The 288,358-nt window shown below is 36.6% G+C and overlaps 4 protein-coding genes across 4 annotated transcripts; all 4 read left to right on the top strand.

Moving 5' to 3' along the window:
- Positions 1-127,776: 127,776 nt before the first annotated feature.
- Positions 127,777-194,110, top strand: LOC131069251 (disease resistance protein Roq1-like). The gene is made up of 8 exons (XM_058004616.2): positions 127,777-128,198; positions 128,337-128,434; positions 181,899-182,043; positions 182,129-182,690; positions 182,799-183,053; positions 183,178-183,822; positions 183,917-185,612; positions 193,998-194,110. Exons 2-8 carry the CDS (start codon positions 128,419-128,421, stop codon positions 194,108-194,110), a joined length of 3,432 nt encoding a protein of 1,143 aa, XP_057860599.2. The 5' UTR covers positions 127,777-128,198; positions 128,337-128,418.
- A 101-nt stretch (positions 194,111-194,211) lies between these two features.
- Positions 194,212-212,121, top strand: LOC131857998 (uncharacterized). The gene is made up of 13 exons (XM_059210843.1): positions 194,212-194,446; positions 194,580-195,197; positions 195,305-195,419; positions 199,454-199,707; positions 199,839-200,139; positions 205,894-205,988; positions 206,106-206,360; positions 206,481-207,113; positions 207,214-207,328; positions 209,116-209,219; positions 209,326-209,580; positions 209,687-210,331; positions 210,427-212,121. The coding sequence occupies exons 1-13, from the start codon at positions 194,261-194,263 to the stop codon at positions 212,017-212,019; spliced, it is 5,169 nt and encodes a 1,722-aa protein (XP_059066826.1). The 5' UTR covers positions 194,212-194,260; the 3' UTR covers positions 212,020-212,121.
- A 24,304-nt stretch (positions 212,122-236,425) lies between these two features.
- LOC131857895 (disease resistance protein Roq1-like) lies at positions 236,426-248,635 on the top strand. The gene is made up of 6 exons (XM_059210674.1): positions 236,426-236,568; positions 236,654-237,215; positions 237,324-237,578; positions 237,703-238,347; positions 238,442-240,137; positions 248,523-248,635. The coding sequence occupies exons 1-6, from the start codon at positions 236,426-236,428 to the stop codon at positions 248,633-248,635; spliced, it is 3,414 nt and encodes a 1,137-aa protein (XP_059066657.1).
- Positions 248,636-248,736: 101 nt separating this feature from the next.
- On the top strand, positions 248,737-266,646 carry LOC131069298 (uncharacterized). Its single transcript, XM_059210844.1, has 13 exons — positions 248,737-248,971; positions 249,105-249,722; positions 249,830-249,944; positions 253,979-254,232; positions 254,364-254,664; positions 260,419-260,513; positions 260,631-260,885; positions 261,006-261,638; positions 261,739-261,853; positions 263,641-263,744; positions 263,851-264,105; positions 264,212-264,856; positions 264,952-266,646. The coding sequence occupies exons 1-13, from the start codon at positions 248,786-248,788 to the stop codon at positions 266,542-266,544; spliced, it is 5,169 nt and encodes a 1,722-aa protein (XP_059066827.1). The 5' UTR covers positions 248,737-248,785; the 3' UTR covers positions 266,545-266,646.
- Positions 266,647-288,358: the final 21,712 nt, after the last annotated feature.

Here is a 288,358-nt window from a genome sequence, read left to right as displayed (position 1 = left end):
CTTTCTTCATTTGAAAGGATCCGATTTTCGTTTTCAGGAACCTCATATGCAGCGAAAGAGCAGATCTTTGAAGACTTCAACAACATTCAACATCCATCCATCAAGCATTCATCAATTTCATTCATGCATTTAGGGCTTTGAAGACATTGAAGAGCAATAGGAAATTACCGACTGAAGATTGGCTTGTACTCCTCCCTTGAGGGTTGGGTATGATTTCATGTTGTTTTCATGTCTTTGTATAAGCTTCAATATATCCTTTATTCATGCTTTAGATCACTTTGCATCTTGATTTAGAGCATTTACATTATCATTTACAAGCAATTAGGGTTTACTTTCTAGGTTGCTCTAGTTTGCTTTCTTGCATTTAAGGACCTTGCACACACACTAGGTCTACACACACACAATACATTTTACAATACAACTTGGCTATTCGTGGAGGTGGAAATCACCGAAGCGGGGGTTTGACTAAGGCAAAACCCTATATAGCCGCCCAAACATCTTTTCAGATATAAGTGCAGGTTTCGGGACTCGGACGACGCCGCAAGTTGCAGATCCGGGAAAAGCAGACTGAGACAGCACCACACACCAAATCTCAGAGCAAAAGACCAGGACAGGGGCGTGGGGTGCCCTGGTCCTACCAGGACAGGGGCGTTGGGCGCCCTGGTCCCTGGGACAGGGGCGCTGGGTGCCCTGGTCCTCCTGACAAACATCATTTTTGATAGCTTTTCCAAAGTGCAAAAACAACAGTTTTCGGAGCAGTTTCAGGGGCAGAATCAGGACAGTGGCGCCCGTGCCCCTGTCCCGAACATTTTCAGTCAGATTTTAACATCGGGTACGCATTTACATTCTTGTCTTGTCCTTGTGTTTACAGCTTTCCATCATTTAAGTTCAATTCTATAATCTTGTTATTAGTTCATACTTGCAATTTGGGGTTAGGGATTGAACTTGCATCATTTTATCTTTCAATTACAACAAGGGAATAGAAATCCTAATAGGTATCCCATGGCTCTCTCTTCCACAAAAAGAAGTAGCCAATTGTGTGATACCTCTAGGCTCTTTCGTATTCCACAAGTGTGTGGTTGAAAGTGAGATTTGGGCATGTTTGCTTAGTGTCACTTTTTCTCCTACACATTCGACGTGAACTCCAATCTTCTCTAATTCTGATTTATGTTTTCAAATTTGAGTGTTTATGCTATTTACAAGTTTTAATTTCTTGCAAGATTCAAAAATTTAGAGGAAATTTTTGCTAAAACCCTAATTTTTCATTTCAAGGTTGAACTTGTGGAAGGCTTAATTGGATCAATAATTTCAAATCTGATTTAGGAACTCATTTGAATCATAAATTTCATTTTCTAAATCTACATTCTAAGTGCTTTCATTGGTTAAAATTAAACATTTCCTTCTATTTTGCATGTGTTATCATTTGAAAGAGGAAAATTGTTGTCATGATGCATTCATTTCATAGATGTGATAATGGGTTAGCTTCCCTTGTTTCAATTTTTCCTTCTCCTAAAGAACCTCCCCCCATCTATAACAACATTTTAGTGCCTAAAAGAGTTGCTTATGATCCCTTTGAGACTCTCCCATGCTCTACAGATGAAGACTTTAAGAGTGATCTTGACAATTCTCCTAAAATGTGCCCTTCCTATTTAGCTATCCTAGAGGAAGAGAATGATATCATAAACACCTTTCTTAATGTTACTTCACCTTCCCTACATGATGCCTCTCTAAGTGAAAAGGTATTGATGGACATTGAATTATTTTCTCCTAAAGTTGGTCCTTCCAATGGGGGCATGTTAGTGCAACAAGAGGTTATGAACACTTCTTTCAAAGATCTCCTTCCTAAGCATGAATCTTTGGAGAAATATGTTCATGTTCCTCCTAAAAAACACTCCCTTCATGAGGATCCTTTTGTGCAAGAGGATGACATTATCCCTACATTTCCTATTGATGGCATTTCCTTTTCTAACAAAATTCCCACTAGAGATGATGAATTAATGATAAATGCTTACCCTTCTCCTAAAGTTTGTCTTACCCATAAGCATCCCTTAGAGAAAGAAGATGAAATAATAAGCACTTTCCTTAATTCTCTCTCTCCTAAAGATCATATTGAACATATTTTGAGGAAAGAGGATGAGTTTAACACATCTATTGATGCTCTCCCTCCTAAGGATGAGGAATTAATAAACAATGTTATCTCCTCTCCCGAAATTGACAATACTTCAAACATTCCTTTCAACAACTTCGCTATTTGGGATGAACCATTAGAAGAAGGTGTAGGTTATTCTCTTCCCCATGAGAGAACCCTAGCCAAAGGGGATGAAAACTCCCTTGATAGTTTCTCACCTTCCTTGAATCTCAATTATTTGCCCTCTCCTCAACTTGGTTCTACTCATAAGGAAAACCTAGTTCAAAGCAAGATGGTTAACATTTCTTTCAAAGATCTCCCTCTCCAAAGTGAGACTTTAGAGAGTAATGTTGATCCTTCTCCTAGAGAGTTTATTCCCCATGTAGATCCTTTGATGATAGAGGATGATATGACCTTTCCTCTTCCTACTAGAACATCAATGCCTACCCCTTGTCTCTCTCCTAAAATTGGTTTAATCTGTGATAAGATTTTAGTGCAAGAGAAGACTATCAATAATTCTTCCAACACTTTTGTTCATTCTTCTAAACCATCCCCAATCAATTTGATACATGTGAATGAAACACCTAACAAACCTCTCTTCACTGTCCAAGGTGCTTGTCCTTCTCAAAATTCTCAACCTTTAAATAAGCCTATCTTAGTGGTTCAAGGTGGTTATGTTAATGATTCTTTTTGCACTCCTAAGAAACCTATTATTACTGTGCAAGGAGGTTATTCTTCTAAGATCCCTTATGAGTATGCTAAGCAACTGACTAGAGAGAGTTATCATGTGGTTGCTCATACCTATAACACAAGAAATAATAGGCAACCTAATCCTCCTCCAGTTATCCCAACTTCACTTCCTCCTTCCCAACCTATTCTTCCTCAAGCTCCACGTATTTCACAAGTTCTTGGTAAGGAATATGATCTCATAGAACAACTTAAAGCTACCCCTGCTAAGATATCCCTTTAGGATTTGATCCAAACTTCTTCCGCTCATCATGGAATGTTACAAGATGCCTTGAAAGATTTGAATGTTCCTCCACCTAATACATCTAGTAATATAATGTCTTTGGTGAACTCTATAATGAATCCTAAAACTCAAATTGTGTTTACTCAAGATGAGTTGCCTACTAGTGAAATTCAACATCAATATGATCCCTTGATGATTGTGGTTATCATAAATGACACTGCTATAAGACGAACACTGATAGATAATGGCTCTGGCCTTAATGTGTGTAGCATTAATCTATTGCATAAGATGAATGTGGATACATCCCTTATTGAGCCTGACTCTCATCCCATTCGAGGCTTTGATAATGTGGCTAAGTCTTCATTAGGTATTATCACCTTACCCATCACAGTGGGACCAGTTACTTTGCCTACTCCTATCCATGTTATGTCGGGAAATCTAACATACAACTTGTTATTAGGGAGGCCTTGGATTCACAGTATGCAAGCTGTCCCCTCTACCTTGCATAGACAAGTTAAATTTATTTATAACAATAAGACATATACCTTGATAGGTGATACTAATTTTCAAGCTTGTTTGCAAACATCTACTTCCAAAGGGAGTTCTTCTAAGCCTTCCTCTTCTAGTGATGACTCGTTAAACAAGATACCTATGGATGAATCCTCACCCTCTGATAATCAAAATTCTTTGGATGAGTCTGAAGTTCCTAAAGAAGATTCTTCTCAACTTGAATCTACACATGAAAAGGCTTTTGATCCTGAGAAGGTTCTCGCAGAAGATGATTGGGGATCTCTTGATTTCAATCCCACCTTCGTAGGTGAGTATAGGGTTCCTCCTAGAGAGCTTAAAGTTAAAAAGAAGGAAGGAACTAGAGATCAATCAGTCTTACCTGAACCTATGAGTAATAATTTTGTGGCCGCTTCTCAAACTTCTTCTCCTCACACCTCTAATTATGAAGAGTTTGATTCTTTGTCTTATGAAAAACCACCTTCTCTTCCTGAAATGGCTGATCGTTATGGTCGTAGTTTTTGCATTTTTGCTAAGCATGGGTATCATGGAAATGGTTGTGGCGCTCATGAACAAGGGATGAAGGTTCCTCTAGAGACTAATTTTCACAATTATGCCTTTGGACTCGGCTATAATCCCTGCAAACGTACCAAAGCATCTAAAAGACCATCTCTCAATGTGAATGCTATATTTAATAGTGATGATGATCTCACTTCAACTAAATCATCTTCTACTTCTATCAACTCTCATTCCCCTCATAAGGAAATCTTGGCGATGAACAAATCTCTTTATGAATCCCCTCAAATTTCTAAATCCACTTATGAATCTTTATCTCCTATTCATCATAAAGTCCTTTCCTCCAGGGATAAGGCTCTAATAAATTACACTCATCCCTCTTCTAAGATTTCTTGTGATTTTTCTTCTTCAATTTTTATCATTTTATACATGTTTTTGATCTCACTTATAGTTGAGCATTTAGCATGTCATATTCAAATACCTCATTCAATCTATCATGTCTTTAAATAACATTAATGGCTATTATGTTGCTCATCATTATGTGACATTGGTAGCCCATTTACTGGGGGCTCATTGTCATTCATGATGGTACAATTTCAAGTGCAATCATATTTTTTGAAGCAACATAATAGCCTAATTTTATTGTTCCTATGGGGACAAGAATGATTTCATACATCTCTTCTTTTGCTTATGTCCAAATCTCTCCCTAGAAGATTGTGTAAGTCCTTCTCATTGTCCTTATCCTTGGGAGGCAATGATCTTTTCTTATTTTTATCTAAGGATCCACCTTTTCCTATTTTGTGGATGGTGTGGACTTTATTACTTGATGTTATACCTTGTACGCATTTGTTGTTGTTTGTTCAAGGGGTGTAAGTCCTTGACTACAACCTCTTTTGCACTTGGTAAAATACATCCATAATGAATTCACTCTCCCAATTGGGTTAAAAAGAGTGTCATCCTTCATTAAGAATCACTTTCACCTCGCAAAAGAAGGAAGTATTGCATTCTTATTCTCTTCTTTGTCTTATTCTAGAAGATGTTATATTTGTCTAAGACAATTTCTCTCAGGGATAGGTGTCTTTTGTACAAATATCTCTTCTCCTCTAAGGATCTCTTTTACACATACTACAGGAAATCCCTTTTCAACTATCTTATCCTTGCTTAAGGAGTGCAGAACTCTCTTGCTTGGATCTATGACATTGTTGCATTTTTGGGGTATCTTCTTGTGTGATGAAGGTAGGTATCCTTGTTCTACTTTTCTTATGACACAAAACTTACACTTTTTGAGCAATGGGTCATTCTCGGAACTAGAGTACAGACTCTTAGAGAGAGATGTCACGCTTTTGTACTATACATATACAGGTTGTAGCATACTCGGGCATAGACTCCTATGAGGTGCTTCTAACCTCCCTTACACACACATGCATGAGGTTGAGTGGAACTAGCGGCATAAGGCTAGACTTTCTCACTCTCCTCCCTTACATGGATCGCCTAGACAGACTCTAGTGGCTAGTTTTCCATGTCCTTTTTCACATGGATCACCTAGACAAGATCTAGGGGCGAGAAGTCCGTGTTTTTCTCTCTCACTATTCTTCTCATGGATCACCAATGTGTGTATTCATGATTTTTTCCTTTCTTTTCTTCTCTTTGCATTTTGTTTCCATTTACATCCTTCATCTTGTGTTAGAGAACTCTCAAATCCTCACACTCTTTGTTGTGTTGGAATTGAGATTTGGTCCTCTTTCTTACCAAATGATTCTCCATTAGTTTTTGATCTCATATCAAATCTTCTTGTGAGCATTTGTCATCAATATTCTTTAACAATTCGAAGTGGTAAACATGATACCCTATTTCAACTCACTAAAATTAGCAAGCCGAAACAGGGGGGGGCATATAGCTACCCTCAAATTTTCATCACCTTCCTTAGTAAGCATTAGGTGATTTTGTGATCTAACGTGTGTTTTGTAGGGTGCGGTTCCTAACTGTGTACTGCAGATACCGCTGGGGGCTTCGTTCGACAGACTTATGGATATATCCTTTTTCAAATAATGTTTACTTTTCTGTACTTTAGCTTGCATATGCACGTAGTGTTCATATGACAACTAAAGTGGGGGCTAAATGTAGCGTCGTAAATTGTACGCACTTGCTAGGTTGGTACAATTTCACACCTAGTTTAGCACCCGCCTTAGCGCATTTTACATTTTGCATTGCATTTCCCCTTGAGCACTTAATTAATCAAATTAATTAGGTCTAAGGTTCTATTTTATCATCTCCCACATCATAAAGTTGGGCCCTTTTCATTAAAGTGTGCCCCTTTCATTTTATTCTTCCAATACATCATTTAATCAAAAACCCTAATTAGGTCCTATTTTGAACTTGGGGGCTTGATTTCACGGGTCAAAACATCTCGAAATCACCTGTAACTTCGGGATTCTCTCTAAAATCATCATATCCGACAGTCCTGAAAATTTGGTGAAAAGTTGTCGGGACCATGGCGCCCGGAGTGCAACATGGTCCCGGACATTTTTCCCGAAATTTTAGGAGCGCGATCCAATCATAAAATAAAGCTTAACCCCAAGAAATTGGTGGGAGATTCAATCTCTAGGTCGGCCAAAAGACGAAATTACGACCTAGGGTTTCATACATAAGAGCTCTCTTTCTTCATTTGAAAGGATCCGATTTTTGTTTTCAGGACCCTCATATGCAGCGAAAGAGCAGATCTTTGAAGACTTCAACAACATTCAACATCCATCCATCAAGCATTCATCAATTTCATTCATGCATTTAGGGCTTTGAAGACATTGAAGAGCAATAGGAAATTACCGACTGAAGATTGGCTTGTACTCCTCCCTTGAGGGTTGGGTATGATTTCATGTTGTTTTCACGTCTTTGCATAAGCTTCAATATATCCTTTATTCATGCTTTAGATCACTTTTCATCTTGATTTAGAGCATTTACATTATCATTTACAAGCAATTAGGGTTTACTTTCTAGGTTGCTCTAGTTTGCTTTCTTGCATTTATGGACCTTGCACACACACTAGGTCTACACACACACAATACATTTTACAATACAACTTGGCTATTCGTGGAGGTGGAAATCACCGAAGCGGGGGTTTGACTAAGGCAAAACCCTATATAGCCGCCCAAACATCTTTTCAGATATAAGTGCAGGTTTCGAGAATCGGACGATGCCGCAAGTTGCAGATCTAGGAAAAGCAGACTGAGACAGCACCACACACCAAATCTCAGAGCAAAAGACCAAGATAGGGGCGTGGGGTGCCCTGGTCCTACCAGGACAGGGGCGCTGGGCGCCCTGGTCCTCCTGACAGACAGCATTTTTGACAACTTTTCCAAAGTGCAAAAATAGCAGTTTTCGGAGCAGTTTCAGGGGCAGAATCAGGACAGTGGCGCCCGTGCCCCTGTCCCGAACATTTTCAGTCAGATTTTAACACCGGGTACGCATTTACATTCTTGTCTTGTCCTTGTGTTTACAGCTTTCCATCATTTAAGTTCAATTCTGTAATCTTGTTATTAGTTCATACTTGCACTTTGGGGTTAGGGATTGAACTTGCATCATTTTATCTTTCAATTACAACAAGGGAATAGAAATCCTAATAGGTATCCCGTGGCTCTCTCTTCCACAAAAAGAAGTAGCCAATTGTGTGATACCTCTAGGATCTTTCGTATTCCACAAGTGTGTGGTTGAAAGTGAGATTTGGGCATGTTTGCTTAGTGTCACTTTTTCTCCTACACAGAAATAAAAACAACACAATTCAATGGAACACACGGATGACTTCATGAGGGAGAGATATAATCAGTATTAGTCTGAAAGCAACCCACATTCATCTTGGAATAAGCATAATGATACAAGTCCTTCATGTCCAAGAAATGAGGATTTGGCTGCTGCAAATAAAGCACGAAAGGGTAAATACCAAATCCCTCCTAGTTTTGAGAATCACCAATCACATTCAAGGACAAACACATCAACTTCTTCAGGTTCCAATATGATGGATCTTGCAGACCATTTTGCAGACTTGATAAAGCAAATGATGGATGCAGCTACTGAAATGAGAGATGCTGGCAGAAGGTGAGAGTGTTTGGAGTTGTGTGCTCAGTTGGGCATTATAATCGATAAGAATGATATTGATAATGACTTGAATAAGTCTAGAGAAAAGCATGCACAAGTAGGTCAGGAAACAAATCAAGGAAGGGGTCACAAAATTGAGAATAGTACAAGAGGTGATGGTTTTAAGACATGAAAATCCTCTGTATAATGATAGAAATAATAATTACATGTACAATAATATATCCCCTAAACAACAACGTGGCCAATACAACAATTCTACACATCACAATCAATTTCAATTTCAAAACCAGTGCCCACTCCCTAACCAATTTCAATTTCAGTATCAAAACTAGTTTCAAAATCCATTCCACTATCAAAACTGGATACCACAATACAATAATATGAATTAGAGTTATGGGAATTTCCAAGGAGGACAAGGATTGATGAACACAGAATGCACCAAACAGTTTGATTATGCAAGAATGGCAATATATCCTTATCCTATTCCAAGCGAGGTCAGGACTGCGATACCCAAATTCACCGGGAGCAATGCCATCATAGGAGAGGCCCATTGCAAAGCCTTTGACACAGTGATGGAAGATTTCTACCTCCAATATGAAGATGTCAAGATGAAACTATTCATGCAATCATTAACTGAAGATGCACGAGATTGGTTCAGAACTTTACCTGAGGCTTCAATAGATTGCCTTGCGGAATTTAAGAGACTTTTTCATGAACAATTTGGAGATCAAAATAGTCCTGAATTCGCTCTGCATGAGATAATCAGTATCAAGAAGGAACCTAACGAAGCAGTTGTCAATTTTAACAAGAGATTCCATAGAGTCATAAACAAAATCCTGAATAGGATGAAGCCAGTTCCAGAGGTAAGCATCCTATACTACATGAATGCTTTCGATAGAAAAACAAACTATGAACTCAAAATGAAAAATCCTACAACTCTTCAGGGAGTTATGAAGGCTGCCATAACTATAGAAAATAATAGAAAAGCAGCCAGAACAATGGGGAGAAGGGAAGATGCATGGTTGTTCAACCCAAAGGCACCTAAACAAACGAAAGATGAGGACAAGTTGGATAAGGTGTTGAATGCTCTCAAGGATTTGTCTATCAGGGTAAACAAAACAGAGAAACAACAATTCTACCGCCATGATAGGCCTAGACTACATGATATGCCTTATAATACCACATGGAAAGATAGAAAATCGATTGATAAGAATCAGAAGGAAAGTAACCAAATACCAGACCCTTTGAGGAAAGCGGTGAACCAAATAGCTGATGAAGATATGTGGTGTTTGGCATGTGACATGCCTCACTCTCCTTACCAATGTGCAGTAGCAATGAAGTTGCCGGGGGAAGGAGAGGAATGTGAAGGATATGAGGGTGACCATACAATAAATCTACTATCATTCGAAGAGTACGATTCATCTGAGGAAGACGAAGAGAATGATGTAAACTTCAGATGAATCAATCAACAGTGTTGTATGCAGCAGGTACTCTCAGATTAAGAAAATAAGGTCAAGCTAAGGGTCCCTACTAGAAAGGAATGGGAATGAATTACTGTGGTTGTTGTCGAACAAGCTAAAAGAACCTACATGCTAAGGAACAGAACCATAGATCCTGAACAGGGTAAACCATCTAGCATGTTCATCAAGGAGAGTGGAAAAGCATCAAAACCAATAATTAAGCCAAGTAAGACCTCAGAGTGTAGTATAAAGATATCAAAAGAAAAGGAGTGGCAGACCTCTAGAATACAAAAAAATGAAAAGGATGAAACAATGAATATTTCAACACCACTTGCTACAACATCATTTGATATTGCGAATACCTTAACTTAAATGAAGGTTTCTGTACCGTTACTTGAGATGATGAAATTTCCAGAGTACAGGGAGAAAACTTTGAAGGGAATTAATAGTGTTTCTAAGGAGAAGACTAAGGAACATAAACGAAATGATCAGGATAACAATACTGAGAGTAGCCCTATACCAACCATATACCTAGGGTCAACAATAACAAAGAGTCCTTCTCAGGTGGACCCATTCTATCTGACCTTGATGATCAACAACAAGAGGATAAAGAACTACATGATTGATTCAGGAGTTGCTATAAATGTTATGCCTGCTGGAGTCATGAAGGAACTTGGAATGAAAGTGGACACAACTTTTGGTAAATGTTATGCCATGGATAACCGTTCTGTCCCAGTAGTTGGTGTCATGAAGAATGTTGAATTCAAGTTGGCAGCACATCCAAAAGCATCATATAAGACAGATATCACCGTGGTTTATGTTCCTCCTAATTATGGCATGTTGTTATCTAGACAGTGGTCCAACCTGATAGGAGGCCATGTTCAGCTAGATTTATCATACGCCACCATACCAGTGAATGGATAGGAGGTGGGGATTGAGAGGGAACCCCGCTCTGAGTACATCATCGAGGAGGCAGAACATGTTGAATCAGTGTGTTTCATTCAGTCGGATTTAGATCATTTTAAAGTGGAATTAACGAAACCAAAAACAGAAAGCTTGACTCCATTTGAGTCATGTGTCAAGGAAAGTAAGGATGAAGTATGGAGGATGTACTTTGATGGATCTTGCAGCAAAGAGGGAAGTGGGGCTGGAGTTATTTTTATTTCGCCAGATGGAGAGACATTCAAGTACTCTTTCAAGTTAGTATTTGAATGTACAAATAATATCGCAGAATATGAAGCTTTACTCACTGGACTTAACATGGCTGCCAAGCATGGGATTAAATTACTCAGTGTCTATGGGGATTCAGAGCTAATAATATCTTAGATCAAACAGAAGTACACCTCTAAACATCTTAGATTGAAGCAGTATAGGAATGTTGTATGGGATACCATCGAACTATTTGATGCTTTCCAGATAAATTGGGTTGACAGATCAAAGAACATCATGGTTGACTTCTTGGCTAATGTGGCCTTCAAAGGAGATTATGTAACACTGAACGGAGTATCAGAGATAGAAATAAAATTCAGGCCCTCTGTTCCTGATAACCTATACAATTGGCAAGTTTTCCATGATGATATCGACTTATTGAACTTTCTACAGTGCATGGACCATTACCAAGCACGGGCTATCAACTTCAATGATTTTGTGGAAGAGACGGATGGGAAGAAGACTCTGTTTGGATAGGAAATCATACAGCTAAGATCAAATAAGATACCTAGAGGATTGGTTGCACTAGAGAGGACCTTCAATGCACAAGACAAAATTGAGACTAAAGGGACTGCAATCAAGGAAACTGACATTGAGCAAATCAATTTAGGAAGCAAAGAATCACCAAGACATGTTTTTCTTGGTAAAAGGTTGACTCCTAAGATGAAGGAACAATTAGTGATGTTGCTTAGAAAATATAAGCATGTTTTCGCATGGTCTTATGATGACCTCAAGGCCTACAAAGAGGATCTTTTTCAACATGAAATACCCCTCAAGCCAGATGCTAAGCCATTCAAATAGAAGCAGAGGCCTATAAACCCAACTTTACTGCCAAAGATGAGAGAGGAAATAATAAAAATGAAGGATGCAGGGATAATTAAACCCTGTAGGTATTCTACATAGGTTTCAAACTTAGTGCATGTCAGAAAGAAAAATGGGGACATAAGACTGTGTGTGGATTTCAAGAATTTGAACGTGTCATCACTAAAAGATAACTGCCCTTTGCCTAACATGGATAACATGTTGCAGAAAGTAACTGGATGCGAATTATTATCAATGATGGATGGGTTTTCGGGTTACAATTAGGTGAAGGTTAAAGAAACTGAATAGTATAAAACAACCTTCACAACACCATGGGGCACATATGTGTATGCCTGAATGTCATTTGGATTGACAAATGCAGGGGCGACATTCCAAAGAGCAATGGATGTGGCATTCGCTGAGTTAATAGATGTAATAATGGTGGTATATCAAGATGACCTGATAGTGTATTCAAAAAGGGCTGAAGACCACTACAACCACCTTGAAAATATTTTCAAGAAGGCTTTAGAGTATGGAATTTCCTTAAATCCAAAGAAATGTCACTTCGGAGTTGAAGAAGAAAAGCTCCTTGGACATATAGTATCCAAAGAAGGGGTAAAAATTGACCCTGAAAGAATAGCCGCGATCAATGAAATCCCAATCCCTAAAACTATCAAAACTGTCCAATCGTTTCTGGGACAGATCAATTTCGTCAGGAGATTTATCCTAAATTTTGCAGATATCATAAAACCCATAGTAATGATGTTGAAGAAGGGAGCAAAAATAGATTGGGGTGTGGACGCACTAGATGCCTTCGTAGCCTAAAAAGGGCGATATCTGAAGCGCCAGTATTAATATCTCCAGATTTTAGCAAGCCTTTTCTGATTTTTTCATTCACTTCATGCCATACAATGGCAGCAGTGTTATTACAAAAAAATTGAGATGGTTGTGAATAGCCCATTGCATATTTTAGTAAGTCGTTGAATCTTTCTAAGATCAGGTATGATCTGAATGAAAAAAAAGCTCATGCTTTAGTGAAAGCGGTGAAGCAATTCAGGTCATATTTGGTAGGTGCGGAAGTTATAGCGTATGTTCCCAATGTGGCAGTGAAGGAAATATTCAGGCAAACAGAGGTCATAGGAAGAAGATGCAAATGGATTAATCAAATCCAAGAATTCAACATCGAACTCAAAATCTCACAAGTCATCAAGGGTCAAGGATTAGCTAAACTCATGGCAGGAGTAGAGGTCGAAGAGCTTCAAGTAAATGGAATAGAATTGGAAGAAGCCAGTTTCAGCATTGAGAATACTGTGTGGTATACAGACATCATGTACTATCTCAAGCACATGAAATGTCTAGACAGTATGACCAATAATCAAAAAAGGACATTGAAACTGAAGTCTGTGAAATATGTGATCGTCGATGGAGACTTGTACTGGAAAAATAGAGACGGGATACTGTTATTATGCCTAGATGAACACCAAGCAAAGAAGGTTTTACAAGAAATGCACGATGGAGTTTGAGGTGCTCATTTTTCGGCTAAAACTATTGCGCACAAAATATTGAGATACAGATACTTTTGTCCATGTGTGTTCAATGACTCCTACGCTTATGTCAAAAAGTTTGAAGCTTGTCAGGGATTTTCAGGCAAAATGAAATATCAAGGATCACTCCCATTGAGACCAATGTAGGTTGAAGAGCCATTTCAGCAATGGGGAATAGATTTTATAGGAGAAATATCAGACAAATCTAGTGGGGGACATAGATGGATTCTGGTTACTACAGACTACTTTACCAAATGGGTAGAGGCAATACCTACTAGATAGGCCACTAGTAAAGTGGTGGTAAAATTAATAATGGAAAATATCATCACTAGATTCGGTGTCCCTGTAAAAATCATCTCCGATAATGGCATGTCCTTCAGGTCTGAAAAATTTAATACCTTTTGTGAAGAATATGGCATCCAAATATCTCATTCATCTCCCTACCACCCTCAAGGTAATGGGCAGGCTGAGTCGAATAATAAAAACATACTAAAAATCATTAAGAAAGTATTAGGACAGAACAAAAGGGCATGGGACGTGAAGTTGAATCTAGCATTATGGGCAGATAGAATAACAGTAAAAAAATCTACAGGGAAGTCTCCATTTGAATTGGTCTATGGTAAAAGGGCCAGACTTCCTTTGGATAACCTCTTACCTATGCACAGATTCATGACACAAGAAGGGATAGATGTTGATGATCCTTTGCAAGAGAGTTTAATACAATTAATAGAGCTTGATGAAGACAGAGCAGAAGCTCAAAAACAGAATATCAAAATTCAGGATCAGATGAAAAGGCTATATGATAGAAGGACAATAGATATAAAACTTGAGGTTGGTAATTGGGTTTTGATGTGGAATGCCAGGAACCAGGACAAAGAAAAACATGGCAAATTTGAAGCCTTATGGCTTGGACCATATGTGGTTATGGGTAAAGCAGGAGAGGATTCTTATTTTCTCTAGAGTGCCATAGGAGAAGTTCAAGAATTGCCAGTACATGGACAATTCTTAAAAAATTTCTTTTCTTAAACAATTTTTCCATGTACAATAGTTTAGGTTTCGCCCCCATTGTAAAATACCACATTTCCTTTAATTCTTGTCTTACCAAACCAGAGAGTCTAGATTCTTGAAGGTATCCATAGCATACCCCCATCCCCAGTCAGAGCCACTATTGGAGCCCCACAATTTCAAGCTTTAAATTTGAAACCCAATGAGCTTAATTAGCAAAAAATACCTTGAAAGTACTTTGATTCGGTTATCCAAAATCAGTTGACTTCATTAGCCAAATTATCAAATCTACCAAGTGTCAATAAAATTTTCCATTAAGGCATACTCCCTATCCTATTTAGAGCATTTATGTTCATTCTCAGTCTCCTTGGATCCATTCTACTCACTAATTTTAATCTCCACTTCAGCCCCTGTAAAAGTTGTAAAGTTTGGTCTATCAGCATAAGTCTTGCCGATCAGACCTAGCGCACCAGTTCAGTCCGCTCCATTGGTATAGGTTGTCCTGACGGATCGGAACAAATAGAAAAGGAAGTCTGCATTGGCACCATGTGTTTTCCTTCTTAGGCGGGTCCCCTTCATGTGATCTTAAACTTCAGAAAAGTGCGCATGCACAATTTGTCCACTTAAGTTATATCTGTCAAGGTTATTCCGATCCAGTGACATCCGGAAGAAGTGCGAAGGAGTTTTAATTGTGCTATCGGGATAGCTTGAAATGAGTTATCTCGATCGTCGATGAGGAGGGCGGCTTATTCATCAGTGTTATCAAGCCATCGGAGAAGGAAGAAAAATGTTATTCTGATGACCCGACCTACTCGACCTGCATAAGAGGTTTTCATCGGGCTAACTCCACCTCATTGGAAATCATTGGAAAATGTTATCTCGATGACTGATGAGAGAAGGCGGGACCATCGGGATCGCCGATGGTACAGAGGAGATGTAAAGCGGACACATCGGCACTACTTATGTCGATAAGGAACATGGAGTAATATAGGTCGGGTCCATTGGAGAAGAAACACAAATCGGGATAGCGCTGAGATAGTTAAACCAATACCTGATGGTGCAAAGGAAGTCACAAAGCGGATACATCGGCACTACTTATGCCGATATGGAGCATATTGAAGCGATGAAGTGTTATATCATTGGGACAACGGGAGAAGTCTAAAAACGTTATCCCGAGGCCCGATGGATATTGGGGATACTCAAGAAGACATCGGTATAACTTATACCGATGGAGGCGACTTGTAGGCTCAAGAGCTGGAAGTCAGCAGAATGTCATCGGGATATCGAAGAATGCCTAGAGATGTTATACCGAAGCCCAATGGAAAGGAAGATAAGGTATCGGGACTTCAGGAAAACTTGTAATCAGCTATGCCGACCCCCGATAAGGATTGAAGTATCCAAATGATATCGGTGTAGCTTATGCCGACAGAACCAACTTGAAGACGTTGAAGTCTGAGGGTCATCGAAACATCGGGAGAAGGTAAAATATGTTACCTCGAGACTTGATGGAGATAAGGAGCAATGACGGAATCCTTCGGGATAAGTTAACCCGATAAGAGTTACAAAGCGAAGGAGGTCGGGTTTCCATCGGAGTCATATCTGAGCATCGAAGGAACAATTTCTAGCTATCCCAAAGCTCAATAAGAAAGTGTCACCTAATGACGAAGCGAGGAGGTTTCATCAGATGTAGTTATGCCAATGGGGAAAAAACTTCAGCAGCTAATGCCAACCAAATAGACGATGCCAAGGAGTAGATTTATCAGAGAAGTCTTGTCGATTGACCATCAGAGAACTCAACATGAAGAGCATACAAAAATGGCTACCATAAGTGCATCCAGCGGTAATTGCAAAAGCTATCAGGCATCCTTTGAGCTGAAGTTTGAGTGTGTGGATCAAAAATGACAAATGTTGAAATTCGTTTATCCTCCAGTTTGTTAACAAAACACTAATTAGTAATTACATGATTGAATAGTCGCACCTCTTGGTAAAGTTGTATACTCTCATATAAATGAGGGAGTTTTTGTAACCAAAGGAAGAGATGGCAGGGGGTTGGAGAAAAAAAGAATCAATAAGAGAGAAGCAGAATCAAAACAGAATTCAAATACATTGTAGACTCAGGCTCACCATTGTACCATTTTGAAGGATATATAATATAATCAGTTGTTCTCTTTTGCGAATGTGTTGTGGATTACTACACTTTTCTGTAGGTTGTTGCTTGTGATATTATCAACGGGAGATAAGGTTGCTTGTGTTCTTTCAGCAAAGTTTTGTGTTCCATATTATAGACTTGGATCAAAAGGGTTTACCTGCAACTATAATTGTTCCCTGTAACTCTTCCTTGGATGGTCCCTTTAAGTTAGGGTTAAATTCATTCAAGCAGTTTACCATATAAGCATCAAGATAGAACTCATAAGAAGTAAGTAACTGATAGAATCCCTAGAAGGGGGTTTAAAAACTGTCTCATAAGTTTACACTGTAAGTCCTATAGAAAATATAAAGACTATGTAGCCCAAATAGCAAAGAAGGCACTGGTCATCTATAAACATAATTCATCACCATATCAATTCATATCTTGTACCAGAACAATTAAGATCAATTAAGTAGGATAGGTAGAATTAATCTAGAGTAGTGTACATACCTGTTAGTTTTAAGCATCGAATAGCTTCCACAACAACAATCTTAAATTAGTCTAGAAGTCACCTACCTTAAGAACCTTTGCCATTTTGAAGTAGGAGTAAGTTAGATTAAGACAGTCAATCTGCTATAAAAAGCACTAGTCACCGGAAGCCACTAGTGAATAGGTACACCCGCCTAGGTCCTGCAGAGCCTAAAGTGAGAGAGTTAGAAACTAAATAGGTTCACTCTAAAGTTGGCCAAGTCAAATAGGAGGGTTTGATCATAGGAATTGGCATTCCCTTAGAACCTATCCAATCTGCTGATTTGAGACCCAACATGACCCATGCTTTCTTGCTTTAATTTTTTCTTTTTTCTTTTTTCATGACATTTTGTGATTTTTAGGATTTTTTTCATGACATTTTGTGAATGTTTTTGATTGATTTTTTCATGACATTTTGTGAATATTTTTGATTGATTTTTTAAGGACTTTATCTAAATATTTTTGATTGATTTTTTCAGGACTTTATCTGAATGTTTTTGTTTGATTTTTTCAGGACTTTATCGGATTTTAGGATTTTTTCAGTTATTCCCCCAAGTATGCAGACCTATGCTGATAACATGATGATGCATAATGTAGTGGAGACAATGAATTTTTTATATGAGTTATACTAATGCAGGATGCATGACAAAAATGCAGTTCCTATTCGAACAAGGATGAGTGTGTGTGTCTGTCATTCTGAAATGCCCTAATTGGATTAAAGGTGTGAAACGTTTCAGAGATAGGAGTTCAATCCATTCTCAAAAGACTTAGACCATCCAACCTAATACACTATGTAACCAATATTTATGAATGGAGACATGGAAAACTTCTCCATCAATTCTTGAAACTTTGATCTTTTTTTGCCTATGTGTGTGTAATTTAGTTTATTCCCACTTTTATAACCATTAAAGACCCTTAGAATCCTATGTGGCTAGCTACGTGAGTTATTCTGACTTCAAGAGCAACCTGGATAGAGCCTCGCTACCAGAAATCTTTTAGGGCTCTGACGAGGTTATGCACTATAATCTCTCAAGCATTGCTCCATTGCCAATAGGCATCCATAGCCCTGATGGAGTTATTTGCATGTTCCCATAGTCAAGCTCTTATCACACATTATATTTTGGTTTATATATCATTGTGTATGTTTCCTTGAGATAGATATTAGCAGTTCTTTATTTTATTTTCTTTCCTTGACTTGTAAGTAATGAAACCTACTTGGGTATGACAATTACAGTGGCATTGAAGCAGAATATTGGATTTTTCACTAGCCACATGACCAACTAGGTATCTGTAATGACTTAAAGCTTTTGATTGATATATTTTGGGTAACAAGACTTGATAGTGAAACTTCTACCTAACCAAGGATAAAGCTTAATCAGAAGATGATGTTGAAGATGAATTACTAAAGGCCTCCTAAAGACTTCATGAACAAGTATCTAGGAAATGAGAGAACCTTCGTTCCTTTCATTGCAGACAGGTGAATGACTCAGATAATTATCATGTTTTTATTGATGCAACTATATGAGAAAACAATAATGATATGCAGCTATATGTTGTGCAATGGTGATATGCAAGCAACTATGATGCATTCTGAAATAGATATATGCAATGCAATGCAGTGAAGAAATATGCAAATGCAGTACTGAAAATTGAAATGATCCCACCCTTAGATGTAATATCTTCTTAGGTGCATTTTGTTATTGAGTTGGTATGAACTTTGTGTAGATAATTCATTGGTCTTTGTTTGAAGAGTTGGATGAACCTGTCTTTTTCAATAGGATATTCAGCTAGGAGTCTTTCATGTACAGTTTCTGCTATAGCCCCCTTATTTTCAAACAAAACTAGTTGTGGTAGACCTTCTTGCCCCCAGTCTTTCAAGTGTGGGTGTATGAGGCAAATAGATTTTGGTTTCGAAGTTGTGATATGAGCGGGTGTTATGCCTATTTTTATTGATGCACTTGAAGAATATGATGAAACAATTTGGGTGTTGATTTCATTAGCTGGTGTTAAGCTTGTGCTTGAAGAAGATGATGTAACAATATGGGTGTTGATTTTAATAGTTGGTGCTATGCTTGTTTTTGTCACCACATTGGCATTTGATGATGGTGCACATACAATTGTTGACAAACTGTCCTATGTAGTATGATCTAGATTGGTGATTTCAATGATAAGGGGTTCATGAACAACTTGTGTATTCGAATCATGAGGGAGACTACGAGAAATGATAATGAGATCTTGTTTAGGAGGTGGATGTTGGATGGTACTTGAAAGAACATCTTGCTCTTGCAAAACAAGGGTGTTATTATGGGTGGAATAGAAAAGAATGAGGGGATCATCATAAGACTCTTGGTCAATGGGATCTTGATCAAAAATTGGGTATGATGAAAAGGCTTGTTCTTGATCTTGATTTATTTCATGACTGATTTCTTCTGATTTTGGATTGTCCTCCTGACATGGGGGAGTTTGCATGGGAGATTTTTGGAAGGTTTCAACCTTTTGACTTGATGAGGAAGGATTTTGAATGAAATCCTTTGAATCATGACTTGAATTAGATTGGATTTGTGCTATGGATACCCCTTGGGAGATTGTGTTATTGGGTAGAGATGGTGTGGATTTGTCTCATGTGACTTCAAGGCATGATGAAATGGTGGATAGATATGGTTGATTTGGATTTGGTTGAAAGGGATTTGATTTTGGTTGAAAGGAGTATGATTTTGGGTGAAAGAGGTTTGATTTTGGTTGAATGAATTTTGATTTGGACTTTGATTGAAAGGGGTTTGATTTTGGTTGAAAGATGTACTTTGAATGTTGGGTTGATATAATTGGTATGATTGATATGTTGGATTGAAAGAAGGTTGACATGACTCTAATGTTAGTTGAACTGAGGTAGGAATTATTTTGTTGAAGAATGAAGGTTGGCATGTTTGAATGGTCTCACAAGAAGAAGAAGGTTGGCCTGATAATGATTCCCTCGTGGTTACCACATCCCTCGTCATATTTTCTAACCAAACCCTATGGTTGATAGGACTAGTCATGTCTCTCATTTGTTGTTGCAAAGTATTGATTTGTTGAGCTAATGTTTCTATGGATGGTGATGGAATAGGATTGGAAGAGATGAATTCTTCACCTTCCCTACGAAATGCATAACGCCAATCCATGATGTTTGCTTGATTGGTTTGAACCTAAGATCACAACATGTAAGATGTTTTCTTCATTTCTAGAATGTTGCATAAGTTTGATTTGATGTTGATGATGACAAGCTTGTTTGCTGCAAGGTTTTGATCTTGTTGATATTGAAACTTGACTTTGTTGAGGGATTTGATCTTTTTGATGTTTTTGACAAAACTTTGGTTGAGATTCCACTTTGTTTTTGCTATTTTCTAGGATATTTGAACTTGGTGAAATGTAGCAAAGGACACAACAGACACATCAAAAAGAATAAAACCATGAAAAAAATACTTGTTTAAGGAACTTTTTTCAAATTCCCATGAATGTTGGAGTCTTTTTTAAGACCCCTTTTTTCTGTTGTTGTAATTGGGAAATTCGATATCACATCAAGCAAACTCTCCTGAGGTCAAAAGGTCACAAGTATTATCACAACCCACATCTTGATACTCCGTCAGCTCAAGCAACCTTGTCACACCCTAAGGTGCGCCCAATTTTTTTGCCTTTTTCCAGAAATTAGACCAAAGAAGATTGCTCCTCAATTGGCCCATTATCTTGGGGGATATATGATGAGTGTCTTGGGGGCGGATTCTTCCCCACCCTTGCACTGTGATAAAACAAGTGTCTGGTTACTGACTCAGCTGGACCTCTAATTTCTATTGTGTTTAGACAAGGTTTCGTTCAAGTGGTCACAATCAGCAGTGTTTTACACTTCATTGAGGGAGGTCTCCCAGTCTGTAGAGGTTACGCTCTACAGATTTTAACATACCGTATAGGCACTAAGGGAGGCATAACCTCATTGTGACAACATGTAACACTCATCGCATATGATTTTCATCACATATGCATTTATTTATAGTGGTTTGGATTACTTGTCTTTAGTTGTTGCCACTTAGGTCATTCCCCTCTCATCGGCCTTAATGACGCCCTAAGGGCAACTCAGGAGGCAGACCTTCTAAAAGATTTAATTGCAAGAAATAAATAAAAGCATGAAAGAAGAGAGTCTGGTTTTGTGATCACCCATTGAAGGGGAGAGCATAATACCTATCCCTTTGAAAACACGAAAGACAAGGGGTCTTTTAAACTTTTCATTGCAATGATTTTCTATTCTAAGTGGAGATGTTTCTCCACACGGACATGGTGTTCATTTTTAACCTTCATAGCAATTTGTGAAAGAACAGGAAAGAATTTGATTTTGTTCTTTTTAAAAGCACCAAAAGAAGTTCTCTACTCTAACCCTGCAGAGAAAATAACATTAGTAGACACATGGTGGGCTATCCAGCCTAATTTCCTTCCTTTGATTACAAAAAATCTACTTCTGTGTTTATCAATGATCTGTTATAAAACATAACACTAAAAGACTAGAATTTAAGAAAAATGAAAGAATAGAGAGGGGTATTTTTTTTATTTTTTTATTTTTTAAATACATGAGGAACTTGCTAAAAATGGAAACTACCAAGAATAGAAACTTTTCATATATTGATACCTACCAAAAATGAAAACTCTCCAAAAATGAAAACCTGCCAAAAATGGAAACTTTCCAGAAATAGAAACCTGCCAAAAATGGAAACTTTCCAGAAATGAAAACCTACCAAAAATGAAAAACTTTCCAAAAATGGAAACGTGCCAAAATGGAAACTTTCTAGAAATTAAAACCTGCCAAAAATGGAAACCTGTAAAAAATGGAAACTTTCCAAAAGTGGAAACCTACCAAAAATGAAAAATTTCCAGAAATGGAAACCTACAAAAAATGGAAACTTTTAGAAAACAAAAAATTTTCAAAAATGGAAACTTTCTACAAATGAAAACCTACCAAAAATAGAAGCCTACCAAAAATGGAAACTTTCCAAAAATGAAAACCTACCAAAAACAAAAACCAGCCAAAAATAGAAACCTGCCAAAAACGGAAAGTTTCTAGAAATGAAAACATGCCAAAAATGAAAATTTTTCAGAAATGGAAACCTGCCAAAAATGGAAACCTACAAGCATACACAAAATTTCAAATTGTTGTTAGTTCACGTCGGGTTCACCAAATGTTTCATGCTTGAATGTCATGTGTTATTAAGCTAATCAACAAATAAGAACGAATCACCAATTCTCAACTAATTAACAAACACCAAACATAATTAATGAAAATCAATAAAAGAAAAGAGAAATGAATTCAAATAAAAAATCCCTCATTCTGCATCTTTGCTTCCATTGTTCTTCTCCAATTTGTGTGGTTGATGGCTCTCAAGTATTGCACCAATTTCTTGCATACAAATGTTTTGAAGACTGTGATTCTAAAAAGCTAGATTGAATTGATGAAAATGATGTTGAATTTATAGATTTTCAACACAAAGGGGATGAGAAATAGAACTCAAGTCCTGATTGGGAGACAACTAAAATTGATTGATCAGCGAACAAAGTTGATTGATTTGTTAACTCATTTGATTGAGTAGTCAACTAGATTGATTGGAGAGTAAACCGAATAGATGAATTAGTAAACGCATTTGATTGATTAGTGAACTGGATAGACTAGGGAGATAACTGAATTGATGGATTGGTCATAAAAAACTGCTTTTGAGTTAAAAAGGATGATTGATGAGTTAACCGATTAGACAAACGATTTGATCAATCGGTTCTGATTTTAGCATGTGTTGTAGGACTTTGAAATTGAATTTGATTTTCATTTTTAATTTGGATTTGAATTTGGTCATTCGAATGCTGAAATGCACATGAAATTAATTGAAATTCAGATTTGGTGAAATGTGAATTTAGAAATGTGAAATTAGATGAAATGATATGAAATTCAAATTTGGGAGAAATGTGAAATGAAATTAGATGGAATTATATGAAATTATAATTTGGGGAATTAGAGGAATAAGTTAATTATTTTAAATAACTTACATTAAATTATTTAAACATTAGAAATGAGCTTAATTAAATAATAAAGATTATTTAATTAAGGAATAAATCATAATTAATTAAATAATTAATATTTAATTAATATTTGAAATAGGGTTAAGAAAATGAGAGCAATTCTGTCAAGCTTGGTAAGGTTTTTAACTTGTTTATTCCTGCGGTGGATTTTGAATTTCGTAGGCTTTTGGGATGTCGGTGGTTGCAAGTTTGCCCTCAAGTTTCTTATGTTGAGCTTCTCTCTCGCTTTGTTACTATTTGCTTTGATGTTTTATTTGATATGGACTTGGTCCACCTCTTGGTGTCCACGTTTTCTTTTCTATCAGTATGCAATTGGGCATTGGTTTCTCTTGCATTGGTTGGTTATCGGTTTGATATGGGGTCTTTTTACTATAGTGGCTTTCTCTCTCGTCACGAGCTTATGGCTAATGGCTAGTCTGGCCATTTACTGCATGAATTACGAATGGATTTGATATGTGATTCCATGGAAGACACTCGGGCCTCTATGGATTTTTTGTTGTATTTGGCTCCTGATCAGTATGTGGATAAAGCTTGGGTTGTCTTTCAGGCATTACATTCGTTAATCACTTCGGGTTTTTTGTTCTCTACTCCTGCTTGTGTGGCATTTCCTCTAAGGGTTATCCCGCCTCTGGCCTCATCTCATGAACCTCTGGAAGAGAGCTCTAGTTCCTGGTTTTTGGATAACTAACTATGTTCTTTTTGTAGCTGGTGGAATGGTTTTTTTGCAGGCTTGAAGGTTCTACGGCTTCTATTTTGCTCGGTTGTTATTATGGTTCTGGCAGGGAACTTTATCTCATTTATCTACTGGGCGGTCCTACATGTTTGATCTATCCTTCTTTTGGTGATACTCTGGTTTTTTGGAATTATCCTATGGGACTCTTGTAAAAATTGTAGAGATAGGAGGTTGGGGGGTATGACTGGACAGTACATATGATGTAAGGTAGTGCCTATTTTTATTTTGAAGGCTACAATCGAAGGTTTTCTTGTAGGTTCTTTCCTGCCGGTATGCTTTGTTTGAACCCAATGTAAACTCTTTATTATTAATATATAAGTCTAGTGGATATTCCACTTTTATTGAAAAAAAAATATATTTGAAATAGGGTTAACTAATTAAAATGATTAGAGAATAGAAATAGAATAATTAGAAGTATTGAAGGGCGATGATTAGAAGAAATAGTTAGTTTAATCAAATAATTAAAGAATTACTTAATTAAATAGATGAATAATTAGTGTAGAATTAATGAAACATTTTTAGGTGTATACAGGGAAAGAAAGAGTTCATGAATGCTAAATTAGCAAGCCTCTCTTATCTTATCAACAAGAAGACTATAAATTTCAACAATTTTAAACAAAGAGAGCTTCTATTTTTTAACCTGGTTTCATGTCTTTGCTTGGGTTCCTCTCCCAATCTTTCAAAAGTCTCGAATGCAAATGGCATGAGCAAGGTTGACAGACACATAAAAACCTAGAATAATTAATTCTTGTGTTTTGACTGTTGTTGTACTACTTCTAGATTTGAAACAAAGCCTTTTATTAATTGTCTTATTTATTGCCCATTACAAAAAAAGCACTTGGATGACATCACAATGAAGATCACCGACTTTGGAACTACTACTATCGAAGCATCAGGCAGTCATGTCTTTCAAGAAGTGTGGAACAAAGAAAGTGTGTGCAAAAAAAATCCTAATGTGTGATCGATCGATATGTTATTTGTGAGGGACCCACTGACATAAGACTATAGTGGATTGGGATATCAGGTGGAACAAGACTTGCTGACAATGAAGGCTTATGGATTAACTTTTGTTACGTAGCGATATCCCGATAATATGGGGTGGGGCCCCTTTTTGGCAATACACAAGACTTAGCACCTAAAGGCTTATCGATCAATTGGGGGTTTTAAGAACTACAATAAATAAAGGATTTCTATGATGAGGCAAAAATTCGCAATAGAAAGACCAAAATATAAATTAATGTGCAAGGTGGGTAACAGAGCTACAGAAGACAAATGTGATCAATGACACTTAGAGGCACACGATTACTTTCATATCTTTATTATTCTTTGTATATTCTTATACATTGTATAATGTTATTGTATTGAGTTATCTCCTGGTCATGAGGGCCTATGATGTAAATATTATTTATCTCTTGCACATGTGCTAAAACCTGGATTAAGAACTACTTCGTTGAGATGTAATGACACATTGTGTACATTATGATATTATCTTTCATTTTCCTATAATATTATAATTATGAGTAATTATTTAATCATGATATTTATTTTAAGGATTTTGTTCCTTACATCGATGATCGTCGACAAAATTTGATTTTTTTTTACCGATGGTTGGCTTTGCAACACTTAGCATCATTGGATAGTCAAAACATTTTAAAACCATCATCAATGAGTTTTGATTCTACCAAAAACCAATTAGGAAATGCCACTTTGTCTTTTTGTCTCAGTTGGACATTGAACTTTCCCATATGTGTCATCATCAATGGATGATGGGAGTCATAAATATCTCCCACTGATCTCCCTCTCGACATCATTATGTTGATTGCACTATTTGATGATATGGACACCATATATCTGTCATGGTTTAGCAACCTCCTTCATCGTTGATTTGTTGGGATGTGTAAGAAGCTTTTGTTGATGGTCATTTTTGTTGATGTGTACATCCATACATATACATCGACAAGTCAGCAAGATGAAATTTAAATTTCCCTGGGACATAGAATCTCACCGACAAGATTTCTCTTTTTGAGTGTCCATCCACATGTGCATCAATGAGTCAACAAGATAGAATCAAAACCTCCCATAAGCGCAAGATCTCATTGATAAGCGGTTTACCTTTGATAAGCGGTTTACCTTTGAACATTGTCCATGTTGGTATCGTCAAGTTGTTGGGATCAAAGAAATATCCCAACAAACCTTCTACATCATTCCTTCGCTGACTCCTTGTTGACAAGTGGACATTGCCAGCTTGTTGAGACTTCGAGAAGGATATCACCGATGCCACCAAAATCTGATGTGGAAATCCACATCGGCTCAGTGGATCGATAGAACATGATCTAGACTTCAACAACCCAATGACCTCCTGGTGGGACCATGATTTAGGAGTGAACTTAAAGTACGTGCTTTGAATATTAAGTTACTAGGACATAATAGGGGACTGATATGTGCTAAAACATGACTTAGGAAAAATAAAAACATGCATGCGAAGACTTAAGGAAAATATATCGACTGGCAAAATAACACAAGCCTAGGCACGAGGCCGGTTAATGCAACGACTTACAATCCTGAAAGACAACTTAAGAGGAAAATGTTACCAACCAAACCGGTCAACTTAAACATAGACAAAGTGGAGATTAAAGGTGATTTAACTTTGGTTTTTGAGGTATACACCATCAAAATTTGGCAATCCTTTTATTCATTCTCCTCAAAATTTGTTTTCTCTTATTTAGTATTTGGTTGAACTCCTTACATGCTTACCTTCCCCTCACACATGTTGATGGAAAAATGATGTACAATGCGACTAAGAATGATTATTTTTGTATATAAAGGATATGTTTTTAGATTTCCAGGACCTCTATTCATATCATATTTATTCCACATTTCTGATCTCTTTCTCGATTATTTCGAGTGAAGCTAGTTAGTTTTCTATATATTTATTTGTAGCTTATCTTTTTGCACTCCATTTAAATTTCTTAATTTCCCAACCATTTACCTTGCTGATTTTTTAAGCTTTGCATCTATGGATTCTCCTATCCAATTGATTTCTACCAAACAACAAAAATCTTTTCTTGGAGAAATTTCAGATAGGCACCTCTTATGGGTTTTGAATTATTATAGCCCCCTCATCATTCATGTAGTCAAAAAAATACTACAAGAGGATTTAATCATGACTTCTCATAGATACAAAGTGAATACAGACATCCCTATTGTATTCCTAGCTTCAATTATTAAGGTGGGAGAAGCAAAGGTGACGACCATGCACTTGTGTTAGAAGCTCTTCGATGACGCTTTTTTGAGATACATTAAAATAGTTGTTGCTAATATTGGCAACCAATTCACCATTTCATTACCACAAGACAATTTTGCAACTCGTCGTGGGGGTCAACAAGTTCGTAGGTGTAAAGTGGAAAATTGAACCCTAGTGATTCCCTACCTAGGAGAGAGAAAGGAAATCACTAGGATGATTTTCACTTGAGAGATACTTTACATTCAAAAGAGGGGTTGAATTCACTTGATCCAAACCCTAGAGTGAATAAGGATCTGAATACTAAGTGAATTGCAAGGGTGCAATTCAACTTACCCTTTTTTAAGTAGAAGAGTTGACTTGTTGACTATGCAGAAAAGAGAGATAAAATGGGTGACATGAGGAGGTACCCATTCGGGATCACGTTGTAACTTTGGATCTGAGATATTTAGACTAATACAGATCTGCCCTGCAAATTTGGAGAAAAGTCATCGGGACCATGTTGAAAGTGCACACAGTCCTTCGAAAAATCTGTGTGAATGAAAAGGGTTTTTCCGTCTCTGCAAATGAATCCCAAACCTGCAACTATAGTTGGGCACCTACAACCTACACACAGAAAAGAAGGGAAGAAGGGTTGTGGATAGGGGTTTGCCTTAGTCAAACCTCAGTTGATGAATCAACCTTGAAATAAAGTAATTGCAAATTCTTAAATGTAAATGATGGAAATGTATACCTTGTAGATCTGCAACTTGTTGATGATGATTGCTTTGCTTCTTGGATGTAACCACAAGTGTTGCATGAAATGGCATGTAACATGACAAAACCCCTAACACACACACATGCTTGCAAATGAATATTGTAATGTTGCTCCAATGGATGAATGAAGAAGACACATGAAGAAGAAGAAGACTTGATGAATGCTTGAAGACTTGAATGCTTGATGACGATAATAGAGACCTTATGCTTGATTTTCGCTTATTCTCCTTATCCTTGTATATTTAAGCTTGTGCAAATGAGAGGACTAAATCCCTTTTTATAATGGCCTCGAAGGATTAATTATCATATCACTGAAGGTCGACATAGGAGAATTTAAGTCATCGAGAAGCAAATTAGGTCCAAGGGTCAAATGGACTCATCTTAGGGCCACCCTAAGAGGGAGGACAAGGGCACTACGCCCCTCTCCTACCCTATTTTGGGGCCTAGACAAGGTCTCAAAGTGATGCAAAGGCCAAAATAGGAGAATATTTAGAATGATGTTGTAAAGAGGGGTCCCAATTGAGTGGGGGAATGTAGTCGCAAAGGTGAGGGCCTAAAATGCTGTGAAAATTGCAAGGGTTGCAATTTTATGACACTACATTTAGTCCCCAGATTAGTGGGAGTATGGCTTACGCCAATACTGTCGATAAAGTAGAAGAAAGAGAGAGATAAAGATGAGAGATACGAAGCAAGATCACAAGGAGTATAAGACATCACTAATCTTGAGGAACAAAGCGCCCAATATTAGGATCTTGACTCACTTGATCGTATGCAAGAGCACAGAAAACAAAAAGAACAAGACCAAGAACAAAAGACACACGACAAAAACAAAACACAAGACCACACATCAACTAGTTGTAGAGACCTTGATACAAATGTCTCGAACAACTAATTGAAACACAAAGACAAATGCCATCACATAAACACCAATAATCACATAGAAGAGCAAAGATAGCATCATCCATGAACCATCAATAGTAAAACTATGGGTTTATGAGAGCAATCAGAGAGAGGACATGCATACACAATTTGGTGATCCATGAGAATAAAGGTGAAAAAGAGGAAACCATGGACATCTTGCCCCTAGAATTAGGTGATCCATGGAGAAAAAGGACATGGAAAACTAGCCCCTAGATTTTGTCTAGGTGATCCATGTACGGGAAGAAGGTGAGAACACTGTTAGTTCCACTCAACCTTGCGCCCGTGTGTGAAAGTGAGGCTTGAAGCACCTCATAGGAGTCTATGCCTGAGTATGCTACAACTTGTATAAGATGTATAGTAAAAATGTCAAGAAAGTGGTGACATCTCTCTCTAAGAGGTTGTCCCCTGATTCTGAGAATGACCCACTGTATAAGAGAAAAGTGGCGATATATCACTCTAAGAGGTTGTGCTCTGGTTCTAAGAATGACCCACTGTATAAGAGAAAAGTAGCGACATCTCTCTCTAAGAGGTTGTGCTCTAGTTCTAAGAATGACCTACTATATAAGAGAAAAGTGGCGACATCTCACTCTAAGAGGTTGTGCTCCAGTTTCGAGAATGACCCACTGTATATGAGAAAAGTGGAGACATCTCACTCTAAGAGGCTATGCTTTGGTTCCGAGAATGACCCACTATATAAGAGAAAAGTGGTGACATCTCTCTCTAAGAGGCTATGCTCTGGTTCTGAGAATGACCCATTGTATAAGGGATACAATGCTCGAGGGAAATATAATACAAAAGGAGCAGTGTGGGTGTCCCCCCCCGCTCCCCCTTAAGATGTCAACATAGTTTAATGTTGATATTTTAAGGAAAGTAGAACAAGGATACCTACCTTCATCACAAAGAAGATATCTATCATGCAACAATGTCATAAATCCAAGCAAGAGAGGGAATACCCTTCAAGCAAGGATAAGATAGTTGAAAAAGAGATATCTTGTTGTAAGTATAAAGGAGATACTTGGAGGAGGAGAGATATTTTCTCAAAAGACATCTACCTCCAAGAGGATTTGTCTTAGACAAATATAACATCTTCTAGAATGAAGTGCAGAAGAGAACAAAAATTCAATCCTTCCTCCTATCTCTAGGTGAAAGGGATTCTTGATGAAGGATGACTCACTTTTAACCCAATGGGGATGGGTGAATTTATTATAGATGTACATTACCGAGTGTGAAAGAGATTGTAGTCAAGTACTTACACCTCTTGTATAAGAGATGACCCTTGAGTGAACAACAACAATTCCACACAAGGAATGATATCAAGTAATAAAACTCACACCATCCACAACATAGGAAAGAGTGGATCCTTAGAGAAAGAGAGAGAGAGAGAGAGATATATATATATATAATTTCCCCCCAAGTGTAGGACAATGAGAATAATTACATAACTTATAGAGAGAGACTACTCATAAGAGATGTACCCTTTCAAGCAAGGGATACATCCTAACTAAGGAACAAACATGCGCTCACATGAAGGATAACTCCATTCAATAAAGGACATAAAGTTATGAATAACACAATAGAAGAAGTAGTTTTCAAAGAGAGAGAAAGAAGAAGGTTCACAAAATTTCTTCAAGGAGAGATTGTTCATAATAGACGTACTGTTTCAAGCAAGGAAAATATCCCACTCACGGAATGGACATGCGCTCACATGAAGGAGAACTCCATGCAAGAAAGGACATCAAGTTTATGAATTATGTACTCCATAAAGAAAATAATGAAACCTTAGAAAGAGGAAAAGGAATATTCTTTCCCCCCAATCCTACAGGAAAGAATAAGTATACTATTACGTTGCTCACTAAATATGATCACACCTAAAATTGTACCACCATGAATGGCAAGGAGCCCCCAATGGGTAGGATAACTATGTCACATAGTGAGGAGCAACATAATAGGAACTTGAATGTTATTTTAAATGATCATGATGAATATGCCATTCATTGTCAGATGTCATTTTTAACATGCCTGAATCAATGTAATGTTGTATTTGTGTTTTCAAATCTTGACACTCATTAGTAGAATAGCCATGGGTTTGATGTTATTTACAAAAAGAAGAATTTTGAGAATTTTGTTTATGTTTTCTTCTTCATTTAGGACAAAGAGGAGATATTAAGTTGGAATTTAGAAGATTGGTCAACACATTTTCTTGTTGTAACTCAAAATTAGAATGAGAAGGTGTGGACTTACAAGACAAAGGAAACTGTGATTTCTTGTGACTTTGTCGCTCACATTCAAGCATTTGTCCATTGCATCTATGTGTATGTTCAAAATAGGGTTCACTCTTAGGGGGAATTGGATTGAAGTTTAAAGAACCCCAATCAATTTTAAGATTTGTGTTAAGAGAAAAATTTGGAATATTAAATTCATGCATCTTAGACTTTCTAGAAAAGGTAGGAGTGAAATCTAAGGACCTCCAATCATCCTCTAAGAGTTCTTCCTTAGGAACTTATTTGGTAGGAGATGGTGTATTTGAGTGAATTGAAGAGATGATTGTAGGAACTAAGAAATCATATGATGCTTCTCTTCTCATCAACTATCTCATTAGTATATGTGTAAGGCACAACATGATAATCAGGAAGAATTTTTGGTTTCCTAGGAACCTGAATGGAATTGATTTGATTTTTTTTAGGCTCTTGATTTTTGGGAGAGAGAGCATTATGATGAGAAATAATATCATCCTCTTGTTCTAAGGTATCTTTATGTTCAAGACACTCATTAGGAAAAGGACTATCATATGTAATTAATGCTTCATCTTTAGAGGGAAGATCATGAAAAGAAGGTATGCTATCACTAGGATAAGTAGCCATAATATCGTCCTCTTGCACCAAATAATCCTTATGAGGGAGGTACTTTTTAGGAGAAGAAGGAATACAATTCTCCAAAAATTCATCTTTAGGAGGGAGATCTTTGAAATAAGTGTTTGTTGTTCACCAAAAGTGATAACCCAAGACACTTGTAAATCTATCTATGAGATAGCCAATCTCAATCAATGAAACACCTCAGGGCTTGGACAACATAACATAGGATCCTAATGATCCTCGTGCACTTCAGGTTCTGCTAGACCTAGGGGGGGACACCCTTTTGATGCATTGAATACAACAATCACAAACATAAGACTGCATCAACAATGAGCAGACAAACCATTCCACAAGCTCACCAAATTAGGAACACACTACAGATTGGCTAGATCTGTATAAATCATAAATGAAAACAGAGCTTGGAATGAGAAGGACACACCCCAAAACATAAAGGGAAATAGATTTATCTTTTAAATTGTTTGATCTGAAAGACATCCCCAAACTTGTAAGATCAATGCCTTATCCAAGGGCAACAGAGTCACACATCAAACTATAAATGAAACCTTATACTGAAAATCCATCTTCATTATTAAATATTCATGCATTTAATGCCTTGCATAAATGCATTACTCAGCTCACTCATAGAAAATATCAAATCCAAACACTATATTCCATTATTCATGATTTATTACAGAATTTAAATTCTTCCTTGAAGAATCCCTGCAAACAATCACAATTACCTCCTTGAGATAACAAATCTCATCCTCCTAGAGGATCTGATCTAAATATAATGAAAATACAAATCCAGAGACAACTTCTGTGTGAATATGTGCATGCCTTACATACACAAGAACCTGCAGCTAAGAACACCTATAGCAAAGAATCAAACTCCATTACTGAAGGATAACCCTTCTCTATACAATCTGGAAGAATATTCAGAATTGGAAGCCATGAAAAAATGGAGCCATTCTCCAAATTTCTGGAACCCTTACAACTGAGAAGAATTGGGAATAAAAAGGGAGAGGGAACCAAATCAAATCTACAACTGCATTGCCAAGTGTCTCCTCTCTAACTGAATTTTGTTCCCATGGAAACTGCCTCCAAAATATCCCACATTTGTCAAAATTAACCTCATAATCAGATTCCTCACTCCGAGAGCTTTCCGGCGATATATAATACTTTATATTTTGGCCAAAATTTAGACCCTGGACGAATTAATTCCCATTTGTGCTCAGTCATTTAAATATTTCGAATTTTAATATAGTCAGAACTATATCATTTATTCATTTTAATTTTGATTTTTGCCTCCATTTGTGCTCTGATGCCTTGCCACGTGGCGGCCTCTGATTGGTTGATAGGGTTGACCGGACGCCACCTAGGATGACACCTCATCACTGCCACGTCATCTGCTTCATCACTGCCACTTGGCTGCCACGTCATCGCCACTGGACTGCCACCTATGCGCCAACTGTGTGCCACCTCACCGAGACCCACCTGCTGGACTGCCACCTATCACGACACGTGGACGGCTCTCGTTCACTTTCGCTATTTCGTAGGGTGTAACTCGCGTGCATCTTCCCTTCGCGAAATAGCGCACACCGTCGATCCATCTCGAACTTGCTCACTCGTTAACCCGACCTTTCTCTGCAAAATTTCGCCTGTCTGCCTCGGGAAGCATGCCTGTGTGGGGTCCACCTAGTCACCATCCAGTCAACTCCTCTGTCACCTCGGGAAGCGTGCTCGCGCGTGGGCCCGCCTTGGGCGCCATCAAGCACCATCCGTCAAAAGCCTTTATGGCTTAGACATTATAGTATGGTGGAGTCTTATATTTAAATACCAAAAAGTTACACTTCCCAGCCAATGTGGGATAAAGTGATTTGCCTATAGCTGCACTTCTGGAGCTCTTTTCTGAGACTTTCATGGCGATTTCTTTGCATTTGCTTGGAATTCGATGGCCTTTGCTTCATACCAAACACAAAGAGACTGCTACCAGGGTTGAATTTGTATTTTCCATATACATTAATTTGCATTAAACTTCTTTCCCCATCCACCACGTCATGGAGAAGGCTGCCCTGTGCATTTGTTTAAAAGTTTTAGTTTGCTGTCGTAGCTGCTACCAAAAGGAGACTACACGAGGAGCTGCATTCATTTTAGAGTTATCTAAAGCTTCCTTCAATAACCACATTGCTTGTTGTTCCTTATCCACCATGCAGGGGAATACTTGGGAAGAACATGGATTTGATTTACACCTACCAATGTGTATTTTCTGTTTCAAATTCTACTTTGCTGCTTCAAACTTTCCAACGCACCATGTGAGCACTGGAGATGTGCCTTCAACCTGCCAATGTGCATTGATTGGAGTTTGTTGTTGCTGTTGTAGATGCTACCTCCCAACCAGCACTCTTCTACACTCCACGCTGCCTGTTTCATTTCATTTTTTGCTCAAATGGTAACCCACGGGGAGGGCTGCCATTATGTTTGCTTTTAAAGGCACAAAATTGCATAGTTTAAACTCTTATTCTCTTTCAATCATCACTCCATCTGCCACTAGGAGGATTGGTGCAATACACATATCAATTGGCATTTGCTTGAGGGTTTCTAAATGCATTATTAACAACTTTACATTGTGCACTTTGCTGAAAGTTTTCTTTAAACCATCGCCCTCCATTTCATGGCTAGGAACTGGCAAAGGTTGTGGAATTAAATTTACACCAATGAGATTTTTTGTTAGAGTTCCATTTGACATATATTCGTATACCAATATTTGTTCTCGCTGCTCGGTACAAAAAACCACTGAGCCTTGCTGAGCTCTTTTGGTAGCTACCATTTCATCTTCTGGTAAGATTGCGGTTTTTTTTTAACAATGTCACTGAACACTTATCCCAAACTCCACAAATCGTTGCTTTTCAATGATATAAATGTCATTCCTTCATAGTTAAATCATATAAACATATGATTGCAAAAAATAACAATTAAACTTTGCCTGAAAAAATGCACGAAGTGGCAAGCCAGGTTGGGCCCCAAAGTGGGTCCGACTAAAAAAAATTTCGTTTTCACACAACTGACCCCTGGAATGCTTCACGGACCTCAAACATACCTCTGGAAATGATCGGCATCGTTTTCGGATCATAAAATTGCATTTTACATCCTTCAGGCAATTACGCCACAATTTTCGCATTTAATCGCGAAGACGTAATTTTCAAACCTGTCAAAACACCTTTCTGGAGCTTACCATCTGACAAGCGTGTACTTTGATATACAAGGATGACATCTACCAAACGATTTCTCAAGACGAGTCCCGAGCGAAGAGATATTAATTTCCGAAAATGCCCAACTGGCTTTGTTGACACTGCAGACCTGATGAAGTCAATGTTCTGGCAACACATGATGCCTTTCTTAAAAATACCAAATGACCTCCGTATACCCTCAAATTTGAAACACAAGTACCTTGAAGTACATATTAAATCTTTGAATTCTCAGTTCGATCACCAGACTGACGGGATGGAAACGACACCCTCACCAAAACGGCTACATTAATTGATATAACACTGGAGTGCGGATAACTGAAAATGATGGCAAAATGAGCTCTTTTGAAAACCGATCAAACAGATTGATAAAGGCTTGAAATTTGAAATGTAGCTCACCACTTATACCAACATTAGCCCGGAATAAACATTCTGACATGATGCTCACCAGGACATTTTTACACTTGTGCAAACATCACAAACTACAAACGAATTGAGCTTTGAAAACTGAGCAAACGGATTCATAAGGACTTGAAATTTTGCAGACTGATTCATATTTATGCATAAAATTCAATCCATTTTTAAATTCTTCATGACTATCAACAGGGCAAAAGATGTAATCGCTCAAAGTGGGCTACTCAATAAAATCTGCATTTGTGCCTAAAATGCACTTCCAGCTCACCCCTCGAAATGGGTACCTGGTAAACTTATCCAAACTAAATTCTGAAAGTTGTACATCACTGCATAGGCCAAATGAAAGGTGTGGGACATGAATCCCGAGCCTTACCCTCTGAAAATCAACCGGCTCCATTTTACCCCCTTGCTAACTAGGCCATTCAAACTGACTTATTTTAATCATTTGGAAATGCAAGGCAAAATTTTGAAATGGGCCTATAAACTTGACTCAGTTTTAAATACTCCCAACAGTGTCCATATTCCCTTTTTGCACCAATGTGACCTCATTAATGAGATCAATTTTCGAAGAGGGTAAATCATATGTATGAATGAAAGGGAGAACTAAATTATCATCATATGCATGAAATGGAACATCATGAACATCTTTAATGTAACTTGAAATTGAATTAGCAAAATAAGATAAGAACTCCATATGCACCTATGATCAAACAAGAAACTCATATGTAATTTAACCATAATAATGTTCACCCCATACATGCATAGAAAGTTAAATAAAGGAGGGAAAATGGAATTTGAATTGCAAATTTGAAACCTAAATTTGAAATTGTGAAATTTGAATTTGAAATTTGAAACTTGCAAAATAACTGAATAATTCAAAATTCTAGGAAAAATGATTATTCAATAAATTGATTGAAAGGATAATTGAAAATTAAAATTAGGATTATGTAAAAAATAACCTCTTAATTTTAAATTAGCCAAAAGAGATTAAAATTAGGGCCTATTGAAAAACCTCTTAATTTAAAAAATTGAAAGTTGTTGAATTGAAATTTTGAAATTTAAAATTAGGGATGTTCTTAATTAACCACTTAAAATTAGGGATGTTCTTAATTAACCACTTAATTTTAAACTATATCTTGAAAATTGAAATGTTGAAAGTGGAGATTGTTTTTTATTTTAGAGGGATCAAAATTTGACAAAATCAAACAATTTTCTAGATTAAGCAATTAAATACAGTAATAACAATCTCCCGAGATTTTGAGAAAAAAGCTAGGGACCGTATTGAAAGTGCACATGGTCCCCCCAACTTTTTCAAAAAAATTTAGGGCTCAAAATTCAACAAAATCAACCAATTTTTTGGATTTGAGCAAATGAATACAGTCATAACAGTCTCTCAAAATTTCGGGAGAAAAGTTAGGGACCCTGTTGAAAGTGCACACGCTCCTCCCAACTTTTTTGGAAATTTTCTGGGATGAAAGCTATGATGATTTGAGAACTAACCCCAAAAAATTGATCAATTTTACAATCTCTAGATAAATGAAATTAAGGTTTAAATGTTGAAAAATAGGACCCTATCAGGGTTTTGAAAAAGATAAGTAATTGAATTGTAATTTTAAAAAAGGTCGAACCTAATGAATAATGCCACCTTAAATAATATTTAGAAGATTAAAATTTGTTGAGATTGATTTAAATTTGCACAAAATCTAATTAAATTTGAAAATTAGAGTTTTAGGACCTAACCATTGAATTTTGGGAAAAGGAGGGAAATTGAAAATTTAAATTTTAGGCAAAAGACAAGTCTGACAACAATGATAAATTTGAAAATTGAAGTGTTGGCAATTGACACTCTATTGGTTGGTTTCACTATGTTATCATTGATGGCAACATGATTTTGGGTTCCGACTTCATATGGTGTACCAGCAGGCATTTCACAAACTCTACATTGGCATCGACAAGATAGAAGATTTCTTTGGTCACCAGTACTACAGGCCGACATGGTATAGAAAAGGTCATCGGTATTGGAGGCCGACATATCTTGGATCTGGCATCGGCAAATTATTTTAATGCTTATACATTTATATTATCTGGCTGACATGTAATAGGATATTGTATATCTTTGTAAGTCGACATAAGGCATGAAAGTTGTATAGAGTATATAGGTCAGTTTGATAGATCATTTTGTAATAGATTAATATGGACATGGGAATGACTTAGGATGGATATTAAAATTTAATATGATGTGAAATCATTATGAGAGATTATTATGTGAGTAATTTATTGTAAGGGTTATTTCGGTACAGGGGTTTAGGGTTTTAACCGGAACAAATAGAGCTTAAACCAAAATTGTATTATGGCATAGAAGATGTATCTTAGCAGTTCACACTTCTCTAGATTGTTGTCTGGAATTTTTTGTAGTCAGTGAGGCTCCTTTTGTGATTGAGTAGTGTTCTCTAGGCTGAAGCCTTCCTGCAAGTGCATGCCCCTCATATATTGTAATATCTCTTCATATGGCCAGTGAATTGATATTGTGGGTCACAAATCCCACCATGGTTTTTCCTCTTTGAGGTTTTTCACATATAACTTTGTGTGTTATGATTCTCATTTATGTGTTTGGCTTTATTAGTTGCATTACTTCTTTTAATTCTATTTATACCTATATACCGATTAGTGTATGAATGTTTTGTTAAGATTAAAATCTATTGTTTTGGTATAAAATTGATTCACCCTCCCTCCTCTTAGTGTTATTGGTTTCCAACAATTGGTATCAGAGCCTTGTGCCTCGAAGGAAGTTTAACAGCTTGAGGAAGATCATTAAACCGAAATCATTGAATATGGCTTTGGAGAAGCACCTTGACATGGAACTTGAAGATTATGATGTTGAAAGGTTGAAGAACTTAGAGCTACAAGATGAGTTGAATTCTACTAAGGAATTCATTCTTGTCCTACAAGAGATATTATCATTTGTTCAAGCTAGAAGGAAGGAACTTTTACAAAATCAGGATGATGAAGAGAAAAATGCACTTAAGGAATGATGTTAGAAATTGAGTCAGGAGAACATGGTTATGAAAAATGAAATGCAAACTATGACTATGAGGATGTCTAAGGAGATTGAGGACAGAAAGAAAAAGGAATAAAAAAAATTTGTATCCCTGAAGAACAAATTTGAAGAATGTGGTAGGTCGATTCATGAAAATGATATGTTGAGAACTAATTTGGTACAATCCTAGAGCAATAAGAAAGATCTTGAGAGACAAATGATGATACTAAGAGAAGATCTGCTTCTAGTGAGTACAAAGAAAAATTGAAAATCAGCCAGCACAACTTGATGACTTATTGAAGAGCAGAGGCAAATTGGAGATTCCAGTGGACTTGGATTTGAGCAAGGATAGAGTTCTGGTACTGCTAATGATGATCAAAACCATAAAGTACCGGTAAGACAATTCAATACTTATAAATTCAGTGGTAGATGTTTTTTTTGCAATAGATTTGGTCACATGGCTAGGCAATGTAGAAACAGAGAAAATCAGAACCCTGATTCTGGTCCCGGTAAATGTTCTAAATGCAATAAGTTTGGTCATAAGATAGAAGACTGCAGAATGAATGTAAATGCTATGCTTGTGGAAAATTTGGACATATGGCTAATCAATGCAGGTCAAGCAATTTCACTAGTTTTAGCAAAGCAATTCAAAAGAACAATGTTGCATGCTATGCATGCAATGAAATTCGACATATTGCTAAGTTCTGCAGAGTAGAAATCCACATGTTAGTAATGGAGGATCAAATGAAAAAGGAAAAGAGAAGGTTAGTGAAATTCGGCACGATCACACTCAAAGATGGGTTAAGAAGACTGAAGAGCATTCATCAGATGGGAATGTCCCGGTTACCTATCTGGCAGAAGAGGTTGCTCCTGCACCGACAGTGAGCTCATCTGGTAACTAAGGCAGATGCCTTAGGGGTAGGAAAAATTCATGAAGATGATGCATATGCTTTAGGAAGAGATTCTAAAAAATGTTCCAGATATTGGAAAGGATTATCTAGCATTGATATGTTCAGAGGGAGATTGGGTATCTTTCATCGACAGTCATTTATGTCAATGGAAGATTAGGGTTTTTCTCAATGGATAAAAGGTTGAATACACTTCATTGTTAATCACCCTACATTCAGAGTGATTTCAAAGTGATTCAAAGTGAATTAGTGCAATTAGAAGCTATTCAAAGGCAATCAGATTTCTTCTTGAGCGAACACACCAACGTCAGGAAGGATTTATTGAAGGTTTTCACTGACAACGATCAAAGGTATTTTTCTTGAATCATGGAAGCGGGATCATCTTTTGTTCCTATTTTTGTTGCAAATCCAACTGTAGTGGAGGTTAAGGACCACCCTGGGCTGATTTTCAAATGGTATCCACATGTGGTGACCAAGGAAGATTTGATTGGAGCATTTTCTTGTGTTCCGAAGTGATTAGTGTATGTAGAAGATGTTAGGGCATAAATTCATTGTCAAATAGAGGACTTAGGAACTTTAGAGATCAAAGGAATGTATATGAATGAACTCATGGGAGAATCTGGTAAGATTAAACTAGCATATCAACACATTGAAGATCTAGGGTTTACAAATATTCTGGATATTCTGGAGTCTGAGGATGAAATAATCAAAGACGTATTGAGAAAAGTACATGGGGAATTCATATGGCTGGATAGACCTTATAAAATTACTAAGGAAGTCATACAGGCAATTACTGGCTTGTTATTGGTAGGGCAACATTCGGACAAGAAAGTGTCAAACAACTTCGTGAGGAAGATCACCGGTGCCACATCAAACAAGAGATCGATGAAGGTGAGAACTATCACTGACACCGACATCAAATTTGGAAGCATGGTTATAGGATACAAGGTAACTCAGTCAAACCAACTGAATTCAGTTTCAAGTTCATGTATTTTGGCTGCATATAGGATGATGAGGGATAATATAAAGTTAGACCTTTGTGGTTGGATGCTTGAAGAGTTGTTAATAAATTTAGGAAAGATTAAAGGTGAGAAGAAGGGCACCTTTCGGTATGGAAACTTGCTAGTCTTCTTGATGTTATACTTTCTGAATGACACTCCCAGCTCTAGTAGGAAGCAATGGGCTTTTAACATTCCAGTAGGAAGGAAACTAAAACAATCAATTTTTGCATTAGGAAGCCTAAGAGATGATAAGGTATGGGGTTACTTAAAGGATTTTCAAAAATATATGAGGTCTAGGATAAGAGTACATGAGCATATACTAGAGAAATACTCTACCGACATATGTTTCATGGTTAAGAAAGATGAGACTCTCATGGAAGTTGTCAAGCCCCAGAAGATTTGGATAGCAGAAATGGGCTATGAGGTAGATGCATTAATCCTTGATTCATATGCAAAAATCCTACTTGATGTAGAAATAGATGAGGCAGAGAAGCCCTGTGGAACTGCACAGCAGAAGACTCTTGAGGTTGAAACTGAGTTCAACCGGAAGAAAAGGGAAAAACAAGAAGGAAAGGAAAATAAATTTGTACAGGAGGTTTCAAAGATATTAATGAACTCATTGATGTTGTCCTAGAGAAAGGGAGAAAGAGGAAGGATCCGGTAGTTGACATTGAACCTGTGACTGCAGATTCCAAGTTAGAGGATAACACATTGTTAGCCTTTAAAAGGGTTGTGAGGAAGAAATCGGAAGAACCTAAAGTGGAAGCAAAGAAACAACCGGTTAGAAAGGTCACTATCAAGTTACCAGCACAGAAGCAGGCACCTAAGGCCACACCTACAATTGCATCTAGTACTGCCAGGAGGAGGAAGAAGAGTGGCATTAATTTGGCACTTGAGACTGGTAGTGTAACCATTATACCACCCAAAACTTGTGTAGAAATTGTTGATGAAATAACTAAAGATGGGATGCTAAAGAATCTCAAGTTTTATTATGACAAATTAGAGGTTGATGAACAGAGAGAGGTAGAGGAAGCAGTCCTTTTATACTTAGATATTTATAAAAAAACATTAATAGAAATAGAAAATCAAATACTGGCAGAGTTATATAACATGTTAGATGATAGAAGGTTATTTGCTATGCAAGAAGATAAACACATTAAGATGCAAAAACTTTTAGCTATTTGTGTTACTATAGCTCTAGATGAAATGAAGAGGACAATTGAGGCTACAGATAGAAAGGTTTTTAACAGCAAACATAGAATAACTAGCCTAGTGTTAGGAAGAGTGAATGAAGTAATAAAGGAAACACAGAAGGCATGGATCAAATTTTTGGGGGATTACAAAGGATTCTTGACTTCATCGGAGACCAAAACCGAGACTATAGATACACCAGTTGAAGGGAAAGGTAAAGGGATTTATGGGTACTCCACCCACAGTTTTGAAGAATATCAAGATAGTGGAAATTGAGCCACCGGTTAACACAAATGTACAGACACATATTGAGACACCGGTTAATACTGAGAACATTGTATAGGATACTAACATTGAGGACAATTGTCCTCTGGATACTAATGTGCAGCTTGAGGATATTGTTCCTAGAGAGAAACCGACAGTTGTACTGACTGCACCAAGTGGCAAAGCTACCGATGCAAGTGAGGAGGTAATAAAAAATAAATCACCAGAGAAAACAGGGGAATCTGGTAGGGTACCAGTTGCGAGCCCATCATTGTTGACAATTGACACTTCTCAAGTTGAAAAGAAAACCATCACAAAGATGAGTCCCACATAACTGATGATGATCGCTACTCAAAAACTAATGAAGGAGGGATCCACAGACAAGGGGATAATAGATCAGTCAATAACTATTTTGCACAGATTGGTATCAAAAATTAAGATTGAAAATGAAGTGAGCCCTTCCGGCAAGCTTAAGTTAATCACAAAGCACATCTCAAAAGATTTTCAATCCTTACAGCGGATATCTAACCGACAAGCACTTGAAAGATTCAGTCTGGCTAAAAGAGTTGCTTTTGATTAGATCATTGAGACAAAGAAGAAGAATATTGAGGAGAAACTTATTCTAATTGAAAATTCTTTGAAATAGTGTACTAACATTTACAGGGTATGTTGCAATACTGAAATTCTTACAACAAATGTAGATAAAAAGATAAAGGAGATACAAGAGAAAATTACTAGTATTGTTAACTCTTTTGATGGACTAATTTTACTGACAACATCAATTGATAGACAAATTTTGACTTTGGAGAACCAAATTTCTGCTCTTGAAAAAGAAAGAGATAAAATCATTCGGAGAGCTAGAACTCTCAGAGGTTTGGTGAGTCCAAGATTGGATTCACTTTGTGTACGTAAGAGGGAATGCATGGATATGTTGGGAAAGCCCACACCAGCAGAGGTCAATGAGAAAGAATCTCTTGCATACTTATTGAGTGGACTTGTATCCATCTCCAACACATTCAAAATCGACTGGGATACTTATGTAGAATTACTGGAGAAAGCTTATCCGGAAATCTTGGAATTGGTCAAGCTTCGGTAAGACATTTTTTGAGGTATTTAGTGTATAGTACTTATTCTTGTTAGGACCCGGAGGCAACTGAGAGGGGGGGGTGAATCAGTTGTCTAATAATTTCAACCCAAATATCAATTAATCAAACTTGATGCTTAATACTGGTAAACCAAACTTAATGTTGGTTAACAGATTAACAGTTAATATTAATATCGGTGAAGCTTAATGCATGAAACAAAAAGAGAAACAACATCCACAACACATAACACATATATTTGTACGTGGAAACCCTATAAGGGGAAAAACCGCAGTAGGAAACCTTACCCACAATCAGATGATACTACTACAGATAGTATGTGTGTACAAATGGGGTCTGGATATGCAGAAAGGCCAGCTGCCTAGAGCTCACTGCTCAAACACAAGATGGGAGTCTCACTGACTACAATTGGATGATTAAATCCAATGATAATGTACTACTCAAATTAGAATCTTCAATGCTGGATTCAGTACCGGTTAAGTTCTAATAATCTCCTTCAAACCTTCCTTGAATCTTCAAATGATGTCTGCATGAGTAGCTCTACTTATATTCGCATATACTGAATATCACAACCTTACCATACAATTTTACATTACATTACATAATCTCACAAATGAGATCTTGCATATATACCAAAACCTAAGACCAAATGTGTAGATCATCTCACTAACAATATTACAATAAAATCAATTACAAATAAGTCAAGATGCGAGTCAGCTCAATGTAATTACAACAATAACCAATCAATTAATCATCTCCATAACATGTCGTGCTGATCTGGAATAGATGATGCATGCCAATCCATAACCTAGACCAATTTGTCGGCAACAACAAATATGTCAAGTTGATTAGACCAATGATCAAATCACTAAAACCAAGTGTTTAAACTATGTCTTCGACATAACCAAGTGATCTCTAGATGATAACAAGTCATCCTCAGTGTTGATTAACAATATAACATGTTGATGAACCAAATATTAGTGCCTGTGCATAAGTCACCGAACTTGTCGGTGAACATAACCAAACATCTCCAGAAGGATAAGTGTTGATAAGTGTTGACATCAATGACAAAACCAATGCAACATATCCATAATACCAACAATATCCCCCTTTTCCATTGATGGCAACACAAGATGGAAAAACCATCTAAGTGCCAAAGCAGAAATGCCAAAAACCAAAAACCAACAATCTCCAAGAATAGATCAATACCAGAAATCAAGATATACATGCAGAGAGTAAAAATCTCTCCCCCAATGAATAATCTCTCCCCAAAGGATAATGTGTTTTTCCATAGATATATCTCCCCCTTTGACATTAAATGCCAAAGCAATATAAATACTAGATACAAACAAGTTCATAGAACTAATTACAAATACCAACTACTCCCCCTGAGAAGTAGTAGCTCTCCTTCATTGAAGCCGGAAAAAGATCTCTCTGTAAATTTTGTCGGTTTGATGCCAAGCATCAATTGTCTAAGTCTATACCGGTGAGGGTATAACCCCAAGCTACTCTCTGAGATATTCAAAAGTTTCCTTAGGCAAAGGCTTAGTAAAGATATCTGCAATCTGCTCTTTAGTATTCACATAAACCAATTTCACTTCTTTTGCTTCAACATTCTCTTTCAAAAAATTGTATTTGATAGAAACATGTTTAGTTTTAGAGTGAAATACCAGATTCTTAGATATATCAATTGCTGCCATATTATCACAATAAATGATTATAGGTTCTTTGCATTTTACCTTTATGTCCTTCAACATTTGCTTGATCCATAATGCCTGAGTACAATTAGTTGTTGCTGCAACATATTTTGATTCTGCTGTTGATAATGATGTACAACTTTGTTTCTTGCTCAACCATGAAATCAATATGCTACCAAGAAAGAATGTCCCACCGGTGGTGCTCTTTCTGTCATCTACATCTCCTACCCAATTAGCATCGGTGTATGCACATAAATAAAAAAATTCATCTTTAGGATACCATAAACCAAGATTTGTTGTGCCTTGTAAATACCAGAAAATCCTTTTCATTGTTGATTCATGATTTTCTCTAGGATTACTCTGAAATCTTGAAACTATACATACTGCATTCATTATATCAGGTCTTGTTTGTGTCAAATATAGTAAAGCTCCAATCATAGATTTGTATCTTGTCGGATTAATAGGAGTTGAATCATCCTTCAATGATAGTTTATCAGTTGTAGTCATAGGAGTACTTATCAGTTTAAAGTTTTCCATACGAAGTTTCTTCAGTAACTCCTTCAAGTACTTTGTTTGACATAAGAATATAACTTTATTAGTCTGTGAAATCTGCAATCCTAAAAAGAATTTTATCTCCCCAATCATAAACATTTCAAATTCTTCCTACATCTTATTAGAAAAGTCTTTACACAAACCATCTTCTCCACCAAAAATGATGTCATCAACAAAAACTTCAATAACCAAGATATCTTCATTAGTCACTTTGAAATATAAGTTGTTGTCAACATTACCTTTAGTGTAACCAAGCTTCAAAAGATATTTGTCTAATCTAGCATACCAAGTTCTAGGAGCTTGCTTCAATCCATATAAAACTTTCCTTAATCTGCAAACCATATCTTTGTCATTTGTTAAACAAAATCCATTGGGTTGTTCAATGTAAACTTCCTCTTCAAGATCACCATTCATAAATGCACATTTAATATCCATTTGATATACTTTATAGTTCTTGTATGCTGCAAATGCAAGAAATAATATGACTACCTCAATTCTAGCTACCGATGCAAAGGTTTCATTGTAATCAATTCCCTATTTCTGTGAATATCCCTTACACACTAATCTTGCTTTGTTTTTGATAACCTTACTATCTTCATTAAGTTTATTTCTGAATACCCATTTAGTTCCAATTACATTTTTAACTTTAGGTCGGGGAACCAATATCCATGTATTGTTCTTTTCAATTTGTTCTAATTCATCTTCCATGGCTTTAATCCAATGTTTATCTTCACATGCCTAAATAACAGATGTTGGTTCAATTTGAGAAATTAAACATACCTCTTCATTTGCTAGTCTTCCTCTTTTCATAACTCCTTGATGCTTATCCCCAATTATCTGACTTTCAGAGTGATTCAGTCTTACATACTTGGGTGTGTTCACTTGCTTTTGTTCTTCAGTCACTGTGGAATTCTCTGATGATGCCGGTGTGACTGGATCAACATTCTATATCGGTGCACTCTGTATAGGTTCATTTGTGATTATCTCAATTGTCGGATCAAAATCTATAGACGTTGAATTTCTTCTAAAGTGTTCATCTATCTTCACATTTGCAGTTTGCACTCTCAATGATTTTCTGCAATCTTTTATTAAAACATTTATATTCTTTTCTCTTAGATGAATAACCAAGAAATATTCCTTCATCACTTCTAGGATCAAATTTACCAATATACTCATCTCTCCTAATGTAACATTTGCTTCCAAATATTTTGAAGTACTTAAGAGTAGGAATATTACCAAACCATAATTCATAAAGTGTCTTACCGCTTTCTCCTTTGATGTGAACTCTGTTAAAAGTGTAAACCGTTGTATTCACTACTTCTCTCCAATATACATGAGGCAGATTTTCTTTTGATATCATGCTTCTAGTTGCATCCAGAATAGTTTTGTTCTTCCTTTCCACAACTCCATTTTGCCGAGGTGTCTAGGGTGCTAATAGTTGTCTTCTAGTTCCATTCACTTCACAAAATGTATTGAACTCCTTAGATGTAAATTCACCTCCTTGATCTGATCTTAAACATTTGATTTTCTTACTGGTTTCATTCTCTACAAGTGCCTTGAATAATTTGAATTTCCCAAAAGCTTATGATTTCTCCCTGAGAAAATTAACCCAACACATTCTAGAATAATCATCAATACTTAGCGTAAAGTATCTATCTCCCTGTAGACTTCTTGTTCTTGTCAGACCACATAAGTCAGTATGAATTAAATCAATAACATCATTGGTTTTCTTAGAAATACTCTTAAAAGTTGTTCTAACATGCTTTCCCATTTGACATTCCTTACATACCGGATTGTGAGGTTTTACAATCTTAGGTAAATCCCTTACTACCTTAGATGAACTAATCTTTACAATGCAATCAAAATTCACATGACAAAGTCTTTTATGCCTAACCAACTTTCATCAATATGTACAATCAAGCATGTCTTTTCATTGTTGTTCAAATGAAAGATATTACCTCTAGTATGATTACCGGTTGGAATCTCCAAACCAGTTTTGTTCGTGATTTTGCATTTACCATTCTTGAATTGTAACTGAAATCCCTTTTCAACTAACTGACCAACACTCAAAAGATTATGCTTCAAACTTTCAACATAATAGACATTGTCAGTATTGTGCTTACCATCAAAAGATATAGTGCCTTTTCCTCTGATCAAACAAGATTTGTCATCTCCAAATCTTACTAGACCTCCATTGTATTCCTGAAAAGATAAGAATTTACTTTTATCACCAGTCATCTGATGTGAACATCCAAAATCTATAATCCATTCATCCTTTTTTTCAATTTTAGCTGCTAGGGCTTTCTCTACTGGTGGATCAGTAGGTGCCGATTGATCTTCTGTTATTGCAACAAAAGCCCATCCATTGTCTGTCAGATCTTCATCAGAATCATCAGTAACTCCTTCATCAACATAATAACATGATTTGTTTCTGTTCTTCTTGAATCTGTATCTTTGATATTCAGGGTTAGGCTTATATGTTCTTTTAGCTTCTTCTCTTAATCTTGCATGTCTATCAGGACATTTAGATACCACATGAACAACTTTATTGCAGTTAAAACATTTAAAGGGTGCTTTACCTTCATACTTACTTCCAATAGGACCTTTAGGCATTTTCCTTGCAAATAGTGCTTCAAGCTCTTCCATTTCTTCATTTTCCTTTCTCATCTCTTCAAGTTCTCTTGCATAAAGTGTTATCTAATCAGATTTATCAGCTGATGATGAAGATGTTGCAGATGATGATGCTTTGAAGGCTAAATCTATTTTAATTGTAGCAACATGACCAAACTCTTCAAGCTCAAATGTTGTGAGTTTTCCAACCAAGGTATCTCTAGATACTGATGTATTAGGCATAGTTCTCAACCCATTAATAGAATTTACTTTCATTTTGTATGCTGGTGGCAGTACTCTTAAAACTTAAGAAATAATTTCATCTTCACTTAAGGAACCTCCACAACATTGTATACCCAAAACAATTTCATTAAGCCTTTCCATAAAAGCAAAAATTATTTCATCTTCTTCCATTTTTAAATTTTCATACTTGACCCAGAAGCATTCCAGTTTTACAATTTTGATAGTGGAATCTCCTTCATTCAATGTCTCCAATTTATCCCAAATAGCTTTAGCAGTAGATCGGTCTGATAATCCGATGATTTGTTGATCTGATAAGACGCTCAAAAGTGCTTCTCTTGCTTTGCAATCATTCTCTTGATCTTTAGCCAATGTAGGTAGATTAGGTTGACTCTGTGTAGGACCAACATAGCCATTATGTGTAACATCACATATGTCTTTTCCAATGCAATTCAAATGTGTCTCCATTTTGATCTTCCATATACCATAGTTAGTTCCATCAAGTTTTGAACTATCCTTCCTAAAATAGTTAGTTGTCATAGAATCTCCTCAAGTTGTTAAACTTCTGCAAAAAGAGGACTTAGCTCTGATACCAATTGTCAGGACCCAAAGGCAACTGGGAGGGGGGGATTTGACTCAATTGTTTAATAATTTCAACCCAAATATCACTTAATCAAACTTGATGCTTAATACCGGTAAACCAAACTTAATGTCGGTTAACAAATTAACAGTTAATATTAATACCGGTGAAGCTTAATGCATGAAACAGAAAGAGAAACAACATCCACAACACATAACACAAATATTTATACATGGAAACCCTGTAAGGGGGAAAACCATGGTGGGAAACCTTACCCACAATCAAATGATACTACTGCAGATAATATGTGTGTACAAATGGGGTCTGCACATGCAGAAAGGCCAGCTGCCTAGAGCTCACTGCTCAAACACAAGATGGGAGTCTCACTAACTACAATTGGATGATTAAATCCAATGATAATGTACTTCTCAAAGTAGCATCTTCAATGCTGGATTCAGTACCGGTTAGGCTCTAATAATCTCCTTCAAACCTTCCTTGACATCAATGACAAAACCAATGCAACATATCCATAATACCAACAATCCTTTGACATTCTTTTTACAATTTTTGGGCATTAATGTCAAAGGGAGAGTAGTATACATGTGAAAAAGAATGAAGAGTTTCATATATTAGGGGGAGTTAGAGAGTTTTTAAAATTTTGGAGTATTGGAGTATTTTGAATATTCAGCTCAGGGGGAGCAGGGCAGGATGAAACTGACAGATGAAACCATGACCATTTTTCACGAGTGTTCTCATCAATGCCAAAGGGGGAGATTGTTGGCAATTGACACTCTATTGGTTGGTTTCACTATGTTGTCATTGATAATGACATGATTTTGGGTTTCGGCTTCATATGGTGTACCAGCTGGCACTTCATAGACTCTACATCAGCATCGGCACTGGCACCAGCAGGATAGAAGATTTCTTTGGTCACCAGTATTGCAGGCCAACATGGTATAGCAAAGGTCATCAGTATTGGAGGCCGACATATCTTGGATCTGACATCAGAAAATTGTTTTAATGCTTATACATTTATGTTATTTGGCTGACATGTAATATGATATTTTATATGTCTTTGTAAGCTAACATAAGGTATGAAAGTTGTATAGGGTAGATAGGTTAGTTTGATAGATCATTTTGTAATAGATGAATATGGACATGGGAATGACTTAGGATGGATATGAAAATTTAATATGATGAGAAATCATTCTGAGAGATTATCTATGTGAGGAATTTATTTTAAGGGTTATTCCGGTACAGGGGTTTAGGGTTTTAACCGGAATAGACAAAGCTTAAATTGGAACTATATTCTGGCTTAGAAGATGCTATCTTAGCAGTTCACACTTTTCTGAATTGTTGTCTGGAATTTTATGTAGTCAGTGAGGCTCCTATTGTGATTGAGCAGTGTGCTCTAGGCTGTAAGCTTTTTCTGCAAGTGCAGGCCCCTCATATATTGTAATATCTCTTCATATGGCCAATGAATTGATATTGTGGGTCACAAATCCCACCGTGGTTTTTCCTCTTTGAGGTTTTCCACGTATAACTTTGTGTGTTATGATTCTCATTTATGTGTTTGGCTTATTGGTTGCATTACTTCTTTCAATTTTGTTTATATCAGTATACCAGTTGGTGTATGAATGTTTTGTTAAGATTAAAATCTACTATTCCGGTATAACACTGATTCACCCCCCCCTCCTCTCAGTGTTATTGGTTTCCAATAGTAAGATCCAAGTTTTGCACAAATTCAATTTCAAATCTAGATTTTTTTCATAAATTGCAAAAAAATCAATAATGCAATTTTGAATTTGTTTTCGACCTTAGGAGGTTTAAAATTTGATAAAATCAGCCAATTTCTTGGATTTAAGTAGAAAAATATAGTCAATTGCGAGTCCCAAAATTTCGAGAAAAAAGATAGGGACCATGTGCAAGTTCAACACGGTCCGACCAACTTTTTTCAAAATTTTCAAGGATGATAGAAATTATGATTTTATTGCAAAATCCAAAAAAATAGCTGATTTGGAGATGTCTAGATAGGTCATATTAGCAGTCAAAGGTCAAAATAGGAGATTCTTAAAATTACGGTTTTACTATTTAACCACTTACTTTTTAGAATGAAAAGACAAGTTTGAATTACAATTTTGAAATAGAAATCAGATCTGAAACAAGCAACCAAAATGCTATACTTCACAAGCTTAATTTCTTTAAAATGAAAAATTAGGGTTTTTATGCAATTAACCTCTAAATTTTGCAAAAAGATCAAACTTGGAAATGAAATTTTAAAGTTCAAATTTCAATTATTCGGATCTAACAAATAAGAAATCAGAATTAAGATGTAGGACGTCAGGTTCACCAAAATGTAAAGTGGAAAATTGAACCCTAGTGATTCCCCACCTAGGAGAGAGAAAGGAAATCACTAGGATGATTATCACTTGGGAGATACTTTACATTCAAAAGAGGGGTTGAATTCACTAGATCCAAACCCTAGAGTGAATAAGGATCTAAATACTAAGTGAATTGCAAGGGTGCAATGCAATTTACCCTCTTTTGTAAGTAGAAGAGTTGACTTGTTAACTATGTAGAAAAGAGAGATAAAATGGGTGAAATTAGGAGCTATGGTTCGAGATCGCATTGAAACTTCGGATCTAAGATATTTAGACTGATATGGATCTGCCTTGCAAATTTGGAGAAAATTTGTCAGGACTATGTTGAAAGTGCACACGGTCCTTCAAAAAATTTGTGAAACAAAAAGGGTTTTTCCATCTCTACAAATGAAGCCCAAACCTAAAATTACAAGTGGGCACCTGCAACCTACACACATAAAATAAGGGAAGAAGGGTTGTGGATAGGGGTTTGCCTCATTCAAACCTCAGTTGAGGAATCAACCTTGAAAGAAAGTAATTGCAAATGCTTAAATGTAAATGATGGAAATGTATACCTTGTAGATCTGCAATTTGTTGATGATGATTGCTTTGCTTCTTGAATGTGATCACAAGTGTTGCATAAAATGGCATGTAACATGACAAAACCCTAACACACACACATGCTTGCAAATGAATGTTGTAATGTTGCTCCAATGGATTAATGAAGAAGATGTGATGAATGCTTGAAGACTTGAATGCTTGATGATGATAATAGAGACCTTATGCTTGAATTTCACTTATTCTCCTTATCCTTGTATATTTAATCTTGTGCAAATGAGAGGACTATATCCCTTTTTATAATTGCCTCAGAGGATTAATTATCATCTCACTGAAGGTTGACATAAGAGAATTTAAGTCCTCGAGAAGCAAATTAGGTCCAAGGGTCAAATGGACTCATCTTAGGGCCACCCTAAGAAGCCCCTATCCTAGGGGGGACAGGGGCGCCATGCCCCTGTCCTGCCCTATTTTGAGGCCTGACAGGGTCTCAAGGTGATGTAGGGGCCGAAATAGGAGAAGATTTGAAATGATGATGCAGAGAGGGGTCCCAATTGACATTAATACATTTGGCCTCACATTCCAACAAAGGTTTCCGATGAACAAGGCATATTGTGATCAAATTTGAATTTTTTTCCATCAGAATTCTGACGAACTCGGGCATTTTTGTAAAAAAAATCAAATTTGATCACAATATGCCTTGTCCGTCGGAAACCTTCATCAAAACCTTTTGAAGTTATTTGTATGCATAGAAGCCTGTGATCGGGGTAACACGTGTCGATGAAATCCATCGACAGGACTTACACTAGTGGCAAAGTGAACATTTGGTCTTGTCGATAGTCGGTGAGGCTATCGATAAGACATACACCGATGCAGACCTAATGTATTAGAGGGAGTTACACCGATGAGAAATTCATTGAGGAAGGTCATTCACATCACCAAAATAACTTTCTAGTTATCCTGATGCCCGATGAAATTATTAGAGAGACATACCCCGAAAAATACTATACCAAGGAATGAAGAAGTTACACCAATGGAGCCAAAAAGAGAAATTACATCGGGGAGACCTAAGCCAATGAGTCGTTATTATATCATATTTTAAAAGTGAGCAAAGTGTTCCTATTTAATGCTCACAATAGGCTCGCATGAATCAAATAAACAAAATGCTAATCATTCTGAATTGAACACTGAATGCAATTGATTGAAGTTGCTTAGCTTCAAGTCCTTTTGGTGGGCAGAGTTAATCGACGGAGATTGGAGCTTTCAGACTAGGAAGATAATGGTGTTCAATTGCAGAGATGGAAGCATCTATCTTGATAGGAAGAAAGAGGCTGACAAAGAGTACAAAATCAAAGGATAAAAGGCCCAAGACGGGGGAAGATGTCCCTACTAGAAAATTGAATCAGGACATGATAGACCAAATGCAAGCACCCGATCCAAAATCCAGGAAGTCAAAGAAACATTTGTCAGGAAGGGACCAATTGGAGGATAAGTATAAGAATGTTGGGGATGTATGGACAAAGGTGAGGGGCTATGAGCTATTCATATTTCATAATTAAAGAAGGAATAAGGAAATACCCCTCTGCAACCCATGGTCAACTAACTTAGGAAAGCTAATTGTTCCTAATGTTTTTGTAAATTTGAAAGTTTTGGAGATCTTGGTTATAAATTATGACTCAGTGGGAATATGTATTCGGGCCCCAGGTGGGGATGCATTCATAAGGTTTTCTGAAGGTACTATTAATGAAGTGTTCAATCTGGAGACTGGTTTTGACATGCCACTGTCTTTTGGAGAACTGGAAGAAGAATACAGGTGAATGGATACTGCATATCTGGGAGGGAAGTTGGCCATTCATAGGAAAGAGCCAGGGAAGCTTACAGAATAGGATGGGCCACCTTTCAACATTGACCTTTTTAGACACTATTTGCAATATACTTACATGTCTTGCGGGCAATTGGGAGGTGTGGAGGTTCCTAATTTAATGAACATTGGACCTATTGTCTTGGCCTCTAATATTCAGATGTATCAACCTGGGCCTTTCAATTATGCTTCCTACTTGGTAAATAAACTACATGAGGGTTTTCTTGATCTCCAAGCAAATCCAAGCCCTCATTTCAAATCCTATTCATTGTTGATGCACATTGTGTTGTTTTACGGATGATTTTAGGGAATGTGGCCCAAAGAACTAATTTTGCATACTAGAAACAAAGAAGGTGAAGAGCAACCAGTCCAGTTATGGACTTCTGTTTGGGACTCTCGTTTCATGAGGTCCAACTATATTAAATTTGAGGAATGGATAGTTAAGACTATTTGTAGATTACACAGTGTCCCATGTGATTATTCTATTTCAGATGAAATCAAATCTTTTTTTAGACCAAAAGAATTTGATAGCAAAAAGATAGTAGACCATAATTGGGGTGATTGGTTTGTAAACAAAGACTTCACATTCTTTCGAATTTATGGGTTTGAAGGAACCCCATATATGCTGCCAAAGTATGTTCCTGACAGAATTGCCTATTTGGAAATCGTGAGGCAGTTGAGTGTTTCCAATGCAAAACACTTTGGAGATCTGTGTAAGCAATATTTTCTACCTAGTACTCTTAGTTTTGGGGATTTTACAATCGTTTCTACAAAATCCTATGAAACTATTGATAGAAAGTTGATAGAAGAATATAATTTGTTTGAGCACTTTTCAAGAAAAAACTATGACCCAAAGGGGTATATTCGTTTCTGCAAAAAGAAGCAAAATCTGGGCAATTGTCCTCATATTGATTTGGACGCAGAGGATGTATTTAGAAACATGGAGGAAGTAGAAGCCCAGGCTGTCATCGATTATTTGAATAGGAAATTGGAAGAAAGAAAGCAAAAGCTAAGGGAGATGGACTCTGAGGAAGAAGAAGAAACTACAGAAAATGAACCTGAGGATGTTGAGGTTGTTTCCAGGTCACAAGCAAAGGAAGTAGAACAGACACAAAATGAGGATGATCAAATTGCGGCCACATTGCAAATTAACCAAGATGTGAGGTTGGAGGAGCATACTTCTTTTGTGTTTGATGATGTATTTGTTAAATCAAAATAAATTAAAACATCTCTTTATAATTTTAAAGGTAAAAGGCTGAGAGAGTCAATCCCTAATGTGACCCCTGAAAATGAGGTTGAATTGTTATGGAGGTTAAGAGCAGACATTGATGCAGAATTGTCAACAATGACTCCTCAAAAGGGAAAACAATTATTAGCAAAGGCTAGAATAATATTTTTTCCTAGATGGGATATGAGTGCCTCATTTATCTTTGATAGTTTAATTCATACTGAAAATAAAGATTTCAAATTGGATATTTAGGGAGTGAATGATGTTTTCATTGGTTCTAGATTTGACCAAGATGAAGAATCTTTGTTGTTGTGGGCTTTGTACCCACCACACAAAAGGCCAAAAATCATTGACATTGACAAGGCATTAGGTCACTTGATAAAGTTAAAAGTTGGTGAGATTGATCCTATCATCTCTGCAGACATTGGAGTGGATATTTCAAAGTTTAATAGAGCACAGGTGGCAAATATGGTCCGAGAAAGAGATCAATACAAAGTTATGTACGAAGAAGTCCTTAGAAGAGGTGGTCAGACTGTTCCCTTGTTTCCTTCCCTAGACAACTCAAGATGGAAGAAGAAATGTGAATAATTATAGCAAGAGAATCAAAGGATTCTCAAACAAATGCAAAATGTTAGATATGATACTGCTTCCTTGTTATTAAATTAAATATCTGAAAAATTAAAGGGTTATCTACAGGAGTTCTGAACTATTTTCCAAAAGAACATGGACAATACTATGTTTCACAATAGGATCAAGAACAGGTTGGGTGTGAAGTTACATGAGAAAACTTCAGAAGGAACAAATGCAAAAGAGATTGATCTCCTCGCAAAACATGACAAATTTGACGCCCAATTGCAAACAAAATTTGATGAATGCAAGGACACGGTTAAACATGGAATTTTTGCATTAGTCGATCAGAGAGGGGAAATTAAGGATAAAGATAAGTGGATTTTTGAATGTCAAATTCTTCTTAATGTTGCCCTTAATGCAGCCCGTATGGATGGGATTGATTTAAAGGAGACCACAACACAAATGGAGCGGCTTGTCACTTTGGATATCATTGTTCAAGATGCCATCTTTGATGTAGATACTATCAAATCAGAGAATTATTTGGAGCATATTCAGAAGTGCGGTGAAGTTCTGGGCAGTTAGCCCTTGTGTTTAATGATTCAAACTGTGGTTCTTTAAGAGATTTATGTAATATGTTTTTTGTGTCAGTTGTCAGTTAGGCTAGTTAGTTTGTTTGTAATTAGGTTTTAGTTAGTTTGAATCTTAATGAAAGGGTATGCCCTTTCACTTTCAAACTTAATTCTCATTTATATATATGGAGAATTTCTTGAGAGAAGGGATATAAGAAAATTTATTATCATCTTTGAAGACATTTTTTTTTTTGATCGATAAAAGGCCGAGGCCAAAGAATTTTATTAATTTAAAAAATAGATAGATTTACATTTACACCTCCATTCGGTGTGGGCACCGGTGGGAAAGAATCTTTGAAGACATTTTTAATGCAATACTTTGAGTTTTATTTTTTGAAAAGGCTACACTGGTGAAGTATATTATTAGTTGATTCTCTCGTGTTCTCTATTTTATATGAAGATCATATATTTTATTTATCTTTGATGACATCTATTTGTTCAATCATTTGATTAGTTCCTTGAGATCAATCTATTTTCTTTAGATTGCTTCAATGTGATTTCTTATGTTTTTATGTTTTGAAGTAAATTGTAGTTTGAGTATCAGTGTGGAAGATTGGTTCTCAAGTTCCATTTTATCATGTTGGTCTTTCAAATAAAAGTAAAAAACAACAAGACTAACTGTAACCTTTTACTTTGGTTATAATTCATATAGATGCCCTTGAAGTGATAGTCTTGTTCAAGAGCAAGTTAAAACTGTCTCTTGGGTTATACATAAAATCAATTAATTGAATCAATAAGAAGTCAGTAAGGGGTGAAGGCACTGGTCTAATTATGATTTTGAAGTGGTTAATCAGGTATTTCCAAAATTAAGATTTATATTTACAATTTATCAATAAAGCAATTTTTGTTTCAAGGCAGTTGTATGCAAGTAAATAATTCATAATTTCCAACACTTGTTTGATTGTGATAAGAAGTGTAATTTGATAAATCTCTGGATTTATTTGTCATCTGGAGAAGATCATGAAGTTTTAAATTCTCTATAGAAAATCCTTAGGTTCAAGGTACAGGTTCACCCGCCTAGGTCTAGCGAAGCCTGAAGTGCAAGGAAACTTGATCAAAGTGATTGTTCCCGTTTGTTGGCTAGAACTGATTTGAAACCACTAAGAGAAGTGGAAAAACTCTTTGGTTTCCAATCTGTGGTTTTGGAAACCAACAAAACCTTTATTTGTAATATTTATTCAATTCATTTTGGATATTTAATAACAAAAAAATTGAAAGACAAAAATTGCAAATTTCCTTACTGGATTATTTTTTAATGTATTTAATCAATGTTTGTAGGCTATGATCTAATAGAATCCACAATGGAAGGGATGTGAGAAACTGATTTATCAGAAAAAGAGATCTCTTTAAACTTGCGCTCTCATTTGAATTGAACTAGTGTAATTGATATGCCACTTACCAACCACCTCTTAATCCTACACTTTACCTGGGAAGAGAACCTTTCATAGAATATTTCATATGACCATTGTTCTTACAGGAGTTATTTCCCATTTCTATGTCACCTTTTTCTCTCACTCGCGCCCACTCTATCTCTATTTCAAACATAACATGAGTCTGATTATCATTTTCAATCATCTTTGGATCCCTACAAGTGGATCCATAGTTGATTTAAAATTATCACTTCTCCATTGAAACCTTTGTTGCACAAACAACATCATTTGTTGAAGGGTCCACTAATTAACCTCATGTACTACACATATGTATGCAAAGCAATCCATCAAAAAATTTCCTAATCAACCTTTGAAACCTTTTCGGCGTACCCATTGCACACCAAAAGTGCAATTGCTAGTCTTATATACATCTGATTTGAATGGTTTTGTACCTCATGAATGTTCATTCTTTTGCAAATTGACTATTTTGTATTCCCCAGTATTCACTTATGATTATTACTCTTGATTGTTATATATGATGATTAACTTTTAATGATTGTGTTGAGTTACCATATCAAACTTAGTTGTTTTGATAGTTTGTATATAAACTATTTTAAATTTGAACTCTTGAACCTTTTGTATGCATTATATGATAGAGTTAACCAGTAAGAAAATTTGGTCATTATGCCAACTTGATAAAGTAGAAGTTAATTGGGCCAATATGCACAAGATGAATAATTTAATAATAATTACATACCTATATGGATCTCTCATATCTCACTTATTATGTTATAACTTGTTATTATGATGCATTTCATCTTTATGTCGTATAATATTATGAAATGAGATATAACTCATTTAAAATGACAGCATACATGTGTGCTTATTTCATCATGACAATTATGTTGATCATGGTAATCTATCATATTGTGACATATAACATATCTCTAACACTCCATGCTACTAATGGTTAAGATATCATCATTTGGATAGTGATCATCCAACCCACCAACAAGTATGAGAATTAATATCGGGAACTAGAGTTGAATAAGATTAGACACATTATGAGCACTACATATTATATTTGTGAATTTTTTATTCACTTATAATCTATTTATTCACACATTATGACCTTGATTATAAAAGGGTGTATCCAAATTGATATAATTATACTTGTATGTCCAAGATTAATGAAATGAGATATATACTTCACTCATAGATTTGTTGATCCATAATCAACATGAAAATTCTGCTAGACACTTCATTAACATGAAGTTTTTGCTATACATACTTAAAATATGACATTACATGTGGATAATTAACCACAACCACAATCCAATTAAGAACATCGAATGCACAATTATTATGAACTCGTTTGAAGCCAATGCTTCTATACTCACAATATATTAGAAAACTTACAAGTAAATAATGTAGAAGTACCAGACAAAACTCGACTAACGCATGGGTAGAGTTTGTGAATTCTAATGATTGGCAGCACGTGGTTACTCAGCTAACCTAGCTCCTGCAGGTGGGCTTTTATTTTATTTGATTATGGGTTCTGCAAGTTTCTGTTTGATTGGAATTTTTAGGGCATTGATTATTAAGTATAAGGTTTTTATCTATCAATTGTTCATGTTCACAGTTTCAGGGCACTTAAGATTTTTGCAGTAACTTGGTCGGCTGTTTGTGTTCGCATTTTCAAGGCACTTAAGATTTTCACGGTAACTTGGTATGTGATCTTGCACTTTCTAATGGTTATATGCATTCCTACATTCCTTGATTTTGGTAGCTACACTTTGCATTTTACATAGAGGGTATTTGTGGTGTAACACTTTTTAAGTTTGCTTCCGTGAGATCATCTTTTGTTTGTTCTTGTGTTTTGGTGTTGTATTGGGAATTGAATATGTCTACGAAGAGTATCAACTATTTGTAGGGTTTCTCCAGAGTTCCTCAACCATCTATTGCCTACTACCATGGAGTCTTCTAGCATGGAGTTGGTTGTGTCAATAAACCGTCAACTTGGTTTATTAATTTCAAATATTTATCATACAATTTTAAGCATTTGCCCCCTTGATTTTTGGTAAATTTGCAGTTTATAATGTGGATTGTGCCTGTCGTGGGATGAAATTGTTTACTCATTTTGCTAGGAACCTGGGTTCTGATTATTTTTTCATTTTTTCCAATATCATGACATTTACCTCAAGAGGACTTGAATCAAATAAATTAGGAAGGTGAAAAGGCCCTTTATTCAAATTGAAAATTTAGTTAGCAATTACATACTAGATATAAAAGAAACACCACATGAGATGGACAAAATGCAAGTGATTTACCTTGTGGAAAACTGAATTAGGAAAAAACTCTAAGAAATAATATATTATCATCAATATACTAGTAAGATCTTCTCTAGGAAGAAACTCTAGACACGTTATAAAATTCAAACGTGTCCTCACTTCTCCAAGTAATTTTGTCTTACTTGTAACATAGTGAATTACTAAAATTATGAGTTTATTCCATTCTCAAGGATCACTATGAACACCTTAAGGCACCTCTCACTTATATAGAAGATGTTAATTTTAGTGATTAGAAGTAATAATAAAACTCAAAAATAAACAATACAAGAAAAAACACAAGACAACACACAGATTACCCTGGAAAAACCTCCAGATTGGAGGAAAACCCCAGCATTAAGTTCATATCAAATCTTTCAATATAATGTTTGAATTACATGAGCAGATATCAGATATACTTATGTGATTGGTGACTAATCACAGTCACTAACTGAAGTCTAATGTGAAGCCCTCCATTCAGTGCCTAATCCAACGGATGCAAATCTGATTGTTGAATGAGCTATCCTCAATGAATCTGCCTGATTCACTAAGTTGACTGCACTCAGAATAATTCGAATGCATAGTTGATGGCACTTATAATCATCTCACTCCAACTATTTGCCTCCTGAAGTATTTTTTTAGACACCATGATGAGGGCAGTTTTGTTGATGCCATTTAGCATCTACACTCAACATCTTTTGCTGGGAAAAAGAGAAAGAGAGAGGGAGGAAGAGTTGGTGGGAGAGGCAAAAGAATTTATGTTGAACATCTATCTCAAAATAATTTGTGACCACTAGCTACATTAAATACATTCTCTATTAAGTTCAATGTTTTAAGATGAAAAAGAAGAGTTAAATGGTTTTGGTTCGATTTGCAATTTTTCTATGTTTAAGTATTTTAATTTGGTATATTATACTGAAACATAATTTCATAACTAACATTTCAACTTCTATATAACTAGTTCTAAGAAGAGTTTAATCCTCGTGACATCCTTTTGTGTAGTTTGTGAAGGTTATGCACCGAAGTTTCCATAGCCTGATTTTTTTGCCTGTGAAGAAAGACCATGTCAAATAATATCAGCGAAGAACAAAATAAGGAGATAATTGCTAGATTGTGATCTAACTTGAAAAGAAAAGGTGATGGAAAATATTATTGTCCCTACAAAATTTGTAAGGGCTTAAAGACTAGAAGACTTCTAATCAAAACAGCTAAGAAATATTGTAGGCAACACGGTCACATTGAAGGGGGACATGATTATCATCCATTGGTAAGTTATTCATTATATCATTTTAACAATTTATATACATAAGAAATCACTTGATGATGAGATCATGATCATGGTTTATTTATGTTGATCATTTTTATATAGGTCGAGCACCCCAGGGCACATGATATGGACCAACACAACCCGAAGAATATGGTTTTCGAAGTGGAGGAGCATGGAGGTGTGAATATCAAAGTTGAAGATAATGATCCCATGGAAGATGATGATCATGCACCAAAAAACAGAATTGAAGATGATGCTATAAATACATTGATCAATGACACATTTAGTACTGGCACAACTGATCATGATGATCAAGATGACCTTGATGTTGTTCATTATTTGCCTCTACTTGAGAAGGCATATGAGGCCCTTTACGAAGGCTCCCAAACAACTCTTCTCTTCGTTGTATTGTTGTTGGTGAACTTGAAGGTTACGAATGGTTTATCCAACATAACAATCTCACGTATGTTAAGGTATGTCATATATGTCATTATAGTTAATAAATGGTGAATCATGTACCATTAATATTCTTTATATTAACAAATTATATTTCTTGCTATAGATTGATAGGTGAGTTTTTGTTACCACCATCAAATATTCTACCTCGCTCATTCCGAGAATTATCTGTCATTACAAAAGATATAGGAATGGAGTATCAAGCAATGGATGCTTGTCCCAATGATCATATTATATATCATAAACAACATGAATTTGGAACATAATGCCCTCAATTTCATATTGAACATATCAAATAACAAAAAAGGTATCTTGCAAGGTTCTTCGTTATATTCCCATTATTCCACGTATGCAACGATTATTCAGATGCACTAGCTTGTCATAATTTATGGATTACCATGCACGCAATAGAAGTCGAGATGATATTATTTGAATGTCTATGTATGGTTCAGCATTCATGGACATAGAGGAAAAGTGACCACACTTTATAGAAGAACCTCATAATCTCAGGGTTTCATTGGCAGTGGATGATGTCAATCCATTTGGAGAGTTGAGATCTGTTTACTCGGTGTGGCCTGTTTTTGTTATCAACAATAACATTCCTCAATGGATGTCAATAAAGAGGGAGCACATAATGTTGGCAATGATTGTTCTAGGTATTTTATCATTAAATAGTCATCTACATTTAATTATAAATATTGCAATAAAATGGTCATAATAATTATGTAATGTTTTTGTTCATTCAACTAGGTAAGTACCAAGTTAAAGATATGAATGTATATATTGAGCCTCTTATCAACGAGTTGTTGGAGTTATGGAATTGTGTCACCATGTATGATGTCTCTATACCAATAGGACAAAGACAATTTCAACTCCATGCAATTGATGATGACGTCTCTAGACCAACATGACAAAGACAATGTCATTCCATCTAATGGTTTATGTTAGGAATTTATATTTTTCTATCGTGTTTTGTTTACTGATGATGTAATTGATGATCATGAAGGTTGTCAAGGCATGGATGACCACCTTCCAAAGGGACTAAAAATTTATCCCAGACAATTTAGTAGGTTGCCCTACTACGAGCAGCTGCAAATTGTGCATTTGTTTGATACTATGCATATTGGAAAGAATATAACAGAGACATTATGGAAAATATTGGATGGAAGGTGTGACAAAGAAAAAATTGTCAAAATTTGTAGTGACATTTAGGAATCCAATCATGCAATGAAAAATATCATTCAATCAAATAGAAATGGAGACCAGATTAATATAAGTGCCCTTCCTTGGTTATTAATGGAGCAACAAACCAATGCTATAAAAGAAGTCATACAAAAAATTCGATTTCCCACAAGATTTTCTGCAAACATAAACAATCTCATATCAAAGAAAAGTGAATTTGGGCCAAGGATGAAAACGCATGATTGGCATACCTTCATTAAGGTAATTCATGTTCTTGTGTATTTACTATATATTAGTATACCGTGCATGTAGTTTTCATTGTATTATGTTATAAAATAATGAAAAGATCATTTTATAATTATTGCAGTACGTTCTACCTCTATCTTTCCCAAACCACTTCGACAATAATGGCAAGAAAGTCATATATGATCTTGGAAAATACATGAGGTAAGTAGTGATGTTTGTTCAATTTGTTGTATAGATATTATATTTGCGATTTGTTTTACTTGTTATGTAATATATTATATATTATTTTGTAAATTCTGGTTTATATATTTTTGCATCTTGAATCTCTTGTAGGCGGTTGTCATCTAAACAAATCCATAAAGAAGATATAAAATATTAGAAGAGAAAAATTCCTCATCTAATGTGTGAAATGCAAAAGTGTCTACCTTCAACTTTTTTCAATGCACAAGAACACTACCTCATACACCAAGTTGAGGAGAGTGAATTGTGTGGACCTATACACACTAGATCAATATGGATGGTTGAGAGGCACCTGAAATTTTTGAAGGCTTTGGTTTGGCAAAGAGCACATTCTGAGGGTTCTATGGTGGAGGGATATATGGTATACCAGACTATGGTGTACATTACTGAATATCTTCCTAAGTTTGCAACAAAGATCCACGTAGATCGCATTTGGGATCCCAACCCCATTAACAAATTCAAAGGGGGGTACTTGATGGAGAAAGGTAGATTGAGGAAAGTGAGTGGTAATTATAAGATGTTATTGTAGTTAATTAATTATTGATCTTAAAAATAAATCGGTTGTAAGTCATCTATTTATTTTTTGTATAGTTGGTCAAGAGTGGGATGCACTACATTTGTATATTGCAAACAATCTTGATTGGATGATGGTATGGATTGAACAATGTCAAAATTCTGGTCGCACATTAACATGGGAAGGTGTGGCTTCATTGGTTAAGAAGCTCATCGTAATGGAGATTCCAATGTTACGCAAAGGGAAATTTATTTAGCATATGGTTTAAAAGATAAACAGGTACGTATAAATTTATTAATCACCCATATGTTTATCAACTCACAATGAAATAATTTTTACATGTTTGACATATTGCATATCAAACACCACAACGCTATGTGCTTCAATGGTCATAAATTTTGCATCAAAAGTTGGATGACACAAAGAAAACTTGTGATTCTGGGATAACTACAGTCTTTGAGGTGACCAATATTTCATCTAAAAACGACATACATCCTCAAGAGTCTCAAAATAGGTACTATGGCATTTTGGATAATATACTTGAGTGTGACTTTAATTCCTTCAAATTAGTTTTTTTCGTTGTCAAATGGTACAGGCTACAACTGAATAAAAATGATCCTGATAAAACTGTTATTGAACGTGACAATGGATTGACAATGGTTAATACAAGGTTGTTTGAGCCAGTTGGGATAAGCCCTATGTTCTTCCAAGCCAATGTGAGCAGGTTTTTTACTCAAAGGTTCCACATAAATCGGGTTGGTTATTTGTTGTTAGACATGATCCAAGAGGAAGGCCGATAAAGTACAATTTGATGGAAGTAGAAGATGATGTAGATGATGATCACAATCGATAGTTAGTCGATGATGTTCCTGACGGAAATGTTCATGAAGAAGAAGTTGTTGCTGATGGTGATGGTGATGGTGATGGTGATGGTGATGTTGATGGTGATGTTGATGGTGATGGTGATGGTGATGGTGATGGTGATGGTGATGGTGATGGTGGTGGTGATGGTGGTGGTGATGATGATGATGATGATGATGATGATGATGATGATGATGATGATGATGATGATGATGATGATGATGATGATGATGATGATGATGATGATGATGAGTTGGATGAAGAAGAATATTAATGACATGAATGAAATGTATGAGGAATGTGATTAGTATATTATCTATTTAATATTGATTTCTTGATAGAAATTTATTTGACTTAAATGGTTACATAATTAATTCATTAAGTGGATTGTTTATTAGCTATCTGATGGATGGTTATTTATGATGTATATTTGATGGATTACATGTTTATGATGATACATATGTGATTCTTATTATGCTCAATTACATATATGATGATACATATGTGATGCTTATGATACATATGTATTTATTGTTTATCAAATTACAAATGTAATGCTTATGATGCTCAACTGTTAGTGTCGATTTCATGTATATATTTTGTGTGATGCTGCCACCCTTGGTGGAAACATGTAATTGGCTACAGACATCGTCAACCCTTTAGTTGAGGATCTTGCACAGTATACATAAAGTAAAGGTAAGGAATAAAAAATATACAATGATATTGCATATTGTTCATGTTGTGTACTATGTAATTTTTAGTATACGTATCATGTAATTTTTACCTAACATAAGATAATTGAATTACACATGCAAGAACTTGAACTCCTTTGACGAGGATCCTACATAGTCTCATGGATCGATAGGTATAAGTCAATATACCCTATAGAAATAGTTTATTTTAAAAAAATTACTAGGAAAACAAACTTTCTCAATTTTTCAAACCTTGACATTAGCAGCAAATCTAATACAATTATCAACACTTGAGGCCCCAGTTGGACTTATTCAAATTTTAATCTCAACGTCAACTTTAGGGCCGACTTCTTCATCAACATTACCCTCATTTGCAAAATATCTCTCGCATTACAAACTCTCTCATTTGATGGAGTGCAGGTATCACCAAATAGGTATTTGTCAGATGTGTCTTCCTCGAGTGAGGGAAATGTAGGAATAGAAGACGAAAGTGAGACATGTAGTAGATCTAAAATAGGGAGATCAACTAGAGGTCAAAAGATTAGAAGAAAATTCAATAAATGCATGGAATTTTTCCTTGCTAAAGGGGGGTCATGTTCTTACGATGATGAGACCAAAGGTGACATCGAGGTACCCTTGAGGTACAAACATCTACAGAAACAATGGGTACCCAAGGAACTTCCTCCAATAAACACTGATTTTTGTGTTAATGAGAGGATATATTGCATAGCACCTTCGTTGTTACGTGGTTTGGGCCTATTTTCCATGGACGGCATAAAGGTCTGTTACAACAAAGTTGTCAAATTGATGGAGTATGTAGGACCTTGTTACAATTATAAAAATTGGATGCAGATTGTTTGATATAAAAAAAGTATGCGTAGGTATGCATTGTCAGCAAATTATATACAATAGAAAGATAATGATCAAAGTAAACGAGTGGCTATATACATTGATGGAAGGCCAAAAGCAACAGGGAATATTGTAGGTTTTATAAATAGTGTGTGACCTAGGTCAACTAATAAGGAACCCAATTGCATATTTGAGGCATGTAAGGGAAATCGTGTATTCATATGAGTGATAAAATCAATAAGTGCAGGGGAAGAGCTGCTAATCAATTACAATTTGAATCATATAAATACAAACAAATTTACTATCATGGGGGTGGTACGTACTATATACCATTTAAACCAACCTCCAATTAATGACTCTAATATACCATTTTATTATTTATTATTAAGTTTTTTTGCTAAGTCTATTGGTTTCATTTCGATAACATTTTTATATTTTTTCTTTGTCATAGGACGACACGGATCCCTCACATAGCACAGACAGGGATGTAGGTCCTAAAACTTCTACCGAGCAGGTAAACCTCAATGTAACTGTACAAATTAGATAGAAGCAAACTGTTACGTTATTATGTTCTTTTCTTGAGTGTTTTGGAGTAATTTTGATAGTGTTAATAATATTCTTGTCATAGATGGATGTTCGGGGAAAGGGAAAGGGACCCACAGTACCTCAGCACCTCTATAGTGATGTGGACTCAATAATATTATGGGATGATGACATCGCATTTACCACAAACCCTATAGAAATAATGAAAAAATCTGTTAGAAAAATTAATAGAGAGATTCTTGCTTTGGCATCCATGAGCCCTTAGACCGATGAAATAAAAGAGAGGGTGCAACAATTGTTGAGGACAACACAAAACTTGCAAGTAGTAATGAAAGCTTTAATTATAACAAAAGTTAAATGATGGTTTATATTATATTCTTTTATGTCATTAACTAAAATATGTACGTGTTGTTTTTACAGGATTTTATGCGTCCTCATCAACCTGGTGGCCAAGATCAGGGTATTTCAGGTAGTTTAGGTGATGACCATGTTCTATACATTAAAGCTACTCCTTCTTTGGACTTGTGAACTTGTTTCTTTAATGCTAGTGTTATTGATCATATATTTATTATGTAATTGATGCAAAGGGATCTAGTTGATGCTCTTTATTACTGATCATTCATACCCTAGGGCAACAAACCCCCTTACACATCCCTTCACTTTTTCTCAACAAACCCCCAACACATCCTTTTTCTCGATCCTTGACTTGCATCAACCTCTCACTTCATCACTTATAATTTTTGAGAGCTTCATACTGTGATTTGTTCTTCACTGTCAACTCACCTCTCACTATATGATACTCTCTCCTTTTAAAGCTCATCACATTCTACTTGAGCTCACATTCTACTTGAGCTCAACTTCCAACAAGACAAATTACATGTTCAAGCAACTCCATGTTAGCCTTAACATTGTGAAAATACCAAGTATTTCAACCATCACATTAACATATACTTACCCCTGTCCTCCAAAAGTGTTCTTTCACTGTCCTCATCTCATTAATGTCTACTCCAACTGCCCAAGTACTCATAATCTGCACTTACTCATAGAATCCTTACGAACTCCAAAACTACAAAATAAGGAACCCAAACTACCATTCATTGTGACTGTCATGATTAAACAAGTAGATTGAAACTTTCTTGGCTTATCACTTTGAGCACCCAAAACACATCATACTTGATACTGTCTCAGACATATTAGATCTTCAAACATAGTTTACAACCCATAAACATTGTACTCATGCTATTTTTAGTCCCTCAACACCTTAGGATCAATGTCCATCATACAGGGGAAGGTTATTTAGAGTTGATCCAACCTTATTTAATCAACATGGTCCTATTTCAACCCATTAGACATCACTCAACAAAACAATATGGTTTGTTGTCCCAAAACAGGGAAATCTTTGTCTCAGTCTGCTAGGACACTAGTTTTCTTGACATTTGTACAACCATTCAACATAAGTACTGATGCTCTGCAAAAAGGATGGTCAGGATGACAAAACACAAACAAACAAGCAACAAACCAATTGTTAGTGTTAGAAATCACAAATCAAACACTATCCAGAGCAAGCATATCAAGAGAGACACAAGACATAAAATAGAAAGCTTGATAAATCTAAGAAATGCAATAAGGAATCTCAAAATTCCCTCCACCATGCTTGTAGCTTCTCCTCCCTTGTTCCTCTCCTCTCCAAGTTCCCAAATGAGTGTAGCTCTTAGTAGTTTTGTGCACTATTCTGGATGTCTTATGGAGGTTCAAGATTGTAAAATGGATGATTATGAGAATGCAAATGTGAACAAGCTAAAACAAGATATTATCTAATTATCTAATGTTAATTTTAGCCAAAAAAGACAAATGTAGATGATTATGCTAAATGCTCTCTAAAATTCACTATAAATTAGACGCATACAAGATTTTAGGATTATAGATGTGCTTGAGAATGTTTGAGGATTTGAAAATGAGGAATGTGAGCTCTATTTATAGGTAAAATGGAGCAATGGATGGTTGAGATTGAGTAATATCAACAAGGGCCAGGATTGATGGGTTTATGATCGATGTGAGGGCTTTCAACCCAATCCAAGGATGACAAATGTTAATATGAGATGGGTTGAGGGGAGAGGAAAGAAGCATTAAATGCTTGACATGACTTGATGGTTAACTTGGGAGGTAAGGTTAATGTTGAGTTGAATGAATAAAGCCATTATCCAATAAATAATGCCTTTATCCAATGGATAAACTCTTGTGCAAGAGTTAGTGAGGATAACCATGGTCAAAGCAATAAATGCTTGAAGAGACCCATGAGTCAAATGAGGGTTGAGTTAGATGTAAAATCTCTAACCATGGGGGCAAGTGGATTTAACCATAAATGGTTATGTAAGAGCCATTAATGGTCATGTAAGAGCCATTAGTAGTTTGGAAGACTTTAGGGACTAGCTTGTTGAACATATAAAGCATTAAATGCTTTTCAAAGACTTTGGAGGCTTTGAAAAGGACTTCAAGTTGCTTAGGAATGTGACAATATTTAGGGGATGGATTAGGCTAATTAGGAATGGTTTAGAAGACTGTAGAAGGGGATTTAGGATTGTAATTGGGTTTGGTGGGTGAGGGAAAATAGGATTTTAATTAAAATAAAATTAATTTGTTTCAATTATGGTTGCAACTTGCATTTGTAGGAGAATGCAAGTGGGGGGATTTTTTTATTTAAATAAATGTTTTAATTATTTATTTAAAAGAGGAAAGGGGATTAAATTAAATAAATAGGATTTATTCATTTAATTGATTTTGAATTTGGTTTTAATGAATTAATTGAAATAAATTGAATAATTTATTTAATTAATAGGAGAATGATTGAAGGTGAATTAATTAAATGTTAATTTAATTAATTGATTATTGGTGGTTTATTTATCAAATAAACAGTAAATATTCATTTAATTAAATGGACAGGTTTATGTGACTACATTTGCCCCTCTTTGAGACGGTGTGGTTTATCATGTTGTTTCAAAGAAAGAAAAATAGGTGTGAAGAAATATGCCCCGTAAATGTTAATTTAGTGGGTGGTATGCCCCCTCGAGAGATGGGCCGATTTTTTTTGAAAATTCGGGCGATCTCTTGAAAAAGAACGAGAAGTGGAGGGGAGATAGAACATAATAAATTAGCAATAACAGGGAAAGAATGGGAGAAAATGAAGTGAATACGGAGAAAGGGGAAGCCAGTGAGTACCCTTAGGTCATGCAGGAGATACGGTGCAAATGCAGTGTGTGATTTTGATTGATGCTATACATTTGATTAAAATTGGTTGAACAATCTGGTGCAATCAGTTGAATTGCCCCAGTCGAGTCAAAGCGTGATAGTTGATGTCAGTTGTTCACTTGGATAGGATAAAGTCTGAGTAAGTGAATCAAAGTGACATGTTGTGACTTAGACAATTTATGTAAGTGTTCGATGAAGCCAAGGTATCTGAAGCAAAATACTCGTTGAGACTTAGACAATTGATGCAATTGTCCGTTGTGATTGTGTTTGATTGGTCGAGCAATTGAGTGTGTGTGTGTGTGTGTGTGTGTGTGTGTGTGTGTGTGTGTGTGTGATGGATGATTGTGGTGAATCATAGTAGCCCCATTGAGACTAGGTCATTATGATAAATGCCTGTTGTAGTCTAGGATTGCCATGATCGATTACCTGTTGAGACCCAAAGATACTTGATCAGAGCATCTGTTGATAGTCTAGGTGTGTGTGAGTCGATGTGCCTATGTAGATAGAGTAACTGGCTTGATTGGGTTGAATGACTTAGGATGGGAAATGGAACCCCTCCTATTAGAGATGGACGGTGATGAACGTGGCTTGATTGGGTTGATGGGAAATGATGAAGGGATTTATGATGATGACCTAGATAGGGAGGGTGAGGGGGGATTCGATGTTAGATAGAAGATATGGAGGACCTAGATGGGGAGGGTGATGGGGGGATTCGATGTTAGATAGAAGATATGGAGGACCTAGGACCCATTCCTGTAGAAGAAGATCAAAAAAATCAAGTATGCATTGTCATCACTATGTATGAATGATATGCAGCTATATGGATGTATGTATGGATGGAATGCAACAGAATGCAATATAAACATATGAGATGAAATGATGTTCCATAGTGCTTTATTTTTCATCATTGAGCATGGTAGTATCAACCTTGGACAAGGCATTAGGAACCAAGTTTGGAGCATTGTACCTATAAGCAAGCAGTATAGATAAAAAATTATGGACCCTCCATTCTGGTTCATGTGCAGACAGTCGAGGTATACGTTGTAGTTAGTAAGACATAGTGATCCATGACTAGATTTTTTCATATGATCACATAGCTTAGTGAACTTCCCATGTAGACACCATTAGTACATGCCCCAGAACTTCATTGGAACAAATTGCAGACAATAAAACAAAACGATACTTAGGAACCATCCCGACTACTCTAATCACTTGTGGATATCCCGGAGTAGCATAGGAACCTGATATAAATGAATAAATAACTTATCAAACTGACCAAGTACTTGATATCTTAAACAGAATTTTCTTGTCAAAGAAAATGTTATCTTGTCTTTGTTTTGGTGACGAAGGATGCATCCTTTTTAAGACATTTGTCCATACCTGTGTTGATTGTTTGGTTAATGTGATAAGTGATCATTGTTTGAGTATCTCAAAATGTTTATTTGATGTTTGTTGCGATGTGTATGTACAAAGGATTTAATGCATTATTCATGTTTTTTATTGATTTTTTTTTATGTTTTATGATGTTTTTGAATTTTGTAAGTGTTTTTTAATGTTTTTGGAGCTTGTTAGTGTTTTTTGAATATTTTTGGATTTTGTGAGTTGTTTTGAATGAAGAACTTAATCAATCATAATTAATGTAGAATCCACTTCCATCAATAGGTTAAGAGCATTGCCCCTAGTTTAGATATTACTATGAAAAGCAAGATGCGGGGCGCATGAAGTACTAACCTTGATTGCAGATCAATAACAAGTCATGGTTTGAATGATGGATGAATGGATGCAATGAATGTGATTGCAACAAGTCTAAAAGACAAGGGAGCCATATCCTTTATGAATGGCGCCTGTTTGCTAGGTTTTCACCATCGTACTTACCCAAGGTGCCATTAGAGTAGTTGTTCACCGTTTGGATGCATGATTTTTCTTTACTATTTTGATTTTTTTGTATTTTCTTCAGGATATTTATCTGAAGGTTTTTGGTGTGCTTTCTAATATGTATTGGAGCTTGATTTTGTACAACTTATGTATGAAACTGTTTGAGGTGCATGCTATTGATTGGATCTGCTATCAGTTCTCCTTCTGAAATAGCCAATTGATATGCCCCAGACCCAAATACCGCAGTGATAACATATGGACCCAGCCAGTTTGATTCAAACTTTCCTTGATGTTCTCTGTCTAGTTGGTTACAGGGATTCTCTCTGAGAACAAGATCACCTACCTCAAATGTATGAGGTCTAACTCGATGATTATAGCTTCTTCTCATGCGTTGTTGATAGGATTTGAGGTGGTTGTATGCAGCTTGTCACCTTTCATCAAGTAGTTCCAAGTCTTGAAGACGGGATACTCAATATGCTTCATAATCTATCAGATTATGCAAGGAAACTCGTAGAGATGGTATCTCTACCTCAATAGGAAGGATGGCTTCTGCACCATAGACTAGTGAGTAGGGAGTTGCACCTATAGGGGTTTGAATGCTAGTTCGATACGCCCATAGTGCTAGATTTAATTGAACGTGCCAATCACAAACAACATCATCGACTGTCTTCTTGAGGATTCTCAATATGTTCTTGTTTGATGCTTCGGCCTGACCATTTCCTTGTGGGTAATAGGGAGTGGAAAAGCGGTGTTGGATGTGAAACTACTCACAGAGCTCACGGACATCCTGATTTTTGAAAGGAAGCTCGTTCTCTGTGATGATGGACATGGCTACACTATACTTGTAGATGATGTAATTAAGGATGAATGAGGTGATCTGCTTACCGGTGACTTGGGTAAGTGGAACAACTTCGATCCACTTTGTGAAGTATTTAGTGGTGGTAATAATGAATTTGTGGTTGTTGGATGAAGATGGATGAATTTTACCCACAAGGTCAAGTCCCCATTGACAAAAGGGCCATGATGTTGTGATTGGTTGCAATTCCTATGCTGGTGCATGTATCAAGTCTTATTGAACTTGGCACTTCTTGCATTTTTTGATAAAATAGTAGGAGTCTTTTTCCATGGATGGCCAATAGTATCTAGCGCACATGATCTTCTTTGCTAAGGAAGGACCGCTTGAGTGAGTTCCACAAATTCCTTCATGTACCTCTTCCAATACCTTTGTTGTCTCATCCTATTCCAAACATCGAAGGAGAGTACCATCAAGATTACATCGGTAAAGGGTTCCAACAATGATGGTGTATCGAGCGGTTTAGCGAATGAAGGTTTTGTGTTGGTTATTCGATTGGTTAGGAGGAAGTGTGTGCTCATGGAGGTAGGTGTATAACTCACCATACCATGGGGATTCAGAACTGACAAGGTGACATATCATCTCAGATTCAAGGATATCATAAGTAGGAATCCAAAGCTGTTCTACCAAGAAATCGTAGTGTGTTGAATTCTGTGGAAGATCTAGGAGAGATGCAATGGTAGCCATAGCGTCAGCAGCTCAATTATGATCTTTGGGTATCTGCTCAAAGGTGATGGTCGTAAATGATTCCTTTAAATTGTCCACCATTTTGTCGTACGACATAAGTTTATCAGCCTTGGTCTGATATTCATCTGTGACTTGTCGGATGACTAGTTGGGAGTCATCATATATCTGTAGCTCTTTCAATTTCCATTATATGGCTAGTCTGAGTCCTGTGATCAAGGCCTCATATTTTGCTATATTGTTTGTACATGGAAAAGTTAGCCTATAAGACTTTGGGATGCTATCACCTTGAGGTGTGATAAACAAAATGCCTGCCCCCGAGCCATGTCTAGTATAGGAATCGTCAAAGTAGAGCTTCCATGGTTGTGTTGTCGTGATCATGAATATCTCTTCATCTAGAAAATTGGAAACAAGAGGATGATCACCTATGAGGGGTGCATCGACCAACTGATCTGCAATAATTTGGCCCTTGATAGGCTTACGGTCCACATACTTGATGTCAAATTCACTCAAAATCATCACCCATTTGGCCAAGCGGCCTGTCAATGTTGCTTTGTTGAGTAGGTACTTTAGTGGATACATCTTAGCAATGAGTTGTACTTTATGTGTTAACAAGTAGTGCCTCAGTTTAGTGGCTGCCAAGATTATTGCTAGGCAAGCTTGCTCAATAGGTGTGTAATTGAGTTCATAGCAGACTAGTGTGCGAGAGATATATTATACAACACACTCTTTCTCTTCTGCATTGTGTTGTGCCAGTAGTACTCCCAATGTTGTATTAGTTGCTAAAATATAGAGCAATAGAGGTCTACTTGGATCTGGTGGGATCAACAACAGTGTATTCATGAGATAGTCCTTAAGCATCTGTAATGCTTGCTGGCATCTGGCATCCCATTGAAAGCGAATGTTTTGGTATAACAAGTATGTAAAGGGATGACACTTATCTGCTAGTTGTGCAATGAATCTTCGGATGGATTGTATCCACCCTTGTAGTGTTCTTAACTGACTGATGTTCTTGGGAGGTGGCATGTCCATGATTTCTTTGACCTTTATTGAGTCGACCTCAATGCCTTTGCTTGAGACAATGTATCCGAGAAGCTTCCCTGAGGTTACTCCAAAGGCACATTTCTTTGGATTGCATCGAACATGATATTGTTTTAGTCTGTCAAAGATTTTCTCTAATATTGCAAGATGACCTTCTCTTGTTAATAATTTTGCCAGTAAGTCATCAACAAAATCCTCCATTATGGTATGCATCATATCATGAAAGATGGTTGTCATGGCTCTTTGATAGGTTTCCCCTGCATTCTTTAGACCAAAAGGCATTACATTGCAACAGTATGTTCAACATGGACATGTGAAGGCAGTCTTATGTTGATCTTCTGGTGTGATCTCTGTCTAGTTGTACCCTAAAAATTCATCCATAAGAGAAAGTATGGCATGTCCTAGTGTTAGGTCCACGATCATGTCAATGTTTGGTAGGGGGGATTCATCTTTAGGACATGCCTTGTTTAGATTTCTAAAATCTGTATAGATACGGATGCCCCCATTTGGTTTGCCGATAGGTACAATGTTGGAGATCCAATCTACATAATCAATTGGTATAATAAAACCAACATCCAGGAGTTTCTTAAGTTCTGCTTTGACAAGTACCGCAATCTGGGGGTGCATCTTGCAAAGCTTCTATCTTACTAGTTTAGCTCCTTCTACTACAGTGAGGTGATGCATGACTAAATCAAGATCTAGACCAGGCATGTCTGCATATGACCATGCAAAGTTGATCATTTGCTTTTGGAAGAATTCTACAAACTTAGGTTGTTCCTCTGGAGTTAGAAGAGATGCCAGATGTATCTGGTGAGGAGTCTCAAGGGTCCCCACATTGAATTCTTTTGTTTCCTCAATAAGGATTGTTGATCGTTCTTGATTTGCACTAGAGGGAAGGATGTCAAACCTTTCATCTATAGGTGCCTCAGAGAGGTTTTCACCATTGGATACGCTCTTTATTTTTACTTTTTTGGGATCAAACAATGCCATAGTGTGGTTTTCACTAGAAGATCCATGTTTTATTGTAATATTTTTGCAATTTAAAGGTTTGGCATCCACCCCAAAGTATGTTGCACTATTAAGTTCAATGGCGAATCCAGCTTTTTGATCCCTACTTGGTATGTTATCTCGTAGTTCCAAAAAGTCAATGATCGCCTCATCATTTTGGAATTGGTCAAGGCATGGGGGATTAGATTGGTTCCATTTGATGAGTTTAGGATGGATAATGGGCATTACCTCATTGATCAGGTTAAGTTCATAAGATGTGTCAGTGAAGGTTAATACATTGTGGTAAAGGTTGTTGATGGTACTCTCCTTGTCAGGATCAGGCGTAGGATGTGATGTAGGGTTTGTGGAAGGTGTTTCCAATTTAGAAACCCAAGAGGTTTTAATCTGTGTTTCTCTATAAACAGGGATTTCTTTGTGAGGTGGAGGTGGTGACGTGTCTTCCTCATCTGAAGCATTGAGATGTACGGAATCAAATTCCCACTCATGTGAGTCGATCTCTGAGTTGCTTTCCAGCATCCGATTACTCTACCAAATCAAGATATCTTTTGATCGACTGATATACCTTTGGAGATGGAATGGTTGGTGTTGCAGGGAGGATTATTGGGATCAGTGAATCTGATATTGGGAGTATCAGCATTGTTGAATCTGTTGTTTTCGATGGAATTATCAATGTTGTCGATACTGCTGGGGGTTCTGATACTGCTAATGGTGATGTTGATGCGGTTGCTGCTTTTGATGGGGTTGTTGGTTTGATTGGTGGGATGATTGGTGTTGTGGATGGTATTGCTGGGATTCTTAGCCTCATTGGGGTAGTTGGTGTGGTTCTTGGTGTTGTTAATATAATCAAGAGTGGCCTCTTTAGAGTATTAGGCTAATATAGAGGTTTGTTGGGTTTCCCTTTGAAATTGAGCTTAGGAAGAGTCTCCTTTTGAAAGCCTAATCCAGTATTATCTTTAGGCTTTAATTCAGGCTGCAACGACTCGTGTCATCCTTGCTTGTAAGGTCCCAAAGCACTCTGACCATCATATCCCATTCTTTGCATAATGGTAGGGCCTTTGCCATATTGATCTGTGGGAAGCTTATCTTGTAGGATTTCCGTGGTGATAGGGTCTTTATAGATCTATTCTGGTAAGTCCTCATCTCTGGTCTCCTCTTCCTGACTCTTTCCAAGGATAAAAGGCACCAAATTGCATGTTGGCTTGACCAGTGGTGCTTGAAGTAACCTTTTAGGCTTACCATGAGTTCTAGGGGAAGTGGGTAGCTGCCCCACACAAAAGAGCTAGCTTAGATTGTATTCCCCAGGACCTTCCTCTGTCATTTTCATTTTTAGCTTCTCTTGCTTTGGTATAGTGGTGTTTGAACTAGAAAGAGAGGTTGGAATAACATATGATGTGGATGGGATAGCTTCTCTATTGTTGGGAACGGTAATCTTTGGCTGATGGTTGATATTGTTACAATGTGCAAATGGATTTGCATCACCAAGGATTGTAATTTCTATACCGTTATAAGGGAACTTGATACACTGGTGATAGGTGGATGGAACAAATTGCATGGTGTGTATCCAAGGTCTTCCTAACAACAAATTATACTATAGAGGAAGGTCCAGAACCTGACATATTCACCACTGGGCCCACTCGAATTTGTAACACAACTGCTCCTTTTGAAGAACACTCTGCATCATCATAGGCTTTTATGGTTATCTTTTTGTAGGGGTCCACTAATTCAACTGCATATCCCAATGATGTGATCAATTGTAATGTACATATATTTAGGCCTACTCCATTCTCGATCAAGACTCGCTTGATCCTATGTTGGTTGATAAATCCTTCAATATGGAGTGAGGCATTATGAGGTTGTTGGAAGGATGTATTGTTGCTTTCAGAGAAAGTGAGACATGGTGATGACCTCAGATTACCAACCATAGCTTGAAATTGATCTGTATTTAGATTGGCAGGGACCGATGCCTCTTGGAGAGCTTGATCCAAGATTATTTTATGAGACAGGGATAGGCGCAAAATCTCTAAGATGGATATAAGTGTGGCCATCTTATCTAATTGTTCCACAAGGTTATACTGCTTTGGGATGGAGGTTGTGCCTTGTGGAGCTACTTTAATGGTGATCTTGCTATGACGCGTAACACCATTGCAAGTAGGGTTTGGATCTTTGATGGTAATAGTTGCAATTTGTTCATTGGCATCATATAGGTGATTCACAGTGTAATTATAGGCGGCTTGCGTATAATTATTTGTATCTGTGTTTCACCCTGAAGTGGAAGGACCCCTTTGATCTTGTGATGGAAGCGGATTCTTGAACATGAGATGATCATTATTTGAGGTCTTTGGGTTGTGCCCTTCGATTTCAATCTCTCCTTGGTCAATAAAATTCTGAACAAGATCTTTCAATCTATGACAGTTACTTTTTTTATGCCCTTTCCCTTGATGGAATTCACAATGTTCATTATCTCTCCACCATGGAGGTTTGACCTGAGGTACATAATTAGATGTCTTTGGTAGGGTTACCACATTTGGAGAGACCAATTGATGTAACATTGTTTCAATAGGTTCCCCTAAGGGAGTGTATGTACATTTTGGTTTGTAATTTTGTTGTCGTTGTCTCAGTTCCTCTTGTGGTGCATTGCGTCCTTGATTTTGCAGAGGAGCCACAGTGTTGTTTTTAGGAGGGGGATTTTGCCCCGCAAATTGGACCACAGGTTTTGCACTCTTTATAGTCCTTGCATCTACAACCCCGTCATTGACGATGTTTTGTTTTTATTCCAGAAGTTAGGTTTATCATTGTTAAAGCATGGGTGACGGCCATCTTTTGGTTCATTGTATATCTTGATAAGCCCCTTTTTAATGAGGGCTTGTTCACATTTTAACCCTTGGGTGATCATTTCAGCAAAGGATTATGTGCCCTTCATGTCCAGGTGGAATTCCATTTCATCATTCAACTTGGAAATAATTATTTCCACTAGCTCTCATTCAGGTAGATGAAGATAACACCTACTAGATAGTTGTCTCCGCCATTGTAGGAAAGCTGAAAATAGCTCCCCTAGTTTTTACTTGGTATTGCATAGATCTAACATGGTAACATCATTTTCTTTGTTGTGTGAATAATGTGCGATGAACTTTTGGACTAGTTCTTTGAATGTCATAATGCCACCTGTTAATCAGGAAAACCATTGTGTGGTTGTCCCTCCCAAACTCTGAGGAAAGAGGCACATTAGATATGTGTCTTCATATGCCACTTCTAGGCATGAGTGAAATTTCCTAACATGATCTCTAGGGTCTCCTTTTCCCTGATACTTTTCAAACTTAGGTGTTTCAAACCCTCATGGAAAAGGTGGCATATGTACATTCCTATCAAATGGATAGGGACAAATATCATTGAGTAAAAACTGGGTAGTTTTCACACCACTATAGAGTTGTTGGGCTAGATTCTCAACTTGTTGCCTCAACATGTCAATGTCATTAGGAGGAGGAGGAGGTGGGGGATTTCCTTGATTAAGGTCATATTTGAAGTTATCTCGACCTCTTCCACCCTCATTACAGCTATGGTGTTTTGATGTTTGCCATAATTGTGCATGATGAATACTAAGAGGGGGGGGTGAATTAGTATACAAAAAATTACTGAACTCAAACACTTTATCAGTCTAGCAGTAAACCGGTATAACAGTTTAACTAACAAACCGGTTAACACAAATGCAAACCAAATAGCAAGTAAGGCATTCACCCACAGAAGCACAATCACCATAACACAAGAGATTTTGACGTGGAAACCCAAATGGGAAAAACCAGGTGAGATGAAACTCACAAGTAACTATCTGCAGAATAGTAACCAGACTGGTTAAGGACATACAATGTTCTTTACTAGAACAGATCTTGTTAGGAATCTCAATCTTTGTTAGGAGATAAGTCCAATTCAAGACTACCTTGTGAGAGGATTTTAGATCCACATATGTGAATCACCTTGTTAGAGGATTTACAAAGGCTTTTCTGGGCCTACCTGGTTGAGGGTTTCTTACTTGTCAAAGATGTGAGTAATCAACAAGTGAATGATCTAGCAAATAGCACAGTCTACTTGGTTAGATCCATGATAGCTCATTGCTAATGTATTTCAGCATTACTTCAGTCTTCAGTAAATCCACACTCTGTTACAGCACACAGACTTGATCTTTGTTGTTAAGATCGCACATACAAGAACTCATCAGCCACCACAAACCTGAACAACTACACACACTAAAACCCTAGACATGATGTCCTTAAAAGGAATCTGATTTCATGTCGGTCCAATAGGATTACATTGCAAGTTCCTAGGTTCATTGTATCTAGACACATTTGGTAACACGACACAAAATCACCATCAAAGTGTCGGTGGATGGTAACTCATCACAAAGATATACTGGTTGGTAACTCATCATAAAGTATTACTAGTTTATACAACTTTACCGATTACCGGTTGGTAACTCAGAGTAATACCGATTTGACTATTAAACAGATTACCGGTTGGTAACTCAAAGTAATACCGGTTTAGCAGATTACCGGTTGACAGAAATGAAGACTAGGAAAATAATAACTACCGCTTCTAGTTCCTTTGCTTTGTTCCACTTGAGATCCTTGAACCGCTTGAGGTCCTCATGCCGCTTGAGATCAGTAAACACTTTATGCAAGACACCGATAGTCTAAAGACTATAAGATAATACCGGTTGAGCGTAGCTCATACATACAAAAAGTGATCTCATAGCAAGTGTGTGTCCATCAATGACAATCACAACATAATCATCAAAAATGCCAACAATCTCCTCCTTTGGCATTGATGGCAACACTTAGGAAAAATTTTGACGTCTAAGTGTTTTTACAAAAAAAATATGCCATAATAAAAAATACTCCCCCTAAGCATATACACTAAGGATTTGCACAAAATAAAATGTATACTACTTCCTTACAGAGATAAACATGAGTATACATAGCATGCATCAAAATTTTAAATACCAGAATACTTCTTCCCCTTTGCCAACAATGACAAAATAACATTGAATAACCCCTATTTCTATTAGCTGAAAATAAATGTTTATGACAATAAAGAGTGAAACTTGTCAAAAACTGATTTAAAGTCTTGCATAAATTGCTTCATGGATAAGGACCATGACTCAAGTAATGAGGTAGCAACCTCACTCTCCATTTGCATCTGGGATACTTGTTCCTCCATGGCATCCAAAGTACTCATCTCTTGAGTAACCGTCAAGGCATCCAGATTGAGATAGCACTTCTGAAGTATTTGCAGTCTTGGTAGTAGAACCAGTTGTAGTTCCTGCAAATCCTTGGCCTAGTTTCTGATCTCCAAATAAATTCTTGCAGCCTGAAGTTGAAACTGGTGAACAGTTTGCCCATAAGCGGTAAAGGAGTCATATGGGGGTCTTGAAGGTGCTTATGAATGTCTGCAAATCAGTTTGTAGTTTATCTTTCTGGGCAAGCACATCATCACAGAATGGATTGGGTAGACATATCTTATTGAGCAGCAATTTCCCCTCATCCATTGCATCTCTGATGTCCTTATGTGCCTTCTACAGATCAGACCGACACTCATGTAACTTTTTCACCAAGGTAGTGTTCAAAGCCTTTTGATGCTCCTTCTTGGCATGTGCTTCAGCAACCTCTTCCAGGGTTTTTACCTGGTCCTCCACAACTGTGCATAAGAGTTTCAGTTGGGCCAAAGAGGAATCAGTACTGGGGAGGTTGGTACCGGGTATCGAACCAGTAAGATTGTCCACTGCAGCTTGGATCACATCTTGCTCCTTCTTCCTCCTTATCACCTCTAGGCATTCTTGAGCAAGTTTAATGCTTTGTAGAAGCTCTGATTCATTAGTAGATTGGAGGTCAATAACTAGTAATGTCAGCCGATTTGGCTTGACTATCGGTTGCCTTTGGGGTCTCCACCTGTGTGCTCTATGCCGCTTCTTCCTTCTCTTTGGCTCTTAACTTTTCTTCTTCTTCCTTGTTTTGCTCCTCTACTTCTTTCTTTCTTTTCTCTTCTTCCTTCTTCTTCTCTTCTTCTTGCTTCTTCTTCTCCTCTTCTTTTCTTTTCTTTTCCTCTTCTAGTTTCCTCTTCTTCTCCTCTTTTTTCTTTTTCTCTTTTTTCTTTTTCTTTTCTTCTACCTGTTTCTTCTTTTCTTCTTCCTATTGCTTCTTCTCTTTCTCCACTTGCTCCTTGGCAGCCTTTTCTTTGTCCTGCCACTTCTGATGGTGTACCCGGAGTGACATTTTCACCATTCAAGGCATCAACATCAATAGGGTCCATTTGATCAATGACCCGTTCTCCTTCACTGTCATATACCTCATCCGGTTTATTTGTTGTCGGTTCTTCCTCAGCTTTCCTGTTGGCTTCAGCTGACTTGATGCAACCTTAAAATGGCTTGGGCATGAGAGTGGTATCTTTTACCACTTCAAGAACTTTTCCTTCTAGCAACAAGAGTCTCCTTTCTTCTCATGAAGAAGAGGCCCTTATATCTTTCCACTACTTCATAAAGTTCAGTTTTAGGCACATTAGGAAAGTATTGTGCAAATACTTCCTCTCTTATTTCTTGTTCCTTCTCTATGGCAATGCACCACTTGTTATCTAAAGAATTATACAAAGAATCAGGTATCTCAGATTTGATTTCTGATGGCCACCAATCATTAATACATAAATAATCGATGACTTCCTGTTCAACTTCCTTCTTTTCATCATCATTAAAATCATCAAGGCACTCTTTCAAATCACCAAGTACTTTTCTTCTAATATTCTTAATAGTTCTTTGACAATGTGTCAAAGGTTTATATGAGGAAATATCCATATTTACCGGTGCAGATGTTGTCGGTTCATTGTTTGTCTTTTTCCTTGTTTGCCTAGTCTTCTTAGGTTGTTCTTCAGACACAGTGTCCTCTGAGTCTGGTGTGGTGTCTTTTGTCTTCCGCTTTCTCTCAAAGACTTTGGCGGGTGCAACTTCCAGTTTCTTCTTTGCTGGTGACCACTTGGTCATTTTGGGACTTCTTGTGGTAACCGGTGTTGATACTGTAGGCACTGCCTTTCCCTTCTTTACTGACGGTTCTTCAACCGGTGTAACCCTTTCCAAATAGGTGTCGGTTCTCTTTGCCTTTGGATCAAGGGGCGAGGCAAGTAGGGTAGAGACATACCCATCTAGCATGTCATACATTACCTCATATCCCATCGGTTCCACTTCTTCCTGTCTAGGCTCAACCACCTCCATTATGCACTCATCAACTCTGATGGTTAAGCAGATGTCATCTTCATATTTCTTGACAATATCACCTGATATTCTCACTCTTTGGCTCATTTTGCGTCTAAACTCATCAAAGTATTTATTCAGAACTTCTGGATAACCGGTTCCAACCACTTGAAGGCTTTCCTTGATTTGCTTTGTAACCGGTTGGTCGGCAGACCACTAAATATCTCTGACTCCTGAGAAGTAACCTTGGAAGTAGAAGAACAACCCAACCAATAGTTGTCCAAACTTAAATCTCAAGGCATTTTCCTGTTTAATCGACTTTAGGTTCACCAGAAGTTGCCTTTGCATATAGGTACATAAGTCAAATGATGCATCTTCCATGATCATTCGGTAGGCAGCATTTACCGCTGCAGCAGAGACAGAGTTGATCTTGCTAGCATAAAATGTCTAGTAACCTATTACCATATAGGCATATTTGACTAGATCATCCTTGATGGGATTGATGGTCATTCCCTGTTGGTCACTCATAGAACCAGTGAGCTTGGTCATTTCCATCTTGCTTATCTTCCTTAGGGCTGGCACTTCACCAATGTTACAGAAACCGGTGACGGCATGAATCGCTTCTAGTGTGATGTCATGCGTCCACTCTAGGTACATTTTATCACCGTGCACTCTGCTCAGAATGATGCGGATGTGATCATCTGAAAACTCTTCAAGGAAATAGACTGCATTGTGAAGCTTCTTCTTTTCCAGGATGCTAAATTCCAGTTTAATCTTCTTGTCCTTCCCGCAGAACAAACTCAACTGGGAATGGATTACAAAAGATCCCAAGTCTTCAATTTTACAGTCAATGTAATCGGAAATGCCTTCCTCCATTATAACACCAACGGGTATTTGAGATAGGGCATTGTATTTTGCCTTCCGTTGAATGAAGTCTACTGGATCAACGAGTGCACTAGGGCTAGAGTGTGATGCGGAAGCCATGATAAACAAAGAAATTTGAGAAATACCTTCGTAATTCGAAATTTAGGGCTTGCAAATTACTCTTCGCCACACACTCCTTCGGTTGCTGAAATACCGCTTTGTGCTCTATACTTTACCGATTGATATTCACTTCTGATTCTTCTTCAATATTTTGAGAATTCTTCGAATCGCAATCCAAATCACTTTTCGTCGCTCAGTGCTAAAAAAAAAACTTCTTCACTCGAGAACTGATAAGTGAAAAATGACTTGAAAAATCCTTTTAAACAAGCTCTCCACCTACCATAATAAATGCTCCACTATTAGGGCGTAAACCCTAATTTGCCTTTTACCATTTCCGGTCTTCTCCTAGTTGACAAGTATCACTTATCGGTTAAGGTCTTTTATCGGTGTAAATCGGGGGTTCGAGATATTTCACCGTTTGCTCCCCCTAAGCTTTTCTGATGCTTAGTTTGCTGGTTCAGTGACTTTCACACTAGGTGCAGAAACCGGTTCTTCTTGAATCACTTCTTCTGGCTTCTTCTTCCAGGTTTTCTTCATATCCGCTTGAACGGTTTCAACATCTACCTTTCCTTCCAAAGTTACCGGTATATCATCTGATATATTCTTTCTCGTTCTACAGAATCTTGTTGTATGACCTGGTTTGTTGCAATGATAGCAAATCATCCCAGGTGCTCTCCAAGGTCCATTGTTCATGTTTCCATTCTTCCTTCTGCATGTTGCAGCAGTGTGACCATTATCATGACAGATCAAATAGGTTGCTCTCCATCCAGTTGCCGCTTGATAGCCACTGCTTCCTGACTAATAATTATAGGTATTAAACCGGTTTGGGTTCCGATTCCCAGAGGGTTCAGAAAAAGCTCCTTTACTCCTTTGAGGATACCTTCTGGTGTTGTGCATGACATACCTACATTCAAATACTCTATGTCCAAACTTGTTGCATGCATAACAATTACCATTGAATCTATTGGGTCTAGGCTTATTGTTTAGAAAATAAGGAAAGTTATTGTAAGCCTTACTTCTACATACATTAGCAGTATGTCCTTCCTTGAGATAATTAAAGCAAATAGGTTTGAACTTTTTCTTACCTTTATCCTTTGGTGCCAGTTGTTTCTTTGATGCTCCATCTTTTGTTCCAGAGGTCTCACCTTCCTCATATTCTAGAGAAACCAAGTCCATTGGTATTCTTTACCGGTTTAGCTGATTCAAGCTTCTGCTCTAGCTTGATAGTGCTCTTATTGACTTTGGCAAGTATTTCCTTTGACTTAGTAAGTTCTTTGGTAATAGCAGCATTGGATTCCTTCAAGGTTGCATTCTTAGAAACAACCATGTGTGGTTCACCTTGCATTTATTCTTTTTCCATTTTATTTTCATGAAGATGCGCGGTAAGTGCACTAATCTCTTGTCTCATGATCTTTGTCTTTTACCAGATCTTCAGCTTTCCTCCGGTTCTCAAGTTCTTGACACATTTTGATAGTTAGTCCTTCAAGTTCCCTTCTTAGGTTGGCATTGGACTCATTCAATTTTTTAGCTTCTTGAACTAGGGCTTCCATGTCCACTTCATCAGAAGAACTGTTTTCAGTTAGCTCCATCAGTTTTTCAGCATGCTTTATTCTTTTTTCCTGAGAGGCCTTATATTTGACTTTAAGTTCATCATAGGCTTGCTCAGTCTGAGTGAGCCGATGAGTAAGTTCCCTCACAGTGTATTCCCCCATATCTCTTTCCAAGTGGTTAGACTTATAGAAAGATCGACTCTGATACCAATTGATGAATACTAAGAGGGGGGGTGAATTAGTATACAAAAAATTACTGAACTCAAACACTTTATCAGTCTAGCAGTAAACCGGTATAACAGTTTAACTAACAAACCAGTTAACACAAATGCAAACCAAACAGCAAGTAAGGCATTCACCCACAGAAGCACAATCACCATAACACAAGAGATTTTTGATGTGGAAACCCAAATGGGAAAAACCATGGTGAGATGAAACTCACAAGTAACTATCTACAGAATAGTAACCAGGCTGGTTAAGGTCAGACTAGTTAAGGTCATACAATATTCTTTACCAAAACAGATCCTGTTAGGAATCTTAATCTTCGTTAGGAGATAACTCTGATTAAAGACTACCTTGTGAGAGGATTTTAGATCCACAGATGTGAATCACCTTGTTAGAGGATTTACAAAGGCTTTTCTGGGCCTACCCAGTTAAGGGTTTCTTACTTGTCAAAGATGCGAGTAATCAACAAGTGAATGATCTAGCAAATAGCACAGTCTGCTTGGTTAGATCCATGATAGCTCATTGCTAATGCATTTTAGCATTACTTCAGTCTTTAGTAAATCCACACTCTATTACAGCACCAGACTTGATCTTTTCTATTAAGATCGCACATACAAGAACTCATCAACCACCACAAACCCTAACAACTACACACACTAAAACCCTAGACATGATGTCCTTAAAAGGAATCTAATTTCATGTCGGTCTAATAGGATTACATTGCAAGTTCCTAGGTTTATTGTATCTAGACACATTTGGTAACATGACACAAAATCACCGTCAAAGTGTCGGTGGATGGTAACTCATCACAAAGATATACCGGTTGGTAACTCATCACAGAGTATTACCGGTTTATACAACTTTATTGATTACCAGTTGGTAACTCAGAGTAATACCGGTTTAGCAGATTACTGGTTGACAGAAATGAAGATTGGGAAAATGATAACTGTCGCTTCTAGTTCCTTTGCTCCATTCCGCTTGAGATCATCGAACCGCTTGAGGTCCTCATGCCGCTTGAGATCGGTAAACACTTTCTGCAAGACACTGATAGTCTAAAGACTATAACATAATACCGGTTTGAAACAAATACCAATTTAGCGTAGCTCATGCATACAAAAAGTGATCTCATAGCAAGTGTGTGTCCATCAATGACAATCACAACATAATCATCAAAAATGCCAATAGTGCAGTATCAAAATCAGAGGGTAGTTTGGCTCCCTCTTGAGCAAGTCTCAAAAAATGAGCATCAACGTTGTTTTTGAGGATTTCATCAAAAAGTCAATTGAAGAGGGGGTTGTGTTGTACCCTTTCTATTTCTTCAGGAGTGGGAGTACTATGATTTTCATAATTTGCATTTCCTCCAAGGGCTTCTTGGAATTCATTGAGATTTTCATCCTCTTCCTCCTCGATCTCTAGTTGTCTAGTCCTTGATCTGGTTTGAGCCATTTTGTTTGAAAGTTGTTGTTGAAGTTTGGTGAAAATGATTATGAGTTGGTGATGGAATGAGAGATAAATGTTTGGTGAAGTGTTTAGCATATGGATCTCTAACACTAAAGGTTTGATGTTACCAAAGTATTTTTTTGAATTGCATTTTGTGTTGTCAACAATGTTTGATATGATAAGGTATAGCAAGGTCTGAAATGTGTTACAAACCAAGATATATAGTAATGAGAGGATGCACTCATAGACTAGTTTTAACCTGTGTAGAAATGCCTCTTAGGATGAGTTTATCCTAGATGTAGAGACACTCTAAAGAGTTATGTGTTGTTTTGATTGAAGAAATATCTAAAAAGAACTTAGGACAAGACCTTTTTATGTTTTGAGAGTTTGGAATGGATTGATGATGTATGAATGTGAGAATGGATGGGAACTTCAATAAAAACTTTGTGTTATATAAGGGACAAATTCTTCCTCTTCTCTCTCGAGGGTTGGTGGTTCTTCTCGAGCTATGTTATATGTAATGCAGATGTCTGGAAAGAAGGCAGGGTTGATTTTGCCTCCTTTGTTTTTATGATAACTCAAAGTTCTATATTGAGTAAAAGTGTTGTTGTTCAAAGACTCTTGATCAAACTCATTGGATTTTCCTAGAAGATATAGACGCATATGATGCAAAAAAGCTTTGTGTGAAACAAAAATTTGTCTATTGAGATAGAAAATTCTCCTTTTGATGAAAGCCTTTGAGCTTAATGGTATTTTCTTCAAATTGATATGTTGATGAAGATTCCTCTTTCTCAAAATGTGAAGGATGGTCATATAATTTGATATCTGGTTTTCACTTTGTTTTGATTTTTGCCAAATGTTGGTTTTAAAAATTTATGTTGGATGAATACTTGTTTTTTAATTGGTTTTGATTTTCTTTTGACAAGAAAATAAAGCAAGAACACAAACACAATAATGTTGCCTCAAAAGGCACAAATAGGTGTGGGTTTAAATCAACCCAATCTTTGAACTTTTTGACCCCTTTTCAAATGTTTTTGTGTATGTTTTTCCAAAATTCTGAAGTCAGCTCAATTTATCATTAGTATGACACAAAACAAAGACACTTCAAACACACTTTATCCCTAAGGTCAAATGGCTAGTTGTGATAATTTCAGCCCACATCTTGACATTTCTTCAACTTTGGTACTACATACCTTATGAATCCCACTGCAGTAGGTAAGGATGTGATATACTAAGTCTTGCGCGAGCATAACAGATAGATGATCCCTATGATGGGGGAGTCAGCACTTTTATCAAGCTACAAATAGCCTTTCAAAAATCCCTATTTCTATTCAAGGAAATGTGTATGGTGAGTATCTTGGGAGCAAACCATCTATGCTCTTACATTGAATTTATCACAAATATCCTCAATCAATAGAATGGGTGGTTTTCTATATAAAAATGTGTCTAGTAATGTTTGATGTTTTTGGACATAAGTTCATTATGCAGTGACTCACTTAAGAGCCTTGTAACTTGTGGTGGGGCCCATATGTCCTTTCAGCAAGTTACACTGTAGGAACAACTATACCCAAGGCTACAACTTTCGCTCACAGCTGATTTCTATAGCAGCTCGAAGGATTTACCGCGTGAGGTCGTTCCCAAGAGTGATGTGTCTCTTGGCAGACCTCTCTTAAAAAGATAAAATTTTGAGTGTTACTAACACTTTTCTCTTGCACCTCAGACTACGAAAGCCAAGGGAGATGATAGTGTGTGTTAGAATTAGGACCAGTCGAGAAACTTTGCACAAGTGTGCCAATCACCAAAAACACTTGTTCTTTTTAACCAAAATATAGCAATGTGATCTAGCTATTTGGAGATGTTGCTCTAACAAAAATGGTGTTCTTTTTAACTTCAAGGCAAAATGTTTTGTAATCTAAGAACTTGAAATCCTGGTCAATTGAATTGAGAACACATTTTTGCTTGAAGTAAATCAATTGAACTTGAAGGGACAAATGGCTTGTTCTTTTTAATCTTGCCCAAAAAGAAGTGTGGATTGTGGTTTTTGTAAGTTGATGCAAGAAATAAAATTTGTTTTGTTGATTTTAAGCACCAAAATAAAGATTGTTCCTATCTTGCAAAAAGAAATTTTGTTGGGTTTTCAATTTGTGGTTCTTTTTACCTTGACAAATGAGATTCTTTTTACAAGCCCAATGTGTGGGAGAAAAAGTGACACTAAGCAAACATGCCCTAATCTCACTTTCAACCACACACTTGTGGAATACGAAAGAGCCTAGAGGTATCACACAATTGGCTACTTCTTCTTGTGGAAGAGAGAGCCGCGGGCTACCTATTAGGATTTCTATTCCTTTGTTGCAATTGAAAGATGAAATGATGCAAGTTCAATCCCTAACCCCAAAGTGCAAATATGAACTAATAACAAGATTGCAGAATTGAACTTAAACAATGGAAAGCTGTAAACACAAGGACAAGACAAGAATGAAAATGCGTACCCGGAGTTAAAATCTGACTGAAAATGTTCGGGACGGGGGCGTGGGCGCCACTGTCCTGATTCTGCCCCTGAAACTGCTCCGGAAACTGCTGTTTTGCAAAGCTATCAAAAATGCTGAAAACTGCTGTCAGAAGGACCAGGGCGCCCAGCGCCCCTGTCCCAGGGACCAGGGCGCCCAGCGCCCCTGTCCTGGCAAGACCAGGGCGCCCCACGCCCCTGTCCTGGTCTTTTGCTCTGAGATTTGGTGTGAAGTTCGGTCTCCGTCTGCTTCTTCCGAATCTGTAACTTGCGGCATCGTCCGAATCCTGAAACCTGCACTTATATCTGAAAAGGGTATGGTGGGCGGCTATATAGGGTTTTGCCTTAGTCAAACCCCCGCTTCGGTGATTTCCACCTCCACGAATAGCCAAGTTGTATTGTAAAATGTATTGTGTGTGCAGACCTAGTGTGTGTGCAAGGTCCTTAAATGCAAGAAAGCAAACTAGAGCAACCTAGAAAGTAAACCCTAATTGCTTGTAAATGACAATGTAAATGCTCTAAATCAAGATGCAAAGTGATCTAAAGCATGAATAAAGGATATATTGAAGCTTATGCAAAGACATGAAAACAACATGAAATCATACCCAACCCTTAAGGGAGGAGTACAAGCCAATCTTCAGTCGGTAATCTCCTATTGTTCTTCAATGTCTCCCAAGCCCTAAATGAATGAAATTGATGAATGCTTGATGGATGGATGTTGAATGTTATTGAAGTCTTCAAAGTTCTGCTCTTTCGCTGCATAGAAGGTCCTCCAAATCCAAAATTCCCCTCCTTTCAAATGAAGAAAGAGAGTTCTTATGTATGAAACCCTAGGTCTTAATTTCAACTTTTGGCCGACCTAGAGATTGAATCTCCCGCCAATTTCTTGGGGTTAAGCTTTATTTTATGATTGGATCGCGCTCCTAAAATTTTGAGAAAAATGTCCGGGACCATGTGCACGTCAGGCGCCATGGTCCCGATAACTTTTCACCAAATTTTTAGGGCCGTCGGATATGATGATTTTAGAGAGAATCCCGAAGTTACAGGTGATTTCGAGATGTTTTGACCCCCGAAATCAAGCCCCCAAGTTCAAAATAGGACCTAATTAGGGTTTTTGATTAAATGATGTATTGGAGGAATAAAATGAAAGGGGCACACTTTAATGAAAGGGCCCAACTTTATGATATGGGAGATGATAAAATAGAACCCTAGACCTAATTAATTTAATTAATTAAGTGCTAAAGGGGAAATGCAATGCAAAATGCAAAATGCGCCAAGGCGGGTGCTAAACTAGGTGTGAAATTGTACCACTTTAGCAAGTGCGTACAATTTACGACGCTACACCCAAAACAAAATGTGTGATTCTTTTTAAGAGCCCAAAATGGAAGTGAAGTTGATTTTAACCAAGAAAAGAAAGTGAATTCATTTTATCCTAACTTTAAAGACAAAGTTAGCAACATAAATAAATTTACTTCCTAAGCTTAATTTTTGAAATCCTACAAAAACGGGGTTAGTCCAAACCTGCACAAAAGATAACAAGCTAGTAAAATTTGCATGTTTGGTGGGCTTCTACAAGCCTAATATTTTTGGTTTTTTGGTTACAAGGAAATTGTTTACAACTCTATGTTATAATAGCGCTACTCTGTGTGGAAACAAAAGTACTATTTAACATGAAAGTGCTAAATAACCAACGAAAGCGCTAAAAGAAGTGCAAGCGCGCTATAAAAAGAGACAATATCGCTAAAAGAACTCTGTCAAACATAATTAAATCTGTCAAACAACGAGCTGGAAGCGCTAAAACTAGGAACAATAGCGTTATTTAATGGTCAATAGCACTAAAAGAAAGACAATATCGCTACTTGAGAGACAATAGCGCTAAAGTACCAACTTTCGAAGGTGCTAGAGCATGAACAATGGCACTAAAGCGCGACCTGTGTGTCAATTAAAACATGAAAAAGTTAGTTTTCAAAAAAATAAGATATCAGAAGGTTGTGTGTTCGATTCACGTCGGGTTCACCAAATGATGCTCTACAAAAAGGATGGTTAGAAAGAAAAACACAAACAAACAGGTAAGAAACCAATTGTTAGTGTTAGAAATCACAAATCAAACACTATCCTCAGCAAGCATATTAAGAGAGACACAAGACATAAAATAGAAAGCTTGATAAATCTAAGAAATGCAATAAGGCATCTCAAAATGCCCTCCACCATGCTTGTAGCTTCTCCTCCCTTGTTCCTCTCCTCTCCAAGTTCCCAAATGAGTGTAGCTCTTAGTAGCTTTTTGCACTATTCTGGATGTCTTATGGAGGTTCAAGATTGTAAAATGGATGATTATGAGAATGCAAATGTGAACAAACTAAAAAAAGATATTATCTAATTATCTAATGATAATTTTAGCCAAAAAAGACAAATGTAGATGATTATGCTAAATACTCTTTAAAATTCACTATAAATTAGATGCATACAAGATTTCAGGATTATAGATGTGCTTTAGAATGCTTGAGGATTTGAAAATGAGGAATGTGAGCTCTATTTATAGGTAAAATGGAGCAATGGATGGTTGAGATTGAGTAATCTCAACAAGGGTCAAGATTGATGGGTTTATGATCCATGTGAGGGCTTTCAACCCAATCCCAGGATGACAAATGTCAACATGAGATGGGTTGAGGGGAGAGGAAAGAAGTATTAAATGCTTGACATGACTTGATGGTTAACTTGGGAGGTAAGGTTAATGTTGAGTTGAATGAATAAAGCCATTATCCAATAAATAATGTCTTTATCCAATGGATAAACTCTTGTGCAAGAGTTAGTGGGGATAACCATGATCAAAGCAATAAATGCTTGAAGAGACCCATGAGTCAAATGAGGGTTGAGTTAGAGGTAAAGTCTTTAACCATGGGGGCAAGTGGATTTAACCATAAATGGTTATGTAAGAGCCATTGATGGTCATGTAAGAGTCATTAGTGGTTTGGAAGACTTTAGAGGTTAGCTTGTTAAACACATAAAGCATTAAATGTTTTTCAAAGACTTTGGAGGCTTTGAGAAGTGACTTCAAGTTGCTTAGGAATGTGACAATATTTAGGGGATGGATTAGGCTAATTAGGAATGATTTAGAAGAGTCTAGAAGGGGATTTAGGATTGCAATTGGGTTTGGTGGGTGAGGGAAAATAGGATTTTAATTAATATAAAATTAATTTATTTCAATTATGGTTGCAACTTGCATTTGTAGGAGAATGCAAGTGGGGGGGATTTTTTATGATTTAAATAAATGTTTTAATTGTTTATTTAAAAGAGGAAAGGGGATTAAATTAAATAAATAGGATTTATTCATTTAATTGATTTTGAATTTGGTTTTAATGAATTAATTGAAATAAATTGAATAATTTATTTAATTAATAGGAGAATGATTGAAGGTGAATTAAAATAAATGTTAATTTAATTAATTGATTGTTGGTGGTTTATTAATCAAAAAAACAGTAAATATTCATTTAATTAAATGGACAGATTTATGTGACTACAAGTACAATTCAATATAAAAGATACATGAGTTGACAATAGGAATCCAGAATTTGAGAAGTTTTAAATGACTACATCAATGATTATTAACAAACCCTTGTGTCTGACCCAGAATTGAGGGTTTTGGACAGTTTAGAGAAAAACAATTCAAACTCTCCTCATTCTTCATGGCCATTGCTCTAACTTGGCACAAAATAGAGTTAATTCATTACACTTCACCCTGCAATCCTTGATTAGATATTTTTAATGTATTTGCTTGATGAGAAGAAACTTGAAACAATGCATGAAATGTGACTGTCATGGAAATTTGCAATTAACAAGTTCCAAAACACAAAATTTTATTGATTTTATCAAACCATAATACATTACAATGTTCTTCAAGATGTCTCCTTCCTTCTTCCATTACACTTACCTCTTTTCATAAATTTAGCTACCTTTGTCCTCCTTCATATTGTTGTATCATTAAGATTAGCATCAAACACTTAATAAAGGTTCATCTTTCTTTACAATTCTTAATAAAGGTTCATCCTTGTTTACAATTTTTGCAGTTTTCATATATTTAATGTTTTATATATTTAATACATTATTTTTCGGGTGTTGTCAATGTTCCTGTGCAAACGCCACCTCATATGAGGTTAGCCCCACCTGTATCAACATGCAACATGCAGACATCATCTACTGCATGTCATGTTGACCTGCCCACTGTTGGTAGATCCCTCTTTTGCTCTCTCTTTCATTATGTGTTTATTTCCCTTGAAGCATTCTTTCTTGGGGGCATTTCATAGTGGATTCATTTTCTGCAGTAGGAGATGCACATGAGGATGCGCCAGAGGCGACTACTGCTAATAACATACCCTCATTTCCTGGATCTTTCCATATTGCTAGTACGGGAACGTTGCGGATCACATTAGTGGTGAACGACGAAGAATTGATTCCCTTAAAGTTACAAAAGGTTCCAAGGACTTTAAAATTATTATTATATATAGTCTAATTGTAATTTACTTACTGATCACTCATTTTGGACAAATGATCCCATGATTTTTTTGCAAGAAATGATATTTTTTATAAAAATCTTAATGACATTGCATTGCAGATATTTGGGCCCACCATACGTAAAAGGTGGAACATCATATGTGACCTAACCCTAATCCACTATTTTGATTTCATATCATTGCTAGAATAGTTTTCCTTTGATTCTTTTCTTGAACTATATCAAAGGTAGCTTCAATTTATTTCTGAATCTAACAGGTTTGTTTTTTCTTTAAAGGTGGAATGACCAAGAAAAAAAGTTAAAAGATCAACTCACAAACCATATTGTTGGGTTGTTCGAAAATGACACATTCAACAAAACCAAGCTCCTTGAAAAAGTTGGCACATATCTAAAGTATGTGAGGGACCAATACAAGACACATTTAGAGAAGAAGTAAAGTACAAGCGTCCCCCCATGATTCTAGAGAGGGAGTGGAAGGACCTGATTTTGGATGTGAAGGAGAGAATTGAAAGGAAAAAAGGAAATACACCACCAGGCGCTAGAAGAAGGTATGTGATACTATTAAGAATGCAATTATGTACTAATTACTCTTTATATTTATATAATCTAACATATTTCAAACTTTTCATAGATCGAGTGACTCGTCAAAGGCAACCAAGGCAAGACAAGAAAAACACGGGCAACACAAACTCGGCTCTGGTGGTTATATGAAACTTACCGCATGATTTGTAAGAATCAGTAAATGAAATATCGCATCAAAATATTTATAAATTGTAAACAAATTTTTTTTAATAAAAAATACAAGAAAAATTCATGATACTAAGCAAAAATGCAGGATTATGAATTCAATAGAGCACCCACAAAAGATAACAAGAGAATTTCCTATCAACAAGGCTATACAGTCGTGGCTGAATGGCTATGAGAATTGAGTGGGCAAACACGAGATTCTGATGCATTTGTCACAAAGGTAAATAAGCTATAGAAAATGATTTCAAATTGAATACTTTACCAAAAATCTATTTGATGTTAAGTTCCAACATAAAGTGAGTATATTCTTTTTAAATAAGCAAGCAATGATAACAATGTGCATGACATTGGAATGCAACCTGTTAATTGTGGAACATAACCTGGACATGAAGGTTTGGATGTGCATTCCAGTAGTGGAGGTATTCATTTGCTATTCAATTTTTTTTTATGTAATTATTAATACAATTAAACATCTTAATTAAATTGTAATTAGTGTAACCTTTTCTGTTAATAGTTTAGAGCATGTAGTTGGTGGTGACCAGGTGGAGCATGATCCGGGTAGACAACATCAGGAATGTGATGTTCCCCAATCAGGTAAAGAGGACCACTGTTATTCCTTTAAACAAAGTTAATTGCAATTGGTGTATTTATTAGTGTAACCTTTTGTATTTCAACTCCAGGGGATCTAGAGGGTGTTCAACATGTTGAGGTTGAGGCTAGACAAAATGACGTGGAAGATGATGTCGCCCCATCAGGTAAAGAGTGCCACGGTTATGTTCTTTAAATTAATGAAATACTTGTAACAATAAAAAAAAATGTTTTGAATTTAACCATTTCTTTGTTATTGCAGAGGACCCCCCTTTGGTTCAGTGTCCTCGTCCTCTGTATAGGATTGGGCATACATCAAGATCATGAGCAGAGGGTAGAACAACTGAAGATGGGGGAAATGATGAAGAAAATGATGCTCCACTTGGTTTTTACATAGCTTCAAAAAAAAAAAGATTGTAATCTACCTTATTTGATAATGACTGATTTTTATGTGTTAATCAATGTAATTATGTGCTAATGAATGTTCATGAATGATATGTGTTAATGAATGTTTCGTGTTAATGAATGTTAATGAATGTTATGTATTAATGAACATTATGTGATAATGAATGAATGCTATATTTTAATAATGGATGAAAGAATGAATGAATGAATGTTAGATGTTAACAGGGAATTTAGAGTGATGTTAGGGGGGGGAGGGGCCAAATGAGCTTCCACCTTCACGTGGTTGGCCCTATTAAGTAGAGAATATTAAACTATTCTCGAAAGCGAAGCTCAATAAGATAACACACTTTTCAATATTTCATTATGTTGCATAGTTAATCTTATTGAATAATGTATATTGAATCTTAATTGCAGGGTCCAACAGAGCCAACACGAACAACAACACCACAAGTTGCTGGGTATAATGAACTCCCATATTGTCTTGTATGTACACTAATAATATGAGTTGCTTCTAGTGCTGATATCCATGGCGCAACTGAAAAAGTTGTGAATATGCCTCATCCTTGTAAGTTTTTTTATTAGTTGACATTTTCTTTAGCATTTTTTAATTTTCCTTATCATTTTAAGTCTAACCACTTTTATATGGAATTAATTGTTCTAGTTTTTTACTATCTGCCAGACATTATTGATACAAGGACTTGCATTGCATCCATTTTTTCAATTAGGTACTATAAAGGGTAGGTTGTATTTGCAAATGTCTCTTTGAGTTCATCCAAATTTTATAATTGTTACTTCACATCTTGTTATTGCTACAACAGGGATTATGGCCAACATAGGCTACGATTGCAACCTCTCGGTGCCATAGAGTCTCTTTGTTTTTAAAATTATAGCTACTGTCAGGTACATTCCCTCTTTTGCACTCCAAATTGTAGCGGTCAATGCACATGACCAAATTTCCTTTGACATCTAGAGGATAGTATTAACTTTTAAGTAATTAGAGGCTTTTGAGGCGTATTTGGCCAATATTTATTTTTGAGGGATATGATGGTTGTGTTTTAAGCCATCTTAAGATGATCTCAATGATTAATCATTTCACTAATGACATTTTTTCATTTTTCTTCATGAATGTTGGCAATTTTTACAAGTTAAGAGACCCATTGAGCACATAGGGACCTTTCAACATTTGTTAATAGGAGGAGGAATAACTCTTTCTATTGCTAAAGAGGATACATTGAAATGCAAAATGACCCATTTGTAGGTATCAACCTCCAAGTGACATAATTAAGATGCTTGAGTCATCTATGTGCATGTTAGACAACTTCAATTTATTAGAAGCCTGAATTAACATATACTTAGACGAGTGCACATCAAAAAGTTGCTACCTCCTAGAGGTAGGAATAAAATGCATCAAAGTAGTCTTGTAAATTCATTACTTTGTTAATATAATACTTGACCTCTCTAACAAAAACTTGTTATGCATAGTGATTATGATAGCCAATAGTTCTCATTTGATGATCATCTAGGTCAACTTTTGATCTAAAAGAAACTTATCACAAAAGGGGTCATGAACTATCCTCATTCACAATCAAACCTCACTATAGTTGAGACATCAAAGCTTTCAATCATAAGAAAGAGGCAACATAAGCATTTACAACAAGGCTTGAGACAAATAAAAGAAAGAGTAAACAAAAGGCAACCAAAAGTAAGACAATATTTATCATGGCATATATCCAAGAAGTGGTAGGCACAATGCCTTATGAGATCTCAATGATAAGTTTACTATCAAAAGAAGCTTATCAATTCCAAAATATAGTCAACAATGATATAGAAACAATAATGTAGATGTCAACTTGAAGAGAATGAGTAGTGACAATAGAAGTCATACAAAGTTAGAGACCAAGAGTTGCCAGTCAAACCAAAAGCCCTGACCCATAGATGATACAAAGAGCGGTCAAATAACTCTCCACAAGTGTAGATAGTTAGAAAATCATAGTGATGAAAGATTTTCAGTGGTGAGATAATCAAAACAAAATGAGAAAACACTTAGATAAGAGATCATTTTTAAAACATGACAAGGATGCCATCATACTCATTGTATGTGACAATAAGGACATTCACTATTGCAAAGACAGTTGTCAGTAAGAATTTTTGTATCAAATCAATATAAATACTATCCCATGCTTATTGTAGAAGCCATACACCTGAGCCAATATTCATAGTGATAAAGGAGTTTTTTAACGTTAGCAACATAGAGGATACAGACTATCAAAGTTTCAAATAGTGGTAGGTATGCATTCAAGGTAGCTCAAATAGAGGAGATTTGATAGAGCACAAGCCATGATAAAAACCTAAAGACAAATCCATGTATCGGGCATAGTTAAGAAGGATAGTGCCCTAACAAGTTCTAATGATTTGCTTGAATTAATCAAAATATTGTTGCATTATTAGCCGATAGGCTACATTTTGTGTGGGGTTTTGACATGAAACCTATCTCAAACCGTAAAACAATTAATGGGTTGACGTGAAACTGTCGGCTTTCAGTAGTCATTAGAAACGATCGAGTCATCAAATGAAATTAATGGGGCCAATTTTCATAGTCATCAACATGAAATTAGTGGGTTGTCACAAAACTAGTGTTTTTGAATAGTTATCAGATGAGATCAAATCTTCAAACAAAATCAAATCTTTGAATCATTCAGATCTCTGAATTGGATCTGATTTCCTCACCTCATGCCTGAACAAAATTAAATTTTTGAATCATTAGATCTCCGAATTGGATCTGATTTCCTCACCTCATGCCTGAAAACATATTTTAAACTGATTTTGGGTTCGCTTTGAATAGAATTTGGCCAGAAAAATAATTGTGTTTGAATTTTGTTCCTATGCTTGGAGTAAATAAAGAATTTGGCCAAAAAAATAGATGTGCAGAATGTTTTGATTTTTGAAGGCTATTGTCCCTGTAGTGATAACCTACAACTAGGCTATAACCTTGCTTGTGGCTGTACAGTAGTTGGACAGTTTAAGAAACACCGAAAAATGGTTTTGGGTGAAAATCAGCTCTGTCAAAAATATTTATTATGTTCAAATTTGATCGGCCTCAAAATATTTTGTGGGCAAAGATTGCACAGGTTACTGGTTTATGATTGCATGCCCAACAATTGTTTGAACTCCTTCCTCTCTAGCCATAATTCCAAAAACCAAGACTAGCAACTCCACTGGAAAAAAACCGATTTGGTACTGTCATAGGCATCACAAGAGCCTTTATTAATGGTGATGTCAAGCCTAAGAACGTTCTTCTAGATGCTGATTTGTTCTCCAAAATTGGGGGATTTTGGATTGGCAAAGCTTTTGGGTGGGGATTTTAGTCATATGCTAGCAACAATAAGAGGAACAAGAGGGGATCTCTACTCATCCAATCACTCCCAAGGTTGGCATCTACAGTTTTGAAAATAATATTAGGATGAAGAAATCTGGATCTTAGCATGCAAGAATCATTTGAGTACTACTTTCCCGCCTGGGCTACAATGAAGATTCGGCAAGGGAGCATGATGAAGTAGGAACCATTTAACTATCACTTTCAAATTTCAAGAAGAGAAACAATGCAAGTTGCACTTTTTCCCCTTTTGCATTCCTCTCCTACTCGACCTTTAGGTCTACTTCTTAATTTTTTAATTTTTAATTTTTGCTTCACTCAATGGGTTTACTCGGGATTCATTCATTTGATGTTTGAAGTTTTTGTGTGTGTCTCTCCTAGTTATGCTCTCAAAGAAAGAATAATACTGAGAATATAGTTGATATTTTGTTCTCCTTTCAACGTCAACTATGGATTAAAATTCAATACCCACGCATTTCCACTTCAATATAACATTTTCTCATTAAGCCCAAGCCCTTGTGACCAATAAACCGAAATGAGACAATTTTGTGCTGCTCACAATCCAAATAACAAAATGGTTTGTTTTTTATATATTTTTATTAATAATATTCAATCCCAATGTTTCACATTATTAGTTAGAAGGCAATGTTGGGTTTGTTATTTTTTTAAATGTCCCACCTAAAGGTTTTGAGTTTCTAACAATGACTAGAATATTCTTGTGTTTCTGAGGTTGTGTAGCTCTTTAGCAAGGTTTTTGTCTTTTGGTTTAGTTTTATAAATGGTTCATATTTCATAGTCAAAAGATTCACAATTAGCCAAGGATTGAAAATTCTGCATACTTTTCCTCTTAGTGCATGTTCAAGTTTGGCATTTTTAAGTATAATGTATTAAGGTATAATCAAATTAGGTGTTCACTAATAATTGATATCATCAAAGAATGACAAAGACTGATCTAAAATAATTGTTCTCGTAGGGCTTCATATATTTTTTTACTTTTAGAAACAGTTGTATTAAGAGAAATTAGTTGTTCTTTATTAGTGTGTGAGCTATTCACAGTTACCATGTTAATTACAAACCTACTATTTTGTGTAGGTTTTGTCAGCTAAAAGGTACTGAGGAATTCTCATCTTGTACGGTAGACAAATTTAAAGATAATAAGGTAGAAGAATTTAATCTTGAGAGCAAATTCATTCTATAATTGAGAAGGTTTACTAAATTCAACAAGAGCTTGATAATGTAGGTGAAACATATTTTGGGGCTTTTATTTTTATTTGAGCATCTCTTTTTAATTATAAGGTAAAATTGAGTTATGAAGTGAAGTATTTCCATTTAGATGGTACAATTGTTCGGTAAATCTCCATTGCTTTATCAATTGGACATATATCCAATTCTATGTGCAATGCAAGTAAGCTTTGTGCTATTGTTATCTATGGTTATGTCAATTGTATAGTTTTATGACAAAGTAAGTTTCACAATGATGGAGGTGGAGAAAAACTATAATGAGATACAAAGATGTATGTTTTTTTAGTGTGCATCTCTAATTTGTTATTCACTTTAATACATTATAAAATACATTTATTCTCATTTAAATTTGTGGTTTTTAAAAGTCGATAAAAATGAGCCATAAATTCTTCTTTTTAAATGTTTCTGTTTTGTCATCTAATTAGAAGATTATTTTTTCGTATAATATAGACAAAGATCCACTCATTATAGAAAACATAAATTCTTTATCAGTATTTTTTTTAACTCTTCAACCACATGAGTGCTTTATAGAAAATATAAACTCTTCAAACACATTAGTGCTTTTAATGCTTACTTCCTTTCACTGATTTTTAATTTTTAATTTTTAATTTTTTATTAAATGACTTCAAGTCATGGTATGGATCTCTTAATTTATGTGGTAAAGATGTAGTAGAAAAATCATGCTTGGATAACCTTCAAATAGTAAGAATTGATTCCTATATGTTCAACACTAGATTGTTCTCTTGGGATTGTAATTTCAAAGTACTCATTCATTGCTTGGGTTACATGTTCCATTCTCATCAAGTTGTTTCATGTTGCTCTTTCCCATTAACTAATTTATATGTGGACATCTACTTAATCTCTTCACCAAATTTGTGTTCCTTTTTGTCACCAGTTCCTTACTTTCACTTTACTTTATTTTAGAAGCAACCCCATTGGATTTTATTGAGTAGTAAAATATGTTGCTCTCAAACAAGTTGTTTTCAACATGTGAATAAAGCTCAAAAACAATCACCACTATAACTCAAAGAATTTATAGAATGTATTGTGCCCACAAAAGTCATTTTCATCATAATGATAGCTAATGTTTGTTAATTTCTTCCTCTAACTCTTCTACCCTACTAAAGGAACTTGTGACTCTTATCATAGAATAAAAATTGAGATGAAGATATACTTATGTACTTAGATTCAATTATGCTATGTGTCACCTAATAAGCATTTTTCTCTCTATTAGGAAAATAATCACTCAAGATATGAGTGAAGTGAAAATACCAAATTAATAAACTAAATTTGACATAACCATTGCAAATCCATTATAATATTCCTGTAAAATACAAAATTGTTAATTGAAACAAATAATATATAGTAAATGATATTTCATATAATATATTATATGATTTTTTGTATTATTATTATTTTTTAAATTAAATCATCGTCGAAATTCTGACGCCCCCCTAAATTTGCATCAACGACTATACCGTCGGACATACAACATTCTCGTCAGTACATAGTTCCTAGATGTCGTCAAACGGCGTTGGCTTTCCGACAGAAATCAACGAAACATCCCATGAGGATGTTGTATGTCCGATGACATTCTCTCGTCGGACTGACATCGAAATTTTGACGTTTATCCAGAAAATATCCAATGAGGATGTTGTATTCCCAATGACATTCTCTCGACGGATGAGCAGTCGAGGTAGCACATGCTGATGAAATCCATCAGTAGGACTTACACTAGTGGCGAAGGGAAAATTTGGTCTTGCCAATAGCCGATGAGGCTATCGGTAAGACATACACCGATGCAACTCTTGGTGGATGAGCGATCAAGATAGCAAATGCAGATGAAATCCATTGGAAGGACTTACACGAGCGGCAAAGGGAACATTTGGTCTTGCCGATAGCCGATGAGGCTATCGATAAGACATACACCGATGCAGTTCTCAATGCATGAGCGGTCGAGGTAGCACATGCCGATGAAATCCATCTGCAGGACTTACACTAGCAGCGAAGGGAACATTTGGTCTTGCCAATAGCCGATGAGGCTATCGGTAAGACATACACCAATGCAGACCTGATGTCCTGGGTGTCGTCGGAATTCCGACGTTGGCAAGCATCGTTGGAATATCCGACTACAAGTTTTTGACGACTGCGTTTGTCGACAGTTCGACAAAAAATAGTCGGAATTCCAACAAGTGACCATTAGAATTGAGCCCCAAATGTACTAGTGTGAGTAGGGGAATGCAGTCACAAAGGTGAGGGTCTAAAATGCGTTTGATGCTACAATAGGATTCCTATTCTTTCTAGGGCATTGATGTATGTGTTTGAAGCAAGAATACCAAAAATTCTCAAGCATATGAGATTTTTGGAGAAAGTTTTGGGTCTAAAGTTCAACAGAGGCAGGGATTGGCTTGAGGAATGAATCAATGAGGAAGGGTTTGGCACAAACTATGAACCAAAGCATCATGGGTTGGTTATTGAAGAATAAGTTTGGTCTTCTGATGATGAACCATAGTTGGGATGCTAGGGGTGGCAAGGGCAGAAATTCTAGGACCAATCCATCACTAAGATCTAAAGGATGTTTTCCCCTTGATTGCTTCTTCTTGCATGTCACTGCTACAATAGTTTCAGTATTTGATTTTTTGTTTTGCAATCTAAAGAATGTATAATCTTGCAAGCTATATTATGGAAGGGATTTTTCTGGTTTTTCTTTTAAGAGACTTTTTTGGTTTCACTTTTATTTCTCTTCTTGCATGTTATACAATGATTCTACTAAATCGTTGGTTTTGATATGATTGTTTGGATTCTTGAGGTCTTTCCAGAATCCTTAGAAATTTTGTAATACTTTTAAATCATTAATATATATCTGGTATTTCCGATAAAAAAAATAAGTGAAAAATTATAGAGAGTGTGAATACTTTTTTTTACATCGACAATTCAGCCTTGCAATGATTGTTGATGACATCAACCAATAGGAAGATGAAAGAATAATTTTATTAAAATTATTTAAATGTTTAAAAAATTGGAAACTATAGGAATGTTAAAGTAATGGAAAAATTGTCTACAATGATTGGTTGATTGAAAAAAAAAGATTATGCTGATGGCCATTCCTTCTAATGCGTCTATCCACATGGGCATCGATGAGTCACCAAGTAGAATTTTTAACATCTCTAGGACACAGAATTTCACCAACAAGCCTTCTCCTTCTTTGAATGTTGGCCACATTGGCATCGTCAAGTTGCTCGAATCCAAGGAGTGTCTAAGAAATTTCCCAGCAAACCTTTGTCATCATTCCTTCACTGACACCTTGTTGACATGTGGACACCATTAGGTTGTTGAAGCTTCAAGAAGGATATCACTGATGTTACAAAAAGTTTCTTCTATTATATATCATTGACTTCCACATCATCTTAGTGGATCAATGGAATGTGATATAGACTTCAATGACAACCCAATGACTCCCAGGTGAGACCATGACTTAAGAATGACTTAAATCACATGCTTTAAATACAAAGTTACTAGGACATAAGAGGGGACTTACAAGCACTAACACATTACTTAGGCAAATAAAAATATGCACGTGAAGACTAAGGGAAAAATACCAACCGGTAGAATAACAAAAGCCTAAGAACGAGGCCAGTTAACATAATGAGATAAAACCCTTAGAGACAACTTAAGAGGAGATCTTACCAGTTGAGCTAGTCAAATAAAAATTTAAAGAAAAGCCTGCCTAAGGTTATTTGAAAATGTTAACCCAAAACATCTTATGCAACCCATCAATTAATATTAATACCTTCTACCAAATCTAGAGTTTTTTCTTAAAACCCATCCAACTCTTTATCATAACATAAGATAAAAATATAAAGAGGTATGAAAAATGTTAAAGAAAAAACCGATACATACAATATCTGGTGAAAATAAGGGGGGTTTTTAATTCAGGCTATGTATTGGGAGGGGTTGACAAGAAAGGAGTTTAGGGCAATATTTTTTAAAACTAGGGGGATTCTTTAGTATGCCATGAACGCACATGATATAACTTAGGTTCACTAAGTGAAGCCCTTGTGAAGAGAGGTAAGAGCATATCTTCTAATTATATGGCCCAAAATGGCACATTAAATAGAATTCCATAGAGTGACCATACCCCCAATAGCACCACATGTTGCCACAACCATATGGGCAACACTCTTCCACGTTTTACTAACATTGTGATCCTTGATTTTAGAGGCATTTTAGTCTCTTGAAGAAGAAGGAAATCTATTTAGTTTTTTCAGAAGTTGATGTACAATAGTTTGAAGGTATTTATTGCTTAATCATCTTATATTCCATGATTTTGAAATTATTAATTACCTTGAGATAGGTAGGAATCAAGAGGCTTCATTGTTGTAGTACCCCTACTAGTTTGAACTCATTAGACTCATATTTTATTATTGGTTGTTTTTCAGTGGATACATTACCATGACATATTATTCAGATTTTTATGACATTATGCTTTATTTGGAGATGAGATGTATAATTTATTTGCAGTATTTCAGTACTTGTGATTTATGGCATTTTATGTATTATTGCTATGTACTGACATTTTCCTTTATTTATGCAATGTGGAATTATATGTTGTGTGTTTGCGAGTGTATTGGATGCAAGGGGACGATTTTCCTTCGCTCATTTCGGTGAAACAGGGAACGTCGCGATTCTCCTTCATCAGTGTGTATGTCATGTTTTCTATATTATATATATGCATGTGTGGTTCGATGATGCAGGATATTGCAGGTACAAGTACCGGGTAGGTACGGGGTATCGTCTCCACCTGGCTTCACAGGTCTGAGCGTGCCTTATATTTTCTGATGGAAGTGGAGGAGATAGTAGTTGACCCTATTTTACTCAGTTACACTCGTATGAGTGTCGTTAGTTAGTCGTTTTGTCAGTTAGTTCGGTCTTCGTATTTTGTCATTTTATCTTTTATGGGTAATTGCTTGAGATTTGTTTAATTTGAGTGTTTTAGTGGATTTAATTAATTAATTAATTAAGTTTATGAAATTATCTCAATATTGTATTGTTTATGCATTGAGATTATAAATTTAGTTAATTAAAGAAATTATTAAATTAAGTTGCAAGCTACATGGTATTTGAAATATATTGTTATTTAAATAAATTAGATTAAATATATTTATTGTTTCCTTGAATTTTAAATAAATAAATGATTAAACAAATAAAAGAATAAATAAATGAATAAAAGGATTATTCAAAATTAAAATATTGTATTAATTCTTTATTTAGAAAATTAATTAATGTGCATGAGAAAAGTAAAGAAAGAATAATGTTTTTTAATTATTGCATGTGATAAATTTAGAAAATAAAATTAAAAAAATTACTATTATTCTAAATTTAGGTTTTTTGTGAAAAAGCTATTGAACCTAGAATTTTAGTTTAAATAGGGGTTAGGTCTTTATTTTAGTTGCACATAAGGACACACAGGAATAGGTCAAGACTTTAGGTGAAGAAATTTATTGGAAGTTATTGAAGGGATTAGGGCTCTTCTACAGATTTCTTCCAGGAAAGCTATACCAGGTTGGATGATTTCTTAGTTGTGTGTTTTATTAAAAATATTTCTATTTGTCTCTGCTTGATGTGTGTGTAAAATAATTGTCAAATTCAAAACCCTCTTGTAGTGAATTTGAGTTTTGTTTTAAAATCCATGTCTGGTGGGAATTTCTAATTTATGGGAAGTATGTAATTTTGAGAAAATTAAAGGAAATTATTATAAAAAATTTGTCAGATTGTAGGATGCATGGAAATTATAAGATTTGTGAGAAAGGGTATTTACCTGAGAAATGCTTTTAATTACCTTAAGAAAATAAATTTAATTACACATTAAATTTATTTGGGTTAATTAAATTTTTTTTTTAAAATATTGTTTATATTATTACTGTTAAAAATCTATTATATATATATATATATATATATATATATATATATATATATATATATATATATATATATATATATATATATATATATATATATATATATATATATAAATTCAAAAAAAAAATTAATTTATTAAATTATGTGGGGAGGCTATGCCTCTACCCACATAGCTCTACCTTTGGTAGTGGCTGCTGCCATAAGGCAGTAGTGCTACCCAAGGGTAGCGGTTGTTGCCTTAGGACAACAGCACTACCCAAAGGTAGCGGCTGCTGCCATAGGACAACAACGCTACCTAAGGGTAGCGTTAGCTGCCTATGGTAGCACCGCTACCTTGGTAGCCTTCACAATTTTTTTATTTAAAAAAAAAAGAGATTTTAATTTTAATTTTTAATTTTAGTTTTTAATTTTATTTATTATTTTATTTGTTATTTAGTTTTTTTTAAAATAGAAAAAATAAATAAATAATAATAAAATAATTATAATGTGTTTATATATATATATATAGTTATTTTATTTTAATTGTCAATTTAAGAATAAAGAATTTAGAATTTAGTATTTTTATAATTTTAAATTCGATATACATATTGGAAATACATTAGGAGATTAATACATATGTAAATTTATTTTAAATCTTTCTGGACAAATGACAAGATAGATGTTTTTGGTATTAAATAGTTGTAAATTCTTGTTATCTGGAAATTCGTAAATTGCATGTTATTTACGCTTCGGCTGTTTTTAAGGAAAGATTGCCTGTAATGGGATCTTGCGTATATTGTGTTCTCAGTCAAGTTTTATTTCATTGCAATTTTGGTTAAATTGTCTTTGTGTCCTATTTTATTATTTCTCCTAGACCAGGTGTTGTTGTATAACCTATTTGATATGAGCCATTGTGTGTTTCTGTCCAAATGGTCAATCTTGGGTTGGTATTTGTGTATCCTTCACCTATGCTTGTCAGGATTGTTTATAGTTGCCTGTTTCGCCATAGAGTTCTCGTAGAGAGAAACATTTCCTATTAGTGTCCTAGGAGAGAGAGTGGCTTTTAAGCGAGGGTCGTGCCCGAAGTGGATGACAGGATAACCCGTCGAAAGTTAGTTAAAAAGTGATAACCTAATAATTGATTAGGGGGTGGGTAGATTAAATATTAATTAAGATAAATGTGCCTCGTGCATAGGTGAGTGCTTGTACAGGGCTCATGATGTTACGAAAAGGCCTGGAATGGCAAACTTACCACCTTGTCTTCACGAAAGGATTGGTAGGGTCCGCATGAGACTAAGTTGGAATCGGAGGCTCGAGAGAGGTTACCAAGAGAAACCTGAGTATGGGGGCCAGGACCTATGGAGGCTGTACCATTGTAACCATCAAGCTATGCGATGACACTCTCTTCTTATAGTCACTAGTGTTTTGTGAGTTGTGTTACATGGATGGTTGCAGAGTCTTGTAGTCCTTTTGTACTTGTCTTACTTTGCTTGCTTGAGGGTTTTCTACTATCTCCCAGCACGGTGGGGTGGTTCCATTTTGGGATCACATGGTCAGGTGGTAGTGCCACTTCCCATCGGATGTTCTGGATTGTATCTTCAGGTGAGGAAAGGCTTCGCTAGTGTTTCTTGGATCGTGGTTTATGTACCAACTCTTGTTCGAGATCATTGTTCAGTTGAGACCTTGTGGTCATTGTATCAAACTTTTATGTAACCTTGATATTGTATCTTTGTAACCAGTGGTATTATTGGAAGCCATGTATTTATGGATATTGTAATATTATTATGTCAGTCAAATGAATGTTATTGTTTTGATCTTATGTTTAAATGATTTACGGAAATTGGATACATTGGAATACTTTTATATCTTTGTTTTGGGATGTATGTGTAGTTTTAAACTTAAGTTTTCAATTTATCTTATTGAATGGATTAACTGTGGTGTTAATATAATCTATGAAATTAATCTTCGTTGGTTACCCTTAGGAAAACTTATGATAGTCTTCCACTGTGTTGTTAAACATGCAATGATTATAGTTAGTACACTTAGTCTTTAACAAAAAAAAAAATTATTTCACCCTTTAGTTGCCTAGTTGTGTTGTTTTCCTTTAGGGTTCCTGGCGGGGCATTACATTTGGTATCAGAGCCCAAGTTTCAACACTGGGTACTCTAGGTTTGTAGTGTGCCTTTCATTGACCATCTTGCTTAGGTCATAAATGTTTGTATCTCTCATGACTTATCCTTGCTATGGATCTGAACCTTTTTCTCTTTTATGGTACCAGGTCATGGCTAAGAAAGCTAGAGGAGGTGGTCGTACGGGTGGTCGCAAAGGAGGAAGAGGTGGAGGACGGGGCTGTGGTTCTGACCATCACAGTCCTTCACCACCACCCACTCATGTGAGTGTTGAGTTGGAACAGTCAGTTCATTAGGAACAGGAACAATCTGTTCATCAGAACTCTCAGCATGCAGGAGAACATGTTTTTGAAAGGGAAGAGCTGAGACAGATGTTTCAGGAGGTTCTGGCTAGGTTAGGCTAAAGGCCTGAGTTTGAGAAACCTATTCATGCTCACGTTGAGGAGCCGCTTCAACAGGTTCCAGAGGAAAGAGAGAGAGAGAGATCACCAAGGCGAGGGGAGATTCCAGCTATCCGAGATCCACCTTCCTTAGGTCACATAAAGGACTTGATGAGGTCTAATCCTTCTTACTTTGATGGTATGGGTACTGGTCTTGAGGCAGAGACCTGGCTTATCGGCTTGGACCGGTGTTTTGCTATGCTTCCATACAACAGTAACACCAAGGCAAGATGTGTTGTTATGCATCTAAATAAATATGCTTCAATCTGGTGGAGATTAGAGGAGGAGAAGATCGGTGTATGCATTAACACCATCACATGGGAACTATTTCTAGAGAGATTTAGGGCATGATTTCTCTCACCCCAGTGGAGGCAGACTCGAGCAGATGAGTTTTATGCCTTGCGTCAGTATGGGATGACAGTAGACCAGTATGAGCATAGGTTCTATGAGCTCAAACAATACGCTGGAATTGGTAATGACGAGGCTACGCTTGTCCAACATTTCCTAAGAGGTTTGAACGACCGTATTAGTGGAGGTGTGAGGATATTCGAGCCAGATTCAATGGAGATAGTCATGGCAAAGGCTAGATTAGTTGAGCTGAACCTTAGTCGTGCACTTGGTGGTTAGACAGGTGTGTAGATAGGAAGTGCACCTACCAATGGAAATAAAGCTTGGGGAAATCAGTCCCAGTTAGCTGCACCATTTAGAACTCCTCAAGCACCTGCTAAGAGTGGGCAACAACAACAACAACAACAACAGTCAAAACCTAAACAATTCCAGGGCCAACAAGGTGGCAATTCTCAGTTTAAGAAGGGTAGGAACTGGCAGAGGGGTAAACAGGGCCCTACAGAGCAGGCCTCGCAGAGTGCATCTTACACCCCTAGCCAGGGAAGTTTCCAGCAATCTAGTGGACCAACAGGTAATAGAGGAGCTTGCTTCTCTTGTGGGCAGTTTGGTCACAGAGCTGCACAGTGCCCTCAAAATGTCCACAACACAGGTAGTCAGAGACCAGCAGCATTTGAACCTACAATAGGAGATGCAGGGAGGTCCCATAGAGTATTTGTAGCGGTAGATGACCACCAAGCTGATCATCAAGGTACAGTCATTAAGGCAGTAGGTATGTTGCATGGAACCTCTATCTCTGTACTTTTTGATTCTGGAGCTTCTAATTCTTTTATTTCTTCATCCATTGTGGAGCGGTGCAGACTTACATCTGCTAAGCAGGCGGATAGGTGCCAAGTAGAGTTGGCTACAGGTGTCCGTGTTTCTGTAGATGCCTTTATTTCCAGTTGTGAGTTGAAATTAGGAACCATAGTTACTTCAGTGGACCTTCGGGTTATTCCTTTGAGATCTTATGGAGTTGTATTGTGGATGGATTGGTTATCATCCCACAGTGCTCGTGTAGATTATCGCAAGAAGATAGTAGAGTGTTTAGATGACCTTGGCAGAGAAGTGGAGATTGTTGGAGTACAGAGGCCGATATCCCTGCGTATGATCTTCGTTATGCAACTTAAGCGGTGCATGCGTAGAGGATGTCAACTTTTTGCAATCACTCTTGAGGAATTGGATGAGTTAGAGAGGCGAGAAATCACTCTTGATAGTCACCCTATTCTTAGAGAGTATGTAGACGTGTTTCCATTGGATATTCCTAGTATGCCTCCGAAGCGAGATATAGACTTTTGTGTTGATTTGGTTCCTAGTGCAGAACCTATTTCGAGAGCTCCATATCGGATGACTACTCAGGAGTTAAGCGAGTTGAAATTGCAAATAGAAGAATTATTGGCCAAGGGATTCATTCATCCTAGTGTTTCCCCTTGGGATGCGCCTGTTATCTTTGTTAAAAAGAAAGATGGTTCTCTTCGATTATGCATTGATTACTGACAGCTGAATAAGGTAACCATCCAGAATAGATATCCATTGCCTCGTATAGATGACCTTTTTATCAGGTTAAGGGAGCCAAGGTGTTCTCTAAGATTGACTTGAAATTTGGATACCATCAGCTACGCATTCAAGATGCAGACATTCATAAGACAACATTTCGTACTCGTTATGGTCACAGTGGTGCCATTCGGGTTGACGAACGTGCCTTCAGTTTTCATGAGCTTAATGAATGGAGTTTTTCGCACCTATCTTGGTCATTTCATCATTGTATTCTTGGATGACATTCTGATTTATTCTAGATCTGTGGAGGAGCATGAGGGTCACTTATGTCAGGTACTACAGTGCTTAAGGGAAAATCAACTCTATGCCAATTTAGCAAAGTGTGACTTCTTCCAGACTGAGGTGAACTATCTTGGTCATGTGGTTTTGGGAGAAGGTATATATGTGGATCCTTCAAAGATCCAAGCCATTGTTGATTGGCCAGCGCCGACCAACATTTCTGAAGTTAGGAGTTTTATGGGTTTGGCCGGATATTACCGTTGCTTTGTTGAAGGCTTTTCCCGGATAGGACACCCGATTACTTCTCTTTAGAGAAAAGGGAAGAAGTTTGTTTGGTCAGAACAGTGTGAAGCAGCTTTTAAAACCTTGAAGGAACTCCTTGTCAGTGCTCCGATTTTGGCAGTTCCTGATCCATCTAGAGATTTTATGGTATGCACAGATGCCTCTTTGGAAGTTATTGGTGCAGTACTTATGCATGATGGACGTGTGGTTGCTTATGAGTCTCGCAAACTCAAGAACCATGAGTTGAACTATCCAATTCATGATTTAGAGTTGGCAGTTGTAGTTCATGCTTTGGTTCGATGGCGGCATTTCCTATTAGGGCGTCGGTTTGAGCTGCATAGTGATCACCGCAGTTTGCAGTATATATTCACACAGCCAAACTTGAATGCTCGACAGCGAAGATGCATGGAATTCTTCTGCGAATATGATTTTGAGGTTCATTATATTTAGGGGAAAGAGAACGTAGTAGCAGATGCTTTGAGTCATAGGCAGCATGAAGTTTCAGCATTATCCCTTGGAGTAGACTTGAGAGAGAGAATTCTTGGAGTTCTTCCTCAGGATACTTGGTATTAGGATGTTAGAGCTATGATAGAGTCTGGAAGGCCTTTAGAGGGTACATTTTTTGGGTATAACCTTGAGGCAGATGGACTTCTTTGTCACCTTGAACAGATTTATGTACCTCCTTTGGAGGGTCTTCATGTTTTGATCATGACCGAGGCCCATCGTGCACCTTATTCGGCACATCTTGGTGTTAAGAAGATGCACGCAGACCTTAGATAGATTTATCATTGGGCGGGTTTGAAACGTGACATTGTTGATTTTGTGTCGAAATGTTTAGCGTGTCAGCGAGTGAAGGCAGAGCATCAGCTCCCAACAGGGCTTTTGCAGCCTAATCTAGTACCGGATTGGAAATGGGATATCATTTCCATGGATTTCATTGTTGGTTTGCCTGTCTCTTCATGTCGTCATGATGCCATCATGGTCATAGTTGACAGATTGACTAAGGTTGCTCATTTTGTTCCTATTCGAGCTTCCTACACAGTAGCAGTGGTGGCACGAGTCTTCTTAGAAGAAGTAGTGAGATTGCATGGGATTCCGAGGTGGATCATATCTGATAGAGATCCTGTCTTTACCTCAACGTTGTGGACCTCACTTCAACATGCTTTGGGGACTCAGTTGAATTTTAGTTCAACTTATCATCCACAGATAGATGGTCAGACAGAGAGAGTAAATAAAGGTATTAGAGGACATGCTTCGCATGTATGTGATGGACCAACAGTCATGTTGGGAGGACTATATATCTCTAGTGGAGTTTTCTTATAACATTGGATATCATAGCTCCATAGGTATGTCCCCCTTTCAGGCATTGTATGGTCGTCCTTGCCGCACTCCTTTGAGTTGGGATCGGTTAGAGGACAGGGTGCTTATAGGACCGGATATTCTTCGAGAGATGGAGCAACAGGTAGATAGGATTCGTGAGCATTTAGTAGCAGCATAGGATAGATAGAAGAAGTATGTAGATGCTCATAGGGTAGATTGTCAGTTTTTTGTTGGCGATTGTGTGTTCTTGAGAGTGTGTCTGCGGAAGAGTCCGATCCGTTATGGAAAGGGATCTAAGTTGGCGCCTCGGTTTGTTGGACCTTTTGAGATCCTTAAGAGGATAGGACCTGTTGCCTACCGTCTTGCTTTGCCACCGAGTCTATCCCGCATCCACGATGTCTTTCATGTTTCAGTTCTTCGACCTTATCATCCAGATGTGACACATGTTCTTGATTGGAACTCTTTGCAGGTCGAGGACGGGCAACTTTCCATGGAGCCCGTACGCATTCTTCAGCGTCGGGATTTGATCCTCAGGGGTCGTACCATCGACTAGGTAAGGGTCCTATGGGACCCAAATGACAAGGCCTCAGCGACTTGGGAGGATGCAGCAAAGATGAGAGAACTGTATTCTTATTTATTTTAGGCTTCCAGGAGTAAGCCTAGTTTTGGGGGGGAGAATGAAATACCCCTACTAGTTTGAACTCATTAGACTCATATTTTATTATTGGTTGTTTTTCAGTGGATACATTACCATGACATATTATTCAGATTTTTATGACATTATGCTTTATTTGGAGATGAGATGTATAATTTATTTGCAGTATTTCAGTACTTGTGATTTATGGCATTTTATGTATTATTGCTATGTACTGACATTTTACTTTATTTATGCAATGTGGAATTATATTTTGTGTGTTTGCGAGTGTATTGGACGCAAGGGGATGATTTTCCTTCGCTCATTTCGATGAGACAGGGAACGTCGTGATTCTTCTTCATCGGTGTGTATGTCGTGTTTTCTATATATATATATATATGCATGTGTGGTTCAGTGATGCAAGATATTGCAAGTACAAGTACCGAGTAGGTATGGGGTATCATCTCCACCTGGCTTCACAGGTCTGAGCGTGCCTTATATTTTTCGATGGAAGTGGAGGAGATAGTAGTTGACCCTATTTTACTCAGTTACACTCGTATGAGTGTCGTCAGTTAGTCGTTTTGTCAGTTAGTTCGGTCTTCATATTTTGTCATTTTATCTTTTATGGGTAATTGCTTGAGATTTGTTTAATTTGAGTGTTTTAGTGGATTTAATTAATTAATTAATTAAGTTTATGAAATTATCTTAGTATTGTATTGTTTATACATTGAGATTATAAATTTAGTTAATTAAAGAAATTATTAAATTAAGTTGCAAGCTACATGGTATTTGAAATATATTGTTATTTAAATAAATTAGATTAAATATATTTATTGTTTCCTTGAATTTTAAATAAATAAATAAATGAATAAAAGGATTATTCATAATTAAAATATTGTATTAATTCTTTGTTTAGAAAATTAATTAATGTGCATGAGAAAAGTAAAGAAAGAATAATGTTTTTTAATTATTGCATGTGATAAATTTAGAAAATAAAATTAAAAAAATTACTATTATTCTAAATTTAGGTTTTTTGTGAAAAAGCTATTGAACCTAGAATTTTAGTTTAAATAGGGGTTAGGTCTTTATTTTAGTTACACACAGAGACACACAGGAACAGGTCAAGAATTTAGGTGAATAAATTTATTGGAAGTTATTGAAGGGATTAGGGCTCTTCTACAGATTTCTTCCAGGAAAGCTATACCAGGTTGGATGATTTCTTAGTTGTGTGTTTTATTAAAAATATTTTTATTTGTCTCTGCTTGATGTGTGTGTAAAATAATTGTCAAATTCAAAACCCTCTTCTAGTGAATTTGAGTTTTGTTTTAAAATCCATGTCTGATGGGAATTTCTAATTTATGGGAAGTATGTAATTTTGAGAAAATTAAGGGAAATTATTATAGAAAATTTGTCAGATTTTAGGATGCATGGAAATTACAAGATTTGTGAGAAAGGGTATTTACCTGAGAAATGGTTTTAATTACCTTAAGAAAATAAATTTAATTACACATTAAATTTATTTGGGTTAATTAAATTTTTTTTTAAAAATATTTTTTTTATTATTACTATTAAAAATCTATTAATATATATATATATATATATATAATTCAAGAAAAAATTTAATTTAAAAAAAAAATTAATTTATTAAATTATGTGGGGAGGCAATGCCTCTACCCACGCAGCTCTACCATTGGTAGTGGCAGCAGCACTACCCAAAGGTAGCGGCTGCTGCCATAGGACAGCAGCGCTACCTAAGGGTAGCGTTAGCTGCCTATGGTAGCACCGCTACCTTGGTAGCCTTCACAAGTTTTTTTTTTTAAAAAGATTTTAATTTTAGTTTTTAATTTTATTTATTATTTTATTTGTTATTTAGTTTTTTTCAAAATAGAAAAAATAAAAAAACAAATAATAAATAAATAATAATAAAATAATTATAATGTGTTAATATATATATATATATATAGTTATTTTATTTTAATTGTCAATTTAAGAATAAAGAATTTAGAATTTAGTATTTTTATAATTTTAAATTCGATATACATATTGGAAATACATTAGGAGATTGATACATATGTAAATTTATTTTAAATCTTTTTGGACAAATGACAAGATAGATGTTTTTGGTATTAAATAGTTGTAAATTCTTGTTATCTGGAAATTCGTAAATTGCATGTTATTTATGCTTTGGTTGTTTTTAAGGAAAGATTGCCTGTAATAGGATCTTGCGTATATTGTGTTCTCAGTCAAGTTTTATTTCATTGCAATTTTGGTTAAATTGTCATTGTGTCCTATGTTATTATTTCTCCTAGACCAGGTGTTGTTGTATAACCTATTTGATATGAGCCATTGTGTGTTTCTGTCCAAATGGTCAATCTTGGGTTGGTATTTGTGTATCCTTCACCTGTGCTTGTCAGGATTGTTTATGGTTGCCTGTTTTGCCATAGAGTTCTCGTAGAGAGAAACATTTCCTGTTAGTGTCCTAGGAGAGAGAGTGGCTTTTGAGCGGGGGTCGTGCCCGAAGTGGATGACAGGATAACCCGTTGAAAGTTAGTTAAAAAGTGATAACCTAATAATTGATTAGGGGGTGGGTAGATTAAATATTAATTAAGATAAATGTGCCTCGTGCATAGGTGAGTGCTTGTACAGGGCTCATGATGTTACGAGAAGGCCTGGAATGGCAAACTTACCACCTTGTCTTCACGAAAGGATTGGTAGGGTCCGCATGAGACTTAGTTGGAACCGGAGGCTCGGGAGAGGTTACTAGGAGAAACCCGAGTATGGGGGTCGGGACCTATGGAGGTCGTACCATGGTAACCATCAAGCTATGCGATGACACTCTCTTCTTAGAGTCACTAGTGTTTTGTGAGTTATGTTACATGGATGGTTGCAGAGTCTTGTAGTCCTTTTGTACTTGTCTTACTTTGCTTGCTTGAGGGTTTTCTACTATCTCCTAACACGGTGGGGTGGTTCCATTTCGAGATCACATGGTTGGGTGGTAGTGCCACTTCCCATCAGATGTTTTGGATTGTATCTTCAGGCGAGGAAAGGCTTCGCTGGTGTTTCTTGGATCGTGGTTTATGTACCAACTCTTGTTCGAGATCATTGTTCAGTTGAGACCTTGTGGTCATTGTATCAGACTTTTATGTAACCTTGATATTGTATCTTTGTAACCAGTGGTATTATTGGAAGCCATGTATTTATGGATATTGTAATATTATTATGTCAGTGAAATGAATGTTATTGTTTTGATCTTATGTTTAAATGATTTATAGAAATTGGATACATTGGAATACTTTTATATCTTTGTTTTGGGATGTATGTGTAGTTTTAAACTTAAGTTTTCAATTTATCTTGTTGAATGGATTAACTGTGGTGTTAATATAATCTATGAAATTAATCTTCGTTGGTTACCCTTAGGAAAACTTATGATAGACTTCCGTTGTGTTGTTAAACGTGCAATGATTATAGTTAGTACACTTAGTCTTTAACAAAAAAAATAAATATTTCACCCTTTAGTTGCCTAGTTGTGTCGTTTTCCTTTAGGGTTCCTGGCGGGGCATTACAATTGTTCCTTCATTAATCATTTTCTCTCCCTTGGAAGCCAATAAATATTTGGTAGATTTTCTACCCAACCTCGGAGAGCAATTGTATATTAAAATTTTTCTATTTGATTTATTTCAAGTTGTGGTTTTTTCTATTATTTTCTAGTATGCTCATGTTCAAAGCTTTTAAACTAGATAAAACAAGGGTATGCACAATCATGGTCCCTTTCATCTTAGGAGGGTCTATGGTACGAGAACTAGAATTTTTTGTAGGAAAGGAAGATGTTGGTGGAGGAAGCAAGACATAAGTAGGTATTTTTGACATAATGTCACCTATAGTTTCCATAATTTGTTCTTTCTCATGGTCTAATAGAGTTTTAAAAATATCATTCACATGTTAGAAGGTCTGAGGAGTGGAAACTCATCACCTTCCTTTTTGTTGGGTTTTTTTTCTTTTTCTTCTATCAAACAAACTTATCTTGTTGAGTATCTCTAGGAGGAGGTGACTTAGTTGGATATTGATTTGCTAAAGAATTTTTATTTTGTGAAGAGGAGTGATTAAGATCTACACTCTCTTGAATTTAAGCTTGAAGAGAGGATAAAAACCTAGCAAGGTGACCATGGTTATGGCAAAGTCTACATCAAAAAGGCAGGGCCTCATAGTCCAGTTGTTGAATCCATGAAGAGTTATTCATGAAAAGTTCCACCCTAATTCTATACATAACATGCCAACACCATAATATACAAGGTGGGTGGGGATTATAGTTAGACCACCCATCCCTCCCATTCTTTCTCAAAGAGGTTGTCTAAGTTCCATTTTCATGCATAAATAGTTGATTTACCTTCTAAAGTGTCTCTAGAGACCCTTATATAACTTCAAATAGAGTTTCCTATGAGAGAAAAGACCTTCTCACTCTAGAAGTCCATAGGAAGGGCATACATTTGAATTCAAACTTACAATGTAATAGGTTCAATGTGGATAAAAACTTACTTTGTATAGTTGAATGAAAAGGCCTATAGGGCTATAATTTATTCTTTCTCACTCAAAATCCTTAGCATTATTGCCTAATAAAAAAGAGATGACTATGAAATATATATTGCTAATAAACCAAAGAGAATAGTCATCAAAGGGTTCCTAGTTATTGCAAATCCAACAATGAAGAAAGGGAATGGATGGCTGGATGCCAAAAAATTGCATATAAGGTCATGAATCACCTTGAAGGAGGCAAATTACTTAATCATGACTTTTCCAATCACAATATTTAGTCTTGCGTCAAAATGAGGAAGAAATCCATTAACTTTGCATCCATAAGAGGAATAACTTGTAGATAAAGAAAAAATATTTACTGCCAATAAGTTGGGATTCAATGTGATATCTAAGGTAGGATTATTGAACAAGGGTGCAAAGGAAGGAAGCAACAAGGAGGGAAACTCTTAAAGATGAGTCTACATGGCGGTAAGGGCACAAAACACTTAGGTGTTGCAAGCAACACATCAGTCCCATGGAGTCCTTGATGAAATCTATTATTTTCAAATACATTTCAATTGTTTTTACATGTTCATCAAAATTTGGAAAAAATTACATTTTTTAAAACTAGACTTTATTCTATACACAATTTTTTTTTTATAATTTTTTATTAGTTTCAAAAAAAATAATGGGGGTATGTGCTTAATCTGTTGTCTTTCAAGATATTTCCACTTTAAAAATTAATAATAAATCATATGTTCATTAAAAAGTTAGCAACAAAATCAAGCATAAGCTGTGGTGTCAACTAATTTTTCACCAAAGAGATTTTGGGAATACTAAAAAATGGTCAACATTTTAGGGAGAGAACACTAAGCACTATGTTATATTTTCTGAAAAGAAACAAGAGCACTTTGTGTGCTCATCCTATTTGAACCCCTTAATATCCACCATTTAAAAAAAAAGTAGTTGGGGAAGTAGATTCAAAGAACTAAAACTCTTGTTCTTGTTGCATCTTCAAATCTTGAGTGTAACTGTAAAGTGAAAAATTTGGAGCTTAGCAAATTTGCCACTTGAAAGGGGAAAATCACTAAGCTCAATCACTTGGGGAAACTTTACATTCAAAAGAGGGCTTGAATGTACTAGATCCAATCCTAATTGATGCAAGGACTGAATACTAAGTAGATTGGTTGAAATTGGAATGTAGTTGACCCTCTTTTGTAAGTTGAATAAGTAAAGTGCTGGAAATGGAGGCAAAGTATGAGAAAACAACGAGCTACAGATTTGGGATTCAGTCGTACACCTGGATTTGAGAATTTTGAGATAATTTGAAGTTGCTTCGTGAAATTGGACAAAAAGTTGCAGGGACCATGTGTCTGGACAGGGGCGCCCTCCTATCGGTCTTCCGAACTTTCCACGTGTCGAAAAGGGTTTTTACGTTTCTGCAACTAAAGCTTAATTCCAGAAGTATAGTTGCACACTTGTTTCCTGCATACATAATGAAGAAGAAAGGGGTTGGGAATAGGGGTTTGCCTAAGTCAAACCTCGGTTTGGAATGAACCTTGAATGAAATACTGCAAATGCTTGAAATAAATGATGGAAAGGTATACCTTCAGATCTGCAATAGATGATGATGATGCTTTTCTTCTTGGATGTAATCACATATGTTGTATGAAATGGCATGAACATGACAAAACCCTAACACACACACACACACACACACACACACACACACACACACACACCTACTTGCAAATAAATGATGTAATGATGGTCCAATGGATGAATGAAGAGTATGCAGCCTTGAAGAATGCTCGATGATGAATGCTTGAACACTTGAACACTTGAATGCTTGAGATCCAATTTTGCCTTCATGAATGTATGTTATGCCAAATGAGAGGGGAATACCTCCTTATATACTTGCCTATTGTCAAATATTTAATTTTCCGATAGAGGCCGACATAGGGGATTCATTTCTTGCTCAAAATTGAGATAGGGCCTAGGGGCCAAGATAGGTCCCAACTAGGGAGGACCAGAGCATGATTCCCTAGTCCTACCCTAATTTGGGTCAGGATCAAAAGCCATGCAAGGTGTAAGATACAAATATGAGGTTTGGTTGCGTAAAAGAGGCATAAATAGGTCCCAATCAAGCATGGGGATGAGACTGATAAGGTGAGGACCCAAAATATGGTCAAAATTGCAAGTGGTGCAATTTTAGGATGCTACATTTAGCCCCCACTTTAGCAAGAGTATGAAATTACACAAATTATCACGGTAAAGTATAAGAAAGGGAGATGAGGGATACAAAGAAAAATCACAAGGAGTATAAGATATCACTAATTTTGAGGAACTAAGCCCCCAATCTTAGGATCTCAACTCACTCCAACATTTGCAAGGGCACACAAAACAAGATAAAAACAAAAAGACAAATAAACACAAAAAGACAAACAAAGGAAAAGACACAAAGTCACACAAGACACAAAGTCACACAAGACCCAAAAGATAAAGACCAAAAATAAGACCTCACGTCAACTAGCCGAAGAGTTCTTGATATCAAAATGTCTCAACAACTAATATCATTCTTGAAAATGCCATCTCATGGACACAAATGATCACATAAAAGAGAAAAGCAAGCATCATCCATGAACTATGAATAGTAAAACTATGAGCTCATGAGAGGAAGAAGAGAGAGCATGAATACATGCTAGATGTGTTTATCCAGGTGATCCATAAGAAGAATGATGAAAGAGGGCATAGAATACTCACCCCTAGATGTTTTTATCTATGTGATCCATGGGGAGAAAAGGAAATGGATAACTCACCCATAGATGTTTGTATCTAGGTGATCCATGTGGGGAGGATAGTAAGAATAGTCTAGTTGTTTTTAGCTAGTTCCACCCATCCTCATGTGTGTGTGCAAGTGATGTCTAGTTTCAAGTGTATAGCATCCCGTGTAAGAGTCTTTGCTCTATTTTTTAGTGTGCTTCAACCTGTTTAAGACATGTATTAATGTAAATGCAAATGCCAAGGGGCGATTAAGTGTGTGCAAATGTCTAAATGCCAAGTGGTAGATACATGCCTAGTTTCGAGGCCATCCCGTTTAAGACTTTGTTGTTTTCAGTGATGTGTTAACCCCATCTAATACATATATCAAATGATGCACCTAGTTTCAAGTGTGAAGCATCTCTCTCTACGAGTTTTTACTTTGGTTTCAAGAATGAACACCCCGTTTAAGACATGCAAAAATGATATGCAAGCGCATAGTACAATATGGTACAAAGGATACCTTACCTTCAACACCAAGGAGATATCCTTTAGGCAACAATATCATAAATCCAAGCTAGAGATGGAATACTCTTCAAGCAAGGATAAGATAGTTGAAAAAGAGATATCTTGCAACAAGTGTAAAGGGGATCCTTGGAGGAGAAGAGATCTTTTCTCAAAAGACATCCACCTCTAAGAGGAGCGATCTTGAACAAACACAACATCTTCTACCAAAAGAAGGGAAGGAGAACAAGAATTCATACCTTCCTCCTATTGCTAGGTGAAAGGGATTCTTGATGAAGGATGACACACTTTTGATCCAATGTGAGGGGTAAGTTTATGATAGATATACATTGCCAAGTGAAGAAGAGGTTGTAGCTAAGGACTTACACCTCTTGAATAAGAGAGAATCCTTGAGAAAACAACAACTTCACACAATGAATGACACCAAATCATGAAACAAACACCACTCCACAAAGGAAAAGTAGATCCTTAGAGAGGAGAGAGAGGAAGAGAAATCAATTGTTGCCCCCCAAGTGTAAGGACAATGAGAAGAATTACACCATATTTGAAGGAGAGATTAGGCATAAGTAAATGCACAATAAACTTGCATGAATGAATATCCAATGTAAGAAAAAATATTAGTTTATGTAAAATGCATCTCAAAAGAAGTGGCAATCTTCAGAGAGAGAGAGAGAGAGAGAGAGAGAGAGAGAGAGAGAGAGAGAGAGAGAATATCACATATTCCCCTAAGAAGGGATTGATCATAAGAGACATTCCATTGCAAGAAAGGATATCAACACATGAAAAATGCAACCCCTAAAGGGAATATTTTTACATTAGATAGAAAGAGAGAGAGAGGGAAAAGACATCCTTGCCCCCTGAGCATGAGGACTAAGAGAAAAATTACACATCTTATAGAGAGAGGTTATTCATAAGAGATGTGCTATTTCAAACAAAGAATAGACCCTTTAACCAAGGAACAAACATGTGCTCGCATGAAGGATAACTCTATGGAAGAAAGGGCATCAAGTGATGAATAACACCACACAAAAGAAGAGGTATTTTCCAATGAGAAAGGAAGAGGAAGAAGAAGGTTCACTAAAAGTTATCTAAGGAGAGATAATTCATAATAGATGCATCATTTCTAGCAAGGAATAGCTCCTATCTAAGGAACACATATGTGCTCACATGAAGGATAATTCCATGCAAGAAAGGACATCAAGTTATGAATAATGCAATCACAAAGAAAATAGTGAAACCTTAGAAAATTGAGAGAAAGAGGGAAAAATCATGTTGCTACCCAAAAATATTTGGAATTGAAGAAGCACCAGCTCTAATGACAAAGAGCCTCCAATTAAGTTAATTTCTTATGTCATAGGGTGAGGAGCAACATGAAGGTGAAAGGAGTGATAAGGCACTACCTTTTCACCTAGAAAGAGATCAAGCTATGTTGAAAGGCATATATGAGCATGATTGTATTGTTCTTAAACAATTTCCTTAAATGCTTTACACTTTCCAAGAGAATGAGAATAACCATTATGAAAAAGACAACGTAAATCACCCTTTTTATGCTTATAATTGTAATTAGGTCTAAATAAAGGAAAAACAATATTCTTATCATACTTCAATCTCCAAAAGATTCTAGTTGCTAATGTTTCTTGATCATTAATAGATGTAGGTTTGTTCTTTTGAGACTGAGGACAAGAGTTGTTATTAGGAGAGGAAGGATTGTCATCCATGATTTTAAATTTACCACTATTGATAAGTTCTTTTATTGAATTTTGAAAATCGGGACAATCATCAACATGGTGATCATGGTTTTGATGAAATTAACAAAAAAGAGTTTTTGAAGAAGAATCTCTTTTGCGAGCACTAATGACTTGTTGTCTTGCAAGATGATTTTTGAAGTCTTGAATCCTAAGGAGTTCATCCATAGGAGATTTATTATAATTTCCTAGGCCTTCTGTGGTGATTTGTGTAGGAGGGTTTATAGGGACTCGAATTCCTTATTTTCCAAGTCCTTGTCCTCTAAAACCTTGTTTTGATATTATGTTGAAGCCACTCCTTTAAGAATCCTTTAATTGAGAAGGCGGGGGAACATTATAATAAATTTCTTTGAAATTTGTAGTTTAAGGATGTTTAGAAGGAATGAAAGGATTAGTAGATGAAGAAGGAATATCTTGTAGAGGAGGATTTTCCTTTCTTTCATCATGCATATCCACTTTAGTGGATTGTAAGGAAGATCCTTATCATCCAAGGCCTCGTATTTTCTTACTGTTATATGGGGAGAGAGATCATGAATGAAATGCATGACATCATCTTCTCTACAAATGCTTTGATGTTTAAGATAGGCTTGAGAAGAATAAGGAGGATCTAGGGAGATAGAAACACCATTATTTTGACCTTGCCTTCCTTGCGCAAGGGTATGTATATGAGAAGAAGATGGGGCCATGTTGCTCTTCAATGCTTGATCTCCATTAGAGAGATCATTGATAGGAGCATTATCTCTTTCTTCATTCACATTAGATACCCTAGGATAGGTACACGCATTAGGTTTCTCATTGTCATCTCTAGGATTAGGACCTACAAAAGCTTTTAGATGATCTACGTATGAAATGCATTTACCCAAAAATATCACCTTAGCACAACATATATGACAAATGAAAGATCTGAGATCTAATCTATGAAAATGAATCAACCTAGAAATCCAAAAAATGCAATATGTCCAAGTGCTATGAATGAAAAGAAGTAACATGAAGTGAAAGAAGCCATTATCCAACACATGATTATAATAAATGTATGTAAAAGGCAATGTAATCATATGTGAAATAACAAATAGATCAAGTCCATTAATTGCCATGATGAATATTGATATTTAAGTTCAAGCAAATTATTTGAAAATAAATTAGGATTTAATAAATAAAACCACTTAATTTGATTTTTTTAATTTTGAAAAATGTGAAATAAAAATGAGACTTTGAAAGTTGAAATTTGGAAATTTGGAATTTGAATAATTCAAAATTTTAGAAAAATTATTATTCAATTTTTGAAAATTTATGCAACCTCCTAGGAAATTAAAATTTATAATTAGGTCCTTGAAGATAACCTCTTAATTTAAATTTAAAATTACTCACTAGAAAATTTGAATTTACCCAAGAAAATTTTAATTTTAAAATTAGGGATTTTTTAAGTAACCCCTTAATTGTTTTTTTAAATTTAAATTTGAAATTGTCCACGAGAATTAAATTTAAAATTAGGATATTGTAGAGAGAACCACTTAATTTAAAATTTAAATTTGAAAATAGATCTAAGGTTGGTATTTGGAAAATGCACAAGATTAATTTAGAAATTAGGGTTTGTTTAATTAACCAATTAATTTTAAAATTGAAATTTGATCCAAGGTTGCAATTTTGAATTTGAATTTGAATTTAGCAACCAAATTTGAAGAGGGAAATTCAAAATTTAAACAACCCACAAGCTTAATTTATAAATTTATAAATTAGGGTTTTTGAAATTAACCACTTAATTTTACAAATTAATTGTGAATTTTGATTTGTAGATGAAAATTTGAATTTAAAAATTGAATGAATGTTCAGATCTGAAATAATTAATTCAATTTAAACAATTTACAAGCTTAATTTTGAATTTAAAAATGATTTTTTTAGTGAAATTAACCTCTAAATTTTAAAAATTTGCAAGGAAATCAAACTTCTAAATGAAAATTTGAATTTTAAATTGCATACACTCAGATTTGAAAAAAAAAAATTATAATTAATGGTGTAAGGCGTTGGGTTCACCAAAATGTAAAGTGGAAAATTTGGAGCTTAGCAAATTCGCCACTTGAAAGGGGAAAATCACTAGGCTCAATTTTTACTTGGGGAAACTTTACATTCAAAAGAGGGGTTGAATCTACTACGTCCAATCCTCAATGATGCAAGGACTGGATATTAAGTAGATTGGTTGAAATTGGAACGTAGGTGACCCTCTTTTGTAAGTTGAATAAGTTAAGTGCTGGAAATGGAGACAAAGTATGAGAAAACAATGAGCTGCAGATTTGGGATTCATTCGTGCACCTGGATCTGAGAAGTTTGAGATAATTTGAAGATCCTCCACAAAATCGGGCAAAAGTTGCAGGGACCATGTGTTCGGACAGGGACACCCTCCTAACGGTCCTTTGAACTTTTCAAGCGTTGAAAAGGGTTTTTTCATTTCTATGAATAAAGCTTAATTCTAGAAGTATAGTTGTGCACCTATTTCCTGCATATAGAAAGAACAAGAAAGGGGTTGGGAATAGGGGTTTTCCTAAGTCAAACCCCGATTTGGAATCAACCTTAAATGAAATATTGCAAATGCTTGAAATAAATGATGGAAAGGTATACCTTAATATCTGCAATAGATGATGATGATACTTTGCTTCTTGGGTGTAATCACATATGTTGTATGAAATGGCATGAACATGACAAAACCCTAACACACACACATGCTTGCAAATGAATGATGTAATGATGCTCCAATGGATGAATGAAGAGTATGGAGCCTTGAAGAATGCTTGATGATGAATACTTGAATGCTTGAACACTTGAACGCTTGAGATCCAATTCTGCCTTCATGAATGTATGTTATGCCAAATGAGAGGGGAAGACCTCCTTATATACTTGCCTATTGTCAAATATTTAATTTTCCAACAGAGGTTGACTTAGGGGATTCATTTCTCGCTCAGAATTGAGATAGGGCCCTGAGATAGGGCCTAGGGGCCAAGATAGGTCCTAATTAGGGAGGACTAGGGCGTGTCGCTTTGGTCCTACCCTAATTTGGGCCATGATCAAGAGCCATGCAAGGTGTAAGATGCAAATATGAGGTTTGGTTGCATAAAAGAGGCATAAACAGGTCCCGATCAAGCATGGGGATGAGACCGATAAGGTGAGGGCCCAAAATGCAGCCAAAATTGCAAGGGGTACAATTTTAGGACGCTATAATAACTATCTTAATTTCTAATCCAAGCTTAGCATCTCTTGATTTAATAAAAAAATGTGGCCACATAAGACCCTATTTTGGCCCCCCATTTCTATGCACATACCCCTTTATCTCAATACATTGTGTTCTTAAGAGATTGATCTCATTTTCTAGCAAAGTTTGACCAAATTTGGCATGCTTTTCAAATAAAAATCTTGTCCTTGATTTAGAAAGGTGAAAATTATTGAACACCTAAGAAGACAGAGGGAGGGGGAGGGGGGTGAATCAATCTGGAACTTCAAAAGTAATTATTTATCAACTTATTTAATAACAATACTTTAATCATCAACACATCAAGCATAAACACAAACACATGAACATCAGATTTACATGGAAAACCCAAATAGGGAAAATCCAAGGTGAGAATCTAACTCACAATATGAATAACAATGTTTAAAATATTTTAGGCTTGCAACCAAGGAGCACCAACACCTAAAGGACTTGCAAAACTAAGGCGCACTAGCTTAAGCAAGATACGAGAGGTCTTGTACAACTGAATAACACTTCTTCAGGACAAGATACAAACTGTTGCCAAAGGACTCACTGAAAATTAGTGACGAATGAAATAGTTAAATTGAAATTGAGAAGGATTCTCCTAATCACGAAATTGTCCTTGAAAAATAATCAAGTGACCAATAACATAGCAAACATATTTGATAATCTTCATTATAACAACACATTGTCTTGCAAAATATATTAGCTTCAAAGCTCTTCTCAATCTGACTTTCTCATCACCACAAACTCAAATCTGCTTGCAAATCATTCACATACACTTCTCACACAAGTCACTTCTCATTCAAACTCAATACATCCATCCGCACATATTAAATATGAGATACAACAGTGAAATCCTAATTAAGGGTTAGCCAAAATAAAATAAGCAATCTTACACAAAATAAGTCACCGGACTTAAAATACTCAAATTAGTCCACTCTAGGAGAAAGAGGGAACCAAAACAAATTATAACACATCCTTCCATGATTGATTCAATGGTGTGCACATGCCACCACGTTCTTCAAAGACGTTACCAACTGTAACGTGTAGACATAATCAACCATTCAGCCACATAACCACTTCCAATGTAAAATATTCCATGCGAATCTCCACATTCCAAGGTGAGACCCAAATAAACATCTCAACACATATCCCGACCAAAGGAACATGATCCACTAAACCATAATGCAATTAACAACATATCTAGAGGGCATTAAAAGCATTCCGAACCACCTTGAATACAAGATGACACAACCAACACCAAGAGAGTATCTAGACCTACATCCATCCAAATAACTAAGATCTGACAAAGCATATCCAAACCAACATCCATCCGGATCACTAGGTTTGAGAATGACAACCATACAAGCTCATGCTACAATCTCCAACAAAAAATAATCTCTTATTTCAAATGTTTATGCTAATCACTATTTCTCTTTATATATCAAGCCAATTATAGTTTTTAATTTTTTTTACATATTCAATATAGGACAATTAAATGGTGCATTCACATGTGCTTCTTCACCATTACAAGGGATCTTGCCAACTCAAATCATAGTGCTAATTAATGCATATTGTTTGTTGAAGGGTCTAAGAAGAGGGCATACACCTATTCACATTAACGTTTATGGTGCAATCCTAGCAAACATTGCCTTCTCAAACAAATGCCACTTATTGGTCTCCACCTCCTTAAGCAAGTCACACTAGTTGTTTTTCACATAATCAAGTTGGTTTCCCTTCTTTGAAGTCTTGACAATAACACAAACATGGGCTCCCCTTGAATAAGATATGAATTGTTTATGCTTAGCACTAATAATTTTGCTTCATTACAAAACTTTGGATGCTTAGTTTATAGACCAATAACCTACTAAAGAATGTTTTTGTTAAACAAGATTTCATTCAATAGAACCAAAACCTTCCAAATAACAATTACATATTGAATGCAGTGATATAAATCCCCATCTTTAAAAACAAATAATACTTTAACTATTTAATTTTTCTAATGGTGATTTCATCATGATTGAAATAATAACATTTTGACTACATTAGTTTAAACATATATTTAATTACCCCTAAACATTATTTTCTCTTAAATGAAACTTTGATCACCCTTAAAATATAAAACCATATAAATATTTTAAGATAAATTATTAAATTTTTTTTCAAATTAAAAATAATATTTAAACCTTATTTCATTGAAAAAACACATTTGACAAGAATGTCTTACATTATATTCTGATTTTTACATAATCTATTTTTTTACATTTTTAATAGAAAAAAATTCAAGATGTACATAATTTATTTTTTTATATTTTTAATATAAAAAAATTCAAGATGTACATTTGATTGCATTTATTAATTAATTAACTTAAAAGTAACATTATATCCTGGTTTTCAATTAAGAGTGCATCCGAAGGGCAATGTCTATCGAGCACCCAAAATTTATCATTGATCATGTTTAATAATTAATTGAAAAAGAAAAACTTGTTATATTTTAATTTTTTATGATTTAAAAAACACAGTCAAAAAATGATAAGTCTGCATGCTGCATAGACAATGCCCATGCGAGGTGCTAGATAGATCATACGCGCTGTGACGTCGTATAGGTTTGTTTATTTTATCCACCACAGATTTTATGAAGGGGACATGAGAAAGGCAGGCGGAGCGCGGGAATTCCAGTTCACACAAATTTTGCATTCAGACCAGTTATATTTGGCTATTGCCTAGAAACATGTCTGCACTATCACGGAAGTTTCCTTCTTTCTTGACCAATTCCCTAAGTTTAGCTGGGACCATGCGGACGAATAGACCGCTTTCCCCAGAAACCCCTGGTTGGTTCTCAAGAAATCGGCTATCTGTAGCACCAAAAGTGAAGATTTCATATAGTTGGCTTAGCGATAAGATGGCATCTGGACTTTTCAACAGCGCCAATATCACCAGCAATGATGATGAATGGGGTTTCATCAGCAAAATGAAGGCATCGGCAATTGTACGAAAGGGACACGGCTATTGCCTAGAAGCGTCTGTGCACTGTCACAGAAATTTCCTTCACTAGGGCTTTCTTTACTAGCAAGTTTAGGTGGGATACTACCGACGACTACCTTACCCTCTCTTTTTTTCGGTGCAGAAACCTCTGTTTGTTCCGAAGAAATTGGCTTTACTTAGCTCTAAAGGATGGCATCGGGACTCTCCAAAGGGGAACGCAGAAAATGATTCGGCAAAAAGGTACGCTAGAACTATTTTTATGCAAAATCTGTGTATTCTGTATGACTTTTTCCAGCACCCTTTCCAGCTTTGAATATTTCTGGTGGATAAAAATAGATTAATCTGGAGGAAATATTTTCAAAACAGTTTAAGTAGGGGAAGAGTATTGACAGTGGATATAGTTAATTTGAGATATGTAGAATTTTTGAATTGGATTTTTACAATTTTTTTGGTGTCTTTGTATACGACTTAACTATTTATAACTAAGGTTATGGCTTTTGGGTAGTAATGATGCATGCTGTGGGATCAGTTATGCACACAAGGGTCGAAAAGTACACATTTCAAAGTGTCACTGGATACCTACGTACAGATGTTCCAATAACCGTCAACTCAAAATTGACAGTATTTGTGGACAAATGCCCCAGTAATTGTGCACAAATGTCCCCGTAGTGGTGCACAAATGGGTCAATTATGGATCAAAAAAGGTTAAAAAAGCTAAAAAATGATCGGCTATTAGTGCATGTGAAACTTATTAATGAGCTTTTCACTATCATTTTTCTGGCTCCTTCAAAATTAATCATTGGGGGTTGGATGTAATAACCCTTGGGGCAATTTTATATCAGATTTACAAATTTCTAATAACCCAATTTAGATCTTCAATTTGCAACCAATCAGTGAAATCGGGTATGCCAAAAATTGCATTGATGATTTTATAAACACTTAAAATCCTCATAAAAACATAAGATGAAGATTCTGTAGAAATTTTGGCATTATAATAACATGCAAAATATGTTTGTGACAGTCTACAAATCTGCCATGAAGCATTACAAAATAAACTCCAAGAATGGAGCTCAAAGTTCCACAAATCCACTCTAAAATCGAAAATACTTTCCAAACTCCGCACACTTTCCAAAATAGCAAGATGCATAGAAATAAATGTCTAACAACAGACAAAAACAGCAGTATATGCTGTTATTACCAACAAACAAATCTGAAAATGAACTATGAAACTACTACACACTAACTATTACAACCTCTGCCAACGGAACACACATAAAGTCTCTTTGAAGCACTATTGCAACCCCTGAATGTGATTGTCACTGGAGACTTATAAACACACTACCTCCAAGCCTCTATCACCTTGGTTTATTAGTTTGAAAGATTATTCCTTTAATGGTTTCTCAGCCTCTCAAGAAGAACAACAAAACTCTCTTAAAATCATAAGATAGAATGAAATCCAAAACAAGTCGAAATCACTATAAAAGGCACAATATTCAAAAAACACTTTTGGGCGCAAAAATCTCCATACCAAAGAGGAGGGAATCTTGCATTTCAAAAGTTGCAACCGCCTTTCCAAAAATGCGTCTCCACTTCCACCACTTGAATGGAAATTGCTATTTTATCCAACTTCTTCATTTGACCTCATGAAGACTAATAACTGCTAATTTTGAGATTCTCCAAACCCCCTTGCCATTTTTGGCTCCAATTAATTTAAAATGCCATTTAATAATTTGAGATTAAAATCTGATTTGATTTTTTCTCCACTTAGAACATTATTTCCCAAATTGTTTGCAGGACTTTGACTTATTAATTTTGGACAAACTGACCTACTATAAATAGTAAGTTTTATTTTTGAAAAAGGGACATGACATTGGATGTACAAGAGTGATTGGTTAATGGAACGCAATCCACTATTGGTGCTCTTCCTCAAGGTTAGAGAATTAGAGAATGTTATATGAAATAAAAGAAGAGTCATCATATTTTTTAATGAGCTTTTCACTATCATTTTTCTGGGTCCTTTAAAATTAGTAATTGAAAAATTCAATTGACAAAAAGCTATCCACTATTAAAACTATATCCACTACAATATTCTTCCTATAACAATTTATTGATTATTTGTTACTATATTACGTTAATTAGCTATAAGAATTAATCTTAAACTAAATAAATGCAAGGGACCAAAGATGTTGCCAAACGTGCCCAGATCCACATTATCAATCGCTAAGGTACCCAAAAAAAATGGTTATTAGGCATAATCTCTATGTAATATACGTCTTTGAGTACCCTTTACAACACCGCTTTAGATTTGTACAACTGTGAAGCAGGAAATAATTGAATTTTTTATATATTTTTTAAATTGTATTAAGCTAAAAAATATTACAAACCATCAAAAGACAGAGCAAAGCGGATCTCCCAAACCAGCTCTAAGGATATAGAGAGTAACGGGCTATGACAGGCAAAAGAAAGCTGAGCATGGCAGAAATACAGAAGTATTTTTTTTATTGGGAAGTGAAAATATGATATCTTGTTATTTTATTATATTAACTAGTACTAGTATCTTAAGAAGGTGTAATTGTTATGTCAATAGTAAAATATACATATCTTTTCTTAAAAAAAAATACAAATTTTATAGTATAATAATTAATGTGACAAAAATCAAGATGTTGACCAATTTTTTTAAGAAGAAAAAAAAAAATTGAATTATATTTTTTGAAAGGTAAAACAATCTGTAAATACAATGGAGGAAGATTCAACCTAAAATGTGAACGATCCATTACATCACATAGAGCAAGTTTCTTCATGAAGTGAAGTAACCTGCAAAATATGACAAATGTGCCAGACTAACATTGACAGAGTCCAAACAAAAGAATCCTTCAAGAGAAACAAAAGGATCCTTCAAAAGAATTAAGAATGTTTAACAATGATCCAATAAGATGAATCTCAATAGATTTGGATAAGTTAGCAAAGTAATGCCTACCCCCATACCATATGACATATGCAATAGAAAACTGTAAAAAACTTCAAATCTAATCCATACAATATAAGCTCTAACAAAAATTAATCACATTTTGAGATCATTAAAACACTTTCTAAAGATCAACATGTTGTACAGTAGAGATTGTACAAGTGTATCATAACCCAATCTAAAAAAAAGTCTACTGATATATAGGATCAGCTGTAGGGAGATTGGTTAGTTAATCACATTTAAAAAAAAAAATTACTTTCGGAAGGTAGTGCAATATTTTTTCTGCAAACTTTGTGCATTTTGTCTCAACAGAATCGTTGATGGCACACCACAATTGGTGCAGAGTCTTGAGGTAAATCAGAGTCTTGAGGTAAATCACTTGACATGGTTTCAATTAATTTTTTTTTTTGGAATTCGTATGGGACCACATCATTTTTTTTGTTGTATTTTATTTATTAAAAAATATTTCTATTTTTATCTGTTAAATGAATGCGTCGGTTATGTGATTATTATTATTATTTTTTTTTAAGATAATATTATAGTGCCTAGTATTTTTATTCCTATCTATTTCTTCACTTAGGGATATTTGAACTGTGAAATGAATTTTGCAATTATTTTGTGGTTATAATTTTTTGTTTATTTTGTTTCCTTGGTTTTGAGGTTATTTTGTCATAAGTTTTCAGATAGAATTATTTAGTATTAAATGGATACCAGCTACTGTTGTTTCTTAAATGCAAGCTTTCTAGAGGTATTTTACATAAAGTGAATATCAGATCATATTCATATGTTAAACTTAATCCATTCGAAGAACCTTATATATTGTACAAAATGTTTCTTTGCAGTTATGTGCCATTATCGTGGCACTTGTACTTTAAAGACAAAATTTTACAAACAAATTAGTAGAATAAATGACAAACAACTTGTTTTTCAGATGGATTCATCCTTTCACATTGTTGATTACATGGTTAGGGCTTGGTGGTATGATTAGGTACCATTACGCATTTGATATTAATATATTATTTTCTAAAATCATCTGTCTATATTACAACAACAAAAACAGGGGTTCTTCATTTGAGAGATCATCAACAAAAACAGAGTTACTACATTTAAGAGATCATCTTCCTACAAACAAATAGACCTAGCATCTTTTCTTTTGTTTTAATTTGCAATGATTTGACACCCTCTTAGAAACAATTCTAGACATGGTTGTGTCTGGCGCAGACTTCCATAACTGCAAAGAAGAATTCTCTTCTGAAAAATTGATTCTAAGTCTTCAATATGAAACAAGGGCTGTAAGCAGCGAAGTTCCTGCCTAGGGGCAGAAAGTATTTGCATGTTTGTCACGAGTAATAAGAAAATAAATAAATTAAAAATATTTTGCTAATGCAAAATGAGTACCTTAAAATTTCAATTTACACCAAGAAAAAGAAAGTTCAAGTAATTACAATGGTAAAGAACACCAATATCTTGATCATTCACATGTGCCAAATGCATTTCATATGTACCAAATGCATTTCATAACTACTGACAAAATGTAGATGACTACAAGACTGGAAATAAAGTGGGAGTAATTTTTATTACTAATTTAACAGTTTTTGGGAATTTTAAACAGTGCAGTCAATGGCCAAGCATTTGATAGTTATGTCTACCTGCATCCACAAGCAATTCTCATAGGTGCAGATTATTTTCTAATTTTGGTATATGTTTGCATAGATGTTCTAATACTTCATTATTGGGTGTTATTACTGAAAAGTTTAAAACAGATGCAACATATAAGGAAAGCTCTGCAATTGTAGAAACTTCAGCAATATTTAGGGAAATCATTTCGAGAATGCAAAAAGAATTCAAAAAGAACAAATACCTTTGCCATACGATACAACGGATACAGAATGCATGCAACTTTAGCTTCACCATACATGTGCAACCTGCACTGGTGAGTTCAATAGTATAAGCTGAAGAAAACATATAATAAGTGATGTTAACACATATGGTGATTTAGAACAAAATTATGACAACTTTAGCTTCATCATACATGGGCAACCTGCATGTGTAACAATTCAATCTAACCACTTAGTGGTGAGTTCAATAGTATAAGCTAAAGAAAACATATAATAAGTGATGTTAATACATATGGTGATTGAATGTAAGTGAATTGCAAACAATGACAACATGAGAAGAGCATGATAAGAAAATAAGAACAATAATCAATGAAGGAAAGCAACAACAACACAATCACTTTATCTATTAAAAATAAATTCGCTAGAAATGTGTTATAGAACTTCTCAGCCATACTTATTAGCGCTTGAAGCCTGCTAAAAGCTAAGAATAGAAATAAGAATGTCAAACATAACATTTTTTCCCTAAACTGAATATTAAACAAAAATATTTCACATTAATGACTTTAAACTAAATCACATACGATAAAGTTCCATAGCTTCTTGTGGGGGCTGTCTGTGTATGATGGAGCGATGCAAAATTAGATAGCCGTGGAATGTCTAAAGGAACCTTGATGCACAGTGACTTTGACTAGGTAATGTGGGGAGCTTAATGCATTTGGGGTATCCTGCATTGCATCCCTTAAACACATCAGAATTTTCATGGCTCTATTTGTACACCACAACCCTAATAGGATATTAGATCTGCAATTGTTTCTGAAAATCTTATAGGAAACTGTGAACCACTCTGAAAGCCTCTGCCAGCCGTGTGCAATACAAATAAGAGATTGCCAAAATATCACCCACCAAAATTTCTACTAAAAATTGAGCAACTTTCTTGATGCTACATATTGAAAATAAAACTATACAAAACTGTCTCGCAAGTTCATTGGCTGAAAAAGACAAGATTAATCACCGTTTACTACTGAAGCCTCCGCTATAGTTTCCTGCAGGCAGGAACTGACAAAAAAAAATTGTCTTTTGTGGTCTCCATTCATCCAGATTTCTTCTTCTAGTGTTGTTTTCCATTGCAAGACTATAAAGTGTCTCCTATAATGTGCTTTTTATGCAGCTTATGCATGTGAACCTTAGCTTCTTTAATCTTATCTGGAGTGATGAGCTCCAATAGAAAAGTAAGCATTTTGACTTTTAGTCTTCTCTAATTTGACACTATACAACCATTAATCGTATTTCATTAAAACAGAAAGGTTACTATTAGTCCATCTTCAGTCTCTCCAAATGGGCCTCAAAAACTCTATTTACATTTAGAAAATCACTGTGTAATAACCCTATGGTTTCTTTCTGGTTTAAGGATTGGGTTCTTTAACATAAGTCAGATTTGTGACACATCAACAGAATTCAATGAACCGATGGTGAGTAGAAAAAGAGAGAAACACCGGCTCACTCTTAACAAGGGAATGCATTTACAACAACAAACTGATTTAGATTTCTAATAAAAAGTTTCGGTTTGGAATCGAAGTGTAACTGCCCAAGAAAGTAAATAATACATAAATAATAAGATTTACATCGTTTTAAAGCAATAACATGTTTCTTAGTCCTCATGAGGTGGCTGTTATGGCAATCCTTTGTTTACATCCTTCGATAATGGCAACTCAACTTGGTAGGGGATGATCGCTTTGTACTGAGACAATGACAACTTGAAATTTCTTATATTGCTAATGTGCCCAGATCTGGGCAACCAATTGAAGCTAATCGCTTCTCCTTTGAATAGGGTTTGAGGGTCAGCAGGGTGGCGTTCTGAATTAGGCAGGTTTGTCTTCTGAATCCTTCATTTTAGTTGCCCTTCAAACTGTTAATCCTCAACCTTAGAACCGCTCTAATAGTTGGTTTTATTGCAGATCTAATATTACTGTTGTTCCACCCTTTTCTGAAGTTTTTAATGTTGAGATCTTGCTGTTTGCTGGCTGCACCTGGTCACTCTGCAGATCACCCTTTTTGCACGGCATTTTGTCAAACAATTCACGTGCTATGTTTATGCTTCCACACTTTGCCTACATACCCACAACAGCACTTGCAACTGGAACATCTGATAAAAATCCAATTTCGATTATGGCTTGATGGATGTCTATACCCTGTCTTGAATCCCCCATTCTAGCACAGGCTGAAAAGACGCTGGCAAAGGTTGTGGAATCTGGCTTTACATCTGTCTATTGCATTTGATTAAAAGTTTCCAAGGCATTCTCAGCATATCCATTTTGTGCATATCCTGCACTAATGGCATTCCATGAAAGCACATCTCTTTCAGGCATAAATTTGAAAATCTTTAAACCCTTATTAAGAAGACCATTTCGTGCACATCTGGCAACCATGGCAATCCAGGAGATCACATTTCTCCGAGGTATATTGTCGAACAGTTCTCGTGCTGCGTGTATGCATTCGCACTTTGCATACATGTCTCTCAGACCACTTGCAGTTACAACATCTGACAAATATCGCTTATACTCTGATGGATTTTCATGCCCTCTTGCAAAATGCAAACCTACTGATAAGGTCGGCGCGATCACGGGCAACATCATCTTTACCGCAATGGAAGAAATTTTACGGGCATGGCAAAAAAACTCTGCTCTCCTGCGTGAGACATTGGGTTAATTAGTCCTCCGCGATAAAGTTTTTATATCATCTTATATTTATCGTTATAAGAGTTAATTTTTATTTATGAAAGGATAAAAAAACTAGTTTGGTCTTTTTCTTTTAATAACTTAAAAATTATAATAAATTAGAAAATATATGAAATACTAAATAAAAATAAGAGACTATAAAGGAAAAAGTTGTTAGTTATAAGATTTTATTGATTAATATTTTGGTTAATTTTTAGTTTGAAATTGGTTGTTAATTCTAAATGTCAAAGGTTTATTTGGAAAGGAACTCTTAAATATTAATTAAGATAATGTACATATCTTAGGTTTCTAATTAATGTCTCCCAAAGTTGTTGATTGAGGCAATAAACCTAATTGCACAGATTTGTAGATTAAACATAGCAAGTGGCAATATGGCGACTCTTTGGCTTGCTAATATCTAATATTTATGATGATATATGATAGATTCTTATTGTGGATGTCAATTCTTCTTCCTTCTAATATGACGATATTTCTACATTTTCTTTTTAAATTTCAATTTTTTTTACTACTTTTTGGTCTTTTACTCTTTTACTTAATTGATGACTTTCTTTCATTATCCCCTTATTCCTCCTTTCACTTCAACTTATGTTTACTAATATGATTCTATTAAAAAACCTTTTATCATTATATTCCCTTTCATTCCTAATCCAATTTTCCCTTCTGTTACTTGTGAGACTCATTGACTTATACATTTGTTGATATTTATTTCACATTCCTTCCATGCTTCCTTTTTGTGCTTCTTTCTTCTCTGGATTTCAATCATTAAACTTCTCTTCAGTTTATATGCCCCTCTTTCTACCCTCGTCAATATTTATTGAATCTTGTCCTTACTATTTACATTGGCGTGGTCTTGTTTATCTGAGTAGAGAGGTAAGTCCTTTGCCAAATGTTTTCAGTTGGCACACCAAATTTACCTCTAATACTCGGCTTGGTTGGATATGATGCACCCTGGAAAATTTCAATTATTAATCTCCAATTGATAAAATCTCTTGCATGTTGTTAGATGTCCACTTTAAACCTCAATGTTAAGTAGATTAAATGAGTACAACACCTTTGTCACTATCTTATCACGCCACACCTTAACATTCGTTCATCATTAACAACAATTAACATTGTGGATCTGCACGGCCACACAAATCTCTTTACCTTTTGAAAATAAATTGAGAATATGAATTGAATAGTTAACCTAGAAGGCCATAATTGGGATACATGCTTGTAATGGTGAAAACTAGGGTTTTACTAATGTAATAAAACCACTAACATTGCTTAAGGACCATTACATGGAAAGAGGGAGGGACCTAATAGATCTAGGCTTAATCCCTCTTAGGAAGAAAGCTCTAAAATATTGATTAGGTTCTCCTCTATTAGGGTTTTATTTCCTTTTTCTAAGTTGAATTGTAAAAATATTGAAATTAGGGTAAATGGGTGAATATTGAAGAGATCTAGCATCAACAATGAGTTACAATCATCGTACAAAGCCACAAACCTAGATTTGGTCTAAGGAATATGATTAAGATCTGCTCCTCGAAATTTGGTTTGAATTGTTGGGATTGTGGTGGTGGTCACCTTGGTCCTCCTAACTTTTCGTTGTCCAAATGGGAACTTGTTAATCTCTGTGAATCCTGTCATTCCTTTGAAACATAGCTTTGTACCTGTTCTTGTACACAGTGAAAAGGGGAAATGCCTAATTCAAACCTCGGTTTAGGAATTAACCTTGAATGAATAAATTCAAATACTGAAATAAATACTGGAAATATATTCCTCAGATCTGCATTTGTTGATGATGATGCTTTGCTTCTTGAATGTAATCACACATGTTGTATGAAGTGTCATGAACATGAAAAAACCCTAATCACACACACATGCTTGCATATGAATGATGTAATTATGCTCCACGATGGTTGAATGAAGAATATGCAGCCTTGAAGATCTTTGAAAATGCTTGATAATGAATGCTTCACAGATGCAAAAATGATTTAGGTCGAATGTAGACGAAGACTTAGAATTGATAGATGAAATTAGGTTGATCAAATGTTTGTATATAGGGGTGTCTAGGTAAATTACCAATTAAGCCGACCTCCAATGGTCATGCGAAGCCACAAAGATGAATTCCTGTTGGAGAGATATGACCCCTACCCTAATTCAAATTTGGGCCCCATTGAGAGGGACCATGGCGTTTAGAAGGGACCAAAATGAAGCCTCAAGGAGATGGGTACCCCACCAGGGAATCCATCAATGGGTGTTCATGGTATCAAAACTGGAGAATAGACACAAAATGGACCTAGATAGGTGATGAGAATAGGACACACTAAAGTAGGGGCATAAACATGGGGTGTAAATTGGCCTGGTGACAATTTACGACGCTACATTTAGCCCCCACTTTAACGGGAGTATGAGCCTATGCAAATACTTGTAGCAAAGTAGATGAAAGAGATGAAATAGAGGAGCAACTAGGAGCACAATCACAAGGAGTGAAGACATCAATAAATTCAAAGAACCAAGCCCCCAATCTTAGGATATTAACTCAAACACATGCAAGGGCACACAAAACAAAACAAAAACAAAAAAAAGACAAACAAAGACAAAAGATAAAAGGACACACAACACACAAAAACTAAAAACCATAAACAAGACCTCAAGTCAACTAGCCGAAGAGATTTCAATATCAAAATGTCTCAACCACTAATATCACTCTTGAAAATGCCATCTCAAGAACACAAGCGATTACATAAAAAGAGCAAGAGCACGCATCATCTGTTAACTACAAATAGAAAAGCATGGATACACATTCTAGATGTGCTTTTATAAGTGAACCATGAGAAGAAAGAGAGAAAGCATGGATACACATTCTAGATGTGTTTTTCTAGGCGATCCATGTTAGGGAGGAGAGTAGGAATAGTCTAGCTATGTTTTTCTAGTTTTGCTCATCCTCGTACATGTGTGCAAGTGTGTATGGTTTTAGGTGTTAAGCATCTCATATAAGAGTTTCTTTTCTCTAGTTCCGAGCATGCAACAACCTGTGTAAGACATCAAATGAAAATGCAAATGTGTGTCTAGTATGGGGAACATCTCGTGTAAGAGTTTTTTTGCTTTGGTTTCGAGAATGTGTAACCCCGTGTAAGACAAATATATGCTTGGTTTTGAGGACATCTCGTGTAAGAGTTTGTTTGCTTTGGTTTCGAGATTGTGTACCCGGTATAAGATCGTATATATCAGTGCTACGTTTGGTTTCAGGCATGAAGCATCTTGTCTAAGAGTTTGTTTTCTTTTGTTTCGAGAATGAACACCTCATTTAAGACATGCAAAAATATGGTACACTATAGTACAAAGAGGGCAATATGCATGCCCCCTTAAGATGCCAACACAACCATATGTTGACGTCTTAAGGAAGCTAGAAAGAAGGATGCCCACCTTCAACACCAAGGAGATATCCTTTATGCAACAATGTTCATAAATCCAAGCTAAAGAGGCAATACTCTTACAAGCAAGGATAAGATAGTTGAAAAATAGATATCTTGCAACAAGTGTAACGAGGATCATTGGAGGAGAAGAGGTCTTTTCTCAAAAGACATCTACCTCCAAGAGGAGTTTCTTGAACAAGCATAACATCATCCACCAAAAGAGGGGAAGGAGAATAAGAATGCATACCTTCCACCTATTGCTAGGTGAAAGAGATTCTTAATGAAGAATGATACACTTTTGACCCAAAGAGGGATTTGTTTATAATAGATTTACATTGGCAAGTTTAAAAGAGATTGTAGTCAAGGATACACACCTCTTGCATAAGAGAGAATTCTTGATCAAACAACAACTTCACACAAGGAATGGCATCAAATCATAAGCAAACACCACTCAACAAAGGAAGAGTGGATCCTTAGAAAGGATAAGAGAGATCAATGCCCCCCAAGTGTAAGGATAATGAGAAGAATTACACAACCTCTAAGGAGAGATTAGACATAAGCAAATGCACAATATACTCACATGAAGAAATATTCAATGCAAGAAAAGACATAAAGATATGTAAAATGCAACTCTAAAGAAGAGACAATCTTTAAAGAGAAAGAGAGAATTTAGATGAAGGATCACAAACTTCCCTAAGGAGAGATTAATCATAAGTGAGATACCATTCCATTCAAGAAAGGACATCAAAACATGAAAAATGCAACCCCTAAAGGGAACAATGAAACCTTGGATAGAGAGAAGAAATAAGATGATATTCTTGCCCCTCAAGTATAGAGGCAATAATGAACCATGTTGCTGCCCCAAGATGTTTGTAATTGAAAAAAAGCATCACCTCTTATGACAAAGAGCGCCCAATTAAGTTAACTACTAGTGTCACAGGGTGAGGAGCAACATGAAGGAAGGATGAAGTTCTAAGGCACTACCTCTTCACCAAGGAAGAGTGCGAGATCTGTTGTAAGAGCTATGAAAACTCATCATATAGGTTTTTAACAAATTTTTTAAAGGCTTTACATTTTCCAAGAGAATGAGAGTAACTATGATGAAAAAGATAATGTGCATCACCCTCCTTATTCTTAGAATTGTGATCAATTTTAATAAAAGGAAAGACAATATTCTTATGATACTTTAATCTCCAAAAGATTCTAGTAGCTAATTTCTCTTGGCCATCAATATTAGGTCTTGTCTCTTGGGATTTAGGATAAGGTTTGTTAGAAGAAGATGGATTGCCATCTATTATTTTAATAGTTCCATTATCAACTAATTCTTGTATACTTTTTTGAAAGTCTAGACAATCATTGGCATGATGGCCATGAGTTTGATGATATGAACAAAAAGGAGTGTTCGAAGAAGAAGTACCCTTTAGATGGACAATAGGTTCTATGTCTTACAAGATAATTTTGAAGTTTTGAATTCTAAGGAGATCTTCCATAAGTGAATCATGATAATGACCTAGACCTCCAGTATTACTTTGTGTAGGAGGGTTTATAGGGACTCTAATTCCTTGTTCAAATTTTCCAAGTCATTGTCATCTAAAACCTTGTTTTGGTTTTGATATCATGTTATAGCCCTTCTTATAAGAATGTTTCAATTGAGGAATATTATAATGAATCTCTTTAAAATTTGTATTGTAAGTGTATTTAGAAGGAACAAAGGGAAAAGTAGATGAAGAAGGAATATGGAGATTTTTCTTTATATCATCATGCATATCATCTTTGATAGGTGGGGAAGAAACATCCTTATCATCTAAGTGCTCATCTTTACTTAATGTTATGTGGGGAGATAGATTTCATAACATCATCTTCTCTACAAATGTTTTTATGGTTAAGATAGGCTCTAGGAGAACAAGGGGGATCTAGAGAGATTGAAACACCAATATTTTGACCTTGCCCCCCTTTTGCTAGGGTATGTGTATGAGAAGAAGATGGTGACATGTTTTTCTTCAATGCTTGCTCTCCATTAGAGAGATCATTAATAGGTGTATTAGCTCTTTCTTCATTTACATTAGATACCCTAGGAGAGGTACAAGTATTAGGTTTCTCATTAGCATCTCTAGGATTACGATCTGCAAAAGATTTTATGTGATCTACACATGTAATGCATTTTCCTAAAAATATTGCTATAAAACAAGCATCATAGATAAAAGATTTGAGATTTAATTGATTAATAGGAAGCAATTTGGAAATTCTAAAAATGCAATATGCGAAAGTGCTATGAATTAAAAGAAGCAATGCGAAGTGAAAGAAGCCATTATCCAATACATGATTATGATAAATATAATTGAAAAGTAATGTAATCATATGCGAAATGACAAATAAATTAGATCTATTAAGTGCCATTATGAATGCCTAAGATCAGATCTGAAAATAAAAGTTACAAATTATACAACCCACAAATCAAATTAACCAAAATAAATTAGGGTTTTTGTGAATTCAACCTCTAAACTTATGTAATTTGATTAAAAATAAGAATTATGAATGCAAATTTAAAAATTAAAATGCCCACAAATCATATCTAATCAGAAATAGTGGTGTAAGGAGTCGTGTTCACTAAAATGTGATGGTAAAAATTAGGGTTTCACTAATGTAATAAAACCATTAATTTTGCTTAAAGACCATTGCATTGAAAGAGGGAGGGAACTAATAGATCTAGGCTTAATCCCTCTTAGGAAGAAGCTTTGAAATATTGATTAGGTTCACCTCTGTTAGGGGTTTATTCTCTCTTTCTAAGTTGAATTGTGAAAATGTTGAAATTAGGGTAAATGGGTGAATATTGAAGAGATCAAGCATAAACAGTGAGTTATAGTCGTCACACGGAGCCACAAACTTGGATCCGGTCTAAAAAATATGACTAGGATATGCTCTCCAAAATTCAGCTTGAATTGTCAGGACCATGGAAGTCGCGTTAGTCCTCCTAACTTTTCACTGTCCAAAGGGTAACCTATTCATCTCTATGAATCTTGTCGTTCCTCCGAAGCACAACTTTGTACTTGTTCTTGCACATAGTGAAAAGGGAAAAAATGTTGGGAATAGGGATTTTCCTAAGTCAAACCTCACTTTAGGAATTAACCTTGAATGAATAAATGCAAATACTGAAATAAATACTAGAAAGATATACCTTAGATATGCAATTGTTGATGACGATCCTTTTCTTTTTGAATGTAATTACATATGTTGTATGAAATGGCATGGACATGACAAAACCGTAATCACACACACATGCTTGCATATGAATGATGTAATTTTGCCCCACGATGGTTGAATGAAGAATATGTAGCATCAAAGATCTCCGAAAATGCTTGATAATGAATGGTTCACAGATGCAAGAGTGCTTTAGGTTGAATGTAGATGGAGACTTAGAATTGATAGATGAAATTAGATTGATCAAGTGCCTTTATATAGGGGTGTCTAGGTAAATTATTGATTAGGCCAACCTCCAACGGTCATGTGGAGCCACAAAGATGAATTGCTACTAGAGGGATACAACTTCTGCCCTTATTCAAATTTGGGCCCCATTGAGAGGGACCATGGTGCCATGGTTCTTCTGCAGAAGGGGCCAAAATGAAGCCCTAGGGAGAGGGTTATCCCACCAGGGAATCCAACAATGGGTGTTCATGGCATCAAAATTGGAGAATAGACACAAAACAAACCTATATAGGTGATGAGAATAGGACATGCTCAACTAGGGGCACACACATGAGGAGTAAATTGGTCTAATGACAATTTACGACGCTACAATACCTAGTTACAATTGAGGCTTTGTAGACTCATATAAAATGGTACTAGCATCTTAAGAGAAATGACAACTTTACATTCTTTGGACAATTTGAATTTAAGGTAAGGTTTTATGGAGGGAGATTTAAAACATTTAAGTGGGTTTTTTGAGATTTTTAAGGAATATTTTAGAGTTGGTGGTCTCATGAATTTACTAATGTAGTTTAGCTTAAAAGTTTATGCTCCAAGATTTAAGGAAGTCAATGACTCATGAACAATTCTAGGAATAAAAAATAAACTTTAGAGGAAGATAGGTAAAATCATATTTGTTCATTATTATATTATTATACTGTAATTAATATTAAATGTATGAAAAATAATTATATTATTCTTTTTTAATTTTATATTATTTTTATTATAAGATTAGTATATTATTTTTTATATTTATATATTTCTATTAAACTCTTGACCAAAGCTTTTTGTTTGCGTGTTTCGTTTTGTGCTCTTTGTTTGTTTTTGGTTTGGCTAAGTGTTTTGGAGTCCATCTTTATTTCTTAGTTGTCATGTTGACTCCTTTGATTCAAATGGTTTCTTCTTGCAACCGATTGTTGACAGTTATGGATATTGGGGGAAAATCGGTGTTTGGAAAGGTGGAAGAAAAGAGGGGAGAGACTAATTGGATGGGGGTATGTTTTGGGTAGACACAATGATTTGGGAGAAAAGGTTTTGTTGATTTCGATCCATAGAGGGATGGGGTTGTAGAGCCGAGTTTGGTCTAATAGAGTAAAGCACAGGAAGGGGAGTGATTGGTCAAGCATGGGTTCCATGTTTTTGAATGCATTTCATTTGTTTTCTTTGTATCACAGAAATAGACCAACATTAGAAAGTTGGAAATAAACAAGCAAAAGGCGTTTGAGCTCAGATCTTTGAAAGGTTTCAAAGCATAATCACTCGAACAAAGAGAGACCAAACTCATGTAATCGGGTAGAATAACCACAACTAAGCATAGGTTGTGTCAATTTTGATTTGTAATATTTGAATAGAGATTAACAATCGAATAAATTCAATTTTCTCTTTAGCATTGCTGAAATAAAATGAACAATGAGTGTTGGTCCCATTGATTTGTTGATTATCTCCTAACAAACAATGTGTGAATGATCACTTCTTTGTTTATCCCAAACGTATTGACAATGTTTTGTTGTTACAAGTGCGGTTGCTGTTGCACCAAAAGATTGACCTGTTAATGCCCGATTCAACCACTAGACTTATAGAATCCACAGGAGGCGGTTAAGCCATGTCACAAACCCGAGCACTGCACTGCACAACACAAGGAGACCAAGGGCACACACCTGGCAACAATCCCCCCCCAGCGCAAGCGAGGGGTTTGAACCTGTGACCAAGCTCTGATACCACTTGTTACAAGTGCGGTTGCCGTTGCACCAAAAGATCGACCTGTTAATGTCCGATACAACCACTAGACTTATAGAATCCACAGGAGGCGGTTAAGCCATGTCACAAACCCGAGCGCTGTGCTGCACAACACAAGGAGACCAAGGGCACACACCTTGCAGCATTTCTAAGTTCCTAAAGCTCTTGTGCGTAGATGTTAATGCCATTTCTGTTAATATTGATAATGGAGATAGTTTGTGGTATTTAGACGTAGGTTGTCATCATTTTGGTATCAAATATATAAGAGACTGAGAATGTGAGGGATTTCTCAGAATGCTACCGAGAAGAATGTAAAAAGGAGGTGCTAGATGAGGACATGATGAAGGGGTTATCGAGATATTATAGAATATTATGACTTTTTGGACGCCATGGAGCAAGTCTGGAGGAGAGGAGCAACAACAAATGATGTTAGTGATGTTAAGGAAGAAGAGGAGCCTCAGGTGATTGATAATGGTCTTGCAGAGCTAGAAGGAGTTGAAAAGTGATTAATAAAAGGGGTCATGGGTGTTAGAGCCGAGCTAAGGATAGAGGTTCCCACCTATTCTAGAAGCCTCAATGGAGAGGAACTTAGTGATTATCAATGACCTAATAAAGTACTTTGAGCAAAAAGGAACTTTGCAAAAGAAAGAAGAGCGAAGTTTTCCTGTACAAGATTCAAAGACCACGTTGTTATGTTGTAAGATTATGTTCAGTTTGAAAGACAAAAGAAGAATAAGGAGAAGATAAGTTCTTCGGATAGGATGTTTGCTAAACTGAAGGCTAAGTTCCTTTCCAGAGATTACCAAACCAATCTTTTTCAAAAGATTACAAAAACTCAAGCAAAAGGAGAAGTTTGGTAAAAGAGTATACAAAAGAGTTTTACAAACTAGTGATTAGATTACACCATAGTGAAGAGGTGATGCAGGAGCATCCCCAATTCATGGCAATCTTGCATCAACCAAAAATATTTCCTTTCTGTTTTGCTTTTTGTTTGTAGTTTCAACATTTCTTTCTGTGTGTCCTAGATTTGGCTCACCGAAACTTGTGGAGTTGGATTTTACTTGAAGAGTTGACCATCTTCCTTATTTCCAAACCGTGGAGCATTTGAATCATTTTTCGACCAGTTATTGATGAATACTAAGAGGGGGGGGTGAATTAGTATGCCAAAAATCTTTGCACTTAAACACTTTGCAAGACTGACAGTAAACCGGTAAAACAATTTAGCAAACAAACCAGTTAACAAACATGGAAACCAAATAGCTAATAATGCATTCACCCACAGAAGCACAAACACCATAACAGGAGATTTTGACGTGGAAACCCAAATGGGAAAAACCACGGTGAGATGGAACTCACAAGTAAGTATCTGCAAAATAGAAACCGGATCGGTTAAGGTTTTACAACGTTCTTTACTAGAACAGATCCTGTTAGGAATCTCAATCTCTGTTAGGAGATAAGTCCGATTAAAGACTACCTTGCTAGAGGATTTTAGATCCACAGATGTGAACCACCTTGTTAGAGGATTTACAAGAGGCTTTTGGGCCTACCCGGTTAAGGGCTACAGACTTATCGAAGATGTGAGTAATCAACAAGTGAGTGATCTAGCAAATAACACAAATTGCTTGGTTAGATCCTTGATAGCTCGATCTTAATGCATTACAGCATTACTTTAGTCTTCTACACATTCATACTCTCTCTAACTCTTCAGCGACCTTGAACCCTAGCAACAACATCAACCTCAACAACAACAATAACAACAACAACCTTAGAACCCTAGACATGATGTCCTTATAAAGGAATTTGATTTCATGTCGGTCCAATAGGATTACAATACAATTTCCTAGGTTCAATGCATCTGGTCATATTTGGTAACACGACACAAAATGCACCGCCAGAGAGTCAGCACCGTCAAACGATCGGTGGATGGTAACTCATCACAAAATGCCGGTTGGTAACTCATCACAAAGTATTATCAGTTCATACAAAATACCGGTTGCCGGTTTGTCAAGAATGAAGATTGGTAAAAATGTGTTATGCCGCTTTAATCCCTCGTACCGCTTGGTATCCACGAACCGCTTAGGGTCGACATGCTGCTTCAGATCGGTAAACACATTCTGTAAAACATCAATAGTCTAAAGACTATAATACAACATACCGGTTGTGCTCTAACTCACACATATAAAGAGGATCTTAATGCAAGTATGTGTCCATCAATGACAATCACAACATGAACATAAAAAATGCCAACAATCTCCCCCTTTGACATTGATGGCAACACTTAGGAAAATAAAATTTTGACATCTAAGTGTTTTACAACAAAAACATGCCATTAGCAAAATCGCTCCCCCTAAGCATATACACTATCCCTTTAACAATACGATGTATAACAATTTTGCATATACAGCATAAACATTGAGATATCAGAGCATATATCACAAAATTTTAAATCCAGATACTTCTCCCCTATACTTCTCCAAAATAGATAGAGTACTTCTCCCCCTTTGCCAACAATGACAAAGTACCGCTGAACAACCCTGTTTCCATTTGATATTAAAATAATAAAAGTTTATGACAACAAGGAATAATACTTGTCAAAAACAGATTTATAGTCCTGCAATAATTGTTTCATCGATAGAGACCAGGACTCAAGTAGGGAGGTGGCTACTTCTTTCTCTGTTTGCATCTGGGAGACCTGTTCTTCCATGGCATCAACTGTGCTCATCTCCTGTGTAACTGTCAAGGCATCCAGGTTCAGATAACACTTCTGAAGAATTTGCAGACGTGGGAGTAGAACCAGTTGTAGCTCCTGCAAATCTATAGACTGTGTGCTGATCTCTTGCTCCATTTTGGCTGACTGGATGTGAAACCGGTGAATGATTTGCCCATAAGTTGCAAAGGAATCATAAGGCGTCTTGAATGTGCTCATGTAGGACTGTAAGTCTGTTTGAAGCTTTTGCTTTTGAGCTAGCACATCATCATAGAACAGATGGGGTTGACAGATTTTGCTAAGTAGCAAATTCCCTTCATCTAGAGCGTCCCTTATATCCTTTTGTTCTTTCTTCAGTTCAGTCCGGAGCTCATTCAACTTCTTCACCAGAGCTATATTAAGAGCTTTTTGATGCTCCTTCTTGACATTAGCCTCTGCTGCCTCTTCAAAGCTCTGCACCTGATCATCTACTACTGTGCATAGGAGCTTAAGTCTAGCTAGTGATGAATCGGTGTTTGGAAGATTTGTACTGGGTATCAAACCGGTAAGCGTATCCACAGTTGCTTGGATTACATCCTGTTCCTTCTTCCGTCAAATGATTTCAAGGCACTCTTGAGCTACCTTGATGCTCTGCATTAGCTCCGTTTCACTTGTAGATTGGAGATCTATAGGACTGGTGAGATCAGTTGGTTTAGCTTGACTCCCGGTTGCCTTTGGAGTCTCCATTTGGGTGCTCTTCGCCACTTCTCCTGTCTTGTCCTCTTTCGCTTTCTTCTTCTCCACTTCTCTCCTCTTCTCTACTTCCTTGTCCTCCTCAACCTTTTTCTTTTCTGCTTCCTTTTTCTTCTCTTGTTCCTTATCTTCTTGTTCCTTCTTTTTCCTCTCTGCTTCCTTCTTCTTCTTTTCCTCTTCATCTTTCTTCTTTTTCTCCTCTTCATCCTTTTTCTTCTTTTCTTCTTCTTCTTCCTTCTTCTTCTTCTCCTCTTCATCTTTCTTCTTTTTCTCTTCTTCATCCTTTTTCTTCTTTTCTTCTTCTTCCTTTTTTCGCATCTCTTCTTCTTCCTTTTTCCGCTTCTCTTCTTCGTCCTTCTTCCTATTCTCTTCTTCATCCTTCTTCTTCTGCTTGGCCTCTTCCTTTGCCGCTTCCTGTCTGTCCTTGGCTTTCTTCTCCTGTTCAGCCTATTGCTCTTGTCCTGTTGCCTCATATGGTATTTCCTGAGTAACATCTTCTCCATCCAGGGCATCGACATCAATAGTGTCGACCGGTTCATCAACCGGATTTCCTTCATCATCAAGTACTTCACCCGGTTTGGATATAACCGGTTCTTTCTCAGCTTGCCGGTTGGCTTCAACCACTCGATGCATCTTCAAAGCATCTAGAGCACGAGTGTGTGTATCCTAGAGCACTTCCTTACCTTTTCCTTCCAGTAACAGGAGTCTTCTTCTTCTCATGAAGAAAAGACCTTTGTATTTGTTCATTACATCGAACAGTTCCGAATTTGATACATCAGGAAAATGTTCAGCAAATTTTTTTTTCTCTCATTTCCTGTTCCTGCTCTATGGCAATGCGCCATTTATTGTCTAAGGACTTATACAAAGAATCCGGTGTTTCAGATCTAATTTCTGAAGGGGACCGGTCATTAACACATAAATATTGAATTATTTCTTTTTCCACTGCCTCCTTTTCATCATCATTAAAGTCATCAAAATAATCAATTAAATCATTCAATACTTTTCTCCTAATGTTTTTGATAGTTCTTTGACAATGTGTCAAAGGTTTGTAGGAGGAGATATCAATATTTACTGGTGCAGATGATGTCGGTTCATTCTTTGTCTTCTTTCTTGTCTATCTCGCCTTCTTGGGTTGCTCCTCAGACACAGTTTCTTTTGAGTCCGGAGAGTTGCTTTTTGTCTTCCTTTTCCTTTCGAAGACTTTAGTCGGTGCTGCTTCCAATTTCTTTTTGGCTGGTGACCGCTTGGTCACTTTTGGAGTTGCAGTAGTAACCGGTGCTGATGCTGCAGGCACTGCCTTTGCCTTCTTTACTGCAGGTTCTTTTCCTTTCTTCGCAGAGGGTTCCTCGACCGGTGTAACCCTTTCCAGATAGGTTCCGATCCTCTTTGCCTTAGGATCAAGAGGTGAGGCAATAAGGGTAGAGGCATACCCTTCCAACATATCGTACATCACCTCATAGCCCATTGGCTCAACTTCTTCCTGTCTAGGCTCAACAACCTCCATTATGCATTGATCCACCTTGATGGTGAAACAGATATCGTCCTCATATTTCTTGACGATGTCACCTGATATTCTCATTCTTTGGCTCATTTTTCGTCTGAACTCATCAAAATACTTGTTCAAAACTTCAGGATAACCGGTTCCCACTGCTTGCAAACTTTCCTTTATCTGTTTGGTATTCGGTTGGTCCGCAGACCATTGAATGTCTCCCACTCCTGGGAAGTATCCTTGAAAGTAAAAGAACAACCCAACCAATAGTTGTCCAAACTTGAATCTCAGTGCATTATCTTGTTTGATTGATTTCAGGTTCAATAGGAGTTGCCTCTGCATACCGGTGCATAGGTCAAATGATGCATCCTCCTTTATCATCCGGTAAGCGACATTTACCGCTGCAGCAGATATAGAGTTAATTCTGTTGGCTGAGAACGTCCAGTAACCAATCACCATACATGCATACTTCACCAGATCATCCTTGATTGAATTGACTGTCATGCCACGTGAGTCACTCACTGAATCGGTGAGCTTGGACATTTCAGTTTTGCTAACCGTCCTTAGGGCTGGCACATCCCCTGTATTGCAGAAACCGGTGACTACATGAACTGCCTGCGGCGTGATATCATGCGTCCTCTCCAGGTACATCTTGTCATCGTGGACTCGGCTCAAAATGATCCTTATGTGATCCTCTATAAAATCTTCCAGGAAGTAGACAACATTATGGAGTTTCTTCTTCTCCAAAATATTATACTCCGGTTTGATTTTCTTATCCTTGCCACAAAACAAATCTAACTGGGAGTGGATAGCTAGAGACCCTAGGTCTTCAATCTTGCAGTCTATGTAGTCATAAATTCCCTCTTCTACTATCACACCAGCTGGAACTTGTGATAGAGCATTATACTTGGACTTTCATTGAATAAAACTTTCAGACTCAATGGATGCACTAGAACTAGTATGAGATGCGGAAGCCATGATAGAAACTTTAAGAACTTCGAGAAATACCTTTTTAAAAACACGTGAATTTAGGGCTTTCCGATTCTCCTTCACTCCACACTTCGTCGGTTGCTAAATTACCGCTTTGAGTTCTCCATTTGACCGTTTGCAATTTGAGTTTGAATCTCCTTCGCGGTTTGTCAATTTCTCAAGATCTCAGCTCAAATCGCCTTTTCGTCGCTCTGCTCTTTGAAAAACTTTTCTTCGCTCAAAAACAGATAGTGAGAAATGATTTGAAAAATGCCTTTAAACATATCTCTCACCTACCGCCATTAATGCTCCTTTATTAGGGCGTAAACCCTAATTTGCCTTTTTACCGTTTCCGATCTTCTGCCAAGCGACAGGTATCACATACCGGTTAAGGTCTTTTACCGATGTTAACTAGGGGTACGAGACATTTAACCGTTTGCTCCCCCTAAGCTTTTCTGAGGCTTAGTTTGCCGGTTCCGATATTTCCACACTAGGTGCAGAAACCGATTCCTCTTGTAACACTACTGGTTTCTTCTTCCAGGTTTTGTTCATATCCAGGTGCTCTCCAAGGTCCATTGTTCATGTTTCCATTCTTCCTTTTGCATGTCGTCCTTTTCCACTTTGGTAGCATGGAGTTGAGCAGTTAGGGCATTGATCTCTTGTTTCAGCTTGGAGATCTCATGATCTCTTTCTTTCACCAGATCTTCAGCTTTCCTCCGGTTCTCAAGCTCTTGACACATCCGGATAGTCAGTCCTTCCAATTCCTTTCTCAGGTTGGAGTTTGATTCATTTAACTTATTTACTTCTGCAATTAGGGCTTCCATGTCTGCTTCATCTGCAGAACTATTTTCAGATAGCTCCATCAGCTTTTCTGCATGTTCTCTCCTTTTTGCTTGAGATTCCTTGTATTTGACCATAAGATCATCATAGGCTTGCTTAGACTGAGTGAGCCATTGAGTAAGTTCCCTCAAGGTGTATTCCCCCATATCTCTTTCCAAGTGGTTAAACTTATAGAAAGGTATGCTCTGATACCAATTGATGAATACTAAGAGGGGGGGGGGGTGAATTAGTATGCCAAAAATCTTTGCACTTAAACACTTTGCAAGACTGACAGTAAACCGGTAAAGCAATTTAGCAGACAAACCGGTTAACAAACATGCAAACCAAATAGCTAATAATGCATTCACCCACAGAAGCACAAACACCATAACACAAGAGATTTTGACGTGGAAACCCAAATGGGAAAAACCACGGTGAGATGGAATTCACAAGTAAGTATCTGCAGAATAGAAACCGGATCGGTTAAGGTCTTACAACGTTCTTTACTAGAACAGATCCTGTTAGGAATCTCAATCTCTGTTAGGAGATAAGTCAGATTGAAGACTACCTTCCTAGAGGATTTTAGACCCACAGATGTGAACCACCTTGTTAGAGGATTTACAAGAGGCTTTTGGGCCTACCCGGTTAAGGGCTACAAACTTGTCGAAGATGTGAGTAATCAACGAGTGAGTGATCTAGCAAATAGCACAGATTGCTTGGTTAGATCCTTGATAGCTCGATCTTAATGCATTACAACATTACTTTAGTCTTCTACACATTCATACTCTCTCTAACTCTTCAGCTACCTTGAACCCTAGCAACAACATCAACCTCAACAACAACAATAACAACAACAACCTTAGAACCCTAGACATGATGTCCTTATAAAGGAATCTGATTTCATGTGGGTCCAATAGGATTACAATACAATTTCCTAGGTTCAATGCATCTGGTCATATCTGGTAACACGACACAAAATGCACCGCCAGAGAGTCAGCACCGTCAAACGATCGGTGGATGGTAACTCATCACAAAATGTCGGTTGGTAACTCATCACAGAGTATTATCGGTTCATACAAAATACCGGTTGCCGGTTTGCCAAGAATGAAGACTGGTAAAAATGTGTTATGCCGCTTTAATCCCTCGTACCGCTTGGTATCCACAAACCGCTTGGGGTCGACATGCCGCTTCAGACCGGTAAACATATTCTGCAAAACATCAATAGTCTAAAGACTATAATACAACATACCGGTTGGAACAAATACCGGTTGTGCTCTAACTCACACATATAAAGAGGATCTTAATGCAAGTATGTGTCCATCAATGACAATCACAACATGAACATAAAAAATGCCAACAGTTATCGCTATCGGTTTTCGAGACAGTTTTTGGTTACCGTTTAATAGTTTCTGTTACCGGTTGCCTGGACCTATTTGCATTGGTGACCTACCGGATCCCTTCCGTAGCTTGCGGAGCTCTGAGCATTGATTCTAATGTTCCTTGGTGTGTGGCCGACCTTTTCCCGTGTTCTACTCTTCATCCTTTGGATTTTTCGGAGGAATCTCTTGGCGGAGGTCGACCTTGTTGGTTTTGCACGTTAGGTCTTCTTCTTCGGGGTTTGATCCCTTTTGGGTCAAGCGGATCCCCTTGGATCGTATAAATCATTGTAATAGAGCATTAGTGTGCATAATCAAGTAGAATCAAGTAGTATTGAAGCAGGTAGACTAAGCATAGAAGATAGATCTTGAGATTTGAGGTCTCGGTTGTGACCTATTCTGTACTTTGAGCATGTTTTAGCAGGCCCGTGAGCCGGTTTCTGTAACCCGATTGGTTACTGGTTGGTTGTAATCAGTTTTCATGTTATAATTCAAGTTGTTCTGCATTGCCTCCATCATGTCCTTGTGTTTCCGTTGTGTTTACTCTTGCTGACCGGTCCAGATTCATTTCTTTGAGGTCCCTCCTAACCGGTGACTGCTTCAAGTGGTATCAGAGCGAGCTTTCGTTCCAAAGATTGCGTGTCTTGAGAATCTTGTTGTAGGGTGGTAGACTGTGGATCCGACCTGCAATTGCAAAGGACTGGCGTAAAGGTGGCGCGAATAGGAACTAGCAATGGCGGAGCGTGTGGGAATGCAGACCTTGCTGTTATGGAAATGTTGGGAGGGATAGCAGCCCGGTTGGAAGCCATGGAGACAACCTAGAGAAGAGACTGACATATTGAAGATGTAAGTGAAGATGAAGGAGAAGAAGTCCCGACAGAACAAGTAAACCCACCGATAGTTGATCCGAATGGGGAAAGGTTTTTGAGGGTTTTTAGTCGGACGAATACTAAACCTCATTTTACCCCACTGGAATATGATGGAAAGTTGGATTCAGATGAATTGATGGATTGGATCTCAGAGATGGACAAATATTTTGATTTTGAAAACACTGCAGAAGAAAGGAAGGTGAAATATGTCTGTACCCGGTTGAAAGGTCATGCATCTCTTTGGTGGGAACATTTGCAGGTTGATAGATAGAGAAGAGGTAAAGAGAAGATCAAGACATGGGATCAGATGGTTGCGAAGTTGAAGTCAAAGTTCATGCGAGTTGATTATCCAGTGAATATGTTCCAGAAGTTGTAGAATTTGAGACAAAAAGAATCTAATGTGAAGGAATACACCGAAGCATTTTACAAGTTGAATATCAAATCCAGACATGTTGATGATGAAGTTGAACAAGTTGCAAGATATTTGAATGGATTGCGAGTGTCTATACAAGATGAACTCAGTTTGATCAAATTACAAAGTGTTGAAGAGGCTTACCAGTATGCCCTGAAGGCTGAAGAGAATTTAAACAAAAGACATGAGCAGATGTAGAGAGGCATAGGTGGAAGGTTTTCTGGAGGAAGATTTCAAGGAGGAAGAGGTAGAGGAACCTATATAGATCAGAACAAGGACAAGGAAGTAATCAAAGAAGGTAATTCATACCGAAAAGATGATAGAAATTTCTACCGGAGGAGAGAACCAGATGGCTACCAATATGAGAATTTTGGAAGACAAGACGAAGACATTTAGAGGAACTTGCTTTAAGTGTGGAGGAGAAGGACATCGTGCTTTCAAGTGTAAGAAGACAAAGAATACCAAAAGAGCAACAATAGTGGAAGAAAACCCCACCAGATCAGATAATAAATTGGAAGATGGAGAACTGTTGATGGTGAGGAGAGCTTTGTGTCATACTAGGTGAGATGAAGAACCCTTGCAGAGGAAGAATTTGTTCAAGACTAGATGTAAGGCATCCGGTAAGTGTTGTAAAGTTGTTATTGATAGTGGTAGTTCAACCAATCTTGTTTCAAAAGAGATGGTGAATAAGTTGAATTTGGAAAGATTGAAACATCCTAAGCCTTATTAGATAGCATAGATTAAGGATGAACATAAGTTGTTAGTAAGTGTGCAATGTTTGGTGAAATTGAAATTTGGGAATTATCTTAGATTCCTTTAATTTTTCTAAGTCAAAACATTTCTAAATGATACCAAAATAAGAATCATATAGAGATTGGATGAAAAATGAGTGCACATTGTTTTCTTTTGAATACCTCTACAGAGCATCATGTGAAACATGTACCATTCCAATTGATGACAAGAAAGAAATGGGTATGACAACAAAATTTAAATTTAAAATTTAAGAGTCAATTTTATATAGTGTCCAAGATTATCAGTGTTTGACTTGGTATTTTTCTATTTAAAACAAAAGATAATGTCAAATACATGAGAATTCGTGTAAATTATGGGGTAAAATTACAAATTTGTGTCACATTTTTATAAAGAAACAACCAACATTGATCCAACTTTTTAACTTGACATGTATATTTTATATTTTGAAATGATGTAAACGAATGAAATGCATATTTTTTAAGAAGTGACTATCTAGGCCTTAGGATGCATCAATATAGAAGTCATGATGTATAAGGGTAACTTCTATATTGGTGCATCCTAAGGGTTGGATAGACATTGCTTATTTTTTGAACAACCATAGAGGAAGTATGTCACCCAAGCAAAATCATGATATAACTTGGATCAAGAAAATCTAGAAGGACGAGTAATAGAGCAAGGGATGCATAAAAGAATCCTTGATATGGGGAGCATCAAATAATATTTAGGAGGGGGAGAAATATATTCTTGTAATTTGATGTAAATTTGCAATCAAACATTCACGGAGAAAAGTTTGATGGACATCGAGGGAGAGAAATAGAATGGAGAATAATTAGAGGATTTATGTTGCCATCAATGACAAAGGGGAAGATTGTTGGAAGTGTTGTCATTGATGTCAAGAAGTTAAGAAGACAATGTTATAGATAAATGTGTCATTGATGTGAAGAGTGGAAATATTGTTATTGGTGTCAATATGCAGTGATAAGTTTATAAGACAAATAGTTTTGTTGATACTTTGAGAAAGCTCCTTGTATTATCTTAATAATGAAGTTGATGCAATTGGAACCAAATGGTTGACAATGAAGGATATCTATGATAAATGATATATGCATACCAAATTTAGTTGTAGAAAGATTTGGTTGAAGAAAGACAAAATTGACCGTTAGTGAATGGACAACGATATAAACTATGCAATTCTCTTTCTGACTACACTTAGGCATTTATCAAAGACCCCCACACACACATTTCCTAAGTTAATGCAATGTGATTGTTTTTTTATGAGAGAAATTATGATAGAGATTAAGGTTATTCGGGCAACGATTGAGTCCAACTATTAATTGACAAAAAAATCAAGTATGAGATGGCAACAACTTTGTATGGATCAAGAAAAGACACTTGGTGAAAAACAAGTCTTATGCCAACAACTTTATTATAATATCTATGATTATATTCTACAAGACAACACATCAATTCATTATATTATGCAACTAATTAATGAGCAATTTATATGAGCAACAATTATATAATGAAGACTTCGACTTTTGTTATTAACAAACAATAAGTGACTAAAGGAGATGCGATGCAAAGAATAAACAATGATGAGTTTTGTCTTTAATAAGGAATAGTGACTTTATTATATAAGGAAGACGATGATTCAAAGGCTTAAGCAATCACAACATACCTTGCTAAGAATGTGATAATTATACAAAGACTAAATAAAGATCGAATAGGTAGTAATGGTAGAAGGGTTCATTCTTATGTAAATTTGTTATCTAAAAACTAAAAGTGATAGAGGTGCTTTATTTTTTTTACTAGAATTATAAGGGGGACTGAGAGCGATGGTTGGTGTTTGGGGTGTCTGTGCTAGTCGTTCGAGCTAGGGCTCTCGTGCCCTAGTCTTCTCCTTTCTCCGTTTTTCTGTTGTGCGTGGCTGTTTTTGCGGTGTGTGTGTAGACTGCAGGGTGTGACATGTGGGGATACAGGTCCCTCCTTTCTTTGAGCTTTGTATTCTGTGAGTTCTCTTTGCCGATTGTTTGGTGCGTTTTTTTAGTTGGGCTTTGGTGTTGTGTTTGGGGTGGAAGGTTTGTCGTGGCTCATCGATGGTGGTGATTTAGGGGTTGGGTGTGGTTTGTTTTTCTTTTGTTGGCATGGAGAAGCAGTGTTTTTCCTCTAGCTTAGTGGTGGTTGGTGTTGTACTGCCAAATGGATTTTCTTTGGGTGTGCATGCAAAAACTACTAACTCTTTGTATGTGGGTGAGGGCTCAAAACTTAAGAAAGTTAATGGTTGTCTATCGAGGAGTTAGCTGGTTCTGGTCATTCGACTTGAATATGTTTTAGAGGATGTCGCTTATTGGAGCGAACATGCTTTAATCTGTAAGTTTGTCGGGATTCTTATTTCTCTATCGACATTGGAAGCTTGGATTCGTTGTTTGATGTAACAGAGGATGGAATTATCTCTCTCTCACCATTCATCTATCCTTCTCATAGGGTCTTCTGACTTAATTGGTAGCAATAGATATCCTAACTTATCTCATGAGGATACTAGGTCTATCTTTGAAAGGAGACAACCTCCTCTCCTCCCTCTGCTGCAAAACTTAAAATCACCATTAAAACTACCCTAACATTACCCATTCCACCCATTTATATCCTACAACAAGGTGGAATGGTATACTTTCACATCTTAGACTCTCACCCTCTTGAACTACTTTAGTTTGAACACTTCCTGTCACAGAAATGACAATAACTGCTAGCTTCCTTACCACCCAAAATCCTGTAGATTCAACTGAACATAAATCCATGTCACGATTAACCAGAGTAAAGTTCAGAACTGTTGCAGTCTGTATAGGTCATGCAAAACCAAAGAAAATAAACAGAAGAAACAATTTTAGCTGCAGAAAATGAAAAAGCTTCTATTCGTTCTCCCTTAAATCTTTTCAACAACAAAATGAATACAATCACCAACCACTGTCTCATAGCTTTTGAGGCATTAAAAAAAATCAGATTCTGGATACCAACAATCATACCATGACTGTTGGTGTTCCATTTGCAACCGATTAAGCTTCTTCTCTCATTTTATTGTCATTGACACTTAAAATTAGACCCTAGAAGACTTTATCAAATAAACATATTTGAGAAATACAAAACGGTCACCAAGGACCTTTATTCAAACCAAAAATAAAGCAAGACCCCTAAAACTCTTAGGCCACACTTAGACCAAAACAAAATTTCAAGTTGGTGCTACTGCACCATTGTTCTTGGCAGGTTGAGGGAGATATTTGGGGCAAATGAAAGGAACCCGTGAAAGATTGTGGCCCAGATCAGGATGGTTTTACACTTGCTAAGTCTCGTGCTAAGGGAAGGGGTCATAAGAGGTCTTACAAAGATATGAGATACTAGACTCTTTAGCTCTGGAGGAAGGGATTCTAGTGGATGTCTCTGCTGGGGCTGCTGGTATGGGCATGGATGCTATGCAAGAGCAGGGGAGTACTATTAAGGATCCAGCTGTTGTGTTGCAGTAAGGGGTGCCCCTAGTGCTCTTGATTTAGGAGATCCAGGTGACTTTGCAGTTTTACAGGATGAAATTGTTTTAGCTGATTTGGCTAAGGAGTTGATGGCTTCTAGTAAAGGTAGAGGGTCTTCTTAGGCTTTGGGTTTGCAATAACGACTCCTTAAGAGGGATTCTTTTGATAGTTCATCAAAATCTGGTCATAAAAAGGATCAGGAGAAGATTAAATTAGTTGGGGAAATGTTGATGGAATTTGGGTCTATCAAATCCATTGATGCTCACTTCTCCCCATCACTCTCATGATTATTCTCTCTTGGAATGTTAGGGGGTTGAATAGCATCCCTTGACAAAAGGGAATTCATTAGTTGGTTGCAATTCATTCTCAAAATGTCTTTTGTGTCCAAGAGACTAAGCTTTCAATTAAATCCATGCTTCAGAGTGCTCTAGTATTTGGTGTTTTGGTCAGTGTGAGTGCATTGGCTCTTTAGGTTGTTCTAGAGGTCTTACTCTATTTTGGGATTCGAGAAAGATTGCTTCGCTCTAGAGGATCTCTAGTCACTTTGCTCATTTGGTGGTTGCCTCTTGCTTGGAATTTGGAGTGCTTATTTTGGTTACTAATGTCTATGATCTGATCAATTTTCATGGCAAAACTTTGCTTTGGTCTCATATTCAGTATGTTAGATCGTGTGTTGCTTTCCTTCCTTGGATTTAGTTGGGAATTTTAATTTAGTATTAAGTTTGGAGAAAAAAAGGAGAGGGTTGGCTCGGTCGAGTCCTTGCAGTGATCTTTTTTCGTGAGAATGTGGACTTTTTGAACTTAATTGATATTAAACGCTCTAATGGGATCTTCACTTGGAACAATCGTCTATGTGGAGATGAAGCTATATCTGAACGGTTGGATAGGTTCCTTGTTTCCTATATTTGGGTTGGTGGTAACTTGTGTACTGTTGGATATTGTTAAGAAGTTTTCTGGAATGATGTGTTGTCATTGATGTCAACATATTCCTATGTGTTCCACTGTTGCAATCAAATTGAATGAGTTGGTTAAAGCAATGGTAGAAGAATTGAACCAGATTGAGAAGAATAATGCAAGGATTCTTGTTCCCGAACATAAGGAGAAAAATCTAATAGGCACTAAATGGGTCTTTCGAAATAAACTGAATGAGGAAGGTGAAGTTGTTAGGAATAAAGATAAAATTGTTTGTATGGGATATTTTCAGATGGAAGGAATTGATTTTGAGGAGACTTTTGCTCTGGTGGCTAGAATTGAAGATGTTAGATTATTTCTTGCTTATGCTGCTTACAAAGATTTCAAAGTTTATCAGATGGATGTCAATTCAACCTTTCTTAATAGAGAGTTGGAAGAAGAAGTTTATATTGAGCAACTGTATGGATTTCAGTTGACAGATCAGAAAGATATGGTATGCAGATTGAAGAAAGCACTTTATGGATTGAAGCAAGCCCCAAGAGCCTGGTATGCTAGATTGGATAAGTATTTGATGATGCTTGAATTCAATAAAGGTACTGTTGATAGTAATATGTACTTCAAGATTGATCATGATAACATCTTAATTGTTGAAGTTTTTGTTGATGACATTATTTTTGGAGGGAATGATGGTTTGTGCAAGAAGTTTGTTGATAATATGCAGAAAGAGTTTGAGATGTCTATGACTGGTGAGATGAAATTATTTTTGGGATTGCAAATTACTTAGTTGTATAAAGGTATTTTTATATCACAATCGAAGTATGTGAAGGAATTGCTGAGGAAGTTTGGTCTAAAAGATTCAAAGACAATTGGTACACCTATGGTGACTGTATGTAAGTTGATTAAGGATGATGATTCTCTGAAAGCAAATCAGACTAGATATAGATCTATGATTGGTGGATTGTTGTATTTGATTAAGCCTAGACCAGATATTATGAATGTTGTCTAGTTGCTAGATTTCAAGCTGATCCTAAGGAATCTCATGTTGTAGCTATTAAGAGAATTTTTAGTTATTTGAAACAGAGTTGATTTTGGTTTGTGGTATCCTAAATATCATGACTTTACTTTGAGTGCTTTTATAGATGTTGATTGAGTAGGTGTGTGGATGACAGAAAGAGTACTAGTGGTGGTGCATTTTTCTTGGGAAATAGATTGGTTTCATGAATGATCAAGAAACAAAATGCTATTTCTTTATCTACTCCAGAAGCTGAATACATTGTTGTTGCTAGCAATTGCACTCAGGTGGTATGGATGAAACAAATGTTGAAGGCTACCAGAGTTGTTTTTGATGAGCCTACTGCTATGTACTGTGATAATTCAAGTGTTATCAACATTTCTAAGAATCCAGTGTTGCATTCAAAGACCAAGCATATATCAATCAAGTTCCATTTCTTAAGAGAGAAGGTGAGTGAAAAGGAAGTCAGATTGGTGTATGTATCTACAAAGGAACATGTTGCAAATATCTTTACTGAGTCTTTGTCTAAGGATACTGATGCAGAGGCCTTCTCACATCTAAGGACAAGTCCAAAAGCTTAGGGTTTGACCCTTCAAATGAAAAAAATGACCCTACAAGGAAGGACTCCACATCTCAAGGTTTTGAACTACTTTCCACTACTCAAGCCTAACACTTACTCAAGATGAGTAAATGGCTTCAACTTCTCGAACATGCCTCACCGGTGACTCCTGCTCTTTGGAACCTTGGATTTGGTCTATTAATGCCATCTAGGAACTATTCCTAACGTTGATTTGGGACTTAGGCATCAATGCCCTATACCTCCTTTGGAAACCCACCCCCTAGGCTAGTAGCCCTCCAAGATCGGTATTTTGCCTTTAAACTCCAAAATACCGAACACAATCTAGAAAACTATTTACCATTCCAGATACCCTTTATGGAGTTACACTCATCCCTAAAAGAGATTGGCAAGATCTGCAACCTAGCAGTCTGAACCCCTTAGAAGCCTAGAGACCTAATTAGGGCGATTAGGCCTAATTTACAAAGCAACCCCCATTACCGATTTTCCAACTACAAAACCAACTTTATGAGCAGGTGGGGGATGATGAGTAACCTCTAATTCTAGGGTTGCATGCTTGAAATCCACTGCTATAAGGTTTTAGGATGACTGTCCTAAATTTGCTTAAGGTAGTCACATAGAGATGCCTATTTAGTTTTGCTTCTTTCTCCTCACAACCAAGTCTCCCCTGAAAAAACCCATGAAAATCCTAAAATACATAGGCCAATCCTGCACTCCAACAAAGGAAGAAACTTCTAGATGAATAGAATGCAAGATATGGCCATTTTTGGCTAAAACCCTAGCCAAACCCTTACTTTTTGGGTAGTAGTCAGAAAAATGAAGGGTTCTCCCTACTAAAAAGCAATCAAATCCTCAAACCACCGCCAAATCAAAGGTGATTCATCCCTCCAACTACTCCATGAATGGTTTTGTCCAACTCAAACCGGTCAAGGACGTACAACCTCTGCAAATTCAGAATTTTTGGGAAAACTCAGTTTATTCAGTGTTTATTTACTTCCAAACTTCAAACAACAACTACTCTCGCCTTGGGAACCATGTCAACAAGGTTTATATCCCTCTCCAACGATTACCAATCGAATTTGGAAGAGGTTGGAGCCGGTTAGAGGCTTACATCAACTGAACTTTGAAAAGTTACACTTTTGCTCTCAAAAGTTGCATTTTTGCATAAAAGTTGTCAAACACTACAAGTTTGGGATCCACACAACTTGGATCAACCAAACACCAGTAAGACATCTTAAAATCCTATAAAACACCAAAACAAGCATCAATCTACCCCTTATACACCAAATTGTCCAAATTGGCTTATCAAGTTGCCTAATTTGTGACATTGGTTTACATGGTGAGGTCTTTATTGAATACATGAAACTTGCATAAACACAAGACACTAAGACAAACACTATGATCCTAGTATTCATCCTCAGATCCATGATTTGCTTGTTGAAGAGGTCCTCCTGCACCAGATACTTTTGAGTATCTCAGAGAGAAGCTATGGGTGATTGCCCCTTTTAATGAGAACTAAGATGCATGGATTTGCATCAATTCGATGGACTTCATAAAGATATCTTGTGATCCGGATTGATGAGTGAGGCTGCTACTCAGGGGGAGTAGTCAGTTTTGTGGTTCAAATGTTCAGTTTTAAGATGAGTAGGTTTGGCCAATGGGGGAGAGATATTTAGATTTGTAAGATAGTTCAAAGGGTGAGAGAATCATGATTTGCATGTGCGCCTTTTGTATTGATGTCAAAGGGGGAGAGAGTCATGTGAAAAATTGCTATATCACGTGCTTGATCTTAGGGGGAGATTGTTGGTTGTTGATTTTTTTCTTTGCATCGATTTTTTTTCACATTCATATGTTGCCATCAATGCCAAAGGCGGAGATTGTTGGATATTGTTGAGAAGTTTGCTGGAATGATGTGTTGTCATTAATGTTAACATATTCTTGAGTGTTCTGGTGTTGCAGTTAGATTGAATGAGTTGGTTTTGCCAGTGTGTTGCAGTTAAGTTGTTGTGGATCGAATGGTTTTGAGATAAGTATCTCTAGTTGATTCAGCCAAAGTTTCATAGATCCGCATGGTGATTTGATCGAGTTATGAGATCCGACATTGAGGTTGGTTTTCAGTTGTTCAAGTTGTTCAATGTTCTGGATACTGCTCTGCATTGCTCCAAAATTGCAATATCTTGGTTTGCGGATTTGGCAGAGTGTTTGTGACGTTCATATTTGTCCTCAATTCAAATGGTTCATGATTTGAAGGTTCACAAGTGAATATTTTAGTTTGATAGTCATTATAGTTGAGGTTCTTGAAGTTCGGTTGTTGCTATGGTTATTCATGATGCTTGTGGATGTTTCTAGATCATGTTCTACACGTGTTGATGGTCCACATTGATCGTTGTGCGCGTTATTGATGATCTTCTTGATTCGGTGATGTTCTTCATGCTATGCGACATTCATGATGATGTAGCGTGTTGCAGATGTTCGTGACATAATTCCTAAAGGTGTTGCGTGCTCGAGGTTGTGACTTAGGTCCATAGTATGTCTTAGCCAACATTGTTTTGGTCTGCATGTTATATTGTAGTATGCATGGCTATTGTTTTGTAATTTGTGATGAGTGTTGAGCCGACCTTGAAATATAGGTTGATGACTTTTATAAATATATGTAACGATCATTGTAACATGCATGCCGTGTGTGAATAATGTATTAATCATTCGATAGTAGAGAAGAAGTGTGTAATAGAAGAGTTTGTGTTATGTGTTTTACTGGAACTGTAACCAGGCATGAGGAGATTCTATTCTATCAGTTCATGATCCTCCCGATGTAATCCAAATGTTTTTGTAAGGCAGTGAGCCTTCCCAAGGGTTGTAGCCCTTCTTGTTATTTGTTTTGAGCAGTGAGCTCTAGGCAGTGTGCTTGAATGCATGTGCATTCCCCATTGTAATATTTATATACTTCTAACAAGGTATATTAATATTGTGGGTTCCAGCCCCACTGTGGTTTTTCCCTTATCGGGTTTTCCACGTCAAAATCTTGGTCTTATGTGTTATTGATGTGGTGCTGATTTGTGTTTTCATTGCTAATCATGAAATCTGAAGTTGTGTATAAGTTGAGTAAAGTTTGTGAGAAAAACTGATTCACCCCCCTCTTAGTTTGCTGCATTGTTGGCAACAATGTAATACCTCTGAAATTCTTGATTGGAGGGGTTTTGATTATTGGCCCATCAAATTTTCATCTGCTTCTATTTCTGTTCCTAAAAATCCTCCTTTCAGGTTTCAACTTATGTGGCTTCATGACTCTTCTCTTCATGATTTAATGACTCCGTGGTGGACAGATGGTGGCTTTGCCTATGGAACTGGTATGTATTCCTTTGTTAATAAATTGCAGTTTGTCAAATTCCGGCTTAAGAGATGGAATAGATTGTGTTATGGTAACCTTCATGCTATGAAGAGAAATGCTCAAGCTCGTCTAGATGTTATTACTTGTCAAATATGGGACCCCAGATTCTCAAAGGATCTGGGTAGGGCGAAGTCCCAAGCTGTGAGGGATTTGGAGGAGTGGGAAGTTCGGGAGGAGATTTTTTGGAAGCAAAAGGCTGTGGTTGATTGGCTTCAGGAAGGTGACAAGAATACTGCCTTTTTTCATAAATCGGTGCAAGCTTGTCGGAATAAGGGTTATATCTCTTCCTTGGTGAGTTTAGAAGGTATTCAGTTGCCTTCCCTTCAGGCTTTATCTCATGAGGCTTCTTAGCACTGTTCTGCTCTCTTTCCAAAAGACTCACCTCCAGCTGAGGATGAGGAGAATATGATCCTTTCTTGTATTCCCTCTTTAGTTACTAATGCAATGAATGAGTCCCTCATATGTTCGATTTCTTTGTCTGAATTGGAAGAGGTTGTTTAGGGATGCGCAAGTGTAAAGCCCCAAGTCCAGATGGGTTTCCTATTGATTTTTTTTAGAAATTTTTGGACATTATTAATTTGGATTTGCTAGAAGTGGTTCGTGAATCTTATGGTAGTAAACAAATGCTTCGGGCCTTGGATTCTACTTTCCTTGTTCTTATTCCTAAAAAGGAAGGTGCTAACCAGTTGGACAATTTTAGGCCCATTATTGTTTTGTGTAATGTGGTCTGTAAAATTATTACTAAGTTGATTGCTTAGAGGCTCAAAATTTGGCTTCCGACTTTGATCTCAGATGAGAAAGGAGGTTTTGTGGCAGACATACAAATTTTATTGGGGTTGCGATTGCTTCTGAAGCCATTCACTCTATGGCAGTGTTTAAGGAAAAGTCTATGTTTATCAAACTGGATATGGCCAAAGCTTATGACAGAGTTAAGTGGCGCTTCTTTGAAAAACTTCTCACTGCTTTTGGTTTTTGTCAAGAGTGGGTCAGATGGATGATGAGCTATGTTAGTTCATCCTCCTTTTCTGTTATTATAAATGGTGACCTGTCTAAGTTATTTGGTGCTTCTAGAGGTCTTTGCCAGGGGGATCCTCTTTCTCCCTTTTTGTTTATTCTTATGGCGGAGGGCCTTGGCAATTTTATTAAGTCTCAGGTTTCTCACAACTTGATTCAAGGTTGGAGGTGGGGTCATGGCTTGCCTATGCTTTCCCATCTTCCGTTTGTGGATGATATTGCTCTTATGGGGGTTGCTCATCTTCGGGAGGTTGATTCATTTAAAAGGACTTTAGATATTTATTTGGTTGTTTCAGGTCAGAAAGTCAATGAGCATAAATCCTGTATCTATTTTTTCAATATTCCCGAGGCTATTCAAAGAAGGATTGCCAATATTTTGAGGTTTTAGATTGGCTCTCTTCCCTTGGTCTACCTTGATATCCCTCTTTCTTCTGGCAGACTATCTAGAATGCATTGGCAATATTTGTTGGATAAGATATGTCGCAAGGTTAATCACTGGACTCATAGATGGTTGTCCACTACTGCTAGGATGACTCTTATTCAATTTGTGATCCATGCTCTTCTTATCTACAAGTGCTTTGTTTTGACGACCCCTATGTATTTTCTTAAGGAATTTGATGCTCCCTCACCAATTCTTGTGGAGTGGTAATTTGAATATTTGAAATGGAGCCTTGTTAAATGGGTTCGGTGTGTCAACCTTAGAAGGAGGGGGGTCTTGTTGTTTGGTTTGTTACCTTGAATTGGCAAGCTTTGGTTGCCAAATTATGCTGGCATTGGTGTACTTGTCAAAACTAATTTTGGGCCCGTATTCTTACTCATAAGTTTCTTAAAGGTGTTAACTTTCTTGATGTTCCTTGATATTGTTTGGAAAGAAGGGGTCTTTGATTTGGCATACCCTTAAAATTGGGGCTCAACTAGTTATGAGGGGCTTATTCTGGATATGCAATAAGGGCTGGAAAGCTCTTTTTTGTTTGGATTCCTAAGATGGTTATCCTCCTATCCTCTCTATGTATCCGCACCTCCAACATCTTTGTGATATTTTTTCTGATGTGGTTGGGATAAAGTGGAGTACTACAAGGCTATTCAGAATTTAGGGATGGCTGTTGGTTACATTTGGAAAGATTCTCATGATTGGTCATCGGGTGGATTTGAGGAGGCTCGTAAAGAATTGGCTCAGATTCTTTTTTTGCAGGAGTGTAATTCCCTGACGAGGCGTGATATTCTTGCCTGGGGCAGAGATTCTTCTAGTAAATATTCTGTTGCTGTTAGTTACTTGGAACTTATTCGTCAGCATTTTGGAGGGGAGGAGATTCCTTGGTGGAAGCATGTGTGGAGTAAATTTTCTTGGCCTAAATGCAACTTTTCATGTGGCTAGTTGTCCATAACCGTTGTCTTATTTGGGATAATCTGTGCAAACATTGTTTCCAAGGCCCCTCTATGTGTGTTCTTTACTGTAATAGTGAGGAATGTGCTTCTCACCTCTTCTTTCAGTGCTCCTTCTCTTTGGCTATTTGGCATCTCTGGTGGACACTTTGGAATTAGACTCGCTGGCATGTATCTTCTTTGGTTGAATTTTGGGCCCACCTGGGCAAGCCTCCTGCTAAGACTTCTTTCCTCTAGGTTGCTTGGGCTATTGGTCCCTCTTTTATTATTTGGTATATTTGGTTGGAAAGGAATCGTATGATTTTTCATGATGCTAGGATGGTTGTTCAACGTTTGTGGTGAATAATTATTCATTCTTTGCAGGAGACTGTCTTGGCAAAGTGCGACTTTATTGGGGGTGTGGATCTTGGGGATATTGATATTTGTAATCGGCTCAATTTTTCTCTTTAGGGGGGTGTTCCTTCTTCTGGGTAGCAGTATGCTGGGTAGATCATGAGAAATAGGTGCCGCCATCCTTTTTGGAGAGTCAATAGGGTTGGTTGTCGATACCCTCCTCAGGGAGTCTTGAAAATTAACATTGATGGTTCATCTCAGGGGAATCTTGGTCATGCTGGTATTTGTGGGGTTGGCCATAATAGCTTTGGAGATATTTAGTTTATTTTCTCTATTTACAAGGGTTACCATACCCATAATCTCATGGAGGCTCTTGCCATTTTGCATGCGGTGGAGCGTAGTTGTGTTCTTGGTTGGAATCAGATTATTTGTGAGTTAGATTTTCAAGTGGTGGTGGCTTTGTTGAATGAGCATCAGTTAGATGAGGTTAGTTGGCATTTAGTTGTGGTGATTAGGCATATTCTTTGGTTGTGCAATTCCTTGGAATCTGTTACTTTTTGTCATATCCCTAGGGAGTGGAATGGAGTTGCTGATTGTTTGGCCAAATGGGCTTCTAATCATAGGTAGGGTTTGAATATAGTGGATAGGGGGCAGTGACATTCCGAAATGTCTCATTTGTTGGATACTAGTGGATGGTGACAGGGTTGTGTAATTTTGCTTTGTTGCGCTTGTTGCCCTTCTGATTTTGTATGTCTCTCTTTGATTGAATAAATTTTTACCCCTCTTTTAGTCAACATGTAGTAATAAATGATTTACTATGGTCTACACCATTCTAATATTTAGTGATTCAAGAATGATCAGTCAGACAAATATGCAACAATTCAAACAACTAAAAATGAGTGATTTGATAAAGGAAAACAATAATGGAGAAGGTTTTGGCTAAGGTTTAAACAAGTACAATTTATTTTATACAAAAATTAATGCATATGAATGTCATGATCGATGATTAAAGTCTTCTAACATAATGCAACGATTGAAGAACAACGATTAGTATGAAGACATTTGTTATGTTAAGATCTCAAGATGTGTGATTAAATATTTAAATTAATAAGCATTATTATGAGAGCAATATATATTAAGGAGGCAGTCAAACATTTTGTTGTGAGTAGCGGTTAAGGTGACGTCTTGTGCAAAGCAAGAGACAATGACTACACATGAAGTTATACGTTAACAATAATCAAAGAAGGCATCAATTGAATATTTGATGTTAGCTAATCCAAAGGGAGAAGTGCAACAATTCAATAAGGTTTTCTTTATTAGTAACAAAGACAAAGGCTCGGTTGGAACTTATTTAGAAAAGTAAAATATTTCTTAACAAAAAGACATCTCTCGAAAAGTATAGAGATTCCAAAAGGTATAACCTTTTGGGGATGAAGGTATTAAAGAGATAAATTTCGGAGTTAGAAATTTAGTGTGAAGGAAGATCAAGTATATACACCAGACATATGTATAAATCGGAATTGATCGAATATATTAGGCTGATTTGTTCAGACATATGAGAGAGATTTAAGCAGACTTATGAAGCAAATTTATGAGACAAATTCTAGTAGATTTAAGAAGCATATATGAGTAGATCTTTGAAAAATTTGCTAGCAGATTTTATGATGAATTTATAACTATGGAAGATTGAAGTAAAATAAATATATGAAGATCATTCAAGATTAGAAGTTGTAATCAGATTTGTGAGGAAGGGAGAACAATATCATCCATTGAAGAATTTGAAGGTTGGTGCCTATGAAATAAGAGATTTGTGTCTCTTGCTAAGTTGGTTCTTAGTTGTGGGAGTTGGTGCTTCCAATAGGTTGGTGGCTACAAATTCAGAAGTGGGAGTTGGTGCTTTCGGTGGGTTGGTGCTCACAAACTAAGTTAGGGGTTGGTGCCTACAAACATTGTAAAAGAAGAAATATATAAAAGCATTAATTTGTTGTGGTTTTTCTTCCATTTGGGTTTCCACATAAAGCATTGTGTTATTGTGTTCTTACTAAGTCCCTGATTGTTAAAAGATAGTGAATAATGCTATTATGATTAATAAAGTTGAAATTGGTAAAATTCATTGTTTTACTGATTCACACCCCCTCCCCACTCCCTCTTAGTATAACTATGTGCTCTTTAGATGACAATTAATAACTAGATAATAATATGACATTAATTTATTAGAATAGATTTAATCAACTCAAATTAATTAAATAATAAATAATCATTTTTATATTGCTAAATGCTTACAAATAATCTGCTCATAGGAGCATCAACATGAAAACAATACACGCTCTTGCGAGCACAACCACAAAACTTATATCAGCTCCTTTCGAGCAAGCTCACTAGAAACTGCCCATGGAAGGCCAAGAGTCACAATTTAGAAATACATAATAGATGTCCCCTTAGGATTGGAACTTAGGTATCCACATTGAGAGCTCAATGCTTTAACCGATTAAGGTCAACCCCTTGGACAATAAAAAACCATTTAATTAAATTATTATAATGAATAATAATGATGATAAATAGTATAATGATATTTAATGTTGATAATTAATTATAATGAAATGATAGTAGGATGATAATTAGAGGAATTTTGTATTCTACACCTTCTATAATAGCAATATCAATATCCCTTGGCCTTACAATCCTTTTCATACAAGTACATTTCTTAAGCCTTATAGTTTGTAGATGAGGATTCTTTAGTGTGAGTAGAGTAGCTAGACATAAAAAACTCATTTTTTGCTTCATAGGACATTGATTTTCTTTGCAATAACATGTTGAGCTTTATATTCCTTGCAACTACTTATTTTCATGCTATTATATGCTCAAGATGAAAAACTTGTGATAGCAAACTAATTCAAAACTCATCAATAACAATCATTTTTATGTGCCTTATACATTGTTTATATTTATTTTACATATTTTTTATGATTTTAATAGTTAAATATGATGAGGGTAATCATACCTTATAATATATATAAAAATAACAACTTTACAAACAACTAAGTTGTTCTAAAATGTAGCTTAGTGAGACATATTGCTTTTGAAGCACACAAATATAGGACCATTTAATATTTTACAAGATGAATAACAAGCACTAGCATATATAAATGGAAAATACTGACAAAAATAGTTTAAATAAGATACATGATAAATATACTTTCTTTTAGCAAGAGAACTGTTGATGCTCAAATTTTATTTAAATACCAATAGTAGGAAATCTTATGAACGTGGGACTTGATTCATCAAATAACTTTTGGATTTTAAAGAACTTGGTTGTTCCTTAGATTTTTTGAATTTAGAAGATAAAAGAAGAAAATACTAAACTATCTAACTTGCTAAATTCACGGTGATATGCCAAAAAATATATTAGGTTTAGATGAAAAGTAGGCTACGAGGTGTTGTAGCTGCAACTTGTGTTTGGATATTATTATCACAAGCATTGATTTTAATAAAGTTTTTATTTTTTTCTTAATTGATTGATAAGATGATGGAGTAGCCTTGAATTAGTCAACTAGGGTCATCAATGAATAACCCTCATATTGACTAACTGATAGTTGATAATCACGAAGGATTATGCATACAAATGTGTAACTAAAGTAAATTAGATGAAGAATATTTTATCTTGAATTTGTGGTTGTAAATTTCCAAATAAAACCCTTTGCACATTAGCTCTAGAAGAGAGTGTGAGATTTGTGAATAATGAGTTTGATATCTAGCTATAAAACCAATGACTTTTTCTTTCACTCCTTGTTTATAATGCACCAAATTAGTTAATGTTACTTGAGGTCTAATAATATTATTTTAAAAACATTATAAGAATTGATTAAATATTTGGGAGAAATAGTGAATTGAATTGTTAGGTAAGCAGCAAAACCAATTTAAGGCCATATATTTCAATGACATTTAATTTTTTTGCAATAAGCGCATCCTCAAGAATAAAATTGCTAAATAAAGTGGTGAAAGTCAACACATGAGTGTTAGGGTCTCGTTTCCCATTGTATTTCTCAAAAAGTGGTGTCTAAATGTTTTGTACGATGAGAGACTTTAGAATGGTCTATGAATGTGGACAACAGGTACAATATGATGGAAGGGTTCATTGAGACCGAGTTTGTCTTATGCAAGCTACTGTTGTTGTAATGAAGACACATTTTCTAGTACTTGATCAATGACGAAGTTTGAAGGTAAATTGGTTTGTGCAAAGGTTGGAATATGAAGGTGGAGTGGAATTAATAGTATATGGTGGCACATTATGGTAGGTAAGAGGTGGAGTAGATTGGTTAATGGTATGATGAACCTATTGAGAAACAAAAGGGAGATTAGAGGAGGGTGGGACATAAGTATATTGAGTAATGGGATTCCAACCCATAACCCCATAACTAATGTGAGTGGCATTAACATATTGTGCAAGAATGACATGCCATAAGTAAATGTAGGAATAGAAGGTACCATCATGGGTATCAATACTTGTATCCCCATTTGGTTTTGAGGAGATATATATCCAAGCAACTCTGCGCAACTAGTTATCTTCATAGTATTTTCGTCGACAATGTGAGATAAGCTACATAAAATATCTACATCATGTGAGTCACCATGTATCAATCTCCTTAGACTATTAATAAAAGGGTCATCCTCTCAAGCTAGGTGTTCTATACTCAATTTTTTTTAGAAGCCTTCCAATTCCTTGTCTAGCTCCTTTAATTGTTCATCAAACACTTGAACTGTGGGGTTATCACATCATGAGAATCATGAAGGGAGTTATTTTTGGGTATTGTAGGCAAGGTGGGGCTTTGATTAAGGGAAATTTGCGCTCCTAAGTTTCCTAATAGGAATAAGTCCACATGCAACTCAAGGTCAATACCAACACTAGTGAAAGCACAAAAAGCCATTAGCTGGCAATTTCTTCTTACAAGAATCTCAAATTCAGAACAATAGGTTATGAAACTTATAAGTTACAAGTACAAGCTTAAAAAATACACATGTGCTCTCAAAAGCAATATAAGGAATAAAGATAGAACAAGAAATAATTTTTTATTTTATTTTAATTTTTTTTGTTTAATCACATAACATTCATTAGAAATGTAATATGTAATAAGGATTATTTTTCCGTTTTTAGAAATGTATCTTTCTTGGTATTGCTCTTTATTATTTTCAAATTCTACACTCTTGCCCCTTCTTGTGGCTTAGTCCTTTGCTATGGATCCACCTCCATTGCATCTAGAGGTGGATATTTCTTTTCCTTGTGGGGGTTCTTCCTAGAACTTGTTACTAGTGATGCGGTGGTTGTGGTTGGGGCTTCGATTGTGGGGTCTCCTAAGCCAGATGCTTTGTTATGGGTCCCTCTCTAGCTTCTTTTTCTTTAGATATGGGTGGGAAATCCTCTCCTGAGAAGCTTTGTCCTTGTGTTAGAGCAACCATTTCCTTTGGCTCCAAGCAACGAGGATGCTATGCCAAGGATGCTACTGCTCTTTGTGCTTCCAAAAAAATGAAAGAGTTCTATCAAGACAATAGTCCTCTATGCTTCTAATACTCTCGTGATTGCTCTTGGAAAAGAAGAGCTTGAATGTGAGGATTGTTTTGCTAAGCAAGGCTTAACTTGTAGGTGTTTTTTAATTTATTTTGGCCTTCTCTTCCCAATTTGCACTATTGGATTCAAGAGGTTTGGTCCCCTCTAATCAAGGGTAAATTGGAGCTTTACCCTTCTTCTAGAGGTTTTCTCATGGTTTTCTTTGATTCTAAAGCTAATTGGTAGGTTGTGCTTGATGGTGGGCCTTGGAGTTGGGATTCACATTCTCTTTCTAAGTACCTTTGGGTTTCTTCTTTCAATCCTTTTAAAGATTCAATTGAAATTTTTCTTGTGCGAGTAAGGTTACCTTATCTTCCCCTTCATTTTTGGCTTGATGAAGCCTATGAGGCTATTGGTAATACTTTAGATAGATTCTTGAAGATGGACTCTACGACCAAATTGTTTGGTCATACTATCTTTGCTTGCATTTTAGTTGAAGATTATCTCTCAAAAGATTTGCCTAGTGAGGTCATTCTACAAGTTAATGATAGACCTTAGTGTGAGGTTGTGGGCTATGAGATGACCCCCTTTCACTGTAGGCGCTTCTTTGTTACAAGCATTTGGCTTTTGAGTGTTTTCGTAGTGCTCGCAAGCATTCTTCCTCAACTTGGTGGAAGAATGCCATTGATGACCACCTTACTATTTTTTAAATTAACCTTGAGGATTATGCTATTTCAGAGGATTCATAATCACCCACCATTGTTTCTTCTCCTCCTATTTTATTTATTTTGCTTGAGGATCTGAGACCATCTCTTGCTCTGATTACTTCTATTCCTCTCCAATTTGCTATAGATTTACATGTTGGTGTTGTTTGCTAGTCCCAATATACTTTTGATAGTAAAATGATAAGCGCTAGGAATTTGTTCCTTTGTTGCAAAAGAATGAGATAATAAAGTGTGTATATATGAACTAGGCTAGCAATTAAAAAATGAGTAATTTTATTAGAATGCAGTAGATATAGAATGGCATAAAAAAATAGTAAGGAAAATTTGAGATGATGATATAGAGATAAATCTATTACTAAAATTTGAAGCTAACTATGCTAGATAGAAGCATTGCATGCCTTGGTCTGGAGATGATAGAGGCTTCAAAATACAATAAAAATTGCAATAAGGAATATCTACACATATAACTCGTAAAAATAGAGGTGAAAGTAACAAGATAAGGGTGTTTAGTATGCTAGTTCGAGGATTTTCATTCATTAGAAGTCTTGGATAGTTTGTCATTGTTAGTTGTGCTCATTTGTAACTTTGTCATTGCCAGAGCTACATCCACAAACACTAAAAATAGGGAAAAAGTGTTGTACCATGTAGGGGCTTGCCTAAATCAAACCCCATGTTAATGTTCCAACTTCCACAATGGCTAATGTTGTGATAAGAGTGCATGCTCTTACAAGGATAGAGGCTAAGCAAACAATAAAAATGGTAAAATGACAAGATATCACCTCAAGTATGAAACCCTCTCATGAAATCTCATGTGAAGCTTGACGTGATGCTCATAAATTTTTGCGACATGTTAGCGCATGCTTTCAACATGAAAATGCATAATATACTTGATCATGTTTTTTGTAGTTGACTTGAATACTTGAATGCTTTTGCTCCTTGAATGTAGATATGTGCTTGATTACTAGAATTACATTGCATAGGTTGAATTAAAATGAATGCTAGAGAAGGTTAGACTTTGAAATGAGAAAGTGAGTTGTATTTATATGCAACTTACACCTTTTTGGAATTACATTTTGGGGTATGTAGACAAAAAAGGTTGATTCATGCAAATTGCAAGGTCAACTTTCATCATTTGAAATTTGAGCCCATTTTTCTAGGATGAGGGTATTGGACATGCTACTACTAGAAAAATGTGCTAGCAAAAAGGTCAATAGCTCCAAAATTAGACATATTACTTATAAATCAAACAAACATGCCAAATTGTTAAGATCAATAATTTATGACACTCTAAGACAATTTTCCACCAACCATCTTAACAAACCATCTTAACAAAAACTACAAGACAATATAAACACAAGGAATTTGCAGCTATGAAACAAACTAAATTCAAAGTGCTAATTTTCTCATACGAGATGCACAATCCAAACAAACTAATTAAATATTGTGAGATTTTGCCAAGATCAAGGGCACAATGAAAGGTATAAAAGAAAGACACAAGAATGACAAGAACAAACTGTATTCTCATCAATATGCAAATGATCAATTGGATTTTCCAATACAATGAATATGGGCCTGCTTATATAGGCAAGGCCATATGGATATACGAGCACACAATCATGACATGTGACTCAATGAGAAACAAGGGTAGGTAATAAATACTAGGGGTAGGTAGGAGAAATAATATAATATTCCACAAGAGGTGGATGACCCACTGAACTTGGAGTGTAACAGCAAAATAAGACCACAAAAGGTGAAATTTCTCCTACAAGCTATATCCCTATGTGCACACTTCCCTAAGTGTCTCAAGTCCAAATTACAAAAAGATGCATTATCCTAAGTTAACTTAAGTAAAGTGTAATAATATCCATAATGAATATTTATTTACACCAACTCCCCCCCTTAAGTGCAACTTAGGAGAATGAAGACTCTAGTCAACAATGCAAGAAGGGTCTCGACTACTGGGCCATGATAGGTACCAATGTACAATATGCAAATGCAAGCAAAACTATGCAATGCAATCTCTCACAAACGAAAAAAGGGAGAAAACCCAGTGGGAAAAAACTCCCCCCCCAAAGAGAGATGAATGTACAAAAGAACTCTCAAAGAAGAAGGACAAAACCTCAAAGAGGAAAAAGTCCCCCGCATAAGAGAGGAAGGAGAAGTCAACTGACCCCCCCTAATGAGACATCTCGCAACCCCAAGAGAGCTCGCAACTGTTGGAACTTACTCTTGGTGAAAGGTTTGGTAAATATGTCTGCAACCTGCTTTGTTGTAGGACAATATTGCAAATCAACTCTCAGATATAGTGCATATGGATCTCGATGTGTTTAGTCTGTTGGTGCTGGACTGAGTTCTTCGAGATTGCAATAACACTTTGATTGTCACAATGTAGAACTGTCGGCCATCGGGTGGTGAACCCAAACTTGGTGAGAATCTGTTGAAGCCAAATGGTCTCAGTCGTTGCGTTAACAGCTCCTCGATACTCAGCTTGAGTCGAAGAGAGAGCAATAACATGCTGCTTCTTGCTCTGCCAACAAATGGGGCCTTAACCAAGGTGAAAACTGTAACCTGAAGTAGACTTACGATCATCAAGATTGCCGCCCAATCAGAGTCTGTGTAACCAACCAAACGAAGTCCCGTGCCTGCTGCATAGTGAATCCCATAGTGATGTGTACCCTGGATGTAATGAAGGATGCATTTGGTGGATTTCCAATGAAGCTTATGTGGTTCCTGCATGAAGCGGGAAACCATGCCAACCGCAAATGAAATATCAGGGCCTGTGTGAGTCCAGTAGATGAGACTACCCATAAGCTAACGATACAATGTGGCATCAACTGGTGGAGAAGAACACTAAGCCTCACGCTTGACTCCTAAAAGAAAGGGAGTCGGGGCAGGCTTACAATCAACCATATGAAAGTGTGCAAGTAGATCAAGAGCATACTTGGGTTGCAATAGTGTAATCTCGGAAGGTGACTGTGAAATCTCTATCCCGAGAAAGTAGTGCAAAAGACCCAAGTCAGTCATAGCAAATCTGTCATGCAAAGCATATTTGACCCTGCTAATGATAGATGCGGTGCTCCCAGTAATGATCAAATCATCAACATAGAGCACAAGTATCAAGTGAGAGTCAGCTTGTCGCAAAATGTAGACATTCGGATCAGAATGACACCTGGTGAACCCTGCTGAGAGAAGAAAGGAATCCATCTTGCCGTACCAAGCCCTGGGGGCCTGCTTAAGGCCATAGAGAGATTTCCTTAGTCTGCAAACCAAGGAAGCATCCTGTATGAAACCCTGTGGCTGCTCCATATAAATCTCCTCATCAAGATCCCCATGAAGAAAAACACTCTTCACATCCATCTGATGTACAACCCAACCATGAGCTGCAGCAATAGCAAGTGTTAAGCGAATGGAGTTCATCTTGGCTACGAGCGCAAAGGTCTCAATATAGTCAACACCTGGAACCTGAGAGAAACCTTTTGCAACAAGTCAAGCCTTATACTTATCCACACTACCATCCGTTGCAAACTTGGTTCGATAGATCCACTTACATTGAACCATCTTTCTCCCCTTAGGGAGATGGACTAAATCCCATGTGTTGTTCCTCATCAAGGAACTATACTCTTCCTCCATAGCTTGGTCCCACTTAGGAACCCCTGATGCTTCTTGAAATGTATGTGGATCAGAAGCGGTAGCAATGAATGCATGTGGAAGATCCTGATGCTGTGATCGAGTCCTCCATGTATCTGAAGGATCCCCAACAAGAGAACCCGCTGACTCAAGTGTCTGTCGAGCTCAATGAGGTCTAGGTGGAGGTGGAGAACGAGGCTCCTCCATTGCAAGTGCACCCTACGGAGGTGTAACCCTGCGAGTCGAAGTTGAAGGAGTCTCATCATCTGAATCACTAGCATCACTATCCACAATGGAGGATGGTGGATGAGGTAGAGAGGCTAAGCCAAGAGAGCTTTCCTCAAAGTGAACACTCCTCTCAATAAACACCTCATGTGTCTTAGGATCCATCAATCTATATGCCTTAACACCCCCAGGATATCCAACAAATATGCAAGGCCGACTCTGAGGTTCCTATGCCTTGCGTTTCTGCAGAGGTATGCGAGCCCATGCTGGACACCCAAAGACTCTGAAATGTCTCACAATCGGTTTCCTACTAGCCCAAGCTTCAAAAGGAGTAATACCTTGCAAAACTTTGTGAGGAACCCGATTCTGGATGTGTGTGGCACAACTGATAGCCTCCGCCCAAAAGGCAGGATCAAGAGAATGAGCATGTATCATACAACTAGCCATTCTTTGAGAGTTCGATTCTTGCGTTCTGCAACTCCGTTCTGTTATGGAGTGTATGCAACAGAATGCTGAAGATCAATCCCCTCAAATGTACAAAAATCCTCAAGTCTTTTGTTCACATATTCCCTTCCATTATCTGTACGAAGAATCTTGACCACTTTCCTAGATTGCTTCTCCACATGAGTCTTGAAGTCTTGAAATTTGTCAAATGCTTCACTCTTATGAATGAGAAAGTAGACCCAAGTGAAGCGGGAGTAGTCATCGATGAAGGTGAGGACATAGCAGGCCTTGCTAAATGAAAGTGCTGGAAATGGACCTGCTACATCGCTTTGAACAAGTTGAAGAACTTCCAAACCTCTCCAAGCTTTCCCTTTATCAAACTTCTCCTTGGGATGCTTGCCCATGGAACAACCTGAACATACAACCTTTGAAAAACTGATTCGAGGTAGACCTGTGACCATGTCTTTAGTGTTATGTGCTGAAGATAGCGGTAGTTGAGGTGACCAAACCGCTCATGCCATAGCTTATTTTCTGAATTTGAATGAGTAAGCAAGGCCCTAGAAGGAGAACTTGGCACAAAGTGGGAGAATGAATAAACCCTTGAGTTGTCATTGACTTGTCCCACTGTTACAAAGGCATCATCATCAAGTTCCTTTACCACAACTGAATCAGGTGTAAACTCAACCTTTTACCCATTCTCATAGTGAGTGATTTGGTAGATAGAGAGAAGGTTGGTGGACAGGTTAGGAACATAAAGAACATTCTCAAATGTTCCATCATCCATGTCAACTGAACCTTTCCCTTCAACCTCTACTTGTGTATCATCACCTATGTAAATGTGAGGTACCTTAGATGGCTCCAATGAAGAAAACTGCTCCTTTGTAGAACCCATGTGATAAGAGGCACCCGAGTCAAGTATCCACTGCTGTGAAGAACCTGTTGTAGCCACAAATGCTTGCCCTTTTCCCTTAGACTGTGAGGAAGAGGAAGGAGATGAATCCTTATTTGTGTAGGCGGATGGCAAGTTGATGTTGTTTTCCTTAAGAAGATTTGTCAACTCATCAACTTGCTTGGTGTGGCATCGATGCTCATCATGACCATACTTCTTGCAATATGCACAAGTTGGTTTATCCTTCTTAGGTGAAGTCCCTTTCTTGGAAGAGGATGAAAATCGCCTTGTGATGGAGAGGATGATTGCCCTTTTTCCTGTTGTGGCTTTGACTTAGATTGCTTCTTCTTCTTGTTGGAATCTTTGCCTTGACTCCCTTGACTCTCTTGATTAGCCACCAAAGCCTTGGACTTTGAAGACTTGAGAAGCCCCATGTTCAACAACTTAGATTGTTCCAATATCAACATTTCTCTAAAAGCATCAAATGAAGGCATAATGTAGGAACTCCCCACTATCAAACGATGAGTTTGGAAGCTAGATACAAATGCTGCATATTCTGGTGCAAGCTTGTCCAACAAGTTGAATATCAACTGAGCATCCTTTTTGTCAATTCCACAATCCTTAAGCTTTGCTCTTAGCTCATTTGCTTTGGTGACATAATCTTGGATTGTATCAAAACTCTTGGGATCCAAGTTGGCGAGCTCATTGTCAATCTTGTAACCTCTGATTTCATCAACTTGACCATACAATTTTTGAAACATATCCCAAGCCTCTTTGATTGTAGTACACTTCTCAATGTGAAAAATGAGGTCATTTGATACATACTTGCGCAAAGTTCCAAGAGCCATGCAATTCTTAGTGAGCCATTCTAACTGACCATTAGGATTAGCCTTAGGATCGGTTGGCGCTGCTAATGTTCCATCTATGCAATGTGTGAGACCTTTTTCCATTAATCTGCTCCATACTTTAATTTTTCGTGATGCATAATTATGTGGAGTTAAAGGTGGAAATTTATGAGGACATTGCAACAAAAATGAAAGAGCACAAAGAAAGAGAGACACAATCACACAAGACACCCCCCCAAATTCACTCAATCAAAGAACCTCTCCAAAAGTGATGGTTTGACACTTTATACTTAGTGCGTGTACAAGGGGCCACTTGCAAAAAATGGCAAAGTGGACTTCTGATTTCAACTTTGCAACTGCCTGAATAAGGCCAAAAGAGACTCAAACTAATAATGCAAGAGATCTAAACTAAGATCCAAGCAAATTACAAGTACCAAGTAGGCCAAATAAGACCAATATCTGAAAGTACAATTTCCACTAAAAATCTCTGAAATCTAATTATAGATTATGAAATTAGATGAAAAAATATGCACTTTAAAAAAAAACGGCACCTGAAAAGGAGGTCGTATGAGCTCAAACGAAGCCTTTGAAGTTGCAAAATTGAGGATTGGACATGTACAGCTGAGAGAATCCGAAAATTCCGAAAAAACTGTGCACCAAAATCAGAAAATAACCACACCACTGCGAAGAGCACGAAAAATTAGCCCAGATAAAAAAAATTGCACCAAAAAAGGATCAAAATTGAGCAAGTTATGAGCCTCCAAAGTTGACCTAAAAATCCAAACGACTCAACGGAGAGGGGTCTAAATTTTTTTCAAAAAATGCTTACTGGGCGTTGACTGAGCGACTGACTGTGCGCTGCTGACAAGGCGCTGACTGAGCACTGCTGACTGGGCGCTGACTGTGCACTGCTGATTGGGCAGAAGGTACAGACCCACAATTTTTTTTTCTTTTCGAGATCTGAAAATTCCATACCGTATTGCTCGAATTGGGCAAAAAATTCCTCAACGCCCAAAATTCGATTTTCGCCAAAATAGGTCGAGTTTATACTCGATTTTAATGGAAACGGCCTCCCGGACGCAATGGTGAGGTAAAAAACGCTCTAAGATGCCTCCAAAAAATGCTATCCCTCATATCTGAAAATAGAAGCCTTCCAAGATGTCTCCAAAAACCAATCAATTGAAGCCCCAATGGCTTTGATACCATGTGAGATTTTGCCAAGATCAAGGGCACAATGAAAAGTATAAAAGAGAGACAAAAGAATGACAAGAACAAACTGTATTCTCATCAATATGCAAATGATCAACTGAATTTCCAATATAATGAATATGAGCCTACTTATATAGGCAAGGCCATATGGATATACGAGCACACAATCATGACATGTGGCTCAATGAGAAACAAGGGTAGGTAAGAAATACTAGAGGTAGGTAGGAGAAATAATATAATATTCCAAAAGAGGTGGATGACCCACCGAATGTGGAGTGTAACAACAAAATAAGACCACAAAATGTGGAATTTCTCCTACAAGCTATATCCCTATGTGCACACTTCCCTAAGTGTCTCAAATCCAAACTAAGAAGAGATGCATTATCCTAAGTTAACTTAAGTAAAGTGTAATAATATCCATAATGAATATTTATTTACACCAACAAATATCACCAACTCCAAGCGTATTGTTCGCATGAACTATTACATACTATAATCCGCTTAACAATAAAGTCATTAAATATGCTTAGAGTGTCTTGATGTGGCATAATTACTTTAAAAAAAGTTTATGATTCGTATGTTTTATCCTTCTCAACTATAGACTTTAAAGTATATCAATCATTTACATTCACTTGGTTTTAACAATTAAAAGAGGTTAGAATAGTTCTTTCTCACTATTTTTTTTTTAATTTTTAATTTTTAATTTTTATGTTATTATAATATTACAAATTATATATTTGATTAAAATATTTTTATTAAATAATAAGCTTATAAGTGGCATAATTTTCTGTGAGTTTAGTTTATAGTAATATTTTATCTTGATTTTGTTATTATCCATTTAAAAAATTAGTTCTAATTTTTTATATTTTATATTTGCCATCATAAATTGAATTTATGGGTGTAGACTTAATATGTACCATTTATACATTCTCATGTCTAAATTTTAAACTTAAATTTGAAATTTGAAATTTAATCCATATTCACTAACTATCGTGAACCTACCCAATACACATTTGTGTGCTATATTGTGTTTATACACATTCATTTATTTATTTGAAATCTTCAAAAGATGCTATTAAATTTAGGAGTTACCAAAAGTTCATTTATAATCAAATCATCAAATCAACATTACATTCACATGCATCATCCTAGATACATTGCATACTTGCTTGTTGTCTTCAACCATTATGTTAAAGCCGTTAAATTGATTTGTCTAAGGTTTTCATTTGTAGAAAATAACTCTTGTAATTTAATAGATTCTTCAAAGGTGTTTCTAAATACTTTTAGTCCTTTTCGAGATTCAAATGGTAAAAGACCTTAGGTAAAAAAATTTCAATAGTTAAATTTTTGCGTGTTCATCCCATGTGAATAGTCTTAGGTTCATAGGTCAGTTCATTTCCATGTGTAGATTTGAACCTAAAGAGAGAATACGACAAATTTATACTATTTTAAGCACTTGTCAAATAACATCTTTAACCTTATTTTTACATCATTAAAATCAAACTAATTATCATATTTAAATCTATTATATTTTAATTATTAATTTAATTTATTAATTTATCTTTAAAATCCTTTAAAAGTATTTTAATAGCTACCATTTACCATAGAATCAATTATTATCCTGTTGAATCACATTAAGCATTCTTAATTATTGAAGATATTAATATTTAAATTGTTAAACCCCTAATATAAATATCTATATAACTTATTTAAGGCTAGATAAAATGGGCTAGTTAAGGTTTTATATGTTATAAATCCATGAATGCTCATGATCTATGTCCAATATATTGTGTGAAGAAATGAGGAATATACGTCCCAATGGATCAGACCGAGACCAATCCAAGAAATTAAGCATCGGGGAATATTCTCAAGCTCGTTCGACTGCGGAGCCTAGAAGTTCACGCGCAAACAAGTCCTCTCAACCCAACAAATCGACCGGCAGGTGAGGTGAATTTTATTTCAATGTCAATATCTTTCTTCGCCAAACGAATCCAACATTAAAAATCACTTCTTATTTCCATTAATAGTGATCATGGACAGAAGTTTGATGCATTTCTCAGTCATAGCGGTAAGCAGAAAAATTTTGTTAGGCAGCTACACAGAGACCTCACGAAACGAGGCGTGTTCTGCTTCTTTGATGAAGATCATGAAAGTTTGCCAGTGGGGGAACCTTTTCCCCCTCGTATTCTTGCCGCCGCTAAATCATGCAAACTAGCAGTCTTGCTTCTTTCTAAGGAATTCTTGGAAACAAAGTGGCCAATGCTGGAACTCTCTACTGTCGTGAAAGCTAGAGATAAATATCCCAATATCAAAATTTTACCCTTGTTCTTTAAGATTGCACCGGAGGCTCTTAAGCAAATCAAGGCAGACAATGAAAAGTGGAGAGAATTTGAGGAATCCAAGGAAGAGCGGGCCGAATGGCACCGAGCTTTAAGAGTAATACGAGGAATTAATGGATTGAAATTTACTGAAGGTGACAATGAGGTGAAGTTTAGAGATGAAATAGTGAAAAAAGTGTGGCACATACTTTCAACAGATTTCCCAAGGTATCATGTCCCTTGCATGCAAGGAGAACTACGAATGTGTCAGGTCAGAACATCTCTTTACTTTCTTTTATTTAACTCTTTTTTTTCTTTACTTGTTCTGTCACAGATATATACATACATTTTATGTATTTATTCTATTTATTGGTTGCAGGAGCTCTCAAATTTCTTCAACGAGGTTCAGCCCAACAAAAATGGAATCCGTATTGTAGGATTGTATGGAATAGCAGGCTACGGGAAAACTACACTTGGGAAGGCCTTTTGCAACTTTAAGTTGGAAGAGTTTGAAGGTAAAGTGTGCCATGTGGAATTTTCTAGAGGCGATTCATTAAAAAAAAAGGAAGACGCCCTGCAGCATCTCACTCACTGTCCTCAACCGTATCTCGATACATTGACAAGCCAAGATCAGGTGATCAATTTCATATGTTATAATTTTGTTTACAACTCTGATATTATGTAAATGACTACTCTAAACAAGGACTCGTGATGACAAGATGTGTAAGTATTCTGCATGTTTTTAGTGTAACTAACAGGCACAAATTGAGTTGTATAGAAGAGTGAAGGGCCAAAGGGTTTTGTTGGTTCTCGACAACATCACAGACGACAGCATAGACGAAGTGAGAGACTATCTTCGGGCGGACTTGGGGGAAAACAGCTACATCCTTTTGAGTGCTCGAAGTGTAGATGTACTAGTAAAACAATTCAGTATAGATTCGCAGTCATGTATGCGCGTCCCAAGGCTTGAAGAGGAAGAGGCCATAGCCATCTTGTTGGAAAAGGCATTTCCAGGAGAGCCAACGTTAGAGGCAGAGGAAAGAAGTTTTGGTTTGAAGTGTGCAAAAAGATGTTTGTTCAAAGAGACCTGTTGTGACATTGTTCCGAGAGCTCGAACATATCATCCGTTGGCCTTAAAAGCTTTTGGTGGCTACCTCTTTAGTAAATACGGTTTTGACTTATCAAAATGGGCTGCTGAGATGGATGGCATGGTAGACAGAGCGCTTGATGGTTTGGATGAAGTGTTCGCTGTGCTGGGGAAAGCTTTTGATGACATGCCTGCCAAATACCGCACCATATTCATGCTTCTCACCGTCTATATGCTGCCCAATATGTCTTCCCACAAAGTTAGCAGGTGGCTGGCAATAAATTGCAACGAAGAGATCTCGTTTATTGAAAAAGCAGTGAGTTTAACAAATGCTTTTAAACGCTTTTAGTTTGTGATTTGGGCGCTTTATTTGAAAAACCATTGAACGCTTGATTTATATGTGGTTTCAGGTCGAGGATCTACGTAAGAAGGCTTTTATTGAAGAATATAAACCTGAAGTTCGCATACACGACCTATATATAGAGTTCGCTCAAAGCAAAGCAAATGAAATGGGGAGATGGCTGTGGTGGAAGAAGGAAGATGACCAATGTAGTACACGTGGATTAATTGCAGAAGATAATACAGGGTTTGAATTAGCTAAGTTGGAGGAGTGCATGTATCGAAAGATAGCCCCGAGGTACCTTGGAAATCTATTTGTGCTTCAGCTTGTAGATGTGCAGAATGTGAGCAAGCTTGACTTGGGTCCGATGGACAGGCTCAGAAGTATCACATTACGCGATTGCAAATTTCTGGTAGCACTTGATGGGATGGAAAAGTTGGTAGACCTGGCGTGGCTAGAGATAAGAGGGGTAAATCCAATGTTTGAACTTCCCGAGGTAAGCAGCTTCGAAGGGTTACAACATCTTGAGATAGATATTGCAGGCAGCCAGGTACTTGATCAGCTGGGAGATCTTACCCGTTGTTTTCGTCTGAGAGAGATTAATGTTCTCTGTCCATCTCTCTCCAAGTTCCCAAGGTTAAAAGGTATGAAGCATTTGGAGAAAGTGGAATTCAGTTTGTGTGATAAAGTGAAGGGCCCCCTCGACTGTAGAGATTGTGTAAAGCTTCAAACTATTGTCCTCAACCTTTGCTGCCAGATGGCTGCTTCACCGCTTCTTACTGGATGCAGGAAACTATCCAAGCTCGTTTTGTCGGAATGTGATGCACTGACGGCTTGTCCAGAGGTAGATGTGCCAAGTGCTTTAAAGACACTAGATTTGTTCATTTCATCAAAAGCTGCTTCGGCACCTAAAAATTTGGAGTCGTTTTGGGAACTGGAAAATCTTCAATTGTGGAATATGGGAGAACTAGTAGAGCTTCCGAGCTTCAAAAGATTATCAAATTTGACTGTGCTCAAACTTGGCAAGTGTAATATGAGGGAGCCACCGGATCTTACAGGTTGTGACAAGTTGGAGGATGTTTACTTTTTCACACTTACAAATTTAGAGAGGTTTCCCAACTTCTCATCACTAATGGAGTTGAAGAAATTAAGTTTATGTAATTGCATTAGTGTTCAAGATCCTCCCGATATCGAGAGATGCCATCAACTACAGGTGTTTCATCTGCTATACAACGATAATATGAAAGGACTTCCAAGGATGGATAAGTGTGCACAATTAGAGGAAATCAAAGTGAGTTGGCATTGTCAGGGTGAGGTCACTTATGAGGGAATTGATCCCGACAATTGTCGAGTCGAGGAGGATCTTGAATATTGTCTTGAATACTGGAAAGACGAGAAGTTCGGGAACATAAGTGCTGTAAGCCTGCCAGAAGCATTGAAACAGTGGAAGTGGCTGAAGGGCAAGACAAAACTGGCGAAACGGTATTTCCGTGGAGTGAAGCTGTATTATTCTCTCACAGCTCCCTATGAATCCTATAAAAGCTCGAAGTGTTACAGCCAAAGTTCAATTGCTCCCATTCTGGTAGACTGGGAAAGCTCGGTGCTTTACAGCCAAAGGTCTCTTACTCTCAGATTGGTAAACTGCAAAGTGATCGCTTTCCCCGACCCGACGATGGGTAGAGCTTGGCAAGATTATGGTTGGTTGAATAGAGTGCTAAAGTATTTCTATGGAAGGGAGGATATTGCGCGTGCAAGTGCCGCTTCGGGTAAGGTTTTACTATCAGTTTTCAATAATGGTTTAGATATTAGTATTTCTATTTATAGGAGGTTCAAGGATGTGTTGAAAATTGAAGGTAAACTTTAAATATATTTTAATAATATATAATTAGTATATTTATTTGTAGTATGTTGAAAAATATAATATTTTTAATTATTTTACTTAAAAAATATCAGTATATTTATTTTTAGCAAAATATAGGTAAAGTACGTCGAAAGATATCATATTTGTTCATAATTATATTATTATATTTTAATTAATATTAAATTATTATGATATTGCAATCAATATTAAATTATTATTAAGATATTAGTATATTTTTATAAAACTCTTCACCAAAATAAATTTTTTTATTAAGACTAATTATTATTATTATTTTATCATATCCCTTGTATTATTATTATAATATTAGATTGGTATAATTACAAAGTTAACTCTTAGTAAGATGGAGATAGACAAAATTGATTAATAGTTAAACTCAAAATGAGTGGTAGTTGAGAGGAGAAAATAAATAAAATATTTTGTTTTGCTTTTCATGCATTTAAGTGTCTCATTATTAATACATATTTGTGCATAGATTGTGTGAGTGTAATACACCTTCTGTGTAATTATATTTTTATATATTATAATTATTATAAAATTATTATTTTATTATGATATTGTTATTAATATTAAATTATTATAAAGATATGATTATGTTATAAGTTTTAGTATGTTATTGTTATTATATTTTTTATATTTTCATAAAAAATTTTAGAAAAGGAAAAATATTTTAGTACAAAATTAATTATTATATTTCTATTAAACTCTTGACAAAAGAAAAAACTCTATTAAGACTACACTATTATTATATTGGTGTACCAAAAAAAATTAAATAAAAAAATTGTTGAAATGAGAGGATGACATACAAGGAGGATGTTAAATTTAATGCTTCTAGTTTATGTTTACAGAGGTTTTTGCATCCATTATGTGAGTGTAATACGCCTTCGATGTAATGAATTATCTTGTGTAAAATGGAGATGATTGATGGGTGTTTTGAGAAACAAAAGGAAAATTAGATGAAGGTGGCACATATGTGCATTGATTGATAGAAATAGACCCATTACTACCATGAATTCCTTTACCATTTATTTATTTATTTTAAATATAAAGAGTAAACTTACAAAAAATATAGCTTCAGTAGTAACGTGAGGTCATGCCTCAAAACCAACAATCCTAACCTACATAGATCCAATCAATGACTACTAACAGTTCTGCATGCATATTATAAACAACACAATCCTGTACATAGCCTATTCTATGATGTGTCCAAGCAAAAAAGTATACATAGATAATCTTCATGTTCGAAAAAAAAAGAGAACCAAACAACATCTCCACACTCATGAAGATGACCTTGATAGGGCTCCATCCAAGTTGTCCACCTCAAAGGGCCTTCCATCCAAATTGTCTTCCTTCCCTCATGCGGTTGAGTCAACATCTGGATTTGTTTCATTGTTGGGTTTCTGGCTTTCCAAATCTCAGCACCAAGATTCTCCATTACAGTGGCAAAAGAGGTGTGGTCTCCTACAACTTGCCTCCATTCAAATCCATTCTCCAACTCATATATGAACATAGTAGCATGACCATCTTTGAAAAACCGTAGAAATTTGTTCTTCTCTATCCTCATAGTTATAGAGACCTGCAAAATAATGTAATGAAGAGTGAGTCCACGAAATGACTCAGTAAGGGCCCTAGTTTTACTTTGGAATTTATTATCTTCATTTCTAATTTTCCAAATGTACCATAAGATATCAGTAGAAAGAATATGCCAAAATAGATTAGTATCTTTTTTCAAACCATGGAGGCAACTAGTAAGAACTTCCATAATATTATCCTGGTTAGGAATAGAAATACCAAACATCAACCAAATTTCTTTGTCAATAATGCACTCAAAGAAGATGTGTCTAATAGATTCAGACACTCTACATATATTTCACATGTCAATATTGGATTGATCTTTCTTGAAAGGAAGCCTGTTAATTAACAACATCCATTTAAAACATTTTTTCTTAGGAACAATAGGACTGTTCCATAATCCCGTGAATACTTTCTGCCACTGGTTTAAAGATAAATCTGCATACCACAAAGTATTAGCATGATTGATAATAGACTCATCATAAGAGAGAGTATTATAAACAATGATAGACTTAACACTAGAGATAAGGATATCGTTATTCCATTTATAAGTAGTAAATCTGTTACTATCCACATTACAAGTTTTAGGCAACTGAAGAACAACACAAGCATTTTAACCATATTGTAAGTTCTTTTTTGGGAAGCTGGAAGATCATACTTAGCACTAAGTGCCTCCCAACTCATAAGCATATCACTATCAATAATGTCTTTAAAGCAACAAATACATTTGTTAGCCCATGCTTTGGCAAAACAGCCTTGTGTAAGCGCAAGAGGTTTGGAGGAGTGGAAAAGGTTCCACCAGATAGATCTCTCTCCATGAATGTGATCATTGCTGCTAGCCCTATTGTTGGTGATGAATGGTCTAACTATTTCCCAGGTCCTCCAGATAGATTTAAAGACACACGAACCCTGTACTGAGATTGGGAAACCTCCAGCCACCAGGTCACAAAAGGGTAAAGACATCCAAGATTTAGCCCCCTTAGGTACAACCCTCACAATGTTTCTTCTGACCAATACTTTCCATGGTTCACTGCCTTCAAACGCTTGAAAGATCCATTTTGAAGCAAGTGCAATCCCTTGGAGTCTCAGATCCTTTAGTCCGAGCCCTGCCAATCTCTTCTCGATATGACACCAACCCCATTTAACTGAATGTATCTTATTGTTTCCTTTGCCATCAGACCATAAGAACTTCCTCATAACTTTTTGGATTTCAAGGATCTAATAGTTACAAAACATCTAGATAGATGAATAGTAAATGTTGTATGAAGATAAATTCTTTTGACAAACTTGCACTCTGCCAACAAGCGATAGATATCTATTGTTCCACTTAATTTCTTTTCTATTTTACCTCTAACCCATATCCACATTTCCTTTAGAGAAGGGGAGATAGAGAAGGGTATCCCCAGGTATCTGACAATCTTGTTAAGACCCCCCCACTGGAACCCAAATTGTTGTAACCAATCCGAAGGGTCCTCTCTCCACCCAAGTAAGGTGGATTTAGTTTGAGAGATTTTGGCCCCTGAGATCTCACCGAGGAACTTGATTTTTCTTTCAAAGGCTTCCATGTTCTGCTTGGTGAGTTCTACAAATAATGCAGTATCATCTGCAAACTATATATTAACCAAATCTGACCCATCAGGCAGCACAACACCTTCGATTTTAGGGAAAATGGTGCAGTCTCTCAATATGTAGTACAATGCATCAGAGGCAATGACAAATAGGGCTGGGACAAGGGGGCATCCCTACCTGATGGACCTTCCAAGTTTAATGACCTGAGTGAGTGAGCCATTAACCTCAACCTGTGCAGAAGCATCTTTGAGAAGAACCTTCACAAATTGACAGAATTCTGTAGGGAATCTGAAAGCTTCTAACATCATCAATATAAAATCCCATTCAACCCTATCATAAGCTTTCTCAAAATCTAAGAGGAACATGACAAAATTCTTCCTGGAAGCATTAGCCCAATCCATTGCTTCCCATATAGTTAATAGGTTTTCCATAATGAATCTTCCCTTAATGAAACCTGTTTGAGTAGGATAGATAAACTTGGGCAACACATTTTCTAATCTAAGAGCAAGAACTTTGGCCAAGATCTTATATTCCACATTGAGAATCGTAATAGGTCTCCAATTTTTGATAAGTGTCTTATCCCCCTCTTTGGGTAACAACTTGATAATCCCTTTGTTGATGATGTCTCCTAGGGATCCTTTCTCAAGAGCCTCAACATACAGCTCATGGAGATCTTGGCTAATCCATTCCTCATTAGCTTTATAAAACTCAATAGGCAATCCATCTGGTCCAGGTGATTTGTCATTATTAAGGGCTCTAATGGCATTTTTCACTTCCTCCACAGATATAGCTTGTTTCAAGGAATGGGAGTCTTCATCAGTTATTCTGCTAAGAATAAGTGCTCTGCATCTTTCTCTAGTTCTTTGTGAATTGGGAGAATCTTCAGAGGAGAAGAGCTCCTTATAGAATAGGGCAAAGGCCTCTTTAATATCTTCTACCTCCACTACCTCCTTGTTATCAACCCGTAGTCTATCAATTGTTTATCTGTTCTACTTCTGTCCAAGCAAATTGAGAAAGAACTTAGACCCTTTGTCACCAAATTGCATCCACTGACTTCGGGCCCTAATCATTGCACCTCTAATCTTAACCTATTGGTGCCTCCTCAAAGCATCCCTAGCCTGTGCAACTCTGCAGGATAACTCAAGGTTACTAGGGTTGCTCTGAATATCCTCTAATCTGGTGCAACTCATCAGCAAGTGCTCTTTCCTGAAATATACTATCCTTAGCTCTTTTTTGCCCAATAGTCTGAAGCAAATTTTGCCGATTCTTAACATTTTGATTCCATCTACTGATATGAGATTGCACATTCTTATTTCTTTTATTGAGCAACCTAATAATGTTAATGGCAACCAACACATCCTGATCCTTAAGGAGATGGGTGTTGAGGATGAATTTTTCTCCACCTTTCCCTTTCTTGGCTGGTGTGTCTCCAAGCCTAATGAGAGAAACAATAGGGTGATGATCAGAGAGGGAAACCAACCAGACTATTACTACATTACCCTGGTCATTCAGTGTAAAGGAGAAATTATCTCTGTTTGCCTAAAATCTATCCAACCTACAATAGATTCTGTGTTTTCCTTTCTGGTAATTGCACCAAGTGTACCATATCCCTCTCGCAGATTGCTTATTACCAATTAAGGGGTCAAAGAGCTTCTTACAGTTCTTCATCCTTTCCCAATGTAGTTTCTCAACCCCTTTCCATTCCATAGAAACGCCTTCAGACTTATCCTAATGGTTTTCAATCATGTTGAAGTCTCCCCCAATAATTCGAGGAATGTCAGGAAGAGAGGCAATGCAATCCCATAGTTCAGTCCTCTCCCCAATCATTAGCATCATAAATTGAGCAAACACCTATGACAGAATTATTCAAGCTGAATGAAGCCCAAATTGCTCTATTATATGAAGAGTGACCCTGACTACTAATGTGATATTTCCAAAATGAAATCAAGATTGACCTCCAGAGTAAATTTAGTTGCCTTCAATTCTTGTAGCATCACAAAGTCTGAATCTCTATGTTGGTTAAGAAACCTTTTAACAATTTGCTTCCTGTCGAGCGACTCTAGACCTCTAATGTTCCATCAAATGCACTTCATCATATCTAGGAGATTTGTTGTAACTCTTTGGCAGTCTTAAAATTGCTAAAGCATCTGGGGATATCTTTTTTCTCTTCAAATTTCCTTTATTGGAAGATCCTTTATTTTTGGACCCTAATGGTCTACCTCTCCTTATTCTGGGTTTATGATCAGTGTTCTCACTATCAACCATCTCATCACCTTCTTCGATAGAGTCTTCATCATATTGGGAGTCATCCCCACAGTCTGAATCCTTGTTGGGATCAGGTTGACTGGGGGCCACCTCATCCCCTGTACAGGGTCCATATGTGTTTAAACTATCACTATTGCCTATGGCATCAAAACCATCTGCTGATGGCTCACTAGGGTTGGGTTCACCTCTAATAGGATCAACAACAATGGTCTCTATAACACAATTATTTGCAATCTCAACAAACTTCTTAGGGGGAAGGGCTATAGATAACTCAGTAGTGAATTTTGTAAGAGGGGGGGCTCTCTCAGCCAATCCAGGGTCACTAGATGGAGATATCTCATATGATGCATCCATATCTGCAGAGTCCCTACGAGCAACAGGCTTGATGAGTGCCCCACTAGAGCTCCCTCCCTTACCTGATTCACTACTATTTTTGTCTCTCCCTTCAAAATTCTTAACCCAAGATTTGACAAGGGAAGAATTTGCATTTGTACCTGAGAATCTCCTCTCGGGGGACATCTCTTGTGCATCATCTTCCATAGGAGAAGCATAATTGTTCGCCCCAACATTTTTATCTTTATTGTGCTCACTGCTATTTGGGTTAGCCACTCTAATTTTTTCAAGTGCCAACTGTTGGGCATTTTTCCTCCTCCTCTTTCTAGGGTTTTTGCCAACCATTTGAAAACCCTCTTGTTGATCTTTATCCATCTGTTCTAGGGCTTCTGCAATTGCAGAGTGGGGCGGGGGAGTTTCATTGAATTTCCCAAAGTCTGCATTTTTATCAAACTTGGGAAGCGTTTTATTAGCTCCACTCATAGAATTTTTAATATTTTTACTTAAGGAGTCAAGTTTATCCATGAGAGACGTAGAGGTCGATAAGGGCAAATGATTCTTGGAGGCAGACGAGGAGTCGTGAGCACCATTTTGGGGTTTCTCCACAACTTTTTTTGATTGATGATTGGACAATTCATTTGATGTCACCTTTTGACTACTAAATTTATCATTATCAAAAAAAATATACCCTTTTGAAGAAGATTCTCACCTAGTGAAAAATAATTTTTTAATTTTTTTTAATTTCTAATTAGCTTATTTTTTAATTTTAAAAACCTACTCACAATGTTTAATTAATAAAAAATATTAAGAATAATCAAAATACTAAAAAAAATATATGACCAGATTCGTGACTTCGAGCTCTACCAAAGAGTACTTTTTTTATTTTTGTAAAAAAATAAATCTGCCTAAAGAAAAATAGGGCTGAAGTTAAAATTTTCTAAAATCCAGAGTTTTTCACTTTTTTTGTGTTACATCACATGACACATAGGCTAGTCCGGCTGAACTGAGTTCGGCCGAATTCAGTCCAACCGGACTAGCCTTAGTTCTAAAAATAAAATAAAAATTGATTTCTTTTTTAATGAAAGCATTTGAATTAATGCAGTCCGACCGAACTGAGTTTGGTCGATTGAACTTCCGACGCCATTCCGGCACCATGTAGGTGCCACGCGGCTCAGGAGTAGTCCGACTGAACTACCCCCAGTTAGCCTAAAGTGCGGCACAGCTCCATGCTTTTGCCCATTGACATTCTCCAAAAAATATAATACTTACATTATTGTAAATATTTTTCATTTGAACAACACTTTGGGATAGTATTTATAATAAATATACCCCATAGACAAAAATGTTAACGATAAATGGTTCTAAAATTGAGCACCATCACACATGAATTAGGTACATTAGACACAACCACCAAAGTGATTCCAAAGTGAGTGTGAAATTGTGAATGGTTAGTAACGCTCAAAATATCCTTCACTTATCTATGATAATGATGATAATTTTTATACATGGTTCCTCTTTTTTATAAATATTATTTATGAATTATTACTGGTGTTTGAATGTGTGTATAACACATATAATACAAATACATTCTCATTGGTAATTTTTAAAGAAATGATGAGTTGAACAATATATATGATTAAAAAAAGTTAGGTTTATGATTTGTAGATTATGCTAGAGTAAATATAATTTACTCAAACTTAAGAGTTCAACTTAGGCATTTATCATTTTCCTCTTATTTACATGATTATTTTGATATGTTATTATTTGCAATTTATAAATTAATACAAAATAATTCATTCAATCAATATTTCTCATATTACTATTTCAATGTTATGGCATTAGACCAATGTACTATTGATACATGTATTTATACGTCTAATTATTAAAATTGTTAATTTGGAGTATTGGAGTTTTCTTTGCATTTTCATATTTAACATAATAGGGTTGACATGATATTTAAATAATTTTTTTTATTAATGATATAGAATATATATTATCAATTATAATATTTGTAATATATTTCTCACTTTGAATATGACTTTTTTTTCCTTAATATTTGTACTTTACTCCAAATATATTGTAACTTTTTAATTTAGATTCCCTCTATATTAACAACTAAATTATTTGGGTAGCTTAGTTGGCTAAGGGCTTTGGATTTTTCCCATATAGATCTTGAAGTCAAGTCTTGTTGGCTGGTCTAAATTGATGCACTTTAAATGAGACATAGAGATTAAAAAGACAATGAAACTCACTAACAAACTTAAAGTTTATCTTGCACTAGAATAAATATATGACATTAATATAAATTTATTATTTTGAAATTACTATCATACTATTAAGAATATAGATCTCATAAAACAAAAACATAATACATTGTCATTGACATTCTCAACAAATATAAAACTTACATAATTGTAAATATTTTTCATTTGAACAACACTTTGGGATAGTATTTATAATAAATATAGATCACAGACAAAACATGCATAAGGGAAGTCTCAGCTAACTTGGCTTCACTAATGTTTTTGTGCAGTTTCCTCAAACATTGTGGAAGACATCTCTCTCCTACTTCCACTCTCACCAAGATATGGTGTCCCTCCCATGCAAGGAGAGGCGCGCGTGTGCCAGGTTAAACAGCCTTGCTAACTTTCTTCCTCTAACTTGTTCGTTTTGTTGTTTATTCTCACGCATATACAGATATGTAAAAGTGGTATTTATTTGTTGCAGGAGCTCGCAGATTTCTTCAACACTGTTTGTCCAAATGAAAAAGGAATCCGCATTGTAGGATTATATGGAATGTCAGGCCAGGGGAAAACTACCCTTTCCAAGGCTTTCTGTAATCTTAGTTTGAGGAACTTTTATGGTAAAGTATGCCATTTGGAATTCGGTGGAGGTAATACATTGCAGAGGCAAAAACTGACTCTGCGGTATCTCACTCAATTCCCTATGAGGCATATCAAATCGTTAACAAGTGAAGACAGTGTGAGCAATTTCATATATCTTTATCTTGTTTCGAGGATATTCTTTCTTTCCTAGCGGAATCATCTGTACTCATATAAAAAAAAGTATTGCACAAGATGTGTAACTCTTTTATTTCTTTTGGTGTAACTTACAGGCACATTATATCTTCAATACATTTGTAAAAGGCCAGAGGGTATTGTTGGTTCTGGACAGTATCACCGACCGGGACATAGACGAAGTGAACAATTACCTAGGGACAGACATGGGAAAAAACAGCTGCATCCTTTTGAGCACACGAAGGTTACATGTTCTAGAAAATGATTTCAAAATTGACTCAAAATCATGCATGCATGTACCAAGGCTTGAACAGGAAGAGGCCATAGCCATCTTGTGGGAGAGGAAGCCTTCAGTGGAGTTAGGATTCCCAACAGAGAGCAGGGATTTTGCTTTGAAGTGTGCAAAGAAATGTTTATTCAAAGAGGAAAGAGGTTTTACTCCATTTCATCCATTAGCATTGAAAATTTTTGGGCGACACTTGTTCAGTAAACAGTCTAAGCATTTGTCAAAATGGGCTGCTGGGATAGACGGAGCTGGCGATGGTTCAAATGACGTGTTTGTTGTGGTCGACAAAGCTTTCAATGGGATTGAGTACAAATGCCGTGCCATATTCATGCTTCTCACTAGATATATACCGCCCAATATGTCTACCCAAGAAGCTTTTATGTTGCTAGCATTAAGTTGCAATGTAGGAATCGGGCATATCAAGAAAGCAGTGAGTTGGATGCTTGCATCGAAGCTTTGTTTAGTTTGTGATTGGATATTTTCTAAAAATTTGATAGACCTTTCAACGCTTAATTTGATTGTGGATTGTGGCCTCAGGTTGAGGATCTATATGAAAGCGGTTTTATTGAAGAAATTGAACCTGAAATTCGCATACACGACCTCATTAAGGAGTTCGCTCAAATGAATGATAAAAACAAGTACTACAAATTGGGTAAGTTTTGAATACTAATTGTAAATTCTCTACATCAAATACTAAATTAGGTAGAAATGTCTTTGAATTTTTTATTTTAATTTAAAAATATCTGATTTCAATATTTTTCCAAATAAACATTAAGAAGAGGAGGGAGTCTATTAATTTTGTAATAATAATTTTAATGCGTTATATCAAAAATGAATTAGGTAGAAATATTTTTTAAAATTTTTATTTTATTTTGAAACTATATGATGTCTAATCATCTTGTAAATAAAGATCAAGAAGGAGGGTGTTCTTATTAGTTCAAAATCAATTAATGATAATCCCATCCTTGTTAAAATTTTAATATTTATATCTTGAAACAAAATTTGTTTAAAATTTTAATTTGAAAATATATGACTTTTAGTGATGGTTGTTGTTGTTTGAAAATATTTATGTAAAGTTTGAAGATTCCTTAATTAATATATTTATCTTTTATTTTTAAAATGTTTTTTAATTACATGATTCCTTTAAGATGCTCACTATTTACAATTAATAAGTGAAAATGACATAATTAATTCAATAAAAGCTCTCATCTTGTCATCTTCATGTTTTGGTTATTTAACGTAGAAAAATATAAATGTATGTGTAATTCTAATTATTAAAATAGTGAAAAATGCTTTAAATTTCCATATTTCTTTAGCTAAAAATAGTAGGGGTTGTAAGGTTTTTACAAAAACCAAATATTATTAATGATATAGAATACATATAATGGAAGCTAATACAATTATTCTAAGATATTTCTCATTTTAGATATATGCAAGTTTTGATTAGATAAATGGGAAAGGCTAGAACCTCCACATAACAACCATTGTGCTGAGACCAAGGGTCTCACAAGGGATGAGAGAACCCAACAAAAGAACTAGTTGACAAAAACAAACCAAAACCAACTAACGACTAAAAACAACTAACAATAGAGAACTAAACTAAAAATTGAAAAACACCTTTATTTAAAGGACCCAACACCACCCACCGATGACACAAACCAATGGTCTACCTAGTGGTGTTTTTTTTAACTTTCCAATCTTAGCTAAACACTTTCACCTACTTAAAGAAAGACAACCTTTTTTTTTTGAACCTTTTCTCAAAGAGATAGTAAGGGACTCTGGAGTAGTCTTGACCTTGGAAACAATAGGTTTTGGTCTAGTTGCACAAGATAATTCCAGATGAAGCTTCTTCTTCATGTTCCTTCTGTCAATCTCCTCTTGGGTGACTTGCAAAGAAGCCAAAAAATTTCTTTCCATTTTAGTGTTGAGAGCCACCATGTCATCTAGCTTCTTCTTGAGAGTCTCTTGGTTACCTCGAAGCTCCATGATGACCTTGGTCATCTCCTTCCTTCCATCCCTCTATTCAACCTTTTCATTGAGAGCCTTAAATTACTCTTTCATATCCTCCCATTTCTCAAGCTTCTTTGGCAACACATTAGCCACCAACTAGACTCTTTCATCTTTTTATTTCTTTGCCCAGTTGGAAGTTGTAGTGTTGACCTTGGGCAATGCCTCCAACCTATTAATTTTCTTCTTGGCAACATTGAGCTAGGTTAGGAGCCAATGAATAATGACTTCCTATCTATTGTAAGCACCACATAGTTCATTAACCTTTTTTGCTAAATCTGCTAAATCCCACTTCTGTGGGAAATTAACAAGGGAGAGAGGAGGGGAAACCAAATAAGACATTCAAGGGGCATTAGATTTCACATTAGGGTTGTCTAGATTCCACTTAGAGCCCATGGACCATGAGGAAGCCAAGTTCTCAGAAGCAATTTCCTTAGCATCTGGCTCTTCAACAATAATTTCTCTGAGGGGAGGGGTAGGGGAGTTATTATTTTAAGTAGAATGGTTAGGCTTAATCCGGGTAGGTATTCCTTTAGACAACGGTTTTCATCACACTAGGTGCATCCACATTATCTCAGCCTCTAGAAAGTTCCACAACCAAGGTGGGGTTAGGGAGAGGACCGAAAGGGTTAATGGGGGAGTCACTAGTAGTAGTCATGGCTAGGTGAAAATTATAAATCCTCAATATTAACCCCTGGTGCAAGAGGAGAACATTCTTAGATTTACAACACAATAGACTAGGAAATAGAGGAGAAAATCTAGTAGGGGAAGTTCATTTTCACACCATACCTAAGATTATTTAGCATTGGGAAGAGCTGGGAGTGAAGCCACTGGAATCTTCCATCGAATGTAATGTTTTTCATTAAGAGTAGTGTGACCTCCTTCCAAGCACCAAGAAGATATTCCATATTAAAGTTGTTTTGCAAGAAAGCAACCTTTTCATCTAGCTTAAGGGACCTCTTGAAATTGGTTATGTAATTCCCCTTTGGCTTCTTAGGGAAGGTCACACCTTCCACAATAAGACTCTAGTGGTGATAGCAATAGACTCCATGGACATTGTAAAAACCACATCCCCAATTTTAACTTCACCCTCATTCCAAGAGCGAGCAAATTGTTATGAGAGAGAAGGGTTAAAACCCTTTATGCCCTTGAGGAAATTTTTTTTTGTCGTTTTTTGTTGAAAAATCGACATGCTAGGTTACCTTTTTCAACCGTCGACTAGAGTATTTTATTCTACTTAAATTTGTCGCACTTATCTGACTCGGTTTGAATGAGTTCACCCTCCATTGTAAAACTGTTCTCAAGGAAACCAGTAATAGACCGAGAAAGGGTTTCAAAAACCAACTCTAGGGAAATAATGGCAAAAAGGCTAAATTGAGAGAAGTGTTGCTTTCAATGGATTTAATAAAGCCATCTCCAAATCATTAAATGATTGAAGGACAAGATGGACAAGACAAAAAATAAAAATACGATCTCTAAATATCTATGTATCATTGGGATTTATGTGCACCTATATCGTGGCATAGATTTCATTAGGTAACTTGTGTAGCACCGTCTAGGTTTTGAGGTTGTTGAAGGGAACCAAGCTTGCCAACTTGTTCACAGACTTGTTTCCCTCTCTAAGTGTATGGTTGATTCTTTTGCGGCCAAGTGTATATAGGAAACCTAGGCATTTGGTGATGAGGTCTATAATAGTCTAGCTTGGCGTAGCTTTACTTTGAAGCATCATGATGACATTCTTAGTGTCACCCTATATAATAATTCTTTGATAACCCTTGCATATCTCGTAAAATGTTGCTGCCACTTCCATAAAACTAAAAGTTTGAATGGTAAGGTCAACTGCATAGGCCAATACTAGCTTGTCATTTAGATCCTTGATGACCCCATCCCCACCCACCCGACTTAGGTTCCCTTTCGATGACCCATCAAAGTTTAATTTCAACCAACCATTGTTGGGGGGACCTTTAGATATATGTATGTTCTTTTGTGCCTATTTACTTCTTTTTCAAACATTATTATTTATTTAGTTGGTGATACTTTCATGTTAACAAATCTTATAGTAACAAGTAAAATCATTTTGCACTCAATTTTTAATCTATACTAGTTTTTATTAAATGAAATCATTGTCTTGAAACAAACTATAATGTTATTGATAAAATAATATCTTTCTTTTTTTCTTATATAATCATGTTTATATAAGACTAATTTCAAACATATTAGATATCTTTACAACTAACTATCTATACTAATTTACAATATTTTCAGAATAACATTTTTATATTTTTTAACATTAAAAGATCACATAAACTATTACGCTAATAAAATTCTTAAAATTAAATACAATTAATAAATAAAACTCTCCAAGAGTCACTCCACAAAATGAAATCTGAATAAAAAACAAAAAACAAAAAACAAAACAATAGTTGGCTTATAAAACTTCAAAAATTGATGCATTTAAGCTATTCAATATGGATTAGCTCATTTGAATATTGCTTATAATAAACATAAATCACAAAGAGACATGTATCTAGATGTCCAAAACAGTTTAAATCATACACATTAAGCTTAGATTTCTAGATTTAGAAGTGTTTAAACACTCAAAATTGACTAACATTCTCTAAACTTAATATGTTCATAATATGTGATTTAAGATTGGCCCTGATTACTTGGCTTCAATAGTGCCAGGTGCAGTATGCACGAAACCGGATGTCTCTCTCCTACATCCGCCCTCACCACGTTATCATGTCAAAATGTGGAAAACTTCACGTGATGAGCTTCGGGGCATGGATTCTTCTCGTTTTGAATGGCGGAATGTTGATGACAAAGTATGCCATCTGGCTTTTTGTGGAGGTTTGGCCAGAGAAAATCTTGCTCTGGGGCGTCTCACTCAACTCCCTAACCTGCAATTCGAATGGGTCACAAGTGAAGAAGAGGTGAGCAATTTCTTATATTGTCATTTTGTTTGGAAGATGTTCTTCCGTTGCTAATGGAATTCTGTTTGCTCTTTGAAAGAAATTATAGCACAAGATGTGTAATTCTTGTATGTTTTCAATGTAACATACAGGCACGCTATTTCTCCAATACAATAGTGGAGGGCCAAATGGTATTGTTGGTTCTCGACAATATCACAGAAGCTAGCATAAACGAAAGGAGATATTATCTTCGGGTAAAGTCGGAAAAAGGTAGCTGCATCCCTTGGATTGCACGAAGCGGAGATAAAAAGAGCTGCCATTTCTACCCTGGGTCAGGGGAGGAGGCCATAGCCATCTCTCTGGGAAGGATGTCTCCACAGGAAGCGCTGTGGGCAGCGCACAGAGGATTTGCTTCAACGCGTGCAATCAGACGTTTTTTCAAGAAGGAACGAGGTTTTGTTCTATCCTTCGTAAGCATATACCTTTCCAATTTGTTAAAATTATTGTCTGTTGATGACATGCATCTGATAGATATGAAAATTTTTGCCCGGTACCTCTTCAGTAAATACCGTTTCATTTTTTTTTTCTAAATGAGTTGCACAGAAAAATGGTGTGACTGTGGAAGGCGTGTTTGCCGTTCTGTGTCTGATTTTTTTTTTTATTCAACTTTCAACAATTACTAATTTAATTGACTGAGCATCTTCCATCTAGGTTACAAGTGTCCACTTCATAACTTTTCCAATTCTTTCAAGTCATTTATGGTTACGCTTGAAGGTGGCAAGCTCCCAAGTGTCAGGTTTATCCTCAGACAGTATAAATCTTGATGGTTCATTTGTGATGAACCTCTATATTACCTTTTTTTGGCCTTTTTTTTGGAATCAATGTCTTGCTGTTCGAACACTAATGATAGAGAGTTCATCCTTTTCTTTTATATGATAATTTCGATCTCTAATATGTAATCCTTAATAGTAATAATAATAATATCCTTAGCCATTGGACTCTTCCCATATTTAGGCCCAAACATATATATTATTATTGAAATATAAGAAGTATTTCAAGAAATGTATGCAGCTAGGAAGGGGTCTTATAGCCGTCATCTAACCCCATTATTTTCAACCAAATCTGCTACTGAAATGGCTCGTATAATTCAACCTGTCCCAAACTTTTATAATTAATAAAGACTCATACAACATTAACAATCATCATTGATTTTACACAAACCACACATGAACAAGGCTTGAGACTAGATGTAGAGTCATTGATAAATTCTGGGAGAATAAACATCCCCTAGACATGAAATTTAAGTTCTAAAGAGCTATAAGTTTGATGAGACATTTGTTGTGCATTTCAACTAATGAAAAAGAATGGGGCAACAAAGATATGGGTAGATTAAAGCAATAAAACATGACAAAGAAAACCTTTGAACATGGTTTCTAAGGTTAGCAGATATCATTTCTAAATTGAGGAAATATAATGCAATGAGAAAGATAAAGCTAGATGTGATTCTCCCAAATATTTTGTAGAATAAAGCACTCTTAAACATTAAATAGGGATTATAAGCCAAACAATGATATAATTTTAATAACAATATTCTCTATACATTTGAATTTTGAATTGAGGATATATAATTATACAATATAGATGTTAATGAATTTCAAACTCGTTAAGATCAAATAGAATACAATTGAAATGTCCATCACGTGGTAGTGTAATGGTATTGGGTAAGGTGGCCTACTAGCTAATGTACTCCCTATTAATATGACTCTTCCAATAATACATGGAGATGTGTATCATTCTTAAATTCTATAGATAAACTAGGTTTGGTTCCTAGTGATATGGGAAGAGTCATATTAATAAGGCAACATTCATATATGCTTATAAGAAAACCAAATTGAGTTTTTCATACATACATTTAGTGGGATGAGACCTAATTTTTTTAGAGTACATCTTATTGGTCTACAAGGAAATTAACCCCAAATACGATGAACAAATACTTTAGTAGTCATATATAGGTAGTGTTAAATGTAACATTGTCTGAATGAATGCAAGAAACATGTACTTATAGGATCACGACAAGCAAAGGAAGCAAACTTGTTATGAAATTCAAAAGCCTTTTATTCATCATCCTAGACAACCTTTGTGGAGTTTACATTGAGGATTTCCTATGCTCACTCTTTGGCTAAATCCTCTAATCTTATTTCACTCTTTTTGCTCATGTTCAAGTAATGGTTTTTCTCTTTCCCTCGTGATCTTTTGCATTCTCCTCACATTTTTCTCTATCCTCTCTCCCACTCATAATTCTCTATATTCCCTTCATGTTTTCTCTAGATATTATTTGTTCCTCTCACCCCTTTCTAGATATAGCCTCCCCTCTTTTGTAAGCCTAGCCCATCATGTATCTGACCAAATTACTATTTCCTTTATGATTTTATGGATATCCATACCCTTTCAAGAGCTTTCATTTTACTAAAGGTAGTGAGGTTGTTAAAAATGGTCATGGAGTTTGGCTTATTTCCTACCAATATTGTTTGCTTGAAACCTTTCTAATACATTTAATGGATGATAGATGCTTGTGCTATCCTCCCATGGCCATTCTCACCCAAATTAATGGATTCATATATGCTATTTTTTTTTCTTCCAGCCCATCTATCCTCTCATATTTAGGTGCCCATTCTAATACTTTAACTATCCTCTCCACACACCTACATGCTCATACATATGAATTACCTCCTTGACTATCATTCCATAAGCTTTTATTACATGGGCTATGCCATTGTACTAGATAGAGCATTGAAGAAATAAATAAAAAGATGTATATTGTATGTAGGAAACAAGATAGGACTAAGTTATTAAGCCAAGGAAAATATTTCGGCAATAATTTTAGCTCCATGAATTCATAAAATTCAATGTTATAGGATGCTTCTATGTATGATGAAGAGGATTTTTCTCTTGTTATTACATAATTTTTGAAGAATATTTCCATGCTTGTACAACAAAATCATATCCATTTGAGTCCACCTTTAGTCTACACAAATTCAATGCCAAACAAAAGGTTTTTGAAATAAATTTAATAAAACATATTATGCTTTGTTATAAGATTTTATTTATGCATGTTTATTCTCTTGCATTTAACTCAATTATTGTATTGCATATTTGTTCCTAGCATACATAATAAGCTTTACACACAAATAATTGAACAAAATAGTATTAATTTTTATATTGATCTTTTGATTATTTGTATTTACTTTTATCTCTCTTGATCTTGAGTGGTTATATCCATAGTCAAATAATATTCTAGATTTAAACATGCATGTAGGTCATGTTAAGTAGTCTTCTACAACAAATTTGTTGTTGACAATGACATTTATTTCTGTTGTTGACAATGACATTTATTTCTGTTGTTGACAATGACATTTATTTCTGTTGTTGACAATGACATCTCTCTCTCTCTCTCTCTCTCTCTCTCTCTCTCTCTCTCTCTCTTTCTCTTTTTCTTTCTTTTTCCCATTTCTCTCAATAAATTATAAATCAGAGAAAATAATATAAAGACTTGGTCTTTCAACCCTAAAGGTTATCCTATGTCTTGTCTTGATCTAATCATTTGCAAGCATTCCCATTATTATACACCCTAGATGGAATGAATATAATACACATGTGATACTCAAGTGGTGATTGCAATATCGGAGTTAAAACACATGTTGCATATGAAAAATAAGAAACATAAAAATAATTAATTGTGATCACTATCTCTAAATTGACCCTTAGAGAAACATTCAATGCATGTCAAATATGAATAATATTTGTGTGACCTCTTATAGAATTTCCTCATGTAATTAATAGCATAATTTTTTTGTATAGATCATAAATTTTTGTAAGTATCCTTATAATGGTGATTATTTTTGAACATGGTACTTCATTTTTGTGTTTATGTTATTTATAAGTGTAATGGATGTAATTTGGAATTAGGGTCAATTAAGATAATAAAACTACTAATAATCCAAATTATTCAAAACAATGGAAAGATGGGTGAACCTAATAGATCTAGTCTCAATCCAACTAAGGAAAGGGTTGAAATTCCTATTAGATTCATTGGTTTAGTGAGGTGTCCCTCTTTCTAAATTGATATTGGATGTAAGTTGTGAAATTAGGGCAACACAATGAATAAATGAAGTTGATTGATGAAAATAGGCAACTACAAATGCCCCATGGAGCCACTGCTTGAGATCTGGGCAAAATAGGATGTTTAAAACCCGTTCCTAGAAGTTTGGCCTATTTTTTCTAGACCAGGTAGTACAGATCCACCCCGGTCCTTCGAATTTTCCTTCGTCAAAAGTTGAACCTGTTCATCACTATTGACTCTGTCGGAATTCCCGAGATAGTTCTTGAACCTGTTTCCTGCACACACAGAGAGAGGAAAAGATGTTGTGGATAGGGGTTTGCCTAAATCAAACCTCGGTTTAGGAATTAACCTTGAATGAAATAATATAAATACTAAAATAAATGCTAAGGAGATATACCTCAAATCTGCAATTGTTGATGATGATACAATGCTCTTTGAATGTAATCACAAATGTTGAGTGTAATGGCATGACAAACACATGAACATGGAAAACCCTAATCATACACACACACATGCTTGCATGAAGATTGGTGTAACTTTTCTCCACAATGCTTGAAGGATGAAATGCGGCCTTGAAATCTAAAACTGCTTGATAATGAATGCTTCACAGATGCACGAATGATGGGGGTATGATCATGATTATTGTTTCTAGGTTAAAATGAATTGATAGGATCTCTTTATATAGGGTTCCCTAGGTAAATTACTCATTAGGTTGACCTCCAATGGTCATGTGTAGCCACAAGGACCGAAAGCCATTGAGGAGATAAAGGGCCTACCCCAATTTCAAATTGGGGCATGTTTAAGGGGGAGCAGAGCATTTTGGGGTGCCCTAGTACAGACTAGGGCATTCCACACCATGGTCATCCTACAAATAGGACCAACACAAAGGGAAATGGGGAAGGGACCTTTAGGATGGGGTCCACTAAATGATGTTCATCACATCAGGATTGGATAATAGGACCAAAATAGACCTAGAGAGGAGATGGAGATAGGACACGCTAAAGTAGGAGCACAAACATGAGGTGTAAATATTACCGGATGCAATTTAAAACAGTACAATAAGTTACTATTTCATTATGTGAATATATGTATCACGCTCACAATAAAAGTAAAATATTCTCATTGGTTATATTTTAAAGAAAGAATATGTTCAACAATATATAAGGGATTTAAAAATAGGCACTCATATGATTTGTAAATTTAAAATCCTCTTTATTACATGTTTACTTTAAGATATATATGATTTGTAATTTGTAAATTAAGATGATGTGATTCATTCAATTAGTATTTCTCATATTACCATGTCAATGCTATGATCAATAAAATGTGCTAATGATAAATCGTATATTTATCTCCAATTATTGAAATCACTAATTTGAAGAATTGGAGATTGTTTTGCACATGCCCATATTTCTTTTAACTCAAATAAATGGGGTGCTAGAATATTTAAAATAAAGATGATTGAAAACGTAGAAGATATGCAATCAAATGCAATACAATATTTAAAATATGTTTCTCATTTTGATTATATGCATGTCGTTTTTTCTTTATTTATTATCTTTTCTTTCAAAATACTATGCCTTTATTCACTATAGATCACCTCCATATAACAAATATTACTAGTAAGAATGAAATTAACTTAATTAATTTTTAACTTGTCTCAAATAAATATACATCAGTTAATATAAATTTATTATCTTTAATCGACTATGATATTATTAAGAAGATATATGCTATAAAATAAAATTTAAAATAATCATTTTTATATTTGAATCTTATCTTAACAAATATTAATTATTTTTAAAAGTAATCATAATCCTAATCCATAATATATTGAAAATTATCATCTCTTCAATTCTTAAATCTTAAAAATAACACCTAAATATGCTGATTGTTGGATAGAAATATTTAGCCGACACTATAAAAATGACATTGTCCAATAATTCAAGGCTTCAAAAACTATAAATATTTGTACACTGAAACTATTCAGTAGCACTTTGGAGTAGTATTTATAATAAAATATAGATCACAGACAATACATGCATAAGGAAAGTCTCAGCTAACTTGGCTTTAATGTTTTTGTGTAGTTTCCTCAAACATTGTGGAAGACATCTCTCTCCTACTTCCATACTCACCAAGGTATCGTGTCCCTCCCATGCAAGGAGAGGCGCGCATGTGCCAGGTTAAATAGCCTTGCTAAATTTCTTCCTCTAACTTGTTCGTTTTGTTGTTTATTCACTAATGCGTATATAAATATTACATGCACACACTTATTATCAATCATATTTATTGGTTGCAGGAGGTTAAAGATTTCTTCAACACTGTTCATCCAACAGAAAAAGGAATCCTCATTGCAGGATTATATGGAATGCCGGGCCAGGGTAAAACTACACTTGCCAAGGCTTTGTGTAATATTAATTTGAGGAATTTTGATGGTAAAGTATGCCATCTGGAATTTTGTGAAGGTAAGACATTGCAGAGGCAAAAACATTTCCTGCGGGATCTCGCTCAAATCCCTATGTCGCATCTCGAATCAGTTACAAATGAAGACGATGTGAGCAATTTCATATATTTTTATTCTGATTGGACGATGTCCTTCATTTCCTAATGGAATTCTCTTTCCTCATTTCACGAGATATTTAAGTCTTTGTATTTCTTTAAATATAACTTACAGGCACAGTATTTCTTCAATAAATTCGTGAAGGGCCAAAAGGTATTGTTGGTTCTCGACAATATCACTGAAGAAAGTATAGACGAAGTGGCATATTATCTTCGGGCAGAATTGGGAGAAAACAGTTGCATCCTTTTAAGCGCTCGAAGTGTTGATTTACTGGTAAAGCATTTCAATATTGATAAGCAGTCCTGCATGAGCGTCCCAAGGCTTGAAGAGGAAGAGGCCATAGCTATCTTGTTGGAAAGAAAGCCTCCCGTGGCATTAGGGTTCCCAGCAGAGAGCAGAGATTTTGCGTTGAAGTGTGCAAAGAAATGTTCAATCAAAGACGACACTGGTTTTGCAACATTTCATCCGTTAGCTTTGAAAGCTTTTGGCCGACACTTGTTTCGTAAACAGACTAAGCTTTTCTCAAATTGGGCTGCTGAGATAGATGAATTCGTAGATGGAGCTGGTGAATATTGTTCAAATGGCGTGTTTCTTGTGCTGGACAAAGCTTTCGATAGCATGGAGTACAAATGCCGCACCATATTCATGCTTCTCACTGGACGTATACCACCCAATATGTCTAGCAAAGAAACTTTTACGTGGCTAGCACTAAGTTGCAATGCAGGGATCGCGCATATTAAGAAAGCAGTGAGTTGAATGCTTGCTTCTATGCTTTGTTAGTCTGTGATTGGATTTTTTCTTAGAAATTGATTAAACCTTTCAACTCTTAATTCGATTGTGGCATCAGGTTGTGGATCTTTGTGAGAACGCTTTTATTGAAGAAATTGAACCTGAAATTCGCATTCATGAGCTCTTGAAGGAGTTTGGTCAAATGAATAATAAAAACAAGCACGGCAGACTGGGTATGTTTTTAATGTCATTTTAAAACGCTTTACATAAATTTTTTTTAATGGGTAGACTATTTTAACAAAATCATTTTAGTTTTGAAAATATATGAATCTCAATCATTATGTAAATAAAGATTAAAAAGGGTGTTCTAAATAGTTGGAAGTTGATTGATAATGGTTTCATGGGCACTAATATTTAGGATAAACCAGTTAAATGTGATCTCCCTAATAGTGTAGGTTCACCACTTAATAGCTTCTCATATTTCGACTTAAGTATTGTTTTAGTATTTTGACTTGTTTTTTTCCCTTGAAGCTGGTTAGACTTCAAGGATATGCTTTCTACTACTTTTTTTTATATTACTCTCATTTTAGTATATAAAAAAGTCCCATTTGAGATATTATATAACATAAAGTATGTTGTTTTTCTTATAATAAATTAAAATACAATTGTGCAGTTGTATAATATAATAATTTATTAATAAATAGATATATATCTAGTGAGAAATTTATGTTAATCACTTTAATGTTAATAATGGAAACGAATTTATTTATTCAAGATAATTGAGTAGATCAATGTATAACAAACATTTTGAAATTATATTAGAAATAGGTGTATTTGATTTTTGGAATAACACGAAGAATAGTTGTTGATTAGTATACTAATTATTTGCTAATATTCAAAAAATTATATGGTTGTTGCATGGGAATTAAAACAATTGTGGAATATTATGTAGGTCAAATTTGAGCTCCACAAGATTGACCTAAGCTCTTTAGAAATTTTCTAATTTATGAACATATCTCAAGTAGCCTATGAGATTAATTTGGTAAATTGTGTACTTGTGTGACTTGGTTTGCTATTCTCTACCAAAACTATTGACATGTAACGACTAGCATTATTGTAAAACACTTAAAGGAAGCTATTGGATTTCAAGGATCGAGTTCTCCTTAATAAACACATTGCTTACTAGTTTTACAACCTTTGTAAAGTAATCAAAGACAACATAATTTGAGAATGTAAAGCTTTAGATTATCATGATGTAAATACTTATTCATTTTAATGCATTGAAATAAAATGTTCCTTGAATGAATATGAATGTTGGAGTTTGTGTTAAAGTGGCCAAGAAGGGTATTGATAGGAGTAAGAATCTAATTCAACATAAAGAACCTTTCATATTACAATATTTGATATATTACAAATAGACACAAGAAACCTTGTATAAGTACACAAGTGTGAAACATGACATACGATCACATTAATTGAGATAGAAAAAGTAAATATTCTCTTAAACTTAACGATGTAGGTGTGAGTAGCACCGGTTAACGAAAAACTAGAAAGATACAAGACCCATTCTAATCAGATGTCTTTATGAAAATTTTAGACTATAAATGGTAAATTTTAGATTATCATGATGTAAATACTTATTCATTTTAATGCATTGAAATAAAATGTTCCTTGAATGAATATGAATGTTGGAGTTTGTGTTAAAGTGGCCAAGAAGGGTATTGATAGGAGTAAGAATCTAATTCAACATAAAGAACCTTTCATATTACAATATTTGATATATTACAAATAGACACACGAAACCTTGTATAAATACACAAGTGTGAAACATGACACACCATCACATTAATTGAGATAGAAAAAGTAAATATCCTCTTAAACTTAACGATGTAGGTGTGAGTAGCACTGGTTAACAAAAAACTAAACTAGAAAGATACAAGACCCATTCTAATCGGATGTCTTTATGAAAATTTTAGACTATAAATGGTAAATTAATTTGTTTCGTTGAATGTTTTTGAAGATGAAGCGACACCTAGAGAGAAAATTGCGATCTCTCGTTTACTTCCACCACCAACACAAAGGTACCCTGTCCCTGCCATGGAAGGAGGAGCACGCATGTGCCAGGTAAAACCGTCTCTCTTCACTTCTTTTGTGTTAACACATTTCTTTTGTGGATTCTCACGCATATATATTCATACTCTTAGCTATATATTATATTCATTGGTGGCAGGAGGTTGCAGAATTCTTCAACACTGTTCATCCTAACGAAAGTGGAGTCCTCATTGCAGGATTATATGGAATGCCCGGCCAGGGTAAAACTACACTTGGCAAGACTTTTTGCAATCTTAATTTGTGGAATTTTTACGGAAAAGTATGCCATCTGGAATTTCGTGGAGGTAATAAATTGGGCAGGCAAAAACTTGCTCTGCAATATCTAACTCATTGCAGTAAGGCGCAACTCGAATCGTTCACAAGGGAGGGCGAGGTGAGCAATTTCTTATATTTTTATTTTGTTTTGTTATTCTTCGTTTCATGACAGAGTGAGGGGCTAAGATATATAACTGTTCTGCATTTTCTAATATAATTTACAGGCACGCAAAATGTTGTATGAAAGAGTGAGAGGCCAAAGAGTATTATTGGTTCTGGACAATATCACCGAAGAGAGCATAGACGAGGTGAAATATTATCTCTGGGCAGACTTGGGAGAAAACAGCTGCGTCCTTTTGAGCGGACGAAGCGCTGGTGTTCTAGCAAAAACTTTCAATATTGATTCTGAGTCACGCATGGTCATCCCAGCCCTTGAAGAGGAGGAGGCAATAGCCATCTTGTTGGAAAGGACATCTCTAGCGGGGTCAGCGTTGGGTCCAGAGAACAGAGGTTTTGCTTTGCACTGTGCAAACAGATGTTCGTTCAAAGAGACCAGTTGTGACGTTGTTGGGGCGACTCACAAATTTCATCCGTTAGCCTTGAAATTTTTTGGCCAACATCTCTTTAATAAATACGGCATTGATTTGTCACAATGGGTTGCTGAGGCAGATGGTTTGGTATTCGGATCTTGTGATGGTTTGGATGATGTCTTCATTGTGCTGGACAAAGTTTTGGATTATATGGATCCAAAACATCGTACCATATTCATGCTTCTCAGTATATACTTGGTGTCTATTATGTCTCCCCTCGAAGTTACCGAGTGGCTTGCAATTACTTGCAGAGAAGAGATCGAGTACATAGAGAAAGCAGTGAGTTGAATATTTACTTTTACAATGTTTTGTTTGTGATTGGGGTTTTTTAATTGAAAAACCCTTGAACGCTTGCTTTACTGCTTGTGGGACAGGTTGAGGATCTATGGCAGAAAGGTTTTCTTGAGGAAATTGAACCTGAAATTCACATACACAATCTCCATATGGAGTTCGCTCGAAGCAAAGCAAGAAAGATGAAGAGATGGGTGTGGTGTAAGCGCGACTTGGCTACCTCCGAAGCTGGAGCAGGGTTATTTTCAGAAGACGAAGCTGGGTTTGAATTGGTGAATCTAGATTATTACGAGCATCTAGATCTGTCCGCAATTGGCGATAAGTACGTTAAAAATCTATGGGCTCTTCAGGTTGTAGATAGGACCAAAGAGATAAGTGCCACTTTACACAATTATGAATATCTGGAAATCAGTGGAGGCATCGAGAATTTGCCATACGTGGCGTTACTTCAGGTACCAGACTTAAAAGTCTTGAATTTAAGCAGCCTCAATGCCTTACAATATCTTTATATAGAAATTGGGTATGGCGGTGGGATCACTGGTCTTGGAGATCTTACCGGTTGTGTTTCTCTGAGAGAAATTTATGTTCGCTGTCGATCCCTCTCGGAGTTCCCAGGGATAAATGGTTTGCTATATTTGGAGAAGGCGAGCTTTAAACGGTGTGATGATGTAATGGGCCCACTCAACTGTAGTAATTGCTTAAAGCTTCGAAGTATTGTCATCAAGTATTGCTCGCAGATGGCTCACATACCGTTGATCGTTAATTGTTCCTGCCTACACAAAATTGTTCTGAAAAGGTGCGATGCAATAACAGAATATTCAGATGAAAATGATTCAAGTGCTTTAGAGATACTACAGTTATGCATTTCATCAGAAGATGCTTCGGGACCAAGGCATCCAGAGTGTTGTGATGGGTTTAAGAACCCGCCTTTGTGGAATATCGTGATATCGAGGGATGTTCCGAGTTTGAGACGTCTTTCAAATTTGACTGTGCTCAAACTATACAAGTGTGATATAAGCGAACCACCGGATGTTACATGTTGTAGCATGCTGGAAGATGTTTACCTTTTTCAATTGAAATTTTTAGAAAGCTTTCCCAGCTTCTCTTCACTGAGGAAGTTGAAGAAATTATGTTTATGTGATTGCCAGAGGGTTCGAGCTCCTCCTGAGATTGGCGGTTGCCAGGGATTACAGGTGTTTCATCTACTCTACAACGATAACATGGAAGAGCTTCCGCAGATGGATGCCTGCCCACAATTAGAGGAATTAAAACTGAGTTGGCATTCGGAGGAAGCAGTAGATCCACGGCATGAAATTCTTGAATCTTGCAAGGATGATTCCCACAGCTATGAAGATGAGGATCTCTATTCTAGTTGGAATGAAGATCATGAATCTTTCTCTGATGAAGATGACGATCTTGAATTTTCTCCGGATTACCAGAAAGACGAGATCTTCTCGAACATAAATCATGTATTTTTGCCGGTGGGATTGAAAGAGTGGCAATGGATACAGGATAAAACAGTGCGAGTGAAGCAGTATTCTCGTGGAGGGAAGCAGTACTATTCTGTCACAGCTCCTTATGTATCAGATTATGGAAGCAGAGCATGGGAGCAAGCTCCTAACGGTGACAGTCTTGAGCAAGTTATCATTCCCACAGAAAGTGCCATCTCCGGTTAAGGTTTTGATACCAATATTGAATTCTTTATACGAAAAAAAATTGGACAAGATAATCTAAAAGTTTCAATTTAAATTTTTAATGTACAATGGTGCTTTTCTTATTCCAACAATAATCTTACAATAACGTAGATACAGGAAAAAAGTATATATCTTTTATTATTCATATATATATATATATATATATATATATTTTTGGTCATGGTAGCATTTTATCATCATCATGATGGATCGTAAAGTGTGTTTTGAAACATTCATTCAAAAACCTATCACACAATCTATTTCAAAAGTAATTAGGACTTATTTTATGAAATTTGAGAATTTGTGTGAGACTAGACATGAGTACTAGGCATAATGGAAACAACAAATAAAAGCAAGTTGCAGGCAAGGTAGAAGATTGATTGAGTGATTGGGTTATTATATTAGGAGTGGAGGTGTATATAGAGGAGAAATATCCTACCTACCACTTCAACTAATTCTCCACATAGGCATAACTACTTGACAACTAAGATGGTGATTAATCTATATTGACATCCCCCCTTAAGCACAACTTAGGCAAGAAAAAAGAGTAGGTACTAGCATCAATGCATCCAAGTACAATGCACTCGTAAAAAAGAGAAAAAATAAGTGAAAAAATATCCTCCCTAAATGAGGGTAAGATATGCTCTCTACAAGATGAGAACTACAAAACTGAAGCAGTCACCGGTGAGGAGAGACTTCGAGGAGATCAGTCCAAATCGGTCAGCAAGAGTTAACACAACAGAAACACACATATATGATGGAGGCAATGCATAATAGATAGTTTTATTGCATGAAACTTAATTACATCGAACCGGTAACAACCGGGTTACAACATACTGGCACACAAGCTTGGTAGAATAGGTCACATCGGGACCTTGAATTGAAAGATCTATTTTCTAGGAACAGTCTAACCACCAATACTCCTTGTTTCTCTCGATTCTTATTAATTACATTCTAAAGCATGATTACAAATATATATATATATATATATATATATATATATATATATATTGATCAAAAGGATTTGGTCGGCCCAAAAGGATCAAAACCCTAACGTGCAGAAATGAATGAGGTCGGCCTCCGCTAAGAGATTCTTCTGGAAAATCCAAAGGATGAAACGTAGAAGGTCGGCTACATGCCAAGCAACATCGAGAACAATGTCCAAGGCTCTGCAAGCTTCAGAATGGGTTCCGGTAGATCACTAGAATAGGTCTCAGGAACAACTGTTAACAAGAAACTGTCAAGGAACCTGAAAGCTGTTAGAGTAAAGTAATTAATTAACTTTACTCTCCTCTTAAGATTTCTCTTTATGCATACATTAATCATTTAATAATTAATATTTAATTATTAAATGCACACACCTTAGGGTTAGGTTTTCCTTTTGGTGTCGATCTCCTTTATAAGGATTGATCTCTTGTATTATTCATATTCTTGATTCATTTTTCTCTGATAATAAATCTTTTCTCTTTGTCAGAGCCAAAACCCTTGTATTCGTTCTCTCTCTTTCTCTGTGACAGGTTTCTTGCATACAGGTTTCTTTGGGTTCTGTGGATTTGTATTTCTCAAATCCTACATGGTATCAGAGTCAGATCTGCTGCAGCTTGTTCAGACTTTTGAAAGATTTTGAGATCCAGGTTTTGGTTGCATCAGATCTGTGTTTGTCTTCTGTTTTTTATTTTGGAATAGGGGGTATTTTTTTTCGGTGCACTTTGAGCCCAAACGGACCTCACCGTTGAGCTCGTAGCGCTCAAAAACCCCTATTTCATATAAAATTCATCCGATTTGGACACCGTTGCTCCAGAAGGCAAAATTTTTTTTGCTCCAAGGCCGTACGACCCTAGGGCACGCAACACGAGGCAGATTTTCAAAAAAAAAACGTAGTTTTTTGACTTTTTAAAAGGCGCAGCCCTTTGGAGGCACGCGTCGCCGGTGCGCCTCCCGACGGCCACTACTAGGCCACCGCCGCCGGCGGTAACCACCGGCCGCGGCCCGACAGCCACCGTCGCGCCGCCGGCGCAGCCCGCCGCCCGCGCGCCGCCCAAGCGCCGCCCTCCCGACGCCCGCGCGCCGCCACCGCCCCTGCACCGCCAGCCACCAGCGCTAGCCCCTGGTCGCCCAGCGGACCAGGGGCTTATTTTTTTTAGCCCTTGAGGGCTGTAAGGGCCTATCTGGGCTTTTTGGAGCTGTTTTACAAAATCGGGCATAACTTGGGCGTCCGATCTCCGTTTTTCAAAAACGAATAGGTGTTGGAAAGTTGACTCCGAGCCCGTTCTAATGGTGCAGGAATTTTTTCAAATTTCTCCATTTTGATTGCATTTTTTTGCAGTCAAAGTCCCGATGAGCCTTTTTGCACTTCGAGGGGCATAACTTGCTCTTTTTTGCTCCGTTTTTCGAAAGCGAATAGGCGTCGGAAAGGTGGTTCTGTGCTCTTTCCAGATCTATAGTCTATTTCATCAGTAAATTCTTCAGGTGCTCATAATTTTGTCTCAACCAGTTCTTGCTTTCTATCATTTTCAGGCTTTCAGTTTGTACTGGGGATTATTTTTTTTGCATTGTGGGGGGGTGTTTTTCTTGCTTTCTGTTATTTACATCAGAAAACCAGAATATAAAAACACCAATACAAAAAAAAAAAAAACCCCTTCTGCATCTTCTGTCTAGTTCTGAAAGACCACTTAATAATAATTAAAAAATTCAGAGCAGTTGAGGCACAGTTCACAGGATGGCTGACAAACCTATTGACTCTCTCACACCACATAATTACCACACTCGGAAGGGTCGCATGATGACTCTTCTCCAGTCTAGAGGATTATGGTTCTGTTTGGATGAGATTCAACCTCAGTTGACACGTCCCTTTGAGGTTATGTAGCATAGGAACAATATGGATCAGGCTATGGGATTGATGGCTTTACACATTTCCGACAGTCTCCAGTTTCATCTTGAGGGTTGTCTCACACCTCAAGCCATTTGGACTAAGTTTGAAGGACTTTTTGGTACTGTCAACGAGTTCAGAGCTTTGCAGCTTGAGGCAGAGTTAACTTCTTTGGTACCTGTTTCGTTTCCCTTTATTGAGGACTTTCTGATGAAGTTCAAATAGCAACGATCTATCTTGCAGGGTTGTGGTAAGACTAAGACTGATACAGAGTGCATTTTCCTGATCCTCTCCAAGCTTCGGGGTCCATTTCAGATCTTCTCTTTGACCTTCTATTCCACCATGGATGCCTTGGGTGCTCGACATGTCATGCCTTCTTTTGAGATCTTTTGTGATCGTTTGACTCGTGAGCAAGCTAAGCTTAAGCAGTTGGATTCACTTTCAGGTTCACAGAACCAAACATTGGTAGCCCAGTCCTCCAAAGGAAAACAGAAGCAGAAACCGAAGCCTAAGAAAGATTCAGAGGCTAGTGAGAATCCCTCCAAGCCACCACCTAAGTCTGATTCAAAACCACAATTCAATTCTAAAAAGGGCAAATCTTCAAAGTCTGGTGAGTCTTCCTCCAAGACTAAGAAGAACTCAGGTGATCCTTGCAGTTTTTGTGGCAAGGAAGGACATCCCGTTTCCAGGTGTTGGAAACGTTTAGAGGCTTTGGAGGAAGCCATGCAGCAGCATAATATGAGTGCACCACAGCCTCCTTCACAACCCATAGGGAAAGGTCATGCTCTTTCTGCACGAGCATTGTCCTCAGCGTCCACTTGGATTCTAGATTCTGGTGCCTCTTACCATATGACACACACAGAGGATTTGGTCACCGCTCTTGCCCCTACAGGCACTAGACATATTGTAGTTGGTGATGCAGCACAACTTTCCGTTCAGGGTTTCGGTACTGTTTCATTGGATGGTGGTTGTCTTCAGGATGTGCTTTTAGTTCCTAACATTTTGACAAACCTTCTATCTGTTTATCAGATTTGCCACTCTGGCTCTAGTAAGACAGTTGAGTTCTCACCTCATGATGTGGTTATTCGAGATCTTCATGATCCTGACTTGGTTGTGGCTACTGGGAGTGTGGATTCTGCATCTCACTTATATAGTTTTGATGGCTTTGAGAGTTCAGACACTGTTGGTTCCTCTCTTATAGCACATGCAGATTCAGCGAGTAGGCTTTGGCATGAGCGTTTTGGCCATGTCAATTACAGATATCTACAGCAGATGAGTACACAGGCACTTGTGATTGGGCTTCCACAGATTTCTTGTACGGATGGTGTATGTCGTGGTTGTGTCCTTGGCAAACATCATCGAGATCCTTTTCCTAAGGGTCGAGCCTCTCGTGCTAGGGCAGCCCTAAAGTTGGTCCATAGTGATCTTATGTCCTTTCCAACTCTTTCTTTTTCAGGGGCCTGTTATGTGCTCACTTTTATTGATGACTTCTCCAGACGTACATGGGTGTACTTTCTTAAGTACAAGTCTGATGTCTTTGACTCCTTCAAGATTTTTAAGACATTTGTGGAGAAGCAATCCGGACTTTCTATCAGGAGGATACGCACAGAAAATGGGGGGGAGTATGTTAATCAGGGTTTCAGAGATTTTTGCACTGAGCATGGTTTACAGCATCAATTCACTGTTCCTTACACCCTTAGCAAAATGGTGTTGCTGAGAGAAAGAACAGAACCTTACGGGAGATGGCAAATTGTATGATACAGTCTCGAGCTATGAGTTCTTCATTTTGGGCTGAGGCAGTCAATTGTGCCAATTATATTTAGAATCGGATGCCCCATAAGGCATTGCGACATATGACTCCTGAGGAGGCTTGGACCCATGTCAAGCCTGATGTTTCTACATTCCGAGTTTTTGGTAGTGAGGCTTGGGCATTTATTCCTGATGCTCAACAGATAGCCATGGAGAGGAAGAGCCGACCACTCATATTTGTTGGCTACTGTGAGGATGTTAAGGATACAGGTTGTTTGATCCTGATTCCAGAGAGGTCCTGTTTCGGCAGGATGTCCAGTTTGATGAGCTCTATCCTCAGATGGATTCTCCATCACCAGCTTCTCCCTCATTGCCTACTCCTTCCTCTTCATCTCTTGAGGATTACTTATCTCTTAAGGATGATGTAGATGATGATCCACCTTCTCCACCACCACCAGTTGCTCCGTCTTTGCCGAAGTGGGCCCGTGATACTGTTGATGCAGCTGGTTCTTTGGCAGGTGATCCTTCCGATACTCGTCGCACTCGTGCTCAGACATCTGGTTCTAGTCTTTTGAGTCATGCCATTTCAGCTGATTCTCAAAAGTTTTCAGAGGTGACAGGACACCTTGAGTGGGATAGGGCCATGGATGAGGAGTATTCTTCTTTGATGAAGAATCATACTTGGGATCTTTGTCCTCTTCCTAAGGGAAGAAAGTTGGTTCGGTGCAAGTGGGTGTATCGTACCAAGTATGCTGCAGATGGTTCTATTGATAAGTATAAGGCTCGTCTTGTTGCGAAGGGGTTCTCTCAGGTAGAGGGTATTGACTACGCTGAGACCTTTGCTCCTGTCGCCAAGATGAATTCTATACGCCTAGTACTTTCACTTGCAGCTTCATAGGGATGGACAGTGTTTCAGATGGATGTGAAGAGTGCCTTCTTGCATGGAGACCTACATGAGGAGATCTATATGGAGCAGCCTCAAGGTTTTGTGCAGGACACTTCTTTGGTTTGCAGACTTCGACGTTCATTGTATGGTCTCAAACAAGCCCCTAGGGCTCTGTATGAGAAGATGGACTCTTTTTTGCTTTCTTCTCACTTCACACGCTGTCATTCCGATCACACAGTGTATATTCAGCGTCAGGAGGGTGATCTTTTGATTCTTGTGCTATATGTAGATGATCTCATCATTACAGGTAGCTCATCCTCCATGATTCAGAGTGTTCAGAGAGCTTTGATGGAGCAGTTTGAGATGACAGATCTTGGTCTCTTGCACTTCTTTCTGGGTCTATAGGTTATTCAGTCTTCGGATGGGATATCCATATTTCAGGAGAAGTATGCTCTTGATATGCTTCAACGATTTGGCATGCTTGATTGCAAGTCTGCCCCCACTCCATTTCAGTCAGGTGTTGTTTTGTCTTCCACTTGCTATACTCCTTCAGTAGACCCCACTTTATACAGGCAGTTGGTTGGCAGTTTGTTGTACTTGACACATTCTCGTCCTGATCTTTCCTTTGCGGTTGGCCTTGTCTCTCAGTTCTCGCATGATCCTCATGAGAGCCATTGGCAAGCAGCCAAACGTATTTTGAGGTACATTCGGGGCGCCACACATTATGGCATTCACTACACTTCAGGATCCCCTCACATCATTGGCTTCACTGACTTCGATTGGGCTGGTGATGTCAATGATCGGAAGTCTACTTCTGGCTTCATTTTTTGCCTTGGTTCTGGTCCTATCACATGGTCTTGCAAGAAGAAGTCTGCTATTGCATTATCATCTACAGAGGCTGAGTACCGTGCAGCAGTGTTAGCCAGTCAGGAGGTTTTATGGCTTCGGCAGTCGATGACAGAGTTTGGGTTTCCTCCAGATTGTCCCACTACTCTGTGGTGTGACAATCAGAGTGCCATACATATTTCTCACAACCCAGTGGAGCATCAGCGGACAAAGCACATTGAAATCCACATGCACTTCATCAGGTAGTTGATTCAGGATGGTTCTCTCATCTTGGAGTACATTCCTACAGAGGAGCAGGTTGTTGACATCTTTACTAAACCTTTGGCATCTCCGCGCTATCTTCAGTTGCGCTCAATGCTTGGGGTGAAGGAAGTTGTCCTTGGGGGGTCTCAGTGAGGCCTTCCTTCCTTCATTTTTTCTTTTCAGCATGATTCTTTATCTCTTTTTGGAGAGGAGTTTTTTTCCCACTGGGTTTTCTCCTTTACTCCGCTTTATAGAGATTTTCTTGTATTCGGGTACCTGATCAGGCCTTGTTGCCGGGACTCTCTTTTGCATTGTAGTTCCTTTGCTTTCTTCTGCATTGTTTGTAGCTGCATTGTAGCTCATCTTAAGGGGGGGTGTTAGAGTAAAGTAATTAATTAACTTTACTCTCCTCTTAAGATTTCTCTTTATGCATACATTAGTCATTTAATAATTAATATTTAATTATTAAATGCACACACCTTAGGGTTAGGTTTTCCTTTTGGTGTTGATCTCCTTTATAAGGATTGATCTCTTGTATTATTCATATTCTTGATTCATTTTTCTCTGATAATAAATCTTTTCTCTTTGTCAGAGCCAAAACCCTTGTATTCGTTCTCTCTCTTTTTCTGTGACAGGTTTCTTGCATGCAGGTTTCTTTGGGTTCTGTGGATTTGTATTTCTCAAATCCTACAAAAGCGATATCTTGTCGGAAAGTGATCCAAATGAGATGCGTTTAGAAAGCAAGCAGGATGATCAAGTCTTCAAGTAGAATTCAACTCCACAAGAAACTGGTGTGCCAAAACGAGACACATAGAAAGGAAAACTGAAACTGCAAACAAAAAACAAACAGAAAAGGAAATATTTTTTTTGGTTGATGCAAGATTGTTGTGAACCGGGGATGCTCTTGCATCAGACATCCAAGGTTAATAAAAAGTGAGCCTCTCACTTTGCCGGGGTCAGAGGAAAACCAAGGCGGTCTACCTTTGCCTGAGAAATCCAAGATGAATCTTCTACTGGTTTGTTCTTCCACTTCACAAGATATTCTTTGTACTGACTGCTTTGGGTACTACGCCCAATCTTACTGTCCGAAATCTCTTCAATCTGATCTTGTTCCTTCCGGGAAATTTTTTTCTTCAATTTTGTAATACTGTCCTTACTAAATTCTGGTTCATGGTACTCATGAAGATCTGCAATGTTGAATATAGGTGAAATACTTCAACTATCCGGTAGCTCCACCTCATATGCATTACCAGAACTAAACTTTTTCAAGATTTTACAGGGTCCAAACTTCTTCATCTACAACTTATTATAAGTTCCAAGTGGGAATCTCTCTTTTCTCAAATAGACCATCACCTCATCGCCAACTTCAAATTCCTTATGTCTCCTCTTCTCATCTGCCTTCTCCTTGTATTTGCTATTCATGTCTTCCAAGTGTTGTTTAACTGAATGTGCAATGCTGCCATGTGATCTGCAAATTCTTCTGCTTCTGAACTCTTTCGGTCTTCACTGCTAATGTCTCTCAATTCTGCTATTCCTTTAGGATGCAATCCGGTACCAATCTCAAAAGGTGTTTTTCTGGTGCTTCTATTCACTGAATTGTTATAGGCAAACTCTGCTTGTGCAAGGATCAAATCTCAACTTCCGGTTTTATCTCCCACTAAATATCTCAACAAGTTTCCCAAACTCCGGTTAACTACTTCTGTCTGTCCATCAATTTGTGGATGAAAAGTAGAACTAAACTTTAAATCTATCTTCATCTTTTTCCAAAGTGTTCTCCAAAAATAGCCAACAAAATTAGTGTCTTTTTCTGAAACTATGTTCTTAGGTAATCCATGCAATCTTACCACTTCCTTGAAAAATAGGTCTACTATATGCAATGCATCTGATGTCTTCTTACAAGGTATGAAATGAGCCATTTTTGAATATCCATCCACTATCACAAATATATAATCATTCCCTCTCGGTGTCTTAGGTAAGCCAAATACAAAATCCATACTTATATCCTCCCAAGGTCTTACTGGTACTGTCAAAGGTTTATACAATCCCACATTCTGACTACTGCCTTTTGCAACTTGACAAACTCAACAACTTTGCACATATCTCTTAACATCTTTATGAATATGGGGCCAAAAGTATTGCTCACTCACCAATGCAACTGTTTTATCAATGCCAAAGTATCCAGCTAAACCTCCTCTATGCTTCTCTTTTATCAGGTTCGCTCTCATGGAAATTTTAGGTATGCACAATTGAACTCCCTTGAATAAAATCCCATCTTGAATGAAGTAATCCAACCATTTGCTCCTATTAACCATAACCGGTTCTCTACATGCTTTCCAAGGTTCTGCAAAATCTGGGTCTTCATCATACAAGGTCTTCAAATCTTCAAAACCTAATACTGTCACTCTCATTTCTGTCAGCAAATTCCTTCTCCTACTCAATGCATCAACAACTTTGTTAGATTTCCCACTTCTATATTTCAACACAAAGGTGTAACTCTGCAAGAACTCTACCCATCTCATATGTCTTTGATTCAACTTACTCTAACTGCTCAAATATTACAAAGCTTGATGGTCTATATACAACACAAACTCCTTAGGCAGTAAGTAATGTCTCCATTTCTTCAAGGCTTGAATTATGGCATAAAATTCCTGATCATATACTGAATATCTCTTCCGAGCATCATTCAATTTCTCACTTAAATATGTTATTGCTCTCCCTTCTTGACTCAAAACTGCTCCTATTGTTGTTCCACTTGCATCACAATCCAGTTGAAATACCTTATCGAAATCCGGTAAAGTCAACACAGGTTGCTCAGTCACTTTCTATTTCAACAACTCAAAACTTTTGTTTGCTCTGGTGGTCCACTTGAATTCCTTCCTATCTCCCCTCATGGTCTCAGTCATAGGATTACAAATTGAACTGAAATTTCTGATAAACTTCCGGTAAAAACTAGCCAATCCATGAAATGATCTTACCTCTCCAATGCTTTCTGGTGTAGGCCACTTCACAATGGTTTTCACTTTCTCAGGGTCCATCTTCAAACCATCCTCAAATATCACAAAGCCCAAATAGACTAGTTCATCCTTCATGAAAGTGCACTTCTTGATATTGATCAGTAACTTTTCTTCTCTCAACCCCTGCAAAACTTGTCTTAACTACAACAAATTCCCCTCTTCTGTCTTATTGAAAATCAGAATGTCATCCAAGTACACAATAACAAACTTACCCAAGAATTTATTCAAGACCTCATTGATTAGCCTCATGAAAGTACTTGGTGCATTAGTCAGTCCAAAAGGAATCACCAACCATTCATATAATCCTTCATTTGTCTTGAATGTTGTCTTCCATTCATCACCTTCTCTGATCTTGATTTGATGATATCCACTCTTCAGATCTATCTTTGTAAAGTACTTTCCTCCACTCAAACAATCCATTATGTCATCCATCCTAGGCAAGGGAAACCAGTATTTCACTGTGATCTTGTTTATTGCTCTTGAATCGGTACACATCCTCCATTCTCCATTCTTCTTAGGTGCTAATACTACTGGTATTGCACAAGGGCTCAAAATTTCCCTGATCAAACCTTTCTTCAATAGCTCATATACTTGTCTATTTAGTTCTTCATTCTCTGCCGGTGTGCAACTTTGTTAGGTAAATTGGCTTCGGGAACTAAGTCCATGCAATAACTAATACTTCTAACAGGTGGCAATCCATCAGGTACATTATCTGAAATGATGTCTCCATACTCTGTCAACAAATCTCTTATTTCTGTCGAGTGTTCTCCCTCTAGTTCCGGTCTCTTAGTCTTCTTAGGAATTAAGGCAAAACACATATTCTCATGTCTCAGTCCATCCATAAATTTCCTTCTATCTACAAGACAGATTCTGGTATTTGTACATACTTCATTCTTCAAAGGTTCCTCCAAAGGCAACAAGGTTTGCTTCATCCTATTGGCCATAATAGTGTATGTATTCTTCCTCCCATCATGTATTGCCTGTCTATCAAACTGCCAAGGTCTTCCCAACAAAAGATGACAAATTTCCATAGGCATAATATCACACAAAAATTTATCATGATAATTCCCAATTTATAATTTCACTAAACATTGTTCACTTACTAACAGCTTGTGTTCATCCTGAATCCATGCTATTTGGTAAGGCTTAGGGTGTTTATTGTTTGATCCAGTGGGGTTCTCCCCCACCACTGTCGCTCTTCCGATAGCCTTTGACTTCTTACATTCAAATGCATAGTGTCCTTCTCCTCCACATTTAAAACAGGTTCCTCTGAACGTCCTTTTGTCTTGTCTTCCAAAGTTCTCATTCCGGTAACCATTCGGTTCTCTCCTTTCGTAGAAATTTCTGTCATCCTTCCGGTATGAATTACCTTCTTTGATCACTTCCTTGTCCTTGTTCTGATCTGTACTAGTTCCTCTTCCTCCTTGAAATCTTCCTCCAGTAAATCTTCCACCTCTACCTCTCTGTCTTTGCTCATGTCTCTTATTCAATTTCTCTTTGGCCTTTATTGCATACCAGTAAGCCTCTTCAACACTCTCTAATTTGATCATACCGAGTTCATCTTGTATAGACATCCAGAATTCATTCAAATATCTTGCAATTTGTTCAATTTCATCGTAACACGTCTGGATTTGATATTCAACTTGTAAAATGCCTCGGTGTACTCCTTCACACTAGATTCCTTCTGTCTCAGATTCTGTAACTTCCAGAACATATCTACTTGATAATTTGCCGGGAAAAAATTTGATTTTAACTTAGCTATCATCCTATCCCATGTTTTAATGTTTTCTTTACCTCTTCTTTGCCTATCAACTTGCAAATGCTCCCACCAAAGAGATGAATGACCCTTGAATCGGGTACATGCATACTTCACCTTCCTTTCTTCTGCAGTATTTTCAAAATCAAAATATTTCTCCATCTCCGAGTTCCAATCCATCAATTCATCTGAATCTAACTTCCCATCATATTCCTATGGGGTAAAATGAGGTTTAGTGTTCACCCTACTCAAAACCCTTAAAAACCTATCCTCCTCCGGATCAACTACCAGTAGGTTCACTTGTTCTATCGGGGCTTCTTCTCCTTCATCTTTGCTCACATCCTCAACATGTCGACCTCTTCTTTGGGCTGTCTCCATGGCTTCTAACTAGGCTGCTATTCCTCGCAACATCTCCATTACAACAGGGTCTGCATTCTTGCGTGCTCCACCATTCCTAGTTCCTCTTCGTTCCATTGATCCACGCTAGTCCTCTGCAATTGCAGGTCAGATATGCAATCTGCCACCCTACAACAAGATTCAAGAAACACAACCTTTGGAACGAACTTCGCTCTGATACCACTTGAAGCAGTCACTAGTGAGGAGGGACCTTGAGGAGATCAATCCAAACCGGTCAGCAAGGGTTAACACAACAAAAACACACAGATATGATGGAGGCAATGCATAACAAATAGTTTTATTGCATGAAAGTTAATTACATCCAAACGGTAACAATCAGGTTACAACATACCGACACACAGGCCTGGGAGAATAGGTCACACCGGTTGCTTGAATCGAAAGATCTATCTTCTAGGCACAGTCTAACTACCGATACTCCTTGATTCTCTTGATCATTATTAATTACATTCTAAAGCATGATTACAAATATATATATCGATCAAAAGGATCTAGTTGGCCCAAAAGCATCAAAACCCTAATATACAAAAATGAATGAGGTCGGCCTCCGCCAAGAGATTCTTCCGGAAAATCCAAAGGATGAAATGCAGAAGGTCGGCCACACACCAAGCAACATCGAGAACAACGTCCAAGGCTCCGCAAGATTCAGAATGGGTTCTGGTAGATCACTAGAATAGGTATCAAGCAACTGGTAACAATAAACTATCAAGAAAACTGGTAGTGATATCTTGCTGAAAAGTGATCCAAATGAGATGCGGTTAGAAAGCAAGCAGGATGATCAAGTCTTCAAGTAGAATCCAACTCCACAGGAAATCGGTGTGCCAAAACCGGGACACACAGAAAGGAAAACTGAAACTGCAAACAGAAAACAAATAGAAAAGGAAATGGTTTTTTTGGTTGATGCAAGATTGCTGTGAACCGGGGATGCTCCTGCATCAAAAACCCTATATGAAGAAAAAAACATTCCTATAAGAGAAGAGGAGATAGACTATGTGACCCCCCCTCAAAGTAAAATCTATTCTTGTGATGTTAGATTTGTGAATAATGAGTTTGATATCTAGCTATAAAACCAATGACTTTTTCTTTCACTCCTTGTTTATAATGCACCAAATTAGTTAATGTTACTTGAGGTCTAATAATATTATTTTAAAAACATTATAAGAATTGATTAAATATTTGGGAGAAATAGTGAATTGAATTGTTAGGTAAGCAGCAAAACCAATTTAAGGCCATATATTTCAATGACATTTAATTTTTTTGCAATAAGCGCATCCTCAAGAATAAAATTGCTAAATAAAGTGGTGAAAGTCAACACATGAGTGTTAGGGTCTCGTTTCCCATTGTATTTCTCAAAAAGTGGTGTCTAAATGTTTTGTACGATGAGAGACTTTAGAATGGTCTATGAATGTGGACAACAGGTACAATATGATGGAAGGGTTCATTGAGACCGAGTTTGTCTTATGCAAGCTACTGTTGTTGTAATGAAGACACATTTTCTAGTACTTGATCAATGACGAAGTTTGAAGGTAAATTGGTTTGTGCAAAGGTTGGAATATGAAGGTGGAGTGGAATTAATAGTATATGGTGGCACATTATGGTAGGTAAGAGGTGGAGTAGATTGGTTAATGGTATGATGAACCTATTGAGAAACAAAAGGGAGATTAGAGGAGGGTGGGACATAAGTATATTGAGTAATGGGATTCCAACCCATAACCCCATAACTAATGTGAGTGGCATTAACATATTGTGCAAGAATGACATGCCATAAGTAAATGTAGGAATAGAAGGTACCATCATGGGTATCAATACTTGTATCCCCATTTGGTTTTGAGGAGATATATATCCAAGCAACTCTGCGCAACTAGTTATCTTCATAGTATTTTCGTCGACAATGTGAGATAAGCTACATAAAATATCTACATCATGTGAGTCACCATGTATCAATCTCCTTAGACTATTAATAAAAGGGTCATCCTCTCAAGCTAGGTGTTCTATACTCAATTTTTTTTAGAAGCCTTCCAATTCCTTGTCTAGCTCCTTTAATTGTTCATCAAACACTTGAACTGTGGGGTTATCACATCATGAGAATCATGAAGGGAGTTATTTTTGGGTATTGTAGGCAAGGTGGGGCTTTGATTAAGGGAAATTTGCGCTCCTAAGTTTCCTAATAGGAATAAGTCCACATGCAACTCAAGGTCAATACCAACACTAGTGAAAGCACAAAAAGCCATTAGCTGGCAATTTCTTCTTACAAGAATCTCAAATTCAGAACAATAGGTTATGAAACTTATAAGTTACAAGTACAAGCTTAAAAAATACACATGTGCTCTCAAAAGCAATATAAGGAATAAAGATAGAACAAGAAATAATTTTTTATTTTATTTTAATTTTTTTTGTTTAATCACATAACATTCATTAGAAATGTAATATGTAATAAGGATTATTTTTCCGTTTTTAGAAATGTATCTTTCTTGGTATTGCTCTTTATTATTTTCAAATTCTACACTCTTTCCCCTTCTTGTGGCTTAGTCCTTTGCTATGGATCCACCTCCATTGCATCTAGAGGTGGATATTTCTTTTCCTTGTGGGGGTTCTTCCTAGAACTTGTTACTAGTGATGCGGTGGTTGTGGTTGGGGCTTCGATTGTGGGGTCTCCTAAGCCAGATGCTTTGTTATGGGTCCCTCTCTAGCTTCTTTTTCTTTAGATATGGGTGGGAAATCCTCTCCTGAGAAGCTTTGTCCTTGTGTTAGAGCAACCATTTCCTTTGGCTCCAAGCAACGAGGATGCTATGCCAAGGATGCTACTGCTCTTTGTGCTTCCAAAAAAATGAAAGAGTTCTATCAAGACAATAGTCCTCTATGCTTCTAATACTCTTGTGATTGCTCTTGGAAAAGAAGAGCTTGAATGTGAGGATTGTTTTGCTAAGCAAGGCTTAACTTGTAGGTGTTTTTTAATTTATTTTGGCCTTCTCTTCCCAATTTGCACTATTGGATTCAAGAGGTTTGGTCCCCTCTAATCAAGGGTAAATTGGAGCTTTACCCTTCTTCTAGAGGTTTTCTCATGGTTTTCTTTGATTCTAAAGCTGATTGGTAGGTTGTGCTTGATGGTGGGCCTTGGAGTTGGGATTCACATTCTCTTTCTAAGTACCTTTGGGTTTCTTCTTTCAATCCTTTTAAAGATTCAATTGAAATTTTTCTTGTGCGAGTAAGGTTACCTTATCTTCCCCTTCATTTTTGGCTTGATGAAGCCTATGAGGCTATTGGTAATACTTTAGATAGATTCTTGAAGATGGACTCTACGACCAAATTGTTTGGTCATACTATCTTTGCTTGCATTTTAGTTGAAGATTATCTCTCAAAAGATTTGCCTAGTGAGGTCATTCTACAAGTTAATGATAGACCTTAGTGTGAGGTTGTGGGCTATGAGATGACCCCCTTTCACTGTAGGCGCTTCTTTGTTACAAGCATTTGGCTTTTGAGTGTTTTCGTAGTGCTCGCAAGCATTCTTCCTCAACTTGGTGGAAGAATGCCATTGATGACCACCTTACTATTTTTTAAATTAACCTTGAGGATTATGCTATTTCAGAGGATTCATAATCACCCACCATTGTTTCTTCTCCTCCTATTTTATTTATTTTGCTTGAGGATCTGAGACCATCTCTTGCTCTGATTACTTCTATTCCTCTCCAATTTGCTATAGATTTACATGTTGGTGTTGTTTGCTAGTCCCAATATACTTTTGATAGTAAAATGATAAGCGCTAGGAATTTGTTCCTTTGTTGCAAAAGAATGAGATAATAAAGTGTGTATATATGAACTAGGCTAGCAATTAAAAAATGAGTAATTTTATTAGAATGCAGTAGATATAGAATGGCATAAAAAAATAGTAAGGAAAATTTGAGATGATGATATAGAGATAAATCTATTACTAAAATTTGAAGCTAACTATGCTAGATAGAAGCATTGCATGCCTTGGTCTGGAGATGATAGAGGCTTCAAAATACAATAAAAATTGCAATAAGGAATATCTACACATATAACTCGTAAAAATAGAGGTGAAAGTAACAAGATAAGGGTGTTTAGTATGCTAGTTCGAGGATTTTCATTCATTAGAAGTCTTGGATAGTTTGTCATTGTTAGTTGTGCTCATTTGTAACTTTGTCATTGCCAGAGCTACATCCACAAACACTAAAAATAGGGAAAAAGTGTTGTACCATGTAGGGGCTTGCCTAAATCAAACCCCATGTTAATGTTCCAACTTCCACAATGGCTAATGTTGTGATAAGAGTGCATGCTCTTACAAGGATAGAGGCTAAGCAAACAATAAAAATGGTAAAATGACAAGATATCACCTCAAGTATGAAACCCTCTCATGAAATCTCATGTGAAGCTTGACGTGATGCTCATAAATTTTTGCGACATGTTAGCGCATGCTTTCAACATGAAAATGCATAATATACTTGATCATGTTTTTTGTAGTTGACTTGAATACTTGAATGCTTTTGCTCCTTGAATGTAGATATGTGCTTGATTACTAGAATTACATTGCATAGGTTGAATTAAAATGAATGCTAGAGAAGGTTAGACTTTGAAATGAGAAAGTGAGTTGTATTTATATGCAACTTACACCTTTTTGGAATTACATTTTGGGGTATGTAGACAAAAAAGGTTGATTCATGCAAATTGCAAGGTCAACTTTCATCATTTGAAATTTGAGCCCATTTTTCTAGGATGAGGGTATTGGACATGCTACTACTAGAAAAATGTGCTAGCAAAAAGGTCAATAGCTCCAAAATTAGACATATTACTTATAAATCAAACAAACATGCCAAATTGTTAAGATCAATAATTTATGACACTCTAAGACAATTTTCCACCAACCATCTTAACAAACCATCTTAACAAAAACTACAAGACAATATAAACACAAGGAATTTGCAGCTATGAAACAAACTAAATTCAAAGTGCTAATTTTCTCATACGAGATGCACAATCCAAACAAACTAATTAAATATTGTGAGATTTTGCCAAGATCAAGGGCACAATGAAAGGTATAAAAGAAAGACACAAGAATGACAAGAACAAACTGTATTCTCATCAATATGCAAATGATCAATTGGATTTTCCAATACAATGAATATGGGCCTGCTTATATAGGCAAGGCCATATGGATATACGAGCACACAATCATGACATGTGACTCAATGAGAAACAAGGGTAGGTAATAAATACTAGGGGTAGGTAGGAGAAATAATATAATATTCCACAAGAGGTGGATGACCCACTGAACTTGGAGTGTAACAGCAAAATAAGACCACAAAAGGTGAAATTTCTCCTACAAGCTATATCCCTATGTGCACACTTCCCTAAGTGTCTCAAGTCCAAATTACAAAAAGATGCATTATCCTAAGTTAACTTAAGTAAAGTGTAATAATATCCATAATGAATATTTATTTACACCAACTCCCCCCCTTAAGTGCAACTTAGGAGAATGAAGACTCTAGTCAACAATGCAAGAAGGGTCTCGACTACTGGGCCATGATAGGTACCAATGTACAATATGCAAATGCAAGCAAAACTATGCAATGCAATCTCTCACAAACGAAAAAAGGGAGAAAACCCAGTGGGAAAAAACTCCCCCCCCAAAGAGAGATGAATGTACAAAAGAACTCTCAAAGAAGAAGGACAAAACCTCAAAGAGGAAAAAGTCCCCCGCATAAGAGAGGAAGGAGAAGTCAACTGACCCCCCCTAATGAGACATCTCGCAACCCCAAGAGAGCTCGCAACTGTTGGAACTTACTCTTGGTGAAAGGTTTGGTAAATATGTCTGCAACCTGCTTTGTTGTAGGACAATATTGCAAATCAACTCTCAGATATAGTGCATATGGATCTCGATGTGTTTAGTCTGTTGGTGCTGGACTGAGTTCTTCGAGATTGCAATAACACTTTGATTGTCACAATGTAGAACTGTCGGCCATCGGGTGGTGAACCCAAACTTGGTGAGAATCTGTTGAAGCCAAATGGTCTCAGTCGTTGCGTTAACAGCTCCTCGATACTCAGCCTGAGTCGAAGAGAGAGCAATAACATGCTGCTTCTTGCTCTGCCAACAAATGGGGCCTTAACCAAGGTGAAAACTGTAACCTGAAGTAGACTTACGATCATCAAGATTGCCGCCCAATCAGAGTCTGTGTAACCAACCAAACGAAGTCCCGTGCCTGCTGCATAGTGAATCCCATAGTGATGTGTACCCTGGATGTAATGAAGGATGCATTTGGTGGATTTCCAATGAAGCTTATGTGGTTCCTGCATGAAGCGGGAAACCATGCCAACCGCAAATGAAATATCAGGGCCTGTGTGAGTCCAGTAGATGAGACTACCCATAAGCTAACGATACAATGTGGCATCAACTGGTGGAGAAGAACACTAAGCCTCACGCTTGACTCCTAAAAGAAAGGGAGTCGGGGCAGGCTTACAATCAACCATATGAAAGTGTGCAAGTAGATCAAGAGCATACTTGGGTTGCAATAGTGTAATCTCGGAAGGTGACTGTGAAATCTCTATCCCGAGAAAGTAGTGCAAAAGACCCAAGTCAGTCATAGCAAATCTGTCATGCAAAGCATATTTGACCCTGCTAATGATAGATGCGGTGCTCCCAGTAATGATCAAATCATCAACATAGAGCACAAGTATCAAGTGAGAGTCAGCTTGTCGCAAAATGTAGACATTCGGATCAGAATGACACCTGGTGAACCCTGCTGAGAGAAGAAAGGAATCCATCTTGCCGTACCAAGCCCTGGGGGCCTGCTTAAGGCCATAGAGAGATTTCCTTAGTCTGCAAACCAAGGAAGCATCCTGTATGAAACCCTGTGGCTGCTCCATATAAATCTCCTCATCAAGATCCCCATGAAGAAAAACACTCTTCACATCCATCTGATGTACAACCCAACCATGAGCTGCAGCAATAGCAAGTGTTAAGCGAATGGAGTTCATCTTGGCTACGAGCGCAAAGGTCTCAATATAGTCAACACCTGGAACCTGAGAGAAACCTTTTGCAACAAGTCAAGCCTTATACTTATCCACACTACCATCCGTTGCAAACTTGGTTCGATAGATCCACTTACATTGAACCATCTTTCTCCCCTTAGGGAGATGGACTAAATCCCATGTGTTGTTCCTCATCAAGGAACTATACTCTTCCTCCATAGCTTGGTCCCACTTAGGAACCCCTGATGCTTCTTGAAATGTATGTGGATCAGAAGCGGTAGCAATGAATGCATGTGGAAGATCCTGATGCTGTGATCGAGTCCTCCATGTATCTGAAGGATCCCCAACAAGAGAACCCGCTGACTCAAGTGTCTATCGAGCTCAATGAGGTCTAGGTGGAGGTGGAGAACGAGGCTCCTCCATTGCAAGTGCACCCTACGGAGGTGTAACCCTGCGAGTCGAAGTTGAAGGAGTCTCATCATCTGAATCACTAGCATCACTATCCACAATGGAGGATGGTGGATGAGGTAGAGAGGCTAAGCCAAGAGAGCTTTCCTCAAAGTGAACACTCCTCTCAATAAACACCTCATGTGTCTTAGGATCCATCAATCTATATGCCTTAACACCCCCAGGATATCCAACAAATATGCAAGGCCGACTCTGAGGTTCCTATGCCTTGCGTTTCTGCAGAGGTATGCGAGCCCATGCTGGACACCCAAAGACTCTGAAATGTCTCACAATCGGTTTCCTACTAGCCCAAGCTTCAAAAGGAGTAATACCTTGCAAAACTTTGTGAGGAACCCGATTCTGGATGTGTGTGGCACAACTGATAGCCTCCGCCCAAAAGGCAGGATCAAGAGAATGAGCATGTATCATACAACTAGCCATTCTTTGAGAGTTCGATTCTTGCGTTCTGCAACTCCGTTCTGTTATGGAGTGTATGCAACAGAATGCTGAAGATCAATCCCCTCAAATGTACAAAAATCCTCAAGTCTTTTGTTCACATATTCCCTTCCATTATCTGTACGAAGAATCTTGACCACTTTCCTAGATTGCTTCTCCACATGAGTCTTGAAGTCTTGAAATTTGTCAAATGCTTCACTCTTATGAATGAGAAAGTAGACCCAAGTGAAGCGGGAGTAGTCATCGATGAAGGTGAGGACATAGCAGGCCTTGCTAAATGAAAGTGCTGGAAATGGACCTGCTACATCGCTTTGAACAAGTTGAAGAACTTCCAAAGCTCTCCAAGCTTTCCCTTTATCAAACTTCTCCTTGGGATGCTTGCCCATGGAACAACCTGAACATACAACCTTTGAAAAACTGATTCGAGGTAGACCTGTGACCATGTCTTTAGTGTTATGTGCTGAAGATAGCGGTAGTTGAGGTGACCAAACCGCTCATGCCATAGCTTATTTTCTGAATTTGAATGAGTAAGCAAGGCCCTAGAAGGAGAACTTGGCACAAAGTGGGAGAATGAATAAACCCTTGAGTTGTCATTGACTTGTCCCACTGTTACAAAGGCATCATCATCAAGTTCCTTTACCACAACTGAATCAGGTGTAAACTCAACCTTTTACCCATTCTCATAGTGAGTGATTTGGTAGATAGAGAGAAGGTTGGTGGACAGGTTAGGAACATAAAGAACATTCTCAAATGTTCCATCATCCATGTCAACTGAACCTTTCCCTTCAACCTCTACTTGTGTATCATCACCTATGTAAATGTGAGGTACCTTAGATGGCTCCAATGAAGAAAACTGCTCCTTTGTAGAACCCATGTGATAAGAGGCACCCGAGTCAAGTATCCACTGCTGTGAAGAACCTGTTGTAGCCACAAATGCTTGCCCTTTTCCCTTAGACTGTGAGGAAGAGGAAGGAGATGAATCCTTATTTGTGTAGGCGGATGGCAAGTTGATGTTGTTTTCCTTAAGAAGATTTGTCAACTCATCAACTTGCTTGGTGTGGCATCGATGCTCATCATGACCATACTTCTTGCAATATGCACAAGTTGGTTTATCCTTCTTAGGTGAAGTCCCTTTCTTGGAAGAGGATGAAAATCGCCTTGTGATGGAGAGGATGATTGCCCTTTTTCCTGTTGTGGCTTTGACTTAGATTGCTTCTTCTTCTTGTTGGAATCTTTGCCTTGACTCCCTTGACTCTCTTGATTAGCCACCAAAGCCTTGGACTTTGAAGACTTGAGAAGCCCCATGTTCAACAACTTAGATTGTTCCAATATCAACATTTCTCTAAAAGCATCAAATGAAGGCATAATGTAGGAACTCCCCACTATCAAACGATGAGTTTGGAAGCTAGATACAAATGCTGCATATTCTGGTGCAAGCTTGTCCAACAAGTTGAATATCAACTGAGCATCCTTTTTGTCAATTCCACAATCCTTAAGCTTTGCTCTTAGCTCATTTGCTTTGGTGACATAATCTTGGATTGTATCAAAACTCTTGGGATCCAAGTTGGCGAGCTCATTGTCAATCTTGTAACCTCTGATTTCATCAACTTGACCATACAATTTTTGAAACATATCCCAAGCCTCTTTGATTGTAGTACACTTCTCAATGTGAAAAATGAGGTCATTTGATACATACTTGCGCAAAGTTCCAAGAGCCATGCAATTCTTAGTGAGCCATTCTAACTGACCATTAGGATTAGCCTTAGGATCGGTTGGCGCTGCTAATGTTCCATCTATGCAATGTGTGAGACCTTTTTCCATTAATCTGCTCCATACTTTAATTTTTCGTGATGCATAATTATGTGGAGTTAAAGGTGGAAATTTATGAGGACATTGCAACAAAAATGAAAGAGCACAAAGAAAGAGAGACACAATCACACAAGACACCCCCCCAAATTCACTCAATCAAAGAACCTCTCCAAAAGTGATGGTTTGACACTTTATACTTAGTGCGTGTACAAGGGGCCACTTGCAAAAAATGGCAAAGTGGACTTCTGATTTCAACTTTGCAACTGCCTGAATAAGGCCAAAAGAGACTCAAACTAATAATGCAAGAGATCTAAACTAAGATCCAAGCAAATTACAAGTACCAAGTAGGCCAAATAAGACCAATATCTGAAAGTACAATTTCCACTAAAAATCTCTGAAATCTAATTATAGATTATGAAATTAGATGAAAAAATATGCACTTTAAAAAAAAACGGCACCTGAAAAGGAGGTCGTATGAGCTCAAACGAAGCCTTTGAAGTTGCAAAATTGAGGATTGGACATGTACAGCTGAGAGAATCCGAAAATTCCGAAAAAACTGTGCACCAAAATCAGAAAATAACCACACCACTGCGAAGAGCACGAAAAATTAGCCCAGATAAAAAAAATTGCACCAAAAAAGGATCAAAATTGAGCAAGTTATGAGCCTCCAAAGTTGACCTAAAAATCCAAACGACTCAACGGAGAGGGGTCTAAATTTTTTTCAAAAAATGCTTACTGGGCGTTGACTGAGCGACTGACTGTGCGCTGCTGACAAGGCGCTGACTGAGCACTGCTGACTGGGCGCTGACTGTGCACTGCTGATTGGGCAGAAGGTACAGACCCACAATTTTTTTTTCTTTTCGAGATCTGAAAATTCCATACCGTATTGCTCGAATTGGGCAAAAAATTCCTCAACGCCCAAAATTCGATTTTCGCCAAAATAGGTCGAGTTTATACTCGATTTTAATGGAAACGGCCTCCCGGACGCAATGGTGAGGTAAAAAACGCTCTAAGATGCCTCCAAAAAATGCTATCCCTCATATCTGAAAATAGAAGCCTTCCAAGATGTCTCCAAAAACCAATCAATTGAAGCCCCAATGGCTTTGATACCATGTGAGATTTTGCCAAGATCAAGGGCACAATGAAAAGTATAAAAGAGAGACAAAAGAATGACAAGAACAAACTGTATTCTCATCAATATGCAAATGATCAACTGAATTTCCAATATAATGAATATGAGCCTACTTATATAGGCAAGGCCATATGGATATACGAGCACACAATCATGACATGTGGCTCAATGAGAAACAAGGGTAGGTAAGAAATACTAGAGGTAGGTAGGAGAAATAATATAATATTCCAAAAGAGGTGGATGACCCACCGAATGTGGAGTGTAACAACAAAATAAGACCACAAAATGTGGAATTTCTCCTACAAGCTATATCCCTATGTGCACACTTCCCTAAGTGTCTCAAATCCAAACTAAGAAGAGATGCATTATCCTAAGTTAACTTAAGTAAAGTGTAATAATATCCATAATGAATATTTATTTACACCAACAAATATCACCAACTCCAAGCGTATTGTTCGCATGAACTATTACATACTATAATCCGCTTAACAATAAAGTCATTAAATATGCTTAGAGTGTCTTGATGTGGCATAATTACTTTAAAAAAAGTTTATGATTCGTATGTTTTATCCTTCTCAACTATAGACTTTAAAGTATATCAATCATTTACATTCACTTGGTTTTAACAATTAAAAGAGGTTAGAATAGTTCTTTCTCACTATTTTTTTTTTAATTTTTAATTTTTAATTTTTATGTTATTATAATATTACAAATTATATATTTGATTAAAATATTTTTATTAAATAATAAGCTTATAAGTGGCATAATTTTCTGTGAGTTTAGTTTATAGTAATATTTTATCTTGATTTTGTTATTATCCATTTAAAAAATTAGTTCTAATTTTTTATATTTTATATTTGCCATCATAAATTGAATTTATGGGTGTAGACTTAATATGTACCATTTATACATTCTCATGTCTAAATTTTAAACTTAAATTTGAAATTTGAAATTTAATCCATATTCACTAACTATCGTGAACCTACCCAATACACATTTGTGTGCTATATTGTGTTTATACACATTCATTTATTTATTTGAAATCTTCAAAAGATGCTATTAAATTTAGGAGTTACCAAAAGTTCATTTATAATCAAATCATCAAATCAACATTACATTCACATGCATCATCCTAGATACATTGCATACTTGCTTGTTGTCTTCAACCATTATGTTAAAGCCGTTAAATTGATTTGTCTAAGGTTTTCATTTGTAGAAAATAACTCTTGTAATTTAATAGATTCTTCAAAGGTGTTTCTAAATACTTTTAGTCCTTTTCGAGATTCAAATGGTAAAAGACCTTAGGTAAAAAAATTTCAATAGTTAAATTTTTGCGTGTTCATCCCATGTGAATAGTCTTAGGTTCATAGGTCAGTTCATTTCCATGTGTAGATTTGAACCTAAAGAGAGAATACGACAAATTTATACTATTTTAAGCACTTGTCAAATAACATCTTTAACCTTATTTTTACATCATTAAAATCAAACTAATTATCATATTTAAATCTATTATATTTTAATTATTAATTTAATTTATTAATTTATCTTTAAAATCCTTTAAAAGTATTTTAATAGCTACCATTTACCATAGAATCAATTATTATCCTGTTGAATCACATTAAGCATTCTTAATTATTGAAGATATTAATATTTAAATTGTTAAACCCCTAATATAAATATCTATATAACTTATTTAAGGCTAGATAAAATGGGCTAGTTAAGGTTTTATATGTTATAAATCCATGAATGCTCATGATCTATGTCCAATATATTGTGTGAAGAAATGAGGAATATACGTCCCAATGGATCAGACCGAGACCAATCCAAGAAATTAAGCATCGGGGAATATTCTCAAGCTCGTTCGACTGCGGAGCCTAGAAGTTCACGCGCAAACAAGTCCTCTCAACCCAACAAATCGACCGGCAGGTGAGGTGAATTTTATTTCAATGTCAATATCTTTCTTCGCCAAACGAATCCAACATTAAAAATCACTTCTTATTTCCATTAATAGTGATCATGGACAGAAGTTTGATGCATTTCTCAGTCATAGCGGTAAGCAGAAAAATTTTGTTAGGCAGCTACACAGAGACCTCACGAAACGAGGCGTGTTCTGCTTCTTTGATGAAGATCATGAAAGTTTGCCAGTGGGGGAACCTTTTCCCCCTCGTATTCTTGCCGCCGCTAAATCATGCAAACTAGCAGTCTTGCTTCTTTCTAAGGAATTCTTGGAAACAAAGTGGCCAATGCTGGAACTCTCTACTGTCGTGAAAGCTAGAGATAAATATCCCAATATCAAAATTTTACCCTTGTTCTTTAAGATTGCACCGGAGGCTCTTAAGCAAATCAAGGCAGACAATGAAAAGTGGAGAGAATTTGAGGAATCCAAGGAAGAGCGGGCCGAATGGCACCGAGCTTTAAGAGTAATACGAGGAATTAATGGATTGAAATTTACTGAAGGTGACAATGAGGTGAAGTTTAGAGATGAAATAGTGAAAAAAGTGTGGCACATACTTTCAACAGATTTCCCAAGGTATCATGTCCCTTGCATGCAAGGAGAACTACGAATGTGTCAGGTCAGAACATCTCTTTACTTTCTTTTATTTAACTCTTTTTTTTCTTTACTTGTTCTGTCACAGATATATACATACATTTTATGTATTTATTCTATTTATTGGTTGCAGGAGCTCTCAAATTTCTTCAACGAGGTTCAGCCCAACAAAAATGGAATCCGTATTGTAGGATTGTATGGAATAGCAGGCTACGGGAAAACTACACTTGGGAAGGCCTTTTGCAACTTTAAGTTGGAAGAGTTTGAAGGTAAAGTGTGCCATGTGGAATTTTCTAGAGGCGATTCATTAAAAAAAAAGGAAGACGCCCTGCAGCATCTCACTCACTGTCCTCAACCGTATCTCGATACATTGACAAGCCAAGATCAGGTGATCAATTTCATATGTTATAATTTTGTTTACAACTCTGATATTATGTAAATGACTACTCTAAACAAGGACTCGTGATGACAAGATGTGTAAGTATTCTGCATGTTTTTAGTGTAACTAACAGGCACAAATTGAGTTGTATAGAAGAGTGAAGGGCCAAAGGGTTTTGTTGGTTCTCGACAACATCACAGACGACAGCATAGACGAAGTGAGAGACTATCTTCGGGCGGACTTGGGGGAAAACAGCTACATCCTTTTGAGTGCTCGAAGTGTAGATGTACTAGTAAAACAATTCAGTATAGATTCGCAGTCATGTATGCGCGTCCCAAGGCTTGAAGAGGAAGAGGCCATAGCCATCTTGTTGGAAAAGGCATTTCCAGGAGAGCCAACGTTAGAGGCAGAGGAAAGAAGTTTTGGTTTGAAGTGTGCAAAAAGATGTTTGTTCAAAGAGACCTGTTGTGACATTGTTCCGAGAGCTCGAACATATCATCCGTTGGCCTTAAAAGCTTTTGGTGGCTACCTCTTTAGTAAATACGGTTTTGACTTATCAAAATGGGCTGCTGAGATGGATGGCATGGTAGACAGAGCGCTTGATGGTTTGGATGAAGTGTTCGCTGTGCTGGGGAAAGCTTTTGATGACATGCCTGCCAAATACCGCACCATATTCATGCTTCTCACCGTCTATATGCTGCCCAATATGTCTTCCCACAAAGTTAGCAGGTGGCTGGCAATAAATTGCAACGAAGAGATCTCGTTTATTGAAAAAGCAGTGAGTTTAACAAATGCTTTTAAACGCTTTTAGTTTGTGATTTGGGCGCTTTATTTGAAAAACCATTGAACGCTTGATTTATATGTGGTTTCAGGTCGAGGATCTACGTAAGAAGGCTTTTATTGAAGAATATAAACCTGAAGTTCGCATACACGACCTATATATAGAGTTCGCTCAAAGCAAAGCAAATGAAATGGGGAGATGGCTGTGGTGGAAGAAGGAAGATGACCAATGTAGTACACGTGGATTAATTGCAGAAGATAATACAGGGTTTGAATTAGCTAAGTTGGAGGAGTGCATGTATCGAAAGATAGCCCCGAGGTACCTTGGAAATCTATTTGTGCTTCAGCTTGTAGATGTGCAGAATGTGAGCAAGCTTGACTTGGGTCCGATGGACAGGCTCAGAAGTATCACATTACGCGATTGCAAATTTCTGGTAGCACTTGATGGGATGGAAAAGTTGGTAGACCTGGCGTGGCTAGAGATAAGAGGGGTAAATCCAATGTTTGAACTTCCCGAGGTAAGCAGCTTCGAAGGGTTACAACATCTTGAGATAGATATTGCAGGCAGCCAGGTACTTGATCAGCTGGGAGATCTTACCCGTTGTTTTCGTCTGAGAGAGATTAATGTTCTCTGTCCATCTCTCTCCAAGTTCCCAAGGTTAAAAGGTATGAAGCATTTGGAGAAAGTGGAATTCAGTTTGTGTGATAAAGTGAAGGGCCCCCTCGACTGTAGAGATTGTGTAAAGCTTCAAACTATTGTCCTCAACCTTTGCTGCCAGATGGCTGCTTCACCGCTTCTTACTGGATGCAGGAAACTATCCAAGCTCGTTTTGTCGGAATGTGATGCACTGACGGCTTGTCCAGAGGTAGATGTGCCAAGTGCTTTAAAGACACTAGATTTGTTCATTTCATCAAAAGCTGCTTCGGCACCTAAAAATTTGGAGTCGTTTTGGGAACTGGAAAATCTTCAATTGTGGAATATGGGAGAACTAGTAGAGCTTCCGAGCTTCAAAAGATTATCAAATTTGACTGTGCTCAAACTTGGCAAGTGTAATATGAGGGAGCCACCGGATCTTACAGGTTGTGACAAGTTGGAGGATGTTTACTTTTTCACACTTACAAATTTAGAGAGGTTTCCCAACTTCTCATCACTAATGGAGTTGAAGAAATTAAGTTTATGTAATTGCATTAGTGTTCAAGATCCTCCCGATATCGAGAGATGCCATCAACTACAGGTGTTTCATCTGCTATACAACGATAATATGAAAGGACTTCCAAGGATGGATAAGTGTGCACAATTAGAGGAAATCAAAGTGAGTTGGCATTGTCAGGGTGAGGTCACTTATGAGGGAATTGATCCCGACAATTGTCGAGTCGAGGAGGATCTTGAATATTGTCTTGAATACTGGAAAGACGAGAAGTTCGGGAACATAAGTGCTGTAAGCCTGCCAGAAGCATTGAAACAGTGGAAGTGGCTGAAGGGCAAGACAAAACTGGCGAAACGGTATTTCCGTGGAGTGAAGCTGTATTATTCTCTCACAGCTCCCTATGAATCCTATAAAAGCTCGAAGTGTTACAGCCAAAGTTCAATTGCTCCCATTCTGGTAGACTGGGAAAGCTCGGTGCTTTACAGCCAAAGGTCTCTTACTCTCAGATTGGTAAACTGCAAAGTGATCGCTTTCCCCGACCCGACGATGGGTAGAGCTTGGCAAGATTATGGTTGGTTGAATAGAGTGCTAAAGTATTTCTATGGAAGGGAGGATATTGCGCGTGCAAGTGCCGCTTCGGGTAAGGTTTTACTATCAGTTTTCAATAATGGTTTAGATATTAGTATTTCTATTTATAGGAGGTTCAAGGATGTGTTGAAAATTGAAGGTAAACTTTAAATATATTTTAATAATATATAATTAGTATATTTATTTGTAGTATGTTGAAAAATATAATATTTTTAATTATTCTACTTAAAAAATATCAGTATATTTATTTTTAGCAAAATATAGGTAAAGTACGTCGAAAGATATCATATTTGTTCATAATTATATTATTATATTTTAATTAATATTAAATTATTATGATATTGCAATCAATATTAAATTATTATTAAGATATTAGTATATTTTTATAAAACTCTTCACCAAAATAAATTTTTTTATTAAGACTAATTATTATTATTATTTTATCATATCCCTTGTATTATTATTATAATATTAGATTGGTATAATTACAAAGTTAACTCTTAGTAAGATGGAGATAGACAAAATTGATTAATAGTTAAACTCAAAATGAGTGGTAGTTGAGAGGAGAAAATAAATAAAATATTTTGTTTTGCTTTTCATGCATTTAAGTGTCTCATTATTAATACATATTTGTGCATAGATTGTGTGAGTGTAATACACCTTCTGTGTAATTATATTTTTATATATTATAATTATTATAAAATTATTATTTTATTATGATATTGTTATTAATATTAAATTATTATAAAGATATGATTATGTTATAAGTTTTAGTATGTTATTGTTATTATATTTTTTATATTTTCATAAAAAATTTTAGAAAAGGAAAAATATTTTAGTACAAAATTAATTATTATATTTCTATTAAACTCTTGACAAAAGAAAAAACTCTATTAAGACTACACTATTATTATATTGGTGTACCAAAAAAAATTAAATAAAAAAATTGTTGAAATGAGAGGATGACATACAAGGAGGATGTTAAATTTAATGCTTCTAGTTTATGTTTACAGAGGTTTTTGCATCCATTATGTGAGTGTAATACGCCTTCGATGTAATGAATTATCTTGTGTAAAATGGAGATGATTGATGGGTGTTTTGAGAAACAAAAGGAAAATTAGATGAAGGTGGCACATATGTGCATTGATTGATAGAAATAGACCCATTACTACCATGAATTCCTTTACCATTTATTTATTTATTTTAAATATAAAGAGTAAACTTACAAAAAATATAGCTTCAGTAGTAACGTGAGGTCATGCCTCAAAACCAACAATCCTAACCTACATAGATCCAATCAATGACTACTAACAGTTCTGCATGCATATTATAAACAACACAATCCTGTACATAGCCTATTCTATGATGTGTCCAAGCAAAAAAGTATACATAGATAATCTTCATGTTCGAAAAAAAAAGAGAACCAAACAACATCTCCACACTCATGAAGATGACCTTGATAGGGCTCCATCCAAGTTGTCCACCTCAAAGGGCCTTCCATCCAAATTGTCTTCCTTCCCTCATGCGGTTGAGTCAACATCTGGATTTGTTTCATTGTTGGGTTTCTGGCTTTCCAAATCTCAGCACCAAGATTCTCCATTACAGTGGCAAAAGAGGTGTGGTCTCCTACAACTTGCCTCCATTCAAATCCATTCTCCAACTCATATATGAACATAGTAGCATGACCATCTTTGAAAAACCGTAGAAATTTGTTCTTCTCTATCCTCATAGTTATAGAGACCTGCAAAATAATGTAATGAAGAGTGAGTCCACGAAATGACTCAGTAAGGGCCCTAGTTTTACTTTGGAATTTATTATCTTCATTTCTAATTTTCCAAATGTACCATAAGATATCAGTAGAAAGAATATGCCAAAATAGATTAGTATCTTTTTTCAAACCATGGAGGCAACTAGTAAGAACTTCCATAATATTATCCTGGTTAGGAATAGAAATACCAAACATCAACCAAATTTCTTTGTCAATAATGCACTCAAAGAAGATGTGTCTAATAGATTCAGACACTCTACATATATTTCACATGTCAATATTGGATTGATCTTTCTTGAAAGGAAGCCTGTTAATTAACAACATCCATTTAAAACATTTTTTCTTAGGAACAATAGGACTGTTCCATAATCCCGTGAATACTTTCTGCCACTGGTTTAAAGATAAATCTGCATACCACAAAGTATTAGCATGATTGATAATAGACTCATCATAAGAGAGAGTATTATAAACAATGATAGACTTAACACTAGAGATAAGGATATCGTTATTCCATTTATAAGTAGTAAATCTGTTACTATCCACATTACAAGTTTTAGGCAACTGAAGAACAACACAAGCATTTTAACCATATTGTAAGTTCTTTTTTGGGAAGCTGGAAGATCATACTTAGCACTAAGTGCCTCCCAACTCATAAGCATATCACTATCAATAATGTCTTTAAAGCAACAAATACATTTGTTAGCCCATGCTTTGGCAAAACAGCCTTGTGTAAGCGCAAGAGGTTTGGAGGAGTGGAAAAGGTTCCACCAGATAGATCTCTCTCCATGAATGTGATCATTGCTGCTAGCCCTATTGTTGGTGATGAATGGTCTAACTATTTCCCAGGTCCTCCAGATAGATTTAAAGACACACGAACCCTGTACTGAGATTGGGAAACCTCCAGCCACCAGGTCACAAAAGGGTAAAGACATCCAAGATTTAGCCCCCTTAGGTACAACCCTCACAATGTTTCTTCTGACCAATACTTTCCATGGTTCACTGCCTTCAAACGCTTGAAAGATCCATTTTGAAGCAAGTGCAATCCCTTGGAGTCTCAGATCCTTTAGTCCGAGCCCTGCCAATCTCTTCTCGATATGACACCAACCCCATTTAACTGAATGTATCTTATTGTTTCCTTTGCCATCAGACCATAAGAACTTCCTCATAACTTTTTGGATTTCAAGGATCTAATAGTTACAAAACATCTAGATAGATGAATAGTAAATGTTGTATGAAGATAAATTCTTTTGACAAACTTGCACTCTGCCAACAAGCGATAGATATCTATTGTTCCACTTAATTTCTTTTCTATTTTACCTCTAACCCATATCCACATTTCCTTTAGAGAAGGGGAGATAGAGAAGGGTATCCCCAGGTATCTGACAATCTTGTTAAGACCCCCCCACTGGAACCCAAATTGTTGTAACCAATCCGAAGGGTCCTCTCTCCACCCAAGTAAGGTGGATTTAGTTTGAGAGATTTTGGCCCCTGAGATCTCACCGAGGAACTTGATTTTTCTTTCAAAGGCTTCCATGTTCTGCTTGGTGAGTTCTACAAATAATGCAGTATCATCTGCAAACTATATATTAACCAAATCTGACCCATCAGGCAGCACAACACCTTCGATTTTAGGGAAAATGGTGCAGTCTCTCAATATGTAGTACAATGCATCAGAGGCAATGACAAATAGGGCTGGGACAAGGGGGCATCCCTACCTGATGGACCTTCCAAGTTTAATGACCTGAGTGAGTGAGCCATTAACCTCAACCTGTGCAGAAGCATCTTTGAGAAGAACCTTCACAAATTGACAGAATTCTGTAGGGAATCTGAAAGCTTCTAACATCATCAATATAAAATCCCATTCAACCCTATCATAAGCTTTCTCAAAATCTAAGAGGAACATGACAAAATTCTTCCTGGAAGCATTAGCCCAATCCATTGCTTCCCATATAGTTAATAGGTTTTCCATAATGAATCTTCCCTTAATGAAACCTGTTTGAGTAGGATAGATAAACTTGGGCAACACATTTTCTAATCTAAGAGCAAGAACTTTGGCCAAGATCTTATATTCCACATTGAGAATCGTAATAGGTCTCCAATTTTTGATAAGTGTCTTATCCCCCTCTTTGGGTAACAACTTGATAATCCCTTTGTTGATGATGTCTCCTAGGGATCCTTTCTCAAGAGCCTCAACATACAGCTCATGGAGATCTTGGCTAATCCATTCCTCATTAGCTTTATAAAACTCAATAGGCAATCCATCTGGTCCAGGTGATTTGTCATTATTAAGGGCTCTAATGGCATTTTTCACTTCCTCCACAGATATAGCTTGTTTCAAGGAATGGGAGTCTTCATCAGTTATTCTGCTAAGAATAAGTGCTCTGCATCTTTCTCTAGTTCTTTGTGAATTGGGAGAATCTTCAGAGGAGAAGAGCTCCTTATAGAATAGGGCAAAGGCCTCTTTAATATCTTCTACCTCCACTACCTCCTTGTTATCAACCCGTAGTCTATCAATTGTTTATCTGTTCTACTTCTGTCCAAGCAAATTGAGAAAGAACTTAGACCCTTTGTCACCAAATTGCATCCACTGACTTCGGGCCCTAATCATTGCACCTCTAATCTTAACCTATTGGTGCCTCCTCAAAGCATCCCTAGCCTGTGCAACTCTGCAGGATAACTCAAGGTTACTAGGGTTGCTCTGAATATCCTCTAATCTGGTGCAACTCATCAGCAAGTGCTCTTTCCTGAAATATACTATCCTTAGCTCTTTTTTGCCCAATAGTCTGAAGCAAATTTTGCCGATTCTTAACATTTTGATTCCATCTACTGATATGAGATTGCACATTCTTATTTCTTTTATTGAGCAACCTAATAATGTTAATGGCAACCAACACATCCTGATCCTTAAGGAGATGGGTGTTGAGGATGAATTTGTCTCCACCTTTCCCTTTCTTGGCTGGTGTGTCTCCAAGCCTAATGAGAGAAACAATAGGGTGATGATCAGAGAGGGAAACCAACCAGACTATTACTACATTACCCTGGTCATTCAGTGTAAAGGAGAAATTATCTCTGTTTGCCTAAAATCTATCCAACCTACAATAGATTCTGTGTTTTCCTTTCTGGTAATTGCACCAAGTGTACCATATCCCTCTCGCAGATTGCTTATTACCAATTAAGGGGTCAAAGAGCTTCTTACAGTTCTTCATCCTTTCCCAATGTAGTTTCTCAACCCCTTTCCATTCCATAGAAACGCCTTCAGACTTATCCTAATGGTTTTCAATCATGTTGAAGTCTCCCCCAATAATTCGAGGAATGTCAGGAAGAGAGGCAATGCAATCCCATAGTTCAGTCCTCTCCCCAATCATTAGCATCATAAATTGAGCAAACACCTATGACAGAATTATTCAAGCTGAATGAAGCCCAAATTGCTCTATTATATGAAGAGTGACCCTGACTACTAATGTGATATTTCCAAAATGAAATCAAGATTGACCTCCAGAGTAAATTTAGTTGCCTTCAATTCTTGTAGCATCACAAAGTCTGAATCTCTATGTTGGTTAAGAAACCTTTTAACAATTTGCTTCCTGTCGAGCGACTCTAGACCTCTAATGTTCCATGAAATGCACTTCATCATATCTAGGAGATTTGTTGTAACTCTTTGGCAGTCTTAAAATTGCTAAAGCATCTGGGGATATCTTTTTTCTCTTCAAATTTCCTTTATTGGAAGATCCTTTATTTTTGGACCCTAATGGTCTACCTCTCCTTATTCTGGGTTTATGATCAGTGTTCTCACTATCAACCATCTCATCACCTTCTTCGATAGAGTCTTCATCATATTGGGAGTCATCCCCACAGTCTGAATCCTTGTTGGGATCAGGTTGACTGGGGGCCACCTCATCCCCTGTACAGGGTCCATATGTGTTTAAACTATCACTATTGCCTATGGCATCAAAACCATCTGCTGATGGCTCACTAGGGTTGGGTTCACCTCTAATAGGATCAACAACAATGGTCTCTATAACACAATTATTTGCAATCTCAACAAACTTCTTAGGGGGAAGGGCTATAGATAACTCAGTAGTGAATTTTGTAAGAGGGGGGGCTCTCTCAGCCAATCCAGGGTCACTAGATGGAGATATCTCATATGATGCATCCATATCTGCAGAGTCCCTACGAGCAACAGGCTTGATGAGTGCCCCACTAGAGCTCCCTCCCTTACCTGATTCACTACTATTTTTGTCTCTCCCTTCAAAATTCTTAACCCAAGATTTGACAAGGGAAGAATTTGCATTTGTACCTGAGAATCTCCTCTCGGGGGACATCTCTTGTGCATCATCTTCCATAGGAGAAGCATAATTGTTCGCCCCAACATTTTTATCTTTATTGTGCTCACTGCTATTTGGGTTAGCCACTCTAATTTTTTCAAGTGCCAACTGTTGGGCATTTTTCCTCCTCCTCTTTCTAGGGTTTTTGCCAACCATTTGAAAACCCTCTTGTTGATCTTTATCCATCTGTTCTAGGGCTTCTGCAATTGCAGAGTGGGGCGGGGGAGTTTCATTGAATTTCCCAAAGTCTGCATTTTTATCAAACTTGGGAAGCGTTTTATTAGCTCCACTCATAGAATTTTTAATATTTTTACTTAAGGAGTCAAGTTTATCCATGAGAGACGTAGAGGTCGATAAGGGCAAATGATTCTTGGAGGCAGACGAGGAGTCGTGAGCACCATTTTGGGGTTTCTCCACAACTTTTTTTGATTGATGATTGGACAATTCATTTGATGTCACCTTTTGACTACTAAATTTATCATTATCAAAAAAAATATACCCTTTTGAAGAAGATTCTCACCTAGTGAAAAATAATTTTTTAATTTTTTTTAATTTCTAATTAGCTTATTTTTTAATTTTAAAAACCTACTCACAATGTTTAATTAATAAAAAATATTAAGAATAATCAAAATACTAAAAAAAATATATGACCAGATTCGTGACTTCGAGCTCTACCAAAGAGTACTTTTTTTATTTTTGTAAAAAAATAAATCTGCCTAAAGAAAAATAGGGCTGAAGTTAAAATTTTCTAAAATCCAGAGTTTTTCACTTTTTTTGTGTTACATCACATGACACATAGGCTAGTCCGGCTGAACTGAGTTCGGCCGAATTCAGTCCAACCGGACTAGCCTTAGTTCTAAAAATAAAATAAAAATTGATTTCTTTTTTAATGAAAGCATTTGAATTAATGCAGTCCGACCGAACTGAGTTTGGTCGATTGAACTTCCGACGCCATTCCGGCACCATGTAGGTGCCACGCGGCTCAGGAGTAGTCCGACTGAACTACCCCCAGTTAGCCTAAAGTGCGGCACAGCTCCATGCTTTTGCCCATTGACATTCTCCAAAAAATATAATACTTACATTATTGTAAATATTTTTCATTTGAACAACACTTTGGGATAGTATTTATAATAAATATACCCCATAGACAAAAATGTTAACGATAAATGGTTCTAAAATTGAGCACCATCACACATGAATTAGGTACATTAGACACAACCACCAAAGTGATTCCAAAGTGAGTGTGAAATTGTGAATGGTTAGTAACGCTCAAAATATCCTTCACTTATCTATGATAATGATGATAATTTTTATACATGGTTCCTCTTTTTTATAAATATTATTTATGAATTATTACTGGTGTTTGAATGTGTGTATAACACATATAATACAAATACATTCTCATTGGTAATTTTTAAAGAAATGATGAGTTGAACAATATATATGATTAAAAAAAGTTAGGTTTATGATTTGTAGATTATGCTAGAGTAAATATAATTTACTCAAACTTAAGAGTTCAACTTAGGCATTTATCATTTTCCTCTTATTTACATGATTATTTTGATATGTTATTATTTGCAATTTATAAATTAATACAAAATAATTCATTCAATCAATATTTCTCATATTACTATTTCAATGTTACGGCATTAGACCAATGTACTATTGATACATGTATTTATACGTCTAATTATTAAAATTGTTAATTTGGAGTATTGGAGTTTTCTTTGCATTTTCATATTTAACATAATAGGGTTGACATGATATTTAAATAATTTTTTTTATTAATGATATAGAATATATATTATCAATTATAATATTTGTAATATATTTCTCACTTTGAATATGACTTTTTTTTCCTTAATATTTGTACTTTACTCCAAATATATTGTAACTTTTTAATTTAGATTCCCTCTATATTAACAACTAAATTATTTGGGTAGCTTAGTTGGCTAAGGGCTTTGGATTTTTCCCATATAGATCTTGAAGTCAAGTCTTGTTGGCTGGTCTAAATTGATGCACTTTAAATGAGACATAGAGATTAAAAAGACAATGAAACTCACTAACAAACTTAAAGTTTATCTTGCACTAGAATAAATATATGACATTAATATAAATTTATTATTTTGAAATTACTATCATACTATTAAGAATATAGATCTCATAAAACAAAAACATAATACATTGTCATTGACATTCTCAACAAATATAAAACTTACATAATTGTAAATATTTTTCATTTGAACAACACTTTGGGATAGTATTTATAATAAATATAGATCACAGACAAAACATGCATAAGGGAAGTCTCAGCTAACTTGGCTTCACTAATGTTTTTGTGCAGTTTCCTCAAACATTGTGGAAGACATCTCTCTCCTACTTCCACTCTCACCAAGATATGGTGTCCCTCCCATGCAAGGAGAGGCGCGCGTGTGCCAGGTTAAACAGCCTTGCTAACTTTCTTCCTCTAACTTGTTCGTTTTGTTGTTTATTCTCACGCATATACAGATATGTAAAAGTGGTATTTATTTGTTGCAGGAGCTCGCAGATTTCTTCAACACTGTTTGTCCAAATGAAAAAGGAATCCGCATTGTAGGATTATATGGAATGTCAGGCCAGGGGAAAACTACCCTTTCCAAGGCTTTCTGTAATCTTAGTTTGAGGAACTTTTATGGTAAAGTATGCCATTTGGAATTCGGTGGAGGTAATACATTGCAGAGGCAAAAACTGACTCTGCGGTATCTCACTCAATTCCCTATGAGGCATATCAAATCGTTAACAAGTGAAGACAGTGTGAGCAATTTCATATATCTTTATCTTGTTTCGAGGATATTCTTTCTTTCCTAGCGGAATCATCTGTACTCATATAAAAAAAAGTATTGCACAAGATGTGTAACTCTTTTATTTCTTTTGGTGTAACTTACAGGCACATTATATCTTCAATACATTTGTAAAAGGCCAGAGGGTATTGTTGGTTCTGGACAGTATCACCGACCGGGACATAGACGAAGTGAACAATTACCTAGGGACAGACATGGGAAAAAACAGCTGCATCCTTTTGAGCACACGAAGGTTACATGTTCTAGAAAATGATTTCAAAATTGACTCAAAATCATGCATGCATGTACCAAGGCTTGAACAGGAAGAGGCCATAGCCATCTTGTGGGAGAGGAAGCCTTCAGTGGAGTTAGGATTCCCAACAGAGAGCAGGGATTTTGCTTTGAAGTGTGCAAAGAAATGTTTATTCAAAGAGGAAAGAGGTTTTACTCCATTTCATCCATTAGCATTGAAAATTTTTGGGCGACACTTGTTCAGTAAACAGTCTAAGCATTTGTCAAAATGGGCTGCTGGGATAGACGGAGCTGGCGATGGTTCAAATGACGTGTTTGTTGTGGTCGACAAAGCTTTCAATGGGATTGAGTACAAATGCCGTGCCATATTCATGCTTCTCACTAGATATATACCGCCCAATATGTCTACCCAAGAAGCTTTTATGTTGCTAGCATTAAGTTGCAATGTAGGAATCGGGCATATCAAGAAAGCAGTGAGTTGGATGCTTGCATCGAAGCTTTGTTTAGTTTGTGATTGGATATTTTCTAAAAATTTGATAGACCTTTCAACGCTTAATTTGATTGTGGATTGTGGCCTCAGGTTGAGGATCTATATGAAAGCGGTTTTATTGAAGAAATTGAACCTGAAATTCGCATACACGACCTCATTAAGGAGTTCGCTCAAATGAATGATAAAAACAAGTACTACAAATTGGGTAAGTTTTGAATACTAATTGTAAATTCTCTACATCAAATACTAAATTAGGTAGAAATGTCTTTGAATTTTTTATTTTAATTTAAAAATATCTGATTTCAATATTTTTCCAAATAAACATTAAGAAGAGGAGGGAGTCTATTAATTTTGTAATAATAATTTTAATGCGTTATATCAAAAATGAATTAGGTAGAAATATTTTTTAAAATTTTTATTTTATTTTGAAACTATATGATGTCTAATCATCTTGTAAATAAAGATCAAGAAGGAGGGTGTTCTTATTAGTTCAAAATCAATTAATGATAATCCCATCCTTGTTAAAATTTTAATATTTATATCTTGAAACAAAATTTGTTTAAAATTTTAATTTGAAAATATATGACTTTTAGTGATGGTTGTTGTTGTTTGAAAATATTTATGTAAAGTTTGAAGATTCCTTAATTAATATATTTATCTTTTATTTTTAAAATGTTTTTTAATTACATGATTCCTTTAAGATGCTCACTATTTACAATTAATAAGTGAAAATGACATAATTAATTCAATAAAAGCTCTCATCTTGTCATCTTCATGTTTTGGTTATTTAACGTAGAAAAATATAAATGTATGTGTAATTCTAATTATTAAAATAGTGAAAAATGCTTTAAATTTCCATATTTCTTTAGCTAAAAATAGTAGGGGTTGTAAGGTTTTTACAAAAACCAAATATTATTAATGATATAGAATACATATAATGGAAGCTAATACAATTATTCTAAGATATTTCTCATTTTAGATATATGCAAGTTTTGATTAGATAAATGGGAAAGGCTAGAACCTCCACATAACAACCATTGTGCTGAGACCAAGGGTCTCACAAGGGATGAGAGAACCCAACAAAAGAACTAGTTGACAAAAACAAACCAAAACCAACTAACGACTAAAAACAACTAACAATAGAGAACTAAACTAAAAATTGAAAAACACCTTTATTTAAAGGACCCAACACCACCCACCGATGACACAAACCAATGGTCTACCTAGTGGTGTTTTTTTTAACTTTCCAATCTTAGCTAAACACTTTCACCTACTTAAAGAAAGACAACCTTTTTTTTTTGAACCTTTTCTCAAAGAGATAGTAAGGGACTCTGGAGTAGTCTTGACCTTGGAAACAATAGGTTTTGGTCTAGTTGCACAAGATAATTCCAGATGAAGCTTCTTCTTCATGTTCCTTCTCTCAATCTCCTCTTGGGTGACTTGCAAAGAAGCCAAAAAATTTCTTTCCATTTTAGTGTTGAGAGCCACCATGTCATCTAGCTTCTTCTTGAGAGTCTCTTGGTTACCTCGAAGCTCCATGATGACCTTGGTCATCTCCTTCCTTCCATCCCTCTATTCAACCTTTTCATTGAGAGCCTTAAATTACTCTTTCATATCCTCCCATTTCTCAAGCTTCTTTGGCAACACATTAGCCACCAACTAGACTCTTTCATCTTTTTATTTCTTTGCCCAGTTGGAAGTTGTAGTGTTGACCTTGGGCAATGCCTCCAACCTATTAATTTTCTTCTTGGCAACATTGAGCTAGGTTAGGAGCCAATGAATAATGACTTCCTATCTATTGTAAGCACCACATAGTTCATTAACCTTTTTTGCTAAATCTGCTAAATCCCACTTCTGTGGGAAATTAACAAGGGAGAGAGGAGGGGAAACCAAATAAGACATTCAAGGGGCATTAGATTTCACATTAGGGTTGTCTAGATTCCACTTAGAGCCCATGGACCATGAGGAAGCCAAGTTCTCAGAAGCAATTTCCTTAGCATCTGGCTCTTCAACAATAATTTCTCTGAGGGGAGGGGTAGGGGAGTTATTATTTTAAGTAGAATGGTTAGGCTTAATCCGGGTAGGTATTCCTTTAGACAACGGTTTTCATCACACTAGGTGCATCCACATTATCTCAGCCTCTAGAAAGTTCCACAACCAAGGTGGGGTTAGGGAGAGGACCGAAAGGGTTAATGGGGGAGTCACTAGTAGTAGTCATGGCTAGGTGAAAATTATAAATCCTCAATATTAACCCCTGGTGCAAGAGGAGAACATTCTTAGATTTACAACACAATAGACTAGGAAATAGAGGAGAAAATCTAGTAGGGGAAGTTCATTTTCACACCATACCTAAGATTATTTAGCATTGGGAAGAGCTGGGAGTGAAGCCACTGGAATCTTCCATCGAATGTAATGTTTTTCATTAAGAGTAGTGTGACCTCCTTCCAAGCACCAAGAAGATATTCCATATTAAAGTTGTTTTGCAAGAAAGCAACCTTTTCATCTAGCTTAAGGGACCTCTTGAAATTGGTTATGTAATTCCCCTTTGGCTTCTTAGGGAAGGTCACACCTTCCACAATAAGACTCTAGTGGTGATAGCAATAGACTCCATGGACATTGTAAAAACCACATCCCCAATTTTAACTTCACCCTCATTCCAAGAGCGAGCAAATTGTTATGAGAGAGAAGGGTTAAAACCCTTTATGCCCTTGAGGAAATTTTTTTTTGTCGTTTTTTGTTGAAAAATCGACATGCTAGGTTACCTTTTTCAACCGTCGACTAGAGTATTTTATTCTACTTAAATTTGTCGCACTTATCTGACTCGGTTTGAATGAGTTCACCCTCCATTGTAAAACTGTTCTCAAGGAAACCAGTAATAGACCGAGAAAGGGTTTCAAAAACCAACTCTAGGGAAATAATGGCAAAAAGGCTAAATTGAGAGAAGTGTTGCTTTCAATGGATTTAATAAAGCCATCTCCAAATCATTAAATGATTGAAGGACAAGATGGACAAGACAAAAAATAAAAATACGATCTCTAAATATCTATGTATCATTGGGATTTATGTGCACCTATATCGTGGCATAGATTTCATTAGGTAACTTGTGTAGCACCGTCTAGGTTTTGAGGTTGTTGAAGGGAACCAAGCTTGCCAACTTGTTCACAGACTTGTTTCCCTCTCTAAGTGTATGGTTGATTCTTTTGCGGCCAAGTGTATATAGGAAACCTAGGCATTTGGTGATGAGGTCTATAATAGTCTAGCTTGGCGTAGCTTTACTTTGAAGCATCATGATGACATTCTTAGTGTCACCCTATATAATAATTCTTTGATAACCCTTGCATATCTCGTAAAATGTTGCTGCCACTTCCATAAAACTAAAAGTTTGAATGGTAAGGTCAACTGCATAGGCCAATACTAGCTTGTCATTTAGATCCTTGATGACCCCATCCCCACCCACCCGACTTAGGTTCCCTTTCGATGACCCATCAAAGTTTAATTTCAACCAACCATTGTTGGGGGGACCTTTAGATATATGTATGTTCTTTTGTGCCTATTTACTTCTTTTTCAAACATTATTATTTATTTAGTTGGTGATACTTTCATGTTAACAAATCTTATAGTAACAAGTAAAATCATTTTGCACTCAATTTTTAATCTATACTAGTTTTTATTAAATGAAATCATTGTCTTGAAACAAACTATAATGTTATTGATAAAATAATATCTTTCTTTTTTTCTTATATAATCATGTTTATATAAGACTAATTTCAAACATATTAGATATCTTTACAACTAACTATCTATACTAATTTACAATATTTTCAGAATAACATTTTTATATTTTTTAACATTAAAAGATCACATAAACTATTACGCTAATAAAATTCTTAAAATTAAATACAATTAATAAATAAAACTCTCCAAGAGTCACTCCACAAAATGAAATCTGAATAAAAAACAAAAAACAAAAAACAAAACAATAGTTGGCTTATAAAACTTCAAAAATTGATGCATTTAAGCTATTCAATATGGATTAGCTCATTTGAATATTGCTTATAATAAACATAAATCACAAAGAGACATGTATCTAGATGTCCAAAACAGTTTAAATCATACACATTAAGCTTAGATTTCTAGATTTAGAAGTGTTTAAACACTCAAAATTGACTAACATTCTCTAAACTTAATATGTTCATAATATGTGATTTAAGATTGGCCCTGATTACTTGGCTTCAATAGTGCCAGGTGCAGTATGCACGAAACCGGATGTCTCTCTCCTACATCCGCCCTCACCACGTTATCATGTCAAAATGTGGAAAACTTCACGTGATGAGCTTCGGGGCATGGATTCTTCTCGTTTTGAATGGCGGAATGTTGATGACAAAGTATGCCATCTGGCTTTTTGTGGAGGTTTGGCCAGAGAAAATCTTGCTCTGGGGCGTCTCACTCAACTCCCTAACCTGCAATTCGAATGGGTCACAAGTGAAGAAGAGGTGAGCAATTTCTTATATTGTCATTTTGTTTGGAAGATGTTCTTCCGTTGCTAATGGAATTCTGTTTGCTCTTTGAAAGAAATTATAGCACAAGATGTGTAATTCTTGTATGTTTTCAATGTAACATACAGGCACGCTATTTCTCCAATACAATAGTGGAGGGCCAAATGGTATTGTTGGTTCTCGACAATATCACAGAAGCTAGCATAAACGAAAGGAGATATTATCTTCGGGTAAAGTCGGAAAAAGGTAGCTGCATCCCTTGGATTGCACGAAGCGGAGATAAAAAGAGCTGCCATTTCTACCCTGGGTCAGGGGAGGAGGCCATAGCCATCTCTCTGGGAAGGATGTCTCCACAGGAAGCGCTGTGGGCAGCGCACAGAGGATTTGCTTCAACGCGTGCAATCAGACGTTTTTTCAAGAAGGAACGAGGTTTTGTTCTATCCTTCGTAAGCATATACCTTTCCAATTTGTTAAAATTATTGTCTGTTGATGACATGCATCTGATAGATATGAAAATTTTTGCCCGGTACCTCTTCAGTAAATACCGTTTCATTTTTTTTTTCTAAATGAGTTGCACAGAAAAATGGTGTGACTGTGGAAGGCGTGTTTGCCGTTCTGTGTCTGATTTTTTTTTTTATTCAACTTTCAACAATTACTAATTTAATTGACTGAGCATCTTCCATCTAGGTTACAAGTGTCCACTTCATAACTTTTCCAATTCTTTCAAGTCATTTATGGTTACGCTTGAAGGTGGCAAGCTCCCAAGTGTCAGGTTTATCCTCAGACAGTATAAATCTTGATGGTTCATTTGTGATGAACCTCTATATTACCTTTTTTTGGCCTTTTTTTTGGAATCAATGTCTTGCTGTTCGAACACTAATGATAGAGAGTTCATCCTTTTCTTTTATATGATAATTTCGATCTCTAATATGTAATCCTTAATAGTAATAATAATAATATCCTTAGCCATTGGACTCTTCCCATATTTAGGCCCAAACATATATATTATTATTGAAATATAAGAAGTATTTCAAGAAATGTATGCAGCTAGGAAGGGGTCTTATAGCCGTCATCTAACCCCATTATTTTCAACCAAATCTGCTACTGAAATGGCTCGTATAATTCAACCTGTCCCAAACTTTTATAATTAATAAAGACTCATACAACATTAACAATCATCATTGATTTTACACAAACCACACATGAACAAGGCTTGAGACTAGATGTAGAGTCATTGATAAATTCTGGGAGAATAAACATCCCCTAGACATGAAATTTAAGTTCTAAAGAGCTATAAGTTTGATGAGACATTTGTTGTGCATTTCAACTAATGAAAAAGAATGGGGCAACAAAGATATGGGTAGATTAAAGCAATAAAACATGACAAAGAAAACCTTTGAACATGGTTTCTAAGGTTAGCAGATATCATTTCTAAATTGAGGAAATATAATGCAATGAGAAAGATAAAGCTAGATGTGATTCTCCCAAATATTTTGTAGAATAAAGCACTCTTAAACATTAAATAGGGATTATAAGCCAAACAATGATATAATTTTAATAACAATATTCTCTATACATTTGAATTTTGAATTGAGGATATATAATTATACAATATAGATGTTAATGAATTTCAAACTCGTTAAGATCAAATAGAATACAATTGAAATGTCCATCACGTGGTAGTGTAATGGTATTGGGTAAGGTGGCCTACTAGCTAATGTACTCCCTATTAATATGACTCTTCCAATAATACATGGAGATGTGTATCATTCTTAAATTCTATAGATAAACTAGGTTTGGTTCCTAGTGATATGGGAAGAGTCATATTAATAAGGCAACATTCATATATGCTTATAAGAAAACCAAATTGAGTTTTTCATACATACATTTAGTGGGATGAGACCTAATTTTTTTAGAGTACATCTTATTGGTCTACAAGGAAATTAACCCCAAATACGATGAACAAATACTTTAGTAGTCATATATAGGTAGTGTTAAATGTAACATTGTCTGAATGAATGCAAGAAACATGTACTTATAGGATCACGACAAGCAAAGGAAGCAAACTTGTTATGAAATTCAAAAGCCTTTTATTCATCATCCTAGACAACCTTTGTGGAGTTTACATTGAGGATTTCCTATGCTCACTCTTTGGCTAAATCCTCTAATCTTATTTCACTCTTTTTGCTCATGTTCAAGTAATGGTTTTTCTCTTTCCCTCGTGATCTTTTGCATTCTCCTCACATTTTTCTCTATCCTCTCTCCCACTCATAATTCTCTATATTCCCTTCATGTTTTCTCTAGATATTATTTGTTCCTCTCACCCCTTTCTAGATATAGCCTCCCCTCTTTTGTAAGCCTAGCCCATCATGTATCTGACCAAATTACTATTTCCTTTATGATTTTATGGATATCCATACCCTTTCAAGAGCTTTCATTTTACTAAAGGTAGTGAGGTTGTTAAAAATGGTCATGGAGTTTGGCTTATTTCCTACCAATATTGTTTGCTTGAAACCTTTCTAATACATTTAATGGATGATAGATGCTTGTGCTATCCTCCCATGGCCATTCTCACCCAAATTAATGGATTCATATATGCTATTTTTTTTTCTTCCAGCCCATCTATCCTCTCATATTTAGGTGCCCATTCTAATACTTTAACTATCCTCTCCACACACCTACATGCTCATACATATGAATTACCTCCTTGACTATCATTCCATAAGCTTTTATTACATGGGCTATGCCATTGTACTAGATAGAGCATTGAAGAAATAAATAAAAAGATGTATATTGTATGTAGGAAACAAGATAGGACTAAGTTATTAAGCCAAGGAAAATATTTCGGCAATAATTTTAGCTCCATGAATTCATAAAATTCAATGTTATAGGATGCTTCTATGTATGATGAAGAGGATTTTTCTCTTGTTATTACATAATTTTTGAAGAATATTTCCATGCTTGTACAACAAAATCATATCCATTTGAGTCCACCTTTAGTCTACACAAATTCAATGCCAAACAAAAGGTTTTTGAAATAAATTTAATAAAACATATTATGCTTTGTTATAAGATTTTATTTATGCATGTTTATTCTCTTGCATTTAACTCAATTATTGTATTGCATATTTGTTCCTAGCATACATAATAAGCTTTACACACAAATAATTGAACAAAATAGTATTAATTTTTATATTGATCTTTTGATTATTTGTATTTACTTTTATCTCTCTTGATCTTGAGTGGTTATATCCATAGTCAAATAATATTCTAGATTTAAACATGCATGTAGGTCATGTTAAGTAGTCTTCTACAACAAATTTGTTGTTGACAATGACATTTATTTCTGTTGTTGACAATGACATTTATTTCTGTTGTTGACAATGACATTTATTTCTGTTGTTGACAATGACATCTCTCTCTCTCTCTCTCTCTCTCTCTCTCTCTCTCTCTCTCTCTTTCTCTTTTTCTTTCTTTTTCCCATTTCTCTCAATAAATTATAAATCAGAGAAAATAATATAAAGACTTGGTCTTTCAACCCTAAAGGTTATCCTATGTCTTGTCTTGATCTAATCATTTGCAAGCATTCCCATTATTATACACCCTAGATGGAATGAATATAATACACATGTGATACTCAAGTGGTGATTGCAATATCGGAGTTAAAACACATGTTGCATATGAAAAATAAGAAACATAAAAATAATTAATTGTGATCACTATCTCTAAATTGACCCTTAGAGAAACATTCAATGCATGTCAAATATGAATAATATTTGTGTGACCTCTTATAGAATTTCCTCATGTAATTAATAGCATAATTTTTTTGTATAGATCATAAATTTTTGTAAGTATCCTTATAATGGTGATTATTTTTGAACATGGTACTTCATTTTTGTGTTTATGTTATTTATAAGTGTAATGGATGTAATTTGGAATTAGGGTCAATTAAGATAATAAAACTACTAATAATCCAAATTATTCAAAACAATGGAAAGATGGGTGAACCTAATAGATCTAGTCTCAATCCAACTAAGGAAAGGGTTGAAATTCCTATTAGATTCATTGGTTTAGTGAGGTGTCCCTCTTTCTAAATTGATATTGGATGTAAGTTGTGAAATTAGGGCAACACAATGAATAAATGAAGTTGATTGATGAAAATAGGCAACTACAAATGCCCCATGGAGCCACTGCTTGAGATCTGGGCAAAATAGGATGTTTAAAACCCGTTCCTAGAAGTTTGGCCTATTTTTTCTAGACCAGGTAGTACAGATCCACCCCGGTCCTTCGAATTTTCCTTCGTCAAAAGTTGAACCTGTTCATCACTATTGACTCTGTCGGAATTCCCGAGATAGTTCTTGAACCTGTTTCCTGCACACACAGAGAGAGGAAAAGATGTTGTGGATAGGGGTTTGCCTAAATCAAACCTCGGTTTAGGAATTAACCTTGAATGAAATAATATAAATACTAAAATAAATGCTAAGGAGATATACCTCAAATCTGCAATTGTTGATGATGATACAATGCTCTTTGAATGTAATCACAAATGTTGAGTGTAATGGCATGACAAACACATGAACATGGAAAACCCTAATCATACACACACACATGCTTGCATGAAGATTGGTGTAACTTTTCTCCACAATGCTTGAAGGATGAAATGCGGCCTTGAAATCTAAAACTGCTTGATAATGAATGCTTCACAGATGCACGAATGATGGGGGTATGATCATGATTATTGTTTCTAGGTTAAAATGAATTGATAGGATCTCTTTATATAGGGTTCCCTAGGTAAATTACTCATTAGGTTGACCTCCAATGGTCATGTGTAGCCACAAGGACCGAAAGCCATTGAGGAGATAAAGGGCCTACCCCAATTTCAAATTGGGGCATGTTTAAGGGGGAGCAGAGCATTTTGGGGTGCCCTAGTACAGACTAGGGCATTCCACACCATGGTCATCCTACAAATAGGACCAACACAAAGGGAAATGGGGAAGGGACCTTTAGGATGGGGTCCACTAAATGATGTTCATCACATCAGGATTGGATAATAGGACCAAAATAGACCTAGAGAGGAGATGGAGATAGGACACGCTAAAGTAGGAGCACAAACATGAGGTGTAAATATTACCGGATGCAATTTAAAACAGTACAATAAGTTACTATTTCATTATGTGAATATATGTATCACGCTCACAATAAAAGTAAAATATTCTCATTGGTTATATTTTAAAGAAAGAATATGTTCAACAATATATAAGGGATTTAAAAATAGGCACTCATATGATTTGTAAATTTAAAATCCTCTTTATTACATGTTTACTTTAAGATATATATGATTTGTAATTTGTAAATTAAGATGATGTGATTCATTCAATTAGTATTTCTCATATTACCATGTCAATGCTATGATCAATAAAATGTGCTAATGATAAATCGTATATTTATCTCCAATTATTGAAATCACTAATTTGAAGAATTGGAGATTGTTTTGCACATGCCCATATTTCTTTTAACTCAAATAAATGGGGTGCTAGAATATTTAAAATAAAGATGATTGAAAACGTAGAAGATATGCAATCAAATGCAATACAATATTTAAAATATGTTTCTCATTTTGATTATATGCATGTCGTTTTTTCTTTATTTATTATCTTTTCTTTCAAAATACTATGCCTTTATTCACTATAGATCACCTCCATATAACAAATATTACTAGTAAGAATGAAATTAACTTAATTAATTTTTAACTTGTCTCAAATAAATATACATCAGTTAATATAAATTTATTATCTTTAATCGACTATAATATTATTAAGAAGATATATGCTATAAAATAAAATTTAAAATAATCATTTTTATATTTGAATCTTATCTTAACAAATATTAATTATTTTTAAAAGTAATCATAATCCTAATCCATAATATATTGAAAATTATCATCTCTTCAATTCTTAAATCTTAAAAATAACACCTAAATATGCTGATTGTTGGATAGAAATATTTAGCCGACACTATAAAAATGACATTGTCCAATAATTCAAGGCTTCAAAAACTATAAATATTTGTACACTGAAACTATTCAGTAGCACTTTGGAGTAGTATTTATAATAAAATATAGATCACAGACAATACATGCATAAGGAAAGTCTCAGCTAACTTGGCTTTAATGTTTTTGTGTAGTTTCCTCAAACATTGTGGAAGACATCTCTCTCCTACTTCCATACTCACCAAGGTATCGTGTCCCTCCCATGCAAGGAGAGGCGCGCATGTGCCAGGTTAAATAGCCTTGCTAAATTTCTTCCTCTAACTTGTTCGTTTTGTTGTTTATTCACTAATGCGTATATAAATATTACATGCACACACTTATTATCAATCATATTTATTGGTTGCAGGAGGTTAAAGATTTCTTCAACACTGTTCATCCAACAGAAAAAGGAATCCTCATTGCAGGATTATATGGAATGCCGGGCCAGGGTAAAACTACACTTGCCAAGGCTTTGTGTAATATTAATTTGAGGAATTTTGATGGTAAAGTATGCCATCTGGAATTTTGTGAAGGTAAGACATTGCAGAGGCAAAAACATTTCCTGCGGGATCTCGCTCAAATCCCTATGTCGCATCTCGAATCAGTTACAAATGAAGACGATGTGAGCAATTTCATATATTTTTATTCTGATTGGACGATGTCCTTCATTTCCTAATGGAATTCTCTTTCCTCATTTCACGAGATATTTAAGTCTTTGTATTTCTTTAAATATAACTTACAGGCACAGTATTTCTTCAATAAATTCGTGAAGGGCCAAAAGGTATTGTTGGTTCTCGACAATATCACTGAAGAAAGTATAGACGAAGTGGCATATTATCTTCGGGCAGAATTGGGAGAAAACAGTTGCATCCTTTTAAGCGCTCGAAGTGTTGATTTACTGGTAAAGCATTTCAATATTGATAAGCAGTCCTGCATGAGCGTCCCAAGGCTTGAAGAGGAAGAGGCCATAGCTATCTTGTTGGAAAGAAAGCCTCCCGTGGCATTAGGGTTCCCAGCAGAGAGCAGAGATTTTGCGTTGAAGTGTGCAAAGAAATGTTCAATCAAAGACGACACTGGTTTTGCAACATTTCATCCGTTAGCTTTGAAAGCTTTTGGCCGACACTTGTTTCGTAAACAGACTAAGCTTTTCTCAAATTGGGCTGCTGAGATAGATGAATTCGTAGATGGAGCTGGTGAATATTGTTCAAATGGCGTGTTTCTTGTGCTGGACAAAGCTTTCGATAGCATGGAGTACAAATGCCGCACCATATTCATGCTTCTCACTGGACGTATACCACCCAATATGTCTAGCAAAGAAACTTTTACGTGGCTAGCACTAAGTTGCAATGCAGGGATCGCGCATATTAAGAAAGCAGTGAGTTGAATGCTTGCTTCTATGCTTTGTTAGTCTGTGATTGGATTTTTTCTTAGAAATTGATTAAACCTTTCAACTCTTAATTCGATTGTGGCATCAGGTTGTGGATCTTTGTGAGAACGCTTTTATTGAAGAAATTGAACCTGAAATTCGCATTCATGAGCTCTTGAAGGAGTTTGGTCAAATGAATAATAAAAACAAGCACGGCAGACTGGGTATGTTTTTAATGTCATTTTAAAACGCTTTACATAAATTTTTTTTAATGGGTAGACTATTTTAACAAAATCATTTTAGTTTTGAAAATATATGAATCTCAATCATTATGTAAATAAAGATTAAAAAGGGTGTTCTAAATAGTTGGAAGTTGATTGATAATGGTTTCATGGGCACTAATATTTAGGATAAACCAGTTAAATGTGATCTCCCTAATAGTGTAGGTTCACCACTTAATAGCTTCTCATATTTCGACTTAAGTATTGTTTTAGTATTTTGACTTGTTTTTTTCCCTTGAAGCTGGTTAGACTTCAAGGATATGCTTTCTACTACTTTTTTTTATATTACTCTCATTTTAGTATATAAAAAAGTCCCATTTGAGATATTATATAACATAAAGTATGTTGTTTTTCTTATAATAAATTAAAATACAATTGTGCAGTTGTATAATATAATAATTTATTAATAAATAGATATATATCTAGTGAGAAATTTATGTTAATCACTTTAATGTTAATAATGGAAACGAATTTATTTATTCAAGATAATTGAGTAGATCAATGTATAACAAACATTTTGAAATTATATTAGAAATAGGTGTATTTGATTTTTGGAATAACACGAAGAATAGTTGTTGATTAGTATACTAATTATTTGCTAATATTCAAAAAATTATATGGTTGTTGCATGGGAATTAAAACAATTGTGGAATATTATGTAGGTCAAATTTGAGCTCCACAAGATTGACCTAAGCTCTTTAGAAATTTTCTAATTTATGAACATATCTCAAGTAGCCTATGAGATTAATTTGGTAAATTGTGTACTTGTGTGACTTGGTTTGCTATTCTCTACCAAAACTATTGACATGTAACGACTAGCATTATTGTAAAACACTTAAAGGAAGCTATTGGATTTCAAGGATCGAGTTCTCCTTAATAAACACATTGCTTACTAGTTTTACAACCTTTGTAAAGTAATCAAAGACAACATAATTTGAGAATGTAAAGCTTTAGATTATCATGATGTAAATACTTATTCATTTTAATGCATTGAAATAAAATGTTCCTTGAATGAATATGAATGTTGGAGTTTGTGTTAAAGTGGCCAAGAAGGGTATTGATAGGAGTAAGAATCTAATTCAACATAAAGAACCTTTCATATTACAATATTTGATATATTACAAATAGACACAAGAAACCTTGTATAAGTACACAAGTGTGAAACATGACATACGATCACATTAATTGAGATAGAAAAAGTAAATATTCTCTTAAACTTAACGATGTAGGTGTGAGTAGCACCGGTTAACGAAAAACTAGAAAGATACAAGACCCATTCTAATCAGATGTCTTTATGAAAATTTTAGACTATAAATGGTAAATTTTAGATTATCATGATGTAAATACTTATTCATTTTAATGCATTGAAATAAAATGTTCCTTGAATGAATATGAATGTTGGAGTTTGTGTTAAAGTGGCCAAGAAGGGTATTGATAGGAGTAAGAATCTAATTCAACATAAAGAACCTTTCATATTACAATATTTGATATATTACAAATAGACACACGAAACCTTGTATAAATACACAAGTGTGAAACATGACACACCATCACATTAATTGAGATAGAAAAAGTAAATATCCTCTTAAACTTAACGATGTAGGTGTGAGTAGCACTGGTTAACAAAAAACTAAACTAGAAAGATACAAGACCCATTCTAATCGGATGTCTTTATGAAAATTTTAGACTATAAATGGTAAATTAATTTGTTTCGTTGAATGTTTTTGAAGATGAAGCGACACCTAGAGAGAAAATTGCGATCTCTCGTTTACTTCCACCACCAACACAAAGGTACCCTGTCCCTGCCATGGAAGGAGGAGCACGCATGTGCCAGGTAAAACCGTCTCTCTTCACTTCTTTTGTGTTAACACATTTCTTTTGTGGATTCTCACGCATATATATTCATACTCTTAGCTATATATTATATTCATTGGTGGCAGGAGGTTGCAGAATTCTTCAACACTGTTCATCCTAACGAAAGTGGAGTCCTCATTGCAGGATTATATGGAATGCCCGGCCAGGGTAAAACTACACTTGGCAAGACTTTTTGCAATCTTAATTTGTGGAATTTTTACGGAAAAGTATGCCATCTGGAATTTCGTGGAGGTAATAAATTGGGCAGGCAAAAACTTGCTCTGCAATATCTAACTCATTGCAGTAAGGCGCAACTCGAATCGTTCACAAGGGAGGGCGAGGTGAGCAATTTCTTATATTTTTATTTTGTTTTGTTATTCTTCGTTTCATGACAGAGTGAGGGGCTAAGATATATAACTGTTCTGCATTTTCTAATATAATTTACAGGCACGCAAAATGTTGTATGAAAGAGTGAGAGGCCAAAGAGTATTATTGGTTCTGGACAATATCACCGAAGAGAGCATAGACGAGGTGAAATATTATCTCTGGGCAGACTTGGGAGAAAACAGCTGCGTCCTTTTGAGCGGACGAAGCGCTGGTGTTCTAGCAAAAACTTTCAATATTGATTCTGAGTCACGCATGGTCATCCCAGCCCTTGAAGAGGAGGAGGCAATAGCCATCTTGTTGGAAAGGACATCTCTAGCGGGGTCAGCGTTGGGTCCAGAGAACAGAGGTTTTGCTTTGCACTGTGCAAACAGATGTTCGTTCAAAGAGACCAGTTGTGACGTTGTTGGGGCGACTCACAAATTTCATCCGTTAGCCTTGAAATTTTTTGGCCAACATCTCTTTAATAAATACGGCATTGATTTGTCACAATGGGTTGCTGAGGCAGATGGTTTGGTATTCGGATCTTGTGATGGTTTGGATGATGTCTTCATTGTGCTGGACAAAGTTTTGGATTATATGGATCCAAAACATCGTACCATATTCATGCTTCTCAGTATATACTTGGTGTCTATTATGTCTCCCCTCGAAGTTACCGAGTGGCTTGCAATTACTTGCAGAGAAGAGATCGAGTACATAGAGAAAGCAGTGAGTTGAATATTTACTTTTACAATGTTTTGTTTGTGATTGGGGTTTTTTAATTGAAAAACCCTTGAACGCTTGCTTTACTGCTTGTGGGACAGGTTGAGGATCTATGGCAGAAAGGTTTTCTTGAGGAAATTGAACCTGAAATTCACATACACAATCTCCATATGGAGTTCGCTCGAAGCAAAGCAAGAAAGATGAAGAGATGGGTGTGGTGTAAGCGCGACTTGGCTACCTCCGAAGCTGGAGCAGGGTTATTTTCAGAAGACGAAGCTGGGTTTGAATTGGTGAATCTAGATTATTACGAGCATCTAGATCTGTCCGCAATTGGCGATAAGTACGTTAAAAATCTATGGGCTCTTCAGGTTGTAGATAGGACCAAAGAGATAAGTGCCACTTTACACAATTATGAATATCTGGAAATCAGTGGAGGCATCGAGAATTTGCCATACGTGGCGTTACTTCAGGTACCAGACTTAAAAGTCTTGAATTTAAGCAGCCTCAATGCCTTACAATATCTTTATATAGAAATTGGGTATGGCGGTGGGATCACTGGTCTTGGAGATCTTACCGGTTGTGTTTCTCTGAGAGAAATTTATGTTCGCTGTCGATCCCTCTCGGAGTTCCCAGGGATAAATGGTTTGCTATATTTGGAGAAGGCGAGCTTTAAACGGTGTGATGATGTAATGGGCCCACTCAACTGTAGTAATTGCTTAAAGCTTCGAAGTATTGTCATCAAGTATTGCTCGCAGATGGCTCACATACCGTTGATCGTTAATTGTTCCTGCCTACACAAAATTGTTCTGAAAAGGTGCGATGCAATAACAGAATATTCAGATGAAAATGATTCAAGTGCTTTAGAGATACTACAGTTATGCATTTCATCAGAAGATGCTTCGGGACCAAGGCATCCAGAGTGTTGTGATGGGTTTAAGAACCCGCCTTTGTGGAATATCGTGATATCGAGGGATGTTCCGAGTTTGAGACGTCTTTCAAATTTGACTGTGCTCAAACTATACAAGTGTGATATAAGCGAACCACCGGATGTTACATGTTGTAGCATGCTGGAAGATGTTTACCTTTTTCAATTGAAATTTTTAGAAAGCTTTCCCAGCTTCTCTTCACTGAGGAAGTTGAAGAAATTATGTTTATGTGATTGCCAGAGGGTTCGAGCTCCTCCTGAGATTGGCGGTTGCCAGGGATTACAGGTGTTTCATCTACTCTACAACGATAACATGGAAGAGCTTCCGCAGATGGATGCCTGCCCACAATTAGAGGAATTAAAACTGAGTTGGCATTCGGAGGAAGCAGTAGATCCACGGCATGAAATTCTTGAATCTTGCAAGGATGATTCCCACAGCTATGAAGATGAGGATCTCTATTCTAGTTGGAATGAAGATCATGAATCTTTCTCTGATGAAGATGACGATCTTGAATTTTCTCCGGATTACCAGAAAGACGAGATCTTCTCGAACATAAATCATGTATTTTTGCCGGTGGGATTGAAAGAGTGGCAATGGATACAGGATAAAACAGTGCGAGTGAAGCAGTATTCTCGTGGAGGGAAGCAGTACTATTCTGTCACAGCTCCTTATGTATCAGATTATGGAAGCAGAGCATGGGAGCAAGCTCCTAACGGTGACAGTCTTGAGCAAGTTATCATTCCCACAGAAAGTGCCATCTCCGGTTAAGGTTTTGATACCAATATTGAATTCTTTATACGAAAAAAAATTGGACAAGATAATCTAAAAGTTTCAATTTAAATTTTTAATGTACAATGGTGCTTTTCTTATTCCAACAATAATCTTACAATAACGTAGATACAGGAAAAAAGTATATATCTTTTATTATTCATATATATATATATATATATATATATTTTTGGTCATGGTAGCATTTTATCATCATCATGATGGATCGTAAAGTGTGTTTTGAAACATTCATTCAAAAACCTATCACACAATCTATTTCAAAAGTAATTAGGACTTATTTTATGAAATTTGAGAATTTGTGTGAGACTAGACATGAGTACTAGGCATAATGGAAACAACAAATAAAAGCAAGTTGCAGGCAAGGTAGAAGATTGATTGAGTGATTGGGTTATTATATTAGGAGTGGAGGTGTATATAGAGGAGAAATATCCTACCTACCACTTCAACTAATTCTCCACATAGGCATAACTACTTGACAACTAAGATGGTGATTAATCTATATTGACATCCCCCCTTAAGCACAACTTAGGCAAGAAAAAAGAGTAGGTACTAGCATCAATGCATCCAAGTACAATGCACTCGTAAAAAAGAGAAAAAATAAGTGAAAAAATATCCTCCCTAAATGAGGGTAAGATATGCTCTCTACAAGATGAGAACTACAAAACTGAAGCAGTCACCGGTGAGGAGAGACTTCGAGGAGATCAATCCAAATCGGTCAGCAAGAGTTAACACAACAGAAACACACATATATGATGGAGGCAATGCATAATAGATAGTTTTATTGCATGAAACTTAATTACATCGAACCGGTAACAACCGGGTTACAACATACTGGCACACAAGCTTGGTAGAATAGGTCACATCGGGACCTTGAATTGAAAGATCTATTTTCTAGGAACAGTCTAACCACCAATACTCCTTGTTTCTCTCGATTCTTATTAATTACATTCTAAAGCATGATTACAAATATATATATATATATATATATATATATATTGATCAAAAGGATTTGGTCGGCCCAAAAGGATCAAAACCCTAACGTGCAGAAATGAATGAGGTCGGCCTCCGCTAAGAGATTCTTCTGGAAAATCCAAAGGATGAAACGTAGAAGGTCGGCTACATGCCAAGCAACATCGAGAACAATGTCCAAGGCTCTGCAAGCTTCAGAATGGGTTCCGGTAGATCACTAGAATAGGTCTCAGGAACAACTGTTAACAAGAAACTGTCAAGGAACCTGAAAGCTGTTAGAGTAAAGTAATTAATTAACTTTACTCTCCTCTTAAGATTTCTCTTTATGCATACATTAATCATTTAATAATTAATATTTAATTATTAAATGCACACACCTTAGGGTTAGGTTTTCCTTTTGGTGTCGATCTCCTTTATAAGGATTGATCTCTTGTATTATTCATATTCTTGATTCATTTTTCTCTGATAATAAATCTTTTCTCTTTGTCAGAGCCAAAACCCTTGTATTCGTTCTCTCTCTTTCTCTGTGACAGGTTTCTTGCATACAGGTTTCTTTGGGTTCTGTGGATTTGTATTTCTCAAATCCTACATGGTATCAGAGTCAGATCTGCTGCAGCTTGTTCAGACTTTTGAAAGATTTTGAGATCCAGGTTTTGGTTGCATCAGATCTGTGTTTGTCTTCTGTTTTTTATTTTGGAATAGGGGGTATTTTTTTTCGGTGCACTTTGAGCCCAAACGGACCTCACCGTTGAGCTCGTAGCGCTCAAAAACCCCTATTTCATATAAAATTCATCCGATTTGGACACCGTTGCTCCAGAAGGCAAAATTTTTTTTGCTCCAAGGCCGTACGACCCTAGGGCACGCAACACGAGGCAGATTTTCAAAAAAAAAAATGTAGTTTTTTGACTTTTTAAAAGGCGCAGCCCTTTGGAGGCACGCGTCGCCGGTGCGCCTCCCGACGGCCACTACTAGGCCACCGCCGCCGGCGGTAACCACCGGCCGCGGCCCGACAGCCACCGTCGCGCCGCCGGCGCAGCCCGCTGCCCGCGCGCCGCCCAAGCGCCGCCCTCCCGACGCCCGCGCGCCGCCACCGCCCCTGCACCGCCAGCCACCAGCGCTAGCCCCTGGTCGCCCAGCGGACCAGGGGCTTATTTTTTTTAGCCCTTGAGGGCTGTAAGGGCCTATCTGGGCTTTTTGGAGCTGTTTTACAAAATCGGGCATAACTTGGGCGTCCGATCTCCGTTTTTCAAAAACGAATAGGTGTTGGAAAGTTGACTCCGAGCCCGTTCTAATGGTGCAGGAATTTTTTCAAATTTCTCCATTTTGATTGCATTTTTTTGCAGTCAAAGTCCCGATGAGCCTTTTTGCACTTCGAGGGGCATAACTTGCTCTTTTTTGCTCCATTTTTCGAAAGCGAATAGGCGTCGGAAAGGTGGTTCTGTGCTCTTTCCAGATCTATAGTCTATTTCATCAGTAAATTCTTCAGGTGCTCATAATTTTGTCTCAACCAGTTCTTGCTTTCTATCATTTTTAGGCTTTCAGTTTGTACTGGGGATTATTTTTTTTGCATTGTGGGGGGGTGTTTTTCTTGCTTTCTGTTATTTACATCAGAAAACCAGAATATAAAAACACCAATACAAAAAAAAAAAAAACCCCTTCTGCATCTTCTGTCTAGTTCTGAAAGACCACTTAATAATAATTAAAAAATTCAGAGCAGTTGAGGCACAGTTCACAGGATGGCTGACAAACCTATTGACTCTCTCACACCACATAATTACCACACTCGGAAGGGTCGCATGATGACTCTTCTCCAGTCTAGAGGATTATGGTTCTGTTTGGATGAGATTCAACCTCAGTTGACACGTCCCTTTGAGGTTATGTAGCATAGGAACAATATGGATCAGGCTATGGGATTGATGGCTTTACACATTTCCGACAGTCTCCAGTTTCATCTTGAGGGTTGTCTCACACCTCAAGCCATTTGGACTAAGTTTGAAGGACTTTTTGGTACTGTCAACGAGTTCAGAGCTTTGCAGCTTGAGGCAGAGTTAACTTCTTTGGTACCTGTTTCGTTTCCCTTTATTGAGGACTTTCTGATGAAGTTCAAATAGCAACGATCTATCTTGCAGGGTTGTGGTAAGACTAAGACTGATACAGAGTGCATTTTCCTGATCCTCTCCAAGCTTCGGGGTCCATTTCAGATCTTCTCTTTGACCTTCTATTCCACCATGGATGCCTTGGGTGCTCGACATGTCATGCCTTCTTTTGAGATCTTTTGTGATCGTTTGACTCGTGAGCAAGCTAAGCTTAAGCAGTTGGATTCACTTTCAGGTTCACAGAACCAAACATTGGTAGCCCAGTCCTCCAAAGGAAAACAGAAGCAGAAACCGAAGCCTAAGAAAGATTCAGAGGCTAGTGAGAATCCCTCCAAGCCACCACCTAAGTCTGATTCAAAACCACAATTCAATTCTAAAAAGGGCAAATCTTCAAAGTCTGGTGAGTCTTCCTCCAAGACTAAGAAGAACTCAGGTGATCCTTGCAGTTTTTGTGGCAAGGAAGGACATCCCGTTTCCAGGTGTTGGAAACGTTTAGAGGCTTTGGAGGAAGCCATGCAGCAGCATAATATGAGTGCACCACAGCCTCCTTCACAACCCATAGGGAAAGGTCATGCTCTTTCTGCACGAGCATTGTCCTCAGCGTCCACTTGGATTCTAGATTCTGGTGCCTCTTACCATATGACACACACAGAGGATTTGGTCACCGCTCTTGCCCCTACAGGCACTAGACATATTGTAGTTGGTGATGCAGCACAACTTTCCGTTCAGGGTTTCGGTACTGTTTCATTGGATGGTGGTTGTCTTCAGGATGTGCTTTTAGTTCCTAACATTTCGACAAACCTTCTATCTGTTTATCAGATTTGCCACTCTGGCTCTAGTAAGACAGTTGAGTTCTCACCTCATGATGTGGTTATTCGAGATCTTCATGATCCTGACTTGGTTGTGGCTACTGGGAGTGTGGATTCTGCATCTCACTTATATAGTTTTGATGGCTTTGAGAGTTCAGACACTGTTGGTTCCTCTCTTATAGCACATGCAGATTCAGCGAGTAGGCTTTGGCATGAGCGTTTTGGCCATGTCAATTACAGATATCTACAGCAGATGAGTACACAGGCACTTGTGATTGGGCTTCCACAGATTTCTTGTACGGATGGTGTATGTCGTGGTTGTGTCCTTGGCAAACATCATCGAGATCCTTTTCCTAAGGGTCGAGCCTCTCGTGCTAGGGCAGCCCTAAAGTTGGTCCATAGTGATCTTATGTCCTTTCCGACTCTTTCTTTTTCAGGGGCCTGTTATGTGCTCACTTTTATTGATGACTTCTCCAGACGTACATGGGTGTACTTTCTTAAGTACAAGTCTGATGTCTTTGACTCCTTCAAGATTTTTAAGACATTTGTGGAGAAGCAATCCGGACTTTCTATCAGGAGGATACGCACAGAAAATGGGGGGGAGTATGTTAATCAGGGTTTCAGAGATTTTTGCACTGAGCATGGTTTACAGCATCAATTCACTGTTCCTTACACCCTTAGCAAAATGGTGTTGCTGAGAGAAAGAACAGAACCTTACGGGAGATGGCAAATTGTATGATACAGTCTCGAGCTATGAGTTCTTCATTTTGGGCTGAGGCAGTCAATTGTGCCAATTATATTTAGAATCGGATGCCCCATAAGGCATTGCGACATATGACTCCTGAGGAGGCTTGGACCCATGTCAAGCCTGATGTTTCTACATTCTGAGTTTTTGGTAGTGAGGCTTGGGCATTTATTCCTGATGCTCAACAGATAGCCATGGAGAGGAAGAGCCGACCACTCATATTTGTTGGCTACTGTGAGGATGTTAAGGATACAGGTTGTTTGATCCTGATTCCAGAGAGGTCCTGTTTCGGCAGGATGTCCAGTTTGATGAGCTCTATCCTCAGATGGATTCTCCATCACCAGCTTCTCCCTCATTGCCTACTCCTTCCTCTTCATCTCTTGAGGATTACTTATCTCTTAAGGATGATGTAGATGATGATCCACCTTCTCCACCACCACCAGTTGCTCCGTCTTTGCCGAAGTGGGCCCGTGATACTGTTGATGCAGCTGGTTCTTTGGCAGGTGATCCTTCCGATACTCGTCGCACTCGTGCTCAGACATCTGGTTCTAGTCTTTTGAGTCATGCCATTTCAGCTGATTCTCAAAAGTTTTCAGAGGTGACAGGACACCTTGAGTGGGATAGGGCCATGGATGAGGAGTATTCTTCTTTGATGAAGAATCATACTTGGGATCTTTGTCCTCTTCCTAAGGGAAGAAAGTTGGTTCGGTGCAAGTGGGTGTATCGTACCAAGTATGCTGCAGATGGTTCTATTGATAAGTATAAGGCTCGTCTTGTTGCGAAGGGGTTCTCTCAGGTAGAGGGTATTGACTACGCTGAGACCTTTGCTCCTGTCGCCAAGATGAATTCTATACGCCTAGTACTTTCACTTGCAGCTTCATAGGGATGGACAGTGTTTCAGATGGATGTGAAGAGTGCCTTCTTGCATGGAGACCTACATGAGGAGATCTATATGGAGCAGCCTCAAGGTTTTGTGCAGGACACTTCTTTGGTTTGCAGACTTCGACGTTCATTGTATGGTCTCAAACAAGCCCCTAGGGCTCGGTATGAGAAGATGGACTCTTTTTTGCTTTCTTCTCACTTCACACGCTGTCATTCCGATCACACAGTGTATATTCAGCGTCAGGAGGGTGATCTTTTGATTCTTGTGCTATATGTAGATGATCTCATCATTACAGGTAGCTCATCCTCCATGATTCAGAGTGTTCAGAGAGCTTTGATGGAGCAGTTTGAGATGACAGATCTTGGTCTCTTGCACTTCTTTCTGGGTCTATAGGTTATTCAGTCTTCGGATGGGATATCCATATTTCAGGAGAAGTATGCTCTTGATATGCTTCAACGATTTGGCATGCTTGATTGCAAGTCTGCCCCCACTCCATTTCAGTCAGGTGTTGTTTTGTCTTCCACTTGCTCTACTCCTTCAGTAGACCCCACTTTATACAGGCAGTTGGTTGGCAGTTTGTTGTACTTGACACATTCTCGTCCTGATCTTTCCTTTGCGGTTGGCCTTGTCTCTCAGTTCTCGCATGATCCTCATGAGAGCCATTGGCAAGCAGCCAAACGTATTTTGAGGTACATTCGGGGCGCCACACATTATGGCATTCACTACACTTCAGGATCCCCTCACATCATTGGCTTCACTGACTTCGATTGGGCTGGTGATGTCAATGATCGGAAGTCTACTTCTGGCTTCATTTTTTGCCTTGGTTCTGGTCCTATCACATGGTCTTGCAAGAAGAAGTCTGCTATTGCATTATCATCTACAGAGGCTGAGTACCGTGCAGCAGTGTTAGCCAGTCAGGAGGTTTTATGGCTTCGGCAGTCGATGACAGAGTTTGGGTTTCCTCCAGATTGTCCCACTACTCTGTGGTGTGACAATCAGAGTGCCATACATATTTCTCACAACCCAGTGGAGCATCAGCGGACAAAGCACATTGAAATCCACATGCACTTCATCAGGTAGTTGATTCAGGATGGTTCTCTCATCTTGGAGTACATTCCTACAGAGGAGCAGGTTGTTGACATCTTTACTAAACCTTTGGCATCTCCGCGCTATCTTCAGTTGCGCTCAATGCTTGGGGTGAAGGAAGTTGTCCTTGGGGGGTCTCAGTGAGGCCTTCCTTCCTTCATTTTTTCTTTTCAGCATGATTCTTTATCTCTTTTTGGAGAGGAGTTTTTTTCCCACTGGGTTTTCTCCTTTACTCCGCTTTATAGAGATTTTCTTGTATTCGGGTACCTGATCAGGCCTTGTTGCCGGGACTCTCTTTTGCATTGTAGTTCCTTTGCTTTCTTCTACATTGTTTGTAGCTGCATTGTAGCTCATCTTAAGGGGGGGTGTTAGAGTAAAGTAATTAATTAACTTTACTCTCCTCTTAAGATTTCTCTTTATGCATACATTAGTCATTTAATAATTAATATTTAATTATTAAATGCACACACCTTAGGGTTAGGTTTTCCTTTTGGTGTTGATCTCCTTTATAAGGATTGATCTCTTGTATTATTCATATTCTTGATTCATTTTTCTCTGATAATAAATCTTTTCTCTTTGTCAGAGCCAAAACCCTTGTATTCGTTCTCTCTCTTTTTCTGTGACAGGTTTCTTGCATGCAGGTTTCTTTGGGTTCTGTGGATTTGTATTTCTCAAATCCTACAAAAGCGATATCTTGTCGGAAAGTGATCCAAATGAGATGCGTTTAGAAAGCAAGCAGGATGATCAAGTCTTCAAGTAGAATTCAACTCCACAAGAAACTGGTGTGCCAAAACGAGACACATAGAAAGGAAAACTGAAACTGCAAACAAAAAACAAACAGAAAAGGAAATATTTTTTTTGGTTGATGCAAGATTGTTGTGAACCGGGGATGCTCTTGCATCAGACATCCAAGGTTAATAAAAAGTGAGCCTCTCACTTTGCCGGGGTCAGAGGAAAACCAAGGCGGTCTACCTTTGCCTGAGAAATCCAAGATGAATCTTCTACTGGTTTGTTCTTCCACTTCACAAGATATTCTTTGTACTGACTGCTTTGGGTACTACGCCCAATCTTACTGTCCGAAATCTCTTCAATCTGATCTTGTTCCTTCCGGGAAATTTTTTTCTTCAATTTTGTAATACTGTCCTTACTAAATTCTGGTTCATGGTACTCATGAAGATCTGCAATGTTGAATATAGGTGAAATACTTCAACTATCCGGTAGCTCCACCTCATATGCATTACCAGAACTAAACTTTTTCAAGATTTTACAGGGTCCAAACTTCTTCATCTACAACTTATTATAAGTTCCAAGTGGGAATCTCTCTTTTCTCAAATAGACCATCACCTCATCGCCAACTTCAAATTCCTTATGTCTCCTCTTCTCATCTGCCTTCTCCTTGTATTTGCTATTCATGTCTTCCAAGTGTTGTTTAACTGAATGTGCAATGCTACCATGTGATCTGCAAATTCTTCTGCTTCTGAACTCTTTCGGTCTTCACTGCTAATGTCTCTCAATTCTGCTATTCCTTTAGGATGCAATCCGGTACCAATCTCAAAAGGTGTTTTTCTGGTGCTTCTATTCACTGAATTGTTATAGGCAAACTCTGCTTGTGCAAGGATCAAATCTCAACTTCCGGTTTTATCTCCCACTAAATATCTCAACAAGTTTCCCAAACTCCGGTTAACTACTTCTGTCTGTCCATCAATTTGTGGATGAAAAGTAGAACTAAACTTTAAATCTATCTTCATCTTTTTCCAAAGTGTTCTCCAAAAATAGCCAACAAAATTAGTGTCTTTTTCTGAAACTATGTTCTTAGGTAATCCATGCAATCTTACCACTTCCTTGAAAAATAGGTCTACTATATGCAATGCATCTGATGTCTTCTTACAAGGTATGAAATGAGCCATTTTTGAATATCCATCCACTATCACAAATATATAATCATTCCCTCTCGGTGTCTTAGGTAAGCCAAATACAAAATCCATACTTATATCCTCCCAAGGTCTTACTGGTACTGTCAAAGGTTTATACAATCCCACATTCTGACTACTGCCTTTTGCAACTTGACAAACTCAACAACTTTGCACATATCTCTTAACATCTTTATGAATATGGGGCCAAAAGTATTGCTCACTCACCAATGCAACTGTTTTATCAATGCCAAAGTATCCAGCTAAACCTCCTCTATGCTTCTCTTTTATCAGGTTCGCTCTCATGGAAATTTTAGGTATGCACAATTGAACTCCCTTGAATAAAATCCCATCTTGAATGAAGTAATCCAACCATTTGCTCCTATTAACCATAACCGGTTCTCTACATGCTTTCCAAGGTTCTGCAAAATCTGGGTCTTCATCATACAAGGTCTTCAAATCTTCAAAACCTAATACTGTCACTCTCATTTCTGTCAGCAAATTCCTTCTCCTACTCAATGCATCAACAACTTTGTTAGATTTCCCACTTCTATATTTCAACACAAAGGTGTAACTCTGCAAGAACTCTACCCATCTCATATGTCTTTGATTCAACTTACTCTAACTGCTCAAATATTACAAAGCTTGATGGTCTATATACAACACAAACTCCTTAGGCAGTAAGTAATGTCTCCATTTCTTCAAGGCTTGAATTATGGCATAAAATTCCTGATCATATACTGAATATCTCTTCCGAGCATCATTCAATTTCTCACTTAAATATGTTATTGCTCTCCCTTCTTGACTCAAAACTGCTCCTATTGTTGTTCCACTTGCATCACAATCCAGTTGAAATACCTTATCGAAATCCGGTAAAGTCAACACAGGTTGCTCAGTCACTTTCTATTTCAACAACTCAAAACTTTTGTTTGCTCTGGTGGTCCACTTGAATTCCTTCCTATCTCCCCTCATGGTCTCAGTCATAGGATTACAAATTGAACTGAAATTTCTGATAAACTTCCGGTAAAAACTAGCCAATCCATGAAATGATCTTACCTCTCCAATGCTTTCTGGTGTAGGCCACTTCACAATGGTTTTCACTTTCTCAGGGTCCATCTTCAAACCATCCTCAAATATCACAAAGCCCAAATAGACTAGTTCATCCTTCATGAAAGTGCACTTCTTGATATTGATCAGTAACTTTTCTTCTCTCAACCCCTGCAAAACTTGTCTTAACTACAACAAATTCCCCTCTTCTGTCTTATTGAAAATCAGAATGTCATCCAAGTACACAATAACAAACTTACCCAAGAATTTATTCAAGACCTCATTGATTAGCCTCATGAAAGTACTTGGTGCATTAGTCAGTCCAAAAGGAATCACCAACCATTCATATAATCCTTCATTTGTCTTGAATGTTGTCTTCCATTCATCACCTTCTCTGATCTTGATTTGATGATATCCACTCTTCAGATCTATCTTTGTAAAGTACTTTCCTCCACTCAAACAATCCATTATGTCATCCATCCTAGGCAAGGGAAACCAGTATTTCACTGTGATCTTGTTTATTGCTCTTGAATCGGTACACATCCTCCATTCTCCATTCTTCTTAGGTGCTAATACTACTGGTATTGCACAAGGGCTCAAAATTTCCCTGATCAAACCTTTCTTCAATAGCTCATATACTTGTCTATTTAGTTCTTCATTCTCTGCTGGTGTGCAACTTTGTTAGGTAAATTGGCTTCGGGAACTAAGTCCATGCAATAACTAATACTTCTAACAGGTGGCAATCCATCAGGTACATTATCTGAAATGATGTCTCCATACTCTGTCAACAAATCTCTTATTTCTGTCGAGTGTTCTCCCTCTAGTTCCGGTCTCTTAGTCTTCTTAGGAATTAAGGCAAAACACATATTCTCATGTCTCAGTCCATCCATAAATTTCCTTCTATCTACAAGACAGATTCTGGTATTTGTACATACTTCATTCTTCAAAGGTTCCTCCAAAGGCAACAAGGTTTGCTTCATCCTATTGGCCATAATAGTGTATGTATTCTTCCTCCCATCATGTATTGCCTGTCTATCAAACTGCCAAGGTCTTCCCAACAAAAGATGACAAATTTCCATAGGCATAATATCACACAAAAATTTATCATGATAATTCCCAATTTATAATTTCACTAAACATTGTTCACTTACTAACAGCTTGTGTTCATCCTGAATCCATGCTATTTGGTAAGGCTTAGGGTGTTTATTGTTTGATCCAGTGGGGTTCTCCCCCACCACTGTCGCTCTTCCGATAGCCTTTGACTTCTTACATTCAAATGCATAGTGTCCTTCTCCTCCACATTTAAAACAGGTTCCTCTGAACGTCCTTTTGTCTTGTCTTCCAAAGTTCTCATTCCGGTAACCATTCGGTTCTCTCCTTTCGTAGAAATTTCTGTCATCCTTCCGGTATGAATTACCTTCTTTGATCACTTCCTTGTCCTTGTTCTGATCTGTACTAGTTCCTCTTCCTCCTTGAAATCTTCCTCCAGTAAATCTTCCACCTCTACCTCTCTGTCTTTGCTCATGTCTCTTATTCAATTTCTCTTTGGCCTTTATTGCATACCAGTAAGCCTCTTCAACACTCTCTAATTTGATCATACCGAGTTCATCTTGTATAGACATCCAGAATTCATTCAAATATCTTGCAATTTGTTCAATTTCATCGTAACACGTCTGGATTTGATATTCAACTTGTAAAATGCCTCGGTGTACTCCTTCACACTAGATTCCTTCTGTCTCAGATTCTGTAACTTCCAGAACATATCTACTTGATAATTTGCCGGGAAAAAATTTGATTTTAACTTAGCTATCATCCTATCCCATGTTTTAATGTTTTCTTTACCTCTTCTTTGCCTATCAACTTGCAAATGCTCCCACCAAAGAGATGAATGACCCTTGAATCGGGTACATGCATACTTCACCTTCCTTTCTTCTGCAGTATTTTCAAAATCAAAATATTTCTCCATCTCCGAGTTCCAATCCATCAATTCATCTGAATCTAACTTCCCATCATATTCCTATGGGGTAAAATGAGGTTTAGTGTTCACCCTACTCAAAACCCTTAAAAACCTATCCTCCTCCGGATCAACTACCAGTAGGTTCACTTGTTCTATCGGGGCTTCTTCTCCTTCATCTTTGCTCACATCCTCAACATGTCGACCTCTTCTTTGGGCTGTCTCCATGGCTTCTAACTAGGCTGCTATTCCTCGCAACATCTCCATTACAACAGGGTCTGCATTCTTGCGTGCTCCACCATTCCTAGTTCCTCTTCGTTCCATTGATCCACGCTAGTCCTCTGCAATTGCAGGTCAGATATGCAATCTGCCACCCTACAACAAGATTCAAGAAACACAACCTTTGGAACGAACTTCGCTCTGATACCACTTGAAGCAGTCACTAGTGAGGAGGGACCTTGAGGAGATCAATCCAAACCGGTCAGCAAGGGTTAACACAACAAAAACACACAGATATGATGGAGGCAATGCATAACAAATAGTTTTATTGCATGAAAGTTAATTACATCCAAACGGTAACAATCAGGTTACAACATACCGACACACAGGCCTGGGAGAATAGGTCACACCGGTTGCTTGAATCGAAAGATCTATCTTCTAGGCACAGTCTAACTACCGATACTCCTTGATTCTCTTGATCATTATTAATTACATTCTAAAGCATGATTACAAATATATATATCGATCAAAAGGATCTAGTTGGCCCAAAAGCATCAAAACCCTAATATACAAAAATGAATGAGGTCGGCCTCCGCCAAGAGATTCTTCCGGAAAATCCAAAGGATGAAATGCAGAAGGTCGGCCACACACCAAGCAACATCGAGAACAACGTCCAAGGCTCCGCAAGATTCAGAATGGGTTCTGGTAGATCACTAGAATAGGTATCAAGCAACTGGTAACAATAAACTATCAAGAAAACTGGTAGTGATATCTTGCTGAAAAGTGATCCAAATGAGATGCGGTTAGAAAGCAAGCAGGATGATCAAGTCTTCAAGTAGAATACAACTCCACAGGAAATCGGTGTGCCAAAACCGGGACACACAGAAAGGAAAACTGAAACTGCAAACAGAAAACAAATAGAAAAGGAAATGGTTTTTTTGGTTGATGCAAGATTGCTGTGAACCGGGGATGCTCCTGCATCAAAAACCCTATATGAAGAAAAAAACATTCCTATAAGAGAAGAGGAGATAGACTATGTGACCCCCCCTCAAAGTAAAATCTATTCTTGTGATGTTAGATGTTCGATAATGAATCTTGAAGATTATCCAAGACCAATGAACAACAATCCTCCTCTTAAGAAGAAAAGGGACCACATAATTATGTAAGCTATCTTCACATTCCTAAAAGGGATATGCAAAAAGAAAACTCAAGATGTATGATGGCTTCTTTAAAGATGTCTGCTCCAAATGTTTCTCAAGGATCTCTAATCCAATGTGGAAATATGAAAAATATTGATATGATAAATGAGGTGCCATTAAATATTTAGGTACAATAACCATGGATGTATGGTGCTCACAATTAGAGAGACAAGTATATCAATAAAATTTTGGTGCTAACACAATAGAAGAAAATGTAGGAAAATAATGAATAGGAGGATTTGAATGTGCCCTAGAATCTATAAAGAATAAGTATCAACTCCATGGAAACTATCATTAAAGAAGAGATTAATTTAATTAATGGTGTCCTCCAAGTCTACAGTGAGGAACTTTACAAAGAAATATGCAAAATCTAGTAGAAATGTGTCCCAATGAGCTATCTTGGGAATTTTGATATGAACTTGCTATGTCACACTGGACTAGAAGCTCTCAAAGAAGCATCACTCAACTTGGAAGTAGCAACAATAGATTTAAAAGTGCTCTCAAGTGTACATGAAACAATATGTGGAGGAGATGAAATGCCATCAATTGGAGATGCAACAATATGTGGGGGATTAATGTATGTCAATTGATCATTCCCCAAGGATGTGTCTACATGAGATAGGGCACTAGGTGCCTTAGTAAATTACCCAAACGGACACCACTAGTTGATGAAAATTGAAGGCATCCATACAATAATTGGATGATGGTTCATAGAGTGAAAGGGCAATCAATATGCTCTATGTGATAAAAATATCTTTGATAAATTATAATGCCTATGACTCCAAGGAGATAGGGCAGTAGCCCATGCTCATGGTGGTGATTCTTTATCCTACATAGATCTTCTTTATCCTACATAGATCCAAAGATTTATGGAGGGATGGCGATACTAGCAGAGCTATGTTAGTTAGGCTAACACGTGTTCAACATAGAGGTAAATAAAAAATATTAAATACACAATATAGGCTAGAGACATATTCGATTAATCTCCATTTACACTATCATGGATTTGATACCATGTGAGATTAGTTAGAAATAAGTACTAGGAATAATGGAAACAAAAATGAGAGTAAGTTGTAGGTAGAATAGAAGATTGATTGAGTGAGTTATTACATTAGGAGTGGAGGTGTCTATAAAGGAGAAATATCCTACCTACCACCCTGACTATCTTACCACAAAGGCATAGATACTTTCCAACTATGCTAGTGATTAATCTACATCAACACAATCTTGCTTTGATACCGTGTTAGATTTGGGGACTAACTAGATGGATGATGGTACTAGTAGAGCTACATTAGTCATGCTAATAAATGCTCAACATGCAAGTAAATAAAAAATAGTAAATGCACAACATACACTAAAGATATATTTTTGTTGACACTTAAATTTGATTATTGATATTTGATCAAATTAACTGTTATAATCCCTTTCCTCTATAGTTCAAATATCATTTAAATAATTTAATTATTTAATTAAGGTCCACTTTTATAGTCCTAGATAAATTAATTTAATTAATTTACTTATAATCCTTAGTCACATTTAACTAAATAAACTCATATTTATTTAATAAAATATTGCCAACCCTTTCCTCCAATTTTGAATTAAAATTTGATTAAAAAATCCTCTTTTCTACATCCACTTTCATTCTCGTGTACATCTCCCACTTACATCCTAACCTCAATTTTGATCCATCTATTAAATTAAATAAACCTCATTTATCTAATTTAATCACTTTCCTCATAATTGGAATTGAAATAAATAAATAAAAAATTATCCCACTCATTCTCTCTCTAGGTGTCAAATCCTCCACCATTTCCCACTTGCACTTTAATCCATGATTATTCCTCTAATCATGTGCACATTCTTAAATCCCAAAGATTAGCCTCCAAAGTCAACTCATGACCACCTCAACCTCAAATTCCAACCACTTTTGGAAAGGACACACATGAGTCTCTTTTCTCTTTGTCCCCTCAACAAAATTTAAAATTATTTTATTCCTTTCTCCAAAATATCCTTGAGTGTGGAAACAAGAAATATATTTATGGAAAATATTCCTTACACTCCATCCATCACTTCTCACAATCCTCTGTGTCCTCTCAAGCTCTCCTAAGTTGACACTTGTCAACTTCTCGTGGAGTGCAAGAACCCTAACTGTCCTCTACGATTGATATCCAACTTTCAATCTTATCCCTCCATCTCACTTTCTCCTTCACTTAGCCAAAACTACTCTCATTCTCTCATTCATGCAACGCAATTTCGGAGAATTTTGGAGAGCTCATGTCATTTTTAAGAATCTTTTCTATCACTACTATATTTATGCCATCACCTTCATACATCCATATCTCATAGTTTGAGCACTTGGAGTACCTTGCCAAGATTGTGAGCACAAATACAATCCATCAATAAAGGACACATCATTGCATCAAGAAAAATACATTTTGCTACAATGGTTTGCATTTTAAACGTGTTGTAGTTTTTCTTTTTTCCTATAATGATGTTGCTTTGATTTTTTATTTGAATGTTCTTAATATGTTTATTGCATTCCGTTAAAATCACTTTTCCTTGCATACATTTTGAATGTGTGCAGGGAAATTTGTGCTCAATATGTGAATGATTTAGCAATAAAACCAAACAAAACACAAAAAAAAAAATACTCAGGATAAGGCAAAAGAGGTCAAAAGAGAATATAAGAAATTATATCGAACTCCTTGTTCAGTAGATTTGCCCAAGATAGTTGATTGCATGTGTGCTCACTCAAGATTTCATCAGCATAACAACCCTCAAATGGAAAAGGAGTGAGTTATGGATAAAATGGTCAAGGGTTGGATTTATAGGATTTTGGATGAGATAAATGGATGGTCAAGATTGAAAGATGAAGACTAATGGTGAAGGATGGAGAGGAATAAAAGGGATTAAAATTCTTTTTAGGGTACTTGAGGGGACAAGTGCATGTACTTCTTGTGATGGGAGAAGTTGATCACACTTAATCAAAGATTAAGTGTGTCCACATGATTAGTGCAGTAGGTTAGGTGGAAATCAGGTTTAGGATTATGATGCAAGTGCATGAGGGAAAATATGATTTTTGAATTAATTTTGATTTAAAATTGGAGAAAAAGGAGAAATGGGCATTTAATTAAATAAATAAGGGTATTTATTCAATTGAATAGATGAAGGGCTAAGAGGTCATGTTGAATAGGTAAATGTATTAAATTAATTGCCTTAAAAATAGACTAGAAAATAGAGGAATAAAGATGTTTAATTAAATAATGAATTATTTAATTAATAGAAATGGCCATAGTAGATGAATAATATGGATAAATTGATCAAACACAAGTGATCAATTTTAGGTTCTACATTTTGCCCTTATTTGAGATGGTGTTACAAAGTAGCATCATTTAAAAGAGAAATAAAAAATAGAGCTTCAAAGAAAATGGTTAGATTATAGAAGATGCCCAAGCCATCCAAAAGAGTGACTAGGAGGAATGATGATGGGAGATGGGGATGAGGATGCCCCCTTGAGAGGACATGTGGGTTCAAGAGAACATGAGTGTGCTCTCTAAATGGATGAGATGATGCATGCTTGATGTATGAATGATTATGGTAGATATTATGGATTTAATAACATAGGATGGTGGTGGTGATTCATATGCCTAAGGGTGTTGAAATGATTAAAATAAGAATGGATAGACTAACAATTCTATATTTTGCAAAGATGTAATGAGATTATACGTCAAATTCAGGTGAATGATTAAGGGATAGACTAACAAGCCTATATTATGCAAGATGAGACTAGATGATAATTTAACAATACAAATGAATACAAGGGAAGATGAATTAAAGAAAAATGGACCGAGAGATAATGCAAAACATGAGGGGATAGAAGAAGCAATGTGGGTGATAGAAATATATTATATATTGATTTAAAACATGTAGGATAAATTGATGGGGGCAGATTGAGCACCTTATTGTAATCACCATGTAGTGAGAACATATTTTGATTTAGCATTGTATATTAAGCACTAGGGTATGAGGAACCAAGGTGATTTCATATCCAATGCATAAGATTGACACAACAGACAAAAGGGTTAGTCTATCATCTCACAAAGTGGTAGGGATCCTTAAGAGAAATGATGGTAGAAAACCACAAGAAAAAGATATGCCCTAGTGTAACATGAGACCACAAGGATCTCATCAGGCAACAACATGAGACACATCAAGAAAATAGACACAAGCAAAAAAAAAACCATGCCTCTAGTTTCGCCACTTACAACACACCATGATATAAAAAATCGTGGCAACCATAAGGAGGTTAAAATAGGAAGCTCGAGATAAAGATAAACAAAGATCCAAAAGAACCAAAGAAATAACAAGTATCTCAAGTACCTTTTCCCATATGGAAGATTGATGGATGGGGTTGAAGTGGTCTGATATGAGGAAGGATACATCCCGCAAAGACCAATGATGGATACCAAACTAGGATTCCTATGAGAAGAGACAAGAAAGGAACCTAAAACCTTAGGGATACCAAAACATGATTGTCGAAGCACGAGCTAGAGAGGGACATGATCTTCACGACACACAACTGACATAAAAGATAGGACCTAAGGACACATATATACAAATTAACCTAAGTGAAGATGCACAACTAATGCTATATACAAGATACTATTTACAAGACGTACAAGAGCTTGGGATGATGCATGATGAACCAAAGACAAACATGGTGTTTCCCAAGTCAAGGTGAAAATCCATAATGAATTGATGAGGGATAGGGTGTTGTTGATGTGGGACCAATATATCCCACAACAATACAAAGATTGGATTGTTGTTGATGTGGAAATGATATATCCCAAAATAACACAAGGAATGGATTGATGATTTATGGAGAGTTTTTTTATGTGCGAATGATATATCCTAAAACAACACAAGAATTGGGAAGGATGCATCTTGATGATGATGATTGGATTGTGATCAAGGCTTACAACAAGGCCAAAAATAAGACCATGCATGTGATTGGGTTATTTTATTAGTATTGGATGTGGGATAGCTGGAGGAGATGAACAAGAGTTGCATGTGATGGTGGATTTTGAGGAGTATTTGGATTTATGGGGTGGATGGTATTGGATTGCATCTAGGGGTAGCCTAGAGATAGATACAAATGACAAGGGAAATAGTGTATGATGGAATGATATGGAAAGATGGATTGAGAGATGGAGGATAGGATGAAAAGGATTTTAAGATTGAAGTGTTATGCGATGAGGACTGGGAGATGAAAGAATGGGGAATGAAGGATGGAAATAGATAGGGATTGGGATAAGAAATGATTATGGATGGAGGGATGGAATAATTGGGAGATAAGGATTGTTGGATGGATGAATTAGTGGAGGGATGTCGAGTGTGAAAGGGTCTCCTTGGATTATGTCACAAAGGAATAATATGCCCCTCTCTAGATATGTCATGTGTGATGAGGCATTACAAGGGATATGATAAGGTGGATGGGTGATATGATGATAGGAGGATGAGGGATGATGATGGAAGATAGGATGATGAGTGGATAAGGACTATGAAGGTATGTGGAAGGATTACATATGTGAGATTTTGCCAAGATCAAGAGGCAATGGAAAGCACAAATAAGAGAGACAAAATAGATGATAGGAATAAACTGTATTCTATCAAGATGAAAATACTGATCAACTGGATCATCAATCGTTACATACAATGAATATGAGCCTGCTTATATAGACAAGGCTATATGGATATGTGAGCACACAAACATGACATGTGGCTCAATAAGAAACAAGGGTAGGTAGGAGAAACAATATAATATTCCACATGAGGTGGATCACCCACTGAATGTGGAGTGTAACAACAAGATCACACCATAAAAGGTGGAAATTCTCCTACACACTATCCCAATGTGGCACAAACACCCAAGTGTCTCAGACCCAAACTACTATGAAATGCATTTCTTAAGTAAACTTAAGTAAAGTGTAATAATATCCAAGATGAATAATTATTTACACCATAAAGAGAGAAAAAACTTTATTTTTTTGTTATGAAAAAAAACTTATTAAACTGAATAATTTTTTTTTTTTTTAATTATTAAAAAACTTATTTTTAAAAAATAAGAAAAGTTGACTTTTTTAATTTATTAAATTTCAAAAAAAAAAACCAAAAAAAAAAGGTACCCGCCCCATACGGGGAGGGGCCCGCAAGTACACTATGGGGCCACAGTGCCTGCGGGGGCTGCAGGTACACCTGCGGTACCCCGCAGGTGGCCTGCGGGCCCGTACGGACCCCCCTCCCCCACCCCAAAATAATTTTTTTTTTTTTTTTTTTTTGCGATTTCAAAAAAAATGAAAAACCAAAAAATGCCCCCCCTAATATTTAATTTTTTATTTTCCGAAAATTAATAAAAAACCGAAATATATATATATATATTTTTTCTCTTAGACTTGTACCTGCAAGTCCATACGACGGGCAGGGAGGGGAGATTTTTTTCAACTCAGGGTGACAGAGGTTGATTTCAACGAATTGACAGTCGATCTTCGAGTTTTTGGACCTTCTGAGCACAATGGTGATGACAAATTTAACCAAAAACGCTCCAAAATTGCAGATCGGTGTCGAGACAAGTCACCACCCTCCACCTTCAAACGACTCTAGATTTGGCCTCAGATGTCAAATTTGGACAAAATAAAAGGCGATTCTTAATTGCTCGAACCTCCTCAATCCAATGGCGACCTCAGATCGGACCCAACAAACTCCAATAAAAACCTGCAATAGAAAGCTCCAAAATGCAGAACCCCAATTTTCTCTCAATTGGCAAACCAATGGCACTCTAATGGCTCTGATACCATGTGAGATTTTTCCAAGATCAAGAGGCAATGGAAAACACAAATAAGAGAGACAAAATAGATGATAGGAATAAATTGTATTCTATCAAGATGAAAATACTGATAAACTGGATCATCAATCATTACATACAATGAATATGAGCCTGCTTATATAGGCAAGGCTATATGGATATGTGAGCACACAAAAATGACATGTGGCTCAATAAGAAACAAGGGTAGGTAGGAAATAGGTGTGGGTAGGTAGGAGAAACAATAGAATATTCCACATGAGGTGGACCACCCACTGAATGTGGAGTGTAACAACAAGATCACACCATAAAAGGTGGAAATTCTCCTACACACTATCCCAATGTGGCACAAACACCCAAGTGTCTCATACCCAAACTACTATGAAATTCATTTCTTAAGTAAACTTAAGTAAAGTGTAATAATATCCAGTTTCCAGTTTCCTAGGTTTACATCATAGTACTTGTCCAAGGTGCTCGTTTGCTAAGTTTTCACCATTGGATGATTTTTTCTCTTTACTTTTTTAAACTTTTTTTCTAGATTTTTTGGAGGAAGTTTATGGATGGATAAGGATGTGGATAAATGGAGGGAAGATAGGTGATAATGGAGATGGATGGAGGAATCAAGAATTAAGTTCCATATCAAGGTAATAGGGGTCCATTTGGAGTGATCATTGGATGTTGCTACAACCTTATTATGATGGGTGGATTATGCATGGATTAGATGGTGGATATATGTGGTATAATGGATATGGTGTTGGAAAGTGTTTGGATGGAATGATGGAAAATGAGTGTGATAGGGTGATGTTGTTAGGACCAACAAAAGCACATGTTGTTGGAGGCATTGAATTAGTGGGGGAAAAATGGATGGAAGATATGAGAATGATGGAGGATTTTTTGTATAGAATTTTGGGACATGGAACCCAAAATGGATTTAGGAGATGGAGGAAACAAATGTTTGGCTAGTGTATTAGCAACTATGAATACCATTGGGGATTTTTCTTTTGGATGGATTGCTTCTTTTCTTTGGGATCCACACCATTTTTTCTTTTATTTAGTGGGCTTTTATTGAATTTTTGGATCATTTTTTTTATAGTGGTAACATGTCCCTTGGAGTGGACATGGTGATCTTTATATTTTTGTGGATTTCTAGATTTATGCATTTTTTATTTGGCATCCAAGTTGCTGCTAGTAGCATTGGAAGGAGTGTGAGAATATGTATGAGATGTCTAGGGAATATGGATGGATTGATGGAGGTAGGATGTTGGATAGGATGCTTGGGTATGTTCCTTTGTTGATCCTGATTAGGAATTAAAGGAATGCGATGTTTATGATGGGTGATAGGGATAGTGGATTGGTGGATGAAGGGATGAGTAGGATAAGATGGGGGATTGTATTTTTTGATAGAAGGGCCCAAAATGGATTTAGTATGTGGGGGATTTATTATGATGGATTTTGGGACATAAAGACCCAAATGGATTTAGAGGATGAAGGAAGAAGGTGGATGGTTATTTTGGCTTGATATGATGGAGGAGGGGGATGGTGACAAATGGTTTTGGAGGAGCAGTGTAGAGATATTATGATAAGTTTGGAAGCACACTTGGGTTTCACAATAGGTGTATCAACATTTTTGGATGATGTGCCTTGGTAAATAAAACTACTACCATGATATTGTGGATGTATGTTGAAATGAATGGGCTCCATGGTACCTTGTGTAGACTCCAAGTCTGCCCTGCCCCTTCTGGGGAGTTAGTCTCTTTTTATGTCCTCGGGTCTTAGTTCTTTTTTGCCCAAAGTTTTTGCCTCCCCGTCCATGTGGCAGCACAACTCGTAATGTTCAAGCTTCTCCTTTCCCTTTGACAGGAAGCCGAGTAGTGTCGACATATGGTGGTTTTCTTTTTCATTGTCTTGGTGGGTTAGTGTCTTCGAGCCTGTGTGTTTGCAATATTTTCACTCACGACACATGGCAGTTCCTCGTGAGGCTTTCTATGCATTTTTATTGCATCTCCAGGATGCTCCC

The sequence above is a fragment of the Cryptomeria japonica genome, chromosome 8 (assembly GCF_030272615.1).
Source record: "Cryptomeria japonica chromosome 8, Sugi_1.0, whole genome shotgun sequence".
Classification (NCBI taxonomy): Eukaryota; Viridiplantae; Streptophyta; class Pinopsida; order Cupressales; family Cupressaceae; genus Cryptomeria; species Cryptomeria japonica.
This window is presented reverse-complemented; position numbering and strand designations above follow the sequence as displayed.

What these genes read in the sequence shown, in the direction of transcription:
- LOC131069251 (XM_058004616.2), top strand. An exon ending in GAGAACTACGAATGTGTCAG is followed by an intron (nt 182,691 to 182,798) that starts GTCAGAACATCT and finishes TATTGGTTGCAG; the next exon opens with GAGCTCTCAAATTTCTTCAA. An exon ending in GCGTGCAAGTGCCGCTTCGG is followed by an intron (nt 185,613 to 193,997) that starts GTAAGGTTTTAC and finishes GTTTTTGTGCAG; the next exon opens with TTTCCTCAAACATTGTGGAA.
- LOC131857998 (XM_059210843.1), top strand. Translation starts at nt 194,261, where the DNA reads ATGTCAGGCCAGGGGAAAACTACCCTTTCCAAGGCTTTCTGTAATCTT. An exon ending in TCGGGCATATCAAGAAAGCA is followed by an intron (nt 195,198 to 195,304) that starts GTGAGTTGGATG and finishes TTGTGGCCTCAG; the next exon opens with GTTGAGGATCTATATGAAAG. An exon ending in AAACAAGTACTACAAATTGG is followed by an intron (nt 195,420 to 199,453) that starts GTAAGTTTTGAA and finishes TGGCTTCAATAG; the next exon opens with TGCCAGGTGCAGTATGCACG.
- LOC131857895 (XM_059210674.1), top strand. Translation starts at nt 236,426, where the DNA reads ATGAGGAATATACGTCCCAATGGATCAGACCGAGACCAATCCAAGAAA. An exon ending in CCCAACAAATCGACCGGCAG is followed by an intron (nt 236,569 to 236,653) that starts GTGAGGTGAATT and finishes TTCCATTAATAG; the next exon opens with TGATCATGGACAGAAGTTTG. An exon ending in CATTGACAAGCCAAGATCAG is followed by an intron (nt 237,579 to 237,702) that starts GTGATCAATTTC and finishes TGTAACTAACAG; the next exon opens with GCACAAATTGAGTTGTATAG.
- LOC131069298 (XM_059210844.1), top strand. Translation starts at nt 248,786, where the DNA reads ATGTCAGGCCAGGGGAAAACTACCCTTTCCAAGGCTTTCTGTAATCTT. An exon ending in TCGGGCATATCAAGAAAGCA is followed by an intron (nt 249,723 to 249,829) that starts GTGAGTTGGATG and finishes TTGTGGCCTCAG; the next exon opens with GTTGAGGATCTATATGAAAG. An exon ending in CAGTTACAAATGAAGACGAT is followed by an intron (nt 260,886 to 261,005) that starts GTGAGCAATTTC and finishes TATAACTTACAG; the next exon opens with GCACAGTATTTCTTCAATAA.